Raw genomic sequence first — 288,358 nt, 5'->3', positions numbered from 1 at the left:
CATATAATCACATTGAAATTATTTATATGCAATTTCTTTATGGAATTGCAGAAGAATGAAGAAATCATCACTGTTTTAGCCACTATTCCTAATGCTATTTATTATAATGCTGATTAATATACTTTATATATACTGAATATGTAATATTTTTTTAAACAGAAACAGGGGAACTTTCTTGATCAAAATGAGCATTTGTACTTTTTTTTCCCTAAGTGTTGCATCCTTAATGTGTGAGTATACAGTATATTAATGGAAAACAAGTCCATTAAGTGTCACTTTTTTCAAGTGCAATTTAACAGAGAAAAACCTCACCCTCATTAGGAAACAAAGACACAGACAGTGAAGAACGGAGTCCATAAATTCTTGTACAGGTTGTATTCTAATACTTTCTGACCAGAGTTCCCTAATGAGACTGCGTAATTCTGCCACAGAGTGTCATCCAGAGTGAGCATGCTGAACCCAATGCCAAAACAAACTGCATTCAGTTTACCGGACAATTGATCTCCAGTCATTAACCATATGCTTATGGCGCCAGTGGATGACCAGCGTGGCTCATGAGTAACTCGAGCCGGCCCTAATGAGACAGCACCCCGCCATGCCACAGACAGTTGATTCTGGTCAAAAAAGCTTTGTGTCACAGGAAACAGGGGACAGATTCAGGAGTCTCAAACCAACACAAGCTGATAACAGCTCGGGAAGAAGCTTTATCTATTATTCATCCTTCCACCCTGACTTTCCTGGAACACGGAGACAAAAAGTACTTCTTTTTTTTTCCGGGCAAACTTTGAGCTGGCTAGAATATCCGGTATGTCTGATTCTCTAAACTGGAGGTATCATGAGCTTTACATTTTGAACCTAATAGGATAAAAGCCCACTGTTAATGTGGCATTACTCTACTGAAGTTCTGAATAAATTAGAGTGCGATTTAATTTATTCCGAGCTCTAAAGTCTACAATAATAGATATTTCCAGAGTGAGTATGACTTCAGCTATAATGCAAGCCAGAGCATCCCTAAGCCTCCTAATACTCTTCCCAATTAGAGCTCAACCTTAGCAATAACTCTCAGCATGTCACTGGCCGGCCCTGTACAGTACACAGGCACGCTGTGTCTACTAATAAACCCTGAATGGCAATGAGGGAACAGGGGCTGGTCAAAATTGGGAATCATAAAGTATTCCGTAAATACAAGTTCTGCCTTGTCCTGAGCTTGCCTAATTTATTCCCCTCGCTTCATCGGTAAGAAAAAAAAACAAGAGTATGAGGAACTCTTCCTCCAGTTCATTTACAGTAGGCATGGAGCAGTACATTACCGTGGGGCAGGAACGGGAGCTTTAATAAACGAGGAGAAAACCGGAGGGCAGGCCGAGCTAGCTGGAATACTGATGACTAAATCTGTTCTGGATCCGGAGAGGAAAACGAGTGCTAGTCGAATTCGGAGCAGGAACACGGTCGTGGAGGAGGCAGAATGAGATAATGATGCACCTGTCCTCCACTATAACACTAATCATGTCTCACCTCCAGGCCAGGTCTTTAGAAGGTCACAATAGATTCACTGTCAAGAATTAAATTCCTGTATTGTTTTAATGAAGGAGCATTTCTCAAACAAGTTCAGAGAAGTTGACAAATGCAAAGCAGCAAATCTTTCAGACCAACCTTCTCCTCAAACTCCCATGTGACCACATCAAATTTGCTCTCATGTCCAAACACCTTCCACTGAATCATTTAGCTCTTTCTTGTGTGGATTTAGCAGTGGACTGAATAAAGGTCCATTTTGTAATGAGCGTAAAAGCAGGTAGAGGACAGAAGTAGGACTTTGCTGGCTGCTATGGTGTGAAATTACAACACCTTTCTGTTGTGCAGATTAACTGCAGCCGAAAGCACAAGGCCGCACGGTTTTTAACAAATATCTGCGACGGCTTGGCCTCTTATGGGAATTCTCCACAAAGGAGCCATACAGCGATATTTATGTTTCTTTCCCCGATTAGTGTAGCCTTAAATAATAAGGTAAAATAAATAGTGTCAATTAAAGCGATCACATTGTGCACACTCCAATTGTGTTTATTATGCTAATGGTACATGAAATTAAGAAAAAGGCCTCGACCAGCCGAGTTAATTAATGGACTCTGGAAGATGACATGAAGACGTTATTCATTTTTGAAGCATGCAGCTCTTGTTTCCCATTGCATGGGTCCAAACAGGGCTGATTGTGTGGGTTATTCCTGCAGATGTACAGCTCACAGCAAGTCACCTCCATTAGCAACGAGCAGCTCATTATATAAACCAGCTAATTAAACATAATACAGGCCTGCATAGGCTCATTAATGCACAGCTCCTCTCTCCACACAACATCATTTAGAGAGAGAGAGAGAGAGAGAGTGCAGATGATTATAAGCAGCAAGAACCAGCTCCTGATTAAATGCAATATTTTGCTGGTTAAGACTAAAGTATAAGTAGAAGAAAGCAGTAAAGGGCTAGGATCACTGGACTTATATTGACACAGTATACAGTAGAAACACAATTAGATTAAAAAAAAAAAGGAAATAAAAACCCTGAAAATGTTTAAACTAAAAGCAGGAAGGACCCAGAGACCATCTGAAATACTGAAAGAGAAATATTGAGGGAGAAAAAGAGACTGGTGGAGTAAGAACAAAACAGTGCTGAGAGAGAGAGAGAGAGAGATTGTGCATTTGTAAGTGTGTAGGGCTCTCTCTTCAGTGCATGATCCTAATGGCTCAGTTCCAACTCCACATTTGCACTAATGGTTTAATGATTAAAAGGAACCTGGACATTTTCCACTCATGGCTCCTGCCATTTGAATGTCATCATGTCACTGTTATTTCACAGGTGGACATGTCTGACCTTTACTGCCCTCTGGAAATTAGTCCTGAAGTACAGGGCTGATGTAGAACTGGTAATCAAACAAGAGTCATTAGCTGTGTCTCAGATCACATGAACTATTCTAGATTATTTTTATGATCACATAAGGGTCTATACTGTTAGAAACTGGGGTACAGTAGGAGTCCATTTCTGTCCCCCAAGGTACAATCTACACTAATGTACCCCATACGGCTCATTATTAGACCTCAGGGTAACTATGTGTACCTTTTTAGGGCCAAAAAGGTACATATATGTTGCCAAGCAGTATATAAAAGGTACAAATAAGTACCTGAGAGAGTATTGACCCAGTGATAAGCCATTGTACCTCTAAAGGTACAATAATGTACTTTATTTTCTGAGAGTGTTGGGTGGCTCACTGTCACAGCAGGTAGTGTTTCCACCTCAGTTTAATCCTGATTACAGGTTACTGTCTGTGTGAAGTTTTGCATGTCCTCCCTGTGTATGTGTAGGTTTCCTCTGGGTTCTCTGGTTTCCTCCAACCTCCCAAAAACATGCCAGCAGGCAGATTGGCTATGCTAAAGTGCCCCATGCATGAATTACCATGTGAATTTATGTGTGTGTGGTTCCCTGCAATGGACTGGTGCTCCATTTAGCATGTACTAAGTGTTCCTGAGACAGGCTCCGGATCCAGATCGACCCTGACTAGGATAAGAATGAACATCCATCCATCCATCCATCCATTATCCGTAACTGCTTATCCTGAGTAGGGTCACAGGCAAGCTGGAGCCTATCCCAGCTGACTATGGGCAAGAGGTGGGGTACATCCTGGACAAGTCGCCAGGTCATCACAGGGCTGACACATAGAGACAAACAACCATTCACACCTACGGTCAATTTAGAGCCACCAATTAACCTAACCTGCATGTCTTTGGACTGTGGGGGAAACCAGAGCACTTGCAAGAAACCCATGCAGACACGGGGAGAACATGCAAACTCCACACAGAAAGGCCCTCGTCAGCTGCTGGGCTCGAACCCGGACCTTCTTGCTGTGAGGCGACAGTGCTAACCACTACACCACCATGCCGCCGAAAGAATGAACAAAAATATCTAATTTGTTCATGCTTAGAAGCACAATCAAAATTGTTCAGTAAAAAGGCATATAATGGACTGTGTGGGCCAAATGGTTCTTTTTGCACCAACTAGTTTATTCATGCACAACAGAGCCGGCCTGTGGCATAGGCAATATAGGCAAATGCTAAGGGCGCTGCGTCCATCCAGGGGCGCAGAAACAGGAGGAGAAAAATTATGACTTCCACTATTCTGAAAACGAGTCAGCATTATAATGTCTTAGCCTAATTTAATTGTACAGCAAAGCATGTAGTCAGGGTGCGATTTGTCAAAAAAAGCGGGGTGGGGTGGGGTGGTGGTTGTTAATCATGAAACAATAAGCGCTCAACAGTAGTTCGCCCTGTCTATTGAGGTATTTCACTCACGTGACCAAGTCATGTGACGCTGCCATTTTGGACGGCACGGCTCGAATCAGTTTGAATGCGAGGAAGGCGACAAACGAAAAACATAAAAGAAAAAGGAGCGAGATGCAGAAAACACCTTCACTATCCAGCGACGTAGGGCATTTACAGGGCGAGCAGAGGGAGAGGTATTTGCAAAAATTGAGGTTAGCAGGCTTAGAGAACGACGTTTACCTGCTTCCACCAGGATTGTTCACTGACGTACGGAAGTACACGAAGCCCTCGTCTTTACCTGACTTCGGCCCACATGATCTGTATACCTATGTCGTTAAAAACCCATCGCCATACACAGGTATTGATCTGAAAGCGTATACGAGTTTGGATACCTACAAATATTTTGTGTCAGGCTGGGTAACATGCCTACATCAGCGGGTCGTCCCTGGAGCCGGTGGTCGCCATCTGATTACAGCTAAGGTTTGTTCACATTTTCATTTACTTTCGGTCCTCAGGATAAACAAAATGTTATTAAATGTCATTGAAATAACTTCTTAGTCTGTTGAGACATGGCCCGTTATAAATTTGCTGTTACCAGGCAATGACCAAGAACTGTATTATTAGGGTCGGTGTAGTTGTAGCAGTGTATTAGCAGCTAGCTGTTAGCACTAGCTAATGTCAACAACATCGTAGCTAGTATGTTACTGTAGCAATATTTACGTTCAGTCATTTGGATGACTGTTAAAACCTTTCAGTCTCAAGTTTTTCCTTTACTGGATTTACTAGTTTACTGAGCCATCGCGCGCTCTCCGCCCGAGCCCGGAGCCATCACGCGCTCTCCGGCCGAGCCGGGAGCCATCGCGCGCTCTCCGGCCGAGCCGGGAGCCATCGCGCGCTCTCCGGCCGAGCCCGGAGCCATCGCGCGCTCTCCGGCCGAGCCCGGAGCCATCGCGCGCTCTCCGGCCGAGCCCGGAGCCATCGCGCGCTCTCCGGCCGAGCCCGGAGCCATCGCGCGCTCTCCGGCCGAGCCCGGAGCCATCGCGCGCTCTCCGGCCGAGCCCGGAGCCATCGCGCGCTCTCCGGCCGAGCCCGGAGCCATCGCGCGCTCTCCGGCCGAGCCCGGAGCCATCGCGCGCTCTCCGGCCGAGCCCGGAGCCATCGCGCGCTAGCTCAGTAAACTAGTAAATCCAGTAAAGGAAAAACTTGAGACTGAAAGGTTTTAACAGTCATCCAAATGACTGAACGTAAATATTGCTACAGTAACATACTAGCTACTATGTTGTTGACATTAGCTAGCTTGCCGTCCAAAATGGTGGACACCGGGGCGTCACGTGACCCTGTGACGTCAGGTGAAATACCTCAATAGTGTGTCTTCGGGCGCGCAAGTGCGCATCCGCGGCTATTCTCTGTTTTGGCCATGTACTCATAGCCGGCGATTGCTATAGGCGACCTAGGCAATTGCCTAGAGCGCAAAGTGTGCCCAGGGGCTCCAAGGGTGACCAAAACCCCACCAAAAAGGAGGGATGGAGTTATTGAATGGAGATGTTATCAAGTGCATCAGTGGTGTACAGTGTTTTCAACCACTGTGCTGCCGAACTCTAGTACCGCGGAACACTAGTGTGCCATGAGAGATCACCAAGTGTACCGTGGAAAATTATAGAATGACTGTATATTGTAAATATTGGCAACAGTGTTTTAGTTTCAGTCAACATTTTCTATTGGTGATGTGCCTTGAGATTTTTTCATTGAAAAAAGTGCGCCCTGGCTCAAAAAGGTTGAAAAACAAGTGTAGCCTACGCAGTAGTGGTCGGTGATTTCCTTATGCCTACTAAAAATGCACAATGATAGGTTATAAGGGTGGCGGGGGGAGCGGTGTTCATCGGGGAATGAGAATGGCTATCCACTGCAAAAAGTAGCCCAGACTACAAGTGCTTAAATGAAGAAATCCAAACTCTCGGGTGCGCAAGGGCGCAAACGAAGGCTGCAGGAAGAAACAAATAGAGCCAAGTATAGAGGTAAGTCTGATCTAATCTCTCATATCAACCATTATAGTGGCAAATTAATATTTTAGACGCCTGAATCAATGTCTGCCTAGCTAACTAGATGCAAACAGCAATAGACTTCAATAACAAAGTACCCATAATAGCACTTTTGTTTGAAAATACAGCCCATTGATGTCCTAACAGGGTGCTTAAGTTTGCACAATTTAGAATTGTAGAATTTTTTATTCATTTAATTTGTTAATTCTTCAGAGATGACTTAACTTTTAATAGCAAAAAAGAAACTAAAAATAATTTCTTGTTTATTGTCCATGCACTACACTTTGAACAGGGTTCGGAAGAGTTTTTGCCCATGATATGGAGATATGTATTGAATTTGTGTGGTCATTTTACTTTGTGACACTTTATGTGAATAATGATAACAATAATAACAATAATGAAAAAGATAAAAATGACTTCTTGTTTATTGTCCATGCACCGTACATTGTTTAATAGTAATAGAATAGAGTGATTAGATTAAAGTGTTATTTAGATGTTATTAGAGGGGTTTTTTTCTTGGGGGGGGGCCAAAACTCAATCTCGCCTAGGGCAGCCAAAGACCTAGAGCCGGCCCTGATGCACAATATGCATATAAATGTTTTACAACCTCAATTCCAAATAAAGTTGGGACACTATGTAAAACATAAATAAGAACAGAATGCAATAATTTGCAAATCATGGAAAGCCTATACAGTATTTCATTGAAAATAGTACAAAGACAACATATTAAATGTTGAAAGTGAGAAATCTTATTGTTGTTTGAAATATATATGCTCATTTTGAATTAATGCCAGCAACGTGTTTCCATAAGGCTGGAACAAGGGCAAGAAAAGACTGGAAAAGTTGTGTAATGCTAAAAAAAATTAAAAATAAAAAAAAACCACCTAAATTTCGTTAATTGTAAAGAGGTCAGTAACATGATTGGGTATAAAAAGAGCATCCCAGAGAGGCAGAGTCTCTCAGAAATAAAGATGGTGAGGGGTTCATCACTCTATGAAATACCGTGTGGGCAAACCATGCAACAATTTAAGAATAACGTTCTTCAATGTAGAATTGCAAAGAATTTGGGGATCACATCATCTATGGTACATAATATCATTGAAAGATTCAGAGAATCCAGAGAAATTGCTGTACTCAAAGGATAAAGCCGAAAACCAAAATTGGATGCTCATGATCTTCAGGCCCTTGGGAGACACTACATTAAAAACAGGCATGTTTCTGTAGTGGAAATCGCTGTATGGGTTCAGTAACACTTCAGAAAACCATCATCTGTGAAAACAGTTCATTACTGCATCCACAAATGCAAGTTAAAACCAGATATAAACAATATCCAGAAACACTACCACCTTCTCTGGTCCCAAGCTCTTTTACGATGGACTGAGGCGAAGTGGAAAATTGTCCACTTGGCCAATCTGATGAATTGAAATTCTTTTTTGGAAATCATGGACACCACATCCTCCAGGCTCAAGAGGCGAGGGACCATCCAGCTTGTTATCAGTGCACAGTTCAAAAGCCAGCATCTGTGATGGTATAGGGCTGCATTATTGCACATGACATGGGTAGCTTGCATATCAGGGAAGGTAAAATTAATGCTGAAAGTTATATATACAGGTTTTGGAGCAACATGCTGCCATCTAGACGACATGTTTTTCAGGGAAGGCCTTGCTTATTTTCGTAAGACAAAAACAGCATTCTGCACGTATTACAACTGCATTGTTCCATAGTAAAAGAGTCCAGGTGCTAAAATGGCTTGCCTGCAGTCCAGACCTGTCACCCATTGAAAAATTTTTTAGGGCATTATGAAGTGCAAAATACGCCCTGAACTTGTCTGAACAACTTAAATTTTATATCAGGCAAGAATGGGACAACATTTCTCTTTCAAAACTCCAGCAATTGGTCTCCTCAGTTCCCAAAAGTTTACAGAGTGTTGTTAAAAGTAGAGGTGATGCAACACAATGTTAAACATGCCCCTGTCCCAACTTTTTTTAAATGTGTTGCTGACATCAAATTCAAAATGAGCATATATTTTTCAAAAAACAATAAAAATTTCTGTTTCAAAATTTGATATGTTGTCTTTGTACTATTTTCAGTGAAATATAGGGTTTCCATGATTTGAACATCTTCACATTTTGTTTTTACTTATGCTTTACATAGCATCCTAACTTTTTTGGAATTGGGGTTGTACTTCAAATGAGGTTTAAAAAAAAAAGTAAAATTCTAAATCCCTAAATTATATGCAAATCCGTATGATGCTACACCACTAATGTGTTCAAAATTAGTTTTCAAATGATTATTAAAGCTAGATGTTAGGTGGAGTGCAGGGCCCTGTCCACACGGCAACGGATTCAGGTGAATCCGATACAGTTGTTTATCGTTTAGGCCTGGCGTCCACACGGCACCGGCGTTTTAGGTGCCCCAAAACGCAATCTTTTGAGAACGGGTTCCAGAGTGGAAAGATTTGGCAATGTTGCCGTTGCGAAGTCGTCTGGATGAGTAGAACGGATTTGTTTACGATGACGTCACAACCACATGACTGTCAGTGCTTCACGCCAGATAGAAGTGTAACGAACTCGATGCGAGTTGTCAACAAATCCTATAACTTGGTTCATGAAACACGCTTACAAAATATTTTCACTGTGAATATTTATTGTGTAATGGTGCAAAGTGAGAGAGAGAGACAGAGAGAGAGAGAGAGAGACAGAGAGAGAGAGAGAGAGAGAGAGAGAGAATAGCCCTTAGGGCAGAGTCAATCCCGCCAGCAAAAATAGGGAAAAAAAGGAGCGATCTCACCTCTTCAGATGTTGGTTTAAGTCCTACAATACATTCCTCAAAAAGGGCGTAGGAGAACAAATTAATCCATCAACGTTTAGCATTCAATTTATTCCGGACCATTAAAGACGCCGCCTTCCGCGTAGAATCATACATCATCCTCGCCGCCATATTGGATGGGTCAAAGCGGAGAATAAAGATGCCTCATTCATGTGCTGCGTTGAACTGTACCAACAGGTTTGCCGTCCAAACGAGCTCACATGGGATTACCTTTCACAGGTGAGACTGGAAAAATACTTTTCATTGTATTTGGTCATTATAATGTAATTTTACGAACAGATTTTTGTGACTTTGTGGCTAATATGAAGTCTCACGTATAATAGTTTATGCGCATGCGTCCTTACTTCTTCTATTGTTCTGGTGTCTCCAAAGGGACTGTCTTACAGCGCTCCTAGAGCTGTGGCATGTGTATTGCATCGTTTTCAGCAAGCGTTGCGTTGCCATATGGACCTGATATTTTACTGATCGTTGCCCATTTGGACGCGATATTTTTTTAAATAACATCTCGTTGCCGTTGTCGTGTGGATGTAGCCTAGGTGTATCCATGTGGGAAGCTAGGAGAATCATCTTGCATTATAGTGGCATCACTGTTTGCATCATATGCTATTTTACTAACATTTTGCTTATGTATGAAACTGTTAGTGTTTGAATTTAAGAATACTTTTATTTACAAACCACTTCAAAAATACATAGTAAAATTCTTTTTGAAAACATAGTAAGTACTTTTAAGTAACAGGGCCTAGTATGCAATTTAAGATGCATATACTATTATAGTAAGTATATAAACAAGAAGAAGAAGAATGTAGACAGGTCTAATAAAAATGAGGAAATGAGGATCCAGGTTGCCCCAATCAGTCTCAATCAACCATTTTCCTTGCCTAACACACACACACACATACACACACACACACCATTCCAATGGTAAGCCTCAATAATTCAGCACTAATTAAAACTTCTCCTGAATACACAACTGCTTGGAGAGGAGAGGAGTCATCAATTCTGAGAGCACTTTCAGCTGCTGTAGAGCTGTGTGTGTGTGTGTGTGTGTGTGTCACTGAGAAAGATGGAGAGAGAGAGAGAGAGAGAGAGAGAGATACTAAACCTGTGGGACTGGTGAGACTAAACCATGTGTTCTCTCAGGATGCACTCCATTACGATCGCTAATCATCTGTTATATAACCAACATTTCAAAAGTTTTCACTGCTAACTAACTCACCACTTCTGACCAGTGTAGTCTAAAAAAAACCATGTAATTCCGAGTTTATTTCACATGGCTCTAATATGCATATATAGTTAACCTATGATTCATGGAATTCATTAGTCTGAGCACTCAGCGATAACACAAATAGAGCGGCCCCACCTCGGCATGTCACATAATTACAGGGGTGTCATACACCATGTTCAAATAAATAATCACTTCCCCAGCTCGCTTACATGAGGAAATATCTGCGGTTCCTTCTCCTCCAGTGAGTGCACAGTTACAAGATGTGTTTTTGTGTTTTCCACAAATGACCAATTTCCTGCTTACACTTGTCCAGTATAATACCAGACCCTTCTAAACATCCAGACAGCTGACACTGGCTTGACATTAAGTCATTATAATTGCTTTGATGGCATGCAGACTCATTAAGACATGGTTTACATGTCCTGAGGCTTACTGGAGTCTCTGCAAGTGAATGCCCTTAGTGGGTTCAAAAGTCTGAGTCCATCTCTAAGAACTTATTTTATTTACCATCCATCCATCCATCCATCCATCCATCCATTATCTGTAGCCGCTTATCCTGTGCAGGGTCACGGGCGAGCTGGAGCCTATCCCAGCTGACTATGAGCGAGAGGTGGGGTACACTCTGGACAAGTCACCAAATCATCACAGGGCTGACACATAGACACAAACAACCATTCACACTCACATTCACACCTACAGTCAATTTAGAGCCACCAATTAGCCTAACCTGCATGTCTTTGGACTGTGGGGGAAACCAGAGCACCCGGAGGAAACCCAAGCAGACACGGGAAGAACACGCAAACTCCACACAGAAAAGCCCTTGTCGGCCGCTGGGCTTGAACCCAAAACCTTCTTGCTGTGAGGCGCCACTACACCACCATTATTTTATTACCAAATGTTCCAAATTTATTATCAAATATGTTTCACTTATCAAAAATAATACAAAATAATCCCAATTGTGATTTATTTATTAATTAATTTATCTTTAATAATTGCTTTATCTTGGTCAGGGTCACAGTGGATCCAGAGCCAGTCTTATGGACAGGAATACACCAGTCTACCACCATGCAAACACAGATCCACACACTCATGACTTATAAATAAACCAATTAGTTAAACATGAAACTTTTTTTAAAAAATACCTGTAAGCAATCAAAACAGCATATAATTTATTTAACAGCTAATCATCAGTATCGATTAATAGCTTATACGTGTACTGTGTTCCAGTAAGAAGAAAATATATTTTTAGGCGATATTCAATAGGCTGTCTCATTTATAAGGCAGGTGAAGTATTTATTTTAGACCGATTTCTGAGGCAATCCCATAATTTTGAGTTTCAAGTTAACAAACATATGTGAATTGCCATATTTGTGTTCATGTTTGCATCTGTGTATTGATCTTCTATAATTAAAATTCACCAATTAATGTAACACCACACACAATTTGGGTAGCTAGCATATGTGGGTAGCCTGCTATCTACCAAAGCTCGCTCATTCACTCACTCGCTCGCTTGCTCCTTCCAGCTTGTCCCACTTACGTGTATGGGGTCACTGTCATGTGGACCCTATTGATCCACGTCATATTAACTGGAGCATAGTTTTACACCGGACGCCCTTCCTGCCACGACCCTCCCATTTCTGGGCTTGGGGAAACAACCATTCACACCTATGGAAAATTTAGAATAGTCAGTTAACCTAACTGTGTGCCTTTGGACTGTGGGGGAAAACAGCGCACCCGGAGGAAACCCATGCAGACACAGGGAGAACATGCAAACTCCTGCTATCTACCAAAGCTATCTTGCTTAATTGGCCTTCGGCTTTAGGAAAATGTAAAACTTTACCCTGCTTTTTTCCAAAAAAAAAATTCTGGTCCACATAGATAGCACTTTTTGAAAATACTATCTCCGTCCACATGAAAACACACAAACAATATGAAAACACTCATATAAGCACACCAGCTCAGTGACCATAGCTATGACATAAACGTAGAAGAAACCTTTATTTGTCACATGCACACTTCAAGCACAGTGAAATTCATCCTCTCCATTTAACCCATCTGAATCAGTGAACACACGCGCGCACACACATCAGTCAGGTACCTTGCTCAAGGGCACTTCAGCCCAAGGCCGCTCCACGTTAACCTAACTGCATGTCTTTGGACTGTGGGGGAAACCGGAGCACCCAGAGGAAACCCAAGCAGACACAGGGAGAACATGCAAACTCCACACAGAAAAGCCCAGAACCTTCTTGCTGTGAGGCGACCGTGCTAACCACTACACCACCGTGCCACCAGTAGGCCATAGCTTCCTATGTCCTACTGGCGGCAGTACTTTTATGTACTTTTATGTCAAATGGCACAAGAATCACATTAGGAGCATGTATATATTGAGTGACAGAGAAGAAATGTCTATTTTTAAAAAAAGAAGAAAAGAAAGGATTCATAGGTATGAACTGATGGTGATTCTGGCACATCTGCAGGAACGTAATTATAAATCAAAGCAAAATTAATTTGCAAACACTTTACAAATAAGAAATTGCAGAGCATTTTCATAACACATACAAAACTAGAAGGGCGCATGATAGAGTTCATACCTCCACCAAGCCACATATTATGAACATCATGGAAAGCCAGCAACCTTTTGGTTCCAAAGCTGGTTCTCTAACCAGTAGGACATAGGAAGCCATGGCCTACTGGTTAGAGAACCAGCTTTGTGACCAAAAAGGTTGCTGGTTTGATTCCCTGGACCAACAGGAATGGCTGGAGTGCCCTTGAGCAGGCCCCCTAACCCCCAACTGCTCCCCAGGCTGCTCTGGGTACGCTGTACGTCACTCTGGATAAGAGCGTCTGCTAAATGCCTGTAATGTAATGTAATCAAATCGCTTGAACCGAGGATCATACTAAAGCTGTACACCAAATTTCATCAAAATCTGTTCATTCCTTTTTGCTGGGAAGAGACAAAACAAATCCTGGATCTGCATACATATCTGGATTTGCATCAAAATCTAATCAACTGTTCCTTCGCCCTTGGCTCACCTTTCCTCAAAATTATATCAAAATCCGTTCACTATTTTTTGAGTTACTTTGGGAACAGACAAGCAAACAAACAAACAAATGAAGGCGAAAACATAACCTCCTCCAACAGAGCTGGCTGAGGTAACTCCAATATGTAGGTTGGACTCTGCAGTATCAAAATTTTCAAAGAACTAATGTTAAAGGAGGCCAAAATGTAGAGGGGAAAAAACAATGTGTTCGCCAAGTCGCTGTGTTATTCAGTGAACTAGTTGCATTCACCACTAGTAAGTTTGAGTTTCACTCGAGTGTGTGCACTAAACAGGTTAAAGGACATGGCACATGAAACATAAATGCACGCTATATCAGTTTCTTTCCATTAAAAATATGAAATAATTGCATCAACAAATACAAAATTATCTATTAAATTCAGCAAAATCGTTATATTCGTGATGATTATATGGCATTTCTGCTCGAGCTCCGATATGCATATTTTACAACCGGAAGAGCCGCTGTCACGTGATCATACGTCACAAAAACTTTCGGGTACAGCACAAGCGGGTAGATGAATATGGAGAAGTGTGAATCGTGATGATGACGAATGCGACAAAATAGTTTTTGTGTCTTGGATGACAAGAAAATTGTTTCGTTTTTAGAGTGTTTAACGTACATTGAACATCATGGTGTATTGCGATCTCCCAGTCAGTCAGACGCGCTGTCACTCCTGTTAGCAATGTAGTTAGGCTCAGCATGGCCAATGGTATTTTTTGGGGCTGTAGTTAGATGCGACCAAACTCTTCTGCGTTTTTCCTGTTTACATAGGTTTATATGACCACTGATATGAAACAAGTTCAGTTACACAAATTGAAACGTGGCGATTTTCTATGCTATGGAAAGTCCGCACTATAATGACAGGCGTACTAACACCTTCTGCGCGCTTCGACAGCGCATTCATACCTTCACTCGGAGTTGTACCATTATTTTTAGACAGGGCGGACGGACCAGGGCATTCGCCCGCCTGGCCGTGCCCGACGAGGAGCGCTCTCGGCCGGCTTGGGAGGCAGACAGCAGCCCCTCCTGGAAGTGTGGTTTTACCATGGGCCTCATGCGGAAATGCCGAGGTGCATTCGCTAAGCGACTGAAAGCCGAGGTAAGGATTAGTATTATAATTTTGGGTGTATCAATTATTGATTATCATAATTCTGACTCGTTTCGCCATTTTGAATGTTTTCATCTCGGACTCTGGAAGCATTGTATCTCAATCAATCTCGAAAAATATCAGCAAAAAAAACTAGCTTGCAACGGACTTTAGCTAGATCTATGATGAACTTTCAATGTATGATACAAAAATAATACTTCTTTCAACAGATCATTAGCCTTTGAGCAGAATTGTTTTTAACTTACCAGGATGTGTTATCGAGTCGACCGCTTTCAGTTTCATGAGGGCTGAATGAACTCTCACTCTCAGAATCATCTGACCCGTCAGAGTAAAGACAAGATCTATGTTCATGTGAATTTCCAGCTATCGGTTCGAATTGATAGGGTCTAACTTCACATCTCTGTGAAACATCGGGAATGTCACTGTCGATGGTGTCCATTTCGGTAACCTGTTTACATTAGATACCCAAGCGCTGGCTCCTTGGAAAGTTTTTGTGACGTCACGGGTCACGTGACCACCTAGCTAATTAACGAATCATTGTTTTACGCTGATGTATAAAAAAGTTGAATAATGTGATGATTTTCACATTTTTGACGCCCTGCAGTGATTTAGATGGCATTTCTTATGTCCTTTATACATAATTATACCCAGAAAAAAATCCATGTCCCATGTCCTTTAAGAATAGTGAATACCAAGTGTCACATGCACTTATGGTGTATGATGATACTGACTGATGTCCTGAAGTTTTTCATTTCATTTTTCTTTTCATTGTTAGTTCGGTAGCTCGGTTGCTTTTCATTTAGAATCCTGTTGAATGAAACTGATACCTTTAATGGATAGGACTGCTAAGAATAGTACACAGCTCTGATACTGACACAATTGGTTCTCTCCTCCTTCATCCCTACTATATCACTCACTAGACACTATTATTCCTATATCCTATTAGGGGAGGCCATAGCATAATGGTTAGAGAAACAGCTTTGGGACCAAAAGGTTGCTGGTTCAATTCCCTGGACCAGCAAGACTGGCTTAAGTGCCCTTGAGTAGCTCCCAACTGCTCTGGCAAGAGTGGTGTTGTACCTTGTGTCTGCTGGGCTAAAGAAAAACTGATGATGCTGATTATCAGTTCAGGCATTGAACCTGACTGACTGATTCCTATATCAGTAAAGAAGCATAGAAAAGTTAGTTTTAATGTATTAATTTTTCATAAAACAGTTCTTGATAGTAAATTCACAGCATGCCACAAGAGCAGATACATGTAACCCACCATATCCTTACTGTAGCAAAGAACAGATTAGATATGATGCCATTTGTATTTCAACATGCCCAACACACTGACAAACAAACTGGGTATTGCCTTGTCGGCAACAAAAAACTCTCAAAGAAGAAATACACCCAAAAACATCCAAACCCAACACATCAATAGTACAATAACACTCATACTATTTTGATGATGGTTTACAGGCCAACACTGCCAGGTTCCCGGTCTCCTGGCATGATGAGTCACACCACATGCCCGTCTGCCCCCTACTGCAGCCGCAAAGGGCACCGAATGCACAAAGCACAAAAAAGACTCCACATTCCAACCCCAAAATGCCACAGAGCCTGTGCACTGCACTCGTTCACTCACTTCCCTCCCCAGGGTCTCTCGGTGCCAATCAGAGAATAATGTGCTCCATGCTTAGGACATGGTGAGCTAATCAAAAGAGTCAATGACACGTTTCTGCAGTCTGAAAAAAGTGTTATGAAGCAACCCCCCAATCCAATTTCTCCCCAAGCCTTTAGATTTCACACACTTTTAAGCCCTGAAATGTATGTTTAATTAGGAGTTCGTTAAAACGGATTAACATTATCTGCCACGCCTGACAATATTTAAACTGCCAGTTTATCCACGTGTGAGAAAACGTGGTACAATAAATGGAAATTAGAATGTGTGCTTAGCCTACATCCAATTTTATCCGAGCGTGTTAACTACAAAAGCTTTAATTTTGCTATCATCTCACGGATCTCGCTCCGGTTGGGATTCTTTATTGAGTCCCTTCTGTGTGCAGCTGCCAAAGAAGGCCTTTGAAAAACAAATGCCTACAAAAGAAGAAAAGATTAATTTATCATTAAGGCAGCCCTTAATTGAAGTCAATTCCGAGCAAACTTGAATTCAATTTCTGCTCATTACATTGAGCATGTGTCGCTCGCTGCTCGAAAGGTTCAGGGTTTATTTGGCCGTGCAGTTTGGCACAGACCAGCCACATAAGAGCAGCTGCACACACACAAAAAAAAAAAAAAAATGAAATGAAACCAGAGCTTTAAAAAATCAACCGAAATACAAGACTGACAGTATTTTTAATTAATATATTTCTCACAAACAGTGGTGGGGCAAATGAAGTAATCTGCAAAAGGTTGAGATGTGATTTGCATAATTGACAGGGCATAAAATCTCCACCTTCACCAAACACACACACACACACACATGATTGTCTTACTGTCCTTTTGAGGACCTTCCACTGACATTATTATTACTGTAGTTAATTAATGCTTTGCTAGCCCAAACCCTATTGTCAGTACTCAATACTGTTTTAGTTTCTGAAGTAAAAGTTTTTGTGGGACTCGACAAGGTTATAACTGTCATATATTCCTATCCTTGTAGGGACATTTGGTCCTACCAAGATATAAACACATGCACGCACACACGCACACACACACACCGCCCTCCCTTTTCCACATAAATGAATAATGAAGATAATAAAAGATGTTGCTAAAAATGGGCACAATAACAGCAAAATTTCATCAAGAGCCTCGCGCTCTGATTAATCTGCTCTTGCAAATCAGCGCATGAGGGGAGCGGCGGAGGCGCGAGGCGGGAAGCGCGTGATTAACAACGTCGGGGACCGCTGTGGCGTTTGGGCGAGCACGCGCGTGTCTATGTGAACCAGTGTGCATGCGCGGTCCACACCGGACGGGCGCCTGGAGCAACTTCGCCGACTTCCTGCCGTCACACTGCCGTTAACTCTTCCCACTCCAGATAGAACTGAGTTCTCAAACTTTTTTAAGGAGGGACCCCTTTAACTCTAAAATAAATTACTAAATCCTCTCCAAGTATAACCTATCTATATGTAACCTATTCTATAATCTACTCTATCATTATTTAAGCATGTATATTTATATTTTTGAGTAATTATTGCAGCCATAGAGCTTTCTATTCCTGAACTTTCCACCCACAGAACACATTTGGCATTACTTAGAGGCCTACTTGTTTTTTGAGCTGTTGAGGTTTGGATTAAACCCATTCAATTAAAGTGACCAGTCAAACAGGCTAATAACTGTACGAACTAAATAACATAATAATATAATAGTGGGTTGTGATTTCCTCAGATTTCCTTGAGAACCACTGGGTTATGAGACACAAATACCATGCATAACCAAATAGTAATATGACGTAATACAAATACTATATATTATTTGTAATGAGAGGATAATAAACAGATACAAATCGAAGGCACACTATTCCTTTATTTGTCAGTTTTTGTTGTTTTTAAGCTTGCCAGAAAGGTTTGCAGAGCTTTTTTTCTGAGTCAAGACGTGTTTTTCTGGGCAGTAGGTTTTTAATTGCAAGACGATAAAAGCGAGGAGTCATAAAATTCACAGGACAAAAACACTGATCATGTACATGAACATGCGTGATGCATTTACAACATTCATTCAGAGCAGCACGGTGGTGTAGTGATTAGCACTGTTGCCTCAAAGCAAGAAGGTCCTGGGTTCAAGCCCAGTGGCTGATGGGGGCCTTTCTGTGTGGAGTTTGCATGTTCTCTCCGTGTCTGTGTGGGTTTCCTCCGGGTGCTCCGGTTTCCCCCACAGTCCAAAGACATGCAGGTTAGGCTAATTGATGGCTCTAAATTGACCATAGGTATGAGTGTGAGTGTGAATGGTTGTTTGTCTCTATGTGTCAGCCCTGCGATGACCTGGCGACTTGTCCAGGGTGTAACCCGCCTCTCACCCATAGTCACCTGGGATAGGCTCCAGCTTGCCTGTGACCCTGCACAGGATAAGGGGCTACAGATAATGGATGGATGGATGGATGGATGGATGGATGGATGGATGGGTTAAAAAAAATAAAAAAAAAACACTCCCATGCACATCTCCAGTTGAGATCCATTATGAACCGGAGAGATGTAGCTGAGTTTGAGGACATGTCAGAACCAGAATTTACACACTATGCTGACAGTGCTGGCATTGCTACATCTGTTGTCCAGGGTTTTCTGGGATGTAGTGGTAAGTGTCATGTTTACATTATTCCCCTATAACCAAATATTCACTAAATTCAAGATAGCATTATTGCACATATGCAATTAGTGCATTGTGATTCTTCTTCATTTCAGCTCACCCTGTTACTATAGACAATGCAAACACAAGAAACAACAATCAATATCAAGAGACATACACGTCAAATATCAAACCACTGTTAAAGGATAATACAATTAAATGTTAAGCAACATGCATTATGATTCTGAAAAGTAGCAAAATTAATGCAATATTAAATTAACAGTCAATATTAATAAGACCAATAATGTGCAGTATTACTAGTATGTGCAAAATGGAGCTGTATAAAACAATAGCATACATGTAGTGATGTTTAACGTTTAATAATGTGCTATTCAAACTGCAGGCTGCCTGAGGGTAAAACCTGTCCTTCAGTCTACTAGTGTGTGACTATGTACTGGGTGGAGGTTAATTAAACCAAACCGACATGTACAGGTGAAGTTTCATCCAGATCAGTTCGAATGTCTGGTAGTGGTATTAATAGTAGCAGTAGTAAATCAACTTTATACTGAAAATGCATTTCCACATCTCCAGTCTTCACTTTTACTCAGGTATATGAAATATGACAATATAAATACATAAAGTATTAGGATGTCAATATGATCTTGTGAATTGGCATGAGCCAACTTGTGTTAAAACTCAGAACTGGTTAAAGATGGCATAGGGGACATTGTTGTGAAGCCAGACCAAGTTGAAGAAAGTCACTCTTGTCCATTGTCAAGTCAAGTTTATTTGTACAGCGCTTTTAACAATAAACATTGTCACAAAGCAGCTTTACAGAATTTGAATGACTTAAAATGTGAGCTAATTTTATCCCTAATCTATCCCCAGTGAGCGAGCCTGTGGTGACGGTGGCAAGGAAAAACTCCCTCAGACAACATGAGGAAGAAACCTCGAGAGGAACCAGACTCAAAAGGGAATCCATCCTCATTTGGGCAACAACAGACAACATGACTATAACATTAATAGTTTTAACATGAAGTCAGTTTTGTTGATAACTCTTCATTGATGGAAACTTGAGTGCAAAACTGTTCATGACAACTGCAGTCCTCAGCCATAAAAGCACTACTGTAAGTGTCCAGAGCATCATCCAAGTGTGACTTTCAACTGTCCATATGGGGCCGTCCTCCACAGGAGCGATGTGATGAGGCCCCAACCAGACATAGGGCATCAGGATGGATCAGGCAGGTCCGAGGAGCAGAAGAGGTCAGCACCTCGATCTCAGGATTGACATGTAACTCAGAGGGACAGATGGGGGGAGAGAGAGAAAACACAGGTTGTTAGGTATGGCCAATGTCATCTGAATAAGTAGAAACAGTATACATTGTAAATACTATAATTCTGTGCACGTCTATCAGACAGGGACAAATTCCAACTTTTTAAGGTTCAGATCTGGGTGCATTTCTTTCTGATGTTTTTGAAATGTTTTTACTTGCTCTGTTTGCCAAAGGTTTCAGACCCAGACATCTGTAAAGCTGTTTTGTTACCAAAGAAATGTAATTAAACAATTGGCAGAAATTCCGTGGGCAGCTATCAAGTAATTCAGACTCTGCACCTCTGCAGGTCTGTTTGGATAAAGGATGTGGTGATATTGCTTTTCCTCTAAATCCTTACATTTCCCTTATCATTCTTCCCCAGTGCTGATGCAACTCTTTCTCACAATACTGAATTAGCTCATACAGTAGCGGATTAACAGCTACAGTGTTGAACTACTTCCACTCTTACAGTACTCATTCCTGTCCCACTGGACTTAAAGGAAACATTTTAGTTGTTAAAATAGGAAGAAAGCGGTACGGTGGTGTAGTGGTTAGCACTGTCACCTCACAGCAAGAAGGTCTTGGGTTCGAGCCCAGCAGCCGGTGAGGGCCTTTCTGTGTGGAGTTTGCATGTTCTCCCTGTGTCTGTGTGGGTTTCCTCCGGGTGCGCCGATTTCCCCCACAGTCCAAAGGCATGTGTGAATGTGAGTCTGTGTCTATGTGTCGGCCCTGCGATGATCTGGTGACTTGTCCAAGGTATACCCCGCCTCTCGCCCATAGTCAGCTGGGATAGGCTCCAGCTTGCCTGCGACCCTGTAGGACAGGATAAGCGGCTACAGATAATGGATGGATGGAAATGGGAAGAGATTTAATCAACATGTTTGTAAGCAGCTATGGAGGATATCAAACCTGTAAGTTAAAGAAAACATTTTAAACTCAATCCGATAATACCAGATAATGCCTTGCAGGTATAAACTTAATGACCCCCCACCCTCTTTCCCTCTCTCTTCTTGCAGTAGTTTGCTCAATTAATGTTCTCACATGATCAGATTACACTCATATGATAATTTATCTAATAACCTTCCACATCATCTGTCTGAAAAGTAAGCATCATTTGGATGTATCTACTCTGTTAGACTCCTAATTAAGTTTGTGTGTAATGGTCAATTATACTGATTAGGTTTATAATCTGAGAAAAACTGAGAGAATGAGCACAGAGTACATTTCTGCTCCATGGTCTTTTTTAGGCCAGTCAAGCCATAAGGGGCCGGAAGCAAGAGCGTGCCTGCTGGAGTGTGTCAGTGTCCAACACACCACAATGTTCCAGATCCGCTCTGTTTCCGAGATGGCCACTAGTGCCCTTCTCCTCATTAGGTTTTGGCTTCTTCTGGTCTTCCACTAATCGCTTTTGCAATGAAAAAGTTATGTCTTTTTAATCACTCGTCATTTTATATTTATTCCGTTTCTATGATTAAGAGCTGAAATCATCATTAGTCATAATTGCAGCAGAAATGAGGCAGAATTATGCATGTGGTATGAAGCGCCTCCCGCCCCCTGCATCTCCATAATCAGAAAGACAACAAATGAAAAAAACAACAGATGGGCGATGAGAATGGGCTCAATGTGTGAGTTCTCAGCTGCCGTTCACCCAAGTGCGATTCAGTACCATGAGTCACAGTAAGGGAGAGAGAGAGAGAGAGAGAGAGAGACAGAATAAATTTTAACTCTCACATCCCTTTTGAACTGAAACCAGTCTGTCTGTTTGATGTGACAAAATAGATAATAATATCTCAACTGCTGAATCCTCAACACCGGTTACACAAGATATTAATAAAGATACGACAGTACAACAATTACAGCAAACTCCAGATAAAACAAACAGGTTCAACAGGAAATGAACCTCTAAACACCTGAGAGATAGGAATCACTATATTCCAGTGTCACTCAGCCTTCCCTTTTATCGCCTGTGAAATAAAAGATTGCTCCTTACCTTCGTAATTAGACAAGAAGAACTGTAAGAATATGTAGATTTTCCTGAAGAAGAGCACTGCTGAACTTTTACTGTAATGTTTTGAAAACATAATCAATTATTTATGGATAATTGCTTCTTGGGTTAATTTAGTATTCTAGAACAGTGAAACTGAAAAATGTACATTTAATTAGGTTTCATTTAATTAGGTTTCGTTCCTGGTGTATTTAACATACGCTCACTGGACGCTTTATTAGGAACACACATCCAACTGCTGTTTTATGCAGTTCTCTAATCAGCCGATCCCTTGACAGCAGCACAATGCATAAAATCATACAGATACAAATCAAGAGCTTCAGTTAATGTTCACTTCAAACATCAGAACGGGAAAAATTGTCATCTCATAGTGTGACTTTTGCTGTGGCATGGGTGTTGGTTTGAGCCAGATGGACTGGTTTGAGTATTTCAGAAACTGCCGATCTCTTGGGGTTTTCACACACAGCAGTCGCTAGAGTTTACACAGAATGGTGCAAAAAACAAAAAAACATCAAGTGAGTGGGCAACAGTGATGAGCAGTAAAGCATCTCAGCATGCAACAGCAGAAGACCACACTGGATTTCACTCCTGCCAGCCAAGAACAGGAATCTGAGAATCAAGAACAAGTTCCTATTAAAGTGGCCGGTGAGTGTACAGTCTGGTATTTGCATGGGTGGGGGGGGGGGGGGGAATATCTCATCTCATCTCATTATCTCTAGCCGCTTTATCCTGTTCTACAGGGTCACAGGCAAGCTGGAGCCTATCCCAGCTGACTACGGGCGAAAGGCAGGGTACACCCTGGACAAGTCGCCAGGTCATCACAGGGCTGACACATAGACACAGACAACCATTCACACTCACATTCACACCTACGCTCAATTTAGAGTCACCAGTTAACCTAACCTGCATGTCTTTGGACTGTGGGGGAAACCGGAGCACCCGGAGGAAACCCACGTGGACACGGGGAGAACATGCAAACTCCGCACAGAAAGGCCCTCGCCGGCCACGGGGCTCGAACCCGGACCTTCTTGCTGTGAGGCGACAGTGCTAACCACTACACCACCGTGCCGCCCGGGGGGGGAATATGAAAAGCTAAATTGCAAACAAGATCATATCATTTAGGGAGATGCTTATGAGTGCTCTGATTAGCTTTGACTGCTTTTGATTATCATTTATATTACCTTTGATACGAATGGATAGCTGCTGTATTGCACTGGTTTATCGCATGTGTTTTCTGATCCAGTGGTTCATAATGTGAGGTTCATGAAACATAGTTGGATTACGTTCATAAAATAAATCTGTGCTGAGGTGTTCTGTGGGGTTTATTTTACAGGTAAAGGACTCCCGAGTTCAAAAGATTGAGAAACCTTGATCTGACACAATTTTTTTATTTCCCCAAACTGATTTACAAGTTTGGCAGAATCCAATCCAAGCACAGAACTGAGTAGCTGAGATGTAAAGGTATCTCTTGAACCTTTGATCATGTAATACATTATCTTTGATTAACATCTACAGTATTACCTACAGTATATTTGTTCTATAATTAAGCTATGCTCCTCATTAATACATTGAAGGTCCACATAAAGGTCACTCGGAGGTTGCCAAGCCTAGGAGGTGAGAGTGCTCTGGACGCCCTGCTTGTGGTCTGTCCTCTTGTATCCCTGTGGTGTCCATCATCAGATACGACCTCCGATCTGTCCAGTGAGGCATTAATGCCTTCCATGTCATTAGCCCCATAATCCCTGCACTCATTAGTGCATTAATCAAGGCTATGAACATCTGCGAGCACTGGAAATCTGTGTTAACACAAAGCGTGCATGTACAAATGACACTTTCCCTTATTCAATGACAACAGCCTCCCTCAAGCAGCCTGAAGACCAGCCGTGGCTTCTTTTACCCCTCGAGCCAGTGCAACACGAATTAGCAATGCCTCACTTTATCCAGAGACATCATCTGATTTTAACCTCCTCCGTCCAATTAACGAAATGTAGGTTGGGAAATAAATGGCAGGCGCCGGGGCAAATTAATTATGTGTCCAGCAAGATGTTAGGCATGCCGAGCTGCCGTTGGAGGCCTGGGCAGACTGTGTGTGCCATATGGCTGGTGTGAGAGTGGCCATGTTTTTGGGGGTGGAAGATAAACCCCTTCAGATTCTCACAGATACTTCTACAGTCACTAACTCTCCATGAACAGGAGGCCCTCTGCAAAATACTGTGACACATCGGGGAAGATTCTAGGGTCCGTGGAAGGCTGTTGGAAATAATCTCAACATTTATAATGAAACGCACAGGATTTTAGTGACATGTTTTTACTCAATTTTTTTTCATAAGTCTTTCTAAAAGTAAATCACAAGCACTAGAGCTTACTGATTTACTGGGCAACTGCACCCTCTATAGGAAAACAAGGAACAAGGTTACATTTCTCAATTCTCACCATTTTATTTTCAGACGGAAAATACATTTAGAGTGAACTATTGCTTAATTATACAGATTCTGTGAATACATGTAAATGCAGCCTCTGGTGCCCTTCATATACAGAACTCCACACACCAGGAGTAAAATAAAACAGCTCAAAACTGGATTCTCTATTTACACTGGCGTAGTTTAAATATTTAATCATGTTATGTGGGATTGCAATCAGTTTACTTAAAGCTCTCAATCTAAATTTACACGAGTTCCCTTACGTCAAACACTCTGTCAGCCAAGATACCGTATGTTTGGTGTCTGAAGATTGCTTCTTTCTTTCCATACTGGAGCTGCTAAGATAATGTAGCTACCTAGTAATGGAAGCTTATGTCCCTGAGTTTACCATTAGACAAACTTAAGTCATTAATGTGTTAAATCATCTCAAGCAGACTTGCTTATATGCGTTTTTGCCGCTATGTGACCCTGAATTATCTATGGAAATGTACAGAAGAACTAAAAAATATAATCACAGAGATAAAAATAAGAAAGATAAAGACATCATGAAGACAAATTATTTAGTACTGTATGTGTATGCATCAGACTCAGGAACTTTTGGGGGCTGATAGATAGATAGATAGATAGATAGATAGATAGATAGATAGATAGATAGATAGATAGATAGATAGATAGATAGATAGATAGAGTGTTTCAAAAAATTTGATATAATTTCACAATCTAATAACTTTGCCAATTCTTGTTCAGTTGACCTCAGATTTTAACAGCATGTGTGGAAACCGGTCAAAATGTTATGTTTAATGTTTTTTGTTTTTATCTTCTTAGGTATAGAAATGCCATTCACTGGAAAAGAAAAGGCGTTTTGTGTGTTAGAGTCTGCTCGAATACAGTTGAACAAGACTGTGCAGCGTGCATTTATGAGAGAATTCTCTAAAAATGCACCAACTGCAGTGCAGATTTGGACACGGCACAAAAAGGCTGGCAGTCTGTGTGTCTGTGTCTCAGGCGGCACGCATATTGAAAATTTGTGAAATCGTTCATGGAATCCACATACCTTTGAATTTCTCATTCAAATTTTGAGGAATAAATTTTATATTGCTCAACATTAAGTCTGTTCAGTTTCATTTGCCAAGACTATGTAGTTTCTGGGATTTTTAAACACCCTATATATATATATATATATATATATATATATATATATATATATATATATATATATATATATATATATATAAGACATATTTTGGATAAAGTTTTTATTTATCGAATTTGAAAAAAATAAAAATGCTCTGTTTCTCAACATCCAGTGAATGTGGATCGAATAAAAGTTATTCCACTCAATCTCGTCATGCATGGCTTATAGCGCCTCATCAGCTATCAGCTCATGTATGACTCGATTTCATGGAATAATTGTTACATATATATTTTTCATGTATTATTATTATTATTATTATTACTACTGGGGTGGGCGGCACGGTGGTGTAGTGGTTAGCGCTGTCGCCTCACAGCAAGAAGGTCCTGGGTTCGAGCCCCGGGGCCGGCGAGGGCCTTTCTGTGTGGAGTTTGCATGTTCTCCCCATGTCCGCGTGGGTTTCCTCCGGGTGCTCCGGTTTCCCCCACAGTCCAAAGACATGCAGGTTAGGTTAACTGGTGACTCTAAATTGACCGTAGGTGTGAATGTGAGTGTGAATGGTTGTCTGTGTCTATGTGTCAGCCCTGTGATGACCTGGCGACTTGTCCAGGGTGTACCCCGCCTTTCGCCCGTAGTCAGCTGGGATAGGCTCCAGCTTGCCTGCGACCCTGTAGAAGGATAAAGCGGCTAGAGATAATGAATGAATGAATGAATGAATTACTGGGGTGGCACAGTGGTGTAGTGGTAAGCACTGTTGCGTCACAGCAAGAAGGTCCTGGGTTCGAGCCCAGTGGCCAAGAGGGGCCTTTCTGTGTGGAGTTTGCATGTTCTCCCTGTGTCTGTGTGGGTTTCCTCCGGGTGCTCCGGTTTCCCCTACAGTCCAAAAACATGCAGGTTAGGCTAATTGGTGGCTCTAAATTGACTGTAGGTGTGAATGTGAGTGTGAATGGTTGTTTGTCTAAGTATCAGCCAGGCGATGACCTGGTAACTTGTCCAGGGTGTACCCCACCTCTCACCCATAGTCAGCTGGGGTAGGCTCCAGCTTGTCTGCGACCCTGCTCAGGATAAGTGGTTACAGATAATGGATATATATATATATATATATATATATATATATATATATATATAATTATTATTACTCTGCAAAAGTCTTAGGCACATGTAAAGAAATGCTAAATGCTGTAGACCAAAAATGGCTTCAAAGTAATGAAATGAAATGTTTCAACATTTAAAAAATACTATAAACAGTAATCAGTAAGCCATAATAAATGAAACAAAGTCAGTATTTGGTGTGAAACGACCCTCTGTTTAAAAAATAGTAGTCTCAGGTACAATGAGTGCAGTTTTATAAGGAAATGAGCTGTAGGTTTTACTGAGCATCTTACAGAACCAGTCACAGTTCTTCTGGACACTTTGACTGTCGCACTTCTTAATTTTGCAACAAAACCCAGTAACCTTCATTATGTTTTCCTTTTTAATCTGAAAAGTGCTCTCTTATGTAATATGCTGCTCAGATCCAAACTTTTTTTTTCTGTAACATTTAATTTTGTCCTGGAAAACAAACATTTGGACTCTAAAATGTTTTTTGGACTGCCTCAATAATGTAGAAGTCATGAAATAGAAATCTATAACAAAGTTTGTATGAAAAAAAAATAATAGGGTGCCGAAGACTTTTGCACAGTAATGTGTATGTGTATATATAAACTGAAACTAGGCAAACACTCTTACTTAGAAAAATTACATCTTTTGAAGATACTATATACCATTATTTCCAGCTGGCACAGTGCCGAAAATGAGGATATTATATTCCTAACTTGATAGCAAGTGCAACCTTGCAGCTACATGATGTTTCTCAAGCAGCAGTTTGGAATCACCTTTGACATTTTCCTCAGGACATACAACCCCGATTCCAAAAAAGTTGGGACAAAGTACAAATTGTACATAAAAACGGAATGCAATAATTTACAAATCTCAAAAACTGATATTGTATTCACAATAGAACATAGACAACATATCAAATGTCGAAAGTGAGACATTTTGAAATTTCATGCCAAATATTGGCTCATTTGAAATTTCATGACAGCAACACATCTCAAAAAAGTTGGGACAGGGGCAATAAGAGGCTGGAAAAGTTAAAGGTACAAAAAAGGAACAGCTGGAGGACCAAATTGCAACTCATTAGGTCAATTGGCAATAGGTCATTAACATGACTGGGTATAAAAAGAGCATCTTGGAGTGGCAGCGGCTCTCAGAAGTAAAGATGGGAAGAGGATCACCAATCCCCCTAATTCTGCACCAACAAATAGTGGAGCAATATCAGAAAGGAGTTCGACAGTGTAAAATTGAAAAGAGTTTGAACATATCATCACCTACAGTGCATAATATCATCAAAAGATTCAGAGAATCTGGAAGAATCTCTGTGTGTAAGGGTCAAGGCCGGAAAACCATACTGGGTGCCCGTGATCTTCGGGCCCTTAGACGGCACTGCATCACATACAGGCATGCTTCTGTATTGGAAATCACATAATGGGGTCAGGAATATTTCCAGAGAACATTATCTGTGAACAAAATTCACCGTGCCATCCGCCGTTCCCAGCTAAAACTCTATAGTTCAAAGAAGAAGCCGTATCTAAACATGATCCAGAAGCGCAGACGTCTTCTCTGGGCCAAGGCTCATTTAAAATGGACTGTGGCAAAGTGGAAAACTGTTCTGTGGTCAAACAAATCAAAATTTGAAGTTCTTTATGGAAATCAGGGACGTCGTGTCATTCGGACTAAAGAGGAGAAGGACGACCCAAGTTGTTATCAGCGCTCAGTTCAGAAGCCTGCATCTCTGATGGTATGGGGTTGCATTAGTGCATGTGGCATGGGCAGCTTACACATCTGGAAAGACACCATCAATGCTGAAAGGTATATCCAGGTTCTAGAGCAACATATGCTCCCATCCAGACGACGTCTCTTTCAGGGAAGACCTTGCATTTTCCAACATGACAATCCCCAGACGTTTACAGACTGTTGTAAAGAGAAAAGGGGATGTCTCACAGTGGTAAACATGGCCTTGTCCCAACTTTTTTGAGATATGTTGTTGTCATGAAATTTAAAATCACGTAATTTTCTCTTTAAATGATACATTTTCTCAGTTTAAACATTTGATATGTCATCTATGTTCTACAGGGTTGCAGGCAAGCTGGAGCCTATCCCAGCTGACTACGGGCGAAAGGCGGGGTACACCCTGGACAAGTCGCCAGGTCATCACAGGGCTGACACATAGACACAGACAACCATTCACACTCACATTCACACCTACGGTCAATTTAGAGTCACCAGTTAACCTAACCCACATGTTTTTGGACTGTGGGGGAAACCAGAGCACCCAGAGGAAACCCACGCGGAGAACATGCAAACTCTGCACAGAAAGGCCCTCGCCAGCCACGGGGCTCGAACCTGGACCTTCTTGCTGTGAGGCGACAGCGCTAACCACTACACCACCATGCCGCCTTTTTTGGAATCGGGGTTGTAAATAAATGGACCGATATGTGCCAAATGTTGTAGATATTGAATGCTCATTAAAAGTTGATGAACATATTGCCTGAGAAAGGTTTATCATAAAATATCTGCATATCTCTGCATGTCTCCTGTTATCTGTGATACTTTTTTCTTTAACCCAGACAGCTTAACTTGGAACGAGTGATTGTCCAACAGGGTTCTTTTCTGGATACTTGAGTCAAGCACAGGTTTATAGTGCACTACGACCATGATTTTGTGCTGTATATGAACAGAAAGTGAGACTTTATACCTGTAGTTGTCAATACAGTCGCACAGATTGCAGCACTCATGATTTACTTTTTCTTTCTTTCTTTCTTTCTTTCTTTCTTTCTTTCTTTCTTTCTTTCTTTCTTTCTTTCAGGTTCTTCTGAAAGACAGTGATTGCCGTTGTTTAAAAAAATGTTCGTTAGTGTATATGTTGAAATACAGCATATAGCTGCAGCATAGCCACAAGGAACTGCTGTCAGAAATGCTTTCCGACACAGGAAGTAACATCTGCTTATAATATTACAGAGATGTCTATCTGAACGGGACTAAAATGAACAGACCACCCCTGAGTTTGGGGTGAGGAGCATTTTGGACTAGAATTTTCCAGGGTGAGGAGAGAAAGAGATTGAGATTATTGATCCAGAAAGAAATTAAAATACTGTATACCACCAATAAACGACAGAATTACACCAACACCCCTTGTAAAACTAATGCCATTGTGATAGAGCTAACAGTGTGTGTGTGTGTGTGTGTGTGTGTGTGTGTGTGTGTGTGTGTGTGTGTGTGTTTAATAAATTAAATGAAAAAAGTTGTGCTGGGAAAGGCCTTGAGGAGCAGGATTTCGTACAGCAGTTGGTCTCCTGTACACAGAATTGTAACAACAGCACCTTTTTTCCTAAATATTCAGCACGGTTTGCGAGTTTAACTTGGCCTTGTGTATGTAACATGGCTCAGGTGACGTCTGTATGAACTCGAACTCATGAATGTCTCAGCATCCCGGTTCACACTGCTTTATAAACATCACGATTGCCATCTGCTTCAGAAACACAGGCGCGTGTGATGCTGCATATGCATGTGTGAGAAAGTTCTTAACTTTTCATGACTTTTTATATTTGGGCTTCAGTACTAAAGCATGTCCAAATCCAGTGATAAAGATGGTAGGAACATTTAAATGTTACTGACATTTACAAACAGCACTACTGAATTCTTGAATCCGGTTGGTCCGAAGGTGTTATTGATCATTTTCTCTAACATTACACCTTACAAGTTTATAATTAATCCACTTGTTCTAATAAATTCCCTTTTCTATATTAACAACCTACACGCTGACTTGTATAGCAGAAGCTCCACATAAACAGAACAAAATGTGTGTAATTGTTGAAAGGTTTTCAGCAAGCATACATTTATTTTGCTTTATTTTGGAATGAGTTTCCAGTATCAGTGCTTTATAACAGTCAGAGGTAAAGCTGTTACTTTTTCCAGCATGGGAAAGCAGAGGTGGACAAAGTACCCAAGTTTATTACTTAAGTCAAAGTACAGATCCAACTGGTTAAATGTTACTCCGATATAAGTGAAAGGTGTACAGTCAAATTTTTACTTAAGTTAAAGTACCGAAGTACTTGCTTTTAAAAATGCTTAAGTATTAAAAGTACATTTTCTCTCAACGCACTGTTGTATTATTGCCACAACACTTACAAAACCTAATGCCCCTGAAGCAACCAACTGGATTTTCTGACTAACTTGTAGAATCTGTAGTGCTGAAGCTCCACCTGACATGCTAGCAAACTCTTTTCAAACTCAAAATCATATTGGGTGGCTAATGTTACTAGAAAAGAAAGATTTCTACATTCTGTTTATTTGGCAAGATTATGCTAAAGTTAATGTTATTCATGTTAGCGTAACTCTGTTTTTACATGCTAACTAACAGTGTCCAAGTTAAGTAGCTATGTGTTAACGTTAGCCGTGGACAAGGCTGTTGTAACTTGGCAGGCAAATCCATAGAAAATCATTTGACTAACCAGACTGCATAGCTATTGCAGCATTATCGCTAACTCTAAAAGCACAGACAACTTCATTGCAAGCTTTCTCTTGGAATAAAACGTTTACATCCCTCAATATGCTTCCGCAGATTAGACAGCGAGTTTTCGTAGGCCGTGATGTGGTTCATTTTCAGCAAACAAAGCAAACATTTACAACGAAATGAATCTTTAATCCTTTCAGAAAACTGAAACATGGGTTCTAGGTATGGCCATGAGTGTGCGCATTCCCCAGAAAAAAACGCCTCCTTCCATTCAGCCATCAACTAATCGTTTTCAGATAATACTGCTGAGAAACTGAACTTGATTTTATGCAGTCTATGGACATGACGTGACCCTAGTGATTACTGATGGTCTGTCTCAGTGTCACCCGCAAAAAAAACCCCATCACGTTTTATAAAAGAAAACAAAAAACATCCACTTTCAAAGCTGCTTCATAGTAATGAGGACCTTGATAGAAATGTAGTGGAGTGAAAAGTATAATATTTGTCTTTCAAATGGAGTGAAGTTAAAGTCATAAGTTTCCAAAAAAACAAAAATACTCAAGTAAAGTACAGATACTCAAAAAATGCACTCAAGTACAGTACTCAAGTAAATGTACTTTGTTACTATCCACCTCTGTGGGAAAGTCTTCAGGACAATTTGGAGTTTCTCAGTAACATCTCATCTCATCTCATTATCTCTAGCCGCTTTATCCTTCTACAGGGTCACAGGCAAGCTGGAGCCTATCCCAGCTGACTACGGGCGAAAGGCGGGGTACACCCTGGACAAGTCGCCAGGTCATCACAGGGCTTCTCAGTAACATGTCAATCTATATTTTTTGAGAAAGAGAGACAGAAAAAAAAGAGAGGCTGATGAGAAAATTGCTGTTTATAGCTGTTAAAATGTAAAGGATAACAGGAACTTGTTTTGGGGCATTCCACAAACATGAAATGTAGCTATAAATGGATAAACATCTAAGAAGTATGTTTTTAAATGAACGAAAATGTGTTAGCACTGATAATTGTTGTGGTATAAGAGAAATAAAGCACATCACATCACTCAGTTGTTGATTAGTTCCCTATAGCAGCACACACCATATTTTATTCACTACTAACACTGATAAGACATGAATGAATGAATGAATGAATGAATGAATGAATGAATGAATGACCACACATCAATCACTGTATTATTTTTGAAGTCATAATATTCACTTCCGCATCATTTTCCAAGCTGAGGCCTGTGGATTACTGTTACACATTCACAGATACTTATGAAAACAAGAATGTGTATGTCAAATTAATGATGAACAAATGTCCTTCGTTAATAAATGAAAAGTTTGGCAGGAGGACAGCTCAGGCAAAACAGCAGAAACAGCACGAAGAACAAGCAACGTGATTTGGAATAACCCTATACATACAGTCTCGACAGAAATATTTGAACTCTTCAGGAGAATAAGAAATAAATATGTATATAAAGTGAATAACATATGCAATGAGAAATACAGTGTCAAACAGAATTATTGGCACCCAATATATAACCAAAGACGTGACATACCTTAAATCTCTCTATGTTAATCATGAGGAAATTAATGAACTGGGGGTGGCACGGTGGTGTAGTGGTTAGCACTGTCGCCTCACAGCAAGAAGGTCCTGGGTTCGAGCCCAGCGGCTGGCGCGGGCCTTTCTGTGTGGAGTTTGCATGTTCTCCCCGTGTCTGCGTGGGTTTCCTCTGGGTGCTCTGGTTTCCCCCACAGTCCAAAGACATGCAGGTTAGGCTAATTGGTGGCTCTAAATTGACCGTAGGTGTGAATGTGAGTGTGAATGGTTGTTTGTCTCTATGTGTCAGCCCTGCGATGACCTGGCAACTTGCCCAGGGTGTACCCCGCCTTTCGCCTGTGGTCAGCTGGGATAGGCTCCAGCTTGCCTGCGACCCTGCACAGGATAAGCGGTTACAGATAATGGACGGATGGATAAGCACTGAATCTTTATTCTATAATGTCAGATAAGGTTGGAGACACTTTGTAGAGGGAGCTTGGTTCACTCTGACAAGCAGAACAGCTCTTTTCTTTGGTTTGCGCAGGTGTACTTCTCTTTTCAATTCAGACCTCAGGTTCTCAGTACAGTTCAAATACACAGACTGAAATGGTCATTGTGACGAAAACAATACAACACTATAACTACCAAACACTTCTGTCAGCACCTTCCCTCTGTTTTCCCCTAATCAATATATTTAGTGCTGATTGCTGAAACTATAAGCCTTCTGAATTGATGAAATACATGAACACACACGGCTCTGAGAGGTGAACCAGGTCTAGCTTTACCCTTATCCATGAGCCTTACAGGTGAGAGAGGACCTTCCCTGCTGCAAATGTAATTGCTTTCAGTTGGTTTGTTCTGATTAAAATGAACATCAGAACCCTGTAGATCAGGCTGTGACACACCTCAGTATTTTGCTACTGATTAAACATGCCAAAGATACAGACAACAGGATTCTGAATGTGTATAAAAACCAAATACTCTGCAAAGGTCAATGGCAAATATGCAGTCAAACATCTGCAGGCTCCCCAGGACCTGCCCCTTGCCCCTTTGCACACTTTTAAGCCTTTTTTAAGTCATAAGTCAATATAAATTTAATTAATAATAAAATAATATAATAAAAAGAAATCCCCAGTTAGTGGATCATGTGACCTGCCACTGAACTACAGCAATGACCTACTATCAGTGCAGAAGATATATATAATTGAGCAGCAATGTGGAAATGTCAGGTTTACTTTGCAGTTTAACAGTTTATTTGTATGTTTATTTTACTGCTATATCGCAATTAAAATTTGTGTTCTGTTTGAATATCAGTTGAGATATTTCAACATGTTATGCTGCAGTTGGTTCTTTTAAACCTTGACATTTGTGGTCGTTATTAACTTTGAACACCTGCCCTTTTAAACATCTCTAAGGGCCTTGAACAGGGTATTAATTTCCAACCCTCTCTGGTGTTTGAATTGCTTTAGTTTTTGTCTCCCCTCTCTGGTGGAGAGGCTGAACTTCATTCAAGTGACAAATATCTGCAGGTGGGTAAGTTACATACATTTTTTAAAGTGTATTCATTTTCAAAATATAGCAAGGCATCAAATGAAACAAAAACAGAAAAACAAAAGAGTTCTACTCCAATAGGACAGAAATATTAACCAACAGTAGGAAAGCAATATTCATTTCTGTAATGATCTCCCATTCAGGGTGTCCCCAGGTGCTCGATGGGGTCAACAGACAGGATACAGTGACCAGATCTCATATGTTTACCTAATTTGTCTATTCGTTCTGCAGAAACACTGCCTGCAGTCAGGAATCTGTACAGTTAGACAATGTTTCGACACAACATGCCCATCTGCGCAGCACTAATAGCCTTCTGCCTTTTCAGCTGACCAGCTGTGACCTATTGTCTTCATAAATGCTTCACATGAAAGGGTTTTAAATATGACCTCATTGGGCATTGCTCATTATTTTGACAGTGACTCAGTAGATGGCTGATTCTATGGTCTGTATTACAGATCATTTAAAGCAAACAATTAAATGTTGCACTGAAGGGTTCACTATTTCAGGATTTCTGAGCACAAGCTGGGAATACACCCTGGGTGGGATGCCAGTCCATCATCGGCTTCATGCGTACATGGATTCTCACGTTAGTTTTACCATTGCACCTATCTGCATGTTTTTGGGAGGTGGGAGGAAACTGGAGAACTCTGAGGAAAACCATGGGGATACAGAGAGAAGAAGAAGCCTTTATTTGTCACATGCACACTCAAACATGGTGAAATCCGTCCTCTGCATTTAACCCATCTGAAGCAGTGAACACACGCATGCACACACCAGAGGTGGACAAAGTACCCAGCTTCATTACTTTAGTCAAAGTACAGATCCCACTGGTCAAATGTTACTCCGATACAAGTGAAAGTTGTACGGTCAAATTTTTACTTAAGTTAAAGTACTGAAGTACTTGCTTTTCAAAATACTTAAGTATTAAAAGTACATTTTCTGTCAACACATTTTTGTATTATTGCCACAACGCTTACAAAACCTAATGCCATTACTAGAGTTGAGCCGGATACTCGGCTGAAACGAGTATCCGGTACAGATAAAGCACTTTTACCGAGTACGAGTATTATACCTGTAATACGAGTCAATATCTGTGCTCGGACTGAATGAAAATCCTCACACAGCATCACAGCGCCCCTCCCCTACACACACCGCTCTGCTCACTCACACAGAGAACAGCTCTCTGTCTCTCCCTCAGTCACTCAGGTTCGCATCTCTTTTCTGTTAACGTTTCGGGTTTCTTCAGCTTCAAGTTTGTTTTTATTTCAGTTTGTACTTACTTATAATCAGTAGAGTTCTGGTAAACGTGGGTTCGTTCAGACGTGGTGCTTGGTAGAAAGCGACCCACGTTGCGTCTCTGCCTGTCGGAGATTTTTTTTTCTTTTTTTAACCATCGGTTAAAAACAGTATTTTTTTTTACTTCACGCATTGAGTGTCTGACACTTTCTTGCTGTAATTCATGTAAAAATAAAGGTAGTAGTGGTATAAGTATTACAAATTAAGCTACACACACACACACGGCGGCATGGTGGTGTAGTGGTTAGCGCTGTCGCCTCACAGCAAGAAGGTCCGGGTTCGAGCCCTGTGGCTGGCGAGGGCCTTTCTGTGCAGAGTTTGCATGTTCTCCCCATGTCCGCGTGGGTTTCCTCCGGGTGCTCTGGTTTCCCCCAAAGACATGCAGGTTAAGTTAACTGGTGACTCTAAATTGACCATAGGTGTGAATGTGAGTGTGAATGGTTGTCTGTGTCTATGTGTCAGCCCTGTGATGACCTGGCGACTTGTCCAGGGTGTACCCCGCCTTTCGCCCGTAGTTGGCTGGGATAGGCTCCAGCTTGCCTGCGACCCTGTAGAACAGGATAAAGCGGCTAGAGATAATGAGATGAGACGAGACACACACACACACACACACACACAAGAACCAAAAAAAAAAACACACTGATCATAAAAAAATTAAAAGTTAAAAAAAGGAAGTTATGTTGAGTATGAAAACTCTTGTTCATTATGTTTCATTTCATAATTGCAACTGCATGTGTTGTATTCATTGTTGCAAAACTTGTTCTGTAAATAGTTTGTTTGCTATCGTGATCAAAACCATTGATCTGAAGCTCAATGCTGATGCTGTCCTGTAAATAATTTTCTAATCAGCAATAAATATAACAATTTCTGATCAACCCATATCAATTGCATAACATACTAGTTAAAGCCCCGCCCGTTTCAAGACAACCAGACCCACTTCCTGGTTAAATCCCGCCCACTTCCGGGTTGAATCCCGCCCACTTCCTGGTTAGGCCCCGCCCACTCTGAGTACGGATACAGATAATTCATATGGTTAACAGGTACTGTACAGATAGAGATAATGCTGTACTCGCTCATCCCTAGCCGTTACCAAAGACAGAAATGTGAAATTCACAAAATGAACGTATGCTGTGCCATCATGGTGGTTTAACGTTAAGCTAGCTAGTCAGTGAAACTCCACCTGACATGCTAGCAAACCCTTTTCAAACTCGAAATCATACTGGGCAGCTAACGTGACTAGAAAAGAAAGATTTCTACATTCTGTTTATTTGGCAAGATAATGCTAAAAGATATTTCTGAAAGGACTTCAGATAAGTTAACATTATTCACGTTAGCGTAACTCAGTGTTTACATGCTAACTAACAGTGTCCAAGTTAACTAGCTATGTGTTAACATTAACCATGGACAAGGCTATGGCAACTTGGCGGGCAAATCCATAGAAAGTTGTTTGACTAACCAGACTGCATAGCTATTGCAGCATTATCGCTAGCTCTAAAAGCACAGACAACTTCATTGCAAGCTTTCTCTTGGAATAAAACGTTTACAGACCTCAATATACTTCTGCAGGTCGGACGGCGAGTTTTTGTCGGCTGTGATGTGGTTCGTTTTCAGCAAACAAAGCAAACGTTTAAAAGGAAACGAATCTTTAATCCTTTCAGAAAGCTGAAACGTGGGTTCATGGGCCATGAGGGCGTGTATTCCCCAGAAAAAACGCCTTCTTCCATTCTGCCATCAATTGATCATGTTCAAATAATGCTGCTGAAAAATCACTGAACTTGATTTTATCCAGTCTATGGACGTGACGTGATCCTAGTGATTACTGATAGGATGTCTCAGTGTCACCTGTGAAAAAAACAATCACATTTTAGAAAAGAAAAGAAAAAACATCCACTTTCAAAGCTGCTTCATAGTAACGAGTAACGAGGACCTTGGTAGAAATGTAGTGGAGTAAAAAGTACGATATTTCTCTTTCAAATGTAGTAAAATTAAAGTCATAAGTTTCCCAAAAAAATACTCAAGTATAGTACAGATACTCAAAGTGTATTTAAGTACAGTACTCAAGTAAATGTACTTCGTTACTGTCCACCTCTGGCATACACACACACACACATACACACAACTGAGCAATGAGCGCGCACACACTTACCCAGAGCAGTGGGCAGCTATGCTACAGCACCCAGGGAGCAGTTGGGGGTTGGGTACCTTGCTCAAGGGCACTTCAGCCCAAGGCTGCCCCACAGTAACCTAACCACATGTCTTTGGACTGTGGGGGGAAACCAGAGCACCCAGAGGAAACTCATGCAGACATGAGGAGAACATGCAACAAGGGTGTTCCTAATGGTTTTAAGGGGGCGGTTGACTGTGGCAATACCATAGGACTTTAAAATCCTGGTGTAAACTTCGCTGAGTCCCTTCATCTAAGGCACCACAACCATATCCTGATGTTTTCATTCAAGCTGTTTAGGCTTGTTTTTGTGCTGCCATTTCATGAGGATGGCCTCCTTGACTCTTTTGATGGACCAGTCTGGGTAGCTACAAGTGTTGAGGGCCTTAGTCACACACTCCTCCTCCTTCTTTTTGTCCTCCTCCTCTGTCACTATGCTAACAGCTTGAATGGAAACATCACAATATGGTTGTGGTGCCTTATGTGAAGGGGCTCAGAGAAGCTTACACCAGGATTTTAAAGTCCTACGGTATTGCCACAGTCAACTGTCCCCTTAAAACCATTAGGAACATCCTTGTCCACCCTAAAAACAAAGTGGAGGATGAACAGAAGTTGATATACTGGTGGTATACCGGATTCCCTATAACAATTGCCCAAGCATATACCTTACCTTACCGGGTCGAGCTAGCTCGGCTAAACATGACCCTTTCCCTCCAAACGGCCCTATCGCTCATCAGAGCTGGTAGTTCCTCGGGCCTACATCCTGTGTCATCACACAGTTGGTTGATGTAGGTCCTTTTAGGGTGGCCTTTAGATCTTCTTCCATGTGATGGAGACCATAGAATGGTGTCCCCAGCCAGTTCTTCTTTGCTGCGCCAGCAGTGACCAGTGAGGAGCAGCCTCTGTTGTCGGATAGAGTCGCTGTTGAGAGCGGCACGAAGCATGCGGGTATATGCCCCATCAACCTTCTTCTCCAATTTCGATGTTAGGGTCCATGTGATAGAACCATACGTAAGAACAGATTCTACGGTCGCTCTAAAGAAGTTTCTCTTGAGCTCGTCTGGGAGGTCTGATTTCCAGATTTTCTCCATGCCATTTAGTGCTCCCCATGCTTTCCCAAGTCTGATATTAACATCCTGTTCTGTTGAAGCAATGTAGCTACCCAAGTACTTGAAATCATCCACCTGCTTGATCTTCTCATCACTCAGGCTTTTCATACCAGTAGATGCATTTTGATTTAGGCACATGAACTCTGTTTTCTCTGCGCTGACATAAAGCCCGATTTCTTTAGCTAGATTTTCAATGCTATGAAGGGGAGTTGTTGCATCCTTCAGGTGGTCAGCGAGTATTGCAATGTCATCAGCATAGTCGGCATCTGTGATCGTTGCATCCTTCAGGTGGTCAGCGAGTATTGCAATGTCATCAGCATAGTCGGTGTGGGTGCAAATGATACCTACATCGGCATCTGTGATCTTCTGAGCTGCATGTCGCCTGCTCCTACGTTCAGTAAGAGTAAAACCAAGCTCCAGAATTTTGTCGACGGCTTTTCTTAATACATAGTCCAGGCAGATGATAAATAGGAATGGGGCCAGAGTGTCTCCTTGGAGAACTCCAGTGGTGATGTCAAAAAAATCAGTGTCTCCATCAGGTGAGCGTACCATGGACTGGGTGTTTTTATATAACATCATGATGGCGTTCACTGTTTCTTGCGGTATTCCAAATGCAATTAGGATCTCCTTCATTTTTCTGCGATGTATGGAATCAAATGCCTTGGAGAAGTTGACAAATAGAAGAGTAACTGGGAGTTTTTTTGCATTCATGCCCTCTAAGATTCTTCGGATGGTCAGTATCTGTCCTGAGGTAGACCTGTTTGTTCGGAAACCGTTCTGATTTTTCCTCAGCAATGGGTCGACCTCAGGGCGTACTCTGTTTAGCAGCATCAGATTGTAGATTTTCGCTGCGATTGCTGTTAATGTGATGCCTCGATATTTCTTTGTGATCCCTAGATTGCCTTTTTTGGGGAAAGGAAGTAAGAAGCCTTCGGTCCATCTTTCGATAGGGTCTTGGTTATAGACGCTGTTGCACATGTCTAATAAGGTCTGATGAAAATCATCTATCTTCCACATTTTTGCAGGTATTTCATCAAGCCCACAAGCGTTGCCATTTTGAATGCAGCTTACTGCTTCCTTGAGTTCTTCCATTGTAAGGGGGCTTTTCTTTATATTGAGCTCGTCAGTGAATAGTGGTGTTATTACTTCGTCAGATGTCTGGGGTGGCTTACCGAGCAGGTCTTCAAAATGTTGCTGCCATAGGTGCAGTTGCTCCTCCTGACTGGAGGCTTTTAGTGTGCCATGGTTACTGTTTTTTCTGCCGCTGATTTCATTGACAGTTTTCCAGGCTTCAGCAGACTTTTTATTGCTGGCAGTATTTCTGATGTGGTTGATCTTACTTTGAAAGTATTCTGTTTGCTCGGCTATGTAGGAAGTTTTAAGCGCCATCCAAGCATCTTCGAATTTGTTAACATTTTCAGGAGATGGTATCAAGTTTTTGAGTTGTGCAGCTATATTTAGGTCCTTGCATTTTTGGCATATCTCTTCAGTTTCCCATGGTTTTTGTTTCTTTGCCTTGGGTTTCAGCAGAATGGTATTCTCGGCTGTTTCTCTACATGCCTTTTCAAAGTTTTTCTAGGTGGTATTTACAGAAGAAGTCGGTGCGGAGTCTTGAAGAGCAGCAAATCTGTTGTTCAGCTGAATAACAAATGTCTTATGGATCTCTGGGTTCGTATTTAGAGTTGACCAGTCATATGGAACAACACTGCTTAATTTCTTCTTGTTGGCTCTCAGGCTCAGGCGAATTCTGGCTGAGACAATGCGGTGATTGGATGCGACACTCACAAAGGAATTGAAAGCTCTGCAATTTTAGCACTGTTTCTCCACTTCTGGTTCATGATGACATGCTGGACTTTGTTTCCATTTGGAGCTCTGTATGTCCATTGCTGACCTGATCTTTTCTGGAAGATGGTGTTTAGGCAAACAAGGTTGTTTTCATGGAGGTAGTCTTTAAGCATTTGGCCATTTCGGTTAGTCACTGAGTGGTATGCAAATTTAAAGCCATCATGATATCTTAGATGGGCGTTGAAATCTCCACCAATGATGAGAATGTTGTGTTTCGGGACTTGTCTGGTGACTGATGTCAGTTCCTCATAAAAACGTTCCACTTTGGACTCATCACTCACATTAGTTGGACTATAGCAGCAGATTACAGTGGTTTGATGATTGCCATTGAAGGTCTCATCTCGTCTTCTTCCACTTTATCCAGGACCGGGTCGCGGAGGCAGCAGTCTAAGCATGGAAGCCCAAACTTCCCTTTCCCCAGACACCTCGGCCAGCTCCTCGGGAAGAACACCGAGGCGTTCCCAGGCCAGCCGAGAGACATAGTCCCTCCAGCGTGTCCTGGGTCTTCCCCGGGGCCTCCTCCCGGGGGGACATGCCTGGAACACCTCCCCAGGGAGGCATCCAGGAGGCATCCGAAAAAGATGCCCAAGCCACCTCAGCTGATTCCTCGCGATGTGGAGGAGCAGTGGCTCTACTCCGAGCTCCTCCCGAGTGACTGCGCTTCTCACCCTATCTCTAAGGGAGCGCCCAGCCACCCTGCGAAGGAAACTCATTTCGGCCGCTTGTATCCGCGATCTTGTTCTTTCGGTCATTACCCAAAGATCATGACCATAGGTGAGAGTTGGAACGTAGATCGACCGGTAAATTGAGAGCTTTGCCTTTTGGCTCAGCTCCTTCTTCACCATGACAAACCAGTAAAGTGACCGCATCACTGCAGAGGCTGCACCAATCTGCCTGTCGATCTCACGCTCCATCCTTCCCTCACTCGTGAACAAGATCCCGAGATACTTAAATTCCTCCACTTGAGGCAGGACTTCTCCACCAACCTGGAGAGGGCAAGCCACCCTTTTCCAGTCGAGAACCATGGCGTCGGACTTGGAGGTGCCGATTCTCATCCCAGCCGCTTCACACTCGACTGCAAACCGCCCCAGTGCATGTTGGAGGTCCTGGTTTGAAGAAGCCAACAGGACAACATCATCCACAAAAAGCAGAGATGAAATCCTGTTCCAGTTCCTGGTTCCCAAACAGGATTCCTTCTGGCCCCTGGCTGCGCCTAGAAATTCTGTCCATAAAAATTATGAACAGAACCAGTGACAAAGGGCAACCCTGCCGGAGTCCAACATGCACTGGGAACAGGTCTGACTTACTACCGCCAATGCGAACCAGACTCTTGCTCCGTTCGTACAGGGATCGGACAGCCCTTAGCAAAGGGCCCCGAACCCCATACTCCCGAAGCACCCCCCACAGAATACCACAGGGGACACAGTCGAATGCCTTCTCCAGATCCACAAAGCATGTGTGGACTGGTTGGGCAAACTCCCATGAACCCTCGAGCACCCTATGAAGGGTATAGAGCTGGTCCAGTGTTCCGCGACCAGGACAAAAACCGCATTGTTCCTCCTGGATCCGAGGTTCGACTATCGGTCGAATTCTCCTCTCCAGTACCCTGGAGTAAACCTTCCCTGGGAGGCTGAGAAGTGTGATTGGAGCACACTCTCCGGTCCCCTTTCTTAAAAAGAGGGACCACCACCCCAGTCTGCCACTCCATAGGCACTGTCTCCGACCGCCACGCGATGTTGCAGAGGCATGTCAACCAAGACAGCCCCACAACATCCAGGGACTTGAGATACTCAGGGCGGATCTCATCCACCCCCGGTGCCTTGCCACCGAGGAGCTTGCAAACCACCTCAGTGACTTTGGCTTGGGTAATGGACGAGTCCACCTCTGAGTCATCAGCCTCAGTCTCCTCAATGGAAGACATGATGGTGGGATTGAGGAGATCCTCAAAGTATTCCTTCCACCGCCCGACAATGTCCCCAGTCGAGGTCAACAGCTCCCCACCCACACTGTAAACAGTGTTGGCAGAGTACTGCTTCTCCCTCCTGAGGCGCCGGATGGTTTGCCAGAATTTCTTCGAGGCCAACCGATAGTCCTTCTCCATGGCCTCCCCAAACTCCTCCCAGTTCCGAGTTTTTGCCTCCACAACTGCCCGAGCTGCAGCACGCCTGGCCTGCCGATACCCGTCAGCTGCCTTAGGAGTCTTGGAGGTCAACGTGGCCCGATAGGACTCCTTCTTCAGCTTGACGGCATCCCTTACTTCCGGTGTCCACTACTGGGTTCGGGGATTGCTGCCACGACAGGCACCGGAGACCTTGCGGCCACAGCTCCGAACAGCCATGTCCACAATGGAGGTAGAGAACATGGTCCACTCAGAATCAATGTCCCCCATCTCCCCTGGAAGCTGGGAAAAGCTCTCCCGGAGGTGGGAGTTAAAGACCTCCCCAACAGAGTGCTCGGCCAGATGTTCCCAGCAGACCCTCACCATACATTTGGGCGTGCCAGGTCTGTCCAGCTTCCTCCTCCGCCAGTGGATCCAACTCACCACCAGGTGGTGATCAGTTGACAGCTCAGCCCCTCTCTTCACCCGAGTGTCCAAGACATAGGGCCGGAGATCAGATGAAACGACAACAAAGTCTATCATCGACCTCCGACCTAAGGTGTCCTGGTGCCATGTGCACTTATGGACACCCCTATGCTCGAACATGGTGTTTGTTATGGACAAACCGTGACTAGCACAGAAGTCCAATAACAAAACACCACTCGGGTTCAGATCAGGGAGGCCGTTCCTCCCAACCACGCCCCTCCAGGTGTCACTGTCATCACCCACGTGAGCACTGAAGTCCCCCAGTAGCACAATGGAGTCCCCAGTCTGAGCACCCCTCAGTACCTCTCCCAGGGACTCCAAGAAGGCCAGATACTCTACACTGCTATTCGGCCCATAGGCACAAACAACAGCAAGAGCCCTCTCCCCAATCCGAAGGCGCAGAGAGGCGACCCTCTCGTTCACTGGGGTAAACTCCAACACATGGCGGCTGAGCTGGGGAGCTATAAGCAAGCCCACACCAGCCCGCCGCCGCTCACCATGGGTGACTCCAGAGAAGTGGAGAGTCCAGCCCCTCTCGAGGAGCTGGGTTCCAGAGCCCAAGCTGTGCGTGGAGGTGAGCCTGACTATCTCTAGCCAGTACCTCTCAACCTCCCGCACAAGCTCAGGCTCTTTCCCCCCCAGCGAAGTGACATTCCCTGTCCCAACAGCTAGCCGCTGTATCCGGGGATCAGGTCGTCGAGGCCCCTGCCTTCGACTGCCACCCAATGCACACTGTACCAGCCTCCTACTGCTACCTCTGTGGGTGGTGAACCCACAGGAGGTCGGGCCCACGTCACCTCTTCAGGCTGAGCCTGGCCGGGCCCCATGGGCAAAGGCCCGGCCACCAAGCGCTCGCATGCAAGCCCCAACCCCGGGCTTGGCTCCAGGGTGGGGCCCTGGCTGCGCCATACCGGGCAACGTCTCGGTCCTTGGTTGTTGCTCCATTAGGGGTTTTGGTGAACTGATCTTGGTCTGGCCTGTCACCTAGGACCTGTCTGCCTTGGGAAACCCTGACAGGGGCATAATGCCCCTGACAATATAGCTCCTAGGATCATTCAAGCACACAAACCCCTCCACCACAATAAGGTGGCAGTTCTAGGAGGGGGCCATTGAAGGTGGATATCATTATCCTTGGTGTTATCATTTCGACACTGGTGAGTGCTTTGAAGGCTTCAGGGCTGACAAGCACCCCGATTCCTCCGTTTGTCGCATTCACGCTGTTTTTCCAAGCTGAGCAGGTAACCAATCTCCAGTTTCCATAGGAGTGTATCTTTGTTGATAGGTCCTCATGTATGAATCTGTGTTCTTGTATGCAGACAATGTCGTGGTTTGAGGCCTCAGCTGAGGCGATCATTTCAGGGATTTTCTCAACTTTCTGAAGTGTCTGTACGTTGAGTGTGCCGACAAAGATGTCCTTCTTCCCCTTCATTAGTCGTGCATAGGGTGTCTTAGGTATCGTGTTGTTGTCCCCAGTAGCTGATTTTTCGACTGCAGCTTGGGACATCACTGCAGGACGCACTCCTTGTTTAACCGCGCAATGAGCGATGCGGGATGAACGTCATTTAGGGGTATGTGTCATGATTAGCTTTTGGTAGCTGGATAAACACTTGCGGTCACTACTCCATACAAACATGTGCAGTACCCTATCAAGGGTGATTGTGCCTTACTGCGACATCCAACAGTGTTGAAGTGAAGCACCTTGCCACTGAGTAGATTGAACCAAATTCACAGTCACTTGTTCATTGCTTCATCTACCAAACCGACATCCTGCTCACCCAGGGACGATCCTGGGGGCGGGCCACCCAGGCAGCCGCCCGGAGCGGCATCGCGGGGGGGGCGGCACGAGTGCGGGCGCGAAAAAAAAAAAAAAACGGTCCCCCCCCCCAAAAAAAAACCCCGAAAAAAAAAACCAAGACGGGCGGGTGTGTGTGTGTGTGTGTGTGTGAACATTTTGGATGGGGAAGCCCAATAGACCCTTTTCACTGACATCACCGGAAACCGGAAGTAAACAAACCCTGCGCCATATTGGAAGACCAACAAACTCGTGATTAGGGGGAAATAACGGCAGCGCGCGGAATTTAAACCCACGAGGCACTTGATTCATCATAAACCTACAATGGTAAACTTTTGTGCTGTGTTAGGGTGTTCCAACAAAGCTGATGGGAAAGGTGAAAAGAAGTCTTTCTACAGAATACCAGCTGTGATTGAGACACAAGCAAACCAAGGAGCTTTCTGCCGGGAGACAGAGAATAAGTGCATTACTGAGTGTCTCTGAGCAAAGGAGAGCCTGAACGTTGCAACCTCCCTATTGGCTGTTTATTGGCTGTTTGTAAAAATGTATCAATTGTTGCCCTTCCCACGGGAATCATCACGGGCTCGAGAGACGAGACCTGACGAGTTACGGTGCGTTCATGTGCTATGGGAATTATGGTAAATACCAAACACCGACATGGAAAGCACACATGAACGCCCCCTCTTGTGGTATTTTCCACTGGGCAACTCGTAGAAAATTTTGATACACGAGTTGCCGAGATGAAATGAACTTTAACCTTTTCAACATGGCGGCGAGCGGTACAAGACTAGCTTATGAACCAAGAAAGAAGTGGTTTTCACCTACGGAAAGCTGACTCTCACCTTTTAAACGAGTCATGTTATGTATATTATATTATTATAATATGTATATTATAGCCGAATACAAAATATTCTGTGGCTGTCCAAAGAACGCCAACAATGATCTAGATACTGGCTACTCTCATTGTGGCTACAGCCAAATTTCCAAAAACTGTGTGGCATTCAATGTGTTAAGAAAATCTCTACTTGTCATGATCAGGAAATATTCAGCATTATTTACCTTTTGACTTTTGATAACTCATATTCCTGTTGCAGCTGATGAACAAGGCAATCTATAATTGTTTTAGCCAAATAACAGGCCTGATTCTGATTCTGGTCCACCATCTTTAATTTGTCAACAACAAAAGCATGTGAACACAACACACTGGTAAATACCACTTCCCAACTGGAAAATATCATCTTCCCATAGCACATGAATGCAGCATTAGTTCGTTGGTAGCAGAACAAAATGTCTGGACACAAATCGGGTTTTCAGAAAAGGAAAGAAACTAAACGCAGGGTCGAAAATACAAAAAAGGAGGCAGAAAATGCAAAACGAGTTTTAAGGTAGGACAAATGGTTACTTTTCTGAGGCAGCCCGCCGTGGCTGCAGGCTTTCAGTTGTGTCATTGAATGGTTACTTTTCTGAGGCAGCCCGCCGTGGCTGCCTGCAGGCTTATTTATTATAGCCCATTTAGTTAAAATAGTTGATATAAAATGTTTATAGTTATAGTTATGTGGTTGTCCTGATTTAGACTGGTGGGGTTTTTTTTTTGGGGGGGGGGGGGGGGGGGGGGGGGTTGCGCGATGTTGCACCCGGGTCCAGATTAGGGCAGAACCGGCCCTGGCTACATTTCAGGTGTAGTTTGTTTTATGAATGTATGCATAGATGTGTACCTGGTCTTCCAATATGGCGCTTAACAAAATCTCTCGGCGCGAGCGCGAAAAAAAAAAAAAGGTCCCCAAAAAAAAACCCCGAAAAAAAAAGACGGGGGGGTGGGGGGGTGGGGGGGTGCATCAGCAGGGGGTTTCGCCCGGGGAGTAAATCACTCTAGGATCGCCACTGTGCTCACCGGTGTCTTCACGTAACCCTGCGTGGGTGGCTAAACGGATATAATGCCTTGCCAAAGGGCATTCCGTGATTTTGTCTGGCGCTGCTTATTAAGGCTATTCGCAGCCAACCTCTATATCTAGAGGCCATTCCCCTATCCACAACCTGAGGAGCCGGTGGATGGGAGTTATCATCACCACACCAAGCATATACATTGGAGAAACAAGGAGGAAGCTGGGTCAATAACTTAAGGAACATAAAAAAGAGGTTGATATGTTCACTCAGGCCACACAGACAAGAGCTGCGAGGAATCAGGCTGGGACCATCACACACAAGTCAGCCGTCACATACCAACTTAGTCATACCAACTCAGCCATACGTGGGATCAGCTGATTTCTAGATCACATGCACCATCCAGCAGTGTCCAGAGATGCCAAGCTTTAGATGTGATCAAGATATCAGCTAAGAAAGACATTAAAATGTCATAAGTAAGTGAAAATTTCTTCAGTTGTGTATAATAAGAACTTTAAGATTAGTAATCAACCAACTGGATGAAACTTTTTGAGACACTACACACAGTGTAAAACTCCACATGGTGAGCTCAGAATCAACCCAGTGACCCTGGAGCTGTGAGTTGGCAATGCTACCTCCTGCTCCAACGTGTTACTTCTTTATATAAGCACTGTGCCAAAGGCTTAAGCAAATTTTGTTTTAGATGTTTATTTTAGGGGCAGTATGGTGGTGTAGTGGTTAGCACTGTCACCTCACAGCAAGAAGGTTCTGGGTTCGAGCCCAGCGGCTGGTGAGGGCCTTTCTGTGTGGAGTTTGCATGTTCTCCCCGTGTCTGCATGGGTTTCCTCCGGGTGCTCCGGTTTCCCCCACAGTCCAAGGACATGCAGGTTAGGTTAATTGATGGCTCTAAATTGACCGTAGGTGTGAATGGTTGTTTGTCTCTGTGTCAGCCCTGTGATAACCTGGCAACTTGTCCAGGGTGTACCCCAACTCTCACCCATAGTCAGCTGGGATAGGCTCCAGCTTGCCTGCGACCCTGTAGGACAAGATAAGTGGCTAATGATGATGATGATGGATGGATGTTTATTTTATGTCTTCTGCATTAAGAGCAATTTTTCAGTTTACATTTTTTCCCAAAAAAACAAAAAAATAAATAAATAAAACATTTGTATGTCAGTGTAAAAGTAGCATACTATAAAACAATCCACTTTTCAGACAAAAGCATGATTTTAGGTCAGTGGAAGTCTGTACTGTATGCACATTATATGGCCAAAAGTTTGTGAATTTGTTTATAACCCCTTTGCTGTTCTAATTACATCCATTCTGGGAAGGCTCCACTTGATTTTGGAGCATGGCTGTGGGGATTTGTGCTCATTCAGCCACAAGAGCATTAGTGGAGTCACAGATGTTGGGCGAGAAGGCCTGGGATGCAGTCAGTGTTCCAGTTCATCCCAAAGGTGTTCAGTGGGATTGAGGTCAGGGCTCTGTCCAGGCCCCTCAAGTTCCTCAACACCAAGCTTGACAAATCATCTCTTCACCGACCTCGCCTCGTGTATAGAAGCACTGTTATGCTGGAACAGGTTCGGGCCCCTTAATTTCAATAAAGAGAAACTGTAATGCTACAGGATGCAAAGACATTTTATACAACTGCTTTCAACTTTGTGGCAAAGGTTTAGAAAACTGTTAGGTTTTGATCTGTCTGTACCAAGGGAGGTCGAATTGACAAAGTATAATTGAGGAATGTCGACCCTCTGCCACCTAAGAGATTCTGTCTCACAGATATCTGGGAGAAACATCTCTGACCAGCTGTGTCCGTGTCAGTGACTGTTTGTTCCTGGATATCCGTGAGGCAGAATCTCTTAGAGGTCCATATGCCTAGGTTATACAGTACAGGGTGTTTCAAAAAATTTGATATCATTTCACAATCTAATAACTTTGCCAATTCTCATTCAATTGACTTTAAATTTTAACAGCATGTGTGGAAACAGGTCAAAATTTTATGTTTAATGTTTTTTGTTTTTATCTTTTTAGGTATAGAAATGCCATTCACTGGAAAAGAAAAGGAATTTTGTGTTAGAGTACACTCGAACACAATCGAACAAGACTGTGCAGTGTGCATTTATGAGAGAATTTTCTAAAAATGCACCAACTGCAGTGCAGATTTGGGCACGGCACAAAAAGTTCAAAGAGGAAGGCTGTGTGTGCAGGGCAAAAGGATCTGGACGACCACCAGCATTGGAAGAGATGGTCAAGCGGGTTTGCGAATATTGAAAATTTGTGAACTTGTTCATGGAGTCCACATACCTTTTGAATTTCTAATTCAAATTTTGAGGAATAAATCTTATACTGCTCAACATTAAGCCTGTTCAGTTTCATTTGCCTAGACTATGTAGTTTCTGGGATATTTACATCTCAAATAATATAAAATTTTTTGAAACACCCTGTACTTTGTCAATTTGACCTCCTTCGGTACAGACAAATCAAAACCTATCAGGAAGGCCTATATATGAGTGTCATAGTCAAGTGTAATCATTATACATAATGCACAATGAAATAAGTTAAGGAAAGAGTAAACAAATCTAAACTTACAAAAAAAAAGTAACCTAAATAAAATGGGGAATAAATATTGTAACCATAATCCACAACCTTGTCTCAGTTGAAATACTGCTACAGTAGTGCCAATCTGACTCAAATAAAAGAATAATAATTCATTAATAATTAATTTATTTCCTTATTGCTTTTCAATGTCACCACTAAACCTGAATATCCTGCCTGAGTTTCAGAGAAGCTGTTTATTCACTGGCTCTACCCTGACCATAGCCCTGGATAATCATTCTCACTCAGTCTACTTTCTCCCACTCATGTTTAATTCTTTTGTAATGCACTCAGCGACTCTATCATTTCTTCTTTTGTTTGCTATGTCTTTATAAAGTCCTGCATCTATTACAATTCTATCTCTAAACTATGCTATCTCTCCTGTCAGAGCGTCTATTCCTTGTATTCTGGTTGCGTAGTTTCCTCAAATGTGCTTGTGTTCTGACCTTGAACTATGGATTTGCCTTTGTTAATCCTTACTGCCTGTTCTCCAATCCGCACTCTCACAATGAGTCTTGGAAAAGTCTAAATAAAGGCATTTACACCCTGTCCCCTGGAGTCAGGAATATTTGTGTGGGGGGGGGGCATAATTCAGTGACTTGTGTATTATTGAACTATTTTATGATTTGTATATTATTTAGCTATTTTCTGTTTGCCTATTAAATAGTTTTGTTCTTTAGTTTCCTCTTCTGTGTTTTTGTAACAGTATGTGATATATGTGATTGTGTAATTGCCTCGTGCTTTGTTGGAGGCTCTTTAGTTCCTATTTGTATATGGAAGTATCCACAGAAACAAGTAATGAAATATCACCCTCAGATAAATCCATGGTAGCTTGCGAGAATAAAGTGGAATATGCCAGTGAAAAAGCCAACACCAAAACACCAAGACCTGTGGATTGTAGTGTCAACATTGAGCCACTGGAGTGCAGTCAGTATATAGTTTGGGAATGGACTAGCAAGTCATCATGTACTTCATGTCCCTCTCTACAGTCCAAGCTAAGAACCATAGGTCTACTTAAGAGGCAAAGTCATAATCCTTATTTACTCTTATTACTTATAATAATACTTAATTACACTGATACTACAAATAACAATTTACTTATTATTATTATTATTAGTAGTAGTAGTAGTAGTAGTAGTAGTATTGTGTTTTATTAGTATTGCGCAATTACTATTGTTTTGCCACTTTTCTTATATGATCAGTGCTTCCTGTTATTGCTTCATGTTGCCATAACAGTTAAGTCGCCTAACATGTGTTTATTACACATGAATAATTAGTCTGTTTAAACTTTCTATTTCTATATTTTTGCCAAATTGTTGTATGTGTATCTGGTGATCGTGGGACCACTGAGTTTTTCTAACTCTTAAAAAGTCAACTTTATGCTCTATAATTTTTCATTACATCTACCAAAACATGAAATCATCCATTCAGGTGCTAATCCATCCTGACATTGCTTGCACTGTTTTTATTAAATATGTAGCAGGGTTCAAATTAACAGGGTTAAGCTTAGAATTAGCAAATACACAGAATGTGGTTAACTAGCATCAATACTAATGGCAATGATTAAGGGCATTGTGTGTGTATATATATATATATATATATATATATATATATATATATATATATATATATATATATATATATATATTCAACCTTTATTTAACCAGGAAAGACTCACTGAGATTAAAAATCTCTTTTACAAGAGCGTCCTGGCCAAGACATGCAGCAACACAGTTAATGATACATAGGGCCAATACAAACATCCATATACACAACAATAAAAAGTTTACAGAATAAATTACACAATAAAAGATCATGTAAAAGTAATAAACAAAAGTTCATTAAAAATAGTATTCCAAAAAAGTCAGACAAAACATCTACAGCTGGATGTTTCTGTCTGCAAATCATTTAAAATCACTTTAAATACATGTAATGGAACCAATACGGTTCCAAGCCAAGGGCGCAAAAAACTTTAATGCCTTAAAGGTACACATTATATATATATAATGTGTACCTATTCCTGAATTATGATGACGTATGATGGTGTTGTATACAAATCTATTAAAACCCATAAACCTGGCTGGGGTTGAACACTCAGTTTTGAACACTCTCCACTCAACAAAGTCAGAATCTAAAGACGTAATATAAAGATGTTATTTAAGACCATAAATTCATTCAGTTTTAATTAAAGCTGGTGATACAAAGCACTTAGAACAGTTTATACAGTATAAGTGTCAGAGTGATGTAGGTGTTAACAAAATGATCTTATTTAAGTGCATAAACAAAGGTCAATAAGTAACATAAGGACATTTTCAAACCTAAGTGCATCAATAATAATATAAGTACATTCAGAACCAGAGTAAAGCAAGTAGAGAGAAAGTTAGTGTTATCCTTCCTGCCAGAAGAAGATTTTGCAATGGTTGTGAAAGGAACAAAGTCACAGTTTTTCTGAGTGAAGTTTAAAGTTTATTCCACCACTGAGGAGTGAGGACACTGAAGATCTGTATCACAAGCATAAAGGTGAAGACCTGCGTTAGTGTGCAGTTTTAAGCCAGACAATGTCGTGCATTATAGTGTGGTGCCTGGAATGCAAAGACAAGAGCTTTATGTGAACAGGAAGCCAGTGGAAAGGTCACATGAGAGAAGTTTGGGAGGTTATAAACCAGGAGAGTAGGAGCATTCAGTAGCAAGTTAATTCTTCATCAGCTAATCAGACTCAGCGAGCTGCAAACACTGCAATAAGTGCACTTTTATAGTGTGTGTGTGTGTGTGTGTGTGTGTGTGTGTGTGAGAGAGAGAGAGAGAGAGAGGAATGGTGACACATAACCCGGGCGTTTCCTCACCACTCAGGTGGAACAGGTAGCTGACGGTTTTGCCTGTACACAGCATGTTGTGTCATGCACACGCTTATGTCAGCACCGTGATGCCAAATTAAACCTGCTCTCAGTGGGAAAGGTTCTCACAGGTGCAAAAGGTTCACTTATTTTCCCATCACACTTGATTTTAAAACCTGAAAAAAAATCCATTGTAATGCACCCATGAATTATTATTATTATTATTATTATTATTATTATTATTATTATTATTATTATTATTATACAGCAAAATCCCCAGTGTTGAATTAACACCCAGAGTGTTGATTTAACACCCTACTGTGTTTATATGTGTCCAACTGGGCACAAATGAACTCTGAAAGTGTTAATTCAACACTGGGGACTTTGCTGTATAGTAATAATAATAATAATAATAATAATAATAATAATAATAATAATAATAATAATAATAATAATATGTTTGTGCTTTCAGGCTGTGAGACACACAGTTAAAGACTAAGGTTGCATTCTAGATCTCTTTGCAACTTGCCATTGTTGATGTTTCCTCACTTTTCACCCATGGTTTAGACCTCACCTTTTTAAAAGCTATTAAATTGCTTTCTTTGCTCAAGTGAAATTTGTCTGATAAATGCTTAGAAACCTAGGAATTGAGCCAATATAACTCAGAAACAAAAGTGACCCAAACGTCATTTTGATCTAAATTGATTTCCTTTAAACAAGAAAAATGGTGGTTGAAACTGTTAAATGTAAACAGGGCCAACAATTAATGTAATATTTATGAGAAAAAAAATTTGCTCCATTTAGGTTGTGTTTTTTATGTAGCTGACTACTCCATCTACACATAACAACTGACTTCATAACGTTATTCTGTTAGCTAGATAGCAAACTACGGTGCCTGTAGCCACATAGCAAATCAGCTACTTAGCAATCCAGTGTGATTCTGTAGTTGAAATTACTTCAGCAACATTGTTTGGGATGTGAAAGCTGAGCACATTAGGATTGTAAACACACTGCTCCCCTTACACATACTGGTGTTCATCTGGCAGAGATCCTCACCTGGTCCCTCAATGCCAGCTCCATAGCCAAGAAAGCCCAGCAGCATCTCAACTTCCTATGTAAGCTGAGGAAAGCCCATCTCCCATCACCAATCCTCACAATATTCTACAGAGGGACTATTGAGAGAATTCTGAGCAGCTGCATGATGCTCTGGTTTGGGAATTGCACCGTCTCGGATCGCAAGACCCGACAGCGGATAGTGAGGACGGCTGAGAAGATCATCGGAGACTCTCTTCCCTCCATCACGGACATTTACACCACATGCTGCATCCGAAAAACCACCAGCATCGTGGCTGACACCACACACCCCTCACACAATCTCTTCACCCTGCTGCCGTCTGGAAAAAGGTCCCGAAGTATTCGGGCCTTCACAGCCAGACTCTGTAACAGTTTCTTCCCTCATGCCATCAGACTCCTCACCTCTGAGGGACTGAACTGATTCTCATGGACTGTTGAACACACCACTCACACTGCATGTACACCCAAACTTTCCACACATTATCAGGAACAGGTACTGTAGATGGTTGAAATAACAATTAAAAAAAAAAAACCTTGACCTTGACTGTGTTGCAAGTGGCCAAATTGAAATCAAAAGGAAATTGACTAATTCTCTGTATCAAGTACAGTACCAGTCAAAAGTTTGGACACACCTTCTCATTCATAGGTTTTTCTAGAGTTTGATTATTACCTCCTCCAAGGAGGTTATGTTTTCGGTAGCGTTGGTTTGTTTGTTTGTTGGTTGGTTTGTCTGTTAGCAACATTACGGAAAAAGTTATGAACAGATTGCTCTGAAATTTTTTTCCAGAGGTGTGACTGGGCACAGGTAACAATTCATTAAATTTTGGTGGTGATCCGGATCACCGTCTGGATCCCGGAATTTTTTAAAGGATTCTTGGCGGAGGTCTGCGCTGTCCGAGTTTTTTTCTAGTTTTCTACATTGTAGAACAATACTGAAGACATCAAAACTATGAAATAACACATATGGAATTATGTGATAAACAAAAAAGTGTCAAAAATATATTTCATATTTTAGATTCTTCAAAGTAGCCACCATTTACCTTGATGACGCTTTGCACACTATTGTCATTATCTTAACCAGCTTCATGAGGTAGTCACCTGGAATGCTTTTCAATTAACAGGTGCCTCGTCAAAAGTTAATTAGTGCAATTTCTTGCCGCCTTAATGTGTTTGAGATCAAATAGTAAATAATAAAAATACAGTAAATAGCCCTGTTCCACAACTGTAATAATCCATATTATGTCAAGAACCAAACAACTAAGTAAAGAGAAACAACGTCCATCATTACTTTAAGACATGAGTCAAGTCAAGTCAAAATCCCTCTCACGCCAGAATCTGGTCTTCCCAGGCAGTCTCCTGTCCCAGTACTAACCAACTCTTAAGGCATACGGGTGCAGTGCCAGGGCAGCACAGTGGTGTAGTGGTTAGCACTGTCACCTCACAACAAGAAAGCCCTGGGTTTGAGCCCAGTGGCTGGTGAGGGCCTTTCTGTGTGGAGTTTGCATGTTCTCCCCGTGTCTGCATGGGTTTCCTCTGGGGTTTCGCCCAAAGACATGCAGGTTAGGCTAATTGGTGGCTCTAAATTGACTGTAGGTGTGAATGTGAGTGTGAATGGTTGTTTTTCTCTGTATGTCAGCCCTGTGATGACCTGGCGACTTGTCCAGGGTGTATCCCGCCTCTCGCCCATAGTCAGCTGGGATAGGCTCCAGCTTGCCTGCAACCCTGTAGAACAGGATAAGTGGCTACAGATAATGGATGGATGGATGGATGGATGGATGGATGGATGGGTGCAGCGCTGATCTCCATTTCTATAGCCCTTGGCCTCTCGCCTATACAGCTAGGGTTACAGTGGGGGGGCTAGTCCTCTGGTAACCGTGAGAGTTTGACTTCCCCACTCGAATCTTTATTGCAGCGTGGCTTGCTAGACGGTAGTAGGTACCATTTTTATGATGGTCTTTGGTATGACCTGACCGCAAGTAGAACGCAGAGTAGATCGCAATCTCCTGGTTGAGAGGCAGACATGCTAACCACTCGGCCAACTTGCGGTTTTTAAGACATGAAGTGTATTTTCATTAATAAAAATAGAGAAAAAAAATTAATTAGAAGATGTGTCCGAACTTTTGACTGGTACTGTATGTTTTTTTTTTCTTTTTTCCCCCAGAAGGGTGATTTCTCCACTTTCTGAATTACTAGTCCATTTCCCTACTCCAATTCAGTGGAACTGATTTGTGTGGTTCTTTCCATGTTTGGCCTGATTTAGTTTCACACTGTGCAGATTTAAGTGGACCAGAAAAACATTTGGTCATGTTGGAAAGAGTAGGTCTAAAACAAACTCGCAAAAAGTAATTCGTAGCAACTTCAATCACCATGCGCTCAGGGTAACTTGGAAGTGGAATGAGGCAACCTTTCCCACCAGATGGTGATCTCTAAGCAGTTGCATCAGTGCTGACCTGGGGCTGAAATTGTGTTCACACCTGCCCTTGGTAACATTTCAAGCCTCTTTGTTCTTATTTCTATTTATCGTTAACACAGGGAGACCACTGCCATTTCAGTCCTCTGAATAATATGCAGACAAAACTGTTGTGTGCATTTTTATAACCTATTAGATGAAAGCCACAAAAGATTATCATGCCTGATAGAGCGCCACACAGTCTAACACAGGAAGCTCGATTGTTACCACAGGAAGTTTCTGGCCTTTGGTTTCCTTAAGAGCTCATGAGCAGAAGACACAATAGTGGCAAGAGAGGTTTCAGACATTGAATCACTGTCTGGAGCAGTAAAATCACAGATAAAAATTTTAAAAAGATATGAAAGATTAGTAAAGGAGTTTTTATTCATTAGAGTCCACCATAAAGAAATATTTTTAAGGACTGAAAGCAGTGGGGATAATAACCTCACATCGTGTTATGAGAAAACAATTATCACTGCATGCGAGTATACCCTTGTCACAGTTTGAATTAAATGCTGTTTACAGTATGATGTAACAACAAGGATACTAGACTGGATATTCAAATATATTCTTAAGAATAAAGGTGGCATTGAATAATTTTTTTTTTAGGTTTAGAACTTTTCAGTCCATTTTTGCCAAAAAAAATCTGCAGAATCCTTTCATACAGCAAATATCATTCCATAGCAACATTTATGTTTTTTATTATTTCACATTTTTCAAACAGCTAATAAATAGATAGTTTCAATAATAAGTGTCAAATTCATAAAATATTGCATGGTTGTTAAAGAAACTGGATTTTAGTCAACTTTTTTGCACCCTGCTGGTTTTGGTGAACCATCCTTTGGTAAATAAGGAGAAAACATTCACTGTGCACTGCAATGATCTGGTGACTTGTCCAGGGTGTACCCCGCCTCTCACCCATAGTCAGTTGGGATAGGATCCAGCTTGCCTGTGACCCTGTAGGACAGGATAAGCGGCTACAGATAATGGATGGATGGATGGACATTCACTGTGCAACTGAGGAATATAAGATGGAACCTGCCCCTTACTCTCTGTTGCTTCAGTAGCCTGAATATTAGTTAGGAGAAAGTCAAAACCATCTGTTAGCAGAAGGGATCTTAAAGTTAAATCTGTTACAGTATAAAGCGTACTTTGTGTATAAAAGTGCTAGATTTTCGCTATTTTGCCTCCATTTTGGGTAACACGGTGATGTAGTGGTTAGCACTGTCGCCTCACAGCAAGAAGGTTCTGGGTTGAAGCCCAGCGGCCAACAAGGGCCTTTCTGTGTGGAGTTTGCATGTTCTCCCCGTGTCTGCATGGGTTTCCTCTGGGTGCTCTGGTTTCCCCCACAGTCCAAAGACATGCAGGTTAGGTTAATTGGTGGCTCTAAATTGACCGTAGGTGTGAATGTGAGTGAGAATGGTTGTTTGTTTCTATGTGTCAGCCCTGCGATAACCTGGTGACTTGTCCAGGGTGTACCCTGCCTCTGAATGTGAATCCTGTGAATGGTGATGTAGTGGTTAGCACTGTTGCCTCACAGCAAGAAGGTTCTGGGTTCGAGCCCAGTGGCTGACGGGGGCCTTTCTGTGTGGAGTTTGCATGTTCTCTCCATGACCCTGCACAGGATAAGCGGTAATGGATGGATACCTCCATTTTGTGCTTCCCCCTCAGCTATGGAGCGCAGTGCCACCAGATATCTACTGTACAGCTTTAGCTGACATCACTGCTGATACAAAACATGTAAGTAGATCTCTCTCTCTCTCTCTCTCTCTTTCACACACACACACACACACACATACCCATTTCCTGCTGTAAATGAAGCTCTTGTTGTTTCCACCCACATGAAGGTATCTTGTTTGGTTCACACCAAGACACATTAATCACTGATTGATTCTTTAGTCTCTTCTGTAGGTTAAACATGAAGAATATTATACCATTGACCTACATATGCACTCTTAATGTGACATTATCCTATGTGTGGAATACGATAAAGGGTTTATCGCAACTGGCTTGCCTTTACAGGTACTCGCCCCTGCGCCATCTGTGAGCAAGTGGCATCACTCTCTCTTTCTCTCTCTCTGTCTTTCCTCCCTTCCAGGCACCTTCAGGACTCTGCATGGCAGTGCCGTCCTCCTCCCTGAGCCGAGACTTGGCCACATACCATAAGCCGGGTGGCATCAGCAGATCTTCAGGTGGGCACCCCCCTTCCTTGGTGTTTCATCATATTTAAGCCCACGACACCTCAGGGGGCTTGACGGCAGGTCCAGCATTCTGGATCTGCCCCTGCTGAACACCACTCGACTCTATGAAGATGTTAATTCTTCACCGGTTGGCTCTCCCACTGCACCTCCTGCTGTATCCAAATCCACCTTGATGCTGCCTCTGCTTGTTTACTGGTGTTGGCTACCAGCTGCTTCCTAGCGAGCCCTTCGATCCCTAGCAGCCCAAGGGCTCTCCAGAGTGACCGCCCAGTGAAGCCCCGGCAGCCAACCTCCACAGGCAGGTTCCAGGCCTTCCATCCATTCTGCTGGCTCTTGAGGATGAGGGCTTGATATTTCTTGAGCTTATGCTCATAGGTCTCCTCCATCCTTTCTTCCCAGGGTACTGTCAGCTCGATGAGCACCACCTGTTTGGTTCCTTTCGACCAGAGAATGATATCTGGTCTGAGGCAAATGTGGGCGATCTCCTCCGGGAATTTGAGCTGCTTCTTCAGGTCGGCCCGCATCTCCCAATCGCTTGCTGTGGCCAGGACCCCTTTGCTCCTCACCTCTGCCACTGCACTTTCTCCCACCCTAATGAAATGGATGAAGCAGGGTCCATGAGAAAGCTGCCTTGCCTTCTTCCTTGCCTGCTCCACCCCTTCCACCAACTGTGCCAGGATCTTGTCGTATTGCCACCGGTACTTGCCATCTGCCAAGCTTGAGGGACACAAGGAGAGAACATGTTCAAGGTTAACTGGCCTTCCACAGAGTGTGCACCTCGGGCTCTCTGCCAATCCCCATGTCTGGAGGTTTGATGGAGTGGGCAGGACATCGTAAGTGGAACACAGCAAGAACTTTATCCGATGGCCTTCCCTGCTCCAGATGTCCTGCCAGGTCAGAGCCCTCCCTTTCACATGCTCCCATCTCATCCAGCTGTCTTGTTTGTTCATAGCTACAGCCTTGACATGCCAGCTTTCTTCTTCTGCCTTTTGGACCTCTCTCTGAACCATGCCTCGTCGCTCCTTTGGGTAAGCTTTCTTCCAGCTTGAGCTGGTGGAGCAACCCAGACCAAGCCTTCCTTGGGCTACTGACCCAATGATGTCACCATGATGCAGCCGGTCCTCCACCTCCCTCAGTGATCTGCTGGCTGACCACTTGCGACCTGTCCGAATGACAATGTCTGCCTGGTGCACTCTCTCATCTTTACTATCATGAAGCATTATGGCCTGGCGTGTTTTTGTTGCCTTGTACTCTTCCACCACCGATGTTATGGGCAGCTGCAGCTTGCTGCCTCTGCTGTACAGACAAATGGAGCAGAAGCTTCTTGGGACGCCCAGCTGTCTTCTCAAGTAGGCGTTCATTTTCCTCTCCAGCCCTTCAACAGTAGAGACGGGTACCTCATAGACAAGAAGTGGCCAGAGCAGTCTGGGGAGTACCCCGTGCTGGTACCCCCAAGGCTTATATTTGCCAGGCAGGCCGCTCTTCTCCAGAGATTTCATCCAGGTTTCTGCCTGGACAAGCATCTCCTTCACAATCTGCCTGTCATTAAGGTCTGCCCTGTACCATTTCCCCAAACTCTTCACAGGTTTTTCTCTGACAGTTGGAATGATGTTCTCTCCTACCTTGAAGCGGAATCGGTCCTGGACACGTCCCTTCTTCAGTACCAGGCTTCTGGATTTTGCTGGCTTGAACTCCATCCTTGCCCAATTAATGACCTCAATCAAGTCCTCCAAAATCCATCTTCCCTCAGGCACTGATCTAGCTGTAATGGTGAGGTCATCCATAAAAGCTCTAATTGGCACCATTTGGATGCCACTTGCCAGTACTGCACTTTGACGCAACTTCTCTGCTGACTTTATGAGAAGGTTCATTGCTGCGGAAAACAGGATGACTGAGATTGTGCACCCAGTGACAATGCCAACTTCTAGCCTCTGCCAATCGGTGGTGAAGTCTCCACAGGTGAAACACATGTTGAACCTGTCGAAGTAGCACTGCAAGAGCTTCTGGAACCGCTCTGGGATATGGTAGGTCTTCAGGGTTAATTCCACTAGCTTGTGGGGTATCGTTCCATAGGCATTTGTTAGATCGAGCCATAGAACTGCCAGGTCACCATTGTTCCTCTTTGCGTCCTCAATTATCTTAGAGATTACGCTGGTGTGCTTGAGGCAGCCAGATGCCCCTGGGACTCCACCTTTTTGGACTGAAGTGTCCATGTACCCATTATCCAACATAAAAGTGGTCAACCTCCTCGCCAGAATCCCTAGGAAGATCTTAGCTTCCACATTAAGAAGCGAGATGGTCCGGAACTGTTTAATACCGGTAGAGTTTTCTTCCTTAGGGATAAAACATCCCTCTGCGACCAACCACTCGTCAGCAAGGAAGTTCTTCCTCCATGCCACCTTTAGTAGTTTCCTGAGTCGCTTCCTGAGCCTTTCGCAACATATGTACACCTTGTATGGAATGGCATTGGGCCCTGGAGCTGATTTCCCTCTGGCCCTCTTGAGGAACTTGTTGACTTCCTGCCAGCTTGGTTCCTCTACCTTGAAGGGAAAAGTTGGTTCAGCAGGTTTAATGAGCTTCTCCATCTCTACCAGGCTGTCTTCCCTTCTAGGGTCACTATGGGCCTGATGAAGATGCTCCTCCACCTCTTCTTTTGTTGCTTGCAACTCCCCAGATCTTTTGTCTCCCAGGAGTTTTGACAAGTACTTGAATGGGTTCTTGGTGAAATCTACCCTTTCCTTCAACTGCCTCTTCCTGTCCCTGCGATGACGCTCCGCTTGTCACAAGATCTTAATGCACTCCCTCAAGTTGTCTCGAATTTCTGTGAGTGCTGGTTTCTCCTCTGCTGTTGCTTTGTGAAAGGCCTTCTTCACCCTCCGTAGATCCATTCTCAGGATTGCTATCTCCTTCAGGCGTCTGTTTTCCTTGGGTCGGATGTTTCCTCTGCCTTTCCACTCTTTCATTCCGAAGTGATCAGCCCCTATGCTCCAGATGATTGTTGCCATAGCCTTGAGCTTCCTCCCCACATCTCCTGCAATCGCTGCTTCCTGCACCTGGTCCACATCGCGATCAAACTTCTCCCATTCCTTCCTTGAACCTGCGGCTAGCCAGTTCACTTGTTCTTTCCAGACACCTTCTGCACAGGCATGCTGCCCAGCTCGTCCAGTGTCCCGAGTAACTTCCTTCTCACTCTGGTGACCTGTCTCTTCTGTCACACCAGAGATGCTGCTCCTACCCCCCTCGTCATCATGTGCCTGGAGATTCTGGGGACTGTGGTTTGCATCCTGCCCCGCCCTCTCCTCCATCTCACCAGGTTGCCCTGTGCATTGCACATTATTTTCAGGTTATTATTTTCAGGTTATGGCATTATCCTCGGGTGGCACGGTGGTGTAGTGGTTAGCACTGTCGCCTCACAGCAAGAAGGTCCAGGGTTGAGCCCTGTGGCCGGCGAGGGCCTTTCTGTGCGGAGTTTGCATGTTGTCCGCATGGGTTTCCTCTGGGTGCTCCGGTTTCCCCCACAGTCCAAAGACATGCAGGTTAGGTTAACTGGTGACTCTAAAGTGAGTGTGAATGGTTGTCTATGTGTCAGCCCTGTGATGACCTGGCAACTTGTCCAGGGTGTACCCTGCCTTTTGCCCGTAGTCAGCTGGGATAGGCTCCAGCTTGCCTGCGACCCTGTAGAACAGGATAAAGCGGCTAGAGATAATGAGATGAGACATTATCCTAATTTACAGTTCAGCTTAGAATTCCACGAGTCGTCCATGCAACCATTATCTATACCACTTATCCATGAGGGTCACAGGAGAAGCTGGAGCCAGTCACAGCTGACTTTGGGTGAAAGGCAAGTTATACCCTGGGCAGGTCACCAATCATTGACTGATGCTAACAAATTACGAGGAAGTATTGTAGTGTGAGGAATGGCTCAGAATGGTCAGCATGGTGGTGCACAGAGACTCAGGCCTTAGTAAAAAACACGAAGCTGCACAGTTCATGAACCCATAATGTTTCTGAAGTGAGTGTTGGCTGTGTATTATATGGGGGTTTCCATGACCAAACACACACTGAAAAAAAAATCAGCATACTTCTGCAGTACAGTATTCACTTCTTGTCTTTGTGTTGTACATCTGCTGTGTTTAATTATTTAAATAATACTGGCTGGCTATTTTATGGTATATCAGATATATTCCATTCAGCTAGCATGATATTGAAGGAGTCGAAGACAAGTTCAGTATCATGCTAGCTGAAGGGAACATATCTGATATACCATGAAAAAGCTAGCCATTATTATTATTATTATTATTATTATTATTATCATTATTGTACATGCACATTCAATGGAATAATTATAGATTTTACAAAAAGTTAAGAACAGGGGTGATCAGGCCAGATGCGTACCATGTCCCACCTCTTCACCCAGGCCAGGGCATGGTATGCAGTGATCACACTTGTCAAACGAATTGGACTTTGGGGGTTCAACATGCTCGTGCACAGTATGGACTGCCTAGTGTGAGTACACCCTAGCACAACTGTAGTAACTGTTTCATTGGGACTGTTGTGAGAAGTGAAATTTTACATGGCAAGCACAGACAAGTGGAGTGAAACACACCGTGAAACGTCCCATTTAGAGTTATACTAACTATAAGCACTCTTGGAATGCTGCTCAACCAATCAATTTAGTGGACCAGAACTAACTGTTGTATAAATGTGAATAAAATTCTAACTTTGTATTTCTAACAATGGCAAGTAACGGTTTCTTCTCAGTAGTTTCTGTTTAATGGGTACTTGTGGGAATTAAGAGCTGGGTCAGGTGCAACATAAAACTAAGGTTAGGTTTGGATCTGTCTGAACTAAAAGAAGTTGAATTGACAAAGTACAGTGATAGAACTCTCACCTGCCATGTGTGAGGTCCCAGGTTCAAATCCTGGACGATCCCCTAAAAAACTCTTAGATTTTTTCATCTGTCTGTACCAAAGGAGGTTGAATTGACTAAGTATGATCTCGGACAGTAGACCTCTGCCACCTAAGAGATTCTGCCTCACGGATTGATCCGGGAGGAAACTGACACATTTTTTTAAGTAAATTTTAATGCTGTAATATCAAGTACAACTCACTTGCCAGTATCAAGTAAAAGGTACTTACTACTAACCTTAACATTCGTAAAGATATTAAGTAAATGTTACTGTAGAAATAGTTTAAGGTGGGTGGAGCACAGAGGCACGGCAGGCCAGAACTGAGTTCTCACAAAAACTTTTATTGTGCTTTTCAGCGTCTTATTTCGCTTGCCCCCCCCACACACACACACACAACTGTCCAGGTTGGGGAGAGCTCCCTTTCTCTGCTCTCCCTCTCTTCTTATAGGGCGCAGTCACTGGGGAAGACACACAAACACAGGTTAATTCCCATCAGGTGCAGTGATTCTGCCACTTACCTTCCCTGACTCCGCCCTCCATTCACAGACAGACGCTTGACTACGCCCCAACTGCCACAGTTACTTAATTATTTTCATATAGGAAAATCACTGTAATCAAAATATTAAGTAAATCTTACATTTGTATTATTTACTGTTATGATGTGAATAAATTTTATTTTATTTTTTCTGTTTGAAATTTTGAATTACTTAGTTGTATTAAGTTGTTTTACTCACTATAATTATGAAATGTTGCTTATTTTCTTTTGATAAATGTTACTTTTATCACAAATCACAATTAAAATATAATGCAGTTACAAGATTGTAAGAATAGTGTGCTCTCCCCGGGCAGCTTTCTGTTTAGTTTACTTGTCTCATCTCATCTCATCTCATTATCTCTAGCCGCTTTATCCTGTTCTACAGGGTCGCAGGCAAGCTGGAGCCTATCCCAGCTGACTACGGGCGAAAGGCAGGGTACACCCTGGACAAGTCGCCAGGTCATCACAGGGCTTGTTGCAAAAATATGTCAATAAAAATTTAAGTGACAAATATATATATATATATATATTATGGCATGCCGTGCTGTCAAGCGATTAAAATATTTAATCGCGATTAATGTCGCGACTGTCATAGTTAACTCGCGATTAATCGCAATTTAATCGCACATTTTTGTCACATGAAAAACCATTGTAATTCTCTTATCAGCATAAAAAAGTGAATGGGCTTGCTCACCGTTCGAACTACGGGGGTACTCGGGGGATCCGAGATCCCCTGAAACAGACATGAGATCCCTTGAAAACATGATTTGGGAAATGTTGGGGGTCTCTAAAATATTGGCAAAATGATGTTTATTGACATAGCAATCATGTGTAACGGGAAGCATTTGCATATCCGAAGTGAGCGTGCGATGGAGATCTGCGCTCTGAGACAAGCGCAAGCACCCCCCCAAGGGAAAAAAAAGGGACCCCCGAAAATATCGGCATAGTTCGAACACTGGTTGTACCAATGTTTTTTTTTATTGCAGAGCATAACACGTCTTGTCACAGCCACTGCAAAGTGGGGCTGGAGCCACCGATGGGAAAACTAAACCTAAGCCGAGCACCGTGGCTCTTCGGGGGAGGGCAGAGGACTCTGGCTGTGCGGGGCGTGGCATCATGTCACAGAGCGTTAATCTCGCGATAAAAAAATTATCGCCGTTAAAATTGAGTCAAGTTAACGCGTTAATAACGCGACATTTTTGACAGCACTAATATATATATATATATATATATATATATATATATATATATATATATATATATATATATATATATATGTAAAATGCAGTTAAACAACAACAACAACTTTATTCATCACACACTTGTGAAATTCCTCTCTGCATTTAACCCACCTGAAGCAGTGAACACACACATGCACACACACGTGAGCAATGAGCACACACACATACCCAGAGCAGTGGGCAGCCATGCTAACAGCGCCCGGGGAGCAGTTGGGAGTTAGGTGCCTCACTCAAGGGCACCTCAGCCCGAGGCCGTCCCATATTAACCTAACCGCATGCCTTTGAACTGTGGGGGAAACCGAAGCACACGGAGGAAACCCACACAGACATGCTACACACTACACCACCGTGCCGCCCTAAGAAATTCCCTTTTAGCTTGTTCTCTCTGCCAGGTGTGTGTGTGTGGGAGGGGGGGGGCTGTTTATTTGTCAACTTTTAACCTTAAACCTTAGTCACTGAATGTTGCGGGGGGGCAGCCCAAAAAAAAAGACAACTAATACAAAACAAAAAAAATGTTGGAAGGCACTCAACTGTTAAACTTTAAAACTGTTAAAGCAGGTGAGACTGTACAGTAGTTGCCATGGTGATAGCATTTAAGACAGCAATTTCAACTTTAACGCTTGCACTTTGGGGGACAGCTTAATCCCATCCAGTTTGAGGAAAAGTTTCTGAAACACTTCAAAAGTGTAACGCAGTGCTGGGGGGTATGCAAAGTTGAGGGTATAAATCAGTCCTATAAACAGTGTGCAAGCTTTAGCAGTGTTGCTGCATCCTTGTAACATCTCCTTGCTTTCAAGAAGGATGGATACATCCACTGGCTCCTCTCCATCAGCACCATGGACAACCAGGATCTCGAGGATGTGTTGAGAGGCATCACTGTGGCAGTCCTCCTGCATACAATATACAAGACAAAAGAATTCTGTTAAAAAACAAAACAGAATTTCTTCAAATCATTTGTAGTGACTTAATTACCAGAGCAGAATGAACAAATACGTGCTAAAAATGATCAGTAAACATGGCTTAGATTACAAGCCCACATTAGTAAAACATTTGTAGAACAAGCGCAAGATGGCTGCAATCCACTGATTGTAGCACCCAGATGAATGTTGCTTTCAGCCATAAATCATGTGCCTCTGCACTCGGGCTGTCCCCGACTAAGACTTTTGTTGGTCAAAGTGAATTTGGCTGTTCAATACAAATATTCAACTATTTGCTTCTCACGTGTACATTTTATGTGTACACCAACAAAGCATTTTTTGCAGAACAAATGGCAGAGAATAAACCATATTAAGCTGATTGTGAGCTGTAAACTCAACACTTCTAGGCAGAAGGCTGGGACAACATGACGTACTGGAATTATTTTAATCATGCTTTACCTGGCAATCTTCAAAAAGGTCCTCTTCTTTCTTGCCAAGGTACAAAATGAGGCTGCGGATAACAGCTTAAAGGAACAGTCCACCGTACTTCCATAATGAAATATGTTCTTCTCTGAATTGAGACGAGCTGATCCGTACCTCTCCGAGCTTTGTGCGACCTCCCAGTCAGTCAGACGCGCTTACTCCTGTTAGGTTGAGAGAGAAAAAAAAACAGGAGTGAAGGTATCAATGCGCTGTCGAAGCGCGCAGAAGGTGTTAGTACGCCTGTCATTATAGTGCGGACTTTCCATGGCATAGAAAATCGCCACGTTTCAATTTGTGTAACTGAACTTTGTTTCATGTCACTGGTCATATAAACCTATGTAAACAGGAAAAACGTGGAAGAGTTTGGTCGCATCTAACTACAGCCCCAAAAAATACCATTGGCCATGCTGAGCCTAGCTACATTGCTAACAGGAGTAACAGCGCGTCTGACTGACTGGGAGGTTGCACAAAGCTCGGAGAGGTACGGATCAGCTCGTCTCAATTCAGAGAAGAACATATTTCATTATGGAAGTACGGTGGACTGTTCCTTTAATGTCTCATCTCAATGCTTTGGTTCTGTGAACAGATTAATATAGTGTCAATACTGGACCCTTATTCATAAACAATGACATGTCACAGGAAAACACGAGCATACATGTGAAGGAATGATGTGAGCGCACAGAGTGTTGAAGCTACTGAGTGCAAGAATTTGTGCTCTGTGTGTGTGTGTGTGTGTGTGTGTGTGTGTGTGTGTGTGTGTGTGTGTGTGTGTGTGTGAGTGAGAGAGTCAGAGAAACAGAAAGCCCATCTCCCTGCAAAAGAGCAAACAAGCACAACTTGTAAACACCCCTGACTCAGTTTGTACAGGGACGGTCTCAGCTTGGTCCCCACGACACCTCCCTTGGACTTCATCAGGGTAATAAGTTTTGCTGTATAGTGGTCAAGTTTGTCCATGAAGCTCTGCTCCAGAGAAATTGTGGTTATCCTCCTGAATTCCTCCTTGATCTGCATTGACAAAATCACAAACACAATATCAGGAACTGAGCTGAATAATCTGGTGCAAAATAAAAGGAGTAAATTATGACGAGAAAATTTAAACCTTGTAAATATTCATGGTGGAACGATATTTACATTAGAAACATTGTTACTGTTAATTGGAGCAGGCAATATTTGTAAGGGTCTATAGATTCACCTACCCCATCCATCATTTATAGCCACTTATCTTGTACAAGGTCACAGGCAACCTGGAGCCTATCCCAGCTGACTATGGGCAAGAAGTGGGGTACACCCTGGACAAATCGCCAGGTCATCACAGGGCTGACACATAGACAAACAACCATTCACACTATGGTCAATTTAGAGCCACCAATTAACCTAACCTGCAAGTCTTTGGATTGTGGGGGAAACCAGAGCACCTGGAGGAAACCCACACAGACACAGGGAGAACATGCAAACTCCACAAACTCCCCCGTCGGCCTCGAACCCAGGACCTTCTTGCTGTGAGGTGACAGTGCTAACCACTGTGCCACCCCTTCACCTACCCCATCTTTACAAAACAAAGCAGGCCATCTCTCTCTGAAGTCATCAGCAGGTGGACTTCCACTCACAACCTCAAGCCTTCGAATGGAGAACGTTTTGGCCATTTTTTCTTGAATCACCTTGGTGTCATTCTTCTTCTTTACCTCACTGAGAAGTTCCAGTCTCTCCATCTCCAGGCTGCCGCTAGTTTCTCCACTTGGATGTGGAGGAAGGTAGTTCACCTCTGCTCTTTTCGGTCTCTTGCAATTTTTTTGCAGGAGTTTGCTCACCCGCGGGTTTCCTTTTTAAGGAAACCCCTGACGAGACCTGCGTTGAACCCCATCAAACTGTCCTCCTCCCTATACCTCAACTGTCAACTGCACTGGTTTGTCCTAACAGCAAGGTCACCCTGTGCATGAACAAACAATATGTGATATTAAATTACATGAAATCTCATCTCATCTCATTATCTCTAGCCGCTTTATCCTTCTACAGGGTCGCAGGCAAGCTGGAGCCTATCCCAGCTGACTACGGGCGAAAGGCGGGGTACACCCTGGACAAGTCGCCAGGTCATCACAGGGCTGACACATAGACACAGACAACCATTCACACTCACATTCACACCTACGGTCAATTTAGAGTCACCAGTTAACCTAACCTGCATGTCTTTGGACTGTGGGGGAAACCGGAGCACCCGGAGGAAACCCACGCGGACACAGGGAGAACATGCAAACTCCACACAGAAAGGCCCTCGCCGGCCCTGGGGCTCGAACCCAGGACCTTCTTGCTGTGAGGTGACAGCGCTAACCACTACACCACCGTGCCGCCCAATTACATGAAATATAAAATTATTTAAAAAATACTTTAAGTATGTAAAATTAGGTGGAAAATGAGCAGTATTCTCATCTCTGAGATTCTGAAACCACACACACCAGGTGAACCACCTCTCAGAAGCCTCTGAGCTAATTTAATGCTAACTCTCTGAGTTAACAACATTTATGCAGAACTCCCTTTTAAAAATACACAGTTTCAAACCGGCATATTTGTAGGTCGAGTAAAATGAATATCATCCTATGACAATGTATCATTAGGAGCCACTGTTTAATTCGGCACTTTTTTTGCAGGTAAATGTGAACTTATTACAGTGAAAATATAACTTAAACAGCTAATGTTAGCTATCTACCTATAACAAGTTAACACGCAAGTCACCACCAAACATTGCAGCCAAAAGTTTTGGAAAGTTATTTTTTCTACGAGATGTAAACCATAAACCCATACATATAAAAACAACTCGTTATCATTTTGAGTTGATAATTGTAAAGTTAAACGTTATTGTGTTTTTATCAGAGGTGGACAGTAACAAACATTAAGTGTACTTAAGTACACTTTTTGAGCATCTGTACTTTACTTGAGTATTATTTTTTTTTTGGAAACTTATGACTTTAACTTCACTACATTTGAAAGACAAATATCGTACTTTTCACTCCACTACATTTTTATCAAGGTCCTCATTACTCATTACTCTGAAGCAGCTTTGAAAGTGGATGTTTTTTCTTTTTTCTTTTCTTTTCTTTTCTTTTCTTTTCTAAAACGTGATGGTATTTTTGCAGGTGACACTGAGACAGCCTGTCAGTAACCACTAGGGTCATGTCACTTCCATAGACTGTATAAAATCAAATTCAATTGTTTCTCCGCAGCATTATTTGAACACGATCAGTTGATGGCAGAATGGAAGGAGGCGATTCTTCTGGAGAATGCACGCCCCCATGGCCATACCTCGAGCCCATGTTTCAGTTTCCTGAAAGGATTAAAGATTTGTTTCATTTTAAATGTTTGCTTTGTTTGCTGAAAATGAACCACATCTCAGCCGACAAAAACTCGCCATTCAACCTGTGGAAGCATATTGAGGGATGTAAACGTTTTATTCCAAGAGAAAGCTTGCAGTGAAGTTGTCTGTGCTTTTAAATCTAGCGATAATGTTGCAATAGCTATGCAGTCTGGTTAGTCAAATGACTTTCTATGGATTTGCCTACCAAGTTGCCGTAGCCTTGTCCACGGCTAACATTAACACATAGCTAGTCAACTTGGACACTGTTAGTTAGCATGCAAAAACGGAGTTACACTAATATGAATAACATTAACTTATCTGAAGTCCTTTCAGAAATATATTTTAGCATAATCTTGCCAAATAAACAAAATGTAGAAATCTTTCTTTTCTAGTAACGTTAGCTACCCAATATAATTTTGAGTTTGAAAAGTTTGCTAGCATGTCAGGTAGAGCTTCACTGACTAGCTAGCTTAATGTTAAACCACCATGATGCACATCATTTTGAAAATTCACAAAATAATCCAGTAGGTTGCTTCAGAGGCATGAGGTATTATAAGCGTTGTGGCAATAATACAACAATGCATTGACAGAAAATGTACTTTTAATACTTAAGTATTGTTAAAAGCAAGTACTTCAGTACATTAACTTAAGTAAAAAACTGACTGTACAACTTTCACTTGTATCGGAGTAACATTTGACCAGTGGGATCTGTACTTTGACTCAAGTAGTGAAGTTGGGTACTTTGTCTGCCTCTGGTTTTTATCCAGATAAACCACAGCTCACTCACCTCAGACGTTAGAAGCTAACGTTTAGACTAGTCTTGCCCGGAACAAAATGGCGATGGCATTGAAAACTAATGTTACAGTAGCAAACTACAAATAGTAGGGGGAAGTCATGGCCTAATGGTTAGAGAAACAGCTTTGGGACCAAAAGGTTGCTGGTTCGATTCCCCAGACTAGCAGGATTGACTTAAGTGCCCTTGAGCAAGGCACCTAACCCCCAACCGCTCCGTCAAGAGTGGTGGCGTACCTTGTGTCTGATTAGCCAAAGAAAAACTGATGATGTGATCATCAGTTTGGGCATTGAACCCGACCGACTGACTGACAAATAGTAAGGTATATTGTGCCAAGCAGATGAGAATCAAACTATCAAAATGCACACAGGGTGTACCCTGCCTCTCGCCCATAGTCAGCTGGGATAGGCTCCAGCTTGCCTGCGACCCTGCACAGGATAAGCAGTTACAGATAATGGATGGAGTAAATTTTTAATAAAACTATATTTGTTTTGTATGTAGTTCTCACTGAATCTTAATATTAAAATGTAAAAATTACAACTTTTGAATTAATAAATATTACAACACCCAAAAGTCTTTTTTTTCAGTATTGAAAAGAAGAAAGACATTCCTGGTCAAAAGAACCTTCATTAAAGCTATGGTCACAATACAGCTCGCGATGCTTTGCAATGGGTTATCAATGAAAATGAGGCTTTTTGGTGACAATGCATGGCGATATACAGGCGAGCTAAAAGTTGTGGCCACACAGCAGGCGAACACTTGACTGTCACACCTTCAGATGCTTGAATGGCCACACTCGCTCAGAGGATCCAGTCGCTATGGGAAACACCTGATGCTGATTTGAACGCAATCAACATGTGCATATAAGGACACAGAGGCTTTGCAAAGTATTATTATTATTATTATCACTGTCATGTTTGTTTCTAGCCATGTTTATGACTCTGCTTTCAGTTTCATTTTTGCAAATATCATTGCCTGCTAATAAACACTCTTACTGCACTTAGATCCATCAACCATTGCATACCTGACAGAATACTTGCAAAGTCTCTGTGAAAACAGCGTCTTTATATGCATGTGCTGATTGCGTTCAAATCAGCATCTGGTGTTTCCCATAATGACTGGGTACCAAGTGTGTGCACAACACGCTCAGAAAGGATCCCTGAATGTAAACACACTTTAAGTCTCGGTGAAGGTTAGGCTATGCTGAGTTTGATGAGGCTCTTGTGAGCACTGAGGACATGGATGTGAGACAAATACATCTCAAGAGGCTTAAAGAAGGTTCCGAGTGTTGGGAAATATTCTCAAACCCATTTGCGAATATTTGCTGCTTAGTTTGCCAATGAAAACATCACCACCAAATTTCAGTGCATGCACTGAAATTTTTCACTATGTTTTTGGCCACTCACAAAGCAGAGACACAACAAAAAACAATTTGCAAAACCGTGTATTGCACAATTGGTGGCGATGCTACCAATTTTTCATTGCCAAGTATTCACAAACCCATCACAAGCTGGAGACTGACCAGGGCCTACAGACATCCCAAGTCCCCCGGAAGTTCCGGGAGTCTCTTGCATATTGATAGCGGCTCCCTGATGCCCACAAATTACATACAATCTCACGGAATCTAGAGCAAGCGAGCAAGCTTCATCCCAAACCTATCAACCAGATGCAAACTTGTGTACATCAAAATAGCAGGCCCATGCAGCCTGTGGTGCGGTGGCACACTATTGAGTAGGGTAGAGTGCGGTTTGGGATGCGACCAATTTCACAATGCATATTTCCAGGTTAAGAAAAAAAAAAAAAAAAACAAGTGTACGCGCATGCACTCTGGTGGTTCATATGTGTGTGCATGCGCTTGCAATGTGGTGGCAACGGTGCGTGAGGCATGTTTTCTCCCGCCTCTGTGTGTGCTGTTTGGCCAAAGCAGTGTAGAAGAGAAGAGACGAACCGGCCGCCATCTTCCGCGCGCTTCTCCCTCTAACGATGATTCAGTCAGTCAGTTATGGGTTGGGGGGAGCTAAGTCCCCAAGTCAGGGTGTCGGCTATGAATCTGAGTGAATTGAGTGAATTCAGGTATTGTTCATCTCCAAAAGGCCACCCCAAAATCCACCAGAATCACATCAACCAAATCCAAAATTTTCTGGGGGAGTACCCCCATACCCCCTGGCAATGTATTTGTCCCAACAATACTCTGAACACCAGAGAGGTGGTGAAGAAGGCCCAGTAGAGACTCTTCTTCCTGTGATCCCTGAGGAAAACTGGGCTCTCACAGAAGTTCCTCACCAACTTCTACCAGTGCACATTACAAAGTGTTCTGAGCTATGGATGCATAGTGTGGTTCTCCAGCTGCACCTCAGAGGAGAGGAAAGCTCTGCAGCGGATCATCAGGACTGCATCTAAAATCATTGGTACCCCTCTCCAATCTCTGGAACAGATTTACTCTGCCAGGCTGAGAAACAGAGCCACAAAGATTAGGACTGACTGCACTCACCCCGGACAATGTCTTTTTGACACCCTTCCCTCTGGCAGGCTTAGGATCATGAAGTTACAAACAGCAAGACACCAAAATAGCTTCTTCCCCAGGGCTGTAAAAGCTCTTCTGGAGGCCTGATCCGAACTTGGACCCACACGCTGCACCTTACTGTGTTTGGCTACATTGAATAATTACATACTGCAATTTATACTGCTGCTTATATGCCAATATGCTGCTTTTTAAAAGCTTATGCATATTAATTATTTATTTAATTATTTTATTTTTATTTTATTGATATCCTGCTGTGATCTGAGCCCTCAAACAGTGTTTCGTTGTATAGTAATGTGCAATGACAATAAAGAATCTATCTATCTATCTATCTATCTATCTAAAAAAAGAAAACCCCAAAGGGGGGGGGGGGGGGGGGGTCCAGGGGGGACCTCCCTGAAATTAATTTTATCAGGTTGGGATGTCTGGGTGGTGGCATGGTGGTGTAGTGGTTAGCACTGTCGCCTCACAGCAAGAAGGTCCTAGGTTTGAGCCCAGCGGCCGACGAGGGCCTTTCTGTGTGGAGTTTGCATGTTCTCCCCGTGTCTGGGTGGGTTTCCTCCACAATCCAAAGACATGTAGGTTAGGTTAATTGGTGGCTCTGAATTGACCGTAGGTGTGAATGAGAGTGCGAATGGTTGTTTGTCTCTGTGTGTCAGCCCTGTGATGACCTGGTGACTTGTCCAGGGTGTACCCCATCTTTCGCCCATAGTCAGCTGGATAGGCTCCAGCTTGCCTGCAACCCTGTAGAACAGGATAAGCGGCTACAGATAATGGATGGATATGCTGCTGTGAGGGCGGCAGGGTGGTGTAGTGGTTAGCGCTGTCGCCTCACAGTAGAGGTCTGCGCGGGACCGATTTTCCCTCCCGCTCCCGCTTACTCCCGCTAGTTTGTTTCCCGCTCCTGCCCGCACCCGCAGAAATATTTAATATTTCGTCCCGCTCCCGCCCGCATATATTATGGTTTCTCCCGCTCCCGCCCCGCTAAAATCCCGTAATTTCCCCGAAACGCTCGTTGTGCTTCCGTTCTAGCCTGCCAGAGATTCCCTCACAATATGTGCACTGATTGCACAATGCATTTATAGAAAGTAAAACCAGTAAAATAAACAGCAACTGCAATTTGTTTAATGTGCATTTATTCTCACTCAAAACGCGTTTACATGATGTAGACTCAGCTTGAGTCATTTAGAAAAGCTTGGCCAACAGCCTTAAAATACAAACTGAAAAAAAAATCAGTAGCCTAATAAATGAAGGTGCTTAAATAAATTAAAAATAAGTATGGAAAAATAACGAAAATGCAGGTATAAACTATGCGGGGCTGTGTTGGCTACTAAACATGCCCATGATGAATTGAAAAGGGAATTTCAAAAGAAGTTTACATCTTTTAACAGCTTGCCTATCATTTTAATAAAACGAAAATAATTGCACCTGATATTCCCGAGGGTGTCTTGTGCTTCTACACATGCCCATGGAGGAAAAGAATGTTGTTCACCAATGTGGGCTTCAGTAGACTGCGTCGCTGCTCCAGAATGCGGCCATAGATACTGAAAGCGCGTTCCGATGGTGCGCTTGATGCTGGAACGCAAAGCACGTGACGTGCCAATTTGCTTAGAGTAGGAAATTCGTGGCAATGCTTCTTCCACCAGAGTAGAACATCTTTTGGGCCGTGTGATCCTTCGCCGTCCAGCTTGACTTTTAAATAGTCCTGTATCTCTGTGTCCAGTGGTATCTCCGAGTGGCGTGTAGTGCCTGCGTCTTCCCATTCTGCAAATTCCTGAAAAGTCACCTTTTTTGTTGGCGGTGACTCTGAATCCCCCTCGGCATCATGGATATTAAGTCCGAGGTCATCAATCAGTTCCTTCACACAGTCAGTCACAAGTTGTCTCTCATGGTCATTTATCATCTTGAGCTGGCGTAGTTTAGGGGTCAGAAATGTTGCCATTTTGTACAGCATATTAATCCCATTTAGCAGATTATTTGGTGATAGCAGGTCATCCAAACGTTTTGCGCAAGCAGATGCAATATGGTTTAGGAGGGGGTCTGCCATGGCTACTTCGCAATGATCTCTCAGCTTGACAGACCACGGCAGAACTAGGGCTGCGCTCAAGCCAGTGTTATCTGACTCCAGATCGTTAGTAGCATCTCTGAATGGTTTTAAAAATGCTACTACCGAAGCCAGAGTGTTTTTGTTTATGCCCCTTATTTTGTCGTACTGGTTTTTCTCCAACAGAATGGTTGTAATGGTATCGTACTGTTGGGAGACAGACTCCAACATATCAACGGTTGAATTCCACCTGGTCTCCACAGACTGTTTAAGCGATGAACCAAGCAGCATTTGCAGGCCAGAGTGTTTGAAATAGCTGACCAGTTTTTTCACATCATTCAGAAGCTGCGCGGCCTCGGGCACCTGTTCAACCACAGCAGTGGAGAGGGCGTGAGAAAGCATGGAGTTGAGGATATGGGCACTACAGTTAAGTCTGTTGAAACCACGTAGGGCAGCCACCATGTTCGCGCCTCTGTCAGTTACGAACACTATTTTCTTTCCCATGAGCGCACAGTCAATTCCAAAGACCCTCAGGTTTTGGAACAGTAAGGCACGAATGTTTTCGCCCGTTTTTGAAGTGTCTGCTTCAAATGGAGCAGCAAAGAGCACTCTCGACACCAGCATGTATTCAGAGTCGATGTAGTGGATGGTGGCTGATAGGAAAGATGTTTTCCGGTAATTTTCCGTCCAAATATTGGTGGTCACCGCACATCCATGTTTCTCAATGGTAGTGAGCATTTCGTCAACGAGAGCCGTTCTAACTGTTTGTGCCCTTTCGTCCAGATGTCGGGAAACTGTTGTTGGATGGGGTAGAATGTCCTTGACATTGAATCGGCCTATTGAAGCTGCTGTATCCACTAAGTGCTGCGCCATACTAATGAACCCTTTTCCTGCAATGCTGTCATATGGCCTAAGGTCAGAGGCAACAAAGTCTATGCATTTATCAATTGTTTTGCTTTTCAGAGCATTCGTTATTTCGCAGTTTCTCTGAAGTCCAGTAATGTTTGTCCTTTCATGAAGACACATGTATGTCGCTTCAGGCCAGATGTTCCTGACTTGTGCGCATCGAAAATTAGCACCTTCTTGCATGAATCACAACAGGCAAATGGTTTTTCATTTCCATTGCCATCTACAACCACCGAAAATGTTTTCCATATGTCTGACTTACCCCTAGAGGGCTTTTTGGTGTGAAAAGTACCCCTTTTCACTAGAGCACTAACGGCTTCAGCTGTAAGGGCACCCGTTTCCTCCGCCATGCTTCAGACTGAACGTGACAGTTGAACAGTCTCCATAGAAACTTGAACTTTGTGGGAAATCAGACGGGAAACAACGAGCTTGTTCTAAACCGTGGTGGCCGTTTATGAGATTAATTCAACATGTTACCATTGCGTTTTAGTCCAGTCTGTGTGGGCCTAAATAAATGAAGCAAATAACTTCACTAACTTAACGGCAGGACAGTCAATGAACGACAGACCTTTACGACAAGGCGCACGCGCAATCTCCCTTTCAGGGCATAAATTGAAAATATCTCGCAGTCGCTGTGTGCCGCGAGAGCAGATCCCTTGAGAGTTCACAGAGCAGGCGGTGTGAACTACCCCTTGTAGCTCAAACACCCGAAGTTAGCTCATCACCTAATTACTACATATCTTCCCCAGTTAAAAAAAAACACTTTTCAAATACACAGTGAATAATTTTGTGAAATGTATTTACATTGCGGGACTCCAGAGAACATGCTTATGCCCGCTCCCGCGACTACACCTCTCCATTCCCGCCCGCTCCCGCAGGAGGCTGTCAAATAATGACCCGCGCCGCATGCTTTTGCGCCGCATCCCACGGGTCCCGTGGGAGTCCCGTCCCGTTGCAGCCCTCTACCTCACAGCAAGAAGGTCCAGGTTTGAGCCCCATGGCCGGCAAGGGCCTTTCTATGTGGAGTTTGCATGTTGTCCACATGGGTTTCCTCCGGGTGCTCCGGTTTTCCCCACAGTCCAAAGACATGCAGGTTAGATTGACTGTAGGTGTGAATGTGAGTGTGAATGGTTGTCTGTGTCGATGTGTCAGCCCTGTGATGACCTGGCAACTTGTCCAGGGTGTACCCCGCCTTTTGCCCGTAGTCAGCTGGGATAGGCTCCAGCTTGCCTGCGACCCTGTAGAACAGGATAAAGCGGCTAGAGATAATGAGATGAGATGCTGCTGTGATCTGAGCCTGTATAGTAATGTGCAATAACAATAAAGAATCTATCTTCTTCTTTTGGCTGCTCCCGATTAGGGGTCGCCACAGTGGATCTTTCGTCTCCATTGCTCCCTGTCTTCAGCATCCTTCTCTACCACACCTGCTACTTTCATGTCCTTTCTCACCACATCCATGTATCTCCTCTTTGGCCTTCCTCGTTTTCGTTTGCCGGGCAGCTCCATCCTCAACATTCTCCTTCCCACATGCTCTGCATCTCTTCTCAGGATGTGCCCATACCATCTCAGTCTCATCTCTCTTAGCTTAATTCCCAAGCTCTCCACATGTGCTGTCCCTCTGATGTGCTCGTTCCTTATCCTGTCCAACCTTGTCACTCCCATCGCAAACCTTAACATCCTCAACACTGCCACCTCTGACTTTGCCTCCTGTCTCTTCGTTAAGGGTACGGTCTCCAATCCATACATCACAGCTGGTCTCACTACTGTCTTATATATCTTACCTATCACTTTTGCTGGGACTTTCCCGAAATCCTTCTCCAACTGCTCCACCCTGCCTGCACTCTCTTTCTCACCTCACTATCGCAGCCCCCATTTTCCTGCACAGTTGACCCCAGGTACTTGAATTCACCAACTTTCTTTATGTCTACTCCTTGCATCTTCCACTCTCATCCCCATTCTCATTGATGCACATGTATTCTGTTTTGCTACTGCTCACCTTCATTCCTCTTCATTCCAATGCATCCCTCCATCTCTCCAAACCCAGCTCAACCTCCTTTCTACTTTCACCACATATCACAATATCATCCGCAAACATCATGTTCCATGGTGACTCTTGCCTCACTTCGTCTGTCAAGCTATCCATCACTATGGCAAACAAAAAAGAACTCAAAGCAGATCCTTGATGGAGTCCCACCTTCACCTTGAACCATTCAGTTGTTCCAACTGCATACCTCACTGCTGTTTCACTGTTCTCATACGTCTTGCACCACTCTAATATACTTCTCATTCATTCCACTCTTTCTCATACAATACCATAACTCATCTCTCGGCACTCTATCGTATGCCTTCTCCAGGTCTACAAACACACAATGTAGCTTTCTCTGGCCTTCTCTGTACTTCTCCATTAACATTCTTAAAGCAAAAATTGCATCCGACATGCTCTTCCTTGGCATAAACCCGTACTGCTGTTCACAAATTGCTACTTCTCTTCTCAGTCTTGCCTCCAATACCCTTTCCCATAGCTTCATGGTGTGGCTCATCAATTTTATTCCTCTGTAATTACTGCAGCTCTGTACATCTCCCTTATTCTTGTATATTGGGACTAGCACACTCTCCATTCATTTGGCATTTTCTCATTCCCTAGGATCTTATTAAACAATCTCGTTAGGAACTCCACAGCTGTCTCACCCAAACATCTCCAAGCCTCAATCGGGATACCATCTGGTCCAACTGCTTTCCCAGTCTTCATTCTTTTCATGGCTGCCCTCACCTCATCCTTACTAACCAACTCTGCTTCCTGATTTGCTCTCTCCAATGAATCTGACCTTTTCTCTCTTGGATTCTCCTCATTTAATAAATCCTCAAAGTACTCTTTCCACCTTCTTAATACACTCTCTTTGTCAGCACATTTCCATTTCCATCTTTTATCACTCTTACCTGCTGTACATCCCTCGCTTCCCTGTTTCTCTGCCTAGCTAGTCTGTACAGGTCTTTCTCTCCTTCTTTGGTCTCCAGTCTTTCATACAACTCCTGGTATGCATCTGCTTTCGCCTTCGCTACCACTCTTTTTGCCTTCTGTTTCGTCTCTCTGTATAACCGCCTGCTTTCCTCGTCTCTCTGATCGTCCCAATTCTTCTTTGCTAGCCTCTTCTCTTTTATAATTTCCTGCACTTCTTTGTTCCACCACCATGTCTCCTTGTCTTCCTTCCTCCTTCCCGATGACCACCCTAGGACCTTCCTTGCTGCCTTTCTTACTAGTACAGCAGTAGTATTCCAATCTTCTGGTAGACTTCCATGACCACTCAATGCTCATCTCATTTCTTCCCTAAACTCCTTCTGATGTTCAACCTCTTTTAGTTTCCACCACTTAATCTTTAGCTCCACTATTTCACGCTTCCTCTTTTCACTTTCAAGCTCATCCTGCACACGACCACTTGATGTTGTCTAGCTACACTCTTACCTGCCATCACTTTACAGTCTCCAATCTCTTTCAGGTTACCCCTTCTGCAGAGTATGTAGTCTACCTGTGTAGATCTTCCTCCACTCTTAAACATCACCCTGTGCTGCTCTTTCTTCTCAAAGTATGTATTGACTATTGCCAAATTCATCCTCTTTGAAAATTCAACCACCATTTGCCCTTCCACATTTCTCTCTCTTACACCATATCTGCCCATCACGTCCTCATCTCCTCTGTTTCCCTTGCCAACATGTCCGTTGAAATCTGCTCCTATCAGCATGCACTCCTCCCTTGGTATACTTTCTACCACTTCATCCATCTTTTCCCAGAAAGACTCTTTCTCTTCATTCTCACATCCAACCTGTGGGGCGTACACACACACAACATTGATTACCGCTCCTTGAATCTCCAACTTCATGCCTATCACTCTATCTGACACCCTCTTCACATCAATCACAATGTTGACCAACTCTCCCCTCAAAACAATACCAACACCATTTCTCTTTCCATCGACTCCATAATAAAACAACTTGCATCCATCTCCAATGTTCTTGAACTTGCTTCCTTTCCTTGGGGTGGCACGGTGGTATAGTGGTTAGCACGGTCGCCTCGCAGCAAGAAGGTTCCGGGTTTGAACCCAGTGGCTGGCGAGGGCCTTTCTGTGTGGAGTTTGCATGGTCTGCATGGGTTTCCTCTGGTTTCTCCCTGTGAGGGAATTTTAGTGGATGAACATTCCTGTTTCTGTGTGTTGAGCTCAAGTGGCCTAGTGTACTGAGAAAGTTGTTTTTCCCATGTTGTAATTGCCTTTCTGTGGCCTTGGTGGTGATAAGCAGGGTGCCTGAGTTCTCCCTAACTACGCATCCGCCAGAGCATGCCAGGTGCACGCTTTAACAAAGCTTCATAGAAAATCTTGAGCCAATCACGTGAATACGCGAGCAGTAAGCGAATGCCTTTAGAGTATAATAGATAACAGCCACTAAAACACATCTCAGAGTGCGCATACTCTCGGCATCATCAGAAGTGGTGTCTTCTTCTCTTCTTTTTCCTTTCCTATTTTATATATTTGTTTTACAACCCCAATTCCCAAAAAGTTGGGACAAAGTACAAATTGTAAATAAAAACGGAATGCAATAATTTACAAATCTCAAAAACTGATATTTTATTCACAATAGAACATAGACAACATATCAAATGTCGAAAGTGAGACATTTTGAAATTTCATGCCAAATATTGGCTCATTTGAAATTTCATGACAGTAACACATCTCAAAAAAGTTGGGATAGGGGCAATAAGAGGCTGGAAAAGTTCAAGGTACAAAAAAGGAACAGCTGGAGGACCAAATTGCAACTCATTAGGTCAATTGGCAATAGGTCATTAACATGACTGGGTATAAAAAGAGCATCTTGGAGTGGCAGCGGCTCTCAGAAGTAAAGATGGGAAGAGGATCACCAATCCCCCTAATTCTGCGCCGACAAATAGTGGAGCAATATCAGAAAGTAGTTCGACAGTGTAAAATTGCAAAGGGTTTGAACATATCATCTACAGTGCATAATATCATCAAAAGATTCAGAGAATCTGGAAGAATCTCTGTGCGTAAGGGTCAAGGCCGGAAAACCATACTGGGTGCCCGTGATCTTCGGGCCCTTAGACGGCACTGCATCACATACAGGCATGCTTCTGTATTGGAAATCACAAAATGGGCTCAGGAATATTTCCAGAGAACATTATCTGTGAACACAATTCACCATGCCATCCGCTGTTGCCAGCTAAAACTCTATAGTTCAAAGAAGAAGCCGTATCTAAACATGATCCAGAAGCGCAGACATCTTCTCTGGGCCAAGGCTCATTTAAAATGGACTGTGGCAAAGTGGAAAACTGTTCTGTGATCAGACGAATCAAAATTCGAAGTTCTTTATGGAAATCAGGGATGCCGTGTCATTCGGACTAAAGAGGAAAAGGACGACCCAAGTTGTTATCAGCACTCAGTTCAGAAGCCTGCATCTCTGATGGTATGGGGTTGCATTAGTGCATGTGGCATGAGCAGCTTACACATCTGGAAAGACACCATCAATGCTGAAAGGTATATCCAGGTTCTAGAGCAACATATGCTCCCATCCAGATGACGTCTCTTTCAGGGAAGACCTTGCATTTTCCAACATGACAATGCCAAACCACATACTGCATCAATTACAGCATCATGGCTGCGTAGAAGAAGGGTCCGGGTACTGAACTGGCCAGCCTGCAGTCCAGATCTTTCACCCATAGAAAACATTTGGCGCATCATAAAACGGAAGATACGACAAAAAAGACCTAAGACAGTTGAGCAACTAGAAGCATACATTAGACAAGAATGGGTTAACATTCCTATCCCTAAACTTGAGCAACTTGTCTCCTCAGTCCCCAGACATTTACAGACTGTTGTAAAGAGAAAAGGGGATGTCTCACAGTGGGAAACATGGCCTTGTCCCAACTTTTTTGAGATGTGTTGTTGTCATGAAATTTAAAATCACCTAATTTTTCTCTTTAAATGATACATTTTCTCAGTTTAAACATTTGATATGTCATCTATGTTCTATTCTTAATAAAATATGGAATTTTGAAACTTCCACATCATTGCATTCCGTTTTTATTTACAATTTGTACTTTGTCCCAACTTTTTTGGAATCGGGGTTGTATATGATCTACTATAATAAATAACTGAAAAGACAACTGCTAAGCATTCTGAAGTGTTTATTAGAAGTTTCCATTACACCCCACAATCCAAAGACATGCAGTTATGTTGACATGGGGCGGCCTTGGGCTGAGGTGCCCTTGAGCAAGGTACCTGATCCCTGGGTGCTCTGGTGTGGCTGCCCACTGCTCTGAGTGTGTGTGTGTGTGTGTGTGTGTGTGTGTTCACTGCTTCAGATGGGTTAAATGCAGAGGATGAATTTCACTGTGCTTGAAGTGTACATGTGACAAATAAAGGTTTCTTCTTCTTCTTCCACCTCATCTCCTGCACACACAAAATGTCCAACTTCCTTCTTTCCATCATACCTGCTAACTCTCTTGCTCTGCCAGTCAACATTCCCACATTCAGTGTTCCTACCCTCAATTCTAAGCTCCTTCCCTTCCATCTTTCACGCTCTCTCCTAACACGCCTCCCCCCTCTCTTTCTCCTTCTCTGTTTTGGTGCAACAGTAGCACACTTTCCACCGGCACCCTGTTGACCAACAGTACCAGAGGCAGTTGTTGTTAACCCGGGCCCCGACTGATCCGGTATGGTATTTCTCTTTTCATTCCGCATGTTAGATTTGGCACAGTTTTACGCCGGATGCCCTTCCTGACCCAACCCTCTCCAATTTATCCGGGCTTGGGACCAGCACCAAGAGTACGCTTATGCACCCCCAGTGGCTGGATTAACAATAAAGAATCTATATATATAAAAAAAAAAGAAATCCCCCAAAGGGGGGTCCGGGGGGGGGGGACCTCCCTGAAATGAATTTTGCCAGGTTGGGATGTCTGGGTGGCGGCACGGCGGTGTAGTGGTTAGCACTGTCGCTTCACAGCAAGAAGGTCCTGGGTTCGAGCCCAGCGACTGATGAGGGCCTTTCTGTGTGGAGTTTGCATGTTCTCCCTGTGTCTGGGTGGGTTTCCTCCACAGTCCAAGGTTAGGTTAATTGGGGGCTCTAAATTGACCGTAGGTGAGAGTGTGAATGGTTGTTTGTTTCTGTGTGTCAGCCCTGTGATGACCTGGTGACTTGTCCAGGGTGTACCCTGCCTCTTGCCCATCGGCTCCAGCTTGCCTGCGACCCTGTAGAACAGGATAAGCGGCTACAGATATCTGAACCATAACCTGTTTCCGGTTAAGAGTACGTCATGCGCATTCTGGCTGCTGCTTCTCACCGGAGCTTTTTTCATTCATCTCATTATCTGTAGCCGCTTTATCCTTCTACAGGGTCGCAGGCAAGCTGGAGCCTATCCCAGCTGACTACGGGCGAAAGGCAGGGTACACCCTAGACAAGTCGCCAGGTCATCACAGGACTGACACATAGACAACCATTCACACTCACACCTACGGTCATCTCATCTCATTAGCCGCTTTATCCTTCTACAGGGTCACAGGCAAGCTGGAGCCTATCCCAGCTGACTACGGGCGAAAGGCGGGGTACACCCTGGACAAGTCGCCAGGTCATCACAGGGCTGACACATAGACACAGACAACCATTCACACTCACATTCACACCTACGGTCAATTTAGAGTAAAACCAGTTAACCTAACCTGCATGTCTTTGGACTGTGGGGGAAACCGGAGCACCCGGAGGAAACCCATGCGGATACAGGGAGAACATGCAAACTCCACACAGAAAGGCCCTCGCCGGCCCCGGGGCTCGAACCCAGGACCTTCTTGCTGTGAGGCGACAGCGCTAACCACTACACCACCGTGCCGCCGTTCCGGAGCTTTTTTATTTATTTTATTTTATTTTCTCTCCTTTTTTGTTTTTACTTTTTTTCAGTGTGTTTGTGTATTTTGATGTTTATTTGAGTGTTTTGTCCGCCGGTTGTGGTGTAGCTCCAGACCCAATTTTGGGCGTTGGTCCCCTCCAGGCCTTGGTTCACTGTGGGTGATGCCTGTGCTCCCAGCTGTGGACTGCAGTGAGCTCGTTGCTCATTTTGACATCGTGGTTGTCCAGCGCTCTGTGCTTTAATGCTTGGTGTGATGTTCCGGACGATGTTGCTTGGTGGCGTTATGGCGGCTGTGCAGGCGGTTTGGGACATACCAGCGCTCTGCATGGCAGTGCTTCTGTGCTCGCTTTGTGGATCCACGGCGTGGTGTTCGAGGGATGTTGCTGTCGTCGTCGCTGTGGCTGTGCTTGTGGTGTGGGACTTGTTTTCGTGCGCCTTTTGGTGGGACTGTGGCTGCTACACCACTGGAATTACATCCTGACCCCTATTTGGTGGACTTTTTTTTTTTTTTACCTGTCTATAATTGTCAAGCATCCTTGGGTTTTAGAAAGGCGCTATATAAATTGAACCTCTCATCTCATCTCATTATCTGTAGCCGCTTTATCCTGTTGTACAGGGTCGCAGGCAAGCTGGAGCCTATCCCAGCTGACTATGGGCGAAAGGCGGGGTACACCCTGGACAAGTCGCCAGGTCATCACAGGGCTGACACATAGACACAGACAACCATTCACACTCACACCTACGGTCAATTTAGAGTCACCAGTTAACCTAACCTGCATGTCTTTGGACTGTGGGGGAAGCCGAAGCACCCGGAGGAAACCCACGCGGACACAGGGAGAACATGCAAACTCTGCACAGAAAGGCCCTCGCCGGCCACGGGGCTCGAACTCGGACCTTCTTGCTGTGAGGAGACAGCGCTAACCACTACACCACCCTGCCGCCCTCTATCTATCTAAAAAAGAAAAGAAACCCCCAAAAGGGAGGTCCGTCCAGGAGGGGACCTCCCTGAAATGAATTTTGTCAGGTTGGGATGTCAGGGCGGCAGCACGGTGGTGTAGTGGTTAGCACTGTCGCCTCACAGCAAGAAGGTCCCGGGTTCGAGCCCAGTGGCTGACAAGGGCTTTTCTGTGTGGAGTTTGCATGTTCTCCCCGTGTCCGCGTGGGTTTCCTCCGGGTGCTCCGGTTTCCCCCACAGTCCAAAGACATGCAGGTTAGGTTAACTGGTGACTCTAAATTGACCGTGAGTGTGAATGGTTGTCTGTGTCTCTGTGTCAGTCCTGTGATGACCTGGCGACTTGTCCAGGGTGTACCCCGCCTTTCGCCCGTAGTCAGCTGGGATAGGCTCCAGCTTGCCTGCGACCCTGTAGAACAGGATAAAGCGGCTACAGATAATGAGATGAGATAAGCGCGCGGACTTGCCCGCAGCTCAGCTCGTGCCTCCTCCTCTCCATGGAGTTTCTGGTCACATGACCGAAAGTGGCCGATTTGGGCTCGCGCTTAAGGAGAGCGTTCCATAAAAAAAAAAAAAAGAAGAAGGAAAAACTAGCCTACATTTCCCAAAATCCAATTTTACTCTACATTTTAATGACGTTTCCTTTCGGGTTCATTTCATAGTTTTTTCCCCTTTTCTTTTTTTACAGAATACATTTTCGTTATCCTGGAAGAATTTTTGCGCACGAAGTTTAATCAGCGACCGACATGGAAATTGGGAAGCTGGGACAGAGCGGCGGGAAAGCCACGCAGCGGAGAGTTTATTCACTTCTCTAACACGGAAAATAAGCTCTCCTGAGGGCAGACGTGGTGGATTTTTGACGGCTTGTTGGGACGCTCTGCCTCCTGTTTGCTCTCCCGAGTTTTTGATTCAAAGTTGAGGGGGCAAAATGGCGGCCGATTCCGTGCAGGTAAGAAAACTTAACGTTTCTGTCGCCAAACCTGCTGAGCTTCTGATTAACACCGTGTTTTAACACTTTTTAAGCCTTTGCTCAATGCTGAAGGTTTTATTCGGGCTGTTTTTGTATCGATTTTACATCCGTTGGAAGAGTTTTCTCATTGGAGCTTCAGGCCTATAGGAAATAATTGCCGAATCCCAAATGGCACAATGTCCCCTACATAAGTCTTCTACATAGTGTATGAGTGACTGGAGCTGTGCAGCCTATAGAGCTCACTGTGTGGCCGATACAGAGCTGCTTGGGATTCAGCCAGGGAACTAGAAATCCAACTGTTGATTCGGGTTGAAGAGGGAATTTACTTTCTTTTCTTCAGTCCAGTGTCATGTTTTTATTAAGAATTATTTAACTGTAATTAAGATATGTTTTATGAATAAGGCTTCATTCGAAAACTGCAAAGGAATTGTGTTGAGAGAAAAAAAGCCCAGTAGGAGTCTAAATCTGGTTGAGAAACAGATACAGCCCAAACTAACACACAGCACTGATTTATTATTTTTTTTTCTGATTTTCTATCCGGGTTTAAACTCTAAAATGTATTTTTGTAAGATGGAGGAAATAATGCAGATCTAGCTTGAGGAAAATGTTCATTCTCTGGGGGGTTTTGACAGCACAGCTCCATGCTGTCCCACCCATGAGCTGGACTGGCTGATTCTTTATGGCTGAGGTAATGTTCATACTCTAAAGCCCTGGATACATAACATAACATCTCTCTCTCTCTCACTCACACACACACACACCATTTCTGTGTTTCAATCATGTTCACCCACATTTACCTCTACAAATAATTTTGGATTTATTTATTATTTTTTTATTTTATTAAGCGGGCGGCATGGTGGTGTAGTGGTTAGCGCTGTCGCCTCACAGCAAGAAGGTCTGGGTTCGAGCCCCGGGGCCGGCGAGGGCCTTTCTGTGCGGAGTTTGCATGTTCTCCCCGTATCCGCGTGGGTTTCCTCCGGGCGCTCCGGTTTCCCCCACAGTCCAAAGACATGCAGGTTAGGTTAACTGGTGACTCTAAATTGACCGTAGGTGTGAATGTGAGTGTGAATGGTTGTCTGTGTCTCTGTGTCAGTCCTGTGATGACCTGGCGACTTGTCCAGGGTGTACCCCGCCTTTCGCCCGTAGTCAGCTGGGATAGGCTCCAGCTTGCCTGCGACCCTGTAGAAGGAAAAAGCAGCTAGAGATGATGAGATGAGAGATTTTATTAAGCTTCCACTTCGGATACAATAAATAAACACAAAGGTATTAAAATAATATTCAAATAATATACATATGTATCTATCTATCTATCTATCTATCTATAGTGTGTGTGTGCATATGATAGATAAATAAAACTTTATTGATCCCTTTGGGAAATTAAAATTCCAGCAGCATCATTACTTATATATATATATATATATATATATATGCAACAAAACAAATTTGAAGAAGAAGAAACCTTTGTCACATGCACAGTGAAATTCATCCTCTGCATTTAACCCATCTGAAGCAGTGAACACGCGCGCGCACACACCCAGAGCAGTGGGCAGCCACACTACAGCGCCCGGGGAGCAGTCAGGGGTTCGGTACCTTGCTCAAGGGCACTTCAGCCCAAGGCCACCCTACGTTAACCTAACTGCATGTCTTTGGACTGTGAGGGGGAAACCCACGCAGACATGGGGAGAACATGCAAACTCCACACAGAAAGGCCCTCGCCAGCTGCGGGGTTTGAACCCGCAACCTTCTTGCTGTGAGGTGACTGTGCTAACCACTACACCACCAATTTAATTGACAAAAGTACAAAAAGTGTGTGTGTCTCATCTCATTATCTGTAGCCGCTTTATCCTGTCCTACAGGGTCGCAGGCAAACTGGAGCCTATCCCAGCTGACTACGGGCGAAAGGCGGGGTACACCCTGGACAAGTCGCCAGGTCATCACAGGGCTGACACATAGACACAGACAACCATTCACACTCACATTCACACCTACGGTCAATTTAGAGCCACCAGTTAACCTAACCTGCATGTCTTTGGACTGTGGGGGAAACCGGAGCACCCGGAGGAAACCCACGCGGACACGGGGAGAACATGCAAACTCCACACAGAAGAAGAAGAAACCTTTATTCATCACATGCACACTTCAAGCACAGTGAAATTCATCCTCTGCATTTAACCCATCTGAAGCAGTGAACACACGCGCGCACACCCAGAGCAGTGGGCAGCCACACTACAGCGCCCGGGGAGCAGTCAGGGGTTCGGTACCTTGCTCAAGGGCACTTCAGCCCAAGGCCGCCTCACGTCAACCTAACTGCATGTCTTTGGACTGTGAGGGGGGAAACCCACGCAGACATGGGGAGAACATGCAAACTCCACACAGAAAGGCCCTTGCCGGCCACGGGGCTCAAACCCAGACCTTGCTGTGACGCGACAGCGCTAACCACTACACCACCAATTTCATTGACAAAAGTACAAAAAATGTGTGTGTGGGGGGGAAAATAATGGTGGGGATCACGCAACAGAGCTAGGCTCCAATAACAGTGTGCTCTATTAAAAAAAAATGCATATACATATAAATAAAAACTCAGTAATAATAGTCTTTACTTAATTGATATTCAAAAACCTGTTCAGCAGAAGTCTGACAAATATTCGCCTCACAGAAACGTGCTTGTGGATACCACGAATTAAAGTATATTCTAAAAATCTCATAAAAGAATATAAAATTTACAATTATAATGTTCCAATTACTATGGCCTAATATAATTTATAACATTATTTATACTTAAAAACTGACTGAGAATCTCTAAATCTACTCAATAAGAGCAAACATTCGTAGTTAGAATATTTAGTTCGGATCGATTTCCAACCCATAACAATTAATACCAGCTGTGAAATTAACAGGCTGACTTCACTGTTCCTCAAGCATGACTTAAATTAAAACCTGATACTTTCTTTAGGTAGAATGATTTGTCGGAAAACTAAGCACCAAAACACACACCAAATTCGGAATGTTTTAACAACAATCGTTTAACAGAAAAAAGTTGAACGCAGCATTCAACAACTGTGAGATAAAAAAGGTGTTGATTTTTCATAACGCTCAGGTGTACATGAAGTGAAATTTAGACTTTATGGCTGTACTAAAGCTTACAAATTCACCCACATATTACTGTCTGACAATAAACTGAGGCAGATATATCACGAAGTTTATCAGTAGTATTAAGATAGACGGGGAAACACCATGTAAAAATAACAGCCTCCCAAAATCCGTCCAAGAGAACTACAGGGATTTGGGAGTCAATGCAATGTGAGATGTGGCCTGTGTGCGCCAGAATTTTGCCAGTTTGTGTTTTAGAAAGTATGTTGTAAAGTGGTGAAGTGGGGGAACACGAGTCCAGATCTATTATTAGGAGCATATCCTGTAGTACTTCACACTGCTGGCTCCCCTCCAAGCTACTGAACAATGTTTGAATACAAGAAAAGCTCAGCTCTGAGCCATTGTTTTTTGTTTTTTATATATTTTATTTTCCCAAAATGGTCTTAATATTTGTGCTACAGTTGCACTGATTCAGATTAGGATGTAGGCTATTGGACAAAAATTGGACAACTTGGTGGCTTTGTTTAGTTCGATACTACATATGCAGCGCTTTATTAGTCCAGTTATTACCCTGCTGTTATTTATCAGGTCCTGACTAATATAAAACCAAATGTTCTCAGTTTTTTTTTTTTTTTTTTAAGGTGCCAGAAATTCTGTTAACTAATATCAGACATTATTCTATCCACATTCACTGGATATGAGCAATCGTGTGCTCTGATTGGCTACTCTACTACTAGGATATCAGCTCATATAGACCTCTTGCAGTCACGTGACCGAATCCCGGCTGGAATGTAAACAGCCGCCATCTTGTCGGTCAACAACACAGCTGAATATAACCGACGGACTACATGGCTCATTTTTCTAATGAACAGATAACTAGATATATGTCTAAAATAAACGACCTACAGATTAGTGACCCTTATCAATTACCGGATGTAGTTTTCACGACCGTGTCAGTGGATATTGAACTGCCAGAGGTGGAATACCCAGATGTGTATAATTACCTCATTAACTTTCCCTCGATGTTCAGTGGTGAAGCACTGCGTGCTTATAAATCTCTGGACAGTTATCTTTACAGAAATTCAGGATTTGTCAGTCCCCCCTCAGATGTGGCATCTTGTAAACAAGAAAATAACAATCCTCATTGGACGGGTAAGTCACTTAAGTATTGAGTACTAGTACTGATACTAGATATATCAGTAGTATCTAGTATAGCACTGACCAGCCGATTATAGAATAGAATAAGGTAATTCCAGTTGTAATTCCAAATCGTCCGTCTTGTTTACCATGGATCTGGCGTTGGAGAGGTAGAGGCTTGGCAGTGGAGGTTTGAGTGGCTGTTTTCTGAGCTTAGTCAACAGGTCGGCTCTGCCTGCAGCCTCACTTTTGCTTCCGCTCCCGACTTCGCCTGCCAGACCCAATAACAATCCACGGAGACCCCGCTGGTCTCGCTATCTCGTCCGGAATGTTGTGCATGCGATGGAAATCGCTACAAACCATCATTTTCTGCTGGAAACCAATGTCCAGTAAGTCCATACGGTTGTAGTGGATATTGAAGTCCGGTACAGATGAACAACACGCAAAAATACACACAAAAAACATAAACGTGCACAGGTAGGGAGAGCTTGTAGCCGCAGCATCCCCATCATGCGCCGCCATATCCACTATTATGGTTGAATATTTTATATTATCAGTTAGATCAAGTATCAGTAGTTTATCACTATTACTGTATATATGGTATACCTGATAGCAGCAATCCATTTTGCACGCCTGTCAGGGTCCCGTGGCAGCCTACTGTCAAGTGTATGTGAGCATCATGGGTTTCCCACCCTTGAAAGGGAAGGACTCGGACACAGGATTCCACTCGTCTTATGTTTTATTGATTTTCAGTGGAGTTGACGTTAGGGCTGCACGATATCAGAAAAATATGCGATATTCGATAACATGACTGAATATCTCGATATCGATATGTATCACAATAATTAAATATATGTTTTTCTTACCTCTACTCGCCGTTCTGCCCTGTATCTAGCATTTAAAAAAAACACCCAATGCATCGCTTCCATTCCAACATTATTTTTTTATTGGAAAAACATGGCTACACCTGCAATGGTGTCCATCAATCATCTTTAAATCTCTTAATTTTTGTGAGCGCAGCAGAAAACGTCTCAAGTTGAAGTAAACAAAAAACTGAAAACTACATTAACATAAAGCATTCAAAATGGCAATTTCAGCGGCTCCCGGGAGATGAAGGTGAGCGACACAGATTCACCATAAACTCAAACACAATTTGTTAATAACACATGCGGGTGAGAGAGCAGTGGTGTGTGTGTGTGTGAGCGAGCGAGAGAGCGGTAGTGTGTGAGAGTGAGAGGTTGTGTGTGTGTGTGTGTGTGTGTGTGTGTGTGTGTGTGTGAGAGAGAGCGCGGTTTTATGTTTTTATGCTGCTGTACATTAGTGTTTGTCCCAGTGAGCCGCCCCACCACTGTTTTACAGGTACATGTCTTGCAAAGTACCTGAGTTTGCAGTACGTCACCCCTCCTGAATCCAAAGTACTTCCAAATAGCAGACGTGCATTTTTTTTTTTTTGGAAACCAGTTCCTCCTCACACAAGTTTGTCTCACCACACTTGCTCCCGCCTTCCGCCATCACCATGAGGCTTTTACTTGTTTTGCAATAGGGGGCGGAGTTATCCCGCGGCGCTTGTTGACATTCAAATGTGATTGGACGGCACAGAAAAATGTGCCTTTTATCGAAATTTAAGTAATTTTTGCGGTATGTGTATCACAAACTATGATATCGCGATATCGATACTTTTTCGATATATTGTGCAGCCCTAGTTGACGTTGTAGTAGAATTGTGTACATAGTAGGGTTTTCCAGAAGAAAAGGTAGAAGCAGAAGTAGAAGGCGGAAATATGGTGTTTGACCGACAAGATGGTGTCTGTTTACAATCTGGATCGGCTGTGATGTCACATGCAAGTGGTCTATACCATGAGTAGAGAACAACAAAATGACGAGTGTGTTGCTGGACCAACCGAGGACGAAATAAAAAATTCTACTCAAAAACAAAACCCCAAAAAGTAGAAAAAAAGCAACAAAATATGGAATGAAAATATTTCATGGTAAGAACATATCTTTTTTTTTTCAAGAATTATTATTATTATTATTATTATAGCATTTTTCACAAATTACTCCTGTCATTTCACCAGTTTGTTTACATTCTTCATCTTTAAGCATTAAAATGTGTTGAATTTTTTTTAGACTGTTTCAAAATCTCAAAGAACAATAAAATTTGAATATTTTGCTACGTATGTATGCAATTCGTCACGTGTCCACTAAGCAGAAATGATCTTGTCGGAGGTTTTGTATAAAATTTTTATTTATTGAATTTGCAAAAAAATAAAAATGCTCGGTTTCTCCAAATCCAGTGAATGTGGATCGAATAAAACAGTTATTCCACTCAATCTTGTTGTATCTGGCTTATAGCCAACTCGGTGCTACGCGCTTCATCGGCTATCAGCTCATGTGCGACTTGATTTAGTGGAATAACTGTTAAATATACAGTGAGGTCCAAACGTCTGAGAATGTGTTAAAAACGTGCAGTTTTTTTTAATCCTCCCTGCTGGCCGAAAGGTCATGTCGTGGCGATATCTGTCCGTCCATCTGTCCGTCCGTCCCGGGAAGGGTACTCGCCTTCTGAAATCAAGTCCTTTCACAATTTTTGGAGGAATTTCAAGAAACTTGACAAGATTCTTTGTTATATGTCAATAATGCACATATTGCAATTTCGTTCAGTTCAGTCACATTTTACCAGAGTTATGGCCTCGTTGCCAGCGGGGGATATTGTGCTCTCAGAGCACTCTTGTTTTTATTGAAAAGTTTTAGAATAAAAACAAAAAAAAAATTAAAGAAACAAAGTGTATATTATCGACCAACTCCTTTGTACAAAAGGACAGACTTTCCTTGAGTGTTATCCCTTCCATTGACACACAGGTTCAGAAGACACTCGAGTGTTTTTGATTTAACATGGTTCATTATTTGTTTAATCCAGTGTACCCTGAGTGCGTACTTGTCATTCATGTAAATATTTCTAGGATTTTTCACCCAGGTTTTTGCTGATGGGATAATTGTAAAGGAAGCAATTTCACTCTTTTGACCTTTTGGACCCCACTGTTACGTTATACAGTCAAAACTGAAAACAGATGCTGCTGGTTTTGTTTAAACGCGCCTTTACTGATACAGTATGAAACTTAAACCAAAGGACCGTGTGTAAATATAAGTACTATTAATGCAGACTAACTTTAAAACCTGTCAATAAACATGAATCCTCTCAACTCTTAAACTCCCAAACAAGCACACGTTGTACAGGAATAGGCATGTCGATATTCAATTTCTATCCTTGTATTAGTTTCAGATTCTGCCATGTTATTTTAATGTTATGAGTTCATTTTGGGGCGGCACGGTGGTGTAGTGGTTAGCGCTGTTGCCTCACAGCAAGAAGGTCTGGGTTCGAGCCCCGTGGCCGGCGAGGGCCTTTCTGTGTGGAGTTTGCATGTTCTCCCCGTGTCCGCGTGGGTTTCCTCCGGGTGCTCCGGTTTCCCCCACAGTCCGAAGACATGCAGGTTAGGTTAACTCATCTCATCTCATTATCTGTAGCCGCTTTATCCTGTTCTACAGGGTCGCAGGCAAGCTGGAGCCCATCCCAGCTGACTACGGGCGAAAGGCGGGGTACACCCTGGACAAGTCGCCAGGTCATCACAGGGCTGGTTAGGTTAACTGGTGACTCTAAATTGACCGTAGGTGTGAATGGTTGTCTGTGTCTATTGGCTTTTCCACTACCAACGCGGCTGAGTTGGGCTGAGCCGTGCCGTGCTGAGTTGGGCTGAGTCGAGCTGAGTGGGGCTGTTGGGGTTGCATTTCGACTACAACCGCGCTGAACCGTGCTGGCTGGAAGTGGGTGGACACATTGGGTGGAGTTAGCAAAAGTGGGTGGACGTCACGTGATGTCGTTAGGCGGCGCAAACAGTGACATCAGTGACCTTTTAAGCGGTAGTCTCACGACCCGGATAGTAAACAATAAACATGGAGGACATGGAGTCGTTAGTGTTGCTGGTCTTGGTGCTGTGGCTTGTTGTCACTGACAACGCCATCAGATACTGGCAAGAGCGTATAGATGAGGCGAGGCGCATAAGGCTTCAGAAATTCTCGTAATTCTTCTTCTTCTGGGTTTACGGTGTTGACAGATCCCAGCGTGCTCGCGGGGCGTGTAGGCATGTGAGGACACTCCTCCTCACCAATCAGTGCACAGGGGAGTGTATCCTCACGCCCCTAGCCCCACTCGGCTCGGTTGAGCTCACTTCAGCCCTACTCCAAAACGGTGCGAGTTTTGGGTGCTGAGTAAGGCTGAAGTGAGCTCAGTCTTGCTGCTCTGAGGTAGTCGAAGCGTGAGCCGTGTTGGGCTGAAGTGAGCTGAAAAAGGGTAGTGGAAAAGGCCCATATGTGTCAGCCCTGTGATGACCTGGCGACTTGTCCAGGGTGTACCCCGCCTTTCGCCCGTAGTCAGCTGGGATAGGCTCCAGCTTGCCTGCGACCCTGTAGAACAGGATAAAGCGGCTAGAGATGATGAGATGAGTTCATTTTGAATTTTGCATGTTGGGTGATAATTGATCCCATAATACACCTTTGTTATTGGTGGGATCATCAATACTCTTGTATTTGTCCTAAAATGTATTATTCATTGTAATGAGTGGCTATCATTTGTGCTTTTCATTTGAAAGCAGTGGCTAAAAACTTGTAGAACCCTGTCCCTCCCCCTTCTGCTCTGGGCTCAAGAAGACAACAGAAGGGCAGTAATATAACAACAACCAATCAGAATTCGGATACATTCTGTTGCCAAGTAAAATTGTAACCTTTCAATGTGTCAGTTCTTGAGCCTTCATCCTGTTTTACCGTTAGATCAGTCACATATCAGCTTAAACTAGCATTCTAAAACTAGTTAAAGATCCCACAGAAGAGAGGCGACTCCCCCTGCCAGCCTCATGGAACAGTGTTTAAGGCTCAGTATGTGCTTTACCTCCATTTATGAGGGGAAAGGAACATACACCCTCCCGACAGTCAATGCGTTATTCGCTTGTAAAACACATTTGCAAATTGGTAGAATGAGTTAATCATCACATGCAAGATTTGCAATTAATCAAATGAATTTAGCGCTGTCGCCTCACAGCAAGAAGGTCCGGGTTCGAGCCCCGTGGCCGGCGAGGGCCTTTCTGTGCGGAGTTTGCATGTTCTCCCCGTGTCCGCGTGGGTTTCCTCCGGGTGCTCCGGTTTCCCCCACAGGCCAAAGACATGCAGGTTAGGTTAACTGGTGACTCTAAATTGAGCGTAGGTGTGAATGTGAGCGTGAATGGTTGTCTGTGTCTGTGTCAGCCCTGTGATGACCTGGCGACTTGTCCAGGGTGTACCCCGCCTTTCGCCCGTAGTCAGCTGGGATAGGCTCCAGCTTGCCTGCGACCCTGTAGAACAGGATAAAGCGGCTAGAGATGAGATGATTATTATTCATGAATTACTACAGTTCTGAACTTCAAATTTTAAAAGTCTGGACTTTGGAGAGATGATGGATCTCTTTTGGTGGAACACAACAGAGCAAAATATTGTGTCCGTCTAATTTTGACCTGAAGTTGGCGTCACTGGGGGTTGGCATTGGGTTTTTGTCCCCACCAATGTTAATACCAAACCTACGCCCTTGCCTACATGCTATCTCGTTCTGATTGTTGTTACTTTTATCCAAATGACAGCTGGCAATACGTTGTTACTTTGCACTTTGTTTATCTGGGTACTAATCTTTGAGAAACTGGATTGGCAGAATGTTGCCTGTGAAGAAAAGAATGTCTTTTTATTACCCTGTGCCAAGTTAATATTTAGTGCAATTTTTAAGAGCCATGGGTTGTATTTTTTTATTTTTTATTTTTTTTAATTGTGAGTGGTTTTGTTTGTTTGTTTTATTTTTTTTAGTTTATTTATTTATATTTTTTACGTACCACTGTTGAATTGAATAAGTTGACTTAATTAAAAAGTTTACTGTTCTTTGAAAGGATGTATTTGCATGATCATTATTTTACTAGTGACATAAAATTGTCTTGAAAAGACGTCAAGAATAATATCGTTTATTGCAATAATTTCTGAGACAATATATCGTCCAACAAAATTTGTTATTGTGACAGGCCTAACCCAAACTTGGAAAAACTGAAAGGCAGTATAGCAGGGGTGCCCACAATATTTTGATTCGCGAGCTACTTTTAAAATGGCCATGTTAATATGATCTACTCGGACTATACGGCTACGTTCACACTGCAGGCTGAAGTGACTCAAATCCGATCTTTTCGCCCATATGTGACCTGTATCCGATCTTTTATTGACAATATGAACGACACAGATCCGATTTTTTTCAAATCCGACCCAGGCCGTTTGGATATGTGGTCCTAATTCCGATTCCTATCCGCTCTTTTCATATGCGACTTCAGTCTGAACCGCCAGGTCGCATTCATCCGACTTACACGTCATCAACAAGCCACAAACGTCACTATTCTGCGCTGAAGTAGGCGGCGGGTCTCTCAAAAAAAAGTTACAACAACATGGCGCATAATCACGGGCGCAGATAGAGGGTGGGACACGTCCCACCCAGATTTAAATTCACCTCGTTCGGTCCCCCCCACTTATAGGGAGGAAAAAACGTCTATGCTGTCTTTCTTTGCATAAGGCAAACCTCACGGAAAAATCAAAAGACTAATTACCATTCGGTTTATTGAGGTGCACGGCAGTGTATACATAGTTGCAACAACTCACATAAAACAAAACAAAGACTGATATTCGGCTGGTTGAGCTGCGCAGACTGCACAGGTTGCGAGCTCGAGCTTGGTTGCTATGGTAACCCACAACGAGTTTGACAGCCATGTTGGGGTTGGTTTGCTGGCAGCTTTGTCCCCCCCAGTTCAAAAAACGTATCTGCGCCCCTGCGCATGACATCAATGCGAGGGACACTTCGGGCTGTGAAGGTTCTGAATCTTCTCAATGGAAGGACGCAGAGGTTAGGGAGCTGATTTCCATTTGGGGGGGATACAGCTATTCAAGCTAGATTGGATGGGTCATACCGCAACCGGGCGGTTTTACTTCTGTAAACACTGGCCATGCTCACTGCGTGTGACGTCGTCGTATCCTGCAATGCGCATGCGGAACACTTTTAGGTCGCTTTTCGTTCATACTGAGGATCACATACAAGTCGCATATATTTGTTAATGTGAACGACCTCACAAAAAAATCGGATTTCACAAAAAAATCGGAATTGAGCATTAAGCCTTGCAGTGCGAACGTAGCATACTAGACCTACTATGACTACTAGTACTGCTACTACTACTACTACTACTAATAATAATAATAATAACAATAATGACACTTGTTTTGATTTGTAAACATTTATATGCAATTTGTTTAATAATATGCAAACATGCATACAAAAAGGTGACTGAAATTTACATTCAAATTATGTTAAATGCATAAGCTTTGTACTCCTAAACATGTATTTTTGTTCAAATCACTGTTAACTTTTATAAACCGCAAACTACTAATGTGTAAACATGAAACAAGCCCACTGTAAAAAAAAAAAGGGCTATGTTTAGAAAAAAAAGTTAAATGCATCCAGACAGGCATTGTAAACCCCAAAACATTTTTGTTCACATCAATTGACTTTTGTATAGCCTGCTAGACAGAGATTTGACATTTACAACAATTTTATATAAAAACATTTTTCCTTCTTTTATATTTTTTTCCTTCTTTCTTTTCTTTTTTTACCGTGGAACTTAGCAACAGCACAACTTTAATACATAGCATACTGATGTAGGCCCTAAATCAGATCTTAATCCGATGATGATCGGCACTGGAGGGAGTCAGAGAGGGCTGCATAGTCCGGACAGTAGCTGCTGGTAGCGAGCCTCAAGCAGGCCTCGAGATGATCGTCGGACATACTGGAGCGGTATTTGGACTTAATGATCTTCATATGCGAAAAGGCCGACTCGCACAAATAAGTGGACCCGAACAATGCGGTTAAGGAGGTGGCACATTGCCGCATGTTCGTGTACTTCGCCTCCGTGAGTAAATTCCAAAACGGCCCATGCGCCCTGGACTTCAACTCGATGTCAGACTGCAGCATCAGCATCTCGTCTTCCACGGCAGACATGTTCAGCTGAAACAGTGCCGCAACTTTTGAGGCGAGGGAATCCACCTCAGTATCTTCCCCGAATGGGTGGCGCATGAATGTAGCTGGTGGCTCGAGCAAAGCAAAGTCTTGAAATCGCTTCTCAAACTCTGACTGGAGAATTTCAATCTGCTCAGTGTAGCGCGCACTGTTAAGTTGCGCAAACGCCCTCCCTTGCATCTCCAGCTCCGAGGCGAGGTTTCGGAAGTTTCCTAAATCACGGCGCTGCATCTTTGAAACCAGCAGTTTCATTTTGCTGGTTGTCATGGTAACCTAACGTAACAATTTTTTTGACGCAGCGCTTGGCTGACATTTCGCTTCAGGGAAAAAGCGAATTTGTTTGCATGTAAAAATGACCACGACGTGTTTTTTTTTTTTTTTTTTTTTTTTTTTTTTTTAATTTCATAACAAATATATTAATATTTACATATCAATCATGAGCTCTACCATCCCTGCCTTCAAGATCGACCGGTCGATCGCGATCGACGTAGTGGGCACCCAGGCAGTATAGCTTTAACTTCCAGCCTCAAACTATGCAATAAAGTAAACTAAACAAACTTGATGTGGACTCTGGGCAACAGTAGTGGCTATCTTTAAATAAAAGAATAAATAAAAATACAAAATCCAACTAAATACATTTGTTAAGCCATACAGCTCATAAAGATGTTTTGCAGTCAGATGCAGTAACTCAGCAAAATGAGCAAAAAATGCATTTATAAACACTTTTTTACATAACTTTCACACATTTCTCAGAATAAAACAAACTCTCTCACTCCTGTGTGCTTTTTTACACACACACACACGGGCAGCACGGTGGTGTAGTGATTAGCACGGTTGCCTCACAGCAAGAAGGTTCTGGGTTCGAGCCCCGTGGCCGGCGAGGGCCTTTCTGTGTGGAGTTTGCATGTTCTCCCCGTGTCCGCATGGGTTTCCTCCGGGTGTTCTGGTTTCCCCCACAGTCCAAAGACATGCAGTTTAGGTTAATATGGGACGGCCTTGGGCTGAGATGCCCTTGAGCGAGACACCTAACTGCTCCCCGGGCGCTGTTAGCGTGGCTGCCCACTGCTCTGGGTATGTGTGTGTGTGTGTGTGTGTGTGTGTGTGTGTGCTCATTGCTCATGTGTGTGTTCACTGCTTCAGATGGGTTAAATGCAGAGAGGAAATTTCACAAGTGTGTGATGAATAAAGTTGTGCTTTCTTTCTTTTCACACACACGACATACGTCATCTTTTCTCCCCTCTGGACTATCAAAAGCATATAAAAATACACATTTTATGTAAACAGTCAGAATACAACAATATAAGTTGATTCTGTACATAAGTGCACTTTATCACAACTTATGCCAACCAGTTACTCGCTACATCACTCGCTCACGCTATGTCCGTTCCTGACTTCCCAAACTATGGGAGAGGGGGCACAGAACGTGCATGCGTTAATCACGCGTCAAAAAAAACTGGTGGCATTAAAAGGAACTTGCGTTAATGTGTTATTGTGTTAAGTTTGACAGTCCTGATAATAACACACTTAATTAATGAGATCTGCGGTTATCATGTCAGCAGTTTTGCCTTTGACAGTATCGCTAAACCTCTTTCACAAATTGCTAACACAAAGGATAAATCACCTTACAGAGCTCTCACAGGCATTCACACCAGAACATTTTTTCTTCAGGTGCTCGTTCATGTAAGCTATGCTGTTGTCAGGTTTATGGTGTAGCCATGTACGCAACGCAGACCACAACAGCTGTGATTGGTCTGCTTGGTAGTATTGTATTTCTGTGTAAAAATTGGAAATTTATTATCACAATATTGTGTTAATATAAATATATGCAGCTGATTTTTAAAAAACCATGCGTGCTGATTATCGAGAAATAGTCTGAATTTCTCAACCAATCACCTCAAGCGACTCGGCAAAATGGCGACCAATTGCTTTGTCACCGTAAGCGAGGAAGAATTAGAAATTATGAAAGAAAATGCTGTTCCTAAAAGCACTAAATATGCTACGAAGTTTAGTCTAAAACTATTCAAAGGTAAGGTGGAATTGTGATTGATTTATTTTATCGATTTCAAAACAAAGTATTTTACGTGAGTCGGTGTAGATAAGTGACACAAGTCTGCGTGTGTTACATTTGCATGCTGCTTTTGAAGTTTGAATGATTTATTTAAAAAAAAATCACCTGCGTATTTATACTAAAACAGTTCTCCCCCTCAGGCTCCGTGAATTTGATGAACAATAACCGAGACGAAGTTCACCAATATTCACTTTGCCTTCGGCGAATAACTGTTGGAGTGTGAGGCTCTATCGAGGCTGTAGTTCATTATAACAGCCAGTTTAGTCCTGCAGGATCTCACACACCCTTACTTTTTATGCCTCTGCCACCTTAAAGGAACAGTCCACCGTACTTCCATAATGAAATATGCTCTTATCTGAATTGAGACGAGCTGATCCGTACCTATCCGAGCTTTGCGCGACCTCCCAGTCAGTCAGACTGTCAGTCAGACAGTCAGTCACTCCTGTTAGCAATGTAGCTAGGCTCAGCATGGCCAATGGTATTTTTGGGGGCTGTAGTTAGATGCGACCAAACTCTTCCGCGTTTTTCCTGTTTACATAGGTTTATATGACCAGTGATATGAAACAAGTTCAGTTACACAAATTGAAACGTAGTGATTTTCTATGCTATGGAAAGTCCGCACTATAATTACAGGCGTACTAACACCTTCTGCACGCTTCGGCAGCGCATTGATATTGATATTCAGTTTATTTGTGGCCATCCAACTTTGTAATATCTATCAAGCAGTTCTCTATACGACTTGTAACTGTGGACAGATCAACATCATCATCATCACCACATTTGAATGCAGTGTAGAGTTGTATGTCATCGGCATATAGGTGAAACGACATGTTATATTTCCTTATCAGATCACCCAGCAGAGGCGTATATAACAGGTATAATATCGGCCCGAGCACACTCCCTTGTGGAACTCCTTGTCACAGAGGGCGAGCTGTAGAATTAATCCCGTTTATCTGAACAGATAGGGTGCGGTCAGTAAGGTACAAACGGAGCCATGTTAGTACTTTTTCCATTTATTCCAAATCTAAGCTGAAGTCTGCGTAGCAAGATGGTCGACAGTGTCAAATGCAGCCGATAAATCAAGCAAAAGTAGAACGACGCACTGTCTATTATCAATAGCTTCCAAGATGTTGTTTTGGACAGGTAGAAGAGCGGTCTCACAGCTATGTTGCTCCTTATACGCTGATTGAAGAGTTTCACTGAGCTTGTTCTCGCATAGATAGTCACATAAGGGCACGGCAGCTGTCTTCTCAATGACTTTAGACAAAAACTTTAAATTTGACACCGGGCGGAAGTTCGGATATTTCTCAAAGTCCAGAGACTGTTTCTTTAACAAGGGAGATAGCATTGCTTTTTTTCATAGAAATCGGCATAACAGCAGAATCAAATGAGAAGTTTACTATTTTCTGGATCACGGGCAATGGCTCCTTTATGCATGTCTGTGAAGATTCTCAATCATCCAGGTCATAGTATCTTCAAACAAGTCACATCTAGGATCTTCAAACAAGTCACAGCTCCTTTATGCAGTATTGTAACAGGCATAGACCCCGAAGCCGTTTGTTTTCAGGATAATGGCTGGCTGATGAAATTATTGGCTGGCTAGCTGACTCAGCCAAAACCTTAATGGCTGCTGCAGCCACCAAAATGTTTATGGCTACAAATGGCTGATACTGTTTCTTCACGCCTATGGTCTACGTTCAGTTGATTATAAGATGCAGTGTACTGGTTACACAGATACATAGGCTATTTCCACAACACGGTTAAAAAACTGATTGTACTACAACAAATGGTGTATTTATGATAGCATTTATTGATTATAAGTTATTTATTTATTACATTTATTTATTATAAGTACTTAGATGTATTATTATTATTATCTCTCTCACTCACACACACACACACACACACACACACAAACGGGTCATTTAACGTGAAATCATATTTACCACAGGTCCCCTGGTCTCTTACTTCATTGTAAATATAAATCTAGCAAGATTGTAGTTCAATGCTAATAATAAGCTAATCTGGATTGTTCGAGGAAGGCATCTAGCTATCTACTCTCACTAGCAATGACCAGTGAAGGACTGGCAGCTATCTTACTACAATGAAAGTAGAGTGGTGGAGTACTTTTTTTTTATCAATCTCGAAGTATGTGAAACAAACAAAATACCTTTACACTTTCCCTCAGCAGCGGCAGAGAATGCAGCCATCTCGTCGATATCGGAGTCGATTGATGCTCTGGGTGGGTTCCCGGGTTCCCCAGTGTATCGTGGTAACGGTGTGAGGGGAGGGAAGCCAGACAGGTAGTCACAACGGCAAGCTTGTGGTGGCTCTCTGTGCTGTGATATCAGTTCTAAATCTCTACAGTGTATGCCTATACGTCTCTATTGTGTTACTACTAGTGTGTACAGTTGATCATGTTTGTGTCACTTTTCTTGTAGCTCATGATGTGGATAAACCCATTATTTGATGTACACAATTCTTAGTGGCTCAGCCAAATTTTATTAGATAGCGGCTCAAATTGGCTTACAAAATTATTGGCTAGCGGTGGCTCAAATTCTAAATGGCGGTTTTAGCGGCGCCTGGCGGCGGCTTCGGGGTCTAAACAGGCACGTGGGTACAGGATCAAGAGAGCACGATTTTACTGAGAGTTTCTTAACAATGCGCGAGAGTTCATCTTCAGACGTTGGAGAAAAGTCCTGCAGCCCACATTAACGTTGTCCAGCAATCCGAATTCTGAGGTGTCGATCATCGGCAAAGAGTCAAGCTCTTGCCTAATGGCTTCTATTTTGTCAGAGAAAAAGTCTGCAAAGTTCCTCAGTGGAGCTGCAACTAGGATAATGCTTTTCCGGATTGAGATGTAACACGCGATCGATCGTATTGAAAAGAACTTTAGAATCCGTCTTGTGGTCATTAATAAAGGACGTGTAGAAACTCATTTTTGCTGATCTCATAAGTTCCTTAACCCGACGACGCTGGTCCTGATGTTGCTGCTTGTCAATTTCTAATCCTGTTTTCCGCCAACGCCTTTCAAGTTTACGACGCTTACGTTTCTCAGCAGCTATTTCCTCATTATATCATGGCGCAGAAGGTCGTGAAGTGACTAAACGTGATCTTAACGGCGCATGAGAGTCAACAATCCTGCTCAGTTCGTTCTCATATTGATCACACACATCACTCAAATCAGACGCTGGTGAAGTGAAGAGAGCCGTTGACATAACATCCTTACGGAACGCAGTAGAGTCAACTGATCAAAAAATCTTGAGTGCAGCACGATTTACTGAAAATCGCTGCATTGTATACGCATCGTGGTATGTGAGAGGGCCGCGCGCCACCGCGCTCAAAATGACTCCAAATAAGCCACAGTGTCAAAACAGTCTCCGCTATGCAAGAGCGCCTTCTTTCTTCTTTTTTTTTTTATTAATGCAAAATATTAGAATAGTATATTCAAAAATATAATAAACAACAGGATACATATAACACGGTTAGGGTATACAAACAAAATATTTGTCAAGTCAAGTTTATTTCTATAGCGCTTTTAACAATAGACATTGTCGCAAAGCAGCTTTACAGACTTTGAACGACTTAAAACATGAGCTAATTTTATCCCTAATCTATCCCCAATGAGCAAGCCTGTGGCGACGGTGGCAAGGAAAAACTCCCTCAAGGCCTCTGCATGCTCTTGCGACAAGGCTTTCGCAGATAGCTTTTCGCAGACAGTTGTAATTTACCGTTGAGCGGGGAGTAATAGGCGTGCGCGATGTTATTCACCGCCACAACGCAAGGGGGCGCAAAGTCGTGAAATCGCTAGGAGTAGTTGGTGGGTGTGGTTAGTGGAGTGTTTATCCTCCGGTTACTTATAATGACTAGAACTGGAGTTGTATAGATGTACGTACTTCCTCACTTCCTCGATCAACCGCTCTTCGTGCTGCTCCATCTTCGCTCGTGTTTTTAAAAATGGCGGTCGTGAAAACAAACCAAACCAGGAAAGTAGGGAAGCGGATGTAGAGTGGACCAATCAGAGCCCTCTTGTCTGCGATGCTGTCTGCGAGGCTGTCTGCGGTGGTCACAATTTTTGGGAGGTGCGCGCAGAGCGTCTGCGAAGGGTAGGGGCTCTGCAGACACCATCTGCGACGCCATCTGCGAGGACTGCGTTGTCAGCATAAATTGGCCTTCAGACGACATGAGGAAGAAACCTCGAGAGGAACCAGACTTTAAAGGGAACCCATCCTCATTTGGGCAACAACAGACAGCATGACTATAACATTAACAGTAATAATAATAATATTTACAAAGAGAATGAGGTACAGGCTGTATGTGTTTTAACAGCTCGGGAATTTTTGCAAGTTTTTATTGACAATCACTTTAGAGAACACTTTTGCTCAACACAAAAAGTTGCATTTCGATGACGTAAGTGTGTGTCTGGAGCAGTGTGAACACAGACCAGTGGGGGACTCGGGAGGGGGTTGGTAGTCCTCTGAAAGAGAGAGTTTTACTTCAGTCTTCACAGCTGGTTTACACTTGGTGCAGGAAGCAGCAGCAATGCGAGCGAAATTGTTCACATACTCGATTGTGTACTTTATGTTCATCTGGAGGATTAAGAACAACATCTACTAGACAGCACATTTGAGACCAGACATCCCTGTCTGTCTGGTTTTCGTGTTGAACTGTAATGTTTAACGGTTTCGTGCGCAGCGATTTAACTTTTATTATAGGATAACCAGTTAGTGTTGGTACTGAATGACTGTCTAATACAGTATCCTGGAAGTGTGCAGTTTGAGATCCAAGCTGGATACGGTGTAACATGCTGATATGCTGCTCCCACTATTTTACATTGGTATTGGATCACTTGGATGCTGAGGATGTGTACAAGCGACACCCCAAACGCCACAGAAAACATGTGGCAGCCATCTTGCTCACTCGTACACGCAAACATAATTAGTTAAACGCAAACATAATCCAATATTTATGCTGAAAATATTTGCACACAACATGGTGAGCTTATTTGATGCTTGTGTAATGTACTTGATGTGCTTCAAGACAATACCACACCAGAAGCACATCAAGTACGTTACACATGCGCCAAATAATATAGATGAAAGTCTTCCGGATTTACCCGGAAATCCGGATATTTTAAAAAACTCTTGAAAATCTCCGGTTTCCCGAATGGAGAAACTTGTTTTTCTGATTTTTCACGTTCCTAGACGCGGTGTAATACTTCGCATCATCCTTGCGTGGGCGCAGTCCTTTAAAGAGCCCAAACATGGTTCATTGATTAAAGACGGGTGTTTTTTGTTAACGGCGTGCGTGCCGGAGCTCGTTAGGCGCGTGCCTTCAGGTGCACGAGCTAAGGCGCGCAGGACTGACACCATTCTGCTCAACACAATCGCACTGGAAAGCACGGTCAAGCTGCCAGTGTAGCTGCAGTCTTTTTAGTTGTGAATTACGAGTATTTCCTCGTGTTAATAATTCGCCATGCCAAAACAAGCAAAACTTTCCTCCTTCTTTCGATGTGAAGAGAGGTACGCAATTTATTATATTTTTTCCATCAAAGTTGCATTTTGTGGTTTCGAAGCTAAGTTTTCATGCCGTTTCTAGAACATCATCAAGAAAACGTGGAAGAAACCGCGATAATGGAAGAGCCGGTTTCTAAGCTGCCTAAAACTAGCAATGGGAATTATTTTTTGTTACATAATGTACTCAGGCTGCCAGTCAGTGTGTGACACACACACACACACACACACACACACACACACCCCTGAAAAATCCTAGCTACGCCCCTGATTTACATGAGAAATGTGGTATTCATTGGTGTGTTTAAATTTACAGACAATACGAACTAATGTAAACAATTGGCTTCAGGTCGCATAAATCTGAATTGGAAATGTTTAGTTCACTTTAGCTTCTGCAAATGCACAACTCTACTAAGGCCAAGTTTACATTAGACCATATCTGTCTCGTTTTCTTCGCGGATGCACTGTCCGTTTACATTAAACCGCCTGGAAATGCCAGGAAACGGGAATCCGCCAGCGTCCACGTATTCAATCCAGATCGTGTCAGCTCCGGTGCTGTGTAAACATTGAGATACGCGGATACGCTGTGCTGAGCTCTAGCTGGCGTCTCATTGGACAACGTCACTGTGACATCCACCTTCCTGATTCGCTGGCGTTGGTCATGTGACGCGACTGCTGAAAAACGGCGCGGACTTCTGCCTTGTATCACCTTTCATTAAAGAGTATAAAAGTATGAAAATACTGATGCAAATACTGCCCATTGTGTAGTTATGATTGTCTTTAGGCTTGCCATCCTTCCACTTGCAAGTGGTAAGTGATCTGCGCTGGGATCTCACACACAGCGGCTCAGTCCCGAATCACAGCTTGTGCACTTCACTTGCGCGCTCTGTGAGCTGCGCAGGGCCGGAGTGCGCACCCTCCAGAGGGCACTCGCTGTTCAGGGCGGAGTGATTTGGAGCACAGGATGCCTGCGGAGCCGAGCGTATCCATGTATTGGCGTTGCTGTGTGCATGCAAATCGTTTTAAAAACGTTAATCTGATGATCCGCTCATACGGTCTAATGTAAACATGGGCTAAAAGATTGATAAACGAGGCTCAATGTCCCCAACATTGAAACCTGAAAGCTTTAGAAACTCTAACAGACCTTTACTTTTTAACAGGACTGTTTTGGGATTTTGCTGAGTTTACCTTCAACTGTCTGATTTTTTTTTCAAAGTAATGAACTGTGTAGCAGGAAAATCACCGCGTTTTCTAAATGCACTCCTGAAAATTACTCATTAACTAGAGGAATTAAATTTGATGTTTTTGACATGTTAATCATTAACGTACATGAAAGAAAAAGGCTTAAAAGTTATAACTTGTTTTAGTGAAAATAAGTACTAGAATGCAGGGTTTTGCGTGTCATGTTATTAAAATTTTTTGGGGGGACGTTGTGCCCCCCTCCCAATCTTAGTTTGACTTTCAAAAGTTCAGGATTTTTTTTCTTTGCTCCACTTTCATCTCTAAAATAAGCTCACCATGTAGTCATGTTCCAGAGCCAGGTAGCGTACTACAGAGGGGAATTGAGAAAGCCAAGCGCACACATCTGGAGGGAAATTTCATACATATTTTGCAAGTATTTTACAGGGAAATGGTGAGTAATTTATTAGCTGAGAATGCACCAGAAGGCAAGTAAATTTCAAAATTTCCTGGGGGGGGCGTGCCCTCCAACCCCGCTAGCATTAGCACGCCTTTGGCTCACCGCGGTGGCTTCACCACCACAAATTCCAGAGCTGCCCACTACTTTTTTTTTTTTTTTAGTCAGCTACTTCAGATTTTCTGGAGAACCCTGCTGCTGCTCAGCAACGACAGCATGGACACTAAAAGACTCCTCGTGCAGGCTAACGTTAACAAGCTGACAAGCATGTAACATAATGTAAGAAATGCAAAGGCGTAATGAAAAGATGACGCTGTTAGAAATCTCAGCATTTTTGGAGTTGATATTCCTAAGAGATGGACTGATGGGCAAGGAAATGAATTATCTAATAAATATATAGGTTATGTTAAAGATTACAACCAGTGTTTTTCCGAAGAAGAATATTTGACGGTTGACTGGTTTTCTCAAATAAAATATAAATTAATGTTCAACTTTGTTCAGAAATGAACTTGTAGACTGCACACACCTATAAAAGTGCACAGCCTGCTCTGTTGGTGCTGTAAACTTCCACTGCGTATCACTGATCTTATTATGTGTTATAAAATTACACAGATGACGTTATGGTAAACAAAACATATGTTGCTTTGCTGCAAGATCCTACATCTGTTTGAGGAAAATTTAATGCAGTAAATTTGGCCACTTCATTACATATTTGTCCTTTTGTGTGTGTGTGTGTGTGTGTGTGTGTGTGTGTGAGAATATATGAAAGTCTTCCGGATTTACCCGGAAATCCGGATATTTGACAGAACTCTCGAAAATCTCCGGTTTCCCGAATGGAGAAACTTATTTTTCTGATTTTTCGCGTTCCTAGACAGGGTGTAATACTGCGCATCATCCTTGCGTGGGCGCAGTCCTTAAAGAGCCCAAACATAGTTCATTGATTAAAGACGGGTGTTTTTTGTTAACGGCGCGCATGCCGGAGCTCGTTAGGTGCGCGCCTTCAGGTGCACGAGCTAAGGCGCGCAGGACTGACACCGTTCTGCGCAACACAATCGCACTAGAAAGCACGGTCAAGCTGCCAGTGTAGCTGCAGTCTTTTTAGTTGCGAATTACGAGTATTTCCTCTTCTGTTAATAATTCGCCATGCCAAAACAAGCAAAACTTTCCTCCTTCTTTCGACGTGAAGAGAGGTACGCAATTTATTATATATTTTCCATCAAAGTTGCGTTTTGTGGTTTCGAAGCTAAGTTTTAGTGCCGTTTCTAGAACATCAAGAAAACGCGGAAGAAACCGCGATAATGGAAGAGCCGGTTTCTAAGCTGCCTAAAACTAGCAATGGGAATTATTTTTTGTTACTTGCACTACGTTCAGACTGCAACCTGAAACGACCCATATCCGATTTGTTGTGAAATCCGATTTTTTTTGTTAGGCCGTTCACATTACCAATTATATGAGACTTGTATGCGATCTCCAATATGAACGGAAAACGACCCAAAAGTGTCCCGCATGCGCAAATTGACACGTAATAAGCACATCTACGTAATACGCAAACAAAAAAAAGCGCACTCTTCAAGTTTAATGATTTTTTTTTTTGTTTGTTTAATTATCTGGTTAGTGTTAAAGTGTGAGGTCTCGTGTGTGTTTTTGTTTCTGAACTGAAATGAAAACGTGTAGCCTGGTAACGAGGGTTGACTCCTAAATGTCTCTCTAATTTCTATATAAGTGCACTACATGTTACTAGGAAGTAATGGATTTTTAAACTCTATATAGTGCACTCGAGCTTCAGTAGGCAGTCATTTGGGATACGGCCGCTGTATTACCAAACTCTTAATTCAGGCTTAATAATTTGCACATATTTATTTCGTCATATTAATAAACTTTTTTTTTTTCTACATTTTTATAAATATTTATTTAGATTGTTTGTTTGTTTGTTTGTTTGTTTATAGCCAGCTGAATTCTGCAGCTTCTCTCAGCGCTGGCTCAAGGTGCAGAAACACCAGTGCAGTTTGCTATGGAGATGAGGCGAGACCTGGCGATGTGGTTTTTGTGGCGGCGGCGGAACTCACACAATAATCTGATTAACAGCAGACTAATGAGACCGAAGGTGTCAAATTACTGGAAATTTCCAGAACAATCTTATCTTGTAATACAGGATGGTTTAAGTTATAAATCAGTTATAGAAACTGTTTTATTTAATCAGGCTAACAGATCAACATCCAGGTCCCTACCAAGTCCACCATTAGCTTGATCAATTCTATAAAAGTCTATTTAAATTCTGAAAACTGTACAAATGTTGTTGTTTTCCACCAAAGAGGCGGGATTAGCCAACGCAGAATAGTGACGTTTGTCTCTTGTTGATGACGTGTAGGTTGCATGAATGCGACCTGTCCGGTCAGACTGCAGTCGCATGTGAAAATATCGGATATGCATCGGAATTAGGACCACATATCCAAGCAGCCTGGGTCGCATGTGAAAAAATCGGATCTGTGTCGTTCAGATTGTCAATAACAAATCGGATACAGGTCGCATATGGGCAAAAAAACCGGATATGGGTCGTTTCAGGGTGCAGTCTGAACGTAGTCTTAATGTACTCAGGCTGCCAGTCAGTGTGTGACACACACACATACACACACACACACACACACACCCCTGAAAAATCCTAGCTACGCCCCTGATTTACATGAGAAATGTGGTATTCATTGGTGTGTTTAAATTTACAGACAATACGAACTAATGTAAACAATTGGCTTCAGGTCGCATAAATCTGAATTGGAAATGTTTAGTTCACTTTAGCTTCTGCAAACGCACAACTCTACTAAAAGATTGATAAACGAGGCTCAGTGTCCCCAACATTGAAACCTGAAAGCTTTAGAAACTCTAAGGCTACGTTCACACTGCAGGCTGAAGTGACTCAAATCCGATCTTTTCGCCCATATGTGACCTGTATCCGATCTTTTATTGACAATATGAACGACACAGATCCGATTTTTTCAAATCCGACCCAGGCCGTTTGGATATGTGGTGCTAATTCCGATTCCTATCCGCTCTTTTCATATGCGACTTCAGTCTGAACCGCCAGGTCGCATTCATCCGACTTACACGTCATCAACAAGCCACAAACGTCACTATTCTGCGCTGAAGTAGGCGGCGGGTCTCTCAAAAAAGTTACAACAACATGGCGCATAATCACGGGCGCAGATAGAGGGTGGGACGAGTCATATTTAAATTCACCTCGTTCGGTCCCCCCCACTTATAGGGAGGAAAAAACGTCTATGCTGTCTTTCTTTGCATAAGGCAAACCTCACGGAAAAATCAAAAGACTAATTACCATTCGGTTTATTGAGGTGCACGGCAGTGTATACATATAGTTGTAACAACTCACATAAAACAAAACAAAGACTGATATTCGGTTGGTTGAGCTGCGCAGACTGCACAGGTTGCGAGCTCGAGCTTGGTTGCTATGGTTACTAACAACAAGTTTGACAGCCATGTTGGGGTTGGTTTGCTGGCAGCTTTGTCCCCCCCCAGTTTTTTGCCCCCCCCAGTTCAAAAAACGTATCTGCGCCCCTGCGCATGACATCAATGCGAGGGACACTTCGGGCTGTGAAGGTTCTGAATCTTCTCAATGGAAGGACGCAGAGGTTAGGGAGCTGATTTCCATTTGGGGGGGATACAGCTATTCAAGCTAGATTGGATGGGTCATACCGCAACCGGGCGGTTTTACTTCCGTAAACACTGGCCATGCTCACTGCGTGTGACGTCGTCGTATCCTGCAATGCGCATGCGGAACACTTTTAGGTCGCTTTTCGTTCATACTGAGGATCACATACAAGTCGCATATATTTGTTAATGTGAACGACCTCACAAAAAAATCGGATTTCACAAAAAAATCGGAATTGAGCATTAAGCCTTGCAGTGTGAACGTAGCGTAACAGACCTTTACTTTTTAACAGTGCTGTTTTGGGATTTTGCTGAGTTTACCTTCAACTGTCTGATTTTTTTTTTTTTCAAAGTAATGAACTGTGTAGCAGGAAAATCACCGCGTTTTCTAAATGCACTCCTGAAAATTACTCATTAACTAGGGGAATTAAATTTGATGTTTTTGACATGTTAATCATTAACGTACATGAAAGAAAAAGGCTTAAAAGTTATAACTTGTTTTAGTGAAAATATGTACTAGAATGCAGGGTTTTCCGTGTTGTGTTTATTAAAATTTTTTGCGGGGGACATTGTGCCCCCCTCCCAATCTTAGTTTGACTTTCAAAAGTTCAGGATTTTTTTCTTTGCTCCACTTTCATCTCTATATATAGACTGTATAAATAATTAGGAGCAATTAATATTTTTGTTTAAGCTCCCCTTTTAGAAGAACACATTAAATGAAATGGAAGCATTTTCATTGATGGTGGACAAAGGGTCAAAATGAAGAGGTGAATAAAATTCTTGCAGACAGTAAAGTTATAGTGAGCAGTGCCATAAACCGTGTGCACTAGGACTGGTGACTCGGCATAGTTGTTATCCTACCATCTAATCTATTTAAACATAATGTTGAGAAGCAGATTAGACTGCAGCTGACCAAAGTGCTCCCGAAGCCAAACAAGAGTTTTGATACTTCAACAGGAAGTTTCACAGTATTTCCTTCAGTCTAAAATTTAAACCACGTACAAGAGCAGTAGTGCTGATATTGGTGCAGAAATTCTCCTCCTGCCTGCTGAATTCCTTGTGAATGTGTGTAGACTAACACAATAGCTGCTGTATTCTCTAACTCGTGCTTATTAGGAAAAACGCCCATGATGAAGTTGACAGGAAGTACTTATTTACCATGAACTGCATACCCATAACGTTATTGTGGACTCCGCCTATTTCATGTTACCATGCATTTCCTGTGTGAAGTCAACTAGGGCATCTACTTTATTTCCCCAAGAGAACATTTTGTGTCGCTAAGAGACAAATTTATTTGAGGTTTTATTTAATACATCAGATTTTCAGTGGGGGTGGCACGGTGGTGTAGTGGTTAGCGCTGTTGCCTCAAAGCAAGAAGGTCCGGGTTCGAGCCCCGTGGCCGGCGAGGGCCTTTCTGAGCGGAGTTTGCATGTTCTCCCCGTGTCTGCGTGGGTTTCCTCCGGGTGCTCCGGTTTCCCCCACAGTCCAAAGACATGCAGGTTAGGTTAACTGGTGACTCTAAATTGAGCGTAGGTGTGAATGTGAGTGTGAATGGTTGTCTGTGGTGGTGTTTACATTAGACCATATCCGTCTCGTTTTCGTCGCGGATGCACTGTCCATTCACATTAAAACGCCGGGAAACGACTCCACAGGCGGAACAACTTGAATCCGCCAGGGCCCACGTATTCAACCCAGTTCGTATCTGACCCGGTACTGTGTAAACATTGAGGAACGAGGAAACGCAGTGCTGAGCTCTAGCTGACGTCATCATTGGACAACGTCACTGTGACATCCACCTTCCTGATTCGCTGGCGTTGTTCATGCCACGCTGGTCATGTGATGCGACTGCTGAAAAATGGCGCGGACTTCACTTCCTGCTATTGTTTCCGCCTTGTATCACCTTTTTGTTTTTCATTAAAGAGTATAAAAGTATGAATATAATGCTTTGCTTTGTCATTCTTAATGTTGTTCATGGTAAGATGCAAATACTGCCCATTGTGTAGTTATGATTGTCTTTAGGCTTGCCATCCTTCCACTTGCAAGTGGTGAGTGACTTGCGCATGCCCGATATGCACTGGGATCACACACACAGCTGCTCAGTCCCGAATCACTGCTCGTGCGCTTCACTCGCGCGCTCTGTGAGCTGCGCAGGGCCGGAGTGCGCACCCTCCAGAGGGCACTCGCTGTTCAGGGCGGAGTGATTTGGAGCGCAGCCGCTGAAGAGGAAGCGCTGAGCCGCACTGACACATTTCAACTTGCGTGCCGTCTAATTAGTCATGTGATTAGCGTATCCGTGTCTTGGCGTTGCTGTGTGCACGCGAATCATTTTAAAAACGTTAATCTGATGATCCGCTGATACAGTCTAATGTAAACACCACCTATGTGTCAGCCCTGTGATGACCTGGGGACTTGTCCAGGGTGTACCCCGCCTTTCGCCCGTAGTCAGCTGGGATAGGCTCCAGCTTGCCTGCGACCCTGTAGAAGGATAAAGCGGCTAGAGATAATGAGATGAGATGAGATTTTCAGTGGGTCAAAAGTTTGCATGCACTTTATTTGGTGACATTGCCTTTTAATGACTTGAATTGAAATCAAACACTTCAAAGACATTTAGATTAGGAAAAATACCCAGCCACTGGGGTTCCACAAGCCAGTGCATACTTAGTGCTGGTCCCAAGCCTGGCTAGACTGGGGAGGGTTGCGTCAGGAAGGACATCCGGTGTCAAACGTATGTCAAATCAAATATGCAGAACAGATCTGCTGTGGCGACCCCTAACGGGAGCAGCAGAAAAAGGAAGAAGAATTGAAATCAAACACTTGGGGTAGCCATCCACAAGCTTTTCACCATACTTTGCCAGAATTTTCTCCCATTCCTTTAGACAGAGCTGGTGTAACTTGGGCAGGTTTGTTGTACTCCTTGCTCGAACATGCTTTTTCATTTCTGTCCACAAATGTTCTTTGGGATTCAGGTCTCAGCCCTTTGTGATGTGAAGGTTTTTTTTTTTTTAATCTCTCTGGCTATCTGTCTTAAGATTTTTTGCTTCAGTATTTCTAGATAATCATCCAGCATCAAGGTCTGTTTTTGGAAGTGAACCAATTCCTTTTTCATTAAAACAGCTCCACAGTGTAATGTTGCCACCCCCATGCTTCGCAGTTGGACGGTGTTCTTCAGATTAAAAACCTCACCCCTTTTCCTGCATGCATTTTTGTTTTATTTGACGAGAGATCACTCCTCTGAATGGCTGGTGATCACCTGCAAAGTTCAGTCTGGCTTCTTGGGTTGATTCTGAAGTAGGGGCTTCGTCCTTTCTCAACAGCCTGTCAAGCCATAGTGATGTAGGGCTTTCTTAATGGTATTAAGGCCATCCTTAAAAAAAAAAAAAAAATCCGTTTCCTGTTCACCGGGTGAGCAAAAAAATTTTCAGTCGGGAGGGAGGAATTTTTTTTTTTTTTTTAATATATGGATGGATAAGAAATCGCAATGCTGTGTTTGCTTTTTCTTTCAGTACTTTTTTATTACAAAAGCAGACACATTTAATAAAATGACAGTTTAATCAACTGAAACTTGCACAGAAACTTGAAGTTAGCATTTTAAATGCTGACTGCAACATTTGCAAAACTTTTACAAAGGTACTTAAAATGTCCGACACACGGACTTTTTGTAGTTCTAAATCGACCGTTAGGCCTAGTTCGGATGAAATTACACTATTAAAATGGTCACTGAATGATTTGTTTTTCTGAATCTTTACTATTTTGTTGTTTGCTAGAATACCATTTTGCGATTTCACACTTAAGCAAAGGTTTGAAAACTCCGGATTTCCTTCCTTCATGGTGGCTGCCATTTTTTTGTGCCGCACGGCGCATGCGCAGAGCTGATTCGGTTCTATATTCTGCGCGAAGTGCAGGGCTTTCCACAAGCGCCGGCTGCCAGCCATACAGCCGACTACACAATTAAGTCCAGCCGGCTACTTTAATGACTATTATTTTTGTAGCCCATAGGCTCTAAATATAAATTTTCGATTTTAATAAAATTAAATGTTTATCTAACGGACTGACAATGTCAAACTGAACCGCACTCATTTAAGTTGTGATTCGCGCTGTTTGTACCGATAATAACCACAAATTCCCCGCCGACTTCGTTGATCAAGGGAGAGTAACTCATCCGCGGCCCCGACATGCAGTGTGCGTGCGCGCGCACTCGGCGGAGGCAGTAGTGTGTCGGGGCCGTCGGAGGGAACAGAAGCAGAGATGACGCTTATTTTTTCTCCGGTAAACCAGTCTTCTCTCGTTCAATTACGTGCTGGCATCAAAAGACACCGTTGGTTGTAAATGAAACCAAACTGAGTGGTTGGAGTGTATTTTCATACACAAATGGAGAAATGTTCGCAGAGTGTTTAATTGTGTAGCCCCACTGCAGACCGTTGTCGTTGTTAATTCATAGCATGCTCGGCTGCGTGAATGTGTCATGCACTGAAAATAAGAGATTTACAAGCCAGGAACGCCTCATGATGCAATACGCAAGAAAAGAAAGAAGATTTACTGCCATTTTACTTTGTATTTGAGTAAAGTGAATAAATAAATGGTCTGTGGAAAATACATCTAATCCTAGGAACTGCGTGCACAGGAGTTTATTTTGTGTTTATTCCCCCCCCCCCCGGCTGGCTACTTATTTGTCATGGCTGGCTAGTATGAGCCTTAGTGGAAAGCTCTGGGAATGCGTAAATGTCAAGTTCGATTTTAGATTTACGAACCCGAAAAAAATGTGGAAAAACCGGCGTTAAAAAAATTTCAACCGCACAAACGGCACTCACCCGGCCGGTGGACCGGAAACAGAACATTTTTTAATAATGGCCTAATGGTGGATGTGCATACTTTGGTATCTAATCATGCAGGGGTGTCATTAAGGGCCAGCGCCCGCCGCAGAATCCGACTATGGCACCGGTTACTTTTAAAAGTTCCTCAACCAACAATGCTAGTACTGTAGATTTCCTGTTTTCCAAGACATTTTCTTTCCTATGGTTATCAGTGGTTATTTTTGCATTCTTTTACACTTTTTACTATGTTTGTATACTCGTGGCAGCTTTATGGTCTTCAGTCACATCAGCTACACTGTGTGAAAGCTTGACACTGACTGATTGCTGGCTGCTTGTTGTGGCAACGCTGGGGCGCCAGAAAGCTCGCTTCTGATTCACTACAGTTCAAAATGAAAAGGCGACAGGACCAGCCAACCTTGTCCAGATTCTTTTCCAAGTTTGGCAAGAAAGGTGCCCAAATGAGGAAAGATCAGTAAACAAATAACTATTCTGATGAAAGAGTAATGACCATAGATCTTGAACATGATGAATTTCTAGTTGGTCTTCCAATGCAAAATGCTAACTTCGGTGAAGTTGTTGAGTCTTTCCATAACCGTCTCACGCCATGATGATCTGTGTGTGTGACGGCGAATTTAAAACCTATGGCCGATGGCCTCATTTGAAATGATGTCAGTGGTAGCACACAAATGTAGAACGTTTGGATAAGATTATCGAATAGGCCTAGTTTAATTTAAAAATGAAAAACCTTGAAGACACATTTCATTTTTTCCAGTATAGTTTTGGAGACAAACTGTCAGGTGACAGTGCCAGATGATGATGATCACTATAGCACTGTTGGCAGTGTTCTTCAGTTAAGGGAAATGAAAATGAGGAGACTTGGAGTTCAGAACTGGATGCCAACAGGCAGCACGGTGGTGTAGTGGTTAGCGCTGTCGCCTCACAGCAAGAAGGTTCCGGGTTCGAGCCCCGGGTCCGGCGAGGGCCTTTCTGTGCGGAGTTTGCATGTTCTCCCCGTGTCTGCGTGGGTTTCCTCTGGGTGCTCCGGTTTCTCCCACAGTCCAAAGACATGCAGGTTAGGTTGACGTGGGGCGGCCTTGGGCTGAGGTGCCCTTGAGCAAGGTACCGAACCCCTGACTGCTCCCCGGGTTCTTTGGTGTGGCTGCCCACTGCTCTGAGTGCGTGTGTTCACTGCTTCAGATGGGTTAAATGGAGAGGATGAATTTCACTGTGCTTGAAGTGTGCATGTGACAAAGGTTTCTTCTTTCTTCTTCTTCTTAAATCTGCTGGTGGGGGGAATGGACATCTATTTGCATCTCCTTGTTAAGTGCTTTTATTTGCTGGTCAGTAGTTTAGTTTTTTTTTTTAAACGACTAGTCAGTCAGTAGTCATGGTGAATAGATGACAGCTGCAGTAGCTGCTATACGTATTCTATTCTCTGAACAGCCTTCCCTGCTTCATGCCACTTCTAGTTTGATCTGGAACATGTGTATGTGGACTCTATGCTTTAGTGATGTGGTATTATATTTATTATTCATAAATATAAATAATTAAGCCCTTTTCTCTCTCTGCAGCTTAGTGTAAGACTAATAAATTATTTATTTCAAAAACACAGGTTTAGTTAACAATTCATGTTTTATTGGCTGACATTCCAACTGCATGTATAGGCTGTTAATTACACTAGCATGTTCTTTTGGATTACGTTATGACGTACACTCAGTTTCGTGCACAAACTGATGATAAACACCCATAAAATAGCAATTAAAATGGGGCCTAGAATGCACCAGATTGCATCAGAAAGCATCTAAAAATCCCACACTCCCCTCTGCTGCGCCAGGTCCGGGTATCACATACACTGCTCCACCCCCTACTTCCTTCTTTCCAACCCCTACTTTATTTCTTAATGAAACAAACCCCTGAATATTATTTAAATATGTCACTCAGATTCGGAATCTGGGGCGGCACGGTGGTGTAGTGGTTAGTGCTGTCGCCTCACAGCAAGAAGGTCCGGGTTCGAGCCCCGTGGCCGGCGAGGGCCTTTCTGTGTGGAGTTTGCATGTTCTCCCCGTGTCCGCGTGGGTTTCCTCCGGGTGCTCCGGTTTCCCCCACAGTCCAAAGACATGCAGGTTAGGTTAACTGGTGACTCTAAATTGACCGTAGGTGTGAATGTGAGTGTGAATGGTTGTCTGTGTCTATGTGTCAGCCCCGTGATGACCTGGCGACTTGTCCAGGGTGTACCCCGCCTTTCGCCCGTAGTCAGCTGGGATAGGCTGCAGCTTGCCTGCAACCCTGTAGAACAGGATAAAGCGGCTAGAGATAATGAGATTTGGAATGTATTTCATATGAAAAATGTGTATTTTTCAGCGTTAAATCAGTTTTGAACAATTATGCAAATTATGACACATTTTCACCAACAGCAGTGCTTGATGTACATTTTAGACCCAATTTATTCATAAAACATTCACTAAATGACTCCCACCCCTCCCCCCACATTATTGGCTGTCTTCGACTACTGATTCATCCATTCAACCTGAATAAACTTATACCCTGTCCACACTAGGGATTTTGTACCGATACAGGGCTTTTTCTAGAAAAATTTAGTATGAGGGCGCTCACCATGGCGAGGGAGCGAAGCGGGGGCGGGGGGAGATGGTGCCGGTTGTCCCCCCCCCCGCCGTGCAAAGCCTTTGAAAAATGCTCCAATGGGACATTCTGAGGCTATCTGAGAGGGAAATTGTAACAAATTGTCTGTCAACACTGAAAAAGAAAGAAGTAAGGCCAAAAAAAAAAAAGTGTGTTTCCGGTAACATGAAATACTAAAATAAGGTCAGTAGGTAGGAAAGTTTTTTTTTTTCTTTTTTTAAATTTTGTTCGAAAAAATTAACACAAGTAAACATCTTACAAAATAGTATTTTGGCACAGAATCCTTTATACCACACATCATAATAAAATAAGTGTTTTAAATCTTTAAACGAATAAAAAAATATCGCGAGAGTTCGAGTTATGATCTACGGAAGCGATATTTCATGACATTTTCATGTAATAACGTGAAAACACCTTATCAAGAAATAACGTGAAAATAACGTCCTAGGCTAGGCTACTTCCATTAAAATAAGACGGCCTAGCCTACTGTAGAACTTGGGTCGAGCAAAAACATGGCTGAATCCTGAATGACTCCTATTTGTATAAATAGAGGACTACATAGGCGGCAAAATGTAGTGTTTTCCCTGCCATGGAAGTGCACTTGTATACTGAAAAGGAAGCAATTTGCATTACAGCCTTGAATGAGGATTCAAAATGGCGGCTCGGCTCAGTTTATGGAGGAGGGCTGATAGAAGTGGCGAAACATTTTACTTTTTATCGTTTCTTTCACAACTTGAATGCGTTGAAACAAAAAATTATGACAAACTAACGCCGCTTACACTAAAATATCGAGGGAAATTTGTAATAAAAACTTTACGGTCGGCAATTTCGACGCAGAAATTCTCGATCGGTCGGGTTACCGGAAACACACTTTTTTTTTTTTAATTTGGCCTAATCTTCTTCTGCCCCGGACAGTCTTTGGCTTTCTTCCGCTTCGTGCCGCGGGATGACATCTTTAAATGCCCAAGTGTCAACAAAAACAACTCGCGAACTACTTCTGTCAAAAGCTCCCGCGCCGGTGGGTGAAAGGTCATTCAGTCTCGAGAAATCTCGCACTACAAGTCAGCTGACTTTGTATGTAACCCATGTCAAATCTCGCGAGAGCAGCCGCGACAAGTAAACAACTAAACAACATGGCGCCTCAGTCTGGAAAACGCCAATTCGGATTGTTTTTGCACCGTCTGGCGGTGTATCTACTATGATTGGAATATTTTTGGAGCAATTATAACGTATTTGATGATCAGACACATTGTCACGTAGTGTTGCTGGGATGTTTTCACGGAGTTGGTAAGGGGGCGCACGCCGAGAGTAAGAGGGCGCAGCGCCCCTGTTCCCCCGTTTAGACGAAAGCCTGCGATACGATACTACTTTCGTACCGCAACACCTGTCCACACTAGCAACTATACCGGTACTGTAGCGGTATAACTGTATCGGTACGAAACCCACAAATGTATGTGTTTCGTACCGGTACAGTATCGGTACTGTAGCGCTTCGCTGTAGTGTGGACAGATGAAGCGGTTCTGTATCGATACGAATATAATGCACATGCCCAATGAACCATTCCTACGTCTTCCGGGTTATTCATACAATACAATACGCACGTGCTTTCCAGCTGTAAATAAAACGTCAAAATGGCTCAAAACGACCGTGGAGCTACATGGAGCAAAGATGAAGTTGTGTTTGTTGGAGCTTTGGGGAGACGAGCGATGCCAGGAACAGTTGAGTGAAGAACGGAGATTCGTTTTCTTTGTTTCTTTCTCAACTGCCTCGCGCGTTTTATACGATTCGACTGAATAAATGACCACCAGAAATACAGACTCTACATTGACAACAAAAAGCACACACACACTGTTTCATCTGCCATATTCACGGAAGGAAGTTACTCGGTAACCACGGAAACATTTCGCGCACACGCATTTCAACTACCGTGAAAGAAAACCGCAAACATTTCTCGCTAGTGTGGACAGATGCACTAAACTGTACCGGTATACTTTGTATCGATACAGTTATACCACTATTGTACCGGTATATACCGTAAATCCTCTAATATAGGCCGGGGCCTTTATTTCACTCAAGTGCATCTTGGTCCAGGCCATTATTGGAAGGAGGCCAGAATTAGAGGCAGGCCTCTATTTCTATTTGAGCAAAACAGACTACCAGTGGAATGAATAAAAACGAGATTTTGTGTCTATTTGAACCTATAAAATAGGTTGATGCTTGGTTGCCTGGTTACCACCAGACCTACCGGTAATCACAATCAGGGGCGCCTGCAGGGTTGAACTGTAAGGTACGCACTAGCGGTGTAATCCCCCCCCCCAAAAAAAAAAAACGCTTGCGTGCTGCAGTTTCTATGAAGAGTCGATCTATAGGCTTATACACAAAACAACGATAGAACTTTAACTTGAAATTGAACAATAGCCTTCCATGAACACAGGCTGATATTTGAACAACATATGTGAACTACACACGACAATAAACAATAAACTCTTTATAGCCTCGATTAGAATCTAGTGAACTTGCTCAGCACTACCGCACGCACGACTCTGACACACACTGTAGCGCAACGTGGGGTACAGAGACTCGCTGAAAAACTCCTCGGGTATTTTTCTGAGTTTACCGAAAATCAGAGTAGAAGGAGCCACCCACCCTCTGTCTGGTTTGAAGCGGTTCTGTAGGACATTGAGCTTTACAGAGTCCGGTGCACATTTTAAGGCATCTGGTTGAAGTTTACCTATGTGTGATAAATCTGATGTCAGTGATAGCGGGCTGACTCGTGGCTCATTAGTAAAGCGATCTGATGGCTCATTTGTCAGCAAGGTGGAGGAACCATCTACTTCTGATCGTAAGGGACATGGGGAGATGTAGGTGTTCTTATATGAAATTCACTGGATGTATGGCTAGTTTCAAACTCAGAGGTAGATGAAGGCAATTCCCTCAAAGGAACTGAGCTCGCATCCAGCTGCAGCGCACTGCTGCTCGGTTGCGGAGGAGTGGAAGCTGCCGGTGCCGTGTTACTAGCTGATACTGGAGAGGACTGGCAAGTAGATGACACCCCTGGATCACTGCTTTTGGACTTTTTCGTAAAAGTCTGAAACAAGCTCGTTTGTTTCAGGGTTCGTTTACTCATTTTTGACTCGCTTCTCAATAAATTCTCGCACAAGCTCTGACTACTGACGATTGTCTGTCTCCGTTTCTCAAAACTGGAGAGAATCTCAGTGGTGCAAGAAAAGTATATCTGCATTGACCAATGAGCTTTCTTGGTCACGCACACCCCGCCCACTCCTGAAGCACACAAATGCGCCGGCACACACACGTCTCTCTCTCTCTGTCTCTCTCTCTCTCTCTCTCTCTCTCTCTCTCTCTCAAATTATGTTGCATTGCCAAAGCATTCAGGTAACAATTATAATTAAAAAATATATATCTCTCTCCCCAAGGTACGCCTAGTGCGTACGGCCATACGCCTGGCGGCACCACTGATCACAATTGTCTTTCAGATCGGAACGATTGTGTAAGGCCACTATGATCTCAGAAACATCGTTGGTTATAGCCCCGGCCTGTATTAGAGTCCGGCCATTATTTACCTCCTCCGACAGCGAGACCGGCCAATATTAGAGTCCCGGCCAGTAATGGAATACAGGCCAGTATTAGAGGATATACGGTATGACTACGTTCAGACTGCACCCTGAAATAACCCATATCCAATTTTTTTGCCCATACGCGACCTGTATCCGATTTTGTTATTGACAATCTGAACGACACAGATCCGATTTTTTTCACATGCGACCCAGGCCGCTTGGATATGTGGTCCTAATTCCGATGCATATCCGTTATTTTCACATGCGACTGCAGTCTGACCGGACAGGTCGCATTCATGCGACCTACACGTCATCAACAAGAGACAAGAGGCTAATCCCGCCTCTTTGGTGGAACACAACAACATTTGTACAGTTTTCAGAATTTAAATAGACTTTGATCAAGCTAATGGTGGATTTGGTAGGGACCTGGATGTTGATCTGTTAGCCTGATTAAATAAAACAGTTTCTATAACTGATTTATAACTTAAACCATCCTGTATTACAAGATTATAAGATTGTTCTGGAAATTTCTAGTAATTTGACACCTTCGATCTCATTAGTCTGCTGCCCACATTAATCAGATTATTGTGTGAGTTCCGCCGCCGCCACGAAAACCACATCGCCAGGTCTCGCCTCATCTCCATGCTTTACTTGCAAACTTGAAGAGTGCGCTTTTTTTTTTTGTTTGCGTATTACGTAGATGTGCTTATTACGTGTCAATTTGCGCATGCGGGACACTTTTGGGTCGTTTTCCGTTCATATTGGAGATCGCATACAAGTCTCATATAATTGGTAATGTGAACGGCCTAACAAAAAAATCGGATTTCACAACAAATCGGATATGGGTCGTTTCAGGTTGCAGTCTGAACGTAGTGTTAGTGAACACAGCATTAGTGATTCAGTCTAACAGTCTGTTTTTGGGGGCTTATTCTATTAACCATTATGAAACCAACTGCATAGAAAGTCTATTTTTTTGTATTCTGTGAAATTTCAGTATTTTTTTTTTTTTTAATCCGTCCCAATGTTCTTGTTAACTCTGTTATAAAACGGCATAAAATCAACAAAGACTCTTAATAATACACGTGACACCTGCACCGAGAGAGGTCACTTCCTCTGGTGGGAAACTTCAGAAAGGCAGTGAGGTGTGTTATGTTTCTTCTCTCGTTAATTTCAACAAAATGTTGAGGAAACATAAACAGATTATTCATCAAATCTGTTATTGTGATTATTGGAGTGAATCTCTCACTTAAAAAAAAAAAATGGTAATACGATTAAAATTCTGTAATACAATTAAAATACATGCCACGTGGTCGCTAGTTTGAGGTTGGCATATGGTGTTAAGACACACAATGGTGGAAAATGTCAACTCTGTTATCAACTCTGTTAATGGTTTGCCCAGTTTAATGATAACAGAGTTGACGATGACTAACAGAGTCAGCACTTGAAATGTGCCGGCAGTTATAGAATGGGCCGTATATTAGTTGAGCGGTTCTTGATGATATAATATGGATTACTACAGTTGTGGAATAGGGCTATTTACTGTATAATAATTTCAATTTATATAGGGCCTTTCAAAAAACCCAAGGACGCTTTACAATTATAAACAAAGAAAAAATAATAAAAAGTAATAAATAAATAATAAAAAATAAAAGTAAAAAGTCCACTGAGTAGGGGTCAAGATGTAATTCCCATGGTGTAGCAGCCACAGTCCCACCAAAAGGCGCATGAAAACGAGTCCCACATCTCCAGCACAGCCGCCGTGACGCCGTCAGCCACATCACTCGAACACCACGCCTTGGATCCACAAAGCGAGCAGAGAAACTCCGCCACGCAGAGCGCTGGTGTGTCCCAAACTGCCTGCACAGCCGCCGCGATGCCACCGAGCAACATCGCTCGGAACATCACGCCAAGCGTTAAAGTGCAGAGCGCTGGACAACCACGAATGTTAAATGAGCAACGAGCTCACTGCAGTCCACAGCTGGGAGCGCAGGCATCACCCACAGCGAACCAAGGCCTGGAGGGAACCAACGCCCAAACTGGGTCCGGAGCTACACCACAACCGGCGGATAAAACACTCAAACATCAAACTACACAAACACACAGAAAATAAAAAAATAAATAAAATGAAAATTGGAAAATAAAATAAAAATAAAATTAAAAAAAGCTCTGGTATGTTTATTATTTACTGTTTGATCTCAAATGCATTAACAAGGTGAGAAATTGCACTAATTAACTTTTTGACGAGGCACAACTGTTAATTGAAAAGCCTTCCAGGTGACGACCTCATGAAGCTGGTTAAGATAATGTCGATAGTGTGCAAAGCGTCATCAAGATAAACACTGGCCACTTTGAAGGCTCTAAAATATGAAACACGTTTTGTTAGGTTTTATTTTTTTTAACCACTAAATTCCATAAATGTTCCATGTGCTATTTCCTCGTTTTGATGTCTTCAGTATTGTTCTACAATGTAGAAAATAGTCAAAATACACAAAAACCTATAAATGATTAGGTGTGTCTGAACTTTTGTGTTGCACGGAGTGGAGTGTGTGGGTGTGTGTGGTGGTGGTTACACGTGTCGTGAACAGGGCTCCATAGTTAAGCCCTATAAGGTGAGCTCATGCGCACTGTACAATGGCAGTCCTTGTGCTACAGACCTGCTGTGAATTCTGCAGCCGGTTTCACTAAGTTAGACTATGACTTAGACAGCGGGTATAGTCGGGCGTTTCAGTCTTAGTTTTTCTCAAGTTCACATGGGCCAAATGAAACGAGGCTGCCGTTTAGATCAGAAATGTATCTTTTGACTGTCTACTGCAGTTCATATTTCACACTGTTGCCATTAGCCATGCGTGCTAGCGCTTATCAAAGGCATGAAATGAAAATGCAGTTGTGTTGATGCATGACATAATCACGTAGACAGGTCCTGGCAGAGAGCTACCTACGTCCTTGCAGATATGTAGCCTTTGTTTGCAATAATAAAAGGTTATTATTCAGGGCTCGAAATTCGCGGTGGTCCGGTTGCCCGAGGCGACTTAATTTTTCATTTGGCGGGTAATTCCTGTCACTAGCCAGCCCGGCTGGCTAGTTGAAAATAAAAAAATATATATGAAGCGAAGATTCAGGCACACCGTCAACTAAAGCCGCCACATATTAAGCGCGTGCCGTGTCTGTGTTAATCGATGTGTTTATCGGCAGGACGGAAAATACCGAAGAATTCCGAATCATATCGTGTACGAATCAGGCTGTCGGGTTTTTCACTACTGCGCATGCATATAATGCATCTCATTGAATATCGCGGTAATCACGTGGACCAGGTGGGTGGAGCACAGAAGCACGGCAGGCCAGAACTGAGTTCTCAATTAACTATTTATTGCTAGCTTTTCAGCCTTTTATCACTTCCCAGCCGCGTGCACACATGTTCTGGTTGGAGAGAGAGAGCTCCCTTTCTCTGCTCTCCTCTCCTTTTAAAGGGCGCGGTCACTGGGGAAGACACACAAACACAGGTTAACCCCCATCAGGTACAATGATTCCACCACTTACCTTCCCTGACTCCGCTCTCCATTCACAGACCGGTGCTTGGCCACGCCCCCACTGCCACATCACGTTATCAAATTCAATAGATGTGGCCACATTATCGCCCATTTAAACACGTGTGTTTTTGTTGTTGTTTACATCTACATCTGCCAAAGCTACGCTGCGATGTGGAATTTTCTGAAAGATGTACAGAAACCGCCAGAGACAGGGACAAAGCGACCTCGGTCTGAAGAGGAGAAATGACAAAGGACTTATAAGCAAATGTGGGAGCAGGGTAGGCCTTGGCTGCGATACAATTTTTATGGAATGATTAATTTTTTTTCAAGTTGATTCCGAGTCAATATGAAGCTCCTAATACTTTCTCTCTCATAAATGGTTAAATACAGAAAGCATGTTGGATATATTTTGGGTGCTATAGTCATGATAGTAAGTATATTTGTTTTCAATACTCATACACCAAGTTGCCAAGTTTTCCAATATATATTATTATTTGTTGATATATTATGGTGCTCTGTGTTCTCATTTATGTATTTAACAACAGTATCAAAATACTCGGGTCTTGAAATAAATGCACATTAGTCATGAACAATGGGAACTACTCTCTTTTGTGTTATTTTTGACAGAAGTAAAATTCAAACAGGAACAAATTTTGGCTAGTTGATTTTCTGTTTGGCTAGTTACTTTGGAAGGTAACTAGTCCGGCTGGCTGGTGAAAAAAAAAAAAAAAGAATTTCAAGCCCGGGTGGCACGGTGGTGTAGTGGTTAGCGCTGTCGCCTCACAGCAAAAAGGTTCGGGTTCGAGCCCTGTGGCCGGCGAGGGCCTTTCTGTGTGGAGTTTGCATGTTCTCCCCGTGTCCGCGTGGGTTTCCTCTGGGTGCTCCGGTTTCCCCCACAGTCCAAAGACATGCAGGTTAGGTTAACTGGTGACTCTAAATTGACCGTAGGTGTGAATGTGAGTGTGAATGGTTGTCTGTGTCTATGTGTCAGCCCTGTGATGACCTGGCGACTTGTCCAGGGTGTACCCTGCCTCTCGCCCGTAGTCAGCTGGGATAGGCTCCAGCTTGCCTGCGACCCTGTAGAACAGGATAAAGCGGCTAGAGATGATGAGAGATGAGATTAATTTCGAGCCCTGTTATTGCAGAACCGAAATTCAATTTTTTTTTATGGGTATCTGGCATTTTGGTTGTCATTTGGAATCGACTTTTGTTTCCCAAGCCTAATTGTGGTATGAAAATGCAACATTGAGGCACATCTTGAGTTCATAGCAAATTCACACAAACTCTGGGGTAACATCAATATCTTTTACACCTCCAGTTCATTCGTGTGTGTGTAATGAGCTTATCCTCAGAGCATGGCATGTAATTTTAGAGCTCCTAATCCACATTTAGCCCTTTTCTACCAACAAGGTGCTAGTGCTGGTGCCTAATCTCAAACTGCTGTGTTTTTCCATCAGCAAATACACACACGCTGAGTGTTTTAAACCTTGTAGCTCAACAAATATAACTTCCTCTGAGCAGCTCCACACTCTCAAAATGAAAAACGGCATCACAGCATAATAACCATTAGCTATGTGCTATAGTTGCTGAAGAACTTGACATTGGGTGATGAAAGAAGTTCTCTAAGGAAAAAGCTACAGGTTATTTTTATACCACTCATTCGGAAACCTCAGCAGTCTGATTTATGTAATAGTATTGAAGCATCGGGCAAGTTCCTAAAAAGAAAAAGTTTTACTGTTCCCCAAACTCACGCCAGCACCATGTCAGTGGAAAGATGGTAACTGCCTCATGTTCTCTTACTGCACGAGGGAGAACAAGAAGCCACACTATAAATCTGCTGCATTTAAAATGTTCTTGTACGTCTCGTCTCATTCTCGCTCTGGCTCTGTAAAAAGAAAATGGGTGGTGTCTGAACCACTTCCACCATAATTTCCTCTTATCCCTTTTCTAGTAGCAGAAGGTTTAGTCCACTAGACTGGTACAATCTGGCCATCAATAAGTGAAGAAAATTGGCCACCACAGTGACATTACCAAGAACAACACATCCCTCCAAAATTGATAAAAGGACAAGATGAAAATGTATCAGGAAGACTACCAGGAGACGTTGAGCAACATTTAAAGGAGCTGCTGGAATATCTGCCATGTACTCTCTGCATGTGACCTCTATATTTTGACCAAAACGTACATGCAGTCACTCCAAACCATGTCTTATGGTCTGGTGAGACCAAGGTACAGCTATTTGAGTATGAAGATGTGTGTTGAGCAAAAACAAGGGATTTTATCACCCATACCCATGGTGAGGAATGGTGGTGGCTATGGGGCTGGTTCTATTCAACTGGGCCTGGGTCTTGAATCTAAACAGAGGGAATCATGGACAGCTCCAAATACCAGTCTGTCTTGGTATAGAACCTGCAGGCCTCTGTTGCCCCTTTTCCACCAAAGCAGTTCCAGGGCTGGTTCGGGGCCAGTGCTTAGTTTGGAACCGGGTTTTCTGTTTCCACTGACAAAGAACTGGCTCTGGGGCCAGAAAAAACGGTTCCAGGCTAGCACCAACTCTCTGCTGGGCCAGAGGAAAGAACCGCTTACGTCAGCAGGGGGGCGGAGTTGTTAAGACCAACAACAATAACAAGACCGCGAAAGATCGCCATTTTTAAGCGACAAGAAGCAGCAGCTGTACAAACGCGAAGTCATTTATTATTATTGTTGTTGTTGCTGCTGCTGCTTCTTCCGTGTTGTTTTTGCTTTGGTATTCGCGCCAAGGTTTATGCAAACGTAGTGACGTAACTGACGTATACAGCGACGTAATGACGTGGCTTCCCTTAGCACCGCGAGCTATGGAAAAGCAAACTGGTTCTCAGCTGGCTCGCAAGTTGAACAAGTTGTGAACCAGCACCAGCACTGGCCCTGAACCAGCCCTGAAACTGATTTGGTGGAAAACGGGTATGTTAGACACCTGAAAATGAAAAGTTTCATGTTCCAGCGCAGTGATGACCTAATGCACAACTCCAAGTCAACAAAGGACTGGCTTCAAAAGGTGATAATCAGGGTTCTGGAATGGCCCAGTCAGAGCCTGGATCAAAAGCTTGTGGGATGACATGAAGAGAGCTTTGTGCAGGAGATCCCCTCCCAGTTTGATAGATTTAGAGCATTTTTACAAGAAAGAGTGGAATTAAATGAACATTTGAAATGTGTTCAGTTTGTAGACTCTTTCTTCCCCCAAAAGACTGCTTTATTACAAGCAGAAGGTGCTTTAGCTGAGTATTCGTTAAACAGTGTGCACTCTTAATCAGCCACATTATATCCCCCCCCCCAAAAAAAAGCATTTCTATTTGTTTTTCACATGATTTGTGTTGGTTGTTTTATCACAGTAAGGGTGGGGAAAAAGATCTGAAATGATTGATCACAAGTTTGAGCAGGGGTGTGTAGACATTTAATATCCACTGTACATAATGCAACAGCATCACTACAGAACACCACCATTTTTTTTTTTTTTGCTAAACACGCACTCGGAACAGGACGGCACGGTGGTGTAGTGGTTAGCACTGTTGCCTCACAGCAAGAAGGTTGCGGGTTTGAGCCCAGTGGCCGGCGACGGCCTTTCTATGTGGAGTTTGCATGTTCTCCCCGTGTCTGCGTGGGTTTCCCCCACAGTCCAAAGACATGCAGGTTGGGCTAATTGGTGGCTCTAAATTGACCGTAGGTGTGAATGTGAGTGTGAATGGTTATTTGTCTCTGTGTGTCAGCCCTGTGATGATCTGGCGACTTGTTCAGTGTGTACCCCGCCTCTCACCCATAGGCCATGTCCACACGGCAGTGGATTCAGGTGAATCCGATGCAATTGTTTATCGTTTCGGCCTGGCGTCCACACGGCACCAGCGTTTTGGGTGCCCCAAAACGCAATCTTTTGAGAACGGGTTCCAGAGTGGAAAGATCTGGCAACGTTGCCGTTGCGAAGTCGTCTGGATGAATAGAACGGATTTGTTTACGATGACGTCACAACCACATGACTGTGAGTGCTTCATGCCGGGTAGAAGTGTAACGAACTCGATGCGAGTTGTCAACAAATCCTATAACTTGGTTCATGAAATGCGCTTACAAAATATTTTCACTGTGAATGTTTATTGTGTAATGGTGCAAAGTGAGAGAGAGAGAGAGAGAGAGAGAGAGAATAGCCCTTAGGGCAGAGTCAATCCCACCAGCAAAAATGGGGAAAAAAAGGAGCGATCTCACCTCTTCAGATGTTGGTTTAAGTCCTACAATACATTCCTCAAAAAGGGCATAGAAGAACAAATTAATCCATCAACGTGTAGCATTCAATTTATTCCGGACCATTAAAGACGCCGCCTTCCACGTAGAATTATGCGTCATCCTTGCCGCCATATTGGATGGGTCAAAGCGGAGAATAAAGATGCCTCATTCATGTGCTGCGTTTAACTGTACCAACAGGTTTACCGTCCAAACGAGATCACATGGGATTACCTTTCACAGGTGAGACTGGAAAAATACTTTTTCCTTGTATTTGGTCATTATAATGTAATTTTACGAACAGATTTTTCTGACTTTGTGGCTAATATTAAGTCTCGCGCATAATAGTTTATGCGCATGCGTCCTTACTTCTTCTATTGTTCTGGTGTCTCCGAAGGGACCGTCTTACAGCGCACCTAGAGGTGTGGCATGTGTATTGCATCGCTTTCAGCAAGCGTTGCGTTGCCATATGGACCTGATATTTTACTGATCGTTGCCCATGTGGACGCAATGTTTTTTTAAATAACATCTCGTTGCCGTTGTCGTGTGGATGTATTGTCAGCTGGGATAGGCTCCAGCTTGCCCACGACCCTGTAGAACAGGATAAGTGACTACAGATAATGGATGGATGCTCAGAACAAGGACCTTTTTAATAATCACTTGAAAAATATAGCCGTCAGAAGACAGTCTGCATTGATTTTGAGCACAAAGTGGCAGTGGTGGCTCTGGGTTACTGATCAGAAGGTCAGGGGTTTAAGCCCCAGCACTGCCAAGCTGTCTCTGTTAACCCTTTGTGCTCCAGGAGCGCTGTATCATGGCTGACCCTGTGCTCTGACCCCAGCTTCCTAACAGTCTGGGATAGGTGAAGAGAAGTTGTTCACTGTATGTGTGGAAAAAGCATGTTGTTCTTCTAAACTCATCTTTACATTTGCTGCTGTGATGTGCATCTTGTGGAGGGCCAGTGCAGGGTCACAGTTCATGGCTGCAGGTCACCAACTGGTTACAGATGGCAGTCTGGTCAGTTATTTTATAGGTAAATTAGTGAATGTAACTACAAATTGAAAATGCTGCTTGTTCTCCAACAAGATCAAAAAGTCTAGCTGGGTTTGTTTTCGAGCAGGCAAGTGTGGTGTGAGGAAAGTCTTGTAGCATGAATTAAAATCCCATGCAGCACTGAGATGGTCCATAATAGGGCTGATCTGGTTCCAAAATTTGGGGTTTGGTACAGTACCTGGCATGGTAGAATAATGATAATGTACTATCAATCAATAAATAGTCATACAAACTGTTGAAATTTAATAAACACAGGTTATATTGTTTAAACATTGCATTAAATGAGTGAAAACATTGACTTCCTGTTTCTGTCTGCCTCTCTGTGGGGACTGGTGTAGGAAAAAAAGGATTTATTAGCAGGCTAACTTTACAAATCTCTGACGAAGGTTATTCCTACAGCCTTGTTATTCTTTCATTCAGCAATTCATTAAGAACTAGACTGCCAAGTAGACTAAGGCTACGTCCACACTTTAATTTTTAGTTTTAAAATGAAAACAATCTCCTCCCAGCCGAGCAGTTTGGCGCCATACCAGAAATAATCTCCATCCAGATGAACACACCTGAAAACGCATATCACATGACCATGCATGTACAGTGGGCATGCGTGTGCTGGTATAAACAGCTGATGCCTTTTGTTTTCTTCTGGGAAAGGGTCATGTGACCGTGACAAATCGGGGAAGGATAAGTCGTGACCTGATGAGACCCAATCAGGAAGCGAACATGGGTGTCCGTGCCATCGTTTCCAAATGTTTTTGCCCGTCTACACTTTAAAAAAAAAAACACTACCCCGGAGTTTTCAGTCTGAAATAAGGCCAGCAGCATTTCCAAAAGTCTCCATTTTCAGGGCTCAGAACTCTGGAGTGTGGGCGCAGGGTGTAAACGTAGGAAAAGTGATGCGTTTTAAAACTAAAATGTATTAATGTGGATGTAACGTGAAAAGAAAAATGGCAGCCTTAGTGCCATCACAGCGGCTGGCTGCCAGTTAGCCCTGTGTATCGTTAGGTCGGCTAAACCTACATTACAAGCAAGCTAGTCTGTTAGATTCAGGATGGGAAACGTGAACAAGTGTTGCCAGGCAAAACAAACCTTGCCTGGTAGCACTTACGATGAGTATGAAGGAAGATATCACTAAAAAAACCTTTTCGACCTTTTTGGTGACCTTGATTTTGACCTTGTGTGTGAACATACTTGGCCAATAAACATAGTTCTGATTCTCTGCTGCTCTCAGCCAATCGGAACACACCGTCCTGCGCGACTGTTACATTCTTACAGCACGATGACATAGTGGCTACCACCTCTATATGAAGCAGTAGCCACAAAAGCCTTAACCGGATGACCCCCAAAATGTTGGAGGTTCTATTTGAGACCAGTGCTCATCTATCCTGAAAGTTTCATGAAGATTGGTCCAGCTGTTTTCCCGTAACATCATTAACTAACAAAAACCCCACCGAAAACAATACCTTGCCCCCCTGGTGGACTCCGTCCCAGGCGAGGTATTAACCCAACCATGGATAAGGTTCAGGATCTATCATTTAGACAACCATCTTTTCAATTTATTTATATGATCATCATTCGCACCTTCCATTCCGGAACTCTTTGTACAAATTGGGATGTAGTGCATCTAATGTTTCATCAGCTTGGGTTATTGTCTCCTCCCTCCCTCCTCGCATGACCTGAGGCACCATTTGCACACGGGTGTAGAAGGAAACTCCACCTCTCCACCATCATTTGCCCTAAAAGCAGAATATCGCCAGATCTCCCTCAGAGAGAATGGTTTCTTGACCAGTTTCAGCAATCTAATGGCTCTAGTTCCTTCAGCAGTTACTGAATCCATAGCGCCTTCCCAAACTTGGCTGGAGAACCCAGTGGTGTGGCTGGTCACTGGTCAGAGGGAGAGCGCTTCACTGTTGGTGTTAGACTTGCACATCATGACCACAAGGCCATCCTTAAAAAAAAATCCGTTTCCTGTCCACCGGGTGAGCAAAAAAAAATTTTCAGTAGGGAGGGAGGAATTTTTTTTTTTTAATATATGGATGGATAAGAAATCGCAATGCTGTGTTTGCTTTTTCTTTCAGTACTTTATGACAAAAGCAGACACATTTAATAAAATATGACCGTTTAATCAACTGAAACTTGTACAAAAACTTGAAGTTAGCATTTTAAATGCTGACTGCAACATTTGCAAAACTTTTACAAAGGTACTTAAAATGTCCGACACACGGACTTTTTGTAGTTCTAAATCGAGCGTTAGGCCTAGTTCGGATGAAATTACACTATTAAAATGATCACTGAATGATTTGTTTTTCTGAATCTTTACTATTTTGTTGTTCGCTAGAATACCATTTTGCGATTTCACACTTAAGCAAATGTTTGAAACTCCGGATCTCCTTCCTTCATGGTGGCTGCCATTTTTTTTGTGCCGCACGGCGCATGCGCAGAGCTGATTCAGTTCAGAGTGCGCGCGCACTCGGCGGAGGCAGTAGCGTGTCGGGGCTGTCGGAGGGAACAGAAGCAGAGATAACGCTTATTTTGTCTCCGGTAAACCAGTCTTCTCTCGTTCAATTACGTGCTGGCATCAAAAAACACCGTTGGTTGTAAATGAAACCAAACTGAGTGGTTGGAGTGTATTTTCATACACAAATGGAGAAATGTTCGCCGAGTGTGTAATTGTGTAGCCCCACTGCAGACCGTTGTTAATTCATAGCATGCTCAGCTGCGTGAATGTGTCATGCACCGAAAATATAGGGGTGTTCACACGGCAACTTTTACTCCGGTGTAGCACCGGGGCTGCCCCGGTAGAGCGTTCACACGGTACAAAGTTATACCGGTGTCGCCCCTGAAAGCTGCTTAAACCGGTGCAAATCTAACCCTGCTCGGGAGGTGGTTTAAGAAATTTACTCCGGAGTAAATGCTAGTTTGCGGGACAGCACCGATATAAAATGGGACGTCTGAACGCTACAGGGGTAGACTCGCTACCTGTGAGGAGAGTTGATTACGTACGGGCATTGCATAATTTGCATCCTGGTATTTTGCGCTTCCAAAATGGCGAATATCAACAACAACAGAACTGCGTGTCTTCCAGTGTTGCCAGATTTGGCGGTTTTAAGTGCATTTTGGCGGATTTGAACATATTTTGGGATGGAAAACGTCAGCAATATCTGGCAACACTGGTGTCTTCATCCACGTTGTTTTCCCGGCGCTTGGTGATGCCATGACAACCGGGAAAAAGAAGTACATTTTCACGCATGCGCATATTTCATTTCCGCATTATTACTATCGGAAATGATAGTAATAATGATAGGAAATGATAGTAATAAAAGGAAATATCAAAACTTTATTACTATCAAAGGAAATGATAGTAATAAAGTTTTTGCTACTATAACACGGTCGCAGAAACTGCCGTGTGACCGCAAGTGGGGCTGCACCGGTGCTGACACGCTTCTCTCTAGTAAGCAGGGTTGTGACGTGTGAACGCTGCGCAAAATTTACACCGGTGTAAGATATATCGCAACAAAATACATCGGTGCAGCATCGATGCAAATATGTGCCATGTGAACACCCTATAAGAGATTTACAAGCCAGGAACGCCTCATGATGCAATACGCAAGAAAAGAAAAGATTTACTGCCATTTTACTTTGTATTTGAGTAAAGTGAATAAATAAATGGTCTGTGGAAAATGCATCTAATCCTGGGAACTGCGTGCACAGGAGTTTTTGTGTTTACCCCCCCCCGCCCCCCCCCCCCCCCCCCCCCCCCCCGGCTGGCTACTTATTTGTCATGGCTGGCTAGTATGAGCCTTAGTGGAAAGCCCTGGGAATGCGTAAATGTCAAGTTCGATTTTAGATTTACGAACCTGAAAAAAATGTCGAAAAACTGGCGTTAAAAAAAAAAAATTTCAACCGCACAAACGGCACTCACCCGGCCGGTGGACCGGAAACAGAACATTTTTTAATAATGGCCCAAGCTGCCGGCTTAGTCTTAAAGGGCGGGCAAAAGAGCTAGCTCTTCAAGGTGCATTTCAAAGTATAGTGAAGAAAGGTGAAATGCAGTAACGTTAACTCCTGAAATTTGTGACCATGATACTGTACTGGTTCAAATGATAAATTTACAGGTACATGTAAATTACTAGTAACTGGAGCAGTTCTAGTCCATAGTAATGCACTGGGAGAGTGGTGTTTTAATATGGCATACATGTGTTTAGTAATTATGAACTATTCTCATGGACTACAGCCACCTTTAGCACACGGATTTGAAAGAAGCATGTGTGGATACAAATGCATGCATACATACATACATACATACATACATTCTCACGCGGGGGGGGGGGGTTGTATTTGCACAGGCTGAAGTTCTAGTATGTGCAAGACGAACCAAAAACGGCCTTGGGGGGGGGGGAGAAGCGTACTCTGGACATCAAAAGAAAAGAGACAGGGCTGGGTGTCCACAACCCTTGAATGAAAAATAAAGCCATTTACATGTAAACAGTCCATTTGAGGTGTGTGTATGTGTGGTAACGCAGAAAGTAGCTCCTTTCCCTCTTGTGGCTTCTTGTGAATGACTTTCACCTGCCAGGAAAACCTGCCTTTCGGATTAGGACACTCCGTGGTAGTGCGTCTCCCGCTGACTGTCGTGTTATTTTAAGAAAAGCCGTCGACCTCACTTAAGCACAAGATTATCGGCCAGGCTTATCAGGACGCTATTAGACACTGTAGTGATGTGCATGGGCCAGTCTCGGAGATTAGAGCCAAACTTGTGGAAATGTCACATTTCAGTGTGTCTGGTTCTCATCTGAATAGCTGGTTATGTGACAGATGAGCGTTTGAAAAAGCCGGGGTCCTCGGCTCGTCTGCTGAAAGAATGGCTGAAGTCTTGGTAAGAAATATCAGATGTTCATATTTCTGTGCAGTAACTGTTGTTATTGCAGACATTTCTGCCAATGTTTTTGGCTAGCGAAGTACTTTTTCAGGATAAGTGTGTTCTGTTCAGAGAGCCATGTGACGACAGTTGTCTTCTAAGGATCGTTGTTTTAGAGACAATTTAAAGGAGAACTGAAGGCAATTTTTTTTTTTAATCAAAATTCTATTCATCTCATTTTATTAAATATCGGAATGCATTTTTGACAGCTATTTTGTCACTGCTATAACAAGTTGAGTGTTTGAAATATGCTATGTAATATCAGTCCATACATCAAAGCGATGGCCGTAAACGAGATTCGTTGAGACCTGTGCGAGACATCGGAGTACGGAAGTAAAACGTACAGCGGAAATCAAAGTGACCGACATCTGCCAACGTTGCCAAAAGATGCGCGCGCCCTCTTTCGAATACTGATGTAATCAAGCCGGAAGTTTTGTTTGTTTTGATAGCAATCAGGAAAGTTTGAAAAAAGTAGGCAGTAATTGTCATTTAAACTCATTTTTGTGCAATATTTTGTTTGGAAAACAGTTTTCAAAATGGCAGCACTGACACGTCACGTTTCAAAGTCTCGCGAAGATCGCACGGATAAGCGACGCCTGCCGTGGACCAAACGAGCTAAATTCAACGTGGCTAAAGACCGAATAGGCCGATAAGTCTCATCTCATCGTCTCTAGCCGCTTTATCCTTCTACAGGGTCGCAGGCAAGCTGGAGCCTATCCCAGCTGACTACGGGCGAAAGGCGGGGTACACCCTGGACAAGTCGCCAGGTCATCACAGGGCTGACACATAGACACAGACAACCATTCACACTCACATTCACACCTACGCTCAATTTAGAGTCGCCAGTTAACCTAACCTGCATGTCTTTGGACTGTGGGGGAAACCGGAGCACCCGGAGGAAACCCACGCGGACACGGGGAGAACATGCAAACTCCACACAGAAAGGCCCTCGCCGGCCACGGGGCTCGAACCCAGGACCTTCTTGCTGTGAGGCGACAGCGCTAACCACTACACCACCGTGCCGCCACTAGGCCGATAAGTATAATATTTAATTGCAATTAGTTGCCAATACGAGTCACGATATCAGGTTACTAAAACCGAAAACGTAATTGAATAACACACATTTTAAGAAATAAAGCAAGTTTAAAAATGACTTCAGTTCTCCTTTAATGTACTGTACGTCCTTCCTGTAGAAACAATCTTGTAAATCTGTTCAACAGATGAGATGAGCTCCAAAAATCGAGAACAGCCGAAACACGGAACTAGTCATCTTGGCAGATCCATTTCTTTTTAATTAGGAAAATGTAACATACATTCATCAAAGGGGGGAAAAAAGAAATGTCAGACTCCAAACACATCTTAGCTGTTCAATAAGATTTGGGGGTAAGGGGTATAATTTCACAAAATCCATTTTAGACCAAATTATACCTCACCTAAACCACACAGTCTAGATCAAACTGCTGTTTTTGCCATAATTGACCAACAGACTACAACCACATGTTACATTCACAAATGTCCAGCTTTTCCTTGTCACTGTAACCATCCCAGCTGCTGGCGATGGTTAACACGCACATGACGTATGCTGCTTTCTGAAAAGGAAGCGGGGGAGCAACTTGAATAACTTGACTGATTTGCACAACAGCCAGGAGTCACGGTGATGCACCACACCACACCCCTGCCCACACTACAGAAACTCAACAGGTTTCAGTGATGCAACTAAACCTACAGCGCTGCTTCCCAAACGGTGTGCTGTGAGGCAAAGTGAAGTGTGCCATGGAATTTTGAGGAACCTGGTGCGATTTTATACAGGCTCATGGAAAAGTATTTTTAGGGCCCGTTTACACGAGGACGCTGTCGGGTAAAAACGACTAAATATTTTATCGGAAGTGCCTTTCGTCTACACGGGGACGGCGTTTCCGAGGCTGAAAAACGGAAAAAATTGAAAACGCCTTCCAGAGTGGATAAGTTAAAAACAGCCCCCGTTGCATATCCGTCTAAACTACCCAATACGCCAAACTCTGCTCGGATCTGCTCACGTCGGGTACACGTTTACGTCATACATCTGTCATATACTGTACATGCCAGCCCGGGAAGTAAGAAAGTAAGTAAAAAAAGTAAGAGCATGTCTGATTACATCGATCCAACGGACCTTCAAGCAGCTCTAGCAGCTTTAATAAACGTCCAGGAGTCCTTCGAACATCTATACCGAATCTGCACATATACCGTTAATGAACAGAGGCGGGTATAGTATATGCTCTTACTTTTTTACTTACTTTCTTACTTACCATAGCCAGAGTAGTCAAAGTTTTCGCGGCGCAGATGTGCAGATCAGACAAGACGGAAGACGTTGCGCATGCGTGCAGACATAGCGGAGGTCTTTCACAGCACCACCTAGCCGCCTGGCATGCACATCCAATTGAATTCCACACATTTATGCGTCACCGTATAGACGCAGATTTCCTCCTTGAAAACGGTCGTGTAGATGCGGAAAAAAGGGAGAACGAAAACGGACTTTTGCGTTTTTGTTTCAGACCGTCCCTGTGTAAAGTGGGCCTTAAATGCACCAATGATGCTGCTTCTTCATTAAAATGTTTGTAGGTAGTCACTTATTTACAACTTTTGCAATTCTTTTTTTCATCTAAATGGCCTTTGGCTCATTCTCAGTTTGATTTCGAAAATACATTTAGTTCTGGGAACGAGACTTGTTATCGTAGCTGATAGAAATGGCGATTGCTGTAATTGTCAGTTCCATTTTGAGAGTACAAAGGCTGAGGAGACGGTTAATGTTTAAGCTTGGAGAGCATGAAGGGCTAACTAGCAACCCCCATGGCAGAGACTCCTGCAGTGATTGATCACCTCCAGTCTGTATTCACAATAGGCACTTATCACGTAATAAAATAAAATGGCTTCTCCTCGATCTGTGCCTGTAAGGAGCACTGGAGATTTCATGAGAAGCTGAGATCTCCGTCTCACCACTCCTCCTTCCACACACTCGCCATGTTGCTTTACTACATATCAACACTGTTGCAAGGATACACTGCATAGTCACGGTCACCTACTTTTACATTTTACTTTTACTTTTTTCAGTTTGATTCTTCATAATTGATAACCAGCTTTACGTTGGTGTGCCTTAATGTTCTGATTTGACCTTTTGATATGCCTTCGACCCAGAAACGTTGAAACCCTCTGATCTAGAGAATAGGTGAGGACAGCTTGTTTTTAACTGTGGAGGCTTTGCACAGGCTCCAGCCTGGTGTCCGCACTGACTTGTGACAAATCAGTTTGTGAAATTAAACTTCCAGAAACAAAATTTTAGCCTTAGCAGGGGTGGACAAATAACAGATTCATTAGCTAGCCCACCAGAAAAGTGAATGCTCCAATGTGTTGCCCAGCAACCTAACTGATGAGGCTAAAAACTGCTAACCGATATGTTAAGGTTGGGTGAGTTGGTTAAGTGTATGGTATACACAAATACAGTGGTGCTTGAAAGTTTGCGAACCCTTTAGAATTTTCTATATTTCTGCATAAATATGACCTAAAACATCAGATTTCCACACAAGTCCTAAAAGTAGATAAAGAGAACCCAGTTAAACAAATGAGACAAAAATATTATACTTGGTCATTTATTTATTGAGGAAAATGATCCAATATTACACATTATGTGAGTGGCAAAAGTATGTGAACCTCTAGGATTAGCAGTTAATTTGAAGCTGAAATTAGAGTCAGGTGTTTTCAGTCAATGGGATGACGATCGGGTGTGAGTGGGCACCCTGTTTTATTTAAAGAGCAGGGATCTATCAAAGTCTGATCTTCACAACACATGTTTGTGGAAGTGTATCATGGCACGAACAAAGGAGATTTCTGAGGACCTCAGAAAAAGCGTTGTTGATGCTCATCAGGCTGGAAAAGGTTACAAAACCATCTCTAAAGAGTTTGGACTCCACCAATCCACAGTCAGACAGATTGTGTACCAATGGAGGAAATTCAAGACCATTGTTACCCTCCCCAGGAGTGGTCGACCAACAAAGATCACTCCAAGAGGAAGGCGTGTGATAATCGGCGAGGTCACAAAGGACCCCAGGGTAACTTCTAAGCAACTGAAGGCCTCTCTCACATTGGCTAATGTTAATGTTCACGAGTCCACCATCAGGAGAACACTGAACAACAATGGTGTGCATGGCAGGGTTGCAAGGAGAAAGCCACTGCTCTCCAAAAAGAACATTGCTGCTCGTCTGCAGTTTGCTAAAGATCACGTGGACAAGCCAGAAGGCTATTGGAAAAATGTTTTGTGGACGGATGAGACCAAAATAGAACTTTTTGGTTTAAATGAGAAGCGTTATGTTTGGAGAAAGGAAAACACTGCGTTCCAGCATAAGAACCTTATCCCATCTGTGAAACATGGTGGTGGTAGTATCATGGTTTGGGCCCGTTTTGCTGCATCTGGGCCAGGACGGCTTGCCATCATTGATGGAACAATGAATTCTGAATTATACCCGTGAATTCTAAAGGAAAATGTCAGGACATCTGTCCATGAACTGAATCTCAAGAGAAGGTGGGTCATGCAGCAAGACAACGACCCTAAGGTGGGGTTTACATTAGACCGTATCAGCAGATCATCAGATTAACATTTTTTAAAAACGATTAGCGTGCACACAACACCAATACACGATTCGCGTGCACACAGCAACACCAATGCACGGATACGCTAATCACATGACTAATTAGACGGCACGTAAGTTGAAATATGTTCTCCTCACCGGCTTGGCTCTGCAGGCATCCTGCGCTCCAAATCACTCCGCCCTGAACAGCGAGTGCCCTCTGGAGGGTGCGCACTCCGGCCCTGCGCAGCTCACAGAGCGCGCGAGTGAAGCGCACGAGCAGTGATTCGGGACTGAGCAGCTGTGTGTGTGATCCCAGTGCATATCGGGCATGCGCGTCACTTACCACTTGCAAGTGGAAGGATGGCAAGCCTAAAGACAATCATAACTACACAATAGGCAGTATTTGCATCAGTATTTGCAGTATTTTCATACTTTTATACTCTTTAATGAAAGGTGATACAAGGTGGAAGTCCGCGCCGTTTTTCAGCAGTCGCGTCACATGACCAACGCCAGCGAATCAGGAAGGTGGATGTCACAGTGACGTTGTCCAATGACGACGTCAGCTAGAGCTCAGCACAGCGTATCCGCGTATTCTCAATGTTTACACAGCACCGGATCACATACGAACTGGATTGAATACGTGGATGCTGGTGGATTCCCGTTTCCCGGCGTTTCCCGGCATTTTAATGTAAACGGACGGTGCATCCGCGAAGAAAACGAGACAGATACGGTCTAATGTAAACTTGGCCTAAGCACACAAGTCGTTCTACCAAAGAATGGTTAAAGAAGAATAAAGTTAATGTTTTGGAATGGCCAAGTCAAAGTCCTGACCTTAATCCAATGGAAATATTGTAGAAGGACCTGAAGCGAGCAGTTCATGTGAGGAAACCCACCAACATCCCAGAGTTGAAGCTGTTCTGTACAGAGGAATGGGCTAAAATTCCTCCAAGCCGGTGTGCAGGACTGATCAACAGTTACCGCAAACGTTTAGTTGCAGTTATTGCTGCACAAGGCAAGTTTATTTATATAGCGCATTTCATACACAGTGGCAGTTCGATGTGCTTTACAGAGGTAAAGGCAAAACAGTAAACAATAGAAAATAAAATTATGTAAAATAAAGGGGGAAGAAGAGAGAAAAATAAAAATAATATAAGAATTAAACAATAGTAGAAAAAGTAATGAAGTAAAAGTTCAGTAAAAAACAGCAGAATAAAATGGAATAAAAGTTAATTAAAGTTTAAAGCATGTAAAGATGATATTTATCAGTTAGTAGAAAGCATCTGAGAACAGCTTGGTCTTTAGTCTCGATTTAAAGCTGCCAACAGCAGGAGCATTTTTGATGTCCTCTGGCAGTTGGTTCCATAGCTGTACTGCATAAAAAGCTAAAAGCTGCTTCACCACACTTTGTTTTAACAACAGGTTTTACCAGTAAATTTTTCTGTTGCGATCTGGTAGATCTGATTGGGTTAGGCCGCTGCAACATATCAGGGAGGTAATTGGGCCCTGTACCATTTTTAGAGATTTGTACACCAGCAGCAATACTTTAAAGTCAATTCTGTAGCTTACTGGAAGCCAGTGAAGGGACCTTAGAATTGGAGTAATGTGCTCTGTTCTTTTTGTTCGTGTGAGAACCCTCGCCGCTGCATTTTGAACCAGTTGAAGTCGTTTGATGGTCTTTTTTGGCAGGCCTGTGAAAAGGCCATTGCAGTAGTCAACCCTGCTAGAGATGAAGGCATGTATCAGTTTTTCCAGATCATTTTTTGACACAAGTCCTCTTAGTTTGGAAATGTTTTTTAGGTGATAAAATGCCGTTTTAGTGATTGCTTTCATGTGACTGTCAAAGTTTAGCTCGCTGTCAATAAAAACACCAAGATTTTTAACCACATCTTTTTTTTGTTTTAATCCCCTTTGTGTCAAGAATAGTGGTAATCCTGAGTCTTTCATCGTTTTTCCCCAAATAGAATTAGTTCTGTTTTATCTGTGTTCAGCTGAAGAAAATTTTGTGACATCCAGTTGTTGATTTGGTCGATACACTGGTAGAGACATTCAGGGGGGCATAATCATTAGGTGATAGAGCAAAATAAATTTGGGTGCCATCTGCGTAGCAGTGATACAAAATTGAGTTGTTCTTGATAATTTGTCCAAGTGGGAGCATATAAAGGTTGAATAGTAATGGTCCAAGGATTGACCCCTGGGGGACACCACAGGTCAAGGACATTGATGTTGACAAGGGGGCCACACCAGATACTGAAAGTAAAGGTTCACATACTTTTGCCACTCACAGATATGTAATATTGGATCATTTTCCTCAATAAATAAATGACCAAGTATAATATTTTCGTCTCATTTGTTTAACTGGGTTCTCTTTATCTACTTTTAGGACTTGTGTGAAAATCTGATGATGTTTTAGGTCGTATTTATGCAGAAATATAGAAAATTCTAAAGGGTTCACAAACTTTCAAGCACCACTGTAAGTATGTACTTTTCCATATAGGGGGCGACTCGGCCATAGTCAGAAACTTAAAAGCTCCAAAATGTCTGAAGCAGCACATAATGTTTCCACCTTCAACACATGTCAGCAAGTCTTAGCACTGAGCTGGTGTTTTCTCTTCACATCACATATAAAAGATGTGCATGTCTGGCTTGTGTCTTTTAGGTTATTTTGACAAGTTTAACCACAAATAGACTTCATATCCATCTTATCTATCCGTCCATCCATCCATCTTATCTAAAATATTTAGGTATTGCCTAAAAGCAGCGCTCCCAATAAGTGTAAAATGTGTTAGTAAATAATCCCACATTATTTTTTTAAAAAGTAAATTAAAAATAAGTGCTGGATAAAAACACATCTATCTTATGTAAATTAAAGATGCAAATTTTGTAGTCTGGTGGTCCGGTATTTTGAGATGTTGCCTTGTACTTATCGTTGAGTACCCTGTGGTGGTACACGCTCATCGTTTGTAAAAACCATCAAAAATCAGATCGCTGCATTTACCATATTCTTGTAAGTATGGCACTTCACTCTGCGTGCTTTGCGTGAGGAAGCACTGGTATAATGACTGCACTCTGAACGTCCTTAAAATCTCAAACAGTAAAATTAAAATGAGCATATTCAGCTATAATTGTACATTGTTGTCCACAAAGACATGGCATGCACAAACTCTAAAACACACGCCTTGATTTTAGGAACACTTTATACTCCCTGGTTTATCTCCCACACTGCTTTTGTTTGCACATTTGACTGTCTTTAGACCTTCTGTATAACCTCTAAATTTCACTGGCCTTATAGATTAAAAAAGAGATAGAGAGAGAGAGAGAGAGAGGGGGGAGGAGGTATTTTGAATCATAGCCTTGTCACCCTGATTTATGGTCTCAGTTGTACAGCTTGGCCCAGGGCCTTTGCACAAGCCCGAATAACTGATTTGTGTGTGTGTGTGTGTGTGTACCTATATGGGTCTGTCTCAGAAACTGCTCTCTCATTTCGGACATTATGGTCAAAAAATGAGTTTTCTAATTTTACTTTTTTTTTTTTTTTTTGCATTTACCTAACACTCAATGTTTCTTTTGTCATGTTTAATAAGAATAAAGATAGCATCTTGCTTTATCTGGCCTCCACTGTGGAAATTTTTTTTGATTACAATTCAAATGCTTTTGTAAAATTGATTTCCATATAAAATAACTACATCATGAAGAATTAAAGCCCCTCCTTCACAGAGGAGTGAAAATATGGAATAAATTTCCTCTTTTTGATTGCTTGGGTTAAAAATGCCAAGCTATAATGACTGAATTGATTATTCACTTTAAATATGAATAATATGATCCATTTTGGGTATTTGATATGGCGAAATGGGACACAATGGAAAAATCAAGAACACACCGGAAAGATGAGAATAACGGCGCTGGTAAAAGAACAGCGGCTGTACCGGCTGAAGGTCACGCGGGTCTCTGCTGCGGCACGCGAGCAACCGGACATCACTACCACACCAGGCGGAGCGCGAGGCGGGGCCGGGGCAAAATGACTGGCCGTAGATTCTATCAAAAGTTCGATCTAAATTGACCATGGTTGCAAAATATTGGCCAAAAATACGCAAACACTTCGAAATATGAAAGTAAGATGAAAAAGAAACATTCTATTGCCTTATACTGCAAGACTAAAACAAAATAAAACTGTCAAAACTCACCGTTTCAGTGATTAACATCTGAACAGATCACCCACGTAACAAAGACTGCAAACGGAAGCACGATCGACTTCTAACTGCTGGAGTGGAAAATTCCATTCTACACATGCAAATTGTTAATGTGTGTCCTTCCCCGCACACAAATAACACGCTACGGTAAAAAATAGACCACGACTCATTTTATAGCTCAGAAATTCATACAAGACCAGCTACCATCGTAACATTCTGTAAGAAACATATTCTATACCTAACTTTCAGCTTTCGTTTTAAAAAACAAAATCGCAGATTTATAACTAAATGTTTATATGGCGTAGTGATTTTAAGTTACTACTTATGGTGAGGTAGTGACCTCGACCCTGAGGCTTTCCGTTTAGATCAAAACACACGATCGTATTGGTTTTGGGTATGCGGAAAATGGAGTTACAACGGTGATCAAATATTTTGCAGGATGTTTTATTACGGTTATGATTATTCTGTGAGCGCACCGATCCTTAGGTGTATAAAGTTACAACTTAAAATACAATTAGTGATAACTGTAGACTTGTCAGTGGACTACAACCTTTTTAAGGGAATGCGATGTAGTCAACCGTTTATCATGTCCCAGATCAAGCCGCCATGTTTCCACGAATTTGCAGAATTTTTGCCAAATTCTGAATAGAGTATTCACATCAAAGATTTAGTTTTATCTGTATTATTTCTTTCATCATTTTATTTCAAATTAAAACCAACATCACCATTCAAAACCGTATAGTTTACTGACTGTGAGTATATTTAGTGGGGGACCCCCACAGTACCCAGTTTCTGAGACAGACCCATATGCACAGCTTTCCATGCTGATAACACAACCAGAGTTTACAGTTTAACTATAAATCAGAAGATTAACAAATGCAAGCATGGTGTGGTTGGGTTAGTTCAATGTGTGTGATCTGTCTTAACAAGAATGAATGAATGATGAAAGAAGGCTCAGTTATAAAGCTGACACCAAACGATTAAAGCAACAACATAGTGTATATAATTTTTCTTGAAAATGCTTGACTTGAACAGTGCCCAGCTGTGGTATTTTCTGTAGTGCGGCTGCTCTGATCTTTCTTGTATGCTAACATTTAAATAGCACATTTTAGAAACTCGTCTACAGCAATTACAAGCTCCGTCAGCCTATAAATCCCATGTTTCTCTCCAAATTACTATGATGATGTGCTCCAAATTGAAGACACAAAGACAGTATGCAGTTCATATGGTTAACCAAATAACTATTCAGATATGCTGTCTCTGAAATTTCTTACTAATCCCCATGTGTGGATAAAGTTCAGAATTTTTTTTTTCTTTCCAAAATATGCCTGCTGTCACTAAACGTGAACTCACAGATGTGAAAATGTACATTTATTTTCCCTTCACCCAAAAACAGCCTAGTAGATTTAAAAAAAAAAAAAAATGTTTGGGGCTGAGCAGCATGGTGGTGTAGTGGTTAGCGCTGTCGCCTCACAGCAAGAAGGTCCTGGGTTCGAGCCCAGCAGCTGACAAAGGCTTTTCTGTGTGGAGTTTGCATGTTCTCCCCGTGTCCGCGTGGGTTTCCTCCGGGTGCTCCGGTTCCCCTCACAGTCCAAAGACATGCAGGTTAGGTTAACTGGCGACTCTAAATTGACCGTAGGTGTGAATGTGAGTGTGAATGGTTGTTTGTCTATGTGTCAGCCCTGTGATGACCTGGCGACTTGTCCAGGGTGTACCCCGCCTTTCGCCCGTAGTCAGCTGGGATAGGCTCCAGCTTGCCTGTGACCCTGTAACAGGATAAAGCGGCTACAGATAATGGCTGGATGGATGGATGGATGGATGGATGTTTGGGGCCCAAAGATAATTGTCTGCGAGTTCATTCATTCATCTGCAGTCATGCTTTATTCTGGTCAGGGTCACGGTGGATCCAGAGCTGATCCTGGGAACAACGGGCATGACGGGAATGCTCCCTGGATGGCACCACGCACACGCATTCACACCGAGGGGCAGTGTAGAGTCTTTCTACCTGCATGTTTTTGGGAACTGGGACGAAATCGGAGAATTTCACACAGACCCTATCCTGAGCTTAGGGCTCTACACTAACTTTTTTTTTTTTTTTCAGGAGCACACGTGCTCCTAAGTTAAAAATTTTAGGAGCACAGGGAAAAAAATGGGGGCACAAGCACAAGTAGGTTTTCATTTTAAAGGTTTATTGCAGCGCAAACCTTAGACACACCAACACATAAAACGCAAAATTCAATTGAGAATGAATGAATGAATGAATGAACAAACAAATGAATAACGAACAACTGAATGAATGAACAAACAGTAGCTAAACAGAGAGCAGAGCTCAGCAGAGCTAACAACATCATCAAGGACAGCTCCCACCCTGGCTCTGAGTTCTTTGACTTGCTGCCCTCAGGCGGGCGTTACAGGTGCATCAAACCAAGGACCAACAGACTCAAAAACAGTTTTTTCCCACAGGCCATAACCACCTTGAACAATTAGCCTTTTTCACACTACATCACTTGCAGGGGAACTTGTATCCGTTTTCAGCCTTTTGAATGGAAGAAGAGGTATACGGCGGCAATATATGTTAACAAAACTGTGCCATTCACAGGTAAGATTGATAATAATATTGCGCATTGTTGTTTATCATTACATATTGTTAGCAACCATTCCAGTCACCTATCTGCCTTGTTTTGGAGAGGAAGTTTACTGACTGTTTCTATGGTTGCTACTTGTTAGCCAGCAGATTAGCATGCCGCCTCTTCTTCCATTCAAAAGGCTGAAAACGCATGTGAGGTTCTTCTGCAAGTGACGTAATGTGAAAAAGGCTAATTACGGTACATGCACTGACTGATGCCACTTCTGGCAGGTGCAACAATGCACCAACAAGGACCTAAAAGGACAATATTCTCACACTTGCCTGATACAGTGCAATACTTATTACAGTGCAACCTCACAGAGCGACTTTTTAGTTTTTATAGCTTTTGTATATTTTATATTTATATTTCTACACTTTTACATCCATACCCAATACAGTGCAATACCAAATACAGTGCAATATCCTGAGTTTTGTAGCTGAACTGAGTTTCTATAACTAATGTGCAATTAACATCTGCAACTCAACACGCCCAGTTGTGTATATATTCTTTGTTTTTCTGCTGTGTTGTGACATGCACCATTTGTATATACTGTATATTATTTGTTTTCTGCTGTGTTGTATGTTCCCATCTAAATGTTTGCACTGGGGTGTGCGCTTTCCATCTCATTATATAATTTTCCCGCACCTTCTCTCATCGTTCTAGCTTTCTTCACTACACTTTCTTCCTCGTCCGTTCTTTTATTCTTGTTTCCACCATCATTGCTTTTAAAAAAACGCCGTTATTCTCTGCATAGCGAATATGTTTCTCAGCTCGGTCCGAACCAGCTCTCAGTTATCTCTCAGTTGAATGATCTGATGAATCCCTAAAAAGCACTTTTCCCACTTAATGCCACACCCACAATGTACAACCGTGGGAAAGAGGGGCAATCACAGAAAGATGTGGCAGAACGGCAAAAAAAATGTAACTTTTTCACTCCCCCCGGCTGCCATGGGAATCACCGCAGGTGCAAGACGGGCAATGCACGCAACTACAGACAGGGAGCAAGGCGCAGGCAGAACACGCACAACACTGAACACACACACTTTGATACATTTTAGAATGTTAAACTCATTGCGTCTGTGCTCAGTGCTTTCCTAAATTGTCGGCCGCAAGAAGCCCTCGCACGAATGCGCGTTTTTTTTTTTTTTTTTCCGTCGTTCGCATGCCGAAAAATTAGCTCGCAAATGCGAGTGAAACGTGCGCACTGTAGAGCCCTGCCTGAGCTCAGGATCAAATCCTGGAGCTGTGAGGTGCCAACGCTAGCCTCTGTGCCAACATGCTGTCTGTCTATAACCTGGTTAAAGAAGTACTGCACACTAAAATGTGTTTTTGAGCTGTGAGCTAAAGGATATGACTGTACTGTGATGAAACACATCAATGCTGCTGTTAATATTGCTGACAAAATTGAAAATCCTGTAAAATCTACTACTGGTTAAAATCATCCTGAACCTTGCAAGGCCGATACTGATGTAGAGTTGAACATCTGAAGAAGAAACCTTTGTCACATGCACACTTCAAGCACAGTGAAATTCATCCTCTGCATTTAACCCATCTGAAGCAGTGAACACGCACAGCCAGAGCAGTGGGCAGCCACACTACAGTGCCCGGGGAGCAGTCAGGGGTTCGGTACCTTGCTCAAGGGCACTTCAGCCCAAGGCCGCCCCACGTTAACCTAACTGCATGTCTTTGGACTGTGGGGGAAACCAGAGCACCCGGAGGAAACCCACGCAGACACGGGGAGAACATGCAAACTCCACACAGAAAGGCCCTCGCCAGCCGCTGGGTTCGAACCCAAAACCTTCTTGCTGTGAGGCAACCGTGCTAACCACTACACCACCGTGCCACCCTGAAACTTTATTTTTAAAAAAATGTTAACGTCCTGTAATCAGAGGTGGGCTGCTTACTTCCCCCAGCATTTTTCTGGGTTAAGAGAGAATTACTACAATAACTACAATAATTGATTTTTGACAACATTATCTGATACCCCTTTTCCACCAAATCAGTTCCAGGGCTGGTTCGTGGCCGGTGCTGGTTCACAACTCGTTCAACTTGCGAGCCAGCTGAGAACCAGTTTGCTTTTCCATAGCTCGCGGTGCTAAGGGAAGACACGTCAGTTACGTCGCTGTATACGTCATTACGTCGCTGTATACGTCAGTTACGTCGCTACGTTTGCATAAACCTTGGCGCGAATATCGGAGCAAAAACAACACGGAAGAAGCAACAACAATAATAAGGGATGACTTCGCGTTTGTACAGCTGCTGCTTCTCGTCGCCTAAAAATGGCGATCTTTCGTGGTGTTATTGTTGTTGGTCTTAACAACTCTGCCCCCTGCTGACATAAGCGGTTCTTTCCTCTGGCCCAGCAGAGAATTGGTGCTAGCCTGGAACCGTTTTTTCTGGCCCCAGAGCCAGTTCTTTGTCAGTGGAAACAGAAAACCCGGTTCCAAACTAAGCACTGTCCTCGAACCAGCCCTGGAACTGCTTTGGTGGAAAAGGGGCATGAGAGAATTTCTGGGAATCTGCTTCTCACCTGCACTTCATGGCTACATTGGATGATATGTGAGACGATGCTGAGTAAGACTGAGGCACAATGTCGCAAGCACTCTCTATCTCTCTATCTCTCTCTTCTCAGCAACAATTTATTGTGGGCAGATAATAATAACTTTGGATTTGCGAAGTGGGGTTTACGAGGCCTTGTTTCCAGAGTGGGCTGCAGTCCTGAAAACCCAGCAGCTTTATCAGCTGTGACAGTAAAGACTGAAGAGGAGACATGAAAGATTGGGGCAGGAAGTAAAAGAGCAAGGCATATTCAGGCCAGTATGCATCATCGTGAAAGAATATGTGAGAATTGCCAACAAAAGCACATAAAATAATATGAAATACTGTTTGTTCAAACGTAAAATGTAGTTTTAAATGCCCAATATATTTATTCTATCCCAATATAAACAAGAGCACTAGTCATGACTTTTGTCAAGACCAAGAACAAGTTCAAATGAAAGTAAGAACGAGTCAACATTGAGACCAAAAGCCATCAAATGTTTTTGGAGACTTCAACTTGTTGGCTTCATTCATGCATTGCACCAATGATTAGGCAAAATTACTTCTTTTCAAACTTTGTAGATGCCATTGACTGGATTAAAAAAAAAAATCATGGATGGCGTAGCTTCATTGCCTTCCAATCTATAGGAATGAAGCCAAAATTACTGTCATGTTGTCAAATTTGGAGCCAGAGTCTGTACAGTAAGGACTTTCTGCTTCTAGAGTCTGTGTAGTAGGGATGAGGGTCGAAGTCAGATATAAAGCCTAGGTCACAACCAGCCGTACGTGCTCCTACGGCCGGTCTATGTGCAGAAACGCACGGAGGGCGTGCGTGACGTGCTGATTTTCGAGCCGTAGACCAGCCGCAGAGGTTCTTTGTCATGTCAAGCAAACTCTACGGGCGCTTACGTTTTTTTCAGGTTGCAAGACAAACTTACGGCCAACGTGCGTCTTTCTCCATGAACAAAAAAAACACAGCGATTTGGGAAACGCCAAAAATCGCACGGCCAAAAAAAATCGTACGTCCGGTTGTGACCTAGGCTTAAGTGGGTTGCATCTGATGTCACACCCGCCTCATTGGCTATACAAGACGTGAAGTGGTGGTCAGCTAAGCTCACTGTTCACAAAGCATTACTATCACTGGGGCGCCTTGCTAGTCATGAAAATGCCCTACACTTGTGTTTTGAGCTGCTCGAATCTAACAAACCGTCAAACTGAAAAAGTTTGTTCCGGGTTCCCTGTGAAGTGATAAAGGGTGAAATAGCAGAGTATTTTACCAAAAGATGACAAGAAAGGTGACTCTTTGAACCTTCTGCTGTGATGGAAGGGAGTGGAGTCGAAGAACACTCGAGTTTGCAATGATCACTTTGTGAAAGGTTTGTAAATTCCTCTGATTTATTTCGTTTGGATTCACAAATCACTTTTCTCACCATTTTCCATTATTTCGTGATGTTCAGGAGATCCTCAAGTCCTCAAATGTGTTTTTGTTTACTGTTTGATCATGGTCGCCATGTTGTAAACTAACACGTGTGTTTTTCACTGTATTTGTCAGGATGTCTTGGCAATCTTTACAAGGATGATGATATAGATTGGGCTCCTCCACTGAACTAGAGAGATGAGATAATCGAGATGATCCGCATAAACACACAAGCAGAGCTCACAAGTTAACAGCACGACACTGCTTCCCCGGCCGTGCAGTTACAGTGAGCCGTGATAACTTCTCCGTCCTGTTTCACCAGTACCCAGGTCTTTAAAGGGGTTTCTGTGGATCTTTGTGGAAGATTTAGCTGGAAGAGAAGAGCAGGGAGGATTGAGAATTGAGCAGCTGTGGTTTGTTTACACCCGATACTAAAACTTGTAGCGTCCTAGCAACCATCGCGAAGATGTGTCCAAAAAGCCCAACTTACCCAGGCAGAAATGATAAATCCTGTATCTTGTAGTGTTCTGATCCCCAGATCTTTATCCCAGTCACATATTAAAAAGCTGTTCGCCTCCATGTTCTTCCAGGTCTTCATCTGTTTGTCCGTGTAGAACGATGTCTGCAGCACCAGATAGTAAATCAACGAATGGATAATTTTCCAACTCCTAGGAAAAATCCTTCTTTGTTGGTGTGTAAGGATCTACACTACCGTTCAAAAGTTTGGGGTCACCCAGACAATTTTGTGTTTTCCATGAAAAGTCACACTTTTATTTCCCACCATAAGTTGTAAAATGAATAGAAAATATAGTCGAGACATTTTTCTGGCCATTTTGAGCATTTAATCGACCCCACAAATGTGATGCTCCAGAAACTCAATCTGCTCAAAGGAAGGTCAGTTTTATAGCTTCTCTAAAGAGCTCAACTGTTTTCAGCTGTGCTAACATGATTGTACAAGGGTTTTCTAATCATCCATTAGCCTTCTGAGGCAATGAGCAAACACATTGTACCATTAGAACACTGGAGTGAGAGTTGCTGGAAATGGGCCTCTATACACCTATGGAGATATTGCACCAAAAACCAGACATTTGCAGCTAGAATAGTCATTTACCACATTAGCAATGTATAGAGTGGATTTCTGATTAGTTTAAAGTGATCTTCATTGAAAAGAACAGTGCTTTTCTTTCAAAAATAAGGAAATTTCAAAGTGACCCCAAACTTTTGAACGGTAGTGTATCCCATCGCAAAGAGCAACTTTCTGGAGGGATTTTGACCGTGTATTGGCCTCTAAACTGCGAAAATACTTGGGCCCTGTCCACACGGCAACGGATTCAGGTGAATCTGATAAAATTGTTTATCGTTTCGGCCTGGCGTCCACACGGCACCGGCGTTTTGGGTGCCCCAAAACGAAATCTTTTGAGAACGGGTTCCAGAGTGGAAAGATCTGGCAACGGCGCCGTTGCGAAGTCGTCTGGATGAGTAGAACGGATTTGTTTACGATGACGTCACAACCACATGTGCTTCACGCCGGGTAGAAGTGTAACAAACTCGATGCGAGTTGTCAACAAATCCTATAACTTGGTTCATGAAACACGCTTGCAAAATATTTTCACTGTGATTATTGTGTAATGGTGCAAAGTGAGAGAGAGAGAGAGAGAGAGAGAGAGAGAGAATAGCCCTTAGGGCAGAGTCAATCCCGCCAGCAAAAATAGGGGAAAAAAAGGAGCGATCTCACCTCTTCAGATGTTGGTTTAAGTCCTACAATACATTCCTCAAAAAGGGCGTAGAAAAACAAATTAATCCATCAACGTTTAGCATTCAATTTATTCCGGACCATTAAAGACGCCGCCTTCCACGTAAAATCATACGTCATCCTCGCCGCCATATTGGATGGGTCAAAGCGGAGAATAAAGATGCCTCATTCATGTGCTGCGTTTAACTGTACCAACAGGTTTACCGTCCAAACGAGATCACATGGGATTACCTTTCACAGGTGAGACTGGAAAAATACTTTTCATTGTATTTGGTCATTATAACGTAATTTTACGAACAGATTTTTCTGACTTTGTGGCTAATATGAAGTCTCGCGCATAATAGTTTATGCGCATGCGTCCTTACTTCTATTGTTCTGGTGTCTCCGAAGGGACCGTCTTACAGCGCCCCTAGAGGTGTGGCATGTGTATTGCATCGTTTTCAGCAAGCGTTGCGTTGCCATATGGACCTGATATTTTACTGATCCGTTGCCCATGTGGACGCAATATTTTTTTTAATAACATCTCGATGCCGTTGTCGTGTGGATGTAGCCTTAGAGACAGTTTCACTAGCTCTTTGTATAACAGCAGCCAAATTGGCTCATTTGACCACCACTTCATTCACCAGAAGTAAACTCGCAAGCAAAAGTCATGCGACTGAATACAAGCTATAGTCATGTTTGAAACCATTTTTGAAGGTTTTTGTTAACCTTCATTCTTATCACCTGGAGCTGTTTTCATTTTGCTTTATGAAGTCCTCTGTGTAACCAGTGTAGTAGCAGGCTGAGCAGCTGCACTGTGATGTCTTTATTATGCAGTCACCATCTGTTAGGGGTTTTATTTTATTTATTTATTTATTTTTAATCCCCCGCTGGCTGAAAGGCCCGAAGGGGGATGATGATGTGGTGATGCCTGTCTGTCCGTCCATCCCGAGAAGGAGTTGAAATCAACTCCTCTCATAATTTTTGGAGGAATTTCATGAAACTTGGCAGGAATCTTAGTTATACGTTTGTACTACGCATATTCCAATTTCATTAAATTCAGTCACGTTTTACCAGAGTTACAGCCCTTGATTAACAATTATATTTTGACAACTTCATGCGAGTGTTTTTTCCTTCTGAAATCAACTCCTCTCACAATTTGTGGAGGAATTTCACCAAACTTGACAAGAGGCGGCGTTGTATGCCGGTAGTACGCATATTGTTATTTTGTTCAATTCGGTCGCATTTTACCAGAGTTGTGGTCCTTGATTACCACCCTTTTACTTTCGCAATTTCATGAAGGTGTGCTCGCCTTCTGACATCAACTCCTCTCACAATTTTTGGACAAATTTCTCAAAGCTTGGCAAAAGGCTTCGCTATATGACTGTAATACGCATATTGCGATTTAATTTTGTTTGTGAAAATTTTACCAGAGTTTTGACCCTTGATTAAATAACTTGTACTTTGACAATTTCATGAGGGTGTATGTTCTTTTGAAATCAACTCCTCTCATAATTTGTGGAGGAATTTCACCAAACTTGGCAAAAGGCTTTGTTATATGACAGTTATACGCATATTGAAATTTCGTTTAATTTGGGCAAATTTTACCAGAGTTATGCCTTTGATTATTAACAAACTTGTACTTTGGCAGTTTCATCAAGGTGTGCTTGCTTTCTGAAATCAACTTCCCTCACAATTTTTATCCCCCGCCGGCCGAAAGGCCCGAAAGGGGATTATGTCTTGGTGATGTCCGTCCGTCCGTCCGTCCATCCGTCCCGGGAAGGGTACTCACCTTCCGAAATCGACCGCTCTCGCAAATTTTGGAGGAATTTCACGAAACTTGGCAGGATTCTTAGTTGTATGTCAGTAATGCGCATATTGCAATTTCATTCAGTTCAGTCGTGTTTCACCAGAGTTATGGCAGAGTTGCTAGCAGGGCTTTAAACCGGTTCAAGGAACGAAAACCGGGAACTTTTTCTATTTCACATGGAACAGAAACGAAACCAGAAACTTTATTATTTTTTATGTTCCGGAACAGAAACGCTTATTAAAAATAATGGTAACCGGTTAATACCGGTTTTTATTTCGTTCCTCAAAGTTTCCGTAGCCTACAAATAAAAGTCATTCTTCTGCTGCGCAAGTTTCTATGACCCGCTGGGGTTCACTTCCTGTGTGACGTTCGCTGACTGAATGGAGAGCGCGGGAGGGTGGACTACTATCACGTCTCCACATCTTAAATAAGAGGTGAATATTGCAGTCTATCGTTATTCAAAAACGTCAATTTCAAACACAATATCAATATATTTGTCCACGTTAATGAGAGGCTCGCGAACATTAAATGACGTTAACCTCTGTTAGCCTATCAATGCATAGGGCCTGACTAGCCTTTGGTAACACACTAAACGAATTATCTTTCATTTTTGGCACTTTTTCTGTTTGTGTAGATGGGAAGACGTACTGAGAATCCAAATCGCCAACATTTGAAATAATAATTGTTTTGAATTATTTCTTGTCTTATTTAATGAAGGTTGTAATAGAATTAGCCTACATTTGGCTTAAGCTGGATGAGACAGAGACATGATTTTATAGCCATTTGTTAAACAGCTGACAGGGAACGCAATTAACCGTTCCGGGAACGAAATTTTTTTGTTCTAACCGGTTCGGGAACGTCTATTTAATGGTGGAACCCAAAACCGGAAACGTTAAAATTCCGTTTCTGTTCGGAACGAACCAATAGGAGAAAAATTCTGGTTCAAAGCCCTGGTTGCTAGCGGGGGAGATTGTGCTCTCAGAGCACTCTTGGTTATTTGCTTATGTTTTGACAATATTAGGCATGCACGGTATTGTTACTGCGGACAATTCAAAATCCCATCGTTCCCCTTGTGTTCCATTTTGTAGGAGGCTGCATTTCGATCAGTGATGAAATCTACGTCAGCATGGTGGCACAGCGCGTAGCGTTGCTGCTTCACAGCTCTTGGGTTTGAACCTCAGCCTGGGTTACTGTCTTGTGTGTGTGCATGGTGCACTGTGATGTCCTATCCAGAGTGTGTTCCCACGTTACAACCAGTGCAGCATGTCTTTCATAAGAGAACATTCTGTTTACTCAACAAGAATTTGCTTTCGGCACAATTGCACGTCAACCTCACATCCTGACACTCTCTCATGGTGGTGTGAGTCATGTAATTATGACACGGAGACAAAACAAGTGTATATCAGCATTGTACCGTTTGTGTGTCTTATAAAGAGATCTCTGCTTTAAAAATGAACAGATTTACATGCATAAAGCATTATGCAGGAAACTTTAACAAAACTGAAGAATGAAAAGTGCTCATGGGTATTAAAGACTCCACATGTGGTATTCTGAGTTCATAAATTTTCGCATTAAGAGGACAAATCCAACATCCCAAGTTACAGATTGGTGACAGTTTAGAGAAATGTGATCCTTGGGTAAAGGTGACTGATAGGAAGAACTTTGTATTGATTTGCAGTGACGCTTTTCTGGCCACAAATTTGTGGCAGCGAAATGCATCACTATAGTAGAGCCACCTTTTCCTTTAATGTGTCACGTGTGTACTTGTGTACACAAGATGCTTAAAACCTGCCATCATCTCCAGCAGTGTAATATTTAAGTACCATTGAGACCTGATTAACCAACATTGTCTCCTTTTTCTCTCCTTTCGTCCACTTTGGCTCTCTCTCTTTGTCCTTCTCACCTTCGAACTTTTTTTTTTTCCTATCTATCTCTGGCTCTCCTCCTTTCCCTCTCTCAGGGCGATGCTGGAGTTCACATGGTTTCGGATCGTCTGACCCTGATGGGTCTCAGCATGGACCTGTCCGACACCATGGTGCAGCAGAAGCTGGACGAGATCAAGGACCAGATCAAGCGCGAGCTCCGCAAAGAGCTCAAGATCAAGGAAGGAGCAGAGAATCTGCGCAAAGCCACCACGGACAAGAAGAGCCTGGCTTATGTAGACAACATGCTGAAGAAGAGCAATAAGAAGGTGGAGGAGCTGCACCAGGAGCTGCAGGAACTCAACGCCCATATCGTTGTCAAAGACCCTGACGAGCTCCGAGGTAAACTTTTACTTTGGTACAAAGAGAGAGAGATTAAATTATAAAAAAAGATTATATCTTGATTTAACAGAACGAAAAATGTAGATTAAAGTTATAAAATAAGCCACGGTACAAAAAAAGGAAATGGAAAAAACAAGTATACAAAAGAGTGATGTTCAAGGTATCGTTCTATAGCTGTATGTTGTAAAGCGGTAACAGTGCAGTACAGGTAGTCGTCGACTTACGACTGCGTTTGGTTACGACTGACCGGTCGTAAACCGATCTGGTTGTAAGTCGGCCTATGTTAAATGAACGTAAGTATATTGTGATGTGTAATGATATTGTAATCATCTTAAAGTCTTATTTTATCAACATTTTCTTATTTCATTACCTTGGCTCATTATTTGGTTTAAGTCAAACACTGCATACCACACTGCGTACAGTACAATTCGTTTAATATGTGCAAAACAAAAAATACGAAATACAGGTGTGAAAAATAGAAAACATTTTAGTTTGAAACATACCAAAATACAAATGTAAAACATAGCAAAATACAAAATTTAGTGACCGCTGGCATCACTGGTGCTTGGCTGTGGGTCGTCTACGTCATCATCAGCTGTTGCAGCGCTCGGGCTGGCGGGAGGATTTGCTCGTTTCATAAACCAGGAGCTGGGGCGGAAACTTTGAGGGAGCACGAGAGACCCCGCGCATGTGCCAGGAGCTGGGGCGGAAACTGTCGTACGCGGCGAGAGGCGCTGCCTGGAGCTGGGGCGGAAACTGTCGTACGCGGCAAGAGGCGCTGCCGGGAGCTGGGGCGGAAACTGTCGTACGGGGTGAGAGGCGCTGCCGGGAGCTGGGGCGGAAACTGTCGTACGCGGCGAGAGGCGCTGCCGGGAGCTGGGGCGGAAACTGTCGTACGCGGCGAGAGGCGCTGCCGGGAGCTGGGGCGGAAACTGTCGTACGGGGCGAGAGGCGCTGCCGGGAGCTGGGGCGGAAACTGTCGTACGCGGCGAGAGGCTGCCGGGAGCTGGGGCGGAAACTGTCGTACGCGGCGAGAGGCGCTGCCGGGAGCTAGGGCGGAAACTGTCGTACGGGGCGAGAGGCGCTGCCGGGAGCTGAGGCGGAAACTCTCGTACGGGGCGAGAGGCGCTGCCGGGAGCTGGGGCGGAAACTGTCGTACGCGGCGAGAGGCGCTGCCGGGAGCTGGGGCGGAAACTGTCGTACGCGGCGAGAGGCGCTGCCGGGAGCTGGGGCGGAAACTGTCGTACGCGGCGAGAGGCGCTGCCGGGAGCTGGGGCGGAAACTGTCGTACAGGGCGAGAGGCGCTGCCGGGAGCTGGGGCGGAAACTGTCGTACGGGGCGAGAGGCGCTGCCGGGAGCTGGGGCGGAAATTGTCGTACGGGGCGAGAGGCGCTGCCGGGAGCTGGGGCGGAAACTGTCGTACGGGGCGAGAGGCGCTGCCGGGAGCTGGGGCGGAAACTGTCGTACGGGGCGAGAGGCGCTGCCGGGAGCTGGGGCGGAAACTGTCGTACGGGGCGAGAGGCGCTGCCGGGAGCTGGGGCGGAAATTGTCGTACGGGGCGAGAGGCGCTGCCGGGAGCTGGGGCGGAAACTGTCGTACGGGGCGAGAGGCGCTGCCGGGAGCTGGGGCGGAAACTGTCGTACGCGGCGAGAGGCGCTGCCGGGAGCTGGGGCGGAAACTGTCGTACGCGGCGAGAGGCGCTGCCGGGAGCTGGGGCAGAAACTGTCGTACGCTCAGCTGGGAAACGCTTGCCAGTCATAACCAGATGGTCGTAAAGTTGATCGGTCGTAAGTCGCATAGGTCGTAAGTCGACGACTACCTGTATATGACACAAACTCTTCAACCTGATTCATCTAATAAACAACTTTGGTAAAATTACTGTTTTGTGTTTAAGCATCAAAAACTGCAATATATGGGCAAAAGTATGTGGACATCTGACAGTCACCTATATGTACTTGTTGAACCCATATCTGTATTGCTGTTATGATAACCTCCACTCTCCTGGGAAGGCTTTCCACTCGATTTTAGCACGTGGCTGTGGTGATTTTGTGCTCATTCAGTCACAAGAGCATTAGAGAGCTCAGGCACTGATGCCAGGCGAGGGCAAGTGTTCCAGTTCATCCCAAAGGTGTTCATTGGGGTTGAGATCAGGCCTCTGTACAGGACACAAGGGGAACATGCAAACTCCACACAGAAAGGCCCTCGCCAGCCACTGGGCTTCCACTTGCACCATTTTTGTTGATCATACGTCTTGACGATGCCTTAAGATCTTCAATCAGCGATCTAGATGAACTTCGCCGCCGTCATAGTTGTCGCCATCCTGCGGAAGTTCTGTTTGACCTCGACCATGCAGACGGCATAGCACTTCTTGAGGACTTGATCAAAGCCGCACAGGACCTACTTATCAGGGTGGAGAAAGCTTATCAAGATATCGGTCTGTACCTCAATGCCCCAAAGACGAAATGTATGCACCTCAATCCTCCTTCACACGATCTGTTGCTTTCTTCAGATGGCTCCACAATCGAATGCGTCGATGACTTTAAGTATCTTGGTGGTTACACCAACACTCAACATGACATGGATGTCTGAATTGGCCAGGCATGGAGCGCACTCCACTTGCTAGAAAAAATCTGGAAAGCTCCCATCAAAAACAACACAAAGACCAAAGTATTTCAAGCATGTGTTGAAACTATACTCTTGTATGGTTCTGAGTCCTGGACACTGAATGCTGCTCGTAGAAAGACGGCACGTACACAGATGCTGCGTTTCATTTATGGCATCTCTTGGAGAGATCATATCTCAAACAAAGTGTTATATGTCTCACTCCAGCCTGTCTCCACCGTCATGCAAAAGCGATGATTGGCATTAGCTGGACACGTCATCCGTAGCAACGAACCCGCTGGCAAACTTCTTCTCTGGGAACCAGATACACGAAGGAGAATTAGTCATCCTTATGTGACTTTGAAGACAATCTTGATTGTGAAGAACTGAAGACCGCAATGACTGACTGATAATTTTTGGCGTTCCAACTTCGTCATGGTTTCACCGTCGCCTCAAGGCATCGGATGAGTCCAGCCAAGTCAAAGTCAAGTAATTTCAAGTTGATTCCTAGTATGAACGTTTTTATTATTTTGCCCTATGTTCCATGTTCGCTTGAAAAATATCTCCTGAATTAAGATGAAAGGATGTGTCAGGAAGGCTATGTATTCCAGCTTTTGTATACATTTCAGAAATCTCTTGCATTTGAAATTGGGATGGCACTACACCACTTTTTCTTTTCCAGTACAGATATGAAAACTTCGCCAGCCAATCCCCATACACTTCCCTTTTTTTCCTTTAAAAACTACCAAGCTTTGCAATGGTGTGTGGGTTTTTTTTTTAATTAATTAACTAATTTATTTATTTATTTATTTTGGCGGCATGGTGGTGTAGTGGTTAGCGCTGTCGCCTCACAGCAAGAAGGTCCGGGTTCGAGCCCCGTGGCCGGCGAGGGCCTTTCTGTGTGGAGTTTGCATGTTCTCCCCGTGTCTGCGTGGGTTTCCTCCGGGTGCTCCGGTTTCCCCCACAGTCCAAAGACATGCAGGTTAGGTTGACCGGTGACTCTAAATTGAGCGTAGGTGTGAATGTGAGTGTGAATGGTTGTCTGTGTCTATGTGTCAGCCCTGTGATGACCTGGCGACTTGTCCAGGGTGTACCCCGCCTTTCGCCCGTAGTCAGCTGGGATAGGCTCCAGCTCGCCCGCGACCCTGTAGAACAGGATAAAGCGGCTAGAGATGATATGAGATGAATTAATTAATTTTTTTAAACTTCATAGTGACATTCGCGCGCAACTGCTTGCTTTTTTTTTAAAATTATTTATTTATTTTAGCTCAGTGGCCGTAGGGCGACGAGTTATTGTCATCACGCGGCGTCCGTCCGTCATCCATCCACAACTCATAAAAATCCGCTACTCCTCCCTGAGTTTTCAATGGAGTTTGATTCTGATTTGTTTTGTTTGTAAGCTGTATTCAGTCTGCACAAAATTTACTCCTTGGTTTTGTGATTTCTCATTAACAGGCTGCTAATTAGGCCAGTTAACGAACTTTCAGGGGAATGGCTACTCCTCCCTGAGTTTTAATGCGTTTTGATTCTGATTGTTGTTGTCTTTTGACGATCTAATTGTTCTTCGCAAAAGTTCCTATTTCATTTGTTGATTTCTCATGAAGAAATTGCTAATTAAGCTGCATGATGAACTTTCTGGAAATGAGCTTTTCCTAGCAGAGTTCTCTGTGGGTTTTTAATTTTGATGGTTTGTTTTATTTGGATGATTGTGAGTCTTCACAAAAGTTACGATTGGGTTTGTTGAATTTTCATTTACAGGTTGCTAATTTATTACTTGGCAGTCATCCATGGCTGTGTATTCTACTGTCGACAAGCTTTTCGTGCGCTACATGTATATATTTAGCTCACCGGCCAATGAGCTATTGCCATCACGCAGCGTCCGTCCGTCCACAATTCACAAAAATTGCTACTCCTCCCTGAGTTTTCAATGGATTTTGATTCTGATCGTTTTGTTTGGAAGATCTAATCAATCTGTGCAATAGTTACTCCCTGGTTTTGTGATTGGTACGGCCATGTGAGCTACTGCATCGCTGACGCACTGGTGAATAAAGTACTAATTAGAATAAATTCAGTCCTGCAAAAAAAACAGTCAAGTCCCATTACATGTAGACATTTCCAGTTCAAAAAAGAAATTTCTTTTCCAAACTCAATTCCAGTCTTTGCTATTTGTTTTGGAGTTAAATCTGTGATTTGTTTTGTCGGTTATCTGAGCCACCATTTTTACTGGTATTGGCCCATCACGGATACTGGGTGTGATATGGGTACCAGCTATAATTTGGAACTTCTTAACCTTTAGCACTTCGCTGATAAATGATGACATCCTTAAACTTCATTCAGTGTGTGTGTGTGTGTGTGTGTGTGAGTGAGAAAATTACACAATTTTGAGTCATTGTGGTAAATAATTGTGGTTAGGTTTTGTCTTTTCTCTTATAAAAACATTCTTTTGTGATAGAACCAGCATAATAGTGCACATCCACCTTACGCAAGGAAAGTTTTATCTGATTTTTAGTCCTTATACTATGACAAATTATGGAGTGAAATATGTATGGAAACAAAACATTTTACTGACTGTAGGTCAAATAAATATTTAGTTACATAACAAAATGTTTAAAATATAGTTCATGAATCAAAGGCCTTAACCTAATAATGCAGTGGTGGTTTGATCACATCAGTGAATCAGCTTTCTGTTTGCGGATGTGTTCTGCCTGACTGACTGCATGCGTGCATGGAAAAATACAATGTCAGAACTTCCTCGTGATCAGCTTAAATAAGTACAACCCCGATTCCAAAAAAGTTGGGACAAAGTACAAATTGTAAATAAAAACGGAATGCAATGATGTGGAAGTTTCAAAATTCCATATTTTAGTCAGAATAGAACATAGATGACATATCAAATGTTTAAACTGAGAAAATGTATCATTTAAAGAGAAAAATTAGGTGATTTTTAAATTTCATGACAACACCACATCTCAAAAAAGTTGGGACAAGGCCATGTTTACCACTGTGAGACATCCCCTTTTCTCTTTACAACAGTCTGTAAACGTCTGGGGACTGAGGAGACAAGTTGCTCAAGTTTAGGGATAGGAATGTTAACCCATTCTTGTCTAATGTAGGATTCTAGTTGCTCAACTGTCTTAGGTCTTTTTTGTCGTATCTTCCGTTTTATGATGCGCCAAATGTTTTCTATGGGTGAAAGATCTGGACTGCAGGCTGGCCAGTTCAGTACTCGGACCCTTCTTCTACGCAGCCATGATGCTGTAATTGATGCAGCATGTGGTTTGGCATTGTCATGTTGGAAAATGCAAGGTCTTCCCTGAAAGAGACGTCGTCTGGATGGGAGCATATGTTGCTCTAGAACCTGGATATACCTTTCAGCATTGATGGTGTCTTTCCAGATGTGTAAGCTGCCCATGCCACACGCACTACTGCAACCCCATACCATCAGAGATGCAGGCTTCTGAACTGAGCGCTGATAACAACTTGGGTCGTCCTTCTCTTCTTTAGTCCGAATGACACGGCGTCCCTGATTTCCATAAAGAACTTCAAATTTTGATTCGTCTGACCACAGAACAGTTTTCCACTTTGCCACAGTCCATTTTAAATGAGCCTTGGCCCAGAGAAGACGTCTGCGCTTCTGGATCATGTTTAGATATGGCTTCTTCTTTGAACTATAGAGTTTTAGCTGGCAACGGCGGATGGCACGGTGAATTGTGTTCACAGATAATGTTCTCTGGAAATATTCCTGAGCCCATTTTGTGATTTCCAATACAGAAGCATGCCTGTATGTGATGCAGTGCCGTCTAAGGGCCCGAAGATCACGGGCACCCAGTATGGTTTTCTGGCCTTGACCCTTACGCACAGAGATTCTTCCAGATTCTCTGAATCTTTTGATGATATTATGCACTGTAGATGATGATACGTTCAAACTCTGCAATTTTACACTGTTGAACTCCTTTTTGATATTGCTCCACTATTTGACGGTGCAGAATTAGGGGGATTGGTGATCCTCTTCCCATCTTTACTTCTGAGAGCCGCTGCCACTCCAAGATGCTCTTTTTATACCCAGTCATGTTAATGACCTATTGCCAATTGACCTAATGAGTTGCAATTTGGTCCTCCAGCTGTTCCTTTTTTGTACCTTTAACTTTTCCAGCCTCTTATTGCCCCTGTCCCAACTTTTTTGAGATGTGTTGCTGCCATGAAATTTCAAATGAGCCAATATTTAGCATGAAATTTCAAAATGTCTCACTTTCGACATTTGATATGTTGTCTATGTTCTATTGTGAATACAATATCAGTTTTTGAGATTTGTAAATTATTGCAATCCGTTTTTATTTACAATTTGTACTTTGTCCCAACTTTTTTGGAATCGGGGTTGTACAATTAAACTGTTTTTTGACAATTGTGATTTTGTGTGTGTGTGTGTGTGTGAGAGAGAGAGAGAGAGAGAGAGAGAGAGTAGGATGGTGGGAACAATATTTAGCAGAGCATAAGAAGCCAAGGCTATGATTGCACAGTTGCTTTGTTAGGAATCCTTCCTCCTCTGCTTTGTTTAATTAAGTTGGGCAGGAGGAGACCTGTGGGATTCACAGCCAGGGTTATAACCTCTGTGTGTACGTATCCTCTCTTTTAACAATAGACGTTGTCACAAAGCAGCTTTATGGGAATCCGGATTAGATTTAGATCCTTGATGAGTAAGCCAGAGGCAGTGGTTTCAAGCAAAACCTCCCTGAGACAACATGAGGAAGAAACTTGGAAAGGATCCAGATTCAAAAGGGAACCCGTCCTCTTCTGGGTGACGTCAGATGAGTTAGGAATGTTGCAGGGAATAAAACGCAAAAAGAATACAAAATTGAACGTGGTTGAAAACATGAACAAAATAACTATCAATTGGTCCAGAGTAAAAAAACAAAAAAACATGCTTTATTATAACCAGTTGGTGTCCGGCTACTTCCTGTACACCTGGCTACTGAAAAACAGCTTGGAAGATGGCACCAGATAGTTTCTCGAACCAGGTTTTTGAAGAGGGTCCAAATTTCCCTCTTCAAAAACAGCAAATTCTGGACAGGGGCGGCACGGTGGTGTAGTGGTTAGCGCTGTCGTCCCACAGCAAGAAGGTTCTGGGTTTGAGCCCCGTGGCCGGCGAGGGCCTTTCTGTGCGGAGTTTGCATGTTCTCCCCGTGTCCGCGTGGGTTTCCTCCGGGTGCTCCGGTTTCCCCCACAGTCCAAAGACATGCAGGTTAGGTTAACTGGTGACTCTAAATTGACCGTAGGTGTGAATGTGAGTGTGAATGGTTGTCTGTGTCTATGTGTCAGCCCTGTGATGACCTGGCGACTTGTCCAGGGTGTACCCCGCCTTTCACCCGTAGTCAGCTGGGATAGGCTCCAGCTCGCCCTTGACACTGTACAGGATAAGTGGTTATGGATAATGGATGGATGCAGGTTTTCTTGCTATTCAACAAGCAACAAATCACACTGCAGAGTAAAAGGATGCTCTGAATATATTCAAAATGAACCCACATAATTTCTGGCTAAAGGTGGTTCCTGGTTTTATTTATAGCTTAGGCTTGCTATAAACAGAGTGGGGCGTCATATGTAAATAGTGTTATTAACCATTCTTTATTTCATTTTAACCTGTTTCTAACTAATGATGGGAAATGTGGAACGCTGGAAAGGAACGTAAAAATAGAATTTTTCTTCAAAATAAACGGTTTCTAATCCATGTACCAGATCAATAGAAATTAAAGTTCTTGTTAATTACACTTATCGTGGATAAAAAAGTAATAAAAATTAAATCCTCTCTAATGTACACACAGAAATAAAGGGACCAAACTATACTTTTCCATCACTGGGATGGTTCCATCAAAGGTACGTGTTTTGTGCTTCTGGTATACAGGGTAATCCTATATGCTTTAAAAATAACTCAAGGTACATAATTGGACTTTAAGGATCAGGGTCTGTCTCAGAAACTGGGTACTGTGGGGGTCCACCACTAAATATACTCAGTCAGTAAACTATACGGTTTTGAATGGCGATGTTGGTTTTAATTTGAAATAAAATGATGAAAGAAATAATACAGATAAAACTAAATCTTTGATGTGAATACTCTGTTCAGAATTTGGCAAAAATTCTGCAAATTCGTGGAAACATGGCGGCTTGATCTGGGACATGATAAATGGTTGACTACATCACATTCCCTTAAAAAGGTTGCAGTCCACTGAAAAGTCTACAGTTATCACTAATTGTATTTTAAGTTGTAACTTTATACACCTAAGGATCGGTGCGCTCACAGAATAATCATAACCGTAATAAAACATCCTGCAAAATATTTGATCACCGTTGTAACTCCATTTTCCGCAGACCCAAAACCAATACGATCGTGTGTTTTGATCTAAACGGAAAGCCTCAGGGTCGAGGTCACTACCTCACGAAAAGTAGTAACTTAAAATCACTACGCCATATCAAAATTTAGTTATAAATCTGCGATTTTGTTTTTTAAAACGAAAGCTGAAAGTTAGGTATAGAATGTTTCTTATAGAATATGTTACGATGGTAGCTGGTCTTGTATGAATTTCTGAGCTATAAAATGAGTCGTGGTCTATTTTTTACCGTAGCGTGTTATTTGTGTGCGGGGAAGGACACACATTAACAATTTGCATGTCTCCTCTCATTATCTGTAGCCGCTTTATCCTGTTCTACAGGGTCGCAGGCAAGCTGGAGCCTATCCCAGCTGACTACGGGCGAAAGGCGGGGTACACCCTGGACAAGTCGCCAGGTCATCACAGGGCTGACACATAGACACAGACAACCATTCACACTCACATTCACACCTACGGTCAATTTAGAGTCACCAGTTAACCTAACCTGCATGTCTTTGGACTGTGGGGGAAACCGGAGCACCCGGAGGAAACCCACGCTGACATGGGGAGAACATGCAAACTCCGCACAGAAAGGCCCTCGCCGGCCACGGGGCTCGAACCCAGACCTTCTTGCTGTGAGGCGACAGCGCTAACCACTACACCACCGTGCTGCCCACAATTTGCATGTGTAGAATGGAATTTTCCACTCCAACAGTTAGAAGCTGATCGTGCTTCCACTTGCGGTCTTTCTGTTACACGGGTGATCTGTTCAGATGTTATCACTGAAACGGTGAGTTTTGACAGTTTTATTTTGTTTTAGTTGCAGTATAAGGCAATAGAATGTTTCTTTTTCATCTTGCTTTCATATTTTGAAGTGTTTGCGTATTTTTGGCCAATATTTTGCAACCATGGTCAATTTAGATCGAACTTTTGATAGAATCTACGGCCAGTCATTTTGCCCCGCCCCCGCCTGGTGCGGTAGTGATGTCCGGTTGTTTGCGCGCCGCAGCAGAGACCCGCGCGACCTTCAGCCGGTACAGTCGCTGTTCTTTTACCAGCGCCGTTATTCTCATCTTTCCGGTGTGTTCTTGATTTTTCCATTGTGTCCTATTTCGCCACATCAAATACCCAAAATGGATCATATTATTCATATTTAAGTGAATAATCAATTCAGTCATCATAACTTGGCATTTTTAACCCAAGCAATCAAAAAGAGGAAATTTATTCCATATTTTCACTCATCTGTGAAGGAGGGGCTTTAATTCTTCATGATGTAGTTATTTTATATGGAAATCAAGTTTACAAAAGCATTTGAATTGTAATCAAAAAAAATTTCCACAGTGGAGGCCAGATAAAGCAAGATGCTATCTTTATTCTTATTAAACATGACAAAAGAAACATTGAGTGTTAGGTAAATGCAAAAAAATAGTAAAATTAGAAAACTTATTTTTTGACCATAATGTCCCAAATGAGAGAGCAGTTTCTGAGACGGACCCATCACTGATGTATTTTAAAAGCTTAAATGTGAAAGATGACAAGTAACAGGGACAAACAAAAGTACAGGTTGGTACCTGTATTTCTGAAAGTGGATTAAGTATAAAAATGATGCTTATACGTTTCCAAAATCCTAAAATCACTTGGAGTTTTGCAGATATTAGCACTGAAAAACGAATTGATAAATGCACATGTAATCATCACCTACTTCAAAGATTAACATTCATGGACATTTGGCACTTTACTAAGACGTTATTCACGCCATGTGACTAAAACACCACACCAGCCAAAACTCTGTTAGACCGGAATTTCTCATCTCATCATCTCTAGCCGCTTTATCCTGTTCTACAGGGTCGCAGGCAAGCTGGAGCCTATCCCAGCTGACTACGGGCGAAAGGCGGGGTACACCCTGGACAAGTCGCCAGGTCATCACAGGGCTGACACATAGACACAGACCAGTGATATGAAACAAGTTCAGTTACACAAATTGAAATGTAGCGATTTTCTATGCTATGGAAAGTCCGCACTATGACAGGCGTACTAACACCTTCTGCGCGCTTCGGCAGCACATTGATACGGAGCTCAGATATCAATGCGCTGCCGAAGTGCGCAGAAGGTGTTAGTACGCCTGTCATTATAGTGCGGACTTTCCATAGCATAGAAAATCGCTACATTTCAATTTGTGTAACTGAACTTGTTTCATATCACTGGTCATATAAACCTATGTAAACAGGAAAAACGCGGAAGAGTTTGGTTGCATCTAACTACAGCCCCAAAAAATACCGTTGGCCATGCTGAGCCTAGCTACATTGCTAACAGGAGTGACAGCGCGTCTGACTGCGTCTGACTGACTGGGAGGTCGCGCAAAGCTCAGAGAGGTACGGAGCAGCTCGTCTCAATTCAGATAAGAGCATATTTCATTATGGAAGTACGGTGGACTGTTCCTTTAACCAAATTTCGCACAATAACTTCTTTTAGGCAATGTAAAAAAAAAAAGGTAAGGTGGTCGTAACAAAATCCTAAAAAAAAAAATTTGGGGACCACCCTAGTGTGTGTGGTGTGGGTTTTTTTTTTTTTACACTTCCTGTTTGCGGTCAGAATTGTGGTTTGAGCAGTTATCCTCATGAAAGCACTCTTTGTTTCTCAGGTGTAATAGTGCTGTTACTTGCGTAATATTTACCAAGAGAACAAGCTGTAATATAGCCATGACTCAGTGCCTAGTCTCGGTTAGTTTCCGCTTCTTCACACTGGACTGTCCTTCTTTTAACGTTTGAAACAGAGTTAACAAATGAAACGTTGGTTCAGAAAGCAGCCCGTGATCTTCCTCTGTACTGCTGAACGTCGAGCCTTTAAACTTTTTTGTTTCTTTGCTCCTGACTGAGATTTCAGACACCAAACAGTCTGTTTGTCTATAATCAGCTTATTTATTTTCCTTTTTCTATTAATATCTCTGAGTATGAACATCACACAAAGGAAATGTAAAGTGTTTGAGATGGTTGTTGCAGATAAGGAGGCTGGTTTAAGCTGATTTTAAACTTGAACAGAGACTCATCCAAATATGTATGTAATGTAAACAGTTATGCTTCTTAGGCTTCCTGTAGCAGTGTGGAGAATCCGGAGTCTCTCTTCATATATTTTACATGGAAAAAAAAATAGTTATAGTTATGTGTCTCACCTCTAGCTTGACTGTCTACACAAAGGTCGTTTTCTGCTTTTCTATCATAATACCTCTCGAGTTAAAAATAGGAATACATTATCATTTTCTTCATACCAAGTGCATTTTTTTGGTTCTTGTCAATACCGATACTCGGGCAAAAACAAGCAGCCTTCTTCGTATTAAACAGTCAGGGGTGCCGTGGAAAATTTTGTCTAACATCTGCCAGGACTAAACTCCTCATGCTGAGTTTGAGGATGTTCTGGTGTTTGAACAGGTTCTTTAATAGTGTGCAGCGCAGTATTGGTGAGTGTGATCATTTTAAAAATTGAGCTCGAGGTGCCGTGAATTGCAAACTGAGTCATGAGCCGAGTGTTTCCCTGGGGAAAGTGAAAATCTTTGCATGCTTGCTTCACTGTTCCACATTTACAAATACCTTGTGTGCACAAGTCATGGCATCATGCACTCACTTGATCGTGCTCCAAGAGCTCAGGTCGGCCGCTCTTGAGCTTTGTGGTCTTAAAGAGACCGGTTAAACTCCATGAAGATGCTGCATGTAGTTCCTCTTGAGCACAGTTTGCACTCTGCTTTGTAGCATTGACCAGTGAGTGGCCTAGTGGTTAGCGTGTCCGCCTCTCGATCGGGAGATTGCGAGTTCTACTCACGGTCGGGTCATACCAAAGACCATCATAAAAAATGGTGCCAACTGCCATCTGGCAAGGCACGCTGCAATACAGATGCGAGTGGGGAGTCAAACTCTCACGGTTACCAGAGGACCAGCCCGCCCACAGTAATATAGGCGAGAGGCCAAGGGCTACGAAACAGAGATTGACGCCGCCAAACGTGCCATGAATGGTGCAGGAAGGACTTTGGCTACATCCACACGACAATGGCAATGAGATTAAAAAAAAATATATATATATATATATATATATATATATATATATATATATATATATATATATATATATATCGCGTCCACATGGGCAACGGATCAGTAAAATATCAGGTCCATATGGCAACGCAACGCTTGCTGAAAATGATGCAATACACATGCCACACCTCTAGGGGCGCTGTAAGACGGTCCTTTCAGAGACACCAGAACAATAGAAGAAGTAAGGACGCATGCGCATAAACTATTATGCGCGAGACTTCATATTAGCCACAAAGTCAGAAAAATCTGTTCGTAAAATTACGTTATAATGACCAAATACAATGAAAAGTATTTTTCCAGTCTCACCTGTGAAAGGTAATCCCATGTGATCTCGTTTGGACGGTAAACCTGTTGGTACAGTTAAACGCAGCACATGAATGAGGCATCTTTATTCTCCGCTTTGCCCCATCCAATATGGCGGCGAGGATGACGTATGATTTTACGCGGAAGGCGGCGTCTTTAATGGTCCGGAATAAATTGAATGCTACACGTTGATGGATTACTTTGTTGTTCTACGCCCTTTTTGAGGAATGTATTGTAGGACTTAAACCAACATCTGAAGAGGTGAGATCGCTCCTTTTTTTCCCTATTTTTGCTGGCGGGATTGACTCTGCCCTAAGGGCTATTTTCTCTCTCTCTCTCTCTCTCTCTCTCTCTCTCTCTCTCACTTTGCACCATTACACAATAAATATTCACAGTGAAAATATTTTGTAAGCGCGTTTCATGAACCAAGTTATAGGATTTGTTGACAACTCGCATCGAGTTCGTTACACTTCTACCCGGCATGAAGCACTGACAGTCATGTGGTTGTGACATCATCGTAAACAAATCCGTTCTACTCATCCAGACAACTTCACAACGGCGCCGTTGACAGATCTTTCCATTCTGGAACCCGTTCTCAAAAGATTTTGTTTTGGGGCACCCAAAACGCCGGTGCCGTGTGGATGCCAGGCCTAAACGATAAACAGTTTTATCAGATTCACCTGAATCCGTTGCCGTGTGGACAGGGCCTTTGACTTTTTTTTTTTTTGTAGTGTTAATTTTTTGTGAAATATATCCACATTGCTGTCATTTTCATGTTGGCTGTCTGTTAGTGAGGCAACATGCTGTTAGTGAGTGTCTCATGCTATCAGATGTTGGTACAGAAGTTGCTTTGCCCTTTTTTTTTTTTTTTTTGCTTTTTTTTTTTTTTTAATCAGTACCTGTATTATGGCTTGATGATGGTATCGAGGATTACTGATGGACTCCAGTGGCTTCATCAAGTTGGATGATTTTTATATACACTACCGTTCAAAAGTTTGGGGTCACTTTGAAATGTCCTTATTTTTGAAAGAAAAGCACTGTTCTTTTCAACGAAGATCACTTTAAACTAATCAGAAATCCACTCTATACATTGCTAATGTGGTAAATGACTATTCTAGCTGCAAATGTGTGGTTTTTGGTGCAATATCTCCATAGGTGTATAGAGGCCCATTTCCAGCAACTCTCACTCCAGTGTTCTAATGGTACAATGTGTTTGCTCATTGCCTCAGAAGGCTAATGGATGATTAGAAAACCCTTGTACAATCATGTTAGCACAGCTGAAAACAGTTGAGCTCTTTAGAGAAGCTATAAAACTGACCTTCCTTTGAGCAGATTGAGTTTCTGGAGCATCACATTTGTGGGGTCGATTAAATGCTCAAAATGGCCAGAAAAATGTCTTGACTATATTTTCTATTCATTTTACAACTTATGGTGGGAAATAAAAGTGTGACTTTTCATGGAAAACACAAAATTGTCTGGGTGACCCCAAACTTTTGAACGGTAGTGTATATATTCTCTCTCTCTCTCTCTCTCTCTCTCTCTCTCTCTCTCTCTCTCTCATATATATATATATATATATATATATATATATATATATATATATATATATATATATATATATAGAGCGGTGAAAGACTTTGCTTGTAAACCAGGAATGGGAGCTTGGAGAAAGGAAGTTTAAACATGTTAACCAGGGCTGTTTCTCGAGACAGGAATTCTCCACTGTATCTTCAGCACAAAGCACACACATTTTATTTCAGTTTTATAACAAGCTCAGTTACAGTTCATAACTTGTTTGGTTTACTGACAGTTCCAACTTCAGTTTTGCACACATTCTTGTTAACAGATAGGCTAAGTAATATTAAAAAAAAAAAAAACTAAATGCGAGGGACGAGCAGCTACAGCCAACTCTTAATCAGTTTCCGGTATTTTTTTTTTCTTCTGCTGTAGTGATGTAATATGTACACAATGTGCATTGCATATTGTATGTCTGGTCAAGCCCTTTTCTTTTCCCGTCCCCAGAGCCATGGGCAATACTGTTGTCAGTTGATAATTAGGGTGTACTATAGGACAGGCTCTCGTGGCCGCCCAAAGAAGCGCTTTAAAGACAGCCTAAAGGAGTCCCTAAGGAGCTTTGACATCAACCCAGACACCTGGGAAGAATCGGCGGTGGACAGACCAGGATGGAGAGCCCAAATCCACAGCGGTGCCCTGCAGTCCGAGCAGCGTCGCACTGAAGCAGCAGAAGAGAAGCGAGCTAACAGGAAAGTGCGTGCTAGCAGCAGCAGTCTAACACCAGATTATGTGCTCCACATGCAGGAGGGGGTTCCGAGCTCGCATTGGCCTCATCAGCCATACACGAACACACAACAAACAGTAAACGAGGGAGATGTCCGTGGTCCTCATCGAAACACGATGGACAAGAGAGATGAGACAGTGACTTACGATGCATGATCTTGCAAACCTAATCAGTGTTGATTGAAGGCCAGCTATAGCGCAAGTGATTGTTTAACTTTGGCGATTCTGTATTTTGGGATTGTTATGAAAAAGTATTTCATTGTGTATATTACATGTTTGACTCCATGGTGGGCCTGTATAAAGGTGAAACCTTCCTGTTTCGTGTGTGTGTGTGCATGCGTGCTTGTCCTGACATGAGAGCATGATGTCATCACTCAGGATTTCAGAGCAGTTCAGTTACATGTATGAGTGTGCAGGTGGCTGAAGGTGTAGGAAAGGCCAAATAGTGAACGAATTATCTAAACTTTGTTGTTGGCTCATAATCTGCGCCATATCAGCAAGTTCAAAGGTCAAGCACATGCAGCTGCTCACAGTAGGTTATGTGCCGTCTTAAATATTAAACTAATGTTTTCCAGTCTGTCGTTCAGAAAGTTTGAGGTGTTGTCTGGAAAACCACCTCCTTGTGTTTGCCTTTGCCACTACTTTCAGTTTTTCTCCCCCAAGGTGTTACGTGTGTGTGTGTGTGAGAGATTTACGGAGTCGTGCTCTGCTGAAGGCAGGTCATGTGCACTCTCTCTCTCTCTCTCTCTCTCTCTCTCTCTCTCTCTCTCACACTCAGTCACTCACTCACACACACACACACACACACACACACACAGAGGGGTTGTAACTACTGCTGGTTTAATAAAATCTGGTCCACGCCTCAAACTGATGTCCACAACACTGTTTTATTTTCCTTTGTTAGTCATGGAGCACTGTGAAAACTGACACAACAAACAATATACAAAAACATTCTCTAAGATTTTATAAAGCAAGGTACAAAACTAATTTAAAACTTCAATTACCGTGTACGCCTTGTAACCAGCGGTAGAGTAGCTTGGAGCATTAAAAAGCCATGTCTCATCATTCAAGCCTTTGTCTAACGCTAACACTTCCAGGTCATCTCATCTCATTATCTCTAGCTGCTTTATCCTGTTCTACAGGGTCGCAGGCAAGCTGGAGCCTATCCCAGCTGACTACGGGCGAAAGGCGGGGTACACCCTGGACAAGTCGCCAGGTCATCACAGGGCTGACACATAGACACAGACAACCATTCACACTCACATTCACACCTACGGTCAATTTAGAGTCACCAGTTAACCTAACCTGCATGTCTTTGGACTGTGGGGGAAACCGGAGCACCCGGAGGAAACCCACGCTGACATGGGGAGAACATGCAAACTCCACACAGAAAGGCCCTCGCCGGCCACGGGGCTCGAACCCAGACCTTCTTGCTGTGAGGCGACAGCACTAACCACTACACCACCGTGCTGCCCTTCCAGGTCATATAGGCCAAATTCAGTTAAGGTCACATGACGCAAATTTTACCAGGAGATACAATGTACTGTAAAAGCAAACACACACACGCACAGAAATATATGCATACAAATATTTCAATTACACAAAACATAACTTTTATCTCCCTTGAGGTCAACGCTGCTCACAAAGAGATCACATGCTCCCCAACACCCTATCAGTGACAGCTACAGGGGTTATTTATTTATTTATTTATTTATTTTTAACCCCACACTCACTCCATCAGTCTTTTAGTGTTGTCATTTGGCTTATTTCTGCACTTCAAAATAGCAGTCTGTGTTAGTAGGAATTCACAAATAAGCAATAAAAACACTCTTTAATGATGCATCATATCATATATACATTTCTAAAAGCATTTAATCATGGTTTACATATAGATCATTTTTTTTATCATCACGTGTTCTGTCTGCCATGTTTTTCAAGCTTTCATAGACATCTGAACATTATCTGTGCTTTCTCAGAGATAAACGGCTGCCGTACTGCTTCAGATTTGCCCTAAATAAGAAAGCGATGCCCTTTTTCCATGACAGCATCAATGTTTAGAATGTGATTACAGTTAATAAGTTACATTTGTGCGGAAAGCACACATTTGGCACAGTATCACACCAAACTCCGAATTCTTGGCTAAAAGAGAAACCACGTTTCAGTGCTGGAATTTATTATTAATTAGCTACACTTGCTAAACACTGTATTAGGAATGCCTGTACACCTACGCATTCACGCAGTTATCTAATCAGCCAATCATGTGGCAGCAGTGCAGTGCGTAAAATCATGCAGATACAGGCCAGCGGTTTCAGGTACTGCAGATAGTGTGTTTTATTGCATCAGCCATCAGAATGGGCTGGTGGGGGGAGATCGCAGTGGTTTTAGTTTCTGCTTCCAGTTGTTATTCCAGTTATTTACACTTTTGTTTTTCATTCTGGCTGCCACTTCTTACCGGAGCTTTTTATTTTATTTACACTTTTGTTTTTCTTTTTTGTGTTTGTGTAGTTTGATGTTTGTTTTTTGTTCGAGTGTTTTGTCCGCCAATTTGTGGTGTAGCTCCGGACCCAGTTTTGGGTGTCGGTTCCCTCCAGGCCTTGGTCCGCCGTGGGTGATGCCTGTGCTCCTCGCTATGGACTGCAGTGAGCTCGTTGCTCTTTTAACATCGGGGTTGTCCAGCGCTCTGTGCTTTTGTGCTTGGTGCGGTGTTCCAAGTGAGGTTACTCGGTGGTGTCCTGGTGGCTGTGCAGGTGGTTTGGGACATACCAGCGCTCTGCGTGGCAGTGCTTCTGTGCTCGCTTTGTGGATCCATGGTGCGGTGTTCCGAGCGATGTTGCCTCGTGGTGGCTGTGCAGGTGGTATGGGACTCATTTTCATGTGCCTTTTGGTGGGACTGTGGCTGCTACACCATTGGAATGACATCTTGACCACCTTTTGGTGGACTTTTTTTTTTTTTTTCCCCAACCCCCAATAATTGTAAAGCGACCTTGAGTGTGAGGAAGGCGCCATATAAATTTAACTGATTTATTATAATTTTGACCATGGCCTGATTGTTGATACCAGATAGGCTGGTTTGAGTATTTCTATAACTTCTGATCTCCTGGGACTTTCACACAAACAGTCTCTCGAGTTTACTCAGAATGGTACAATAAAGAAAAAAACATCCAGTGAGCAGCAGTTCTGTGGATAGAAAGACCTAGGTGATGAAAGGTCAACAGAGAACGGCCAGACTGGTCCAAGCTAAAAGAAAGGCTACAGTAACGCCGATAACCACTGTGTATAGTTGTGGCGAGCAGAAAAGCATCTCAGAATGCATAACACATCGAACCTTGAGGCAGATTGGCGACAAGAGCAGAAGGCCATGTCTGGTTCCACTTCTGTTAGCTAAAAGCAACAGAAAGCTGAGGCTGCAGTGCACAGACTCCCCAAAACCGGACAGTCGAAGACTGGAAAAACAGCCTGGTCTAATGAACCTCAGTTTCTGCTGAGGCACACAGATGGTAGGGTCAGAATTTTGTTCCAACAGCATGAACCTAACCTGCATTGTGTTAACAGTTCAGGCTGGTGGAGGTGGTGTAATGGTGCGGGGAATGTTTTCTTGTTGCACTTTGAGCCTATTAATACCAATCAATCATCACTTGAATGCTACGGATTATTTAAGTATTGTTGCTGGTCATGTGCATCCCTTCATGGCCACAATTTACCATCTTCTGATGGCTACTTCCAGCATGATAATTCACCATGCCACAAAGCAAAAATCATTTCGAACTGGTTTCACTGGACTTCCCAGTCACCAGATCTGAGTCCAGTAGAACACCTTTGGGATGTGGTACAACTGGAGAGTCACAGCATGAAAATTCACCTGGACAATCTGCAGGAGTTGCATGATGCAGTTATGTCAACATGGACCAGAATCTCAATGGACCTTAGCCTTGCTAAATTTTTATACCATTTAATGTGAACACACAAAGCCAAAACATCACCAGTTAAGGAACAGATACTGTCTCAGCTTTAGCTATAACCCTGAATAACACTCAGCATTAGAAATGAGCTATTTATCTCTGTCTTTCCTGTGTGAAATCGGTTAGATTTTTTTTATCCCCCGCTGGCCAAAAGGCCCGAAGGGGGATTATGTCGTGGCGATTTCCATCCGTCCATCCTGGGAAGGGTGCTCACCTTCTGAAATCAACCCCTCTCACAATTTTTGGAGGAATTTCATGACACTTGGCAGGATTCTTTGTTATATGTCGGTAATACACGTATTGTAATTTCGTTCAGTTCAGTCGCATTTTACCAGAGTTACAGCCCTTGATTAACAAACTTATACTTTGACAATTTCATGAGGGTGTGTTTTCCTTCTGAAATCAACTCCTCTCACAATTTTTGTTGGAATTTCACTAAACTTGACAGAAGGCATTGTTATATGCCGGTAGTATGCATATTATTTTGTTCAATTCGGTCGCATTTTACCAGAGTTGTGGCCCTTGATTAACAACTTTGTACTTTTCACAATTTCATGAAGGTGTGCTCGCCTTCTGACATCAACTCCTCTCACAATTTTTGGACGAATTTCTCGAAGCTTGGCAAAAGGCCTTGTTATACGACGGTAATACGCATATTGAAATTTCATTTAATTTGGGCAAATTTTACCAGAGTTACAGCCCTTGATTAACAAACTTTGACAATTTCATGAGGGTGTGTTTTCCTTCTGAAATCAACTCCTCTCACAATTTTTGTTGGAATTTCACTAAACTTGACAGAAGGCATTGTTATATGCCGGTAGTATGCATATTGTTATTTTGTTCAATTCGGTCGCATTTTACCAGAGTTGTGGCCCTTGATTAACAACTTTGTACTTTTCACAATTTCATGAAGGTGTGCTCGCCTTCTGACATCAACTCCTCTCACAATTTTTGGACGAATTTCTCGAAGCTTGGCAAAAGGCCTTGTTATACGACGGTAATACGCATATTGAAATTTCATTTAATTTGGGCAAATTTTACCAGAGTTATGCCCTTGATTATTGACAAACTTGTACTTTGGCAATTTCATCAAGGTGTGCTTGCTTTCTGAAATCAACTTCCCTCACAATTTTTATCCCCCACTGGTCGAAAGGTCAGAAGGGGATTATGTCGTGGCGATGTCCGTCCCGGGAAGGGTACTCACCTTCTGAAATCAACTCTTTTTTCACAATTTTTGGAGGAATTTCATGAAACTTGGCAGGATTCTTTGTTATATGTTGGTAATACGCATATTGCAATTTCATTCAGTTCAGTTGCGTTTTACCAGAGTTAGGGCCTAGTTGCCAGCGGGGGAGATTGAGCTCTCAGAGCACTCTTGGGGTTTTATTTGCCTTGCTACTGTAAAGTCACACACATGCCACATTGACTGACATCTTCAGTGTTGTTTTTTTATATATTGTCCTGAGCTTTATAGTGTAATTTCAGTCAGTCTTCCAGACACATGTTAATCCACATCTTGGGCTATATTACAGTGTTATGGGGTTGTTCGTTTATAAATGCTCTGTAGACTAATCCCGAGCTTAATCCCTGTCTGGAAACCTGGCCCTGAGGCCTGAACTGTGAGTGAGATGTTATGGGCCAAGCACATAGTAATATCATACTACAGAGATGTCTGTCTAATGTACAGAATGAACGTTTAGATTTCATATTGTTTTATACCACTTAATTGACATTTTGAATGAATTCCGATAGAAATATTTTGATATGATGTGGAGTTGATGTGGACATATTGTCTACACCTCATATGCAGCCCTACAACGTGCAATGTAGGGTTGGGACCCGAAATGCAGTTCTAAATATGAGAACCAGATCCAGAATGCCAGGTACTGGATATATCCATATACAGTTGTGCTCATAAGTTTACATACCCTGGCAGAATCTATGATTTTTTTTTTTTACCATTTTTCAGAGAATATGAATGATAACACAAAAACATCTTTTCCACTCATGCTTAGTGGTTGGGTGAAACCATTTATTGTCAAACGACTGTGTTTTCTCTTTTTAAATCATAATGACAACAGAAGCTACCCAAATGACCCTGATCAAAAGTTCACATACCCTGGTGATTTTGGCCTGATAACATGCACAGAAGTTGACACAAATGGGTTTGAATGGCTACTAAAGGCAATGCCCTCACCTGTGATCTGTTTGCTTGTAATCAGTGTGTGTGCATAAAAGCTGAGTGAGTTTCTGGGATCCAGACAGACTCTTGCATCTTTCATCCAACCACTGACGTTTCTGGATTCTGAGTCATGGGGAAAGTAAAAGAATTGTCGACAGAGCTATGGGAAAAGGTAGTTGAACTGTATAAAACAGGAAAGGGATACAAAAAGATATCCACGGAATTGATAATGCCAGTCAGCAGTGTTCAAACTGTGATTAACAAATGGAAAATCAGGGGCTCTGTTAAAACCAAACCACGGTCAGGTAGGCCAACAAAAATTTATGCCAAACAGCACAGAGACAAGCCTCAAAACTTCTGGAACAAGGTAATTTGGAGTGATGAGACCAAAATTGAACTTTTTGGCCACAGCCATAAACGTTACATTTGGAGAGGTGTCAACAAGGCCTATGATGAACGGAACACCATTCCTACTGTAAAGCACGGAGGTGGATCGCTGATGCTTTGGGGATGTGTGAGCTACAAAGGCACAGGAAACTTGGTCAAAGTTGAAGGAAAGATGAATGCAGCACGTTATCAGCAAATACTGGAGGCAAATTTGCACTCATCAGCCCGGAAGCTGCGCATGGGACGTACTTGGACGTTCCAACATGACAACGATCCAAAACACAAGGCCAAGTCGACCTGTCATTGGCTACAGCAGAACAAAGTGAAGGTTCTGGAGTGTCCATCTCAGTCTCCTGACCTCAATATCATTGAGCCACTCTGGGGAGATCTCAAGCACGCAGTTCATGCAAGACAGCCCAGGAATTTACAGGAACTGGAGGCTTTTTGCCAAGAAGAATGGGCAGCTTTACCATCTGAGAAAATAAAGAGCCTCATCCACAACTACCACAAAAGACTTCAGGCTGTCATTGATGTTAGAGGGGGCAATACACGGTATTAAGAACTGGGGTATGTAAACTTTTGATCAGGGTCATTTGGATGTTTTTTGTTGTCATTATGATTTAAAAATAGAAAACACAGTTGTTTATCAATAAATGGCTTCACCCAACCACTAACCATGAGTGGGGAAAAAAGTTTGTGTTATCATTCATATTCTCTGAAAAAAGGCCAAGAAAGCAAAAATTTTGCCAGGGTATGTAAACTTATGAGCACAACTGTATATATTGATATATTGAATTTTGGTTCTGCTTATCATTTTGGCGATTGCCCTTTATTATTGAAACAAAGGCTTGATATCTGCAAGGATGTATGGAGCTATCTGCCAGGACCTATCTATGCAAGTGTTGTGTCGATGCACGACAGTGTCCATTTGCTTAGGTACAAGCTAGCATGCATGGCTAACACCTTTCAGTGTGAAAGATGGAATGTGGTAAATGGTCAAAAGTTACGTTTTGTTATTTAACATTTGACCTCTTTTTGTTACCATTTTGGAATTCTCATCCCATCTCATTATCTCTAACCGCTTTATCCTGTTCTACAGGGTCGCGGGCGAGCTGGAGCCTATCCCAGCTGACTACGGGCGAAAGGCGGGGTACACCCTGGACAAGTCGCCAGGTCATCACAGGGCTGACACATAGACACAGACAACCATTCACACTCACATTCACACCTACGGTCAATTTAGAGTCACCAGTTAACCTAACCTGCATGTCTTTGGACTGTGGGGGAAACCGGAGCACCCGGAGGAAACCCACGCAGACACGGGGAGAACATGCAAACTCCACACAGAAAGGCCCTCGCCGGCCACAGGGCTCGAACCCAGACCTTCTTGCTGTGAGGCGACAGCGCTAACCACTACACCACCGTGCCACCCACAATTTGCATGTGTAGAATGGAATTTTCCACTCCAACAGTTAGAAGCTGATCATGCTTCCACTTGCGGTCTTTCTGTTACACGGGTGATCTGTTCAGATGTTATCACTGAAACGGTGAGTTTTGACAGTTTTATTTTGTTTTAGTTGCAGTATAAGGCAATAGAATGTTTCTTTTTCATCTTGCTTTCATATTTCGTAGTGTTTGCGTATTTTTGGCCAATATTTTGCAACCGTGGTCAATTTAGATCGAACTTTTGATAGAATCTACGGCCAGTCATTTTGCCCCGCCCCCGCTCCGTCCAGTGTGGTAGTGATGTCCGGTTGTTTGTGCGCTGCAGCAGAGACCCGCGTGACCTTCAGCCGGTACAGTCGCTGTTCTTTTACCAGCGCCGTTATTCTCATCTTTCCGGTGTGTTCTTGATTTTTCCATTGTGTCCTATTTCGCCACATCAAATACCCAAAATGTATCATATTATTCATATTTAAGTGAATAATCAATTCAGTCATCATAGCTTGGCATTTTTAACCCAAGCAATCAAAAAGAGGAAATTTATTCAATATTTTCACTCATCTGTGAAGGAGGGGCTTTAATTCTTCATGATGTAGTTATTTTATATGGAAATCAATTTTACAAAAGCATTTGAATTGTAATCAAAAAAATTTCCACAGTGGAGGCCAGATAAAGCAAGATGCTATCTTTATTCTTATTAAACATGACAAAAGAAACATTGAGTGTTAGGTAAATGCAAAAAAAATAGTAAAATTAGAAAACTTATTTTTTGACACGGGGAGAACATGCAAACTCCACACAGAAAGGCCCTCGCCGGCCACGGGGCTCGAACCCGGACCTTCTTGCTGTGAGGCGACAGCGCTAACCACTACACCACCGTGCCGCCCCCATTTTGGAATTGAAATGGGAAATCGATAAGCAGAATCAGAATCGATAAAATTAAAATCATACCCGCATCTAATGTAGTGTTTGGACTCTTATAGTGAAGGATAACATTTTCATTTTTGTTAGCAAAATGAATGACTCATTAAGAATTTCCTTCATGATAACAAAATGTACGTTTACACTCGAACCATTCCAATTTGAATGACTGAAAAGTTTGGAGAAGTGCATCTCTACACTTAGGACAGTTAGATCAGAAAAGCCTTTTCAGAGCAGCATTTCTATAATGCGCAGACATTTAAAACAAAAGCACCACCGATTTTGGGTTTCTTGTATCTCATTTTAATTTACTTTGGCTGATTTTTGTATCAAGGAATCATCTTCAGTTTAGTTGATCACCAAATACTCAGTATATTATTCAGGTTGAAGAAGAATTACTGCAGCTCTGTTTAATACTGAACAAACTCAGCAACCGTCATTACACCACCCGGTCATATCATACATGTTGCTCTCACACTTTGCTTTTTTTTTCTTTTTAAGTTCTTTTTGTGGGTGGCACGGTGGTGTAGTGGTTAGCGCTGTCGCCTCACAGCAAGAAGGTCCGGGCTTTCCTCCGGGTGCTCCAGTTTCCTCCACAGTCCAAAGACATGCAGGTTAGGTTAACTGGTGACTCTAAATTGACCGTAGGTGTGAAAGTGAGTGTGAATGGTTGTCTATGTGTCAGCCCTGTGATGACCTGGCGACTTGTCCAGGGTGTACCCCACCTTTCACCCGTAGTCAGCTGGGATAGGCTCCAGCTTGCCTGCGACCCTGTAGAACAGGATAAAGCGGCTACAGATAATGAGATGAGATGAGTTCTTTTTGCACTTTCAGTAAGTTTCCATATGTGCTGGAAAAAAAGTATCTCACATGATACCCAAAGTGTAATCGTATCACAATACAGTGCTTTTATAATGCTCTTTCCATGGAGAAACCATGGCCTAATGGTTAGAGAAGCAGCTTTGGGACCGAAAGGTCACTGGTTTGATTCCCTGGACCAGCAGGAATGGCTTCTCCATGGAAAGAGCATTGCACCTAACCTCCCCCACTGTTCCCACTGCTGTGGGTATGTCAGGGTCCTGTTGTACATCGCTCTGGATAAGAGCGTCTGCTAAATGCCTGTTACGCAATGTCATTATCAGTCCTAGCCTCGTATGACTGACTATCCTAGTTTGCTATCGAGATTAGAATTATTAGTTGTTATTAGTAAAGATAAAATAAAGATTGGCTCCAAAAATATAGACTAGTTTTTATTTTACGGAATATTGAAATCATTTTACTCAATGCCCTTTCCTCCGTTTTTGTTTTTCTCACTTGTCCTCCAAACATGCAACCTGATTGGATAGAAGGTGAAACAGACCCTTGTCGCTTGAATGAATCGTAGCCGCTTCAGTGGTGCACGAGTGGTTGAAGGGGAAAAAAGTGTGAAAGCAGCCTTGTAGTCTAGTTTATTTCCCACAGCCAAGGTATATGTGATAAAAGTACCTCTTAATTTACAGTTGATTTGTCATCTATTTTGACAGCAAGTTTATTTTTCTTTAAGTTTCAGAATGCCCTTTGACCCCAGACACTCCATGCAGCACCAACAGCAGTCGCCTGGCCGCACTCAAGAAGCAGAACGACATCGAGCTCAAAGTGAAGCAGGGCGCTGAGAACATGATCCAGATGTACTCCAACGGTTCCTACAAGGTAGTGTGCTTCTGAATCGCCCTTAGTCTGGGTGTCGTAGAGATGAAGTGCATGAGTCTTAATGACGTAGTGGATGATTTGAAGGCTCCTGGATGGTATGAAGTGGCTCGTAGCTGCCATTCTAGAACAAACAGTCTGAAGAGTTTGTTAAAAATAGTTCGGATGACTTGGTGCAAATCCATCTTCCTCCATGACTGTCTTTGATCTCTAAGACAGGCTGTATGTAATGGAATGAAAACGCATGTCAGCCAGTAACGTGAGGTGAAATTACTTTTTAAATACATAACATAATTGGATACGGACATGGGACTAGGAACCTGTATTTCAATACGAGTGCACTTAGTGTTTTCGTATAGCTACTGTATTAATTCTGTCTGTTATGTGCCATATAATAACCTGGTCTGGAACTTTGTTCTTACCATGAGACATTTAAAAGGAAAAGGTGTATTTGCTTCTTTTCAGTGGCACAAGAAGTTTAAGACCACTTTAAAAGGTAACGGAGTTCAAGAGGTGAATGATCCACATTCTGAAGCAGTCACTGAACACCTTCGTTGTTGTTGGTGCTTCTGCTGTCGTCAAAAAACAAATCATAAGGCATTTTCATGATGCAAATGTATCACTGTATAATTTTGATATCGAAGTGCCACTATAAGCAGGGGCGGTCCTGGGGGCGGTCCGACCGGGCAGCCGCCCGGGGCGGCATCGCGGGGGGGGGGCGGCACGAGCGCGGGCGCGAAAAAAAAAAAACTCCCAAAAAAAAGGTCCCCCAAAAAACCCCCCGAAAAAAAAAAAACAAGAGGGGCGGGGGGGGTGAACATTTTGGATGGGGAAGCCCAATACCAAAGTTGCGCAGGTGACGTCATCAGTGTGTGTGTGTGTGTGTGCCTAACTTGTCGTAGCCCCATAATATGCACAATCCCACCAGCGGAACGTTGTACTAGTCATCAAAAAGACTTTACTACCATAGTACTACACTACTATGACATTACACAGAGTCTTAAGTAATACATTACGACTTGATCATTGCCATTCTGGTAACAGCAAATTTATAACGGGCCGTGTCCGCGATGTACAACACACGACGAGAAATGTTTAAACGACCATGTAAAGCTGTTAACATTCTGTTGGCTAATACAGAGCCCAACGGGGGGGGGGCGGCACGAGCGTGGGCGCGAAAAAAAAAAAAAACGGTCCCCAAAAAAAAACCCCCGAAAAAAAACGGGGGGGAGGGGGGGCACCAGCAGGGGGTTTCGCCTGGGGAGTAAATCACTCTAGGATCGCCACTGACTATAAGCCTCGGTCACAACCAGCTGTACGTGCTCCTACGGCCGGTCTACGTGCAAAAAACGCAAGAAACGCACGGAGGGCGCGTGTGTGACGTGCTGATTTTCGAACTGTAGACTGGCCGCAGACCGGCCGCAGAGGTTCTTTGTCATGTCAAACAAACTCTACGGGTGCTTACGTTTTTTTCAGGTTGCAAGACAAACTTGCAGCCAATGTGCGTCTTTCGCCACGAACAAAAAAAACGCAGCGATTTGGGAAACGCCAAAAATCACACGGCCAAAAAATCGTACATCCGGTTGTGACCTAGGCTATAGATTCACACATTTGTTATTCAGAATCTATAAACTGTAACCGTTACTCAGACATGTAGGCACATTTGGGAGAAAAACTTTTGGAAATGTAGAGAGTGACTTTTAACAGTGGGTAACAGACTGATGGAAGCACTGACACCTGATAATAATGACTGTACGTAGAAAAGCGAGGCATGATGTTCTTGTAAAAAATGATAACGGTGTCGTTGTATTGCCCGAGTACAGTTATCTATATTGCTTGTGTATTAGATAAATTAGCTTATGAGTTTTGGTCCTATGACAAACCGTCCTCCTCAGCGAACATCGCTACAGTGACCCGGACATGTAGATTCCTCTACAACAACCAAAGGATCCGCCCTTTTCTTACCACCTACTCCACTCCGCTCCTGGTCCAAGCGCTGATCGTCTCCCGTTTACACTACTGCAACTCTCTCCTTGCTGACCTTCCAGCTTCTGCTATCAGACCCCTGTAGCTCATCCAGAACGCTGCAGCTCACCTGGTCTACAACCTCCCTCGTTCTTCACGTCACCCGTCTGCTTGCTGACCTGCACTGGCTACCTATCACAGCTCACATCAAATTTAAGACATTGGTGCTAGCTTACCAGGCTGTCAAGAGGTTAGGGCCAGCATACCTCCAGAGTTTGATCCACCCCTACACGCCAGCCAGATCCCTATACGCCACTACTACTGGTGGCCCGGCTCCTCCTCCTCTCCTCTCCTCTCCTTCCCAGCTCACTCAAGACTGCTGTCTGTCCTGAATCCCCTTTGGTGGAATGATCATCTCATTGAAATCAGAACTGACGACTCCCTGACCACCTTCAAGTGCAGACTGAAGACTCTTCAGGCTGCACCTCTTCCCTTCTTCCCTGCCCACTGTGTAACTGCGTTTCGATCTAGACCAACCCAGGCTCTGTGCGGTCTAGCCTGGGGTTAGCTGTTTTTGAGCTCTCCGTTTAGTTTTAATTATATGGTTGGTTTGTTTCCTTGGCTGTATTTCAACAGAATATTACACTAGGTATTGTCGGTTGTTCAGTTGGCACTAGCACTTTCTTGTCTAAAAGTTCTGCACTTCGTGTATCTGACTTTTGCACTCGTCGTACGTCACTCTGGATAAGAGCGTCTGCTAAATGCCATGTAATGTAATGGTATAAGGTACAACCCCAATTCCAAAAATGCTCTGCTAAATATCGTTCCCACCATCCTTCTCTCTCTCTCTCTCTCTCTCTCTCTCTCTCTCTCTCTCTCTCTCTCTCTCTCACACACACACACACACACACACACACACACACACACACACACACACACAGTCACAATTGTCAAAAAACAGTTTAATTGTACAATCCCGATTCAAAAAAGTTGGGACAAAGTACAAATTGTAAATAAAAACGGAATGCAATAATTTACAAATCTCAAAAACTAATATTGTATTCACAATAGAACATAGACAACATATCAAATGTCGAAAGTGAGACATTTTGAAATTTCATGCCAAATATTGGCTCATTTGAAATTTCATGGCAGCAACACATCTCAAAAAAGTTGGGACAGGGGCAATGAGAGGCTGGAAAAATTAAAGGTACAAAAAAGGAACAGCTGGAGGACCAAATTGCAACTCATTAGGTCAATTGGCAATAGGTCATTAACATGACTGGGTATAAAAAGAGCATCTTGGAGTGGCAGCGGCTCTCAGAAGTAAAGATGGGAAGAGGATCACCAATCCCCCTAATTCTGCACCGACAAATAGTGGAGCAATATCAGAAAGGAGTTCGACAGTGTAAAATTGCAAAGAGTTTGAACATATCATCATCTACAGTGCATAATATCATCAAAAGATTCAGAGAATCTGGAAGAATCTCTGTGCGTAAGGCTGCTGGGCCATAGAAGGTTCACGCTGCATGCTGCACGCTGCACGCTACACGCGTGTAAAGAAAAGTGGACAAACGTAGCATGACTTGCTCTGGGCCATAGAACGGCGTTCATGTTGCACGCTGCACACGTCACGCGTGAAGCGTGAAATGAACGTGCACACTTTTTTCTAGGCGTGAAGACGGAAATTCCAGTCAATGCATGCGGTCACCGCCGCGCCAGCCAATCAGAACGGGTCTAGGGAGATAACTATGCTTTCAGGGGAAAACTTCAGAAAAAATATAATTGAATGGTATAATTGAAAAATAGTTCTTCATCGGGATTGTCAAGCAGATTATAGAATGTTCGGTGAAATTCACCACGGGTTTCTCTCAGAAGGAAGTGTTCTCGGCTCCAAATTCTGTTCCTTTTTCTCTTCCTCTGTCTCAGTAAAAGCAGAATGAGGCAATCGTCGTCATCCGAAGAGTCCATATTGTTGGTTACTCGGTCAAAGTAGAACAGACGCAACACGTGAACATCCAAGCATGAAGTTTAATGGCCCAGGGTCCGGTTCTTCACGTGAACGTGTAGCGTGCAGCATGCAGCGTGCAGCGTGAACCTTCTATGGCCCAGCAGCCTAAGGGTCAAGGCCGGAAAACCATACTGGGTGCCCGTGATCTTCGGGCCCTTAGACGACACTGCGTCACATACAGGCATGCTTCTGTATTGGAAATCACAAAATGGGCTCAGGAATATTTCCAGAGAACATTATCTGTGAACACAATTCACCGTGCCATCCGCCGTTGCCAGCTAAAACTCTATAGTTCAAAGAAGCAGCCGTATCTAAACACGATCCAGAAGCGCAGATGTCTTCTCTGGGCCAAGGCTCATTTAAAATGGACTGTGGCAAAGTGGAAAACTGTTCTGTGGTCAGACGAATCAAAATTTGAAGTTCTTTATGGAAATCAGGGACGCCGTGTCATTCGGACTAAAGAGGAGAAGGACGACCCAAGTTATCAGTGCTCAGTTCAGAAGCCTGCATCTCTGATGGTATGGGGTTGCATTAGTGTGTGTGGCATGGGCAGCTTACACATCTGGAAAGACACCATCAATGCTGAAAGGTATATCCAGGTTCTAGAGCAACATATGCTCCCATCCAGACGACGTCTCTTTCAGGGAAGACCTTGCATTTTCCAACATGACAATGCCAAACCACATACTGCATCAATTACAGCATCATGGCTGCGTAGAAGAAGGGTCCGGGTACTGAACTGGCCAGCCTGCAGTCCAGATCTTTCACCCATAGAAAACATTTGGCGCATCATAAAACGGAAGATACGACAAAAAAGACCTAAGACAGTTGAGCAACTAGAATCCTACATTAGACAAGAATGGGTTAACATTCCTATCCCTTAACTTGAGCAACTTGTCTCCTCAGTCCCCAGACGTTTACAGACTGTTGTAAAGAGAAAAGGGGATGTCTCACAGTGGGAAACATGGCCTTGTCCCAACTTTTATGAGATGTGTTGTTGTCATGAAATTTAAAAATCACCTAATTTTTCTCTTTTTAAATGATACATTTTCTCAGTTTAAACATTTGATATGTCATCTATGTTCTATTCTGAATAAAATATGGAATTTTGAAACTTCCACATCATTGCATTCCATTTTTATTTACAATTTGTACTTTGTCCCAACTTTTTATGAATCGGAGTTGTAGTTGGCTGTTGAGTGGCTTTTGAGTATAAATGTGTACATATTTACTATCAGCAAGGCTGAAAATTAGTCATCTCTCTCTCTCTCTCTCTCTCTCTCTCTCTCTCTCTCTCTTAAACTATGGCACAAATGAAGTCACATTATAGCTGTCATTAAAATCAGGAAGTTTGTTCCATAGTTTCCCAGCATTCCCCTCAGCATTCAACTCCTTACACAGTAAATACTGTCACAATAGAGGCAAGGGTCAGTTTAATGCTGAATGCCCTCTGCACAGTTTCTGTTGCAGACTAATGCTGCATTCAATTAAAACGTGAAACTAAGTATTTTTGCAATCTGACTCTGGGGGGGAACCCTCAGAATTCCTGCTTGGAATCTTGGGACCGTCTCCTCAAGCCTGTTCAGCAAGTGACCTCAAACTAACAAGGTTAATTACACCAAGAGTAAACAAAGTACTGTGTACAGTAAACAAAGCAAAAGTAATAATTTGCTTTAAACCAATCAACATACAGACGTATTAGATTAAGTCTATAACATGGACATGCAACGATGGTTACATATGAGATGTATAATATGAGAGAATATTATACTTCATATCACTGATGTTAGTTGGCTAGCTTGTTACTGACAAAAGACAAACCTGAAGACGTCCATGGTTTCTCCACTTTGTAGCTGAAATCATAAATGCTGATAGTTTGAGTTCTGACCTCCCACTTCTGAGGTAAATCAACTGCGGCATAATTTTGGGCATCTGTGACAACCCCCCACCTCAGCGACCGATCCATTTCAAATCCAGTGTGGTGGTGTCCAGAGGCAAAATTGCAAAACTTGTTCCATTGTCCAAATACTGAGGCTACATCCACACAACGGCAACGAGATTTTATTTATTTATTTTTTTTAATATCGCATCCACATGGGCAACGGATCAGTAAAATATCAGGTTCATATGGCAACGCAACGCTTGCTGAAAACGATGCAATACACATGCCACACCTCTACGTGCACTGTAAGACGGTCCCATCGGAGACACCAGAACAATAGAAGTAGACGCATGCGCATAACTGCACATGCGCACAATGACTGTCACTGTCACACGCACACACTTTCTCACTCCCTATCCTATGGATATAGTCCCTTTAAATCACGTGCTCGTTTTTTGAATGGAGACGCGGAAAGAGGAATGAACGGGGGTAGATGGAAGCCGGTACGCCAACATTCCAATATCCTCCAGAATTCTTTAATGGTCCGGAATAAATTGAATGCTACACGTTGATGGATTACTTTGTTCTTCTACGCCCTTTTTGAGGAATGTATTGTCGGACTTAAACCAACATCTGAAGAGGTGAGATCGCTCCTTTTTTTTCCCCTAGTTTTGCTGGCGGGATTGACTCTGCCCTAAGGGCTATTTTCTCTCTCTCTCTCTCTCTCTCTCACTTTGCACCATTATACAAATATTCACAGTGAAAATATTTTGTAAGCGTGTTTCATGAACCAAGTTATAGGATTTGTTGACAACTCACATCGAGTTCGTTACACTTCTACCCGGCGTGAAGCACATGTGGTTGTGACGTCATTGTAAACAAATCCGTTCTACTCATCCAGACGACTTCGCAACGGCTCCGTTGCCAGATTTTTTTCACTCTGGAACCCCTTCTCAAAAGATTTCGTTTTGGGGCACCCAAAATGCCGGTGCCGTGTGGACGCCAGGCCGAAACGATAAACAATTTTATCAGATTCACCTGAATCCGTTGCCGTGTGGACAGGGCCTGAGGGACCTGACTGTATTTCCATGACAAAGCAGGATTTAAAGATCAGGCGTCCTTCCAGATGAAGGCTCGTTTCCTGTGTGAGCTCCATCACAGATCGCTTGTGCACACTGCTATATCCAAAAACAACAGATTGTGAGTGATGGATCGTGTAGAGTGTACAATGCAGCCATCAGAAATTTTGAAAATCATATCATGTCCACTTGGCATAAAGGACAAGCAGGGCTTTCTGTCGTGTACTGAGCCCTTTATATTCTCTTTCTTGAGCGATGTGAATGAGGTGCGTGTGCGCCTGTAATGAACAGGCCTTGGAACTTTTTTACAAAGTGCCCACTGTATGCAAGCTTGTGTTTATAGGAATATTATTGTTGCCATAGCTCCTGGAAAGAGTTAATGGCACTAGTATACTTTTGTTTATTATGTTTAGGACTGTTTGTTTATAGGTGTCTCTTTACCACTGCTGTACAATTGACGCATTTTGTTTATTTAAGCTGAGAAGCCACTGAGCAGTTCCACGTATAAAACACACTAGCGCTGATGAGGGAAGCTAAAGGGAATCCAAATATGAGGATAATGTCATAAAACATTATCAAATATTAGGCCGTTATTTTGATATGAACGTTTAAGTATTGGCAGCTGACTAGCTACAAGTATGAAAGATTTTGAAAAGATTGGGCATACTAATGTTTCAAAACTGGCTTTGATCAGTTTGCAAAATTGTTTATTTTATGGCTAACTACTAGTGGTGTAGCATGGATGAGCACACATCCAGGACTTCCTGTGAAAGTGGAAAGCACTTCCTGCTGGAAAGGCTTCTGAACGAGCTGTCAAAAGGAAATGCACCACTTCAGAGATGTCGGACATATTTACATTCATTGGGTTTGTGTACTGTGAGGAGTAAACAGCAGTGTGAGCTTTGCATATGTTGTGATGATGAGCAAAACATGACAAATACATAGCTTTGGAAAGAAACTGATTACAAGAGTCAGGGATGGTGCTAGGATTTTTCATTCTGGGTCCCGGGACCCACATGACTACCCAGATTGGGGTCCGCGGCATTGTTTGTTTTTGGTGTGTGTGTATAATATATATGGGTGTCACGGTGGTGTAGTGGTTAGCACTGTCGCCTCACAGCAAGAAGGTTCTGGGTTCGAGCCCAGTGTCTGACGGGGGGCCTTTCTGTGTGGATTTTGCATGTTCTCCCCGTGTCTGTGTGGGTTTCTTCTGGGTGCTCTGGTTTCCCCCACAGTTCTACCACAGAACCCAGCCCTCTGGTAGACGGTTCAGGTCCATTGCATCACGGACAAATAGACTAAAGAACAGTTTTTACCCGAGTGCCATACGTGAAAGCCAGTCACCTACACAGATGCCAGTGGTACGGACAGAAACAGGACTGAACTGTAACACAATCTGTCTACACCTCTACATGCCTACCTCTTACCTGAATAGTATCTGTTTTTACAACCACATGCACCTAATTCTCTTGACCACGTATATTTATTTATTTATATTGCTCCTACTCAACTGCACTCTGTCAACATGGGCAAATGTGCATTTATCACGCCTAATTGTGCAATACGTTCACTTATCACCGTGCAGTAACCCACTTTATTTTTTTCGCAGTCCAAATCCCGCACTCTGATTGGCTGGCGAGCAGGTCCGTATCCTACGATACGGACCCCAGTTACGGACCTCTGGCGACTCGCTTGTTCACAACAACAACAAACATAGTAGCATTTTTTTGTCAATATTTATCTTTTTTTTTTTTTTATAAGATTTATTTATAAGATTTGTCAAAAATCTTATAAATTTTTGCCAGCATTTCTCAGGAGAATGGCATTAATTTTACAGCATGGATAGTGATAACCACAGTGTTCACAGTGAAAGCAAGTTTTACTACCCTGAGGAAGAAGAAATAAGGCCATTATTAAAAAATGTTCTGTTTCCAGTCCACCGGCCGGGTGAGTGCCGTTTGTGCGGTTGAAATTTTTTTTTTTTAACGCCAGTTTTTCGACTTTTTTTTTCGGGTTCGTAAATCTAAAATCGAACTTGACATTTACGCATTCCCAGGGCTTTCCACTAACACTACGTTCAGACTGCAACCTGAAACGACCCATATCCGATTTGTTGTGAAATCCGATTTTTTTGTTAGGCCGTTCACATTACCAATTATATGAGACTTGTATGCAATCTCCAATATGAACGGAAAACGACCCAAAAGTGTCCCGCATGCGCAAATTGACACGGAATAAGCACATCTACGTAATACGTAAACAAAAAAAAGCGCACTCTTCAAGTTTGCAAGTAAAGCATGGAGATGAGGCGAGACCTGGCGATGTGGTTTTTGTGGCGGCGGCGGAACTCGCACAATAATCTGATTAATGTGGGCAGCAGACTAATGAGATCGAAGGTGTCAAATTAGTGGAAATTTCCAGAACAATCTTATAATCTTGTAATACAGGATGATTTAACATCCAGGTCCCTACCAAATCCACCATTAGCTTGATCAATTCTATAAAAGTCTATTTAAATTCTGAAAACTGTACAAATGTTGTTGTTTTCCACCAAAGAGGCGGGATTAGCCAACGCAGAATAGTGACGTTTGTCTCTTGTTGATGACGTGTAGGTTGCATGAATGCGACCTGTCCGGTCAGACTGCAGTCGCATGTGAAAATATCGGATATGCATCGGAATTAGGACCACATATCCAAGCGGCCTGGGTCGCATGTGAAAAAATCGGATCTGTGTCGTTCAGATTGTCAATAACAAATCGGATACAGGTCGCATATGGGCAAAAAAATCGGATATGGGTCGTTTCAGGGTGCAGTCTGAACGTAGTCTAAGGCTCATACGAGCCAGCCATGACAAATAAGTAGCCAGCCGGGGAGGGGGGGGAGTAAACACAAAATAAACTCCTGTGTTCCCAGGATTAGATGTATTTTCCACAGACCATTTATTTATTCACTTTACTCAAATACAAAGTAAAATGGCAGTAAATCTTCTTTCTTTTCTTGCGTATTGCATCATGAGGCGTTCCTGGCTTGTAAATCTCTTATTTTTGGTGCATGACACATTCACGCAGCTGAGCATGCTATTAATTAACAACGACAACGGTCTGCAGTGGGGCTACACAGTTAAACACTCAGCCAACATTTCTCCATTTGTGTATGAAAATACACTCCAACCACTCAGTTTGGTTTCATTTACAACCAACGGTGTCTTTTGATGCCAGCACGGAATTGAACGAGAGAAGACTGGTTTACCGGAGACAAAATAAGCGTCATCTCTGCTTCTGTTCCCTCCGACGGCCCCGACACACTACTGCCTCTGCCAAGTGCGCACGCACACACTGCATGTCGGGGCCGCGGATGAGTTACTCTCCCTTGATCAATGAAGTCGGCGGGGAATTTGTGGTTATTATCGGTACAAACAGCGTGAATCACAACTTAAATGAGTGCGGTTCAGTTTGACATTGTCAGTCCGTTAGATAAACATTTCATTTTATTAAAATCGAAAATTAATATTTAGAGCCTGTGGGCTACAAAAATAATAGTCAAAGTAGCCGGCTGGACTTAATTGTGTAGTCGGCTGTATGGCCGGCAGCCGGCTCTTGTGGAAAGCACTGCATTCCGCGCGGAATATAGAACTGAATCAGCTCTGCGCATGCGCCGTGCGGCACAAAAAAATGGCAGCCACCATGAAGGAAGCAGATCCGGAGTTTTCAAACATTTGCTTAAGTGTGAAATCGCAAAATGGTATTCTAGCAAACAACAAAATAGTAAAGATTCAGAAAAACAAATCATTCAGTGATCATTTTAATAGTGTAATTTCATCCGAACTAGGCCTAACGCATACCTGCCAACTTGTACGCATCTTGCGTAGCCGCTTCGAATTTTTACTTCATTGTACAACTGTACGTTTTCACATTAAAAAGTACGCATATCGTCTGAACTCGCATTTCAGTCAAGTTCTCGCTGAAGTTGATACCGCTGATCTGTGAGAAAACTCAAAGCCAGAATGGAACGCTTTGCCCAATCCCCTGCTCCTCTTCCAGAGCGTGTGGCTCTGCCCTCTTCACCCCCTCCCCGTCCTCCTTCGCGTCTCTGACTTGAGTGCAGCGGTGCAGCCAGGTGGCTAGAGCGAGTCGGGGATTGAAACGTCGGTTAGAGACGTCGTTTTTATATTTGTAACAGAAACGGTTGTGTTTCACGTGTACTCAAGCTTCCTAGCTGTTATTTTGTGCATTTACAACACCAACAGTACAGGCTAGTTCTTCATTTAACTTCGAAGCCGTCACTCGAGGTTGCATATTCGATGCGGTAACCAACGAAACCTGATTACAATTCCTCTCGCGCTCTCATTGAATCACTATGATAAGTACCACTTTATTGATGTGCTCAACAAAACGTAGCATGTTGTATATCTTAAGGGCAGTCGGTAACTTCTGTCAATGGTAGCCTAGAATGTTTGCAGATGATGTGAAGTCGAAAATTGGTCATCCCTCTTATGAAAAAACCTGCGTGGTACTGCAGTATCAAATGTTTTTTTATACAGTATTACTGCAGTAAATGCAATATTTCGAATGCAAATGCAATAGTTTGCACATGAAAAAGGCATACTACAAAATACTGCAGTGTACTGTATAATGCAGTATTTTACTGTATAATGTAATATACTTCCAACATGTTAAAAATGCAAATGTCTAAACCTATTGCATGGGAAATGTGTGCATACCATGTTTTGTGTTGAAAGTGCCTTTTTTACATACTGTATTAATTTAATGTGTTATTTATTTTTGAAAGAGTGGCTCTGCTTTAATTTCATTTCATTTGCACATGTATTTAATGTTTGTTGTGCTTTTCAAAACGGAAGGAAGTTCCCAAGAGCCATCAATAACAGTTTCCCAAAGTCTATCAATAGGAATGTTTTACAAAACTGGACTATGTTCCCAAGGTCAATCAATAAAACTGGACTGAAAGTGTGTTTTTGGTCTGCTGGTTGTGGTCTGTGGCCGGGGCCACATGCGCGCCGGGTTGGGGTGAGGTTGACACGAGGGGGGTACTCATGAAATTGTAAAATTGTACTCAAAATTTTTTCAAGGTTGGCAGGTATGCTAACGGTCGATTTAGAACTACAAAAAGTCCGTGTGTCGGAAATTTTAAGTACCTTTGTAAAAGTTTTGCAAATGTAGCAGTCAGCATTTAAAATGCTAACAAAGTTTTTGTACACGTTTCAGTTGATTAAACTGTCATATTTTATTAAATGTGTCTGCTTTTGTAATAAAGTACTGAAAGAAAAAGCAAACACAGCATTGCAATTTCTTATCCATCCATAAAAAATAAAAAAAAAAATCCCTCCCTCCCGACTGAAAATTTTTTTGCTCACCCGGTAGACAGGAAACAGATTTTTTTTTTAAGGATGGCCTAAAAGAAAATATTTCAGGAGAATGTGGGCGGCATGGTGGTGTAGTGGTTAGCACTGTCGCCTCACAGCAAGAAGGTCCGGGTTCGAGCCCCTTTCTGTGTGGAGTTTGCATGTTCTCCCCGTGTCCGCGTGGGTTTCCTCCGGGTGCTCCGGTTTCCCCCACAGTCCAAAGACATGCAGGTTAGGTTAACTGGTGACTCTAAATTGACCGTAGGTGTGAGTGTGAATGGTTGTCTGTGTCTATGTGTCAGCCCTGTGATGACCTGGCGACTTGTCCAGGGTGTACCCCGCCTTTCGCCCGTAGTCAGCTGGGATAGGCTCCAGCTTGCCTGCGACCCTGTAGAACAGGATAAAGCGGCTACAGATAATGAGATGAGATTTCAGGAGAAAGCTAAAAACCTGTAATTTGCTAACGCAGAGCAAAAACATGGCTGAATCCTGAATGACTCAATTTTGTATAAATAGGGGACTACATAGGCGGCAAAATGTCGTGTTTTTTTTTTTTTCCTGCCATGGAAGTGCACTTGTATACTGAGGAGAAAGCCATTTGCATTACAGCCGTGAATGAGGATTCAAAATGGCGGCTCGCCTCGGCTCGGTTTTCCCTTTCAGGTGCTCTCGTTTTCTGTTAGAATTTGGTAAAGAAAAAAAAAATATATTATTTACCAGCTTAAGGTCGGTCCATATGGTGAAATATCGTGACCTCGGCCCAGAGGGCCTCGCTCAGTACTTTCAAGACCTCGGTCACAGTATTTCATGATACGGACCTCCCAGCTGGTAAATAACATGTAAATAACATCATAGGTCACACCCTAGATACATAGAACTGCTTTTTTTTTTTTTTAAAGCAGTTCTTGAAAAGACATGTTTATCTTTTTTTATTGACTTATCTATCTTATATAGATTTGTTTGTCTTTTTACTTGAATGTTTATCTTGTATAGATCTGACTTTCCCCCCTTAATACTAAGTGCTTTTTGAATACACCGACTGGATTGCGTGCTTCGGTTTCACTGAACTGTACGATGCAGTGACAATAAAGGAATCTTGAATAATTTACCCACAAATGTATTTATTTATTATTTATTCTGCCCACTGTGCGCGCTCTCACTCTGTGTGTTTGTGTGCGCGCGCGCGCATGTTCACCACTTCAGATGGGTTAAATGCAGAGGAAGAATTTTGCTGTGCTTGTTTACATTAGACAAAATAAATAAATAAAGGCTTGTTGTTCTTAATTTACCCACAAATGTTTTTTATTCCACTTGAAAAGTGTTCGGCAAACCCACTACCAGATTTGGGACACTCCAACATCCTGAACCATTTATTATTTGGGACTTCTAAATACACTGGAGATGCTAAAGGCTCACAAAAGTACAGATGCGTCCCAATACTTCGTGGCAGGTTTCGTGCCGGAATGTTATGGGAAATTCCCGATAAAGAAAAATACCTTATTATGACAAAGGTAAGCTCAACTGTGGACTTATAACAGTAATAAACAAGCCAGAGCCTAGAGCTCGCATATTTTATAGTGTTTAGCCTCGTCTACATTATCGGTACAGAACAAACATGCTGCTAGTTGAGCCAAGCATTAGGTCGAATAAAATACTATATCGCATCCAAAGCCCACATCCAGAAATCCACACTTGCGATGACGTCATGTGAAGGCGACCATGATGTTGTGACCTTTTTGTTCTGTTCAGGTTTGCTTTGTTTGTTAAACAACATAATGTAATAGATTTGCCAAGGCAGTCAGGAAAAATTCTTCAAGCAGCAGCCATGTGTCCCGAGACACATTAAAATTCTGAACATGCATTTTTTGGCTTTTTTTTTTTGCGTAAAAATGCACAATCTCTGCATTAAGAAAGAAAGAAAGAAAGCACAACTTTATTCATCACACACTTGTGAAATTTCCTCTCTGCATTTAACCCATCTGAAGCAGTGAACACACACATGCGCACACACATGAGCAATGAGCACACACACATACCCAGAGCAGTGGGCAGCCATGCGACAGCGCCCAGGGAGCAGTTGGGGGTTCAGTGCCTCGCTCAAGGGCACCTCAGCCCAAGGCCGTCCCATATTAACCTAACCTAACTGCATGTCTTTGGACTGTGGGGGAAACCGGAGCACCCGGAGGAAACCCACACAGACACGGAGAGAACATGCAAACTCCACACAGAAAGGCCCTCGCCGGCCACTGGGCTCGAACCCAGAACCTTCTTGCTGTGAGGCGACTGTGTAACCACTACACCACTGTGCCACCCAATAACGTGATCCCTGAGAGTGTAGTGTTTTTTTTTTTGTTTGTTTGTTTGTGCCTTTTTTTTTTACCAGGATGATACTTTCAGCATTATTTCTAAACTAGACAGGCTTTAGATTAAATAAAAGCTTGATGTTTTCCTTTCCTTTACAGGATCGGAAGCTACTTGCCATGGCCCAGCAAATGCTCCAGGACAGCAAGACCAAAATTGAGTTCATTCGGATGCAGATCCTCAAAGCGAGTCAGACCAATGAGATGAGTTACGAAAATACTGAAGGTAAAGGTTTCTTTTAATGGCACTCTTAACCCTCGAGTTCTGCTCAGTGTTTAGTAATGGATGTGTTGTTAAGTCAGGGCACCTAATGAGAGCTGACAGAAATAATCCAGTAATAACTGGTATTGCCTCCTGTTATCGGTCTTATGTTTTGGCATCCTCCAGTTGACGCCTGTGTGTAAAGGAGAGAGAGAGGGGAATTAAGCCACCACTAACGACCCTTTAGTTTCACATTTACTAATATAATTATTGTTGAGTCAATTCCCTTTTAGTAGAAATGGAATATTTTGACCTGAACCATGTTTAAGAGTTACCTTCAAAGCAAGTTATTAATTTCCTTCTCTAACATCCAGGTATACGTTTCAAATAACACTACTGTTAAGCAGAACTACAAAAGCAGGTTATGTATGAGCCTAAAACCTTTGTAGGTGCAATTGGTAATTAAGTGATCAATCTCATTAAATCAGTCTCATTAAACAATACCTTTAATTTTGGTGCTTAATAATAAATTACCAAACAGCTAAATTATGGTATATTCCAAATCATTATGATCACTTACCGTATTACACAACTCGTATGCACCTTGGAATTCTTTGAGGTTGGGCGACTTCAAAAATATCGGAACACAATAAACACACAGTTTCAACAATAATTGAATTTATTATAACAAAGATAAAAATGAATAACGTCAGTTGAAAAAAAAATATATATATATATATATATATATATATATATATATATATATATATATATATATATATATACAGCATGTATGTGTGTCCACGTGGCCTGAACAAAGAGTTAGCCTGGATGGCTAGCTAAGGTGTGTTTGTGTATGTCCACGTGGCCTGACAAAGAGTTAGCCTGTGTGTGGCCTGAACAAAAAGTTAGCATGGATTGCTAGCTAAGGTATGTTTGTGTATGGCCTGTGGCCTAAGCAAAAAGGTTAGCCTAGCTTGCTAACGAGACAAAGGAATTAGCCGTGTGTTTAGCTAAGGTGTGTTGTGAGGCCTGTGGCCACATGTTTCTAAGTAACAAAGGACTAGCCGGTAGCTAACCCACTAGCTCATAACACTACTAAATCCACTGAAACCTTGATGAGGTCAAAATATGTAATAAGGAAATTGAGGATGTTAGTAAGGAATAGAGAAGCATGCACAGCCTATCTATTAAACAATTGAGAGATTAACAAAATAGAACAATCATCCATTCGACACGCTGCGTGTCTACAGTGTAAACAATTAAACCGTTCCTGAGTTTAAATTCACACTACTTCAATAAAAGCTAATTCCTAAGACTAGGTTTTGTCCAAAATTTGCCAGTCTTACTTCAGTATCTCGCCTCTACGCGAGATTATGAGATGTTCTGAGACTTTTGGAGTTTCACCGTTGTGAAGGCCTCCGTGAGGCCCTTCCGTGGAAAGCAGAGGATTTCTTGGTCCGACGCGTGGTCGCTCGTGATGAAAAGAGAGTCTCTGATCAGAATAATGTGCACAGCACTTTAAAATTAGAAGGATCCGGTCGCTTCTAACTCTTAAATTAAACTGCTTGGGCGGCAGTTCGCAAGTACTTATAAGGAACAAATGAAAAACCAGTTGTAACTCGACTGAGTTAAAAATCGCGCGATTCTGGAGTTTTACCGTGGCCAAAGGTAAACAAAGAAAACGCGCTAAATCGTGGATCTTGCAAGAAAGAAGAAAAGACGTCTGTTCTTGGGTTTGCTCGGCGGAGCGAGCGATCCTCCTTGTGTCCGTGTTGAATTCATGGCGCCGAAAGAGGAAGTAGGAAGCGTTGCTCAGTTGCTTATAGCTTCATGGAGGATGTGGCGTAGGAAATCCCGCCCAGGTGTGACGTAGGTCAACGCGGAAGTTAGCTGATGGGAAATGTAGTTTCTTAAAGGGACTGTGTGTACCTACACCTTCCTCTTTGCAAATCAACTGAGTAAAGTCTTTGAACAGCATTTCTCATTCGTATGAGCATTTCTTAGATGTTGGACATAAATCCATGCCTGTATCGATGCTGAAGAGTGAGAGACAGATGGGAATGGGCGTGTTAGTGATTTTTATTTTCCTTATGGTCAATTAGCTATCTCAGGTGTTAACGATGCCGATAACTTTAGCTGTTGAAATCCTGGTTGACACTGTACGGATTTTAGCTTGATTTTATTGTCACAGACATGTATTGTTTAAAAAAAAAAATCACATGATGTTTTTGTGACCTAAGGCAAACGGTGACAAAGTTCTGGCTGTGTCAGAAAGTTTTGATAAATCTGAGTGTGTAACCAGTGCTACAACATTCCTCTAAAAACCATCAATAGGAGGACAGGATGAAATGGGACAGCTAAAAATACTATAATGTTGCCCTTACAGGGCGTCTACAAAAACAGCACGTTTCAAAAAATTTGATATAATTTCACAATCTAATAACTTTGTCAATTCTCGTTCAAGTGACCTCAAATTTTAACAGCATGTGTGGAAACAGATCAAATTATGTTTAATGTTTTTTGTTTTTACCTTTTTAGGTATAGAAATGCCATTCACTGGAAAAGAAAAGGCGTTTTGTGTGTTAGAGTCCGCTCGAACACAGTCGAACAAGACTGCAGCGTGCATTTGTGAGAGAATTCTCTAAAAATGCACCAACTGCAATGCAGATTTGGACACGGCACAAAAAGTTCAAAGAGGAAGTCTGTGTCTCAGGCGACGTGCATATTGAAAATTTGTGAAATCGTTCATGGAATCCACATACCTTTTGAATTTCTCATTCAAATTTTGAGGAAGGGGCAGCATGGTGGTGTAGTGGTTAGCACTGTCACCTCACAGCAAGAAGGTCCGGGTTCGAGCCCTGTGGCCGGCGAGGGCCTTTCTGTGTGGAGTTTGCATGTTCTCCCCGTGTTCGCGTGGGTTTCCTCCGGGTGCTCCGGTTTCCCCCACAGTCCAAAGACATGCAGGTTAGGTTAACTGGTGGCTCTAAATTGACCGTAGGTGTGAATGTGAGTGTGAATGGTTGTCTGTGTCTATGTGTCAGCCCTGTGATGACCTGGCGACTTGTCCAGGGTGTACCCCGTCTTTCGCCCGTAGTCAGCTGGGATAGGCTCCAGCTTGCCCGCGACCCTGTAGAACAGGATAAAGTGGCTAGAGATAATGAGATGAGATGAATTTTGAGGAATAAATCTTATATTGCTCAACATTAAAGGAACAGTCCACCATATTTCCATAATGAAATATGCTCTTATCTGAATTGAGACGAGCTGCTCCGTACCTATCCGAGCTTTGCGCGACCTCCCAGTCAGTCAGACGCGCTGTCACTCCTGTTAGCAATGTAGCTAGGCTCAGCATGGCCAATGGTATTTTTTGGGGCTGTAGTTAGATGCGACCAAACTCTTCCGCGTTTTTCCTGTTTACATAGGTTTATATGACCAGTGATATGAAACAAGTTCAGTTACACAAATTGAAACGTAGCGATTTTCTATGCTATGGAAAGTCCGCACTATAATGACAGGCGTACTAAAACCTTCTGCGCGCTTCGGCAGCGCAGTGATACGGAGCTCAGATATCAATGTGCTGCCGAAGCGCGCAGAAGGTTTTAGTACGCCTGTCATTATAGTGTGGACTTTCCATAGCATAGAAAATCGCTACGTTTCAATTTGTGTAACTGAACTTGTTTCATATCACTGGTCATATAAACCTATGTAAACAGGAAAAACGCGGAAGAGTTTGGTCGCATCTAACTACAGCCCCAAAAAATACCATTGGCCATGCTGAGCCTAGCTACATTGCTAACAGGAGTGACAGCGCGTCTGACTGACTGGGAGGTCGCGCAAAGCTCGGATAGGTACGGAGCAGCTCGTCTCAATTCAGATAAGAGCATATTTCATTATGGAAGTACGGTGGACTGTTCCTTTAAGCCTGTTCAGTTTCGTTTGCCAAGACTATGTAGTTTCTGGGATATTTACATCTCAATTTTTTGAAACACCCTGTACTGTCATGTTGCATGGTTAAACTGCTTTGTTTGGCTGTGTGCTGAAGCTAATGTTGGTGACCTTTGACCCTGCAGTGCCTACAAACAAGTCCATAATCAGTCCTCTGGATCTGCGGCTGGAGGAGCTGCGACATCACTTCCGGATCGAGTCTGCCGTAGCTGAAGGAGCCAAGAACGTCATGAAGCTGCTCGGCTCAGGGAAAGTCACAGAGAAAAAAGCTCATTCAGAGGTGCGCTCAGTTCACCACAGTCTGATTTTCAACGGCAAAATATAGAATAATATTAGAACCACTTCTTCAGTATTTTCTTCAATACGATATTCATTTCACCCGTTTCAGTCGCAGCCTGTTTCATGTGCAAAAACATGTAAACAGAAAGTACAAATGAAATAACTTAAAACTATATAATAAAATATGGGTTAACAGGAATGACGTTTCGTAGGTATCAGGGCTTTGAACCGGTTCAAGGAACGAAAACGAAAACCGGGAACTTTTTCTATTTCACATGGAACAGAAACGAAACCAGAAACTTTATTATTTTTTATGTTCCGGAACAGAAACGCTTATTAAAAATAATGGTAACCGGTTAATACCGGTTTTTATTTCGTTCCTCAAAGTTTCTGTAGCCTACAAATAGTCATTCTTCTCCTGCGCAAGTTTCTATGACCCGCTGGGGTTCACTTCCTGTGTGACGTTCGCTGATTGAATGGAGAGAGCGGGAAGGTGGACTACTAGTGGGTAATTGCATTACTGAGTGTCTGAGCAAAGAAGAGCCTGAACGTTGCAACCTCCCTATTGGCTGTTTGTAAAAATGTATCAGTTGTTGCCCTTCCCACGGGAATCATCGCGGGCTCGAGAGACGAGACCTGACGAGTTAGTTCGTTGGTAGCAGAACAAAATGTCTGGACACAAATCGGGTTTTCAGAAAAGGAAAGAAAATAAACAGAGGGTCGAAAATACAAAAAAGGAGGCAGAAAATGCAAAACGAGTTTTAAGGTAGGACAAATGGTTAGTTTTTAAGGCAGCCCGCCGTGGCTGCAGGCTTTCAGTTGTCATTGAATGGTTACTTTTCTGAGGCAGCCCGCCGTGGCTGCCTGCAGGCTTATTTATTATAGCCCATTTAGTTAAAATAGTTGATATAAAATGTTTATAGTTATAGTTATGTGATGGTTGTCCTGATTTAGACTGGTGGGGTTTTTTTTTTGGGGGGGGGGGGTTTGCGCGATGTTGCACCCGGGTCCAGATTAGGGCAGAACCGGCCCTGGCTACATTTCAGGTGTAGTTTGTTTTATGTATGTATGTACTTGCATAGATGTGTACTTGGTCTTCCAATATGGCGCCTAACAAAATCTCGCGGCGCGGTGACGTCATGCGGTAGCCCTCTATAGGGCCTGACTAGCCTTTGGTAACACACTAAACGAATTCTCTTTCATTTTTGGCACTTTTTCTGTTTGTGTAGATGGGAAGACATACTGAGAATCCAAATCGCCAACATTTGAAATAATAATTGTTTTGAATTATTTCTTGTCTTATTTAATGAAGGTTGTAATAGAATTAGCCTACATTTGGCTTAAGCTGGATGAGACAGAGACATAATTTTATAGCCATTTGTTAAACAGCTGACAGGGAACGTAATTAACCGTTCCGGGAACGAAATTTTTTTGTTCTAACCGGTTCGGGAACGTCTATTTAATGGTGGAACCCAAAACCGGAAACATTAAAATTCCGTTTCTGTTCGGAACGAACCAATAGGAAAAAAATTCCGGTTCAAAGCCCTGGTAGGTATTAAGGAAAGTAAGTAAAAAGGAAAAATGACACTGTAATTTCTTCTTGGAAAGGCAAATGGTGTGTCAATCTAATATTACAATTTAAAAATATTAAGCAAAAAAAAAAATTAGATATATACAGTGGTGCTTGAAAGTTTGTGAACCCTTTACAATTTTCTATATTTCTGCACAAATATGACCTAAAACATCATCAGATTTTCACACAAGTCCTAAAAGTAGATAAAGAGAACCCAGTTAAACAAACGAGACAAAATGATTGATTATACTTGGTCGTTTATTTATTGAGGAAAATTATCCAATATTACATATCTGTGAGTGGCAAAAGTATGTGAACCTTTGCTTTCAGTATCTGGTGTGACCCCCTTGTGCAGCAATAACTGCAACTAAACGTTTGCGGTAACTGTTGATCAGTCCTGCACACCGGCTTGGAGGCATTTTAGCCCATTCCTCCGTACAGAACAGCTTCAACTCTGGGATGTTGGTGGGTTTCCTCACATGAACTGCTCGCTTCAGGTCCTTCCACAACATTTCAATTGGATTAAAGGTCAGGACTTTGACTTGGCCATTCCAGAACATTAACTTTATTCTTCTTTAACCATTCTTTGGTAGAATGACTTGTGTGCTTAGGGTCGTTGTCTTGCTGCATGACCCACCTTCTCTTGAGATTCAGTTCATGGACAGATGTCCTGACATTTTCCTTTAGAATTCGCTGGTATAATTCAGAATTCATTGTTCCATCAATGATGGCAAGCCGTCCTGGCCCAGATGCAGCAAAACAGGCCCAAACCATGATACTACCACCACCATGTTTCACAGATGGGATAAGGTTCTTATGCTGGAATGCAGTGTTTTCCTTTCTCCAAACATAACGCTTCTCATTTAAACCAAAAAGTTCTATTTCGGTCTCATCCGTCCACAAAACATTTTTCCAATAGTCTTCTGGCTTGTCCACGTGATCTTTAGCAAACTGCAGACAAGCAGCAATGTTCTTTTTGGAGAGCAGTGGCTTTCTCCTTGCAACCCTGCCATGCACACTATTGTTGTTCAGTGTTCTCCTGATGGTGGACTCATGAACATTAACATTAGTCAATGTGAGAGAGGCCTCCGGTTGCTTAGAAGTTACCCTGGAGTCCTTTGTGACCTCGCCGATTATTACACGCCTTCCTCTTGGAGTGATCTTTGTTGGTCGACCACTCCTGGGGAGGGTAACAATGGTCTTGAATTTCCTCCATTGGTACACAATCTGTCTGACTGTGGATTGGTGGAGTCCAAACTCTTTAGAGATGGTTTTGTAACCTTTTCCAGCCTGATGAGCATCAACAACGCTTTTTCTGAGGTCCTCAGAAATCTCCTTTGTTTGTGCCATGATACACTTCCTCAAACATGTGTTGTGAAGATCAGACTTTGATAGATCTCTGTTCTTTAAATAAAACAGGGTGCCTGCTCACACCTGATTGTCATCCCATTGATTGAAAACACCTGACTCTAATTTCACCTTCAAATTAACTGCTAATCCTAGAGGTTCACATACTTTTGCCACTCACAGATATGGATAATTTTCCTCAATAAATAAATGACCAAGTATAATATTTTTGTCTTTTGTTTCATTTGTTTAACTGGGTTCTCTTTATCTACTTTTAGGACTTGTGTGAAAATCTGATGATGTTTTGGGTCATATTTATGCAGAAATATAGACAATTCTAAAGGGTTCACAAACTTTCAAGCGTGTGTGTGTGTGATATATAAAAAATTGCATCAAGACAAGTTTGGTGTCAGATTGCTTTGGATATTAAACACATCGTGGCTGAGAAAAGTGCAGAGCTTCTTTGTCCTTCAGTCTTGGCGTAATTGGGAAAAAGCAGTTTGTTCACATTGTAGTGTGAATTCTCACTGATGTTGTAACAGCACTGTGTGGAATGTGAGTCAGACATTCAAAAGACCAAAAAGACCATTATTTCTCAATGCAAAGAAAAACCTGATGTCTGTGACCTTCCAGCATGTTCAGGATTATACAGCTCCATCTAACTTTCATCAAGGATGATTTTGAGCTGTATGAGAGTCTGATTATTCTGTTCATAGACCATGTGATAATACACTTTCTGGACTTGTTTTAGTAAAGAATAGTGAACATAATTTCGCAGGCATAATTGCATTGCATCAGTGATGAAATACAAATAGTTCTTGGTGACTTCACTAGTGTCTAAGCACACAGTAAACAAAACAGTTTGGTAACAAAAGTGGCAGTGTGTTAATCAGGGATCGACCAATATGTTTTTCTTTGGGCTGATACCGATACTGGGGCGGCACGGTGGTGTAGTGGTTAGCGCTGTTGCCTCACAGCAAGAAGGTCCGGGTTCGAGCCCTGTAGCCGGCGAGGGCCTTTCTGTGTGGAGTTTGCATGTTCTCCCTGTGTCCGCGTGGGTTTCCTCCGGGTGCTCCGGTTTCCCCCACAGTCCAAAGACATGCAGGTTAGGTTAACTGGTGACTCTAAATTGACCGTAGGTGTGAATGTGAGTGTGAATGGTTGTCTGTGTCTATGTGTCAGCCCTGTGATGACCTGGCGACTTGTCCAGGGTGTACCCCGCCTTTCGCCCGTAGTCAGCTGGGATAGGCTCCAGCTTGCCCGCGACCCTGTAGAACAGGATAAAGCGGCTAGAGATAATGAGATGAGATGATACCGATACTGATTATTAGTAATCAAGGACACAATTGGCTGATATTTGAGGCTGATATTCGGTTAAATAAATTTGATGTTTGTAATCTGAAAATCTACATCAGTTCAATTCTTATTCCCATCTTACATCAAATGAACATGAACGTTTAATATTAGAACATTATGTAAAAAATAGTTTGTGTCTGCTGCATCTTTCAGTTCTTTTAAATCAAGGCTGAATACTTTCTTCTTTGCCGCAGCCTTTTATTAAATCAAATTTGAGGCTTTTGATTTGATTTCTTTCAGCGTGACCGCAGTGCATGATGGGATATATTGCTTGGTTAGTGACCATCAGTTGTACACTACTTTTCACGGTGCATTGTGGGATACTTTGAGTGCACTATATAGGGTGTAGTAATTCTCACTGTACATTCGGACAGCACTACAAAATGGCGTCCTCACTATATAGTCCACTATATAGTGTGTAGGGAGTGCTTTCGGACACAGGGATAGACTCCAGAAGTGTCGGTTGGTTGTACTCAATGGGTCATCTACATTTCAAGCCATCCATTAATGCTGTGGGCGGGACATTGGGCCAGACTACATAAGGATGTAGTTGTTTTGTTTGTTTGTTTTCATCAGATACTGTATGTGCATGTATAACAAAAATGCTTTTATTAGCAAAGAAATGAGTTTAAATGCCAATTCCGATAATCTGGAAAATGCTGAATATCGACTCTAGTTATCGATCAACCCCTAATGTTAATCAGATGTATAAATGTGTATATTTGATGCACAGCCAGGGACATAACTGATCTAAATCTGGCTTCAGGCCCAGGCACGCTTTAATGAGTCGAGTCAGAAGCTGGACCTCCTGAGGTATTCTCTGGAGCAGAGACTGAGCGAGCTGAAGCAGAGCCACCCAGATGGCTCTCCGTCATCTGGCCAGATGACGCAGAAGGCCAGCCTGATCTCGGATGAGCTCTTGATGGCGGCAGCAACGCAGAGCCCACGCCAGAGCATCATCTCCTCCCACAACCAGTACAGCACTGTGGCTAAACCAGCAGCTCTCACAGGTATACACACACACACACACACACACACACACACACACACACACACACACACACGTGCGCAAACTCTGCACCACCAACAGTCAAGTGGATATTCCTGCTCGAGCTGATGATTGTGCACTAAATTCTGAAGGTATATGATGATTCAGAGGCGGCGGCAGGAAGTTTTGGATGGGGGTGGGGGCGACGTGTCGTGTGCCAAAGACGCGCCAAATCTAGAGGGGTCTGGGAGCATGCCCCCCTGGGAAATTTTGGAATTTTTAACCCTCTAAAATACCATTTCCTGCATTTTGAGAGGCAAATTTTGGTGGAGCAAAGCTAAGTTTAATGTCTCTATTAGAGTACATTTCGTCTATGTATTTTTTTTTTCTATATGAAACAGAACCAATGATACTATAATGTAATTACGTCTACTTAGTATCATTGAGAGGATAACACCCTCTTACCATGGGTTGCTGTCAACACGTATCATGACGAAACTTCACACAGTGCTAGTCAAATATTTCAATGATTATTAAAATTTTCCAAGGCTATTTGACCTAAACACGTAATAATGCCTAAAAACTGATCACATCTCTCGGCAATCCTGTTTTAACTGAGGAACAAGCCCGTGAAAGTAATATTCCCGATCCTTCAGGGACTGCTGTCAGCTCCTGGGAAATCCAACTAACTGGTAAAGACTGGTCGTGACCCCAGATTAGGTGCGAATTATTATTATTATTATTTTTTTTTTCCTTTTCCTCCTATTTGTTGCATATTTTTCAAATCAAAACTGTGTGATATTCGTGTATTGAAGCATGTATGAAATGACTTATGGGGATGTATCGATAAATTGGAAAAACTACATTCCCTTATTTTTCTCATGGATCCCGCTACACACCCACACACACACAAAAAAAAACAACGCGAGAAAATTTGTCCTCAGTGTCCTTGTTGAATTAACGAGCTAATAAATTTATATACTTGCTCAGCTACATGGTATAAAGCAAGAGCATGAATAACTGTCTTTCCTTTAGTCTTCAGTGCAAGTAAACAATCATTCATTTCTTGGTTTGTGAAATTTGACTTGGGATGTCAAATTTATACTGAAAACTTACCTCGTTATCTTCAAGCAACTTGGGTGCCTTTGTCAATCCCAAAAAGTTTGCAATGGATATTTGTCTTAAACTCCTCTTCGTACTGATTTTCAGCGAGTAGTCAGAGCAGCAAGTGAATTCATGTAGATCTAGAGCAGCATCGAGTTTTTGGGCGCCCAAAACTGCTTGTACGCCTCGTGAACGCTATCTAGCCATCCGGATAGGACGCAAGTTATCGGTCAGATACAAATGTAACGACACTGTCATAGCCTTGCTGTCACAGGGTCCCCGCTTTGGCACGAGTACCCAAGAAGACCAGACATGTCTAGACAGTTGCCACAGCAACGAGTTAATTAGTCCACAGAATATTCATGAATCAGCTTGTCTACTAAAAGTGATTTGAAAACTGCAAAACCCAAATAAGGAAAATCCCGGAAAGCGGAGGCAATCTGTGACATCAGGGCCAGGCTAATTTGCATCGGTTTTGGTGTGAATGGGTGATACCAACCAGGGATGCTACCGGGGCGCCAGGATGAAGGGACGCAGCGGGATTTAATAAGGGAAAACAAAGGTGCGCAGAGGGCTGTTTATTCACACTGCTCTCTCCTTTTCTTCCTTTTAAATAGTCAAAGGACTCCCATCGTAACTTGGGGGGGCACAGACCCCCCAACATAATTTGGGGGGGGCAGTCGCCACCACTGTGATTGGGAAATCTTAAACAGTTATGTTGTTGAAACAAAGCCGTACCAGTCACAAAAATGATTTATCATGGTCTGCCTACAGTACTGTTTTGTTATTTTTTAACTTCCATGTATTAGAGGAGTGTGTGGTTCTGAAGTTACTGCAGAAATTACATCAGAATTACAGATAGTTCAGCAGAGAACGCTGAGCCAAAAGTGAAGTTAGGCCAATGGTTTTGGTTTGGGGAGCTGAATAATTTTTGATTTCTTCCAATAGATCCATCATGATGTGACTTGGCAGACAATATGTTCCATTATTGAAAATAAATCATGTGCTTGGAAATCTTTAATTTTGAGCAGACTGTCTCGGTAGTCATCAGTGTCTACTTAGAGCCATAATTATTGCAGCTATTTTTATGCTGGAATAGAAAACACGCAACTCACAGAGGTTAACAACGTGCTCATTGACAAGCTCTATTATACTGTTAGTCTTGATAACTTGTAGTAGTTGTATAGTAAGCATGAGGATCAGCTGTCTGGCTAATTTGTGAATCCTAGTTGACTTTTTACACGCTAGCAACGCGTGAATGTGTGAGATCTTCACACTTACTTTCTGAAAAAAGATAGAGAAACCTGGCAGCTCAGCAGATGCGTCACTGGATTATGATCACCAGTTATTATTGAATAATCAATTGTAGTACACTACCGTTCAAAAGTTTGGGGTCACCCAGACAATTTTGTGTTTTCCATGAAAAGTCACACTTTTATTTCCCACCATAAGTTGTAAAATGAATAGAAAATATAGTCAAGACATTTTTCTGGCCATTTTGAGCATTTAATCGACCCCACAAATGTGATGCTCCAGAAACTCAATCTGCTCAAAGGAAGGTCAGTTTTATAGCTTCTCTAAGGAGCTCAACTGTTTTCAGCTGTGCTAACATGATTGTACAAGGGTTTTCTAATTATCCATTAGCCTTCTGAGGCAATGAGCAAACACATTGTACCATTAGAACACTGGAGTGAGAGTTGCTGGAAATGGGCCTCTATACACCTATGGAGATATTGCACCAAAAACCAGACATTTGCAGCTAGAATAGTCATTTACCACATTAGCAATGTATAGAGTGGATTTCTGATTAGTTTAAAGTGATCTTCATTGAAAAGAACAGTGCTTTTCTTTCAAAAATAAGGACATTTCAAAGTGACCCCAAACTTTTGAACGGTAGTGTATATTCAGTAGAATAGGCTGTAAATTTTTTTAATAATACTTCTTCTGTGTGTTCTATGTACAGGAACATTGGAGGTGAGGCTCATGGGCTGTCAGGATCTGCTGGAGAATGTTCCAGGCCGGTCTAAAGCAGCATCTGTGCCTCTGCCTGGCTGGAGCCCAAGTGAAACGCGCTCCTCCTTCATGAGCCGAACAAACAAGAACAAATCAGGCAGCAGCAGAAACCTCTCCAAAGCGGACGAGCTGTCCAGTTGAGTGTCTCTTGCATTTCTTCTTTTTGGAATAAAATGACTGATGAGACATGGAAAGGGTTTCTAACCCCAGTGCATTTGGAAAACATTGTACATCTTGGCACTTGGTGACTAAATGCTACTGAAAGAAAACCAGAATAAGTGCTTAATATTCCATATAAAATAATAGTATTCTGTATTAAACTTCAGCATTTGACTGAAGTGCCAACTCGGCTATATAACTCTGTCTCTTAACCCATTGACGCCTGAAACGCCTGCAAAAAAAAGGTCTGCAAATGCCTAAGCCAGTTTTTAGAAAAGGTCCCCATCTGCCTGAGGGTTTTCTGAAATAAAAATAATTAATTGAAAACGCCTATGAAAAATTCAATATCTCAGCCTCTGAAGCACATAAAGACATGAAATAAGTTGCATTTAAAAGATAAAATTCTCTGCTTTTATTGGATCATGCTCATTCAGCATTAACACTAACACATTTGTTAACACATAGATGAGTCTTGAAAATAATGACAAATCAACAATGCTGCGTTATGCAGCAACCGGCATTTGGGGCAATGCTGCGTTATGCAACAACCGGCGCTACGGGCAATGTTGCGTGACGCAGCATCCGGCGTCAGTGGGTTAAGCTGGGCATACACTGTGCGATTTTTTTTTTTTTTTCCAATCGTGGTATTCAGCTGCTGCTCACACTGTACGAGTGACTCGCAGGGGTAAACAACACGCAGCTTACGATTCCTGTTCTCACACTATACGATCCGATGCTCGGATCCGATGCTCAGGATTTCAAACAGGTTTGATTTTCATCCGATCGATCGGGAGGAGGTCGTGAGGTGTTAATCGCTTGTCGTTACCCCATGTATACTACACGATCCGAGACGCACGATTGAGCCAAAACTCGGCCCGATCTCCAAAATAGTCGCACGAGTGAAAATCGTGTCAAAATCGGGCCAAAAATCGCACAGTGTACGCCCAGCTTTAGTTAACAGACTGTTTTGGCACATTTTTATGTAGTAATATTTTGGAGGAAGCAAATTACTGTTTTTTGTTTTTGGAAATGAAACCAGACTTCCATTTAAAATGTGTAAAATATTCGAATGGAACACATGTTAAAGCTTTTGGTAAGGCTTTATACCCAGCAGTGTAAGATGCAGTATTTGTGTTGTATCTTCAGATGAAATCAGCGCTGTTTTGAAACTGGACAACACAGTTGTGGGGCAGACGAACTGGAGACCAATAAGCAACCAGTCTTGGGACCAGAAATTCACACTGGAGCTCGATCGGGTAATTGGATCCTCCATGCACACCTTAAAGCAGATACGCAGAGCCTTTATATTTAAATACATTTCTGAGTGGATAGTATCTCCATCCTTGACTCTTGTATGCTGCATAAATGGGAATTTAAAAATAATATATATTTTTGAGAGTTAAAATCAACTGCAAAGTTGGCATTCGAGTTGTCCTGCTGAGCCAGCCAGCCCTGAGTGTGTGACGTCACAGCGGTAACCGGTTTTAAGGCCGAGACTTCTGACAGCTGTAGACCAAAGTCATATAAATAATAATTTATGGTGAAGTAAGAAATACCGTTACCGACTTGCTCAACTAAGACTGATTTGACTTCACTGATTGTGGGTTGATTCTGATTAAAACAGGATAGGCGTTATAACTTATGCAACATAGATGTACATGCATGCATTTTCACTGATAAAACGTAAAAGGCTAATTAAATAATCAGATGAACTGAGACAATCACATTCTGAAGCAAATTAAATAATCTTATACCGGTAACTTAAACACACAATACAAGTTACATGTGTTAATCTAAATGCAGGTAAACAACGTGTTATGTATCCAAATGAAAGTCGGAGCTTACCCGTCCATGTTCTCGCTTCTTGTGGCTGATTGTTTTGAAACAATCTGACTTTCAGTTGTTCGTTCAGTTCTCTGTTCATTTGCTTCTTCCACGGAAGGGTGAGATGGCAGCAATATCCAGCAGAGAAATCAGACGACTGGTCCACTCATTCTCTATTTTCTCCATGCTGAGTACTCCGCCATTACTGCTCAGCTCAGGCAATTACTGAAACCCAGGATGGGACGGGACGTCACCGGTTTTAGCAGCAACCACTGGGAGGTCACTGCCCGAGCGATAACATGTCCCATCCCGTTCCATCCCGGGTTTTAGCAACAACCCTTGGCTTACACTCCGGGAGAACTGGTACAACTGAACTTACTTTCCTTTTAAAAATAAATAAATAAATAATTTCCTTTTCTTGTGGGTTCTTTTCCTTTAATTGTTGGTACTGCACCCTCTTTCAATACAAGCTTATAGCCAACGCTCCTCAACAGATCAGAGGTCTCGTACGAGTCTTCAGTAAAATGTGCAGAGCAGAGGAGAGACCACTTCGTAGGCACCCAATGTGCCCGTGAACTACTCGCAAAACGCGTCCAAATCTTTGCAGTTTGAACATTCTTGGGCCATGAATGCAACGTAAATCCACCTTCTGTCGTGTTGCTGCACCGGCCAGCAACAGATCTATGTGGCATGGCGATAAATTAGCTTAAAATGGAGGATCAGAGTTGCAGTCAGCTCTGTGTTTTAGTATAGCGATGAGACTGATAGCTTTCCTGCGGCGACATCACGGACGTCAAGGTCATTCACTCAGACCGCTACCTATATGAATCACTTTAATCGTAAAAATTACCATGTTAGATTTATTGTTAACGCTTAAAATTATTCCTTTGCCATTCTTGAGATCTCAAGGCATTTATAAACAAAAAGTGAGGCCATGGTTCTGCGTATATGCTTTAACATATGATGCTGTATCTAGATATTATTTGAAAGACAAATTAGCTGATCTAATCACCCAGTATTTATAGACATCCTTACCGTTTGTGTTCTGTGTACCTTGTGATCAGATTTCTTACATGCAGCATTCAAATAAGCCTGCTAATTAGAATGTGGGAAGTTAGCCAGCTGACAACATGGCAGGTGTCGGATTGAGCAGTGACTGTACTGTACAGCTTGTACTTGTGGGTTTTGTTTTGTTTTTTTCTCTGCTGAAGACAGGCTTGTTGTCCACAGCTATGTGTTTATAAATGACAACCAGCTGTTGTGTTTGGAGCAATTGCAATAGCAGCTGATGTCCATCATTTGCTGAGTTCAAAGTTTGCAAATTGTACTTGAAGCACCTACAGTATATTTAGTCATTTATTCTTTCACATTGAGTAAGCACTTTATACCGGCTCCTATCCTGAAAACACTGGAAACATGGACTGAAGGCAGTCACACACCTATTCACATGCACGATCATGCGCTCATTCACACCAAGGGATAATTTATGCCGCTTTTCCACTACCAACGCGGCTGAGTTGAGCTGAGCGGGGCTGTTGGAGTTGCATTTCGACTACAACCGCGCTGAACCGTGCTGGCTGGAAGTGGGTGGACACATTGGGTGGAGTTAGCGAAAGTGGGTGGACGTCACGTGATGTCGTTAGGCGGCGCAAACAGTGACATCAGTGATCTTTTAAGCGGTAGTCTCATGACCCGGATAGTAAACAATAAACATGGAGTCGTTAGTGTTGCTGGTCTTGGTGCTGTGGCTTGTTGTCACCGACAACGCCAACAGATACTGGCAAGAGCGTATAGATGAGGCGAGGCGCATAAGGCTTCAGAAATTCTCGTAATTCGTAATTCTTCTTCTTCCAGGTTTACGGTGTTTACAGATCCCAGCGTGCTCGCGGGGCGTGTGTGGGCATGTGAGGACACTCCTCCTCACCAATCAGTGCACAGGGGAGTGTCTCCTCACGCCCCTAGCCCCACTCAGCTCGGTTTGGCTCGCTTCAGCCCCACTCCAAAACCGTGCGAGTTTTGGGTGCTAAGCAGGGCTGAAACGAGCTGAGTCATGCTGTTCTTTGGTAGTCGAAACGCGAGCCGTGTCGGGCTGAAGTGAGCTGAAAAAGGGTAGTGGAAAAGGGCCATTAGAGTCTCCTATCAATGACTGTGGGAGGAAATCTGTGTGCAAATGGTAAGGACATCCAAAACTCCACATAAACAGTAACCTGATCCTAGAGCTGTAAGACACTGCTACACCATTACATCACCTTACCATGTTTCCCTACTTAAATTTGTTTTTACTGGAAAACATGATTGTTTTTTTTATATTATTATTATTATTATTATTATTATTATTATTATTATTATTTAGTTAAAACTAAAAAATAAAGTGCTTGACCTAAAGATCAGGCCTCCTGCTGCAACCCCTTCAAAAACTCACACACATACATATCACTGTTTACCAGAGGACTATCCTCCCCCACTGTAACCCTAGCTATATAATAAGTGAGAGGCCGAGGGCTACTGAAACACAAATCGGCGCCGCCCGATGTGCCTTGTGGCATAGGACGGACTTTGATACTTGTATCAGGATTTCACATAACGTTTACACCAGATGCTCACTGTTCTGATTTATGTTACCTGACTGAATGCCTGAAAAATCTAGCTACCGAAATCTTTTCTGCAGTCCTGAATAGGCATGTAACGATATATCATGGACGATAAATCGATACAAATTTACGACAAGCTGAATCGATGAAATAAAAATAATCTTTATCATCAGTCTGCGTAATCTTAGTTTTTCCTGGCTGTAATTATTTAGACAGCAGAGGGCGCAATAACGCACAATAGCAGTTACATACGTGGTTTTGACTTGGCTGGATGTAACACAGCTCACAAAAACGGTAACAAAACACACAAAAAGGCTCTAAAATGGGAACGAGCTGCTGTGCAATTGACTACAAATAGAATTAACAAGAAAATCAGAGTGATCTTTTTACAGATGGCTGAAAGCTAGAGAAAAATTGAGGTAGTAGAAATGTTCATAAAAGTTTATTAAGAAAAGACTTATTTGTTAACTTTTTTCATTTTTAATAAAAGGAATATTTTAGTTAATAGGTTATTATATTTTCCTCCAGCCTTTGCAAATGTGGGTAAATAGTTTTTGTTGGTTATTAAGAAAATGAAAGTGTGTTGTGGGCTTTTTTAAATTGACCAAAGAGAATATTTAAGTTGATACAAAATAGTTTTTTTTTTTTTAAATAAAATTTTCTTCATTTAATATTTTCTCAAAAATATTGGGGGAAAAAACTTAATCGTGAACCCACTATCGTGAATCGAATCAAATTGTGTTTTGGGGGAATCGTTACATGTCTTGTCCTGAAAGAAACATTTTTTTGAAAGTTCAAATATATCATTTTCGAAGTGCATCATGAAGCCAAGGCTTTTTGCTTTCTTTCTTTTTTTTTTTTTTTTTGACACCACCATATCATGCAAAGAATTTTATTTTAATACATTACACCTGCCTGAGATTCGATGACAGTGCAGGTCACACCCCTTCCAGAGGCACTCTGGTTGATACAACAACTTTCCAATGTCCATTTTACATCTTGTTTATTTGTTTGCTTTGTTTTAAACAGTATCTGATCACTGACCACCACTTCTAAATCTGTAGCTTTAAAGTGCATATCACGGGTAAATTCAGGAGCGAGATCAATGTAATTCTCCTATTTTATATTAAACTTTGGTCAAATATCTGTCACATTTTGCATTTTGTGCAATTTTTTTAGCTTGCACAATACCAGAAAAATTCAGTTGAAATCAAGCCATTTGAGGTGAATTGGTCCGCCTCTGAAAAAACTTGGCATTTGGATTTCCCGGCAAACGCTGATTTTCGTGACGTCACGTGCGGGACGCCTCCCTCTGAATCCTACGTCAGCGCTGGTTTGTTTATAAGAAAACGACCTGGTGGTTTTCTGCAAATTTCTTCAACGTTATCGTGTAATTATTAAAATGGTTAACAGATGTATCGTAGGAGGGTGTAGCAACACCAGTCTTAATGGGATTAGTACTCATCGTTTCCCACATTGCGCTCAGGTGACAATTCCATATTTCAATGCAAAATCGCTCGCTGCTAAACTTGGTCTACACAGGCTGCGCACTGAAACCGTGCAAGCTCGCGCAGCCTGCTGGCGCTTCCGCAGGTGACGTCATGAATCTGGCTCCAGACTCCCTTGGGATTTTTCCAGACGCGTTTTGTTTTATTTTTCTGCTGTAGACAGATGGCCTTGTGCAAAATTACCCTTCTGGATGAGTGTGTAAAGGGACATGCTTTCATATAAAAAAAAAAAAAAAACGAATTTTGTCCAGGATGTGCACTTTAAGATGTCCCTTCACTAGAATTAAGAGTCTTGAACCTGCCTCATCATGACAATGCCCCTGTGCACAAATCAAGCTCTATAAAGACATGGTTTCTCAAGGCTGATGAACAATTCAAGTGGCCTGAGCCATGACTTCAACCCCACTGAACACCTTTGGGATGAAACAGAACACGGATTGCATCCCAAGCCTCCTCACCTGACAACAGTGCCTGACCTCGCAAATGGTCTTGTGACTGAATGAGCACGAATCCCTACAATCACACACTTGCTCCAGAATCTAGTGGAAAGCCTTTTCAGAAGAGTGTAGGCTGTTATAACAACATAATTGGGACCAACTCCATGTTGATGCCCGTGGTTTTGGAATGGGCACATATGGGTGTGATGGCCAGCTTTCCACATACTTTTGGCCATACAGTGTACCGCAGTTATGACTTCGTTCGTCTCTTTCATGCTCTGTAGTGCGATTTGGTTCTTCTCCAGCGCTTATGTATTAGTCATGCTTGCATATTTCATCCTGCATAGAATTACAGCGATTCTGAGTTGATTGGCCCCGTGTGTACAGATTTATCCATGAACCCATGAGTTCTGAGAGTCTGTTTGAGCGATTTCTTACCACACATCTCAAAGTAATGCTCACGTTTCTGGTTTGTATAAAGGTTTTCATCATTTTTACAGCCATCTGTGTGTTGATGTCTGTCTGGAAATTTGTTTTTCATCGTATTAGACTACAATAAGTTGCACTTGAGCAACAAAAGGCTTTTACTGGATGTAAGTCATTATCACATATTCAAAAAGAATTTAGCGCAGTAATTTTTTTTTTCCCCCATCAGAACGTGTATGCTATTAATCTATTTGTTTTTAAATCTAGCCCTGTGTCTGAAACCGCTCACTCATTCACTACTCCCTACTCACTATATAGGGAATTACTATATAGAGGACTATATAGTGAGCTCACTGGTAAGATGAAGAAAAAACGCTTTCGGACACTATTCTGTCGTGCTGTTATTTACGTCATTACTGTGGCACAATTAAAACGTGTCAGATCAGTCGGCTGGTGGGTTTTCAAAATAATAAATGCACGCGTGTATTTTTGTGATATACATATTATACTGAGTGCATTTCACACAATCAATACAGAGTACTTTGTGTCTGCTGCATTTTTCAGGTTTTTTTTAAATCAGGGCTGAATACTTTCTTCTTTGCCGCTGCCTTTTATTAAATCAAATTTGAGGCTTTTAATTTGATTTCTTTCAGTGTGACCGCAATGCATGATGATCTGTATTGTTTGGTTAGTGACCATTGGTTGTACACTACTTTTCACGGTGCATTGTGGGATACTTTGAGTGCACTATATCAAAGTCCACCATGCATGAAACGATCTCCGTTTCGTAGCCCTCGGCCTCTCGCCTATATTACATAGCTAGGGTTACAGTGGGGGGGCTAGTCCTCTGGTAACCGCGAGAGTTTGACTCCCCACTCGCATCTGTATTGTACAGCGTGCATTGCCAGATGGCAGTAGGCACCATTTTTATGATGATCTTTGGTATGACCCGACCGTGAGTAGAACTCGCAATCTCCTGATCAAGAGACAGACACGCTAACCACTAGGCCACTTGCTGGTATATAGGGACTATATAGGATATAATCTGGGTGCGATTTGCTGGGGGGGATGATGGGGATCATCCCCCCCTCTGGTTTTTATCTCTGCTGAAAAAAAATCCTCGGGGACAACCCCGTCAATAAAACAAACAAACCAAAAAAAAAGTTGACATGACAGGCATGTTGTGACACAGTTTTCTATGGTCTACATTGCACTCACTTTCAAAATGACCCAAAGTGGCAGCTTTGATGTTCACGAACGTCCCCAGCAAATAGATACATTGTAGATAATAACAATATCTTTGCATTCTATGCAGGGATGCAAACAGCACGCCTTTTGGCGGATGCCGCCTTTTTGATGGCCGTTTTTTTTTTTTTTTTTTTTTTTTTTTTAGGGGGGACGTTGGAGTGTCTGATTATAATTTCAAAGTAAATTCTGTATTAAAATTACTAAATAAGCAAATCCGTTACAGTCCATGAAACAGGAAGTATAAGGATGAGAAAAAAACAGTTTAAATCGGAAAGCTGCGCACAATGTGAACTGCGCCATCAGAGCAAACTGTTCATTTAGTATTCATGTATTTCAGTGATTTTCGAGTCACTGTCCATTTAATCCGGAGGGAGAGAAACATCACAGCAACGCGACAAGCAATGCGAACTTTGTTGTGTTAGTGTTCGTGTATTTAGTCAGAGAGATAGGAAGATGAATTTACTATCTCTGGTTTAGTGTTCGTTTTCATTTAGTGTTATTCATTTGATGTCATCGGATGTTATTGAGCTGTTAGCCTATTGTTACCTTAATTTTGTGACGTTTCATGATTTAAAAAAAAAAAAAACATCCCCCCCCTTCTGGTTTTTTGACAAATCGCACCCTGGATATAATAATTCTTACTATGCATTCGGACAGCACTACAAAATGGCGAACTCACTATATAGTGAGTAGGGAGTGATTTCGGACACAGGGTTGTGTGTGTAAATGTTGTATAGAGAGCTGCACTGAGAAGCAGTAAAGAGCAAAAGCCTTAATTCACTGTATCTGGCAGCGACTGTTTTTCAAATGGACTCTTATAGAAATATTTTTGTGTTTTGTAATGTTTTTTATTTTTTAAAATAATTATTTTCCATGTAGTCTCGTGAGCTGGAAATCTCCGTGTACTGGAGGGACTGGCGCTCTCTGTGTGCTGTCAAGTTCCTGAGGCTGGAGGACTTCCTGGACAATCAGCGTCATGGCATGTGCCTCTACCTGGAGCCTCAAGGAACTCTGTTTGCTGAGGTGCTGTCATGTTTGCCTACGCACGCGTACACACACTTGCCTTAATGTAGCATAACGATCATTGCAAAATATGTCCACTTGTATTTATTTCCTTATTTTTACATTTTCCACCCAGGTTACATTTTTCAATCCAGTCATTGAAAGGCGACCAAAACTACAAAGACAAAAGAAAATCTTCTCAAAACAGCAAGGTAGGCTCATAGTCGTAAATGTCCATGATTGATCCACTGATTGTCATGGTAAGTTTGGTAAGGCACCTGGCTTTGCCCTGCTGTGAAGGAACACGTTTAAGAGACACTGTGTTCATATCATCAGTTACCTTTAGGTCATGTATTACTTCAATGGTGGTCTTTTATTCAGCAGATTCTCTTATCCCTTGGTAGCAGCGAGATATGACCTGACAACCATGCGGTGACTACAACCCCAATTCCAAAAAAGTTGGGACAAAGTACAAATTGTAAATAAAAACGGAATGCAATGATGTGGAAGTTTCAAAATTCCATATTTTATTCAGAATAGAACATTAGATGACATATCAAATGTTTAAACTGAGAAAATGTATCATTTAAAGAGAAAAATTAGGTGATTTTAAATTTCATGACAACAACACTTCTCAAAGTTGGGACAAGGCCATGTTTCCCACTGTGAGACATCCCCTTTTCTCTTTACAACAGTCTGTAAACGTCTGGGGACTGAGGAGACAAGTTGCTCAAGTTTAGGGATAGGAATGTTAACCCATTCTTGTCTAATGTAGGATTCTAGTTGCTCAACTGTCTTAGGTCTTTTTTGTCGTATCTTCTGTTTTATGATGCGCCAAATGTTTTCTGTGGGTGAAAGATCTGGACTGCAGGCTGGCCAGTTCAGTACCCGGACCCTTCTTCTACGCAGCCATGATGCTGTAATTGATGCAGTATGTGGTTTGGCATTGTCATGTTGGAAAATGCAAGGTCTTCCCTGAAAGAGACGTCGTCTGGATGGGAGCATATGTTGCTCTAGAACCTGGATATACCTTTCAGCATTGATGGTGTCTTTCCAGATGTGTAAGCTGCCCATGCCACACACACTAATGCAACCCCATACCATCAGAGATGCAGGCTTCTGAACTGAGCGCTGATAACAACTTGGGTCGTCCTTCTCCTCTTTAGTCCGAATGACACGGCGTCCCTGATTTCCATAAAGAACTTCAAATTTTGATTCGTCTGACCACAGAACAGTTTTCCACTTTGCCACAGTCCATTTTAAATGAGCCTTGGCCCAGAGAAGACGTCTGCACTTCTGGATCATGTGTAGATACGGCTTCTTCTTTGAACTATAGAGTTTTAGCTGGCAACGGCGGATGGCATGGTGACTTGTGTTCACAGATAATGTTCTCTGGAAATATTCCTGAGCCCATTTTGTGATTTCCAATACAGAAGCATGCCTGTATGTGATCCGTTGCTGTCTAAGGGCCCGAAGATCACGGGCACCCAGTATGGTTTTCCGCCCTTGACCCTTACGCACAGAGATTCTTCCAGATTCTCTGAATCTTTTGATGATATTATGCACTGTAGATGATGATATGTTCAAACTCTTTGCAATTTTACACTGTCGAACTCCTTTCTGATATTGCTCCACTATTTGTCGGCGCGGAATTAGGGGGATTGGTGACCCTCTTCCCATCTTTACTTCTGAGAGCCGCTGCCACTCCAAGATGCTCTTTTTATACCCAGTCATGTTAATGACCTATTGCCAGTTGACCTGATGAGTTGCAATTTGGTCCTCCAGCTGTTCCTTTTTTGTACCTTTAACTTTTCCAGCCTCTTATTGCCCCTGTCCCAACTTTTTTGAGATGTGTTGCTGTCATGAAATTTCAAATGAGCCAATATTTGGCATGAAATTTCAAAATGTCTCACTTTCGACATTTGATATGTTATCTATGTTCTATTGTGAATACAATATCAGTTTTTGAGATTTGTAAATTATTGCATTCTGTTTTTATTTACAATTTGTACTTTGTCCCAACCTTTTTGGAATCGGGGTTGTAGTACAGAACCCTAACCGCTGTGTCTTACTGACTTTCATTTACTCAGATTAGATTAACTGACCGACATTGTGATTGCTTGCTTCTTCAGGAATGTAGTCTGTATTATTGTCCGGTGTAATATATTTCTGGGTTTCTCGCTCCAGGTAAAACATTCCTGCGTGCACCTCAGATGAACATCAACATTGCCACATGGGGGCGTTTGATGAGGAGAGCAATCCCATCCGTCAACAATTCCTTCAGTCCTCAGGTGGCAGAGCTCGGCTCAGCGCTGAGTCCTGAAACAGGAATGCTCGGCCATCCGGATTCGCCGTCTCTGTCCAGGTACATACCCGTCCACACCATGTAACCCTGCGTTCACACGAGAGGCCATCACTGGTGTTGCCCCCAGTTTGACAGGTGTTGGTGGGTCCTGACCACTGCTGTAGCTGCTTGTGTTTGTGCACAGTTCAGCTTTTTTTTTTTTTTTATTTGATTTAAAAAATATAAGTCACTATGCTTAGTATAATTTTATAAATGTGTCACAGACTTGGAGAGACATTTGTTTTGTTTTTGTGTTTCTTTAAAAGGAATTTTAAATTAGCTAGCCATATGTTTGGAGAGAAGATGTCACAGTAAACTTGGTATTTTGGAAAGTTTTGTTTAGCAACATCAAAGCTTGCCAGACTTCCAGATATAGTCATGCTATGTCGTGTTTGTCCATGAAAATGAAAAGTGAAACGGGTTGCAATGCAAGCATGCAGTTGAGGGTTATGAGACAAGATTAAGGGGTTAAACTGTGGTTTTCAGGCAGTCCTGGGATTTGAACTCTCAACCTTCTGGACACTGACACAAAACTAATCGCTATGAGTAACCACACTATCTACATTTCTCATCCATTCACACAAGCATGGACAAAGCTCAGATGGCTGCTTACCAAAACCACATGACAAGCTCAAGCAAAATGCTTTGCCCTTGTTTAGTTAGTACGTAGTAAAGTTTTGTGGATTGTTTCCATCCTACATCACTAATGATGTGTTATAATTTGCTGCCTGCATCGTACAGTCCTTTAAAACCTCTCATTTTCTGAATAAAGAGAGAGCTAAACAGGCGAAAGGCTTCCCAATTGCTGTGGGCAAAATATAGTAACTCCTTTCTGTTTAGATGTCCATGTGATTTCAAGTCCCTCTCTTTATCTGTACTTGAATGCTCTAATGAGATGTTCTTCAGTGAGGCGTCTGGTTTGGCTAGAAACACTCCAGACCCAAACATGGCCATGGGCCAGGACTAAAACGGAAATTGGCACATTATCAGCAGTGTTGTGTTTTGACCTTTTCTCTTAGTGATCCGACCGTGACCAAATTAGACTTTGACAAAGGCGCCACTCCTCCTCCAAAACGCCACCCCGCCCCTACTGCTGAGCTAGAAGAAGGGGAAGAACAACCGCCATCACAAGACAAAATCCCTGATGGGAACGAGGTGCAGGTAATGAACTGTTTTTGAAATTCAGTACCAGTCAAAGGTTTGGACGCCTACTCATTCATTCATAGGTTTTTCTGTATTTGGACTATTTTCTACATTGTAGAACAATACTGAAGACATCAAATAACACATAAAACCTGTATGGAATTACGTGGTAAACAAAAAAAGTGTTAAAACACCACAAGAGAGTGTTTTTGCTCACAAAATACCTTGGATGTTGTTTTAAAGAAGGTGCCACCACCAAAAATGTTAGTTTCTGTCACGTGTTTTTAAAGCAGCTTGTTTAGTGATTTATTATTATCTCATCTCATTATCTGTAGCCGCTTTATCCTGTTCTACAGGGTCGCAGGCAAGCTGGAGCCTATCCCAGCTGACTACGGGCGAAAGGCGGGGTACACCCTGGACAAGTCGCCAGGTCATTACAGGGCTGATACATAGACACAGACAACCATTCACACTCACATTCACACCTACGGTCAATTTAGAGTCACCAGTTAACCTAACCTGCATGTCTTTGGACTGTGGGGGAAACCGGAGCACCCGGAGGAAACCCACGCGGACACGGGGAGAACATGCAAACTCCGCACAGAAAGGCCCTCGCCGGCCCCGGGGCTCGAACCCAGACCTTCTTGCTGTGAGGCGACAGCGCTAACCACTACACCACCATGCCGCCCTATTATTATTATTTAGTGATTTATTTTTTTATTTATATTTTATTGATTTATGTAATGTATTTGTTTTAATTATTTATTCATAAAGTAATTGTGATGTTTGCTAGAAATGTTTTTGCCATGATATAGCCTCAGGTGCTAACATGGCATTTAAAAAAAAAAAACTCACTCACTCCAAAAAAAAAAAGTTTCATATTTTAGATTCTTCAAAGTAGCCAGTGTTTCCCTTGATGGCACTTTACACATTACTGATATCATCTTAACCGGCTTCATGAGGTTGTCACTTGGAATGCTTTTCAATTAACAGGTGCCTCAGCAAAAGTTAATTAGTGCAGTTTCTTGCTTTATTAATGTTTTGATCTCAAACAGTAAATAATAAAAATACAGTAAATAGCCCTATTCCACAACTGTAGTAATCCATATTATGTCAAGAACCGCTCAACTAAGTAAAGAGAAACGACATCCATCATTACTTTAAGACATGAAGTGTCTTAATTTATAAAAATAAAGAAAAACCATTTAATTAGAAGGTGTGTCCAAACTTTTGACTGGTACTGTAGGTGTCCTAAATGCAGCTCCAATACACGCAATTCAAAGCACAACAAGAGATTACTTGATTTCATTAGTTATTTATCGTCTTGTGCTAAAGTGCTTGTTCTAACACATAATACATTTTCCAGTATGTGCTGGATTATTTGTTGTGTTTTTGTTGATAATTGTGATGGGATGTAGACACTTTATGCTTGATCTTATGTGCTTTTTACCTTTAGGATGCATTATCTACATTTGACTTCCTGAATGACAGCCGGAACATTACAGTGTCCAAGCCGGAATACGATAGTCTGGTGGAAAATGAAATGCAGCAGCCTGATCTGGAGCTTACAGAGCAATACCATATTGAACCAAGGTGCAATATCCATGTGTTCTCCTGGGCACATGAACCGAATTGCCTTTATTATTGGAGCGGGGGTATAATACTGGTTCACCTCTGTCCGTCCATATCTCCGTCCATCCAAAACACCCTTTTTCTCAGCAACCACAAATCATAGCCACTTGGTACCAAACTTAAGCTTGGTGTTCTATACCGTGTATACCGTTTTCAGGTCTGTCGCACATCAACTTCCTGTTTACCGACTGAGTGTATTTATGAAACATAGGGTGAATTTACAACTTTTTCATAACACTTTTCTCAGCAACTACAAATCACAACTGCGTGATATTTGGTACCGAGCTTCAGCTTGGTGTTCTTTACCGTGTATACCGTTTTCATATCTGTCGCACATCGACTTCCTGTTTACCGACTGAATGTATTTAGGAAACATATAGGGTGGAGTTTGACGCTATTTCAAGAAGCAAAATGCTATTTCAAAATGCCAATTTACCAGGATGCTATTTGAAATCCCTGGGGAGAACACGGCTCTTTACTTACTTGTCTCATTTCATCTCATTATCTCTAGCCGCTTTATCCTGTTCTACAGGGTCGCAGGCAAGCTGGAGCCTATCCCAGCTGACTACGGGCGAAAGGCGGGGTACACCCTGGACAATTATTTGTTGAAGTCAGCATTCATAATAAGTGTCCTATTCCTTCGATTGCTTGCATTCTGATATAAGCAAGAGCGGGGGAATACGTAAGTGAGCAGGAGCTCACAGTTGATCTTGTTGTCATTGTAAATGTATACAAAAAAAAATTGCCACTCTATGAAAGAGAGTGAACTATGACAGAAAGACATAGTGAAGGACATAAAATGAGAATTTACAGCTTCATTCCATTAAAGGTCATAGGCAATGGTCGGAGGTGAAACGTAGAATATCAACTTTATTGTTTAGAAGAACGACCCAAAAAGCGAATTCAATCTTCCTAGTGTCTAATTTGCACCCTAAAATTGAATAAAACGGTTAAAATATACTGTTTTGCCCAATTTCCAAAGGTTTGTTTACATCTCACTTATGCGCACTTTCACTGCCAGGGTACAGTCATTGTGACGTCATTTAAGCCAAACAGACTGGGAGCAGCTCTGTGTTTACTTCCGAACCGAGCATGCGTGTACAGACTTTGGTCATGAGAGGTTGTGTAAAATGTCTGAAAGCGATAGCGATTTTGAAGTAGGAACTCTCCAAATTAAATATTGAGAGGTGAAACCATACATGTATGAACCTATGGCCGTTGCAAAGCAATTGGTGAATGTGGCTCACTGGTTTGACCGTGCGGAATCGGACAGCGACTCGGCGGACTCTGATCGCGGTGACCCCGGACCTCAACAAGACTCGCGCCCAAATGATTTATCCTGGTAGTTATGATAAATTCCTACTTTTGTCGTAATTCTAAATACGAGCCCTTTTGAAGAATAATTAAACCGCCCTCCCTAGTGGATATAGGTAACGATTACTTGACAGTGCGCCAGTAGGCCACATTAGCCTGCCATCTGTGGCATTATACGATTTATAGCCTCCTCTGAGCAAGGAAATATCCCTTTGTCTCATTTCCACAATGATTGTACAGGATCCCTCAGGATTCTTGACTTGTCAATTGCAAGCAAAAGTAAAAATGTTTACCTCCAATCTTCTCCTTTTTGCTTGAGCGTTGCTGGTCCGTTTCTTCTTTGACTGCTTGATTTTGTTTCACGCACACAATCCACTCTCTCCGCCTCTTCTCCTCTTTCGGAAAAAGCCAACCCTCTCGCTCCGCTTCTTCTCCTCTTTCGGAAAAAGCCAACCCTCTCGCTCCGCTTCTCCTTTTTCGGAAAAAGCCAACCCTCTCGCTCTGCCTCTTCTCCTCTTCTGGAAAAAGCCAATCCTCTCGCTCCGCTTCTTCTCCTCTTTCGGAAAAAGCCAACCCTCTCGCTCCGCTTCTTCTCCTTTTTCAGAAAAAGCCAACCCTCTCGCTCTGCCTCTTCTCCTCTTCCGGAAAAAGCCAATCCACTCTCTCTGCTTCTTCTCTCTCGGAAAAAGGTAAAAGCTTCTTCCTGAACCAGTCCCGTTGTTACAGTTCACTGCACAACAAGGCATGGTTTTTCTTTGGAAATTCCTGAATGCACGTCTGCACTCAAGCCGAACGGCAATGTAAGTAAACGGAAGTGAATTCAACTCAAGCGGTTTGTTTGGCTTAAATGACGTCACGCGCCGAGTGGTCACGAAAATAGCCAAACAGAAATTCGCCGCGATCCGCACTAACTTATTTTAATTATTACTTAACGATACTTTTTGGGATCAGAAGAAAATTACAGAGGGTTTTTTAACATATAAAGTTTCAAATGTGCATAAAATTAAAATCGTTGCCTGTGCGCTTTATGTTGTATTGATTTGAGATTAGTTGTCCATGTTTATCCTTTTTTAAAATGTATTTATTTATTTATTAAGGGAAGAGACGGGCATCCAGTTCAATCTCAAAGACTTTTCTTGTGTGGCTGTTCTGGGCCGTGGACACTTTGGAAAGGTAAAAACCATTTAATGGATTGTGCATTACTTTAGTGAATGTGTCCTGTGTGAACAGTAGACAGAAGCATTATTTATGCTAGTTTTGTGTTTGAGCTTAATGGCCTCAATCAAGTCTTTTTAATTATTCAACAGGTCTTACTGGCAGAATACAAGATTATTGGGGAAATGTTTGCCATCAAAGCTCTGAAGAAAGGGGATATTGTTGCTCGTGATGAAGTTGACAGGTAAGCATGACCTGGGCAAAATGGATTTGCATAATGCTATTGAGAGCTTTCGCAGTTAAAGGAACAATCCTCTTTGACCAACTTTCAGATGAATATTTACAATCAACTTCATCAGCAGATTGCTCAGTTTTCACTTTATCCACAATGTCATGAAACTGCCCAGTGATGATGGTGCTCGTGGGAATTCATCTCTGACTAAAGAGAGTGATGCAGCAGCACTGTCCATCTTTCTCACTTCCTTATCTGTACACTCTGTTCAAACAGATCAGGTTCCAAAGCTTCAACACCATCATGCACGTCATCTCATAGGTCACTAATTAGCCGAGCCAAGTCTCTGCATTGTGAAACTGCTTTGCATTACAGCTGCACTGGACTTTGAGTCCAATGTTTGCTGTTGCCACTATTTTGACAGTGGATTTCTCATTAATTTAACACTGAACATCAGTGAAAAATGATGAATGAGCTGTTTGTTTTGGGAGCTAACAGCAAAACCTGACCATTATCCCTTATGTTTGAGATGAGTGGAATTATTTCTCCTATCGTTGTCCTCGTGTGACGTCAGAGCAGCACAGAACGGCGCAGTTCTCGCAGGAGTAGTAAAAACATGGCATCAACTAACAAATTAACACCAGAATTACTAAACAGATCACAGATATTTCAACATAAAGATATTTTGTGTGTTTCAGGTTGGGCTTTTTACTTTAATGATAGTAAGTAGTCCCTAGGGTAAAAACACTGCTTAGCCAAGATGGGATGATTTGGCTGTCCTTCCAAACCAGCAAACTAATCTAAATCCAACTCGTTGCTTAAAAATCCAGCTAATGAATATGTTGCATAGGGCCACCTATGGCTGAGTCCAGCATTTGCAGTGATTGGTGACTCCGAGTGTTGCTTGTGTGGTTCTTGCATGTTGGACAGTCTGATTAAATGGCTCATGTGTGCCAGTTTTCCATCCTGACAAGACGCTGCATTTTGTTCCACAGTCTGATGTGTGAGAAGAGAATCTTCGAGACGGTGAACAGTGTCCGGCATCCGTTCCTGGTCAATCTCTTCGCTTGCTTCCAGACCAAGGAACATGTGTGTTTTGTAATGGAGTATGCAGCTGGAGGGGACTTAATGATGCACATCCATGCCGATGTGTTCTCAGAGCCACGTGCAGTGTGAGTGACCATATTCACTGTTGAATGAAAGTACAGAAGCTAAAACCTCCCATTTTCAGACCTGGAAATGTACAGGAATGCTCCGGAGGGGGGGTAGTATGAATAGCCTATTGTCAAATGCCCTGTAATAGAGACTTGAGACACAAAAATAGACTGAAGAATATTGCAAATATTGTTTAAATCACAATTTCTTTTTTAAGTGGAATCATATCAACTGGAAAGTAGTTGGATAATATTTAAGTTATTCCACGAAATCTAGTCGTACATGAGCTGATAGCCGACGAGGCGCATAGCGCCAAGTTGCCTATAAGCCACGTACGACAAGATTGAGAGGAATAATTGTTTTATTCCATCCACTTTCACTGGATTTTGAGAAACACAGCATTTTTTTTTTTTTTTGCAACTTTGATAACTTTAGACAAATTGTCCGACAAAATAATTTCCACTTAGAATGTAAACAAACCGGCGAAATGACAGTAGCAATTTGTGAAAAATGCAATAATAATAATTCTTGAAAAATACGTTCTTACCATTTTACCACTTTAATTCCATATTTCATTGTGTTTTTTTTGTATTTTTGGGGGTTTTGTTTTCGAGTCGAGTTTTTATTTTATCCTCAGTTGTTTCAGCAAAACGCGCTGCCATTTTGTTTTTCTCTATTCACGGTATACGAGTTGATGACCTTGTGGTAGAGTAGCCAATCAGAGTGCGCGATTGCTCATATCCGGTGAATGTGAATAGAATAAACAGTAATATATTGTATTATGGGCGGCACGGTGGTGTAGTGGTTAGCGCTGTCGCCTCACAGCAAGAAGGTCCGGGTTCGAGCCCCGTGGCCGGCAAGGGCCTTTCTGTGTGGAGTTTGCATGTTCTCCCCGTATCCGCGTGGGTTTCCTCCGGGTGCTCCGGTTTCCCCCACAGTCCAAAGACATGCAGGTTAGGTTAACTGGTGACTCTAAATTGATCGTAGGTGTGAATGTTACCCCTTTTCCACCAGATCAGTTCCAGGGCTGGTTCGTGGCCAGTGCTGGTGCTGGTTCACAACTCGTTCAACTCGCGAGCCAGCTGAGAACCAGTTTCCTTTCCCATAGCTTGCGGTGCTAAGGGAAGTCATGTCAGTTACGTCACTGTATACATCAGTTATGTCTCTACGTTTGCATAAACCTTGGCGCGAATATCGAAGCAAAAACAACACGGAAGAAGCAGCAGCAACAACAATAATAATAATAAATGACTTCGCGTTTGTATAGCTGCTGCTTCTCGTCGCTTAAAAATGGCGATCTTTCGCGGTCTTGTTATTGTTGTTGGTCTTAACAACTAAACACCCCCCCCCCCCCCCCCCCGGCTGACGTAAGCGGTTCTTTCCTCTGGCCCAGCAGAGAGTTGGTGCTAGCCTGGAACCAGTTTTTCTGGCCCCAGAGCCAGTTCTTTGTCAGTGGAAACAGAAAACCCGGTTCCAAACTAAGCACTGGCCCCGAACCAGCCCTGGAACTGCTTTGGTGGAAAAGGGGCATGTGAGTGTGAATGGTTGTCTGTGTCTATGTGTCAGCCCTGTGATGACCTGGTGACTTGTCCAGGGTGTACCCCGCCTTTCGCCCATAGTCAGCTGGGATAGGCTCCAGCTTGCCTGCGACCCTGTAGAAGGATAAAGCGGCTAGAGATGATGAGATGAGATGAGATATTGTATTATACAGTAATATTAACACACATCATGGAGTCTTGGTAAACCACCAGAAGAGATTTGTAGAAGTCTCTGGAATGCTACTGGAGAGATGAACACCATTCTTCCAAAAGATATTCCCTTAACTGGCGTTTTGATTATGGGGTCGAGAGCACTGTCTAACACACTGGTCCAAAATCAGTTGTGTTGAGATCTGGTGACTGTGAAGGCCATAGCATACGATTCATGTCATTTTCATGGTTTGGGGTCATCCTGGAAGAAAGCACTCCCATCAGGAAAGAAATATTTTATCAGAGGATAAAGGTGAAGACAAGTGGACACAAACTGGACCAGTAAAGTGTCTCATACAGCATAGCAGTCACTGTTTTTTCCTTTAATTTGTCCCCCAACTGTAGTTCACAATTCTTCATGTGGACTATCCTCGCAATTTTGCAGTTATTTATTTAAAAATCAGATTGCATATCTTCACAATGTTGTTTGGGTTTTTGGTGGGAGAGACTTCCAGTAGTTTCTTCTAGCTGCCTTAGCATTGGCGCTCCAATGCAAAACTAAAGAAGCAAACGTTGGACACCAAACGAATGTTTCCACGCCTAACAGATGTTTCCAAAAGACTTCAGTTAAAACAATGTTAACCATTTCGTTTAGCTAAACTTTTTCAACTACAAAAAACACCTGATGGAGGATTAATTTTCTCTAGTAAGTGATTATCCTTTTCCATAAGTTAATGTTTGGTCACAGTCCGTCGCAGCATTGGTTCAAAAAATTGGCCAGTGTACCATGTACCATTTACTCATAATAGTACCATTTACTCAGTGTACCATTTACTCATAATAGTAAAGAAAATGTTATCTACTAATATCCTCCCCTTGTTTTTCCTATTGCAGTTTCTATGCTGCCTGTGTGGTCTTGGGCCTGCAGTTTCTGCATGAGCATAAAATAGTATACAGGTATGTTTGTTTCGTTCCAACACAAGCTGAACACTTGGCATCTGAACTGAGATTCATGTGGTGATGATTTTAATCCTCCAGGGACTTGAAACTAGATAACCTGTTGCTGGATACTGAAGGCTATGTAAAGATTGCTGACTTTGGACTCTGCAAAGAAGGTAAATGTATGACTCTGTGCCCCGTGGTTTACCTTGGCACCTGGAATACTTTTTAAAAGTATTCATGACGTTCATGAAAGCATTGTGTATTGTCAGATAAAGCCCATTAATTAACTGCAATGCCTCAGGTACACTGCAAAAAATAAAAATCTTAGGAAGTTTATTTGTCTATTTTCAAGTCAAAACATCTAGCCACCCTTATTATAAGACATAATTGCCCAACAAGCAAAACCTCATTTAGCTAGAAAGGCTAGTTTTTAGACAGTCCATCTTGAAAATCTTGTATAGATAAAACGTCTTGAAAAAGTCTTATTTGGAGCACCTTTGAAAATAAAACAAGTTTTTTTTAAAACAAGTAAGTACATTTTGGACATTTGTCAAATGCGGTTCATCTTGTTTCAAGAAAAAAAAAAAAGTACCGTATGCTTGTTTTGGGAATAAATAAACTTTACTGAAATCTTTGAATCTAGTGCCCCCAAAATGCATCGTCATGGCTCCGGTAGATAAGGCGCCATACCATAAATCCGGGGACCCGGGTTCAATTCCGACCTGAGGTCATTTCCCAATCTCTCCCCGTCTCTCTCCTGCTCATTTCCTGTCTCTGTCCTATCCAATAAAGGTGGAAAAGGCCCAAAAAAATGACTTGAATGGCTAAATGTAAGAAGTACGATCTTGTTATAAGAATTATTTTGAGTTAATCAGATCTCGCATAAGTAGTTCCCCAATCTTATTTTGGAATTATTTCATCTAAAAACAGGTTAGAATTTTCATCTTACTTTAAGAAATCTTACCAAGTCAAATTTGACTAGTTCCATTGGCAGATTTTTTTCACCTGATTCAAGCAAATATGTTTTGTTTTAATCTTTTATTTCTTATTTTTGAAAGGCCATTTTTTGCAGTGTAGCTCATAGAGCTCTGATCTTTTTGGTTCTTAACATGGAAAATACCGAACATATAAATAGTAATCATCAGAGAACTAATAAGTTATGCTCATTTTTAACCGTTTAAGCTTCTTGAAGATACATTTAAGCTATATCACACGTGCAAGAGTGGAATTATACCAGATATCTATTCAGCTGTAGTCACGAAGCTGCAAGGCAAGTGCTGTAGCTAATCACAGGTGTGCTGATACTCAGGTATAACTTCACGATTGCAAGGGGGATATTGCTTTTAGACAACAGTTCTACAGTGGTGCTTGAAAGTTTGTGAACCCTTTAGAATTTTCTAAATTTCTGCATAAATATAACCTAAAACATCAGATTTTCACACAAGTCCTAAAAGTAGATAAAGAGAACCCAGTTAAATAACTCAGACAAAAATATTATACTTGGTTATTTATTTATTGAGGAAAGTGATCCAATATTACATATCTGTGAGTGGCAAAAGTATGTAAACCTTTGCTTTCAGTATCTGGTGTGACCCCCTTGTGCAGCAATAACTGCAACTAAACATTTCCGGTAACTGTTGATCAGTCCTGCACACCGGCTTGGAGGAATTTTAGCCCATTCCTCTGTACAGAACAGCTTCAACTCTGGGATGTTGGTGGGTTTCCTCACATGAACTGCTCGCTTCAGGTCCTTGCACAGCATTTCAATTGAATTAAGGTCAGGACTTTGACTTGGCCATTCCAAAACATTAACTTTATTCTTCTTTAATCATTCTCTGGTAGAACAACTTGTGTGCTTAGGGTCATTGTCTTGCTGCATGACCCACCTTCTGTTGAGATTCAGTTCATGGACAGATGTCCTGACATTTTCCTTTAGAATTTGCTGGTATAATTCAGAATTCATTGTTCCATCAATGATGGCAAACCGTCCTGGCCCAGATGCAGCAGAACAGGCCCAAACCATGATACTACCACCACCATGTTTCACAGATGGGATAAGGTTCTTATGCTGGAATGCAGTGGTTTCCTTTCTCCAAACATAACGCTTCTCATTTAAACCAGAAAGTTCTATTTTGGTCTCATCCGTCCACAAAAGATTTTTCCAATAGCCTTCTGGCTTGTCCAGGTGATCTTTAGCAAACTGCAGATGAGCAGCAATGTTCTTTTTGGAGAGCAGTGGCTTTCTCCTTGCAACCCTGCCATGCACACCATTTTTGTTCAGTGTTCTCCTGATGGTAGACTCATGAACATTAACCTTAACCAATTTGAGAGAGGCCTTCAGTTGCTTAGAAGTTACCCTGGGGTCCTTTGTGACCTTGCTGACTATTACATGCCTTGCTCTTGGAGTGATCTTTGTTGGTTGACCACTCCTGGGGAGTGTAACAATGGTCCTGAATTTCCTCCATTTGTACACAATCTGTCTGACTGTGGATTGGTGGAGTCCAAACTCTTTAGCGATGGTTTTGTAACCTTTTCCAGCCTGATGAGCATGATCAATGTTTTTTCTGAGGTCCTCAGAAATCTCCTTTGTTCATGCCAGGATACACTTCCACAAACGTGTGTTGTGAAGATCAGACTTTGATAGATCTCTGTTCTTTAAATAAAACAGGGTGCCCACTCACACCTGATTGTCATGCCATTGATTGAAAACACCTGACTCTAATTTCACCTTCAAATTAACTGCTAATCCTAGAGGTTCACATACTTTTGCCACTCACAGATATGTAATATTGGATCATTTTCCTCGATAAATAAATGACCAAGTATAATATTTTTGTCTCATTTGTTTAACTGGGTTCTCTTTATCTACTTTTAGGACTTGTGTGGAAAATCTGATGATGTTTTAGGTCATATTTATGCAGAAATATAGAAAATTCTAAAGGGTTCACAAACTTTCAAGCACCACTGTATAAGTAAAAATTAATATCAAGTAAGTGGCATTTTGGACACAGTATGGCCAGACCTTCTGTTCATTTTTGCTCCTTTATCAGAAATACACCCTGAAAAAGCCACACTCACTTTGTAGCATTTCGGCTAGCTGGCTAGATAGCTTACATTGATTTGTACATTCCTGTTAAAGGTGTATGTGGTAAAACTGGTGTCCCTTCTTCCTTTTCATCTTAATCTTATGAGCTTTCATATTTTAAGGCAAAAGTTATATCCCTGAAAAGTATTGCTGATGATGTCACTAATACTACTGTAGTAACTGTTTCGAACTCGGAAGTGGAATTTTTATGTGATGAGCACAGGCAAGCGGAGTGACGCGGTTAAACGTCCCAGTGCGATTATAGGAAATATAGCCACTCAACCAATAAAATTAGTGGACCTTAATTAACTACTGTATAATGGATCATCAGAATAGTGTGAATTAGAAGGTGAATAATCAGAAGGTGTAAATTAATTGTCAGTGATGTTAATTAATTTTCTGTAACACAGTATTTCTGGCTGTTTTTCTCTTACCGTGTTTAGGAATGGGCTTTAGAGATCGCACGAGTACATTCTGTGGCACTCCTGAGTTCCTGGCTCCTGAGGTCCTGACAGAAACATCATACACACGGGCTGTGGACTGGTGGGGTTTGGGTGTGCTTATCTTTGAGATGTTGGTTGGTGAGGTGAGAATTTCAGTGAATTATTTACCATAAAACTTGATTAGCTGGGCTTTTCAGCAGGCTAAAATGAGGAGACGTTGTTTGTTTGTTTGTTTGTTTGTTTTTAAGCCAGAATACCTTTAGTAATATTTGGCAATGTTCTTATCACATTTTGGCAGCTATCAAAAACTATGTGCTTTGAAACTGGCTGTGAAAAGGCGAATTGGTGATGGACCACTAACACTATGCACTAGGAGTTAGACATTGAGTTCGCATGTGTTTTGGGGATGTTGCTTTCGCATGATTTATCAGCATTTAAAAGTGAAGGCTGTGTTGCGTATATGACAAATGTAGCACCGTGTACTGGAGAAACTATTCCTGTGTCCGAAATCACTCACTTGCTCACTACTCCCTATATAGGGAATTACTATATAGAGGACTATATAGTGAGCTCACACTTTTGGACACCTACTCCATCGCGCTGGTATTTACATCATTACTGTCGCACGATTAAAACATGCCAGATCAGTCGGCTGGTGGGTTTTCAAAATAATAAATACATGCGTGTATTTTTGTGATAAATCCATATTATACTGAGCGCATTGCCCACATTAATCAATACAAAGTAGCTGCATCTTTCAGTTCTTTTAAATCAAGGTTGAATACTTTCTTCTTTGCCGCTGCCTTTTATTAAATCAAATTTAAGACTTTTGATTTGATTTCTTTCAGCGCGACCGCAATGCACGATGGGATATATTGCTTGGTTAGTGACCATCAGTTGTATACTACTTTTCACAGTGCATTGTGGGATACTTTGAGTGCACTATATAGGGTGTAATAATGCTCACTATACACTCGGACGGCACTACAAAATGGCGACCTCACTATATAGTGAGTAGGGAGTGATTTCAGACACAGGCAAATCTATGATTGAGAAAATCTGACAAAGTTGAATTTGACTTTGAAAATAGCAAACTTGCTGACATCATTTAACTATCAGTACGCTACATTTCCATCATTTGTGTCAAGGTTACATCTAAGAGGGTATTCTACATCTCTGTTCTCAGTAGTTTTAGAAATCCATGTATTGCCACCTATAAATAACCTTATTCTTTCTGCATTATTGAAATGATCATGTTATGGTTGCAGATATTCCTGACACTTGGTTTTGTTCTCTCGTGTGCCTGCAGTCTCCATTTCCAGGTGATGATGAAGAGGAGGTGTTTGACAGTATTGTCAACGATGAAGTCCGTTACCCACGATTCCTCTCCACAGAGGCTATCTCCATAATGAGACGAGTATGTTCTCATATAACCACAGCCCAAATCTCGTTCTTCAAATGGGAGAATGTCGTGTGCATTTGACGACTTGTATCTGTATACTGTTCTGTTCATCTGTCTGCAGCTGTTGAGGAGAAATCCCGAGCGACGCCTCGGTGCAGGAGAGCGAGACGCTGAAGAAGTGAAGAAGCATCCGTTTTTTAGAGTACGCTCAGTTTTTGAATTTCAGTTCCTTCACCTGGTGTTGAACACAAACACTAGACACAGCAGAAAACACCAGCTGAAAACAGACTCATGTCGTCTATGAACTGTACACTTTTGAATCATTTCGTAAATACATTCTAGCTACTAAAAACAATAAAATAGACTAGTATAAGCAATAACAATAATCAAATAATGTATATCACAATTGCGTGCACACACACCGTAAATTTGACTACAACTTAAAATAGAAGTAATTGTAAATGCAATTCAGGATATTCAGCCTAATTTGACCTCTTTGAATATTAAACAAATAAAAACTTGGCCACCGAGATCTCACAACCACCTGCAGATGAGGTTGGAAAACTGTCACACTTGAGTCTATCAAAAAGGGTGTTTTATTTACACAAACCTCTGTAACAAGAATCTCTAACTGAGCATCATGGAAAGTTCATTGTTTTCTCCTCTTTTCCCATTTTCAGTGAGTGTAGTCTGCTGAATTCACCATTATCAGACCTGTGTATATTAGGGTGTCACTTTCATGAATCCGTTAAAGCTTGTTTGTCATTTCATAAAACTGAATTTGAACAGCCAAATTCAAACTGATAGATTAGGCTACACCAATTTAATTAGTTGGTTCTCGGATTTTTTCAGGAAAAATATGAAGCGAGCGTGCAAAATAAAAATAAAATAAAAAAATGCTCTGATGGTGGAAATAGAGGGCTTTCATCAGGGATGAGAATTTTCCGCGGATCTGCAGAATTCCGAGCTTTTCCCGCTGAAAATGTCATTTTTGTGAAACGTGTAAATCCGTTGAGAAAATTTCAGGGGGTAGGGGTCGGCGCGAGGCGAGGTTTGTGGTGTCACAAGCAGGCAGGACCGACCGACCGCCCGCCTGCATCTTTCGGCAGCGCTCATTGCCAAATTAGTTGCAGCTGTGATAACGGAAATTGTCATTGCTTTCTTCAATATTTATGCTAATGACAACTCACGACGATTTCCGGCAGCGTTTTGGCGCTAGTTTCATCTCACTTCTACAATTCGCGGAGAAACAAGCTATACGTACACGGTTTTGATCACTTCTTAAGTTCTAGTTATTTTGGTTAGTTTTCAAAGTTACTTCGCCAATATGGCGAAAGTTTTGGACCGCAAAAATGAGGATCGTGCCAGGGAAATCAATAAATCGAACGGGATAAAGAACTGTTTCCGATGGGCATGGCTCGATAGTAGCGTTACTGTGCAGATAGGGACACAAACTGTGACGACGTGCCTGACGGAACATATCCGAAAAGTGGCCGTGCCGGGAAAGGTTCTGTGTATTCTGTGCTCAGATATGATCAGTTATGGAAACAGAGGAGCTAGAAACATCCAGGAGCACATCAAAACAAAAAAGCACAAAGGTACGTTTTACTTAAATTGTCAAAGATAGAGTCAGGAGGAATCTAATATATCGTTACGGTTACCTCCATTATCGCTCACGATATATAATATATATAAATTATATCTGTAGGGATTTGTTATCTTAAAGTTTATAAACGTTTTAAACCATCATTGAATTTGAAAACATTCATTCATATACAACCCCGATTCCAAAAAAGTTGGGACAAAGTACAAATTGTAAATAAAAACGGAATGCAATGATGTGGAAGTTTCAAAATTCCATATTTTATTCAGAATAGAACATAGATGACATATCAAATGTTTAAACTGAGAAAATGTATCATTTAAAGAGAAAAATTAGGTGATTTTAAATTTCATGACAACAACACAGCTCAAAAAAGTTGGGACAAGGCCATGTTTCCCACTGTGAGACATCCCCTTTTCTCTTTACAACAGTCTGTAAACGTCTGGGGACTGAGGAGACAAGTTGCTCAAGTTTAGGGATAGGAATGTTAACCCATTCTTGTCTAATGTAGGATTCTAGTTGCTCAACTGTCTTAGGTCTTTTTTGTCGTATCTTCCGTTTTATGATGCGCCAAGTGTTTTCTATGGGTGAAAGATCTGGACTGCAGGCTGGCCAGTTCAGTACCCGGACCCTTCTTCTACGCAGCCATGATGCTGTAATTGATGCAGTATGTGGTTTGGCATTGTCATGTTGGAAAATGCAAGGTCTTCCCTGAAAGAGACGTCGTCTGGATGGGAGCATATGTTGCTCTAGAACCTGGATATACCTTTCAGCATTGATGGTGTCTTTCCAGATGTGTAAGCTGCCCATGCCACATGCACTAATGCAACCCCATACCATCAGAGATGCAGGCTTCTGAACTGAGCGCTGATAACAACTTGGGTCGTCCTTCTCCTCTTTAGTCCGAATGACACGGCGTCCCTGATTTCCATAAAGAACTTCAAATTTTGATTCGTCTGACCACAGAACAGTTTTCACTTTGCCACAGTCCATTTTAAATGAGCCTTGGCCCAGAGAAGATGTCTGCGCTTCTGGATCATGTTTAGATACGGCTTCTTCTTTGAACTATAGAGTTTTAGCTGGCAACGGCGGATGGCACGGTGAATTGTGTTCACAGATAATGTTCTCTGGAAATATTCCTGAGCCCATTTTGTGATTTCCAATACAGAAGCATGCCTGTATGTGATGCAGTGCCGTCTAAGGGCCCGAAGATCACGGGCACCCAGTATGGTTTTCCGGCCTTGAACCTTACGCACAGAGATTCTTCCAGATTCTCTGAATCTTTTGATGATATTATGCACTGTAGATGATGATATGTTCAAACTCTTTGCAATTTTACACTGTCGAACTCCTTTCTGATATTGCTCCACAATTTTCAGCGCAGAATTAGGGGGATTGGTGATCCTCTTCCCATCTTTACTTCTGAGAGCTGCTGCCACTCCAAGATGCTCTTTTTATACCCAGTCATGTTAATGACCTATTGCCAATTGACCTAATGAGTTGCAATTTGGTCCTCCAGCTGTTCCTTTTTTGTACCTTTAACTTTTCCAGCCTCTTATTGCCCCTGTCCCAACTTTTTTGAGATGTGTTGCTGTCATGAAATTTCAAATGAGCCAATATTTGGCATGAAATTTCAAAATGTCTCACTTTCGACATTTGATATGTTGTCTATGTTCTATTGTGAATACAATATCAGTTATTGAGATTTGTAAATTATTGCATTCCGTTTTTATTTACAATTTGTATTTTGTCCCAACTTTTTTGGAATCGGGGTTGTATGTATGTATGTATATACATGTGTATGTATATGTGTGTATGTATATGTGTGTATGTATGTGTGTGTGTGTGTGTGTGTGTGTGTGTGTGTATATATATATATATATATATATATATATATATATATATATATATATATATATAAAAAAATGTGGGAAAGTTGGCAGACATTTCAGAGTTTTTTTTTAAATGTCCCATTCTCATCCCTGTTTCATAATAGAGAAACAAAACAAAGACAATACATTGTTACACATTTCATATGGCTCTTTTTAATAGCTTATCTTATTTCCACCCATATGCATTAAGGGCTAGCTCTGGCTGCACGTCTTTTATCAGGCAAACCAGTAAACAAATAGGCTAACTAAACGATTGAATTACAGTCAGTTGAACATCTACAAGATTTGACCAGGAGTAGGCTACTTCTGATGGCTAAATACTTCAAATGATTTTTTGTTTGCCCCTCACATCAATCAATGAAATATACTGTATAAATCAAACCCAGGCGGCACGGTGGTGTAGTGGTTAGCGCTGTCGCCTCACAGCAAGAAGGTCCTGGGTTCGAGCCCCGTGGCCGGCGAGGGCCTTTCTGTGTGGAGTTTGCATGTTCTCCCCGTGTCCGCGTGGGTTTCCTCCGAGTGCTCCGGTTTCCCCCACAGTCCAAAGACATGCAGGTTAGGTTAACTGGCAACTGTAAATTGAGCGTAGGTGTGAATGTGAGTGTGAATGGTTGTCTGTGTCTATGTGTCAGCCCTGTGATGACCTGGCGACTTGTCCAGGGTGTACCCTGCCTTTCGCCCGTAGTCAGCTGGGATAGGCTCCAGCTTGCCTGCGACCCTGTAGAAGGATAAAGCGGCTAGAGGAGATGAGATGAGAAATCAAACCCACCTCTACAGAGTTGTTGTCCAAGTTGGCACATCGCAGGATAAGCTCACGGCATCTTGAGTACAACTGTGCAAAGTTTTCCCCCTCTTGAATTTCGACACACCTGTCAAAGATTTTACGCTTCTGTTCGCTGAATATCCCAACAATCACAAACAGGCTTTGCAGGACTCCCCTCCACAGGCATGTTTCTTCCGCAAGTCTTCATCTAAAGTGAAAGGGGCGATTTGATTGGTTTTCGACGTCACGTGACCTCAACCTGCAGCCGATTTCGGTTTTGTTTTTTTGTTTTTTTCATTTTGCATTTTCTTCAAGCGGCGATTCTGAGAACCAACTAATCGAATTGGTGTGGCCTTATTAACCCAAATTTCTGTTTTCCTGTAAGAAAACTTGGCAAGCCACCTATCCATTATTTTCAAAGTTGTCTGAAGATGAAAACCCAATTTCTTGCTGCTGGTTCTGATGTATTGCACATTTATATGTCTCCATAAATGTCTAATGTTTCCATTTATGTGTCTGCACACTCTAGCTGTGCTATTGATCTCCTCCTGATCCTTTATTATTCTCTGGTGCTCCCTTTATTGGGTCTAAGCTCTGGCTTTCATCTCTCTCCATCTATCCACTTCTCTTCTTTGTTCTCATGTGTTCTTTTTTCCTTTTTTTTTCCTGTTTATGTCCTGCTCTTCTGTCTTCTCTCAGTCATCTCTTCTTTGCCTTTGGCTGTTTTTCCCCCTGTTCTGTTCTTCTAAGGTTTTTTTTTTCTCCTGTTTATTTTCTCTTTAACTTTTCTCTCTCCTGTCTCTCCATCAGAACGTGGACTGGGCTGCTCTGTTGGCTAAGAAGATCCGTCCTCCGTTCATCCCCACCATTAAAGGACGGGAGGATGTCAGTAACTTTGACGATGAGTTCACTTCAGAGGCTCCGATCCTGACCCCACCACGTGAGCCCAGAATCCTGACCGCTTCCGAACAGGAGCTCTTCATAGACTTCGACTACATCGCTGACTGGTGTTAGCTCTCCCAGCTGACCATCAACAGCCCACACACACTCAATACTGTGAACCAAATGGACAAACGAGGCTCAGAACCAGAGCAACTCTCTGTAAGGAGCACTTCCACGTATCTGCTCTTCGCTGTGCCATCTGGCACCGTTTTTTTCCCCCCTTTAACAGCAAATATTTTACCAATTCTTTCATTCAGCTGGAAAATTCATGGTAGTCCAAAATGCCTTTTTTTTTTTTTTTTTGTCAAGAGCACTGGGATTTCTCATGAGTGGTCTCCACATTTACAAGTTCTCCTCTTTAATGAAGTCCTCTTTTGCTGGCTGTTCAGAGAAAACACTACAGAACTTTTGTTCCAAGCTAATAATGTGCTTGTTTTCTGAAAAACACGCATTCTAACCAAGTGAAACACGACAAAGGCTTGCTTTTTTGACGCTCATAGACAGTCCCCATTTTACAACACTTCTGATGCACATATTTATTTAGTGTCTTCCTCCCCATGGTGCCTTAAACTCATCACAGATAGGGGGCTTCCAGAAAGTCAGCATCAGGTACTGAAAACCTCCAACACACCCCGCCAAACCGGCTCTCTATGCAGTCTGAGGAGTCCTTGGCCAAGACCACCCAAAAGACCATTCAATCTTAAGATGAAAGAATCCAATTATTTTTTTCATCTTTGGTGGTTTTCAGACTTTCAGTTTTCCACTTCAACATGTATTCCTATCATAACTGAAAGAAAAAAAAAGTGTAACTTATAGTTTTATATTATATTTTTAGGAAATTAGCATCTTGGATCTGCTGTATGGTATGCATATGTGCGTGTTGTTGTTTTTTTTTTTAATGTATGAATTTTATGGTTATCATTAAGGAGAGGGCAGCTCAAATCACAGAGCAATCATAAACCTGACAAATGGAATGTAAAAATGTATATTCATCAAAAAGAACACAAACGTGTATATTTTGGCACATGGATATGCCAAAGCAGCCTGTATTTTTAATAGTCTGTTTTTAAAAAGATGATCATAGAGTGTGACTTCCAGATCTTTCCTGACATTCGGTCTCAAATGTTTTCACACAGTGAAATGTTTCTGTGTGCCAAGCAATAATCCTGTTTTGAAAATCCGGAAGTGGACATTTGGGCATTGCCCGGCGTTCCTGGGATATAAGTGTCGAGTCCATGGACTGCTAACATGCAGCAGACTCGTCCCCTGTGTCAGAAAGAGCTCTTAGGGACTCTTGCCAATGATTTCATTCTGTGTATCACCAAACCTTTTTCAAATACACTCTGTACCCACAATGGCATCTGGTCTCTGTCTCTTCCTCCTGGTAAGGGCTGTAGAGGAATGCATGCATAAAATAAACACCGTGACAGTGCTATAGGCCATGTTTTAGTGAGCATATTGGCTTAATTTAGTTTATTTAAGGCTGCATTTTGTGAATGTAATTTTTCCCCTAGATTTGATTGATTGCCTGGACCACGGGAAGCACAATAACAGCAACAGTCTCCATAATGAATCTTTTATTGGTTGTTGGATTGCTGTGTACGATTTTTTTTTTTTTCATATCCTGACATTCCTTCTTGTGAAGGAAAGGAATAGCAGGGGCAGCCTCTTGAGCAGCCTTAAAACAGGTAGGTGTTCAGAGCCCAGAATCCTGCTGTATTTGAGCACAACAGTATCTTTGGTACCTCTCTTTAATGTGACCTACAACCTGCAGAATTCAATTGAAAAACAAACACATCTGTTAAGGGGGAAATATACAATAAGCTGGTTGCATAAGTGTGCACACCCTTAAACTAATACTTTGTTGAAGCACCTTTTGATTTAATTACAGTATTCAGTCTTTTTGGGTTCACACCTGCCATCAATTAAAATAACTCTGATTAATCCCAAATAAAGTTCAGACATTTACTCCGTTGCATCCTCCAGCAAAAGCCAGCGTTCACAGAGAGCTTCCAAAGCATCAGCGGGATCTCATTGTTGAAAGGGATCAGTCAGGAGAAGGGTACAAAAACATTTCCACGGCATTAGATATACCATGGAGCACAGTGAAGACAGTCATCAAGAAGTGGAGAAAATATGGGACAACAGTGACATTACCAAGAACTGGCTGTCCCTCCAAAACTGATGAAAAAACAAGATGAAAACTGGTCAGGGAGACTGCCGAGAGGCCGCCGAGAGGCCGACAGCAACGCTGAAGGAGCTGCAGGAATTTCTGGCAAGTACTGGTTGTGTACTACATGTGACCACAATCTCCCGTATTCTCCATATGTCTGGACTATGAGGTAGGGTCAAAGATAAACATCCAGGCCCGGCTAAATTTTGCAAAAAGAAATACATCAACTCTACCAAAAGCATGTGGGAAAGTGTGGTATGGTCTGATGAAACCAAGGTTGAACTTTTTGGCCACAATTCCAAAAGGTATGTTTGGTGCAAAAACAACACTGCGCATCACTAAAAGAACAGCATCCCCACGGTGAAGCATGGTGGTGGCAGCATCATGTTTTGGGGTTGTTTTTCTTCAGCTGGAACAGGGGCTTTAGTCAAGGTGGAGGGAATTATGAACAGTTCTAAATACCAGTCAATTTTGGCCCAAAACCTTCAGGTGTCTGCTAGAAAGCTGAAGATGAAGAGGAATTTCATCTTTCAGCATGACAATGACCCCAAAAAAGTTTTGGAACGGCCCAGCCAGAGCCCAGACCTAAATCCAATTGAAAGTCTGAGGAGTAACCTGAAGAGGGCTGTGCACAAGAGATGCCCTCGCAATCTGACGGATTTGGAGTGCTTTTGCAAGGAAAAGTGGGCAAATATTGCCAAGTTTAGATGTGGCAGGCTGATAGACTCCGACCCAAAAAGACTGAATGCTGTAATTAAATCAGAAGGTGCTTCAGCAAAGTATTAGTTTAAGGGTGTGCACACTTATGCAATTGGCTTATTGTATGTTTTTATTTTTTATGTTTTTTCCCCCTGACAGATTTGTTTTTTCAGTTGAATTGTACAGGTTGTAGGTCACATTAAAGGTGGGAAAAGTTTTGAAATTATTTATCGTGGTCTCATTTTTTTTTTACATCAGAAAAACCTCTCATTTTAACAGGGTGTGTACACTTTTTATATCCACTGTACTTCCGTCAACCCCCTAGTCATATAGTTGTCATCATCTCCCTTGTCCAGCACTGTTACCAGGTCGTGGTCCATATTGATCCATATATCATATTAATTGGAGCATAGTTTTATGCCAGATGCCCTTCCTGCCACAACCCTTCCATTTCTGGGCTTGGAAAACCACCATTCACAACTGGAACACCCAGAAGAAACCCACACAGACATGGGGAGAACATGCAGACTCCACACAGAAAGGCCCAGTAGGCCACTGGGCTCGAACCCAGAACCTTCTTGCTGTGAGGCAACAGTGCTAACCACTACACCACCGTGCTGCCCCCTTAGTCATCTAGTATCTAACTCTCAATTCTCAGAGTCTTAGATTCAAATAATCTTTTTAAACCCCTCATTTGTTAATTGCCAGCTCCTACACACTAACAAGCTCTTCCCTCTCACGCAACCACTACCGACTAAGGACAGGAACCCAAAACCGGTTCCAAACAGTCTGATCCATTGGAATTGTATTCCTCTGTAGTTATTGATTCCTTTTATCAATACCAGCGTGTTTTTCTGGCAATTGTGCATTGTAAAAACTCCTGCATCATGACCTCAAACTTTACGTCTATGCTTCTGGAAACTTGCAACAAAAAGCAGTTGTGGTGGCGAGGAAGATACAGTCCAAAGCGTGGTTTCTAGTGATATGTGGATCAGGGCTTTTTAATACCCAAACTCGACCCATTATGAGAGCCAACCCACAAAAATATGGCTTAAATCAACCACCCGGATCTGACTCGCAAACTGCCAACTTGAGCCTGTACGGGTTTCTTAACAAGCATAATACATTGATTGCAAGGCTTAGCCTCAGAGCGTCTGGGTCTAGGCTACTAAATAAACAGACGAGTTATTCAGTTATTATTGCTGAATAGCAGCAAAACATGTAATCCTTCATTAAAGACATGAACTAACTCTCATAAATGGTGCATGAGGGAGACTGGGGGGGTGTTTCATAATCACAGGCTATTTTATTGCACTCAATTCGGAGAGCCTATAACGCAAAGTCTATTGCACGCAATGTTTGTGAAAGTTATTTATCATTTTAGTCACATTTTAGCTGCTCATCCTGACAGGTCCAAAATCTATGATATTTTTCTAGTAAACTTAAACTGTTTCTATAGATATCTCTGAGGCTCCAGCCAGCTGTTCGACTCCCCATCAGCTCCCAGCCAGGCCAGCAAAACCCTTTCCACACGTTCAAATGCTATTCGGCAGACTTTCTACACTCTGTTAATAAAACAGCCGTGTTGATGATGAAAACCTGTGTAGACCTACTTTTTTTTTTTTCCCCCCCTACACACAGAAAATTGATTAGGAATCAAAGACAGATAAACAGAAAATACTGGCATCGGTATCAATAAAATCTTATCAATTCCCATCCCTGCTACAAACCATAGAGGTTGAAAGTTAACGTGGTTCCTCCAAGACATGTAAAGCCCGTCAACTGCATCTTTTCAAACTGTTGCTCATGCTTCATCACACTGAGCAAAGTGCTAACTGCCCTCTTCCACATACATGAGCTCGCAGATGCCCACAGTTTGTTAGCGGAGCTCTGAGTGACCCGAGAGAGTGATGGTTAATGAGCCATTTTGGCACAGGACAGATTTTATCTTTCTTTTACAATCCATGGCATATTTATGACCTTTACTGAAATGGCCTGTGGTGTGATGTACTGGATGACTAGCTGTGCAGAAACAGTGTAACAAATTAAAATGGATATTTTTTTTCTAGAGCAATCTCAAACACTTGGAACAAAATGGAGATTATGTAGAAAATTATACACATTTGGGGCAGCACGGTGGTGTAGTGGTTAGCGCTGTCGCCTCACAGCAAGAAGGTCCGGGTTCGAGCCCCGTGGCCGGCGAGGGCCTTTCTGTGCGGAGTTTGTATGTTCTCCCCGTGTCCGCGTGGGTTTCCTCCGGGTGCTCCGGTTTCCCCCACAGTCCAAAGACATGCAGGTTAGGTTAACTGGTGACTCTAAATTGAGCGTAGGTGTGAATGTGAGCGTGAATGGTTGTCTGTGTCTATGTGTCAGCCCTGTGATGACCTGGCGACTTGTCCAGGGTGTACCCCGCCTTTCGCCCGTAGTCAGCTGGGATAGGCTCCAGCTTGCCTGCGACCCTGTAGAACAGGATAAAGCGGCTAGAGATAATGAGATGAGAATGAGATTATACACATTTGTGATGTTTATTTGCATTGCAAATAATTAAGAAATCGACATGAGTGTTGTCAGCATGAGCCATGAGGTGCTTCCTTTCCCAAAAATCAAGCCACCAAAAAAAACAAAGGTTTTGATTTAACTCAATGTTTTAAGCAAGACTGACAAAAAGGCATGTAATGATTCACCTGATTCACAGTTCGATTCAGTTCACTATATTGGGTTCATAATTTGATTTTCCTACAGTATTTTTGAAAAAAACATTAAATGACATTTTATTACCAAAAAAAGGCAAAATGTATTTTCCTATTCTTATCATCTTAAATATTCCTTTTGTTAAAAAAAAAACAATTTTTTCATTTGTTTCAATAACCAACAATAATTATTTCCCCATGTTTGTACAGGTTGGAGTAAAATATAATCGCCTGTTAACTAAAATTTATTTTATTAAAATTAAAGTTAATAACAAATAGCCTTTTTCTTAATAAACTTGTGAACATTTTACTGCCTACCATCTTCCTCTTTTCTTTAGCTTTCGTCAGTCTGTAAAAAGATGAATCTGATTTCTTGTTAAATCTATTTGTACAGTTAATCACACGACAGCTCGTTCCTATTTTAGATCTGTTTTTCAGCGTTCTCTTGATATTAGACCTGTGTTACTTCCACCTAGGGTGAAGTCACATGTATTCCCACAATTTTATGCTATAAACAACTCAATTACAGCTAGGAAAACCTGAGATTATGCAGCTTGATGATATTTATGATTATAAATAGAGTGGTGGCTACAATTATCGACAGTCCATAATTATTGACACCCTTTCAGGTTTACCAATAAATACAATTTTACAAAAGAGTTTCAGTTACAACAGTTATTGGTTAATTAATCAAACCCCCCACCCTTCTATCTTGTCGTCTGATGCCACAGCTCATTACCTGAGATGGATTTTTTTTTTTGCACGATCAGCAATTTGAGGAAAACCCAGACGTTATCATCGCAGGTAAGCATGATGGAAAGATCATGGACATGTTTTTACTGATTAAATTCACAGATATTTCATGATCCTCAAATTGAATGATATAGCCAGTCTTGTCTTTTCCACACTGGAATGTTTTGGTGATTGTCGAATCGGGAAACATTACTTGGAACAGTTTCCCGATGTCGTTGTTAGCTCTGTAAGATTGGTGTTTCGCCAAGGTGTTCAATGCCCAAAGAACTTCTGCCTTCATCGTTTGTGTCGAGCCCATTAGGTCACGTATATCACTTGACGTATCATTTGTGGATGTGCCTGCCACGGAACAGAACTGGGCAATTCCACGAGACTCACGTGCTGATTTCAGAGAGGCCTTGTGTTTACTTGATTTAACGTGTGAATCAAGTGCCCTCACGCCCAGGATCCTGAGCTTCAATGCCCTCTTGCACAACGAGCAGTACGCCTCAGTGTCATTGTCAGGAACACGTTTGAGCCAGTCTGCAAAATCCTGTCGTTCGAGCCAGCAGTTATTAAATCTACATTTGCCCATTCCTTTTGTTTTGTCCTGCTGCCATTCGTTTTGTGTACATTACTTCGCAACTATTCACAAGTTCACAACTATTCCCGCTTCGCACTCACATACAGCACATACAGACCAGACTGCTTGCTTACATCCGGGATGCAGGGATGCAAACAGCGCACCTTTTGTCGGATGCCTCCTTTTCCACGGCTGAATCGCGCAGATCCGATGTTTTTTTTTAGGGGGGCGTTGGAGTGTCTGATTTATAATTTCAAAGTAAATTCTCTATTAAAATTACTAAATAAGCAAATCCGTTACAGTCCATGAAACAGGAAGTATAAGGATGAGAAAAAAATCGGATCTGCACGATTCAGCCGTGGAAAAGGCGGCATCCGCCAAAAGGTGCGCTGTTTGCATCCCTGATCCGGTGACGACGCTACGTATTTGCGTTTCACGTCTGTAGTTTTATTGTGCATTCCGCTAACAGTGACATTTCATACAGAACTACATGGACCATAACTGCTACCGTAAAGAAAAAAAAAACAGACCGACGTGGGTGATGGACGGGAAATGGACGGATAATTTTTACATCTATCGTACATCTATATTCTGCACGTAACCTAGGTCTTAAATTACCCAAATTATATTTTAGACCAACATTGCAAAATATCTCTGTATTTTAGACTTTTTTAGGCCTAAAATTGAAAATGTGTAATTTTAGACTTTTTTTAGACTCCGCGGACACCCTGATATAAAAAATTACATGCTTGAAATATTCAGGTTTTTCTATTCCATTCAGAAAATATTTTTTTTGCAGTTTGTTGTAAATATCTACCACATATTACAATATCAGTAGACATTTTATATTTTGGTTCAAGGAATGACATGCGACCTTTGACCTGGATTTTCATGTGGTTACAATGTCGAGTGCCTGTTGACATTTGCTGGTAAACTACAAAACTAGAAACTAATACAAACAACAATGAATGATTAACGAAATGTGATCTACGAAAATACTTAAAGTGGAACAAAAAGATTTGACAGGTTAAATATTATCAGTTCATTTGTTTACAAACATTAGAATTACTTCCACATTTACGTCAGCACCGACATCGATATATTTATATAAAAGACATTTTGTACTAAATATAAGCCTATGTTTTGTTAATACCACATACTGATTATTTTTTAAATAAATAATCATCTGGGTGTCAATAATTGTGGAACGGTGTCGATAACTGTGGACAGAGGTGTCGATAATTGTGGAACGGTGTCACGTGATCTGATACGCCAAGTAATTGGGAATCAACTCATTTTTTTCCAGTGGAAGTTTCAGTAATTATTCATGCACAATTTACGTATTGAAAGTCTTTTCTACTTTTGCAACGGCCAAAAGATCGTTAAGGTGTCGATAATTGTAGCTGCCGCTCTACATGATTATTTCATTGATTCAAATCATAAATTTGTATCATGATTTGTCACATGATCTAGCTTTACATGCCAACTGACAAAGGTGCAATTTTAACATCCTTGTTTATGCCTCAGAGCATTATAGCTAATCAAGGACTGCTGTATAGCGCCATCTAACTGAGACTTCATACAGTACATTTTCAGTTGTGTGAAAAGCTACTACTTTGACACAAATGAATCTGTGTTATACAGGAAGGACATCTCATTTAATCCAAGAAATGATAACAGTCCAGCGGGAAGCCTTTTAATTAGATCAGACTGTATTCAGTTCTCAAATCAAACAAACATTTAAAATAAATGGTATTCCACAGAAAATGTCCAGAAAATTGGGACTATACTCTGTAAATATAAGATCCTACATTTAAAGAATCCACTACAATAATATGTCAGTACCAGAGTCTCAGGGGCCCAGCCCTCATACAACAACTGTTTTTGACAATAAACAAGGGCTGAGAGGCCACAGACAATCATAACTGATCTAATAATACATTTCATGCAAATACTACTAAATATGCTCAATTAGGTAAAGAGTTTAAAACTGTTGTATCATTGCCTAGTATTATTTTCTGCCTTCTATCCATCATCTCATAACAGATTCTAAATCATATAGCAACAGTAACATGTCTTCCAACTGATAGCTTCTGATGCAGTCGCCATAACAAAAGGTCTGTTTGTAGCTGTCTATAATTGTCCACAGTGGGAGCTGCGCTGCCTCTCAGTCACTGCTTAGGGCTAAAAACACTGCGATTACACATTGCACAAGTTCTTCAGAGGGAAATGTGGATCTCCCCAACAGCACTGAGTGATGAAGGCTAATGCAGTGTTGCTGTAAGCATCCGGGGTCAGGCTTTGTGCCAGTTTTTCAGAATGACCTCAGCAGCATCCAGCGTACTGTCTCGCTGTAGTAAAGGAAAAAAAAAAAAAAAATTTATATATATATATATATATATATATATATATATATATATATATATATAAAAACATCTCACTGGAGACCATTTTCACATCAATAAACCAACAACCTTTAACAGTTATTCCACGAAATCAAGTAAGTACATGAGCTGATAGCTGACGTAGCACCGAGTTGGCTATAAGCCATGGATGACGAGATTGAGTTTTACTGTTTTATTCTATCCACATTCACTGGATTTTGAGAAACGGAGCATTTTTTTTTCTCCAAAAAATTCGATAAATAAAAGCGTCATACAAAACGACTGACAATCATTTCCGCATAGAATGTAAACAAACCGGTGAAACGACAGTAGCAATTTGTGAAAAATGCTGTAATAATAATTCTTGAAAAATAAAAAAAAGATGCGTTCTGACCATCAAATACTTTTATTCCATATTTTGTTCCTTTATTTTTTGGTACTTTTTGGGCTTTTGTTTTCGAGTTGAGTTTTTATTTCGTCCTCGATTGGTTCAGCAACATGCTTCGCCACTTTATTTTTCTCTACTCATAATATGAGCTGATAGCCCAGTAGTAGAGCAGCCGATCAGCAGCCAATAATAATCGGTATTATTCTATCCACATTCACTGGATGTGAGCAATCGCACGCTCTGATTGGCTACTACTACTAGGCTATCAGCTTGTATACCATGAGCAGAGAAAAACAAAATGGCGGAGCGTGTTGCTGAACCAACCGAGGATGAAATAAAAACTCAACTCGAAAACAAAATGCCAAAAAAAATACAAAAACAACAAAATATGGACTAAAAATATTTGATGTTAGGAACGTATCTTTTTTATTTTTTCAAGAATTATTATTATAGCATTTTTCACAAATTGATAGTCATTTCGCTGGTTTGTTTACATTCTAAGCTGAAATGATTTGGTTGGATGTTTTGTATGAAATTTTTATTTATTGAATTTGCAAAGAATAAAAATGCTGTTTTTTAAAATCCAGTGAATGTGAATAGAATAAAACAGTTATTCCACTCGATTTCATCATACATGGCTTATAGCCGACTTGGTGCTACGCGCCTCATTGGCTATCAGCTCATGTACGACTCGATTTTGTGGAATAACTTAAATATTCAACTGGACTTAAATGACATTGATTTGCTTTAAAATACTCAGTGTTATTTAATCGGTATTATACTACAGTGCTGTTAAATGCTCGATTCTGACCGCTTTGACAGTAGTTCTAGCTACAAGTTTTATATTACTGCAGTTCATTCTAATGATGTCTGATGTGATTTCGAGGCACTTTGCAGAGTGCTAAACTGGTAGCTAAAAACTTCCATTACTTGGTCTGGTAGGTCCAGTGTAAAACTAAAGAAGCAAAATTCAGACAATACACATGACTGTATCTGGGGTAAGAGTAAAATGTTATACATTTTATGGCCAATGTATTTCTTTAATACGTTCTTCTCTACCTTAATGAAACACAGCCGGATGTATTTCTCAAACTGCTTTTTGGATTCATCTCCACAGAACGCTGTTACAGGAATGGCTGCCAATTTCTACAAGAGAACAAATTTAAGAATAAATCTGAATCAGTATAACGTACTTTAAGTGTCAAGAGGGAAACTTCTGCTAAACATGATACATTTCCTTTGTACCTTCTCCTTTATCATCCACTGGATAAACTTGTAGTCATACGCCTCGTCACCTTCCACATCTGAAAGATCCTGATCTACACAAGAGAGTAACAAGATAAGTTTTTTTTAACACCATGTTATAAATTAAAAAAAAAAAAAAAACTATTTCTCAGATTAGATTCATTATTCCAACAAAATATTTGCTCACTGAGAGCTGTGACATCAGCCAGCATAAAGTAGCCTCCTTCAGGCACTACAGGACACATCCCCGCCTGCTTCAAAATGTCCGCCATGCGGTCTCTCTTTCCCTCCAACTCTTCAGCTAGGGTGGAGAAATAGCAGTCAGGCTTCCCCATTCGCTCACAGTCAAGCCTGAGTCCACGCGCAACTGCCTCCTATTGGCCAACATGAAAGAAAAATAGTTCAATACAGTCATATTCGGTACGGCTACAACGTATTGGTGAATTATTGAGACGTAGTGTGCTGTAGTTCCAGACAATAGGTCACAATTTATTATAATTAAAATCTGTCAGCTTCGATAAAATGTTAAAATAGAGATTAATATACCGTTGTCACCTCCATGTGTTCTGAGTGCGCACAGCACCATTAGGACTAATTACCATGCACCTGTTCCAGATTAAAGCGCAATCACAGCACACACACATAAGGATTCCCTGAACACACAGACTTTGTGAAGTATACATGCTGTACCTCGTGTCTCACGTTACCAAGCCTTTGTGCTGTGTATTGCTTTACTCGTTTTGACTCACTTTTATATTTTGGACTTTGCCTTTGTGATTACCTGTTATTTTGTTTGTGCCTCACTTGACCATTGCCCGTTCCACGACCCTGCCTTTGTCTTATGTTTTTGAGCTGTTTGTCTGCCCGTTTTTAAATAAACACTCTTCCTGCAATTACAGCAGTCATCTGTCTCCATTACATGATACTCATAAATGTAAGATACTCTCCGTCGAAGACAAACTTCATATCCTGGACTGTCAAAGTGGTGATAAAGCAACGAATTTGTCTAAAGAATATGGTCTCATCTCATTATCTCTAGCTGCTTTATCCTGTTCTACAGGGTCGCAGGCAAGCTGGAGCCTATCCCAGCTGACTCCGGGCGAAAGGCGGGGTACACCCTGGACAAGTCGCCAGGTCATCACAGGGCTGACACATAGACACAGACAACCATTCACACTCACATTCACACCTACGGTCAATTTAGAGTCACCAGTTAACCTAACCTGCATGTCTTTGGACGTGGGGGAAACCGGAGCACCCGGAGGAAACCCACGCGGACACGGGGAGAACATGCAAATTTCGCACAGAAAGGCCCTCGCCGGCCACAGGGCTCGAACCCGGACCTTCTTGCTGTGAGGCGACAGCGCTAACCACTACACCACCGTGCCGCCCCTAAAGAATATGGTATCCTGAAAAATTCAATTTCAACTTGTAAAGACAAAGAGCTCCAAGACTTCGTCCATAACTGCAATCAACATGATGGGCTGAAAAAAAAGATGTGGCAAGCAAACGACAGCAAGTGTGACTTATTTCCTTTATTTCATTAATTTTATAGGTCAAAAAATTTCAACCTAGGTGATTGTTTTTTGTCCTGGGTTAAATTTTTTTTTAACCTAGTTCATAATTTCCAACCGAGGTAAAATTTTGGATTACCCAAGATTCTTAAAAGGGATTTTCCATCACTTCTTTTGTCTCTCTTTCTTACATCCACTTCCTCTCTGTCTACACGTACCTACTATTTCCTCTTGTCTGTCTGTCTGTCTATCTAATCCTCGTGACCTAATTAGCATTTTTTAAAAATAACTTTTTTCATACTCAACCAGGATCCAAACGCAGAACCTTCTGATTCTTAACTCAACACTTGCAACAAGCAACAATTGCAATGGAAGGCATGATACAGTATATATTTTGAATTTATTAATGAGTCCAGTCTTATTACATCATCAAGTAATTTAAAATACAAAGTCTTCCCAAATCCTAAACCTATAGTGTCTTGCAGAAGTATTCATCCCCCTTGGTGTTTGTCCTGTTTTGTTGCATTACAAGCTGGAATTAAAATGGATTTTTGAGGGTTAGCACCATTTGATTTACACAACATGCTTACCACTTTAAAGGTGCACATTGTTGTTTTATTGTGACACAAACAATAATTAAGATGAAAAAAACCCCGAAAATCTGGAGTGTACATAAGTATTCACCCCCTTTTATATGAAACCCCTAAATAAGAGCTGGTCCAGCCAATTCACTTCATAAGTCACATAATTAGTTGATTAAGATCCACCTGTGTGCAATCAGAGTGTCACATGATCTGTCACATGATGTCTGTATAAATCACCCTGTTCTGGAAGGACCCTGACTCTGCTACACTACTAAGCAAGCAACATGAAAACCAAGGTGCTTCCAAACAGGTCAGAGACAAAGTTGTGAAGAAGTATAGATCAGGGAAGGGTTATTAAAAATATCCCAAACTTTGAATATCCTATGAACTCTATTATACAGTGGTGCTTGAAAGTTTGTGAAGCCTTTAGAATTTTCTATATTTCTGCACAAATGACATACAACATCAGATTTTCATACAAGTCCTAAAAGTAGATAAAGAGAACCCAGTTAAACAAATGAGACAAAAATATTATACTTGGTCATTTATTTATTGAGGAAAATGATCCAATATTACATATCAGTGAGTGGCAAAAGTATGTGAACCTTTGCTTTCAGTATCTGGTGTGACCCCCTTGTGCAGCAATAACTGCAACTAAACGTTTCCGGTAACTGTTGATCAGTCCTGCACACCGGCTTGGAGGAATTTTAGCCCATTCCTCTGTACAGAACAGCTTCAACTCTGGGATGTTGGTGGGTTTCCTCACATGAACTGCTCGCTTCAGGTCCTTCCACAACATTTTGATTGGATTAAGGTCAGGACTTTGACTTGGCCATTCCAAAACATTAACTTTTTATTCTTCTTTAACCATTCTTTTATAGAACGACTTTGGTAGAACGCTTCTCATTTAAACCAAAAAGTTCTATTTTGCTCTCATCCGTCTACAAAACATTTTTCCAATAGCCTTCTGGCTTGTCCATGTGATCTTTAGCAAACTGCAAATGAGCAGCAATGTTCTTTTTGGAGAGCAGTGGCTTTCTCCTTGCAACCCTGCCATGCACACACCATTGTTGTTCAGTGTTCTCCCGATGGTGGACTCATGAACATTAACAGCCAATGTGAGAGAGGCCTTCAGTTGCTTAGAAGTTACTCTGGGGTCCTTTGTGACCTCGTCGACTATTACACACCTTGCTCTTGGAGTGATCTTTGTTGGTCGACCACTCCTGGGGAGGGTAACAACGGTCTTGAATTTCCTCCATTTGTACACAATCTGTCTGACTGTGGATTGGTGGAGTCCAAACTCTTTAGAGATGGTTTTGTAACCTTTTCCAGCCTGATGATCATCAGCAACGCTTTTTCTGAGGTCCTCAGAAATCTTTGTTCATGCCATGATACACTTCCACAAACGTGTGTTGTGAAGATCAGACTTTGATAAATCCCTGGTCGTTAAATAAAACAGGGTGCCCACTCACACCTGATTGTCATCCCATTGATTGAAAACACCTGACTCTAATTTCACCTTCAAATTAACTGCTAATCCTAGAGGTTCACATACTTTTGCCACTCACAGATATGTAATATTGGATCATTTTCCTCAATAAATGAATGACCAAGTATAATATTTTTGTCTCATTTGTTTAACTGGGTTCTCTTTATCTACTTTTAGGACGTGTGAAAATCTGATGTTTTAGGTCCTATTTATGCAGAAATACAGAAAATTCTAAAAGGGTTCACAAACTTTCAAGCACCACTGTAGCAAAATGGAAAGAATATGGCACCACTACAAACCTGACAAGGGAAGGCTGCCCACCAAAACTCACAGGCCAGGCAAGGAGGGCATTAATCAGACATGCAACAGACACCAAAGATAACACTGAAGGAGCTGCAAAGATCCACAGTGGAGATGGCAGTATCTGTCCATAGGACCACTTTAAGCCATACACTCCACAAAGCGGGGCTTTATGGAAGAGTGACCAGAAAAATATCATTCCTTAAAGAAAAAAAAATAAGAAAACGTTTGGAATTTGCCCAACAGCATGTGGCAGACTCCTCAAACACATGGAAGAAGATTCTCTGGTCAAATGAGACTAAAATTGATCTTTTTGGCCATCATGGGAAATGCCAAGTCTGGTGCAAACCCAACACCCTGAGAACACCATCCCTACAGTGAAGCATGGTGGCGGCGGCATCATGCTGTGGGGATGTTTTTCATTTGCAGGGACAGGAAAGCTGGTCAGGACTGAAGGAAAGATGGATGGCACTAAATACAGGGCAATTCTGGAGGAAAACCTGTTTGAGTCAGCCAGAGGTTTGAGACTGGGACGAAGGTTCACGATTTAGCAGGACAATGACCCTGAACATACTGCTAAAGCTACACTGGAATGGTTTAAAAGGAAACATTTAAATGTCTTGGAATGACCTAATCAAAGCCCAGACCTCAATCCAATTGAGAATCTGTGGCATAACTTGAAGATTGCTGTTGAAGGAGTCTAACTTCAACTTGAGACTAACCCATCTAACTTGAAGGCGTTGGAGCAGCGTTGCCTTGAGGAATGGGCAAAAATCCCAGTGGCTAGATGTGCTAAGCTAATAGAGACACACCCCAAGAGACTTGCAGCTATAATTGCAGCAAAAGGTGGCTCTAAAAAGTATTGACTTTGGGGGGTGAATACCTATGCACACTCTTGATTTCTGTTTTTTATCTTATTTATTGTTTGTGTTACAATAAAACAACAATTTTCACCTTTAAAGTGGTAGGCATGTTGTGTAAATCAAAATGGTGCCAACTCCCCAAAAATCCATTTTAATTCCAGCTTATAATGCGACAAAACAGGACAAACACAAAGGGGGATGAATACTTTTGCAAGCCACTGTAACCCTCGATATAGTAAGTCTCCCTAATACAAGTAGCAAATTATGAACCGTGTTAAAAATTCCACCCTAGGTTGAAAAATTCCACCTGACCTACGATTTTGACCTGTAATCTAAAATGAATTCAGCGTAAATATAAATTAAACACAACTGATCTTGTTTTACGCAAGAGTGAATGTTTGGTGTGACAAGTGGGTTCCCCAAGGAGTTTGTTATAGCAGGGCTGCCGTGTATTAGGTAAACGAGAGAGAATGAATCTAAAATAATACAGTGGCTGAACTTCACCATGTTTCTGAAGTACAATTGGTATTGTGTGCTGTGGCCAGACGAGACCAAAATCAAACTTTCTGATCCTCAACATGTTTGATAAGAAAAAAGAGTTATAAAACTAGGATAAACACGTCCATTTTTAAAGAGCATGTCTTAAGTCAGACAGTTAGGAACTACCTTTTTTTTTTTTTTTTGCCTGTGAATAATCCCGCTGTCAGGCATGGGATCTTTACTCAGATGCAACCACACAGTCTTATGTTGAAACTTTATTAATACACTTCTAAATTACTATTGTTTGTCTGATCACTCTCTTTATGATAATGCTCTTTTCTCCAAGCTGCAATAGAACCACACCATAACATTCCTGTTACTGCTGGAGCAGTGCACTTACTACAAGAGCCCTAACAATGAGGAGTATTATAGAAACAATATAACACATATATCCATTGAGTGTCGGGATGTATCCTGTATGCTGTGTAATACGTGCCTGTAATGGTGTTGGACAGGTGTACAGTGTGTTCTGCATGACAGTTTGGAGATGTTTGATCAAGTGCTCAGGCCCTATTGACCAACCCAGCTGGAAAAAGAAGAAAAAAAAGATGCCAGGCTTTTTAAATTATTTATATATGATACAATTTGAAGAAAAGGCAAAGTGATTTCTGCTAATTACCTTCCAACCCGTCACACTGAATGTCTTTCCTGCGCTGCCGACAGTAATGGTACGGTCCCACATGCCAGGAAGTGTCGCTATAAACACAATCACGGCATAATAATTACAATTCCTAATTCAGATATTCATTCCGCACAGATATATCCAAACAGCTTGTCTAAGTGTGTCAAAATCCCACCTACATCTCATCTCATTATCTCTAGCCGCTTTATCCTTTTACAGGGTCGCAGGCAAGCTGGAGCCTATCCCAACTGACTACGGGCGAAAGGCGGGGTACACCCTGGACAAGTCGCCAGGTCATCACAGGGCTGACACATAGACACAGACAACCATTCACACTCACATTCACACCTACGGTCAATTTAGAGTCACCAGTTAACCTAACCTGCATGTCTTTGGACTGTGGGGGAAACCGGAGCACCCGGAGGAAACCCACGCGGACACGGGGAGAACATGCAAACTCCACACAGAAAGGCCCTCGCCGGCCCCAGGGCTCGAACCCAGGACCTTCTTGCTGTGAGGCAACAGCGCTAACCACTACACCACCGTGCCGCCCCCTCACCTACATATGAGGAATAAAACATTTTAGTGCATGGCATAATAGGAAAATAATCAATTCTGTGGTGGCAACATCACATTGTTAATTATTTTCCTGTAACATTTCTGTGGCAGCGGGGGTATGGTCGAGCGTCAACTGTGAACGGCGAGGAGTCAGGGTGAACCAGTAGGTAACATGTGATGAGGTCATGTGTTGAATTACTGGCTGTCTATTAACCTCTGTCTCTGTGTCTTTCAGATAGCCGGGAACGAGAGAGCCGTGACACCCCGTCGTGCACGTGCGTGTAGTGTCTACTAAATAGTAACAAGAGTGCTCCAAGAGCACAATCTCCCCTGCTGGCAACTACACTATAACTCTGGTAAAATGCGACTGAATTGAACGAAATTGCAATATGCGTATTACCGACATACAACAGGGCGGCACGGTGGTGTAGTGGTTAGCGCTGTCGCCTCACAGCAAGAAGGTCCTGGGTTCAAGCCCCATGGCCGGCGAGGGCCTTTCTGTGCGGAGTTTGCATGTTCTCCCCGTGTCCACGTGGGTTTCCTCCGGGTGCTCCGGTTTCCCCCACAGTCCAAAGACATGCAGGTTAGGTTAACTGGTGACTCTAAATTGACCGTAGGTGTGAATGTGAGTGTGAATGGTTGTCTGTGTCTATGTGTCAGCCCTGTGATGACCTGGCGACTTGTCCAGGGTGTACCCCGCCTTTCGCCCGTAGTCAGCTGGGATAGGCTCCAGCTTGCCTGCGACCCTGTAGAAGGATAAAGCGGCTAGAGATAATGAGATGAGATGAGACCGACATACAACAAAGAATCCTGTCAAGTTTCATGAAATTCCTCCAAAAATTGAGAGAGGAGTTGATTTCAGAAGGAAAACACACCCTCATGAAATTGTCAAAGCATAATTTTGTTAATCAAGGGCTGTAACTCTGGTAAAATGTGACTGAATTGAACGAAATTGCAATATGTATATTACCGACATATAACAAAGAATCCTGCCAAGTTTCATGAAATTCCTCCAAAAATTTTGAAAGGAGTTGATTTCAGAAGGTGAGCACCCTTCCCGGGACGGACGGACATCGCCACGACATAATCCCCCTTCGGGTCTTTCGGCCAGCGAGGGATAAAAACCAGTAAAAAAAAAAAGTGTGAATAAAATTGAAGCATGCCTTGAACAACAGCACCTGCTCCCAGTTCCTCATTAACTACCCCCACAAAAATGTTACAATTTCATTCCTTCCATATTATTCAGCGTAAAATGGAACTGTTTCAGCAATCCTGAACAATCATCGTCTGCTTTAGCTGTATCTATCATACATGGGATTCCTCCTCACCTGCTGACACACATTGTATGGTGCTGGGAAGAGAGATATACATCACATACTGACCTTTAAATCAGCATGTGCACTGCACATTTTGTCATTTTTATTATTTTCTGCATACACATACTTCTGATCAGTGGATGCGCAGTGCAGAACAGACAGCACTACAACTGAATTACACACAAGTGTACTGTAAAGCTTTACAGACACGCTGCTGTACCTATCTTCACATGCTCGTGCCCCTTGTATATGAGCCATTCGTACACCTCGTCGCTGAAGCACAATGTGTCGTGCTTGATGCAGAGATCTGCGATAGCCTGCAGCTCACTCCTACTGAACACCTGTTTATCAACACAAAATAGCCACAAGCAACAATTAATTTCTCGTCTCGTCTCTTTTGCAAATTTGATAAATAAAAACTTTATACAAAAACATCCGACAAAATCATTTCCGCTTAGACAGACTTCTTAAAAAACTACTGATGGCTGCACGAATTGACTTTAGTGTTGTTTTTTTTGTAGAAAGTGTCATCTTGCTGTCGTGCCGAGGTATAGAATAGCTTTAGACATTTATTTACTTCTTCCTTGGACATTTCAGTGATGTCATTTTCAAACTTCTTTGAGCTTTTGAACCAATCAAAAAAAAATTTAAACAAATTTTAATGCTTAAAGATGAAGAATGTAAACAAACTGGCGAAATGACCGTAGCAATTTGTGAAAAATGCTGTGATAATTCTTGGGAAAAAAGAAAAAGATGCGCTATTACCATCAAATACTTTCATTCCATATTTTGTTGCTTTTTTGCATTTGTTGGGGTTTTGTTTTTGAGTAGTTTTTATTTCGTCCTTGGTTGGTTCAGCAAAACACTGCCATTTTGTTTTTCTCTACTCATGGTATATGAGCTGATATCTTAGTAGTAGAGTAGCTAATCACAGCGTGCGATTGTTCATATCCAGTGAATGTGGATAGAATAATATGAAATACGTTACAGTGTTTAAAATGAACTTCTCAATGAGGAATTAGCCTCACCTTCCCGATGGGGTTATTAGGAGTGTTAATAAGGATGGCTTTCGTTTTGGAATTAAATTTACTGGCAAGTTCGTCCTGATCCAGAACCCAGTCTGCACTGCTGATGTCTGCCTTCTTACTGGATTTCTACAAGATATAATGAAGCATTTTTTTTTAATTTTTGTTCTTGTTTTAAATATATGCTTTAGAATGCATGTCCTGCAAAACACCTCAAGCAAGAAACTCACAAGGCGTAGTGGTATCAAAACCGGTTTGGCTCCTGCCATCTTAACCATGGGAACATAGCAGTCAAAGAAGGGTTCAATTATTATAACCTGGACCAGGACAAGAAGAAAGAGCACAGTTACTCTACAAGAGGGAGCAGTGCATCTTATGACCAATTGCAAAATTGTTGAGCTGCTTTACCTCATCTCCTTCTTCCACAAGGGCCTGAAAGATGCTGAATAAAGAGCCGTAGCCTCCCACCGTCACCAGGATCTCTTTGAAAGGGTCAATTTGACGGCTGTGCACCTTACTGTACACCATAGACAGGGCTTTTACCAGACTTGGGTGACCCTGTTAAAAATGACAGTATTCATCCTGTTCAGAAAGTATGCTGGACACACACACACACACCATAGCTTTTCTATAATGATATTATTCTCCTTTGTCATGATCCAAAACTGATTAATACTGGGACATTAGGTTCAGTGTATGGGATGATCTTAAAATTGCTATTTCCTGCTTTCAGTGTATGATGTTTATTTTTTTGACAGACAAGGGATTTGAACTAATAACCTTCCACTCACTACAACTCACTGCCTTTACAGTCAAGGTACCACTGGCCCCAAAGAGCAGTGTTCATTGCAAAAAAACAAAACAAACTCTCTCTCTGGATTGCGATTAAGGCCGGGTTGATACAGTACATGATTTTAACTGCACACATGTCCTGTGTTTATCCAGCACTAGGTGTGAGCAATATGACAAAAGTATATCACAATTCTCAAAGACATTTCATTGATACACAATATGTATCATGATATATAGAATTGATTACAAAATGCAACAGTAGTGTTTTTTTTTAAAGGAAACATTTAATGTCTTCAAAAATAACATTTTAATTTACAAAAATAACTTTTTTTTTTTTTTACTATTTTACAGATTGAGAGGTGTTTTTTTTTTTTTTACAATTAATCAGCTGCTTCCAATCAGTTTCTAACTATAAAAAAAAAAAATCATGATATGCACAATGTCTCAGAAAAGCATACTGTGCTATCGTTATTATTGCAATTTTGATGTTATATTATCATTATTGCCTGGCCCTATTCAGCACATCTGAAAAAATGAACACAATGCAGAGTGCAGTAGTATAATGAATGGCGGGGCCAGTACAGCTCAGTATAACATGATCTCTGCAACAGATGAACAAACTGCATACTTGCAATTAAATTTCTTTTGGCCATTCTCAGAAAATGTGAAAATTCGGTTTTAAACATGACCTTTGTTTTTTTTTTCCTCTAAAACCATTAATCCTGGGCGGCACGGTGGTGTAGTGGTTAGCGCTGTCGCCTCACAGCAAGAGGGTCCAGGTTTGATCCCCGTGGCCGGCGAGGGCCTTTCTGTGCGGAGTTTGCATGTTCTCCCCGTGTCCGTGTGGGTTTCCTCTGGGTGCTCCAGTTTCCCCCACAGTCCAAAGACATGCAGGTTAGGTTAACTGGTGACTAAATTGACCGTAGGTGTGAATGAGAGTGTGAATGGTTGTCTGTGTCTATGTGTCAGCCCTGTGATGACCTGGCGACTTGTCTAGGGTGTACCCTGCCTTTCGCCCGTAGTCAGCTGGGATAGGCTCCAGCTTGCCCGCGACCCTGTAGGACAGGATAAAGCAGCTAGAGATAATGAGATGAGACCATTAATCCTGGCTCTCTATTATACATTTATTTTAAGAAAAAAATTAACAGAGCAGTAAAAAAAAAATTGAGACAACTTATCTGCATTTGCAAAAATTTAATTTTGCCTAAATATCCCAAAATGTCATTACCTCCATGTGTCTAAATGAGGACGAGTGAAATTTGAATGAAAATGATTCCTTTGTTTTTAACTTTATTTTCACTTTTCTTTCTGAAATATTACCTCTCTACCTTCACTTTTTACTGTGGAAAATATCATGATCTTTGCTTTGACGGTTTTTGGTGCGTAGCCTAAAATATATGCACAAGAATGTGTACTTTCTTGATGTCTTTACCGTTACCCAAATGGTAAACTCATGCTGTAACTCAGGGCTTTGACAATAGAAGGCCATGCAGCTACATGAAGAAGGACCAGGATGTTGAGCAGCCATTTTGAAAAAAATCACTGGTGCATGAATGTTGGGAATCCAGGACACTGATCAGGTAAATATGAAATTTCAAGATGCCAGGGAAATTACCCGTCTTTGCCGTTACCCTCAAATGATAAAGATAATGATGTTGCATGTTGAAAATGTTGAGTTAGCCAACTAGCAAGTTTGGATGGGATAATAAATGCATAATTTGTTTATCTTTTTTCTGCACTCAGTGACCCAAAAGTACCATAAGATCTCTTTACCATTACCCGGAGTTGTATTTACCATTACTCTATAGGGTAACAGTAAAGACAACAACTGGGCATTATTTTTTCATAATAATGATATCTCTTGCTTCATGAATTCATGAAATATGTTTTGTGTTGATTAAATACATTTACAGGGATTGTAACTAAAATCAGCGTATACAAATTTTTTAAAATGTCTTTACCATTACTCATCGCATTTTCTGAGAATGGTCCACTTATGTATCATTTAAGACAGTTTCTGAGTTTCCTATCACAATAAGTGTTGGAATGTAGCCTTCAAGTAGTATGTAACAGTCTAAGTTAATAAATACTTTTACAAGTAAAATCAAAGTTTTCTATTTGAAACAGAACTCATGACAACAATGATGACGACAGCGGTCCACATGTTTAAAACATCATCCATGGGTTTAAAGTCTCCAAGTTGCTGCACAGAGACAAATATGGAAACTCCTTAAACATGTTATGGGTTGATATGGGCAGACAGAGGTTTTGGCTCTGATGTGCCATTTAGTGGATACTAATTTTAAACTTCCAAATGTGCATTAGTTACATAGGCTAATATGTGGACTATGCACCCCCCGACACAAACACACACACAGTGATACATCAGGTGTAAACTGAGCCTAAGCTGAGCTGTACCTCATTTCTATAACTGGATGTCTTGAATGATAAAAAGATTGAGACACTGCAACAGCACCAGAAGGCTAGGATTTCAAATCCCAAGACTGTCAGTGAACCACCACTATGTCATGCTTTTTTGTACAGTTAATGCTGGAAAATTCCCAGAAGCATAATTATTCTCAGGTATATAATTTTGTTCTCTGTACATCTGGTAAATTAAGTGAGCAGATTAATTCATTGTGCAAGAATATCATGACTTAATGAGCTGGAAAAGACTGATCATGAGTGTTATACAAATCCACGCGTGTACTGGTTGAGCTGGTCCACCATTGCAGCCTGCATGAGGCCATCTTTCACATAAGATGGAGGGGGGATATCTGGATAACCTTGACCAAGATTTACAATAGATGGATCTGCTGCTACAGATGTGAAAGCAACCCTGTAAACGCCACAGAAACAGAAGCCATGAAAACAGCAGAGATCCAGATAATACAAGGACCATAACATATACAGTGGGTTTGGAAAGTATTCAGACACCTTCAGGTTTTGCACACATTATTGTGTTACAGAGTTAATTTAAAATGGATTAAATTTACTTGGCCATTAAGCTGCACACAATAATCCACCATGACAAAGTAGCCGCAAATTCTATCGAGACATAAATCTGGGCAAAGGTATAAAACCATTTCTAAAGCTTTGAATGTTCCTGGGAGCACAGGCTCCATCGTTGGGAAACGGGAGAAGTTTTGAACCACCAGGACTCTTCCTAGAACTGGCTGTCCAGCCAAACTCAGTAACCAGGCTAGACAGGCCTTGGCCAGGGAGGTGACCAAGAATCCAACAGCCACTCTAACAGAGCTTCAGAGGTTCCCTGAAGAGATGCAAGAAGCACATCCATTTCAGAAACCAGGCCTTTATGTTCGAGTGGCTAGATAAAAGCCACTCATGAGTAAAAAATGTATGGCAGGTACATTTATAAATAAAATACACACACACACACACACACACACACACACACACACACACACACACACACACACACACATTCTCTGGTCCGACAAGACAAAAACTGAACTCTTTAGCCTGAATTCAAAGTCAAGTCAAGTTTATTTGTATCGCACTTTTAACAATAGACATTGTTGCAAAGCAGCTTTATAGAATGTAAATTACTTTAAACATGAGCTAATTTTATTCCTAATCTATCCCCAATGAGTGAGCCCGTGGCGACGGCGGCAAGGAAAAACTCCCTCAGACGACATGAGGAAGAAACCTCGAGAGGAACCAGACTCAAAAGGGAACCCATCCTCATTTGGGTGATAACAGACAATGTGATTATAACATTTTTAACAGTTTTAACATGGTCAGTTTCATCAAAATGCTATGTCTGTTGAAAACCAGGTACTGCTTATCAAATGGGTAACACTATCCCTATGGTGAAGCATGATGATGTTTCTGAGTTGCAGGAATGGGGAGAGTGGTCAGAATCAAAGGAAGAACAAATGCAGCCAACTATACAGAGGCCCTTGAAGAAAACCTACATCAACCTGACATCAGACTGGAGCAAAAGTTTTCCTTTCAGCTCGACAGTTAAAATTAACTCAACATATCCATTCATTATCCGTAACCGCTTATCCTGTTCTACAGGGTCGCAGGCAAGCTGGAGCCTATCCCAGCTGACTATGGGTGAGAGGCGGGGTACACCCTGGACAAGTCGCCAGATCATCACAGGACTGACACAGAGACAAACAACCATTCACACTCACATTCACACCTACGGTCAATTTAGAGTCACCAGTTAACCTAACCTGCATGTCTTTGGACTGTGGGGGAAACCGGAGCACCCGGAGGAAACCCACGCGGACACGGGGAGAACATGCAAACTCCACACAGAAAAGCCCCCCATCAGCTGCTGGGTTCAAACCCAGAACCTTCCTGTTGTGACGTGACCGTGCTAACCACTACACCACCATGCCGCCTAACTCAATATATAGCATCATAAAACGGGCAAAAATCGAAGGGGTCTGAATATTTTCAAAATCCACTGTAAGTCATATACTTTGTGTTTAAAGTTGCCCATTAATCTTACCACACATTTTTGTCTAGTCCTTCTATTCTTTTTGCATTCTTGTGTTTATCAGACGCCATAGTGTACTAAAAAAAACGAATTCAGGAAATTTGAGAATTTTAAAGAAACTAATAAGTTAACTTAAATTAAAAAGCAACTAAATGAAAGGAGGTTATGCTTACTTGTGTGGAGGAGAACTTCCTTGCTGAATTGGTCTTAAGTAAACAATAAGCAGATCTGAGGCTATGTCGTGTGCACCTAAAATTCATGTCTGCAAAAACAGTAGCAAAAATTTAACACATCAGTATTTGCTCAGCTAAAAACATCCAAAAGTATGAAAACTACAAAAGCGTTGAATAGTATTTATTGATTCATTCTACTGACAATGTTGTAGTTAAACTGTGTTTGGAATTTGGGCACAGGTTTTGTTTACCTCTCAGGATACCTATTTATCCATCCATTATCTGTAGCTGCTTATCCTGTTCTACAGGGTTGCAGGCAAGCTGGAGCCTATCCCAGCTGACTACGGGCGAAAGGCGGGGTACACCCTGGACAAGTCGCCAGGTCATCACAGGGCTGACACATAGACACAGACAACCATTCACACTCTCATTCACATCTACGGTCAATTTAGAGCCACCAATTAGCCTAACCTGCATGCCTTTGGACTGTGGGGGAAACCGGAGCACCCAGAGGGAACCCATACAGACACGGGAAGAACATGCAAACTCCACGCAAAAAGGCCCTCGCCGGCTGCTGGGCTTGAACCCAAAACCTTCTTGCTGTGAGGCGACAGTGCTAACCACTACACCACCATGCCGCCCCCGCTCAGAATATAAATAGTAAAAATAATAATAATAATATGGCAGCTCGTCCATTACTATCCCAGCTGACTACGGGTGAAAGGCGGGGTACACCCTGGACAAGTCGCCAGGTCATCACTGGGCTGACACATAGACACAGACAACCAATCACACTCACATTCACACCTACGGTCAATTTAGAGTCACCAGTTAACCTAACCTGCATGTCTTTGGACTGTGGGGGAAACCGGAGCACCCGGAGGAAACCCACGCGGACACGGGGAGAACATGCAAACTCCATACAGAAAGGCCCTCGTCGGCCACGGGGCTCGAACCCAGGACCTTCTTGCTGTGAGGCGACAGCGCTAACCACTACACCACCGTGCCGCCCCTGTAATTAACATGTTTACTGTTAATTCTCACAGTTGATCACTTACAGTAACTCAGATTTAGGCTTTAATTAATCTGATAACATATGCACATCACACCTTGTGCAATTCACAGACATTTTGTATATCTAAAAGTGCTGGATATAGTGCACAGTATAGAAGTTTTGCCATTTTGTAGCCATGACTGAACTATGGGTGGCACAGTGGTGTAACAGGTAGTTTCCATCCATCCATTATCCGTAGCCGCTTATCCTGTTCTACAGGGTTGCAGGCAAGCTGGAGCCTATCCCAGCTGACTGTTGGCGAAAGGCGGGGTACACCCTGAACAAGTCGCCAGATCATCACAGGGTTGACACAAACAACCATTCACACATACGGTCAATTTAGAGCCACCAATTAACCTAACCTGCATGTCTTTGGACTGTGGGGGAAACCGGAGCACCCAGAGGAAACCCACACGGACACGGGGAGAACATGCAAACTCCACAGAAAGGTCCTCGCCGGCCGCTGGGCTCGAACCCAGGGCCTTCTTGCTGTGGGACGACAGCGCTAACCACTTCGCCACCATGCTGCCCACAGGTAGTGTCTTGAGTTGATATACCAATGCGGGTATATTCCCACCCAGTGTTCCCGGGATAGGATCTGGATCCAACACACCCTGGGTCAGGGGTGAATGTCCAGTATGCTTATGACATCTGACTCTGCAGTGTCTCCAAATACTTTACTATAGCAGGAGTAAAATACTCAGAATGTACTTTTAGGGTTGTAGGAAACAGATTAGATTAGATAAAACTTTACTGATCCCTTTGGGAGAGTTCCCTCAGGGAAATTAACAGGGAGATCTTGATCTCCACATCATCCATTAATTAATTATTCTGTCTCCAATAAACTACTGAATCGGTTTCTGGTCAGTTCCAGTGTCACAGCACTTCTTATTTTGCTAATCAAGCGACTTACTGAAGCAATAACACCTTTATTAATGACCCTGTCTTAATGATCTGACAAGACTGTTGCAGCTCTACTGAATAAAACTCCAACAACTATATAACGTTCTGCTTTTATTTTATAAAACTCAACTCACCAATGTACTCAACAAACCTCCGCAACTCACCAACACAGTCTACAGAACACTGAACTAACGCCTTCCTCTGCGCATGCGCAATATTCCAAGAACGTAGTCTGTCCCTGTTTAATATCCTAAGAATGTGTGCTCGACACTTCATTTACAAAAAAAAATTAAACAGTTAATTTAAGATCAAACATGTTAGCCGGTCTTTTATTTAATTTTTTATTTTATTTTAATTTTTATTGCATTAAGTCGAAAAAGCACCACGATGACGTCAGTTTGATACCGGAAGTGAATTTTCTCCATTTGTTTCAGTTTTTTTAAGCAATATTTCTCTATTAATTAGTTATTTCTTAAATCATTATTTGTCATAGAGGAGTTTACACTGCATCTATGTGTTGTTTTTGAACATCATTTTACCATGCAGTAATTTGAAAAACTACACATCCCGGTGTCATGGTCTGATCGTGCGCCGGTATAAATTTATCATGCGCATGCGCAGACCGATTTTCCCCCGGGTCAACTTCCGGGAAGTCTAACTTTACCATTTCTTGCTGCGATTTTGTACCGAGCATTTCAACACATTTGTGGACTAATAGAACGCGAATTGTGATTACAATTGTGAGATTTGATTATCAGTAGACAAGCTGTTGAATATGGATGAGGAAACGATCATTTCCCAGTCACAGAATGAAGATCAGCAAAACACACAGTCCAAGGAGGCACGAGACCAGCGATTCACCATTTTCAAAAGAAAGATATTTTTACAATCTTTTTCAGATTTATAATGTGTAGATAATGTGTTTTTGTATTGTGTGAATGGTTTGGATTGAATTTTATGAGTATATGTATTAACCCTTGTAACGTGTTCGGGTCTGTGGGACCCGTTTTCAGTTTTCATCTTTAAAAAAAATACATAAAGAATTGTTTTTTCACACTGAGATTCGCTGGCTTTGGCTCATTTTGTGCAAGGAACATGAATCAGACAAAAAAAATCATTGACCCCCCCCCCCCCCCCCCTTCACATTTGTATTACATAGAGGGTGTTCGGGTCTACTGGACCCGGGCTATTGAAAGTATGGAAATCATAGCTCTTGTGCCCCTCTCATTTCCCTATTCTCGTCTTTGGCCCTCTCTCTCTCTCTCTCTGTGAGTGTGCATATGTGTGTGTTTGTGAGTGACTGACTGTGAGAGAGAGAGAGACAAAGAGAGATGGGCCCTTGGTGGGAACCACCAGTGCAGTGCTGTTCCCACACAGGTTTGCAAGATTGTGACTGTCAACAAAAGGAAGCGCTGTGCAGTGTGTGGACCCCAGATGGATAGAAAAACCCAATATACATGCACCAAGTGTCAGAAGTATATCCGCAATACACATACAGTGAAAATCTGCCCCTCATGTGTGTCCTAATCTGTTCTGGATCTGTTTGCATTCAAGTGCTGTTCAGAGAGATGTTGTGTAAACTGACATGCATAGGTTAAATTTCTGTTGAATCTCAAATAAATAACTGTTGGAAGAACTTGTTTGATTTATACATTTTGGATCATTACCCAGTTATGGTTGTTATATGATGCATTTCCTTATTTTCTTCCATTTTAATAAAAAAAAAAATTAACAAAAACGAGTGGCATTTTCTTTTAAAAATGTAAATTAATAAAGGTAAAGGGGAATAAATAAGACATATGTTCTTAATACTACTTGCAAATTGCATGAATGAAACAGTTGCTGAGTCTCATCTCATCTCATTATCTCTAGCCGCTTTATCCTTCTACAGGGTCGCAGGCGAGCTGGAGCCTATCCCAGCTGACTACGGGCGAAAGGCGGGGTACACCCTGGACAAGTCGCCAGGTCATCACAGGGCTGACACATAGACACAGACAACCATTCACACTCACATTCACACCTACGGTCAATTTAGAGTCACCAGTTAACCTAACCTGCATGTCTTTGGACTGTGGGGGAAACCGGAGCACCCAGAGGAAACCCACGGGGAGAACATGCAAACTCCGCACAGAAAGGCCCTCGCCGGCCACGGGGCTCGAACCCGGACCTTCTTGCTGTGAGGCGACAGCGCTGACCACTACACCACCGTGCCGCCCCCCCACCCGGTTCTGTAACAGCTTTATCCCCCAGGTCACCAGACTGCTGAACTCTAAACTTCTGTTTATAACTTGAACATTTCCTAATTCCACAGGTCACTTTATACTATTCAGTCCCCCCAGGATTCCGCGGGCCTTTTTTGTGATTGTTGCGGGGGGTTTTCCAAAAAAATTGCGATGAAAGTTGCGGTGTTTTTTAGGTTTTTGTTGTGATTACATTGGGGGAGAAAGTGAAAGTTGCGAGAAATTGTTGCGATTTTCTCTTTTTGTGATTAAAATTGAGTGATATGTTAAATATTAAGTTATTACTGAAAAACTATTGATTAAAAAAACAAAGACACTGAGAAATGGTCCTATAAACAACTTTGCCAATGTAAAAGATTACCAGGACTACAAAAATGCAGAAAAATAGGCTTTACTTATCCAAATGCACCTGTTGGTGCAAAAGCACAACATGAAGTTACCTTAAAATATAATATAAATGCCTCAGCGTTCATGTAAGAAAAAAAAATTAATACTAGTACTGTGCGCAGGCAGTCTCTCCTGAAGACTAAATTAAACAATAATTATAAACTAATAAAATAAATGGCTCAGGCTTCATAGAAGAAAAAAAAAACAATTTGAACAGAATCTCACAGTATGATGCTGAAGCTGCCAAACAATGGAAAATAAAATACCATTTTGGCAAAAATGTTGGCATCCATTAATTTCTTGTATTAAGTTAAAAAAAAGTAAAGTGCACACAGTCCTTCACTGTAAACATAACAGAATTTAAGCCTACATAAACACTGACTCGCACATCATGCTGCTTCTCTTGAGCGTATTGAGGTATTTCACCTGACGTCACAGGGTCACGTGATGCCCCGGTGTCCGCCATTTTGGACGGCAAGCTAGCTAATGTCAACAATAGCTAGTATGTTACTGTAGCAATGTTTATGTTCAGTCATTTGGATGACTGTTAAAACCTTTCAGTCTCAAGTTTTTCCTTTACTGGATTTACTAGTTTACTGAGCCAGCCAGCCCCGGAGTGCTAGCTAGCTGGCCAGCCAGCCCCGGAGCGCTAGCCAGCCGGCCAGCCAGCCCCGGAGCGCGCTCAGTAAACTAGTAAATACAGTAAAGGAAAAACTTATAACGGGCCATGTCTCAACAGACTAAGAAGTTATTTCAATGACATTTAATAACATTTTGTTTATCCTGAGGACCGAAAGTAAATGAAAATGTGAACAAACCTTAGCTGTCAGTGAACAGTCCTGGTGGAAGCAGGTAAATGTCATTCTCTAAGCCTGCTAACCTCAATTTTTGCAAATATCTCTCCCTCTGCTCGCCCTGTAAATGCCCTACGTCGCTGGATAGTGAAGGTGTTTTCTGCATCTCGCTCCTTTTTCTTTTATGTTTTTCGTTTGTCGCCTTCCTCGCATTCAAACTGATTCGAGCCGTGCCGTCCAAAATGGCAGCATCACATGACTTGGTCACGTGAGTGAAATACCTCAATACACGGAAGTAAGGCGGAAGGTAGTTTGTCGACGTCACCTCAAGACGACGCCAACGATTGGTCAAATTTGCGGGAAGGTTGCGGTGATTGGATATAATTGCAACACCGCCCTGAATTCGCGGGGATTGGTTGAATTTGCGTTGAAGTTGCAAATCGCAACATCGCGAAATCCTGGAGGGTCTGAATATTGCATGTTATAATATTTTTGCTGCTGCATAATTTAATTCAATGCACTTCATATTTAATTCTGTGCTGAGCCAAATTTATTGTGTACACTTGTTGCATACTGAATGGCAATAAAGGTTGTCTAACTGGAAAAGGGAAGGAAAAACAGTGAAGGGGCGCGCTACAAAGATATATAAGGAATGTGGGCAAAGTTGAGAAAATAAGAGGAAGTAATACAAAGGGAAATAAGTTAGGAAATACTTTTTTGGGGGCAAATTTGGTTTAACACATAAGCCAAACACACACGATGTGCGTGGTAATATGGCGGCCAGACGGTTTCACTCGTCTGTACAGCACGGACTGGACAATGAGCGCGTCAGCTATTTTACATGGAGCTCAGTGGTTGGTGCCCCCTAGTGGTTGGTGTCCTTGAGTATTCACCCGGTACCATATGGTAGAACAGGTTCTGTGGTGTCACGGTGAAATTTTGACATGCTGAAATTCAGACCGTGACACCGGAATGGAGGGAAGAAAAGTCCCAGTCTCTGATAATTTTTTTTGAACAGCTCTTTTACTACTACAATTATTTTTATGGAGATTATTTCAGTTTTTCTCTGATGCAGTGTATTTTTCTTTATCGTATATTTCTTCTTCCGTTTTCTTTACGATGGTTGTTTAAACAGGATTATTTTCTCATATTATTTGCCATTTTCACTTCATTCTCACATGATAAGCGGTGATGGATGGATGGACTTCATTCTCACACTCATGACTTAACAGTATTTATTGGTCATATAATTCACATCACACGTGAATCGATCCTGACAGAGTTCAGTAACTTATAGATCATTCGTCATTGCTCACACTAACATCTCATTTTCTTTCATACACATTGACTTTTTTATCTTATTGTTATATTGATCTTATTTTTGTTTGGTATCGTTATAAATAAGGGTGGCATGGTGGTGTAGTGGTTAGCGCTGTCGTCTCACAGCAAGAAGGTCCGGGTTCGAGCCCAGCGGCCGGCGAGGCCCTTTCTGTGTGGAGTTTGCATGTTCTCCCCATGTCCGCGTGGGTTTCCTCCGGGTGCTCCGGTTTCCCCCACAGTCCAAAGACATGCAGGTTAGGCATAGGCGGTTTTAAACGGGGGCCAGGGGGGGCCAGTGCCCCTGTAAAATTGCTCCTGGCCCCTGTTGTGGCCCCTGTGCTGAACAGATAATAAGCTTTATTAATTTCGACGTGCGCTGGCTCGAAGATCGGAACTGACATGACGGAGTGTTCTACACGGACTCCTTAAAGCGCTACACGCACACTGTTACCTGCAGCAGAAAGACCCACAGCAGCGCGAATTGTAAACTTTGGACGTGAGAGATAACAGCTGCAGCCCTGCAAGAACTAGGCTATTGCAAAGAGGCGAAGGTAAGGAAAATTATTCAATTTTATAACATCAGTGTTTGCACATATCCGTGTTTTACTGTTGTTGTTCACTACAATAATAAATCCGTTTTATTGCGCTTTCTTAAAAGTGCGTTGCACAGCAATAAGTAGCCTAACTTAATATTTTTGGGAAATGGGTAAAATAACCGACAGTGTTTAACCTTCTTGTAAAACTCGGATGGCCTTGTGATATGTAGAGGCTACATTCCTCTCCGTTTACTTTTTAGTATAGACCTACTGTAGGCTATCATCATGAAAAGGAGCAAGAAGGACATTATGTCCTTTTTTGCCCCTATTAGCAAAAAGCAACATAGAGAGAGTAAGGAAGATGAAGATTAAGAAAGAGGAGAGAGAGCCAGAGGTGGAGAGAGAGCCAGAGGTGGTGGTTGGAGAGGTGGAAAGTGAGGCATCTGAAAGGCAATCTGAGAGTGAGGATGAAGACATTCAGGATCAGATTGAGGGACAACCCAACGAGTCATTGGGACAACCAGATTCACCATGCATATCAAGTACAGCACCATCAGGTTTGTGATGTTGAACAAATGCATGTGTGTGAGCAGTGTTGGCCTACAATTCATATAGCCTACCCTGAAAGTGTGAAGTCTGAATAATAATTAATAAATATAAAATATAAATAATAGATATAATAATAAATTAATAAATGAATAATGATAAATAAATGTTGTTCTCAGTAGCACTCTCATATTTACTGTATTCATCTTTCTCCAGATATCAGCAAGTGCTTGGACGACACTCCAGTGCAGCCACATCTGAAGAAAAGGTTCATTGTATGCAAAAATAGAAATCTTATTTTACAAAAAAGAGAAACATGGTTTTAAGATTTATTGAGCACAATTTATTTTATGTTTAGGCTATTGAGACAGAATGTTTATCTCATTGTATTTATGCTCAATGTATTTTGTTTTGGTTTTAAATAAACTAAACTAAACATTTTGAACGCTTAAATATTGCCATGTTTTGTCCATATGTGCCCCCCTGAAAAAACACTGGCCCCACCTCGGCCCCCCTAGTAATTTTGGTCTAGAACCGCCACTGAGGTTAGGTTAACTGGTGACTCTAAATTGACCGTAGGTGTGAATGTGAGTGTGAATGGTTGTTTGTCTCTATGTGTCAGCCCTGTGATGACCTGGCAACTTGTCCAGGGTGTACCCCACCTTTCGCCCGTAGTCAGCTGGGGTAGGCTCCAGCTTGCCCGCAACCCTGCACAGGATAAGTGATTATAGATAATGGATGGATGGATTATAAAATCTGCAGTAATCTTCCTGAATGTATCCATGATAATAAAATGTATTGAATTATGGTTAAAACACAAACACCCCAAAAAATCAACCATTCACATGCTGACATACATACACATTCATGTATAAACAACATGTCCAGTTTGTGATTTTTGTCAACAATTAGATGAATAACTTGTCCAGTTTTGTGTAGCTTCCGAGGCAGAGATACAATCGTACCGATCCAATGTGTGTGGTAATATGGCGGCCAGACGGCTTCATTCTGTCTGGCCAATGAGCCATCCAGATATTTTACATACAGACCAGTGGTGAATACCCAAGGACACCAACCACTAGGGGGTACCAACGCATCTGAAGTTCCATCCATCATCTGTAGCCGCCCATCCTGTCCCACAGGGCTGCAGGCAAGCCAGAGCCCACCCCAGCCAACCACGGGCGAGAGGCAGGGCACACCCCGGACAAGTCGCCAGGCCATTGCAGGGCTGACACATAGACACAGACAACCATTCACACTCACATTCACACCTATGGTCAATTTAGAGCCGCCAATTAGCCTAATCTGCATGTCTTTGGACTGTGCGGGAAAACAGAGCACCCGGAGGAAACCCACGCAGACACGGGGAGAACATGCAAACTCCACACAGAAAGGGCCTCGCTGGCCACTGGGCTCGAACCCAGAACCTTCTTGCTGTGAGGCGACAGTGCTAACCACTACACCACCGTGCCACCCTTGCATCTGAAGTTCATGTACATAATGTATTATAATCAATCAACTACAACAGGTTGTTTTTAATGCAGAAGATTGTTTGAAGCCATCTGTATGTTGGGTATGAAAGGCAGTCATATCCCTTTGTCTTCATGGATTTTGTTAGTTACACTACAAAGCATGAACTGAGCTGTCAATACGAGAAGGACTTTAAAGAAAAAAATCACCATCCAAACTTCAATATGAAAAGACACAAATTTAAAGGGTCACCAACAAGAAAACTGAAAATCCAAAGTCCAATCATTAAAAAATTATAAAAGATCTTTTGTGGTGGTTTGCGTACACTATAACCAGAGGTGGACAGTAACAAAGTACATTTACTTGAGAACTGTACTTAAGTACACTTTTTGAGTATCTGTACTTTACTTGAGTATTTTTTTTGGCAACTTATGATTTTAACTTCACTACATTTGAAAGGCAAATATCGTACTTTTCACTCCACTACATTTCTATCAAGGTCCTCATTACTAGTTACTATGAAGCAGCTTTGAAAGTGGATGTTTTTTTCTTTTCTTTTCTAAAACGTGATTGTTTTTTTCACAGGTGACACTGAGAGCCTATCAGTAATCACTAGGATCCCGTCACATCCATAGACTATAAAATCAAGTTCAGTGATTTCTCAGCAGTGTTATTTGAACTTGATCAGTTGATGGCAGAATGGAATGAGGTGGTTCTTCTGGAGAATGCAGAAACATGGCCCATGAACCCATGTTTCAGTTTTCTGAAAGGATTAAAGATTCGTTTCATTTTAAATGTTTGCTTTGTTTGCCGAAAACGAACCACATCACGGTCTACAAAAACTCGCTGTCCAACCTCCGGAAGCATCTTGAGGTATATAAATGTTTTATTCCAAGAGAAGGCTTGCAACAAAGTTGTCTGTGCTTTTAGAGCTATCGATAACGTTGCAATAGCTATGCAGTCTGGTTAGTCAAATAACTTTGTATGGATTTGCCCATCGAGTTGCCATAGCCTTGTCCACGGCTAACGTTAACACATAGCTAGTTAACTTGGACACTGTTAGTTAGCATGTAAAAACGGAGTTACGTTAACATGAATAACGTTAACTTATCTGAAGTCCTTTCAGAAATATGTTTTAGCATAATCTTGCCATATAAACAGAATGTAGAAAGCTTTCTTTTCTAGTAGCATTAGCTACCCAATATGATTTTGAGTTTGAAAAGAGTTTGCTAGCATGTCAGGTGGAACTTCACTGACTAGCTAGCTTAACGTTAAACCACCATAATGGCACAGCATGCATTCATTTTGTGAATTCACATTTCTGTCTTTGGTAACGGCATTAGGTTTTGTAAGCGTTGTGGCAATAATACAACAATGTGTTGACAGAAAATGTACAACCCCGATTCCAAAAAAGTTGGGACAAAGTACAAATTGTAAATAAAAATGGAATGCAATAATTTACAAATCTCAAAAACTGATATTGTATTCACAATAGAAAGTAGACAGCATATCAAATGCATGGATTAAAGTTTTCCGTCGCTACGACAGATTTCTGTCAACTGGGAGCACTAAAGGTCAATAATGAGAGTGATGCAGATCCGAGGAAAAAGGGGGGGGGGGGGGGGGGGGGGGGCGGGGGTAGGCCCATAGGTCTGACACCGATGTGATTTAGAACTTCACCAAGCTGCTGTGATTGCCTGTTGTTGAACCCTTTCTTGTGCTATGTTTGAGTATATGTAAAGGAATAAGTTGTTGCACTAGATAGGCCTAAATAAATAAATACAGCCTCCGCTACTGTCTAGTCCCGGGGAGGCTCGGCGTAGGCAGCGAGCCGTGGTGCTCGGCTTGAGTTTTGTTTCTATTGGCGGCTTCAGCCCGACTTTGCACACTCGTAACTCGGCCAGGGGAGGTCCCAGCCTCCCCAAACTTGGCAGCCAGTGACCTCTGCCCTCTCCCCAATGAACCAGCGCTGCCAGGGCGGGCCAGCCCCGCGCCTCGGGACGCGATTCACCCCGAGGCGAGCCGCGGCGCTCCGCATCAGTTTCCTTTTAACGGCGGCTCCACTGATGAAACAATCTGGCTGTCCTACTACTAGGCAACTACTTGCCTACTACTAATACTAGGCCTATTGTAGTAATAATAATAATAATAATAATAATAATATTTGCCTATTGAAAGGCGATCAGGTGAAAAATCTAAACAGCCCTGTTGAAGCCGCAGCAAGATCTACAGTATGCTATTAAGCCTTTTGTAGGTTAAACAGGCTTTGGCACACAACATTCTGGAAAGGCTGTGTTTTTCTTCGGTTTGATTAGCCTACGATTTAATCTTTAAACATTATGGTTTCAGCAGTTCGCTTAAACATTGGAGGCTGCAGAGTCGGGCTGCAAGATTTCCCGACACTTGTTTAAGATGCCAAACTTCATAGTAAGGAGAAAATAATTCCACAGTATTTAGTGCCTCATCAGTCTCAAAAATTAATAGTGAAGGAGCAATGCGAATTAAGTCCCAAAAAACATCTCGTAGGCCTATATTTTACATTTTCAAAAAAGTCCGGAATTGGAAGTCGGTCAGTGGAGTGTAATGAAGTGTCTCATTCACTAAGCACAAAAGGTCGGAAAACAGTGGAGAAAACAGCTATTGCTTAAATAGGCTACTAATGTTTTACATTAGTAATTTAATGTATGTGACAAATAAATTCATTGATTAAATAGATAAAGAAGCAAATACTCCGAAGCTCAAAATTCAGGAAAGTGGCTCCGGTGTCGCAAGTGCACAAGAACAGTTATTTGAAAGTTAACCTGATGAATTTGTGTGTGCGCGTGCGATTTCATGAAGAACCGGGACAATTGGCATTCGGTGAAAGATTTACACCTATGACTCATTATATTCACGCGCGCCCTCTCGCCCACTGTTGCTTCGTTTTCCCGATTTACATGCGTGTCTGAAGATGGAATTTTCAGAAATCTCCACTCTGCCCAGAGTTTGCGAAAGTAGCTGTTTTCAGTGACTGAAACCTCCGTATAGGTGTGAATGAGAGGTGCAACCGAATAAATAAATATGCGTCTTTTTTATCTGGCTACATGTAGGCTATCACTGTGCAAAGCCTCTAATGTTGAAATAGTAGTAATATTTGTTAAAATAATAGTAGGCTAATTTCCACATTAATTGGTAAAATGGCCCAAGGGATGTGATGGGGGGGATGGCCGTTTTATAAGGGGGATGATTTGAGATTTTTATTTCAGAAGGGGTATGCCTCCCCCCACATCCCCCCCTCAACTCGAGTACTGCGTATAAGGCCATATTTCACCTGACATAGGCCCTTCGATTTCCATCACTAGAGTGCATCAAATAACTTTTGGTTTTGCCAGCATGGACGCGCTTCTTTTAAATGAAGGCACAGATGTGTCAGACATCGACAAAACGGTAAAGAATAAGTGGAGATGGGCTTGGCGAAATGAAATGGGCGATAATGGCAAGCTCCTGCTGCTGTGCCAAGGAAAAAGAAACAAAAACAGGCATCAGGTGTTGCCAAACTAGATGCCTTTGGCTTCACTGCGAAGAAGCAGAAAAAGTGAACTTTCACTTTACTTTTCTTGTTTCCTAGCTTTATTTCAACAGATTTTCTTATTTTTCTTTCTGTTCCACCCTTTTGAAAGCATGGTTCAAGTTCGACTGCACTTGCATTTTTCTCTTAACCACTGTTGTGCATTACTAAAGTATTGTTGAAATAAATTTGCACTTTGTGCTGAAAACTTGATGTTTCATCATGAATAGCCAGTAATGACAATGGTCAAGTCTTGCCTTAGCTTTAGTCATTGTTAAAATTATGTAAATGTACTATAAGTAGGGGCCTAGGGGATAATGGACAACATGGCGTTTAAAATTTGATGCATCACTGACGTGGTAGGGGCCAACGACATGGAGCTTTTTTTTTCAGTCAGATGATTTTTTTTTTTTGCTTTAATCCATGCAAATGTCGAAAGTGAGACATTTTGAAATTTCATGCCAAATATCGGCTCATTTGAAATTTCATGACAGCAACACATCTCAAAAAAGTTGGGACAGGGGCAATAAGAGGCTGGAAAAGTTAAAGGTACAAAAAAGAAACAGCTGGAGGACCAAATTGCAACTCATTAGGTCAACTGGCAATAGGTCATTAACATGACTGGGTATAAAAAGAGCATCTTGGAGTGGCAGCGGCTCTCAGAAGTAAAGATGGGAAGAGGATCACCAATCCCCCTAATTCTGTGCCGACAAATAGTGGAGCAATATCAGAAAGGAGTTCGACAGTGTAAAATTGCAGAGTTTGAACATATCATCATCTACAGTGCATAATATCATCAAAAGATTCAGAGAATCTGGAAGAATCTCTGTGCGTAAGGGTCAAGGGCGGAAAACCATACTGGATGCCCGTGATCTTCGGGCCCTTAGACGGCACTGCATCACATACAGGCATGCTTCTGTATTGGAAATCACAAAATGGGCTCAGGAATATTTCCAGAGAACATTATCTGTGAACACAATTCACCGTACCATCTGCCGTTGCCAGCTAAAACTCTATAGTTCAAAGAAGAAGCCGTATCTAAACATGATCCAGAAGCGCAGACATCTTCTCTGGGCCAAGGCTCATTTAAAATGGACTGTGGCAAAATGGAAAACTGTTCTGTGGTCAGACGAATCAAAATTTGAAGTTCTTTATGGAAATCAGGGACGCCGTGTCATTCGGACTAAAGAGGAGAAGGACGACCCAAGTTGTTATCAGCGCTCAGTTCAGAAGCCTGCATCTCTGATGGTATGGGGTTGCATTAGTGCGTGTGGCATGGGCAGCTTACACATCTGGAAAGACACCATCAATGTTGAAAGGTATATCCAGGTTCTAGAGCAATATATGCTCCCATCCAGATGACGTCTCTTTCAGGGAAGACCTTGCATTTTCCAACATGACAATGCCAAATCACATACTGCATCAATTACAGCATCATGGCTGCGTAGAAGAAGGGTCCGGGTACTGAACTGGCCAGCCTGCAGTCCAGATCTTTCACCCATAGAAAACATTTGGCGCATCATAAAATGGAAGATACGACAAAAAAGACCTAAGACAGTTGAGCAACTAGAATCCTACTTTAGACAAGAACGGGTTAACATTCCTATCCCTAAACTTGAGCAACTTGTCTCCTCAGTCCCCAGACGTTTACAGACTGTTGTAAAGAGAAAAGGGGATGTCTCACAGTGGTAAACATGGCCTTGTCCCAACTTTTTTGAGAAGTGGTGTTGTCATGAAATTTAAAATCACCTAATTTTTCTCTTTAAATGATACATTTTCTCAGTTTAAACATTTGATATGTCATCTATGTTCTATTCTGAATAAAATATGGAATTTTGAAACTTCCACATCATTGCATTCCATTTTTATTTACAATTTGTACTTTGTCCCAACTTTTTTGGAATCGGGGTTGTACTTTTAATACTTAAATATTTTTAAAAGCAAGTACTTCAGTACTTTAACTTAAGTAAAAACTTGACTGTATAACTTTCACTTGTATCGGAGTAACATTTGACTAGTGGGATCTGTACTTTGACTTCAGTAATGAAGTTGGGTACTTTGTCCACCTCTGACTATAACATAATTTACTGTATGTCTGAAATTTGTAGGACGATTGTACAGCCTGTTAGCTTACTGGCACTATGCAATTCTTCAGAACTCAGCTAATAGTTGACCTATCAAGTCTACCTTGAATTTAGACACACTGCTGATTGTTAGTAAGCTTATTCTCTTTATAGTGGTTTGGCATTTTTATATACTGTAGACCTACTGTATGTAAATCTATGATGTTGCCACAGTATTATTTCATATATTCCTTATGTCTGTCTATAGGATGTATACAGAGTATGATAGCTTGGCATTTAACATAGGTGTATGCAAATCAGTGAACCTCACTGTTGCAGTGCTTTTCATACATAGCCTCACTTTTTTGTTGTGAGCGCTTGAGGTGTGGTCACCCTGGGGCAGCACGTGGTGCTAATCAGGGCCTGCTGAGTAGTAAAGAATCTAGTTCCTCTGTGGCAGCAGCTGTGGTGACCAGCGTAAACATTAACAGTTTCATTTCCTTTTTATCTTTATCCTTTATTGCATTTTAAGTGCTTATCTAAATAAAGAGCTCGCTAAAATGTGTGCAGCCACAATGCTGTCTTTTCCAGTCCAGGCTTCACTGGGATGCACTCATGAGGATGGATTAGATATAAAATGACAATGTTTTTCAGCCTTATACAGTATTTTTTTTTTTTGGGAGGGGGGAATTGAAAATATTTGTAACATGTATGTAGGCATAAATATCTTTACACAGAGATTAATCGAGGAGTGTTCTTCAGTGAACCTCATTGTTGTCGTGATGGGCTGAATCCAAAATGTATTAATTTATCACCAACAGTATCTGGTTTATTCTGAAAGGAGCCCCTGAAGTCCTCAAAGGTTGGTTCTATCTATCTATCTATCTATCTATCTATCTATCTATCTATCTATCTATCTATCTATCTATCTATCTATCTATCTATCTATCTATCTATCTATCTATCTATCTTGTGCATACAAATTATTATCTTGTGCACACATTATTTTGCTGTAACTTGCATGCACAAGATAATAACTTGTGCGTACAAGATTTTCAAAAACATATCCCCTTTTGGCAATTTACATTCTCCATAAATCTGGCTATTCCTCGTTGATACAACTGCAAACAAAACTGAGTATATTTTATGGAGCAGTTTTGTGCACTTGCAGTTCAAGTTTACAGCTTATATTTTTAAGTGCAAACTCAGGGCTGGATTTAGGGAGGTTTTGTGGTTGACTACACCCCATAATGCTTTCCTCAATCCTTTTTCAAGCCTTTTTCCCCATTATCACATACATTCATTCAAATCCATGTGTCAAACTAAAGGCCTCAGCCATAATCCTCATGCAAATTTAAAAAACAAAAAAAAAGAGTTTAAACAGCCTACAGTATTTATTTGTCTACATTTTTACAATATGGGCGGCATGGTGGTGTAGTGGTTAGCGCTGTCGCCTCACAGCGAGAAGGTCCGGGTTCGAGCCCCGTGGCCGGCGAGGTTCTTTCTGTGTGGAGTTTGCATGTTCTCCCCCTGTCCGTGTGGGTTTCCTCCGGGTGCTCCGGTTTCCCCCACAGTCCAAAGACATGCAGGTTAGGTTAACTGGTCACTCTAAATTGACCGTAGGTGTGAATGTGAGTGTGAATGGTTGTCTGTGTCTATCAGTGTCAGCTCTGTGATGACCTGGCGACTTGTCCAGGGTGTACCACGCCTTTCGCCCGTAGTCAGCTGGGATAGGCTCCAGCTTGCCTGCGACCCTGTAGAACAGGATAAAGCGGCCAGAGATAATGAAATGAGATGAGATTTTTACAATACACTAGATGGGCAAAAGTATGTGGACACCTGCCACACCCCACCCCACCACCCACATCCATCAATGATTGAGTTCAGGGGCTAGTTGCATAAAACTGGTTTAGACTAGTCTTAGAAGTCAGGTGTCTAAGATTTTCCTTTAAGACTGGCCTTACCTTTTTACAGTCAGTTGCATAAAACCTTCAACCAGTTTAATTTAAGACCAAAAAAGTAAGACTCCCTACCCCAAGGCTAACTTTTACCTACATTCTATGTGGCCAGGGAAACAACTAACTGTTAGTTGAGCTAGTTGCATAAAAGTGGCTTTGATTGTTATTGTTGACTAATCAAATTATTCTATCCACATTCACTGGATATGAGCAATCGTGCGCTCTGATTGGCTACTCTACTACTAGGATATCAGCTCATATACTGTGAGTAGAAAAAAACAAAATGGCAGAGCGTTTTGCTGAACCAACCGAGGATGAAATAAAAACTCTACTCGAAAACCACCACCACCCCCAAAAAACGGCAACAAAATATGGAATGAAAGTATTTGATGGTCATAAATTATTTTGTTGGACGTTTTGTATAAAGTTTTTATTTAATGAATTTTCAAAGAATAAAAATAAAAATGTTCTGTTTCTCAAAGTCCAGTGAATGTGGATAGAATTCCACTATCAGTTCATGTACGAGTCGATTTTGTGGAATAACTTAAATATACAGTGGCAGATATTAATCTTTGGGTTTATGAAAGAGCAATACAAACATCATTTATTTTATCTAATGTGTCAAAACTATTGTCATTTTGTTTATGTTTTGTGCATTGTTCTTTTCACTGTTTAGTGTTTTGAGACAATATAGCAACACGATAGGAATAAAGTCGGATTTGCTCTGAACATGATGGAACGTGTAAGCCATCTCCCATCTGGAAATGTTTAACTTGACTGAGAGAATGATAACAATGAGCTGTTTGATAAATAATTTTAATTTAAATCATTTAAATGCAATTAAATTCATGTAAATACTGTGTAATAAACAGCACTTTTATATAAAGCATTCAAATCATTACATTCAGAAGGAAAATTATATGATGAATTATTGACTTTTCTGGGCTACAGTGAGATCTATAGCTCATGCTCGAGTCTCTGTAGCGCTAACTTTAGCTTTGCTTTCTCCAGCTGCAGTTTTTCTATTTCTAAATTTATTTCAATCTCTTACAGTGATAGCACTTTATATTGCTTTTCCATGATTTGGCTCATGCTGATGTTCTTCCTTGGAGCAAGTCTTTCTTTCCTGGACACTACACATGCCCCACTGATGTTACTGTTGCCCAAAATCATCTCTATTAATAAATAAATAGAACAGAACAGAATAGTATTATCAAGCTATTATTGAGCAAATTTTGTGATATTGAATTTAGCACATAGACAATTAGCAACAGTCACGGCTGGACAGTGAGACCATTTTGCATGACCTACTGGGGAAAAAAAAGTTGGCTTCGAAGCCATGCATTTGTGTCACACTGTGCTACAACATTTTCTGAATACTAGCACTTGCTGACCAGAAAAGAAATAAGAGGAGAGACATTGTAAAATACATAACATGGAAAAAACTTAATGTGACCTGTGCTCCAATCCCAGCTAATTTCAGGCAAGAGGCAGGGTACACCTTGGACAGGACACTAATGCCGCTTTTCCACTACAAACGCGGCTGAGTCGGGCTGAGCCGTGCCGTGCTGAGTCGAGCTGAGTGGGGCTGTTGGAGTTGCATTTCGACTACAACCGCGCTGAACCGTGCTGGCTGGAAGTGGGTGGACACATTGGGTGGAGTTAGCGAAAGTGGGTGGACGTCACGTGATGTCGTTAAGCGGCGCAAACAGTGACATCAGTGATCTTTTAAGCGGTAGTCTCACGACCTGGATAGTAAACAATAAACATGGAGGACATGGAGTCGTTAGTGTTGCTGGTCTTGGTTCTGTGGCTTGTTGTCACCGACAACGCCAACAGATACTGGCAAGAGCGTATAGATGAGGCGAGGCGCATAAGGCTTCAGAAATTCTCGTAATTCGTAATTCTTCTTCTTCCGGGTTTACGGTGTTTACAGATCCCAGCGTGCTCGCGGGGCGTGTGTGGGCATGTGAGGACACTCCTCCTCACCAATCAGTGCACAGGGGAGTGTCTGCTCACGCCCCCAGCCCCACTCAGCTCGGTTTGGCTCGCTTCAGCCCCACTCCAAAACCGTGCGAGTTTTGGGTGCTAAGCAGGGCTGAAGCGAGCTGAGTCGTGCTGTTCTGAAGTAGTCGAAACGCAAGCCGTGTCGGGCTGAAGTGAGCTGAAAAAGGGTAGTGGAAAAGGGCCATTAGAGTAGCCATGTGTTTGGAAATCCACACAGGGAGAACACCCAAACTCCATACAGTGGCAGCCTGAGTAAGCTGCAAGGCTCGAACCCACAACCCTTCTTCCTGTGATGCAACAGTGCTAACCACTGCACCACCATGCCACCCTAGACAATGTGCAGAGATTACCAAATTTATCTCAGATCATCATAAACATGTCCACATGTTATAAAATAAAATCCTAGGAGTATGGACTTTAGCTTACATTAAGCCCATTCTAAGGAAAAAGCTTAACATAAGAGGAAAATGCTTAATGTAAGATAAAGAGAGAAACTGATCAGTGATCACTATTTTGGAACATTAAAGGTAGACTGCCTTTCAGATTTTTCAAGTGTAGGTCATAAAAAGAATTTTCCTTGACACCCAGTTATTTTTGTTTTGTGAACTGAAAGCTACTGAATTCAAATCACAGAGTTCCAATTTTATTAGTTTAAAAAAAATAGAACAATTAATGAATTTAGAGCCATGTGGCCCTAAATTCTCTGCTATTTTTTCCTGCTTCACCATGACCCAATTCAAGATACTACATCATGCATCACATGGTGGGCTTTAACACAAGGAGAGAACAATGGAGGACGTGAGTGTGCGAATAAAACGTGAAAGACCGACTACAGTAACAGAAGGCAAGAAGAAAAGACATTATGTTGCGAAGGAAAGGAAACGCAGGACCAAACTAATAAATATCGGCGGTCAGCGAGCACCTCGGTGTGATCAGCTGTTCGTTTAGGGACAGAATGATGTAACTGTCAGTGCACGGTCAAGGTAAACCTGTAGATGGCAGTAATGCAACACTGGATGCCAGCTGCCATAAAACCCAAAAGAAGAAGAAGACGATGCCAAAAGGTCATCTTCTGTCTATTTGACTGCGCGAAGCGAACAATTTCATGCACATTATTTGCTAGGGAATCCCTTCAAATTAAATAACTTCCCAGCCACAGAATAGCCTGTTTTTTTTTTTAGATATTACAGAAATACACATTTATCACGGGGCGGCACGGTGGTGTAGTGGTTAGCGCTGTCGCCTCACAGCAAGAAGGTCCTGGGTTGGAGCCCCGGGGCCGGCGAGGGCCTTTCTGTGTGGAGTTTGCATGTTCTCCCCGTGTCCGCGTGGGTTTCCTCCAGGTGCTCCGGTTTCCCCCACAGTCCAAAGACATGCAGGTTAGGTTAACTGGTGACTCTAAATTGACCATAGGTGTGAATGTGAGTGTGAATGGTTGTCTGTGTCTATGTGTCAGCCCTGTGATGACCTGGCGACTTGTCCAGGGTGTACCCCGCCTTTCACCCGTAGTCAGCTGGGATAGGCTCCAGCTTGCCTGCGACCCTGTAGAAGGATAAAGCGGCTAGAGATAATGAGATGAGATGAGACACATTTATCACAATGACCAAATTTCAGAGGGAACTAAATTTTACCGGTTTTATGAAATCAAAAGGTCGTCTACTTTTAAGCCACATTAATCTTTTTCCACATTAAGTGTTTTAGCATGTTGCTCAGCGTACAGCATATTCATTGCTACTTTGTAACATGAGTTTTCTATGAAAGATGTGTTTGCAACTCTGTGACTGTGAGCTTACTCGCCACTGTGTGCTGTTTGGTTGTCATTCTCTGCGACCTCTTCATCTTGACTTACTACAAAGCTTCTATTGTCCAAACAGAGCTGTGGAGCAAGCCGTCTGAGGTGATGTATTTACTGTTGGCCTGGCCGTGACTCCACTCTTGCTCCCCCTGAAGGAATGCCCAAAACACTGGAGATTCATCACCATATAGTTTAAACATCAATTCTGTTGTTCTCCTCTATTTTGTACTTGGACCGCCTCCTGTGGCTTGAGTTTATACACTCATATAACTCATTTTTTGCCTCTTGTACCATATTTGAGCTACTGACAGATTAACACTCTTAGCTTTTTCTGTTATTGTGCGCCAAGCCTCGTGTTTTTATTATTTGTGTTGTCATTGCTGGATTTGTTGTTATATTCTTCCAAAATTCAGATATTTTCTGCCAAAGAAAAGCGTGTCAAGCGCCCACTGTCGGCCATTTTGTTCAGACTTGGTAAGTGTCTTGTTTCACAAAGTAATGCAAAGTAGTCTGTCTTACTAAAGACAGTCATGAGCTTGTTTTTTGCAACAGTCATGTTGAGGCATGTTTAGTCTGACTAACTGTTTGCCATAAGCTTAAGTGAATGGCTATGCTTATGCAACCGGCCCCAGGTTCCCTAAACATGGGGGGAAGCCATGGCCTAATGCTTAGCGAAGCAGCTTTGGGATCATAAGGTTGCTGGTTTGATTCCCTGGACCAGCAGGAATGGTTGAGTAAGACACCCAACCCCCATCTGCTCCCTAGGCTGCTCTGAGTATGTTGTATGTCACTCTGGATAAGAGCATCTGCTAAATGCTGTTAATGTAATATTTGAAACATACTCATTACTAACAAAAGTGTACAGAATCAAGCACATAGCCAGACAATTGCAGTTTGTGCCTGGCAAGCTCTAGGCTTCTATGAACTTATTTATTATATGTTTTAGTGTATTAATCATCTCATTATCTCTAGCCGCTTTATCCTGTTCTACAGGGTCGCAGGCAAGCTGGAGCCTATCCCAGCTGACTACGGGCGAAAGGCGGGGTACACCCTGGACAAGTCGCCAGGTCATCGCAGGGCTGACACATAGACACAGACAACCATTCACACTCACATTCACACCTACGGTCAATTTAGAGTG

At 42.3% G+C, this 288,358-nt stretch overlaps 2 protein-coding genes across 8 annotated transcripts; one reads left to right on the top strand and one right to left on the bottom strand.

Annotated features, from left to right (window-relative positions):
* Nucleotides 1-85,196: 85,196 nt before the first annotated feature.
* Nucleotides 85,197-242,813, top strand: pkn2b (protein kinase N2b). 4 transcript variants are annotated; one of them, XM_060919748.1, is made up of 22 exons: nucleotides 85,197-85,657; nucleotides 156,533-156,836; nucleotides 182,915-183,060; nucleotides 197,816-197,939; nucleotides 201,989-202,143; nucleotides 207,185-207,428; nucleotides 210,474-210,659; nucleotides 211,829-211,938; nucleotides 219,596-219,739; nucleotides 219,855-219,930; nucleotides 221,906-222,083; nucleotides 223,082-223,223; nucleotides 224,662-224,798; nucleotides 227,249-227,324; nucleotides 227,459-227,550; nucleotides 228,534-228,710; nucleotides 231,276-231,338; nucleotides 231,420-231,496; nucleotides 234,852-234,994; nucleotides 236,161-236,268; nucleotides 236,375-236,455; nucleotides 241,322-242,813. In XM_060919748.1, the coding sequence occupies exons 1-22, from the start codon at nucleotides 85,637-85,639 to the stop codon at nucleotides 241,523-241,525; spliced, it is 2,988 nt and encodes a 995-aa protein (XP_060775731.1). In that variant the 5' UTR covers nucleotides 85,197-85,636; the 3' UTR covers nucleotides 241,526-242,813. The 4 variants fall into 4 exon arrangements, with proteins under 4 accessions (XP_060775731.1, XP_060775732.1, XP_060775730.1 ...); XM_060919749.1 differs by lacking the exon at nucleotides 85,197-85,657 and adding an exon at nucleotides 86,343-86,366; XM_060919747.1 differs by lacking the exon at nucleotides 85,197-85,657 and adding an exon at nucleotides 109,183-109,338 and having other exon boundaries at nucleotides 223,082-223,217.
* Nucleotides 242,814-250,012: 7,199 nt separating this feature from the next.
* LOC132885266 (kynurenine--oxoglutarate transaminase 3) lies at nucleotides 250,013-268,788 on the bottom strand. Of its 4 annotated transcripts, XM_060919742.1 has the most exons (14): nucleotides 268,689-268,788; nucleotides 266,598-266,686; nucleotides 266,437-266,501; nucleotides 264,645-264,789; nucleotides 261,567-261,716; nucleotides 261,389-261,475; nucleotides 261,162-261,287; nucleotides 260,354-260,474; nucleotides 258,257-258,333; nucleotides 258,074-258,163; nucleotides 252,535-252,721; nucleotides 252,348-252,421; nucleotides 252,162-252,248; nucleotides 250,013-250,681 (listed from the first exon to the last, which is right to left on the bottom strand). In XM_060919742.1, exons 2-14 carry the CDS (start codon nucleotides 266,682-266,684, stop codon nucleotides 250,625-250,627), a joined length of 1,353 nt encoding a protein of 450 aa, XP_060775725.1. In that variant the 5' UTR covers nucleotides 266,685-266,686; nucleotides 268,689-268,788; the 3' UTR covers nucleotides 250,013-250,624. The 4 variants fall into 4 exon arrangements, with proteins under 4 accessions (XP_060775725.1, XP_060775727.1, XP_060775728.1 ...); XM_060919744.1 differs by lacking the exons at nucleotides 266,437-266,501; nucleotides 266,598-266,686 and having other exon boundaries at nucleotides 264,661-265,221; nucleotides 268,689-268,736; XM_060919745.1 differs by lacking the exons at nucleotides 266,437-266,501; nucleotides 266,598-266,686 and having other exon boundaries at nucleotides 268,689-268,736.
* Nucleotides 268,789-288,358: the final 19,570 nt, after the last annotated feature.

Source organism: Neoarius graeffei, chromosome 4, assembly GCF_027579695.1.
Source record: "Neoarius graeffei isolate fNeoGra1 chromosome 4, fNeoGra1.pri, whole genome shotgun sequence".
Taxonomy (NCBI): Eukaryota; Metazoa; Chordata; class Actinopteri; order Siluriformes; family Ariidae; genus Neoarius; species Neoarius graeffei.
Note: the sequence above shows the minus strand (reverse complement) of the source record. Positions and strands in the feature narration are given on the sequence as shown.

Excerpts from the sequence above, each read along its gene's own strand:
- pkn2b (XM_060919746.1), top strand. The coding sequence starts at position 109,246 with ATGGAGATGAGGCGAGACCTGGCGATGTGGTTTTTGTGGCGGCGGCGG. Across the intron at positions 231,339-231,419 it reads GAGCATAAAATAGTATACAG|GGACTTGAAACTAGATAACC; the intron begins GTATGTTTGTTT and ends TTAATCCTCCAG. Across the intron at positions 236,269-236,374 it reads CTATCTCCATAATGAGACGA|CTGTTGAGGAGAAATCCCGA; the intron begins GTATGTTCTCAT and ends ATCTGTCTGCAG.
- LOC132885266 (XM_060919742.1), bottom strand. The coding sequence starts at position 266,684 with ATGAATTTTAGGTGCACACGACATAGCCTCAGATCTGCTTATTGTTTA. Across the intron at positions 258,334-260,353 it reads GCACGAGCATGTGAAGATAG|CGACACTTCCTGGCATGTGG; the intron begins GTACAGCAGCGT and ends TTGTGTTTATAG. Across the intron at positions 250,682-252,161 it reads TCCGGCTGTGTTTCATTAAG|CGAGACAGTACGCTGGATGC; the intron begins GTAGAGAAGAAC and ends CCTTTACTACAG.